Source organism: Callionymus lyra, chromosome 2, assembly GCF_982586985.1.
Source record: "Callionymus lyra chromosome 2, fCalLyr1.hap1.1, whole genome shotgun sequence".
In the NCBI taxonomy this organism is placed as follows: domain Eukaryota; kingdom Metazoa; phylum Chordata; class Actinopteri; order Syngnathiformes; family Callionymidae; genus Callionymus; species Callionymus lyra.
The window spans coordinates 14,359,202-14,564,079 of NC_141819.1; the positions used below are offsets into that span (position 1 = coordinate 14,359,202).

The following is a 204,878-nucleotide window of genomic DNA, read 5'->3' on the forward strand; positions in this document are numbered from 1 at the left end:
AAATGGTTAGAGATTGTATCGATCAAATAAATGCAAGACAATATCAGGGGCTTGACGGAGATCTTCAATCTCTAAGGTTTTGTTGTTTAAGCGCTTTGTGACCCTGGTCTGTGAAAATCGCTTTACAAATAAAACTTACTTACTTACTTACTTCTAGGTCTAATATATATATATATATATTTTTTTTTTAAATAATATCTGGCATGTTTGCAGACTGCAGTTTAAAAAGGTTTTAATAAATCATTAACTTTCATTTCTTCTTCTCTTGGACAGAGAACGTTCTATATTTCAACTTCCTCTCCTGCCTAATCATGTGATCAAAATGGCTTCACTTCCTGTTTCCCTGGTGGGTAAATAAACTTTCACATATAAGTCAGATTGATCTTTAGGAGTCAGACGTTCACAATGTTTGTTCAAATCGTTCTGTGGTTATGGTTTCTTTTTCTGCGTAGCTGCGGCTCCAAGATCTCCTGCAGGAATGAAGCCGGCGAGCCTGTGGATTGGTGAGTTGAGAACGAGGGTTTTCAAGAGAATGTTTAGACTAATAGTTCTTAACTCGTCACAAGGTTCATCGTCTACAAGCTTCCCAAGTACATGATCGGCGAGGTTAGCAGTGGCGTGGACTACATGTTTCTGGACTCCTCTGTTGGACGGTGGACTAGGAGTCGGTTCATGGTCAACATGAGTGAGGGGGCGCTGGCCAACACACTGAACCAGCTGTACCAGATGGGAGCGTACAAGGTGAGAGAATTATGGGAATGATGAGGTGTGTTTAAAACTGTAACAAGTCAAAGGCAGTTCAATGTATTTCATGAGGAACTGACTAATGAACCTACACAGAGGAACCTAAACCAATATTGGTGACTGAAACTGAAACAGTCTAAACCTCTGCCAAGGGTCTCAATTAGCATTTTTTAATAAATAAAACATATACAGTTGTCCATAATGTGTCTATCTATCTATCTATCTATCTATCTATCTATCTATCTATCTATCTATCTATCTATCTATCTATCTATCTATCTATCTATCTATCTATCTATCTATCCATCTATCCATCTATCATCTATCCATCTATCCATCTATCCATCTATCCATCCATCTATCCATCTATCCATCTATCTATCCATCTATCCATCCATCCATCCATCCATCCATCCATCCATCCATCCATCTATCCATCATCCATCCATCCATCCATCCATCCATCCATCCATCCATCCATCCATCCATCCATCCATCCATCCATCCATCCATCCATCCATCCATCCATCCATCCATCCATCCATCCATCCATCCATCCATCCATCCATCCATCCATCTATCTATCCATCTATCTATCTATCTATCTATCTATCTATCTATCTATCTATCTATCTATCTATCTATCTATCTATCTATCTATCTATCTATCTATCTATCTATCTATCTATCTATCTATCTATCTATCTATCTATCTATCTATCTATCTATCTATCTATCTATCCATCTGTCGGTCTATATATCTATCTATCTATCCATCCGTCCATCCGTCCGTCCGTCCGTCTGTCGGTCTATATATCTATCTATTCATCTACAATATTGTATTGACATTCTTTGTTTGTTATTTCCAAGGGGTCGACATCTTCGATTGATTAGCTGGGCGGCAAAGCATTACAGTAGCTAATCAGGTCAACATTGTTTAGGGGGATGGCACCTCATATGCAATGTTTTTTTGAAGACAACAAATGTTGTTAATGTATACCTTGTCCGTTTAAATTGTAATTATTTATTATTAAATGTTAGTTAAAATGTTGTTAGGTTTAGAGAGTGTGTGTGTATTTCTTTAGTGCCGGAGGGTTTTATAACGTGTCCCCCCCAATAAACAAGGGACCACTGGACACACAGATACTACTGCTTATCCACAGTTGGGTTGTGGGGGCAGCAGCCACAGCAAAGAGACCCAGACTTTGCTCTCCCGAGAAACTTATTTTAACTCTTCTGGGAGAACTCAAAAGCAGGCAGTAAACATTGGCTCTCTAATATGTCATGAGTTTTCCCACGAATGAGAGTCCAGACGTTCATGTGGTGAAAACTTATTTTGGCCATTTGTCTCTTTGATGTTTTTTTTTATTGTATTATTGTGGAAAATAATTTACAAATATGTTTCATCCAATATGTCAGTCCAACAGCTCAGTCTATGCGCTCTACAACGATGCACCACCTGACACGATATACATCAAAGGATACGGACACACTAAAGGTAACGCATTTTTTTTCCGTTTAGTTTTTGTATTGTTTACTATGGGATTGCTTGACAATCCAACATGTCCTCCGTCCCGCATCTTTGTCCGGCTTTCCTGAGTTTGTCCCAAACTCCTGTCTTTTGTCAAAGGTCCCAATAAAAACGTCCTCAACTGACTCTTTTTGTCAGAACTACTGTCTCTGAATTGTAGGATACAACGGGTTCCTTTTCTATCACAGATCTCAAACTCTGCACCTCCTTTTATTTTCTCTAGATGTTTAATCCTAAATACTAGACCCGTTTTACAATTCTGTCTCGGTTCTACTGACCCTCGTCCCTGTTCTCCATCACAGACCTCTCCTGCTCTTCTCTAAAGTCACTATAAGTCATCTGCACACATTATGGCTAAAGCACTTTTTGTTTGTCTCCACATACTTGTCGAACCAATAAGCAAATTCTCCATTCTCTTAAACGGTTCCAACCTTTAAATCTCTGTCAACTTTTTCTGGTTATTTCCACCATCACCTTCTCTTCATTCAGCTCTCGTTTTCATACCATTAGTTGTCCTTCTTATCCTCTTCAAAGTGTCTCTAAAAAGTAGCAAAACATTCCACATGAAAGACTTTTGTAAAGTTATGTAATGTGTATGTGTGAGGAAACGTTCAAAGAGCACGCCGGTTGACCCTCGACGACCTGACCCGACAAACATTTGTGCTTTTTTTGTTCTCCCCCTTTCAGGGGTTCTCTTCTTCGACCGCTCCCAGGGTTTCTGGATGTCGCACAGTATCCCCCACTTCTCCTCGGCTCCCGAGAAGGGCTACGTTTACCCGCCGAGTGGAATGTTCTACGGCCAGACGGCGCTGTGCGTGACGTACCTCTTCGAGCAGTTTCTCAACATCGGTGAGGTCGCGGAGAGCGTAGCGTCTCCCTCCGAATTCTGTTGGTCAACGCTATCAGTGCTGCCAGAGTCAACATCGCTGACATACTGTTAACCCTGACCTCGACATAATGTGTCGAAACTCTTGTCTCTCGAAATGTGCAAAGATGAGGACGTGACAGAATGAAATTAAGACAATCTAGAAAAAAGACAAAAGAAATGGGTTGTTGGAAAAAAATTAGAGGGATGGATGGATGGATGGATGGATGAATGGATGGATAGATAGAATGGCAGATTGATGGATGGATGGATGGATGGATGGATGGATGGATGGATGGATGGATGGATGGATGGATGGATGGATGGATGGATGGATGGATGGATGGATGGATGGATGGATGGATGGATGGATGGATGGATGGATGGATGGATGGATGGATGGATGGATGGATGGATGGATGGATGGATGGATGGATGGATGGATGGATGGATGGATAGATAGATAGATAGATAGATAGATAGATAGATAGATAGATAGATAGATAGATAGATAGATAGATAGATAGATAGATAGATAGATAGATAGATAGATAGATAGATAGATAGATAGATAGATAGATAGATAGATAGATAGATAGATAGATAGATAGATAGATAGATAGATAGATAGATAGATAGATAGATAGATAGATAGATAGATAGATAGATAGATAGATAGATAGATAGATAGATAGATAGATAGATAGATAGATAGATAGATAGATAGATAGATAGATAGATAGATAGATAGAAATGCAGATTGATGGGTGGATGGATAGAGAGAAGGACAAATGGATGGATGGACAGAAGGACGGATGGACGAGTGGATGAATTGATGGATGCATGGATGGGTATTGTATAGGTTTTATCTGCCTGTAGAATGCAACATTTGTACGAAACAAAAGTTTAAAAAATTGAATAATAAAAAAAAATTTTAAGTATCTAAGGGCAGGGGGAGGGGTCTAACATTAGTGTAATGTCAAAATGGGAGAATCAGACAGGTAGAATCATCTGCTTTCAGCGCATAAAGCTAGCAAGAAAAAAAATGGATGGATAGATTGATGGAATTATTTAAGTTAAAAGATGTGACAAATGCGGGGAAAAAAAGAAAGACCGCCATTTAGTGGACTCTGAAAATAATGACACTGCTTCATGAAGCTTCATCAGACCATCACTACTGTTTATCTCTGTCTGTTCCTCTACAGAACAACAGATGGTGTTTCTCCGGCCTCACTTCTACAACTGCTCGGTGCCGCCGTCCTTCTCCAGCACCTTCCCAGACCTGGTCCAGCTGTGCGGCGGCAGAAGTCCTCCGAGGCCTGGAGTCAAGAGAGAGACGGCGCTGGTCTCTGCCGAGGGAGAGAAGTTCACCAGTTTTGTCAAGTCTGATAAATTTGTGGACGGTACGATACTTTGTGTCCAAATGTTTATTTAAATTCTGTAAATATAGATTCATTTGCATCCTATTAATGGATCCATCACATCCTCACAGACATATACGTTGGGTGGGTGGCTCAGGTCCTTAAGTCCGACCTTCTGGTCCAGTCCTGGCAGAGAGAAGCTAAAGACCTGCCCTCCAACTGCTCGCTGCCCAAACACGCCATGAACATCAATCGTATCAAGATGCCTGGTCGGGTCCTGTTCAAGTCCCTCGAAGACCACTCCAAGTGGTGCGTGTCCATGACCCACGGAGACCAGGTGACCTGCCTCGGGGATCTCAACCGACAGAATACGCAATTGTGGCGCGCCGGAGGTTTGCTGTGCACCAACAACCCGGTCATCTACCACGCCTTCAGGCCGATGGTGGACCAGTACATCCACTGCACGACTTGATAGTGTTTGAATCGATGGACATATCTGGACAAGTCTGGTTGACATGTTTCAGAATCAGAACATGTTTATTCCCAGTGTTTGCGTGGTGATGACAGTACTGAGAAGAATGAAATAAATGTAAATTAAATGTGATTAATAAAATACTATGAAATAAAATGAATCAAATTAAAGTGGCATCTACCATTAAATAAGCAATTAATAAATCATTAAGAAATATAATAATCATCATCCCGTGTGTTGTCTCTGGGTCAAGGTGAACGACCTCCACCACTGCATTTGTATTTATGGAAGCCAGGGAGGTCCTTGACCCAGAGACAAAAACATGGTTAAATCATGTTTTTGTCAGTGAATCATCAACAGGTGAAACTTTTTTTTAGCTCGATGTTCTGGAATCATCTCAGTCTTGCCTGGGTAAGACTGGTTTAAACAGAACCAATAGAACCTTTAAAATGTACTTTAAAAATAAAAATATAGTGGGATTTCTCACTAATAGTCTTATTAAACATAATCGAATTTTAAAATCATTGTTAAATTCACGTTTATATACTGTATATATAACTGTCTTTTTTGATTAATTGTTTTAAAAAAAACTAAAATAATCCCTATAGAGTTCAAGAAACGAATGTAACAGGTCAAAAATACTTCCAGCACAAAGCATGTTTTTTATATTAAAAATCATGACCAAAACTCTCGTTTGTATCGGTTTATTTCTACTGAACAAACAAAGAATAATTATATATATAACTTCTTTCGTTCGTAAAAAAATATATATATACAGTATATATATATATATATATATATTTATATATATATATATATATATATATATATATTTATAATGTAGAACTTTAAGGTAAGGTAGAACTTTATTGGTTATTTTTTCCAATAGCCACAGTATTATAATAATAATAATATAATAATAATAGCCAATACTTTATATATATACTTTTTACGAACCGCGGTTTTCTTTTTAGAAAAAATCATAAATATAATCTTGTCACAATTTATGTCGTAAAAAGCATTATCATTCCACGCCGCTAGGTGTCGCACAACTTTGTGGTTGTTGTTGTTTTTTAACGTTCACTTCCCCCGGATGTGACCTCACTCCTGGACGAAACACACGTGAAAGCTTGTCAATACAGAACCACGACTTCAAAATGGATTTTACTGAAGTAGCGGTGACTTGCGACGACACCGAGGAGGTGGAGGTGAAGACGAAGAAGAAGAAGGAAAAGAAAGAAAAGAAAGGCAAGATGAAGAGCGCTAAGAAAGAAGAGGTGGAGGTGGTGGAGGTGAAGCAGGAGGTGAAGCAGGAGGAGACGCTCTTCCCGCCAGCCTTCAACATGTCTGAGATCAAGAACAAGCAGAGACGACACGCCATGTTCATGAAGTTCAAGCTGGAGAAACGGAAAGTGAGTCTGACTCTCAAAGAAGCGCATTTTCAAAACTGTGCCGTCGGTATCCAGACGGTGGCGCTGTCTTGTTAAAAAAAATGATAATGTTTCATTAATTCATCTCGTATGGATTAACTGTCCTAACTTTTCATAACAAATACGTTTCTCGATCAATAATATTGATGGGTGATGATTGTTTTCTAGGAAAAGCTGCAGATGAGGAAGAAGAAGAAAAAAGAAAGGAAGGCTTTAGGAGACAAGGTAAGTGTTTTGTTGAATTCAGATAAAAAAACATGTTTTATGTAACTTTCTAACTGGTGATTCTAGGCTCCGCCGAAAGAAGTTCCAAAGACCATAGAGAACCAGAGAGTCTACGACGAGACCATGGTGGACCCAGAAGACGAGGAGGTGATGATGGATCTGCTCGTGTGTCGTGGAACGATCCATCTGACGACCTTCTCCTCTTCTTCTTCTTCTTCTTCAGGTGGCTTTTGATGAGGCGACCGACGAGTTCTCGGCATACTTCAATGGAATAATAAACCCCAAAGTTCTCATCACCACCTCAGACAGACCCAAAGGGGTGAGGAGACTTTATTTTTACTCTTACGACAAAATATAAACACTATGTATGTACAAAGTTAAGAGTGACAAAAATGATGACGAGAAGTTCTCTCTCATATTCACACTTTTGTGTTGGATACAAGTAATTGAGACAAACACCCAGAGAAGAAAATACTTAAACACAATTAACATTTGTACTTAAAAATAATATTGTAAAAAGCACACTTTAATAAAATAGTAATCAAATCAAGAAGCCCTCAAGCAAAAATAATACTTTTTCTCTTCTTTTCTTTTTTTGGTACATTTTTCAATAGAATTTAATAATTAAAAATTCCAACAAAAAAAGTAAAACAGTTCCAAGGTATTTGTTAATTACCTTTTAATTGACTCTTGTATCTCTAATATTTTTTCTGTAATTGGTTACACTTTTACTCCATAACTATTATTTATTTTTATTTTACTTTTTTCCAATTTAATATGCAAGTAAATATTTTTTTGTAATAACTTACACTATTACTCCATAATTATTATATATATTTTTTTACTTTTTTCAAATTTAATAAGTAAGTTAAAACTGCAATTGAATAGAAGTATTTTAGTAAATGAAAGTCGTCAAATACTTGACACAAATGCAATTAAAAAAAAATTAAATGACTTGAAACTAGTGCTGGATATTGATGGAAGATTTTTAATATTTATTTAATCAGGTTAATGCTGACAAAAAGAAAGTTACATTACCATAGAATAAATATTTAATTGTTTAGCAAATTGTCAGTACATTTGCAATCCAAGCTTACAGGGGAAAATAAGTTGCTAGTACAAAAAAAACATGAAAACAAGTGACAAAATAGACACAAGTAAACATTACGTAAATCTATCCTATCGCCAACATCACTTTCAAGTAAAACTGCAATTAAGTATTTTGGTAACTTGTTAATTGGTGAATACTTGATGATACAAAGTACTTGAGTAATCAAGTAAAATGAGTACAAGTATTTGATTAATATTATTGGATAGATAGATGGATGTAAGGTCCATAATACTTCTAAGAATTCTTTAGTGAAAATATATGAAACATTATAAAAATACGTTGTTAAGGTGGTTTATGTGTGTAAGTGATGTTTGTTGTTCCTGCAGAGAACCGTCAAGCTCTGCCAGCAGATGGCCACCGTCATCCCCAACGCATACGTGTACTACAGACGAGGTCTGGCTCTGAAGAAGGTCGTCCCACAGTGCGTCTCCCGGGACTTCACGTACCTCATAGTCGTGAACGAGGACCGGCGACACCCCAGTATCCTTCAAAACAACTTCCAGGAAATCAAGAACATTTTTTTGCGTTTTAATCTTCACGCCGTGTTGGAGAATGTTCACAACTTTATTCATCTAGATTCCTTCACCGTGTCTAAGACGGTATGGTCGTGTGTCATCTTCCTAACGGACCGACCGCTCACTTCAAACTCAGCAGCGTTCGATTACGCAAAGAGATGAAGGTTTGTTTTCTTTTTTTCACCGCTTCATCCTTCAAAGTTGTCGAGAGTCGTCTTCATTAAACCCCCCCGTCCCTCCGCAGAGACGAGGCAAAGAGCCGACCCCGCACTACCCCGAGGTCATCCTCAACCACTTCAGCACGCGTCTGGGTCACAACATCGGGCGACTGCTCGCCGCCCTCTTCCCGCAGGACCCTCAGTTCGTGGGTCGACAGGTCGCGACCTTCCACAACCAGAGAGACTTCATCTTCTTCAGGTTCCACAGGTACAAGTTACACTCATGCTATTCCCTCATCGTCGTCTTATGACTACATTTCAAAACTTTTCTTTCTATTCCAAAGGTATATTTTTAAGAACGAGAAGAAGGTTGGAATCCAGGAGCTCGGCCCTCGCTTCACGATGAAGCTGCGTTCGCTGCAGAAAGGAACGTTTGACTCCAAGTACGGAGAGTACGAGTGGGTGTTGAAGGTGAGTCGACCAACGCATCTCAGTAGTGATGCTCTTATGAAGCTTCATGAAACAGTGTCATTATTTTCAGAGTCCACTAGATGGCGGTCTCTGCACTATTTTCCTATGTTTTGAACAACTGTTCTAATGAAATATCATTTTAAAACTGATGGCGCCACCTACTGACCTCTAAACAACATGACACTGTTCCATGAAGCTTCATCAGACATCACTACTTCTCGTGTCCCTCGATCGTCTACTGGCTAAATTAAACTCCATTTTGTGTCTCACTCTCAGCGCCACGAGATGGACGCCTGCAGACGCAAGTTCCAGCTGTGATCGTGGATCTTCTCAACAGTGTGTGGATGTTTTTTTTTTAGAAAATGAACTCTTTATTCTTGTTCTTTTGAACGAACCGTCACTGAAGACAACTCTTGGTGTCACTTATTAAACATCAAAGTATGTGACCAGTCTCTGTCGCCTCCGGTTTGTGTCGCAGATCATTTGTACAAGAGACAAAAGTTAATTTTTATTATAAAAAAACAAACAAACGTTTCAAAAAGGCATTGGTGTGTTAGAAGTCAGCTAAGAATTGTTAATTTGTTTCTTTTCTTTTGCATAACTTGAAATGGTGGGGGGGGTTCATGACTCCGTCGTGAGGCGTTCAGGTCCATGTCTGTCGTTATTCTTGGGTCCACGTGAAACATCTGTGAAGAGATTCATGACTTAAAGCGACTCAAAGGAACCTTCAGTTATTATTGCAATAACTATTATATCCAAAAGATGGCGCCAAAGCTCGCCTTTAAAATCGACGTTTTAATTTCAGAAACAAACTTTTATTGTCGGTGATGTAAACAGATCATGACACAAAATAAGAAAAAGAAAATCAGAACCAATGTGGTGCTTATTTAGGTTAGGAATTACCATTTTCTTACCAATAAACAACTTCATTGTTTTACTACAGTTTGGACTAAGTATTATGAAATACTATTATTTTTATGTACTGTTTTAATGCAAAAACATGAATATACAATTTCATTGTTTTACTACAGTTTTGTCAAAGTAAGTTAAGGTAAATCAACTGATTAGTTTTAAACATTACTACGAAATACTATTTTTTCTGTATTGTTTTAATGCAAAAAAAAAAAAGAATACCAAACGCTCAAAAGGTATCCATTTACAATCTGTAACTAAATGCAAAAATAGTCTGTGATCGTGTCAGTTGTAAGAAAAATAAACTTAAAAAAACATTTTTTCGTTTGTAAATACATGCCAAAATGTAGTTCCATACACTCAGTGTCTTTTTTTGTTATTTTAACAAACATCTACTTGATCTTTCGAGTCTAAAATAATAGATAAAAATCGATTTTGTGGAAAGACTACAGAGTCTAAGAGATACATATGTTTTAGTCGCATGTTATTTTAGCTGTTTACCCATTAAAAATGATCATTTAAAAATGTTTCAGACCAGAAAACACACACAAACAGCAACAATTAAAGTGTTTGTTTGCTTGTAAACATGTGTCAATCATTAATAGATCAGTGTAAAATGATACTAAGACTCCAGACTCACCAGCTATAGGAAGGAACAGACCTTCTGGGGTCTGAACGGGTTGTTGCTGGAAGACATCCCGGTCAGAAGAGGGTCGTGTTGGGCGTTTTGAAGGCAGAACTGCTGCAGGTCCGCGGCGGCTTGAGACACCTGGAGGGACACCAGGAGGGACACCAGGATCCAGATCAACACCAGGATCCACTTCAACACCCGGTGACACAGAAACGCCCCAAGAAAAAATGAAGTTATTTCTGTACCTTCACTCTGTTGATTCCCGCCTCGAGTCGCAGTTGTTTGACGGCCTTTTTCATCGCGATGATGTTCGACGATCCAGACATTTTTATGTTTTTTTTTTCTGTTGCTTTAATGTCAACTTTTGAACTTTCGGCGGATACTTGTTGATGTAGCGAGGAGGCTAACGGCTACTAACTACTTCCGCCGCCGCTTCCGGTTTACGAGGCGCGTCTCCTGGATTTCTTTTGGAAAATAATAAAATGTCATCGAATTTTTTTTTTTTAGTTTGGGTGATGTTTTCTGGATAATAGCAAAGAAAAACCCCCAGTATTCGATCATTTTTAATTGTTTTTAAATTTTAACATCCGGGGTTTACGACTGTTCTCTACAACTATGAGTCGTTATCAATAATTAAGTTTTTTTTTAACAGATTTTTATTTATGACCTCTTTATGTCGTTAAACTCAGATTTCAGTTTTTAGCTTGTATCGATTTGTTAAAAAGACAAATGTATCCATATAATAAAAACTCAACCTGAGTGAAATATTAATAACAAAAAAAGGAATCAATTAAAAAAAATGTATTTTATTACCTTTGACCTTCAGGTACATTCATCTACTCACACCTAGAAACTTCATTCAACTTTAAAAACACTTGTGTCTACTGCTTCTACTACTTCTACTAATTCTTCAACTACTTCTACTTCTACTACTTTACTACTAATTCAACTACTTCTTCTACTCCCACTACTACTTCTACTTTACTAATACTTCTATTATTATTGTTTTTGTTGTTGTTGTTTTTACTTTTTTTCGAATTAAATAGTAAGGTAAAACCCGAAATTAAATGGAAATACTTTAGTAAATTAAAGTCGTCGCTTATTTTACATGCAAAAAAAAATGACTTTCACTTCGATACCTCTCTTGAAAGATATTTTTCTAAACTAATTCTATCAAATCAATCTATCAATACTAACAAAAAGTACATGACGTTGCTCATAGTAAGTAAGTTAGTAATTTATTTATATTTATAGGGCGTTTTTCCAGACCAGGGTCACAAAGCCTTTAAACAATCAAAACAATACCCAATAAAATATATACTTTAAAAGATTAGGACACATAAGACAAACACACTTTACATTTCAGTACACATTTTTTTTAAAAGGGTGGCTAAAAGACATCCCGGTCCGATCATGCAACAACAAGCCAACTCAATAGTTTCTGTGTCAGTGAGTCTCTTGTTGCTCAATGGTCTTGGTCCCCACCAGAGCAACCGAGCTGGCACCCTCATAAAAGCCAGCCTTCTCTGTCCGTCTGTGGTTACACGGCAGGCAAACAAAAAGAGGGATCGTTGTAAAAGTGTAAAACTTACTGGAATCCCGCTCGTCCTCCCCCTCAGTGTCTCTGCACCGGTGCTATGGAACTGTCCTGCGAGTCCCTGAGCTTCCCCGAGGAGAGGAGACCAAACAGCTGTAAGGTATGTAACTAGATTTTACATTTTAAAATCACATTTTTCCCTTTGAATTTGTCGATCAGTTCGTAGAGCTGCACGTGCTGTACGTGCCGGAGGATCAGTGGAACATGAAGCTGAATAAAGTTCCATCCGAAGCCATAGACAGCTTCGTATCAACCGGGTTCATCAGGTGACGCATGTTTTCTAAGGCCTGTCGTTTCAAATCAACTCTTCTTCAAAATGATCTTCTGTCGTTGCTAGAGTTCATCCCGACGTCACCCTGAAGTCCCTGAGGAGCGATCTGGCTCTTCTTCTCGGAGCCGAGAGGAACATCGACAAGTTCTCCTTCTTGAAGTGTTTGGGCCGCAGTTTGGCTCTGGTAAGAGGAAGGTGTCTCCGCCTCAGGGGTCACCGGGGATCTGGACGGATCAAAACTAGGTGTTGTGTTGCAGGTGAAGACCAGCCAAGAGCGGGACCTGAAAGTCAAAACCTTCGCTCCTCCATATGTACGTTAAACATCTCATTTTGACATTTCTAAGTAGGTATGGGACACATTTACTAGTGATGGTCCGGTGAAGCTTCATGAAACAGTGTCATTATTTTCAGAGTCCACTAGATGGCGGTCTCTGCACTATTTTGCTTTGTTTTGAACAACTGTTCTAATGAAACATCATTTTTAAACTGGTGGCGCCACCTACTGACCTCTAAACAACATGTCACTGTTTCATGAAGCTTCATCAGACCATCACTAGGTATCATGATACAGTGGATTTTAAAGACCACTAGATGGCACACTACTATAATCTTTGGCTCTGATCTACTAGTTCAATGAAACCTGGCATCATTTTAAACGTGTACATACATTTGTATGTTAGTGATGGTCTGATGACGCTTCATGAAACCGTGCCATGTTGTTTAGAGGTCAGTAGGTGGCGCCATTTGTTTAAAAAAAATGTTTCATGGGAACAGTTGTTAAAAACAAAGGAAAATAGTGCAGAGACCGCCATCTAGTGGACTCTGAAAATAATGACACTGCTTTATGAAGCTTCATCAGACCATCACTACTATATTTACTAAGAGATAATTTAACAGTTAAATAAAATTACATTTCTGGTCATATTTGACTTTTCAATACTTTTCATCAAAGTATGAATTATTGGAATTTTAAGTGTATATCAACCACACAGCAAATTTAGTATCAATAAACAGTTTGGGACGGAATGATTTAGAGTTAAATGTTCCTCACGTTCAATGCAAATTTTAGTATATTTTATGATTTCTTATATACAGGGATTATGTTTAATCTTAAACAAAGAAATAATTGCAAAGAAAAGATTTTTCATTTTGTAAAATTTGTCATCAAATAAAACAAACAAAAATCTTTCATGTAACAATTTTAAAAGATGAATGTCACATGAAAGAATTGAAAGCCTTTAAAAAAAGAGAAAATATAAATACAAATGATCTTAATTGATACATTTCCATTTTTATATATGTTATATAAACTAAATTTTTATCATAAACATATTATGTATCTTTATTATATTAGTTCAATTTTTTATATTTTCAGTATAGTTTCAGTATATCCTAATGAAATAATAATAAACATAAATATTAATGCTTAAATCTAAATGATTCCACATGCACTTCCTTTTACAAACCATAATAGTGGTGATGTTCTGATGAAGCTTCATGAAACAGTGTCATTATTTTCCACTAGTGTGGCGGTCTCTGCACAATTTTCTGTTTTCTTGAACAACTGTTCTAATGAAACATCACATCATTTTTAAACCGATGGCGCCACCTACTGACCTCTAAACAACATGACACTGTTTCATGAAGCTTCAGACCATCAGTCCATAATGGTGACACTTGACGATGTTCTTTGTAATACTATAGTAATAATAATAAGTTATTTCTATTAAAGAGATGAATGTTTTTAATATTGTTTGTTTTTATTTTATCAAAGTGTTTGATCTAATCTATAATAACTGGATCTCCGGCCTGCAGGCTCCACAGCCAGAGCTGTACTTGCTGCCAAAGTTGGAGAACGAAAGCAGTTTTTGCTCCGAGTCTCTCAGCCCGGAGACCAGCAGCAGCTCTCCGGACCACCACTACTACCCACCCAAACCCTGGAACCTTCCAGCGGAACCTAAAGAGCGTCTGAAATTTCCCCGTTTACCTCAGTATTCCCAACACGCTGCTGCTTCTCCGAGCCTCGGAGAGGAGGAGGAGGAGGAGGAGGAGGGCGGTCAGAACTTCAGCTCCTCCGATTCGGATGATGGACACCAAGCCTCGGACAAGAAGGAGACTTGCTGCAGACGTCCACAGCAACACAACGCAGGTACAAACGTTCCACCACATCGGGTAGTGATGCTCTGATGAAGCTTCACGAAACAGTGTCATGTTGTCAAGAGGTCAGTAGGTGGCGCCATCAGTTTTAAAAATGATGTTTCATTAGAACAGTTGTTCAAAACAAAGGAAAATAGTGCAGAGACCGCCATCTAGTGGACTCTTAAATAATGACACTGCTTCATGAAGCTTCACCAGATCATCACTAGAATGATTTTGTTTTCAGCTCAGACCAAGATGTCCCTGGAGGAGGAAGGATGGAGCAGGAAGGAGACTCAACACCAGACGCGAGAGGAGAGAGGATCAGACGGCGAAGACAGGTACTGACCCAGATCCACGCCAAAACGTGTCTCCTGGACCTCTGACAGACTCTCCACACAGGCTGATGAAACCCCCAGAAGCATCGGGGTCCACCACCCGCGGCAAAGACACGAGAGCGGTAAAGTGTCTCGGAAGTTCTTTTCAGACCGTGGTCTATAAACTCCTCATTGTTTCTCCTCAAAGACCCAAAGTCCTGCTGTGTTGTCTCAGCCCGTCCTCTGCACATCTCCCGGGACCACGTCCCACGATCATAAACCCGGACCCCCCGTCTTCTTCAGCAGCAGTGAGTGATTGGATGGACGGGAACAGTGGGCGAGTAGTACAAGTGTGTTGTGCGACTTCGCAGGAGAGGAGCTGCTGGAGGAGGTGAGGCTGGTGAGGGAGGAGAGGAAGAAGCTGGAGTGGAAGAGGCAGGAGCTGCTGAGGAAGGGGAAGGACCTGCTGGCCCAGAACAGACACCGACGGAACCAAGGTGGGCCCCATGTTGTTCAGGGGGTTTGATCTTCGGCCTTGAGTAGGTTTAACTCGTGTTGTGTTATCCCTGGGTCAAGATGACCCAAAAAGACCTCAATACAGACAAGATAACACAAGGGATAAACAATTACATTTGTTTTCGGGCATGTCGGGTCACCTTGACCCATAGATAAAACAAGAAACCAGAAACACATTCCTTTTACCAACAGAAGTGCAGAAGTTAGCATTGATATCCAAGAAACATTTCTTCAATTCATGGATTATAAAAAGAAATAAAAAGTGTAAGTGTAGAATAAGTATTGGAAGTAGTAGAATTTGTAGAAGAAGTAGTAGTAGTAGTGGGATTAGAAGAAGTAGTAGTAGCAGAAGTACAAGTAGTAGTACAAGAAGTAGAATTAGTATCAGAAGTATCAGAAGTAGTAGAAGTAGAATACGTAGTAGAAGTAGAATAAGTAGTAGTTGTGGTAGTAGAAGAAGTAGTAGAATAATAAGTAGTAGAAGAAGAAGAATTAGTAGTAGATGTAGTAGTGGGGTCAGAATAAGTAGTAGAAGTAGAATATGTAGTAGTGGGAGTAGAAGGAGTAGAGGAAGTAGAAGTAGAAGTAGAAGTAGTAGTGGGAGTAGAAGAAGTAGTAGAATTAGTAGTAAAGTAGTATACTTAGTAGTAGATGTAGAAGTAGAAGTATAACAAGTAGTAGAATTAGTAGTAGAAGAATGAGTAGTAGACAGTGTTTTTAAAGTTAAATGAAGTTTCTAGGTGTGAGTAGATGAATGTACCTGAAGGTCAAAGGTAAAGTGAATGGGGTGAAAAAAGGGTATAAAAAGAGGAATAGAAGAAAGAGTTGAAGAGATAAAAAAAAAAAAAGCTAGAATATAGCCTGCATTTCAGGAACGAGCCTAATTGATAAAAATTTGGATGAATAAAATTGGATAAATTTTTTAGAAGGAAACGAGAAAGTTCAGGTCAGAAGAATTAAAATAAAAACATGTAAAGAGAAAAGCAGGATCTCAATGGTGTGAATACAATGACAAGAAAAGTTATCATTTGGTAGGAGTAAAATTTATTATGATTTTTTTTTTTTAAATGAACTGTATATATATTTTTACTATTATGTATATTTTATTTTTGTTATGGTTGTGTTTTCTTATTATTATTATAGTCCAAACATGATGCAGGTTTTCCTGATCTTTAAGTGAATCAATTTGTTCTTCACGTAATAATAATAGAGGTCGACGGTTAATAACAAAAAGTTTTAAATAACGTTTCCTTCCTCTTGTGAAAACACCTGCAGCGCGCGACAGCTGGAAGAAGAAGTATTTCGAAACTAAAAAAGCCACAGCACCTCTGGAGGAGACGCTGAGGAATCTCCGGCAAGAGTTGGAAACTTTCTACAACCAACTGCTGCACCAGCTGCAGGCCAGAGACCACAGGAGCAAACCCAGGAAGAGCCGCTCGTCTGACAAGGTCTGAAGCCTCAGTGTCTGTCATAGTGTGAAGACTATCTTTACTTCTTCTCACCTAAACTTTGTGCCGCGTCTCCTCCTACAAATTTTGTCAAATTTGAACCAAACGTTTATCAATTAAACTCGTTCCCGAAATGTTGGCTATATTCTAGCTTTCTTTTATCTCTTCTACTCTTTCTTCTATTCCTCTTTTTCTTCCCTTTTTTTCCCCATTCACTTGAATGAGAAACGTCTTCAACTCATGTTTCAACTTTGACCTTCAGGTACATTAATCTACTCACACCTAGAAACTTTATTCTACTTTAAAATCACTTGTGGCTACTGCTACTACTTCTAATACTTCTGCTAATTATACTTCTAATCATACTTGTACTTTTACTACTAATCCTACAACTGATTTTACTAATTGTACTTCTATTACTACGTATACTACTACTTCTACTACTTATTGTACTTATACTACTAATTCCGCTTCTTTTTCTACTCCCACTACTAATACTTATACTGCTGCATCTGCTATTTCTACTACTTATTGTACTTCTACTACTACTTCTACTACTAATTCTGCTACTTTTTCTACTCCCGCTACTACTACTTATTCTACTACTAATTCTACTTCTACTCCTTCTACTAATTCTACATCTACTACACATTTTACGACTACTTCCACTACTACTACTCATTTTTCTTCTCCCACTACTTCTACTTATACTACTAATTCATATACTAATTATTTTATTTCTACTACTTCTACCACTACTTCTTCCATTTTTTTTCTCCCACTAGTTCTACTTTTACTACTAATTCATATACTACTTATTCTACCTCTGCTACCTCTACTACTACTGCTACTTCTACTCATTTTTATACTCCCACTACAACTACTAATTCTACTACTTCTACCTCAACTACAAATACTATTATTTTCTTTGCCTTCCTTTCCTTCTTTTCTCTTCGTCTCAACCTTTTTCACTTCATTTCAATGTTTTCCCGTCAGTCTTTCTTCTGTTTCCACACATTTTTACTTTGAATACTAATAAAATACTTTCAAGTATTTCAGTTTAAAGATTCAGCAGAAACAGCGTTATCGCTGCATTTTCTTCTGCAAATCTTCTCGTCCAAACATGGCGTTCGTTTCAGAACGAGCTCATCATCCAGATCCTGACGGAGAGCCACGAGATCGACGAGCTGAAGAGGAAGGTGGAGGACGGCAAGATGAAGCTGGTGACGGAGATGAAGGTATTTGAGCGACGCCGACACCTCCAGACGATCAATACTCACCCGTGGGTTTTTTTCTGTGGCAGCTGAGGAAGCAGGCGGCCACAGAGCTGAGGGCGCTGAAGGCCGAGCTGGCCCAGAAGAAGAGTCAGTCTTCTCATCCGGGAAACACCTCAACGGTCCAAAGCAGCTCCGGCCAAAAGAAACATCAGATGAACAGTTAAGAAAAGATGAAACTAGAGAAATAGTAGATTTTTTTATTCATGTAAAATAAGCTCAGTGCATGACAGAAGGAGAAACATCTCAGTCCACCAGTGGAATGTCAACAAAGAGGTTTTGCGTGTCGACCGACAAAACAACTTGTGGAGGGAAGTCTAGCATCCCAGGAGAGCCTTCCACATCATGGCCGTCTGTTGCCTGGCGACCGGGTCGTCGCTGTAGTCCAGGATGTTCCCGTTCCACATGCCGATGCCTCTCAGACCTCTGGATTTCACCAGGTCCGCCTTCAGACAAAGACTCTCCGGGTCGTCGTACCAAACCTGGTGGATTTGTCCTTTTAAATCCTGAGATGAAATGGTGTCAATTGAAATAAATTCATGGTGTGAATTCAAAGCCAGTGTGTGTTGCTGCTCACTTTGTAATTGAAGTAGGGCGCCTTCTGGGTGTCATCCCACAGTCGGCCAGAGAGGGAGCTGTTGACCTGCTGCATGATCCAGCTGTAGGCTTTCTGCTTCCCCGCCGCGTCACTGCAGGAGGCGCCACGGAACGGGACTTTGGGAATAGTGCAGACCCCCTCCTGAGAGAGACGATCATCATGTTGTGCCACAAAAAAAAATTGGAATACGTCTCCTGACAGATCAATAAAGTTCTACCTAACCTAACCTAAAATAAAGGATTTCGGGAAAGAATAAAATAATAAAATGAATGCAAAACTATAATCAATGAGATTGTGTACAAATTGTTGACAGTATTTTCACAGAACAACCTTCAGAAATAAACAGTAAAGTGACCAAAATAAACTATTTAAACTTGTGAAAAACACATCTCACCAAAAACACTGCGGGAGTCCTGAACTGATTCCATACCGAGTTTGTGTTTGACTTATTTATTGTATTATTCTGGAATTCCTGTTGTGTTATCAGTTTTATCTTGCCCTTTAAAGTATATACTTTATTGAGTATTGTTTTGATTGTTTAAGCGCTTTGTGACCCTGGTCTGGAAAAGCGCTATACAAATTAAAATTACTTACTTACTTACTTATTTCTGCTGGTTTATTTATTGGGATTTTGAGAAAACCTTAAGAGTCTCGAGTCACATCCTAATGCTAATTAGATTTTTATTTAAAAAAAACAAACATTAACATTAAAGTAAGAGTTCACCCACAACCTTGGAAAAATATAAGAAAGTATATATTTTATTAATACAAATAAGTTCAACTAATGTGTTGATTTAAGTGTGTCTTAAATAGATGTTGGACTCTATTGTATCATCAGTGTCTGTTTGTACAAAACTCTCATTTCATTGAAATATTGACATTAAGAAACTATCTTAAGCCCCGCCCACTGAAAACACTTTGTTTTTCTGGAGATTAAATCTTGTTCACCATAACCACGGCCACTCTGCTGTGATTGGTCAACTATAAAGTTTTGTCATCAATCTCAGGAGTCTCCAACCTCCAAGGGACTTGTTGTATATACAAAGCGGGGGGTGTGATTACAGCTGGCTGGAGGAGGAGCGAAGCCATTATTACGTCGTAATGGACTCTCGTAACCTCTCGTTCGCCGAAATTTCAGACAAACTTTCTTAAGTAATAAGTTGAAAACATGGTCAGTTGAGAGACTTACTGCATCTTGGAGAAAAAAGACTTCAACATTTGCAACATGAGAGTCAGGAGTTGACCTTTAAGCTAAAGACGCTACTGAGATCTCACCTGTGAGAAGTTGATACAGGGGTAATCATAGCCGTACCAGGGAACACCCACCAGCAGCTTCTTGGGATCGATGCTCAGGTTCAAATACAGGTCGTAAGCTTTAAAGAGAATAAAAAAAAACATATCATCCGAGTCAACGACAATGAGCCGATCACACGACTGGACCACAAACCTTCAGTCGTTTGAGCTATCGGTGCGTTTGCCTTCGCGATACAGTCGCCGGCGATCTGGCTCTGCTCGTCGTAGGACATGACGAACAGCAGATCACACGACCGTGCAATAGACACGTAGTCGTAGCAGCGCTTGTCTATGCATTCGGGCGACCAGGCTACGTCGAACGACACCTAGTGAAGAGCAACGGGTCAATGTTTTTTCTTCTCTGAAGACGTGTTCTCAAAGATGAACCTGTGAGCCTGGGATCTCTCTGTGGAACATCTCCGTGGTCTCCTTCACCAGGCTGGTTAAAGCGAAATACTCAGGCGAGTTCAAATCCACCGCCTGCTCGATATCGATGTTGATACCGTCCATGAACTGAGTCTTGGCCAAGCGGACCTTCTCGGTGATCCAGGCGGTTCTGTCGCTTCGGTCAACGATGAGTGGCAGGTGAACGTCACCTTTAGGAAAGAGACGGAGATGTAGTAACACAACACTAGAAACCAACCACAGAAAACAAAATCTCTTTTATCAAACTTGTTATATTCTATTACACTTTTACACATCATTGTTCATTATAATAAAGCTGTTATAAAGTTTGATATAAATCAAAATGTGAATCAAGATTCTTACCTTTCAGGACGACTCGCGCGCCTTTGGAATGCGCGTGACACATGAGTTCTGCGTCATATTTCCCGAACATGGCCACCGTGGTCACCAGGTCCCAGTTGTACGACTTCCATGTCTTTTTTCCGACGTCGAACACAAACACCTGAACGCAGCACACATTCACATGTCAGTCAAATTGAATTGTTAATGTCTTTAGAAAAAAGTAACAAAAAAAAGTAAGCAATTTTTTATTTGTATAGCGCTTTTCCAGACCAGGGTCACAAAGCGCTTAAACAATCAAAACAATATTCAATAAAGTATATACTTTTAAGGGTGAACTCAAAATAATGATTCTAAATTTATTAAAATATTTTAATGCCTATTGAATCAAAAGTGGCTTGAAAAAAAAAAAAGTCAAGAGACATTGAGGAAGTTGACTTGAAAAAACAGAACAAAGCAATAACGAAAAAAACAGACACACATACCACAGTTCAGTCAAACTTACTGAACTAAGGTACGCACTTTCGAATGTATAAATGTTTTACTTTTATTTTAAAATAAATCGAAAATCAAAGCAAAACCCACTTGCTTTTTGCATATTAAAAGTTATTCAAACCACTGTCTTCTTGTATCAATGTATCCTTAATTAAAGTGTTTTTTAATAGACGATCATGTGAGAATAAAGTGAGAATAAAGTGAGAAACAAAAACAAACGCTGACGTCATTACCTCGAAGTCTCGCTCCTCTCGAATCTGTTCGCACATTTGTGTGGTTTCACAAGGACAGTCCGACGCCACAACGACTACTATCCACGACAAAATCACAAGAAACGGTGACATTTTTAGCCAAAAACTTTGTCTTATTCTTGCGGTGAATAATCTGCGCAGACGTTCCATGTACTCGAGTTTAAGACGGTGTCCTCCGAGGGTCAAACATAATCGAAACAAACATGAAAACGTTATAATATGCGTTTGACAATTATTTTCTCTTTTTTTTATTTTTATTATCAAATCGATGTTTTATTTTACTAACTTTATTTCGATTATTGATTAATAATACATCTAATTATTCACAAATAAACGATATCCACTAAAGGATTTGTTTAAACACACACAGGTTTTTCTCTTTTAACTTTGTTTCACTCCTGTACACATTAAGACAACGAACAAAAACATTTTGTATATTGTAAAAAATATTCAGTAAATATAGTTGATAGTATACTTACTTTTTACGATGAACTAGTTTTAATTATTCTTATTATTCTTATTATGATCCGAATTATTTTGTAGTATATGTAGTAAAAGGACTTTAAAAACCCTCAAAAAAATCATAAAACAATCCAAATCTCAAAGAACACTAGTTGGGTTGTTGTTGTTTAAATTGAATTATTAAAGTAAAGATCATCAGAATGCAACATTGAAGTAATTAATTGAAAATCAAGGTATTCAACAGTATTTTTTCTACAAAGTCTATAGTACACAAAAGCACTACCGAATTTCCCCTCGCGGGACAAATAAGGGATTCTAAAAAATAAAATAAAAAACCCCAAAAAAACAAACGAATGTAGCTAAATATATTGTATTTTATTATATATCATAAAGGGGTAAAAGAGGGTTGATGTATAACAGGAATTCAAAATTAAAAGTTACTCACTGTAACGGTTTAGATTTAAAAATAATTTCTAAATATAATATAATTGAGTTACTAGATTAAATTCCTATTAACCCTTATAAGGAGAAATGAAGGGCAACGGGAGGGTTTATATTATTTTATAAACTTCAATTAAATTCTATGACATGACTTTCTTTCTGATAAATAATAAATCTAATTATTAACAAAACTGTATCCACTAATCCATTTTATAAAACACGCCAAACAAAAAGATTTTGGTTTTTATACAGATATTCAGTAAATATTGATGATAAGGGATTTACTTTAATTGCCAAACTAATCTCTGAACAGGTTATCAGTATCCAACTGTAAACACATTGTGCAATGTCCTAGAAAGAAAAAAGTTTGGGGCAGAGCAAAGTGACATAGTAATTCAAACAGTGGAACTTGTTTGTGGATTTCCTCAAGGCTGTTGAAGTGAACCACAATCACAGTTTGACTGAACAGGTGCCAAACCTGACACTCCACCAGCACAATTGGTACAATATTTAATTCACACATTTAAACGTATTTTGTGTCTTTATTTAAAATATTGGTTATTAATAACAAAGAAATACGGATAGTTGCATAAAAATTAAAGTAAACATTGAGCTTACCGTTGTTGAGCCACGGTTGGAAAACCGTATCAAACCTATCTTTCTGTGAAGGTTCTCAGTTAAATCAGATGTTTTTAGTTGTTTTTTTGTATCATATCCTTGAGACCACACTTATCAAACTCATTGTTCGCGGGCCAAATCAATAATTTTATGTGGCCAAGCAGATGGTTTGCCCAAAATCAAAGTAGATTAATGTTCATGTTAATATAGTTTCCTACTATATAAATATTCCATTTGAGTTTGACACAAGAGACGGGGATACAGACAGAATCAATCAGGTTCTCATATGTAAATATGCATTTTGTTTAGTCCACAGCTTGGACTTGTTTAGGATTTTGGCCCCTTGTACGAATAAGTTTGACACCCAATGTTTCAACAGAATGACACGTGACAATGCATCTAAAATCTAAAGCCATCTTGGCATCTTATTTGATTTCTCACTTTAACTTCTGTAAATAAATATATATAAAAAATATATACAATATATACCAAAAATAATACAATTGATTATAAATTGTATCAATTAATTTCACAATATTTGTTTATAACTAAGAAAGAAATAGAAGCCATTTGTATTCCCTTTTTTTTTCTTTTCCACAGCGGTCAGTAAAATCAATAATTGTGAGGAGATTTTGTTAATCATTCTCAAAGTTGAACAGATCCACCTTTATAAGGACTCTTGACAGCGACGGTGGACGATCACAGCGGCCAGCCATGAGACTGTTTGTCCTTGCTCTCCTTGTGGCCCTAGTGGGTGAGTGGAAATAAAATGATTCAATTTGAGACTTTGTTTCAAAAACTCATTTTCATTTCGTTTTGACTTTTCAGCTGGGTACCAGGTCCATTTTGGTGAGTGTCAATCGTGAACGTGAAGGGTGATTTTTTTGTTTGGCTTGATTAACACCAGACTGTGCGTTTGCAGCGCCGGAGTTTGCTCCTGGGGACACTTACATCTACAAGTATGAGGCGCTACTGATGGGTGGCCTGCCGGAGGAGGGTCTTGCCAGGGCTGGGGTGAAAATCAAGAGCAAAGTCTTCATCATGGCTGAGTCTCCTGAGGTCTTCATCCTGCGGGTAATGAGAAAATACATTATATTCATAAGTTACCTGCTAAAAATACCAAGTATAAAAAACAAGGGTGAAAACCAAGTAACCCAAAACACTAAGAGAGATGGGAAGTAAAAAAAAAAGAGCACAGGCAGAATCCAAGTAGTAGAGTTCTGCAATAATTGTCCTGTTAGGCAGGCCTTACATTTATCCAAAAAGGACTGAAATTGTGGAAATCATACTTATTTAATATGAATTCAATATATGTATTAATTTCATTGAAATTGCACCAAACCAAATTTCCCAAATGTTCCTTACTTTTTCCATTGACCTGATCTAGTTCAGTCAGTAGGTCAGTACTAGGTCTATATGTCATTTATTAGGCTAGTTTGTCAAGCAGTTTAGTAGTCTTTAATCCATTAAGAGCAGCTCGAAACACACAGTTAGACAGACGCCACATAACGTAAACAGATCCTAGATAAATACACAAGGTTTTCATGATTTTGTTTTTGTAGATTACGGAGCCTGAGATCTTTGAGTACAGTGGTATCTGGCCCAAAGATTCCTTCACCCCCGCCACCAAACTCACCACGGCCCTGGCTGCTCAGCTCTCGACACCGATCAAGTTCGAGTACGCCAACGGTGTCGTCGGAAAGGTCTTCGCACCCACCAGCGTCACCGCCACCGCCCTCAACATCTACAGGGGAATCCTCAACATCCTGCAGTTGAACATCAAGAAGACCCAGAACATCTACGAACTTCAGGAGGTACCGTGAACTCATTTTTACACCGGATAGACCTCAGAAATAATCCATTTTGATCTCAGCCTGGAGCACAGGGAGTGTGTAAGACACAGTACACAATCCACGAGGATGTCAAAGAAGAGCGCATCTTTTTGACCAAAACCAAGGACTTGAACGAGTGTCAGGAGAGGATCGTGAAAGACATCGGCCTGGCCTACATGCACAAATGCGTCGAGTGCGAGGGTGTAAGTTGTTTGTCGCAGAGTCTGTTAAGCCATAATAATGATAAAATAAAATGCTCTTCCTGCAGAAAGAGCAGGCTATGAAGGGAACTGCTGCCTACAACTACGTCATGAAGCCCAAAGAAACAGGATCTCTGATCTTGGAAGCAACTGCCACTGAACTCATCCAGTTCTCTCCTTTCAACATCATGAACGGTGCTGCTCAAATGGAGGCCAAGTATGTGGTTTAAACCGATCTTCTCAGAAGTATATTGCATGGGAAGAAAACAATGTCATGCCAATGATCTTCTGCAGGCAGGTCTTGAAATTCATTGAGATTGCAAAGACTCCATTGGAGCCATTGAAAGCCGACTATTTCCCACGTGGATCCCTGCAGTACGAGTTTGCCACTGAACTCTTCCAGACCCCGATCCAGCTTCTTAAAATTACCAATGTGGAAGCTCAGGTGTGTAGTTTGACACTCAATCGCGCACAATACCTGACTGACACTTTCTAACAATGGCCTTTTGTATTTGGCAGATTACTGAGGTTCTCAACCACCTGGTGACCTTTAATGCAGCTAAGGTCCACGAAGACGCACCTCTGAAGTTCATCGAACTGGTCCAGCTACTGCGCGTTTCAAGATTTGAGACCATCGAGGCCCTCTGGAGTCAATACAAAACTCAACTTAACTTCAGGTCCATAAGCGATTTTTAACAACTTCTAAATTCACACTCACATCCGATCTCACCTGCAGGCACTGGATTCTCAGCGCCATCCCGGCTATTGGTACCCATGAGGCGCTGAGGTTCGTCAAAGAGAAGTTCCTGGCGGGTGATTTGTCTCTGGCTGAAACCGCTCAGGCTATGATCGCGTGTGTTCACACTGTGACCGCTGACCTGGAGGCCATCAAGCTTGTTGAGGTGAGAAGAATAAAAACGCAATGAAATGTAAAACAAAACAATTTATTGATCTCACTTTGCAACAGGGTTTGGCCATGAGCCATAGAGTTAAAGAAAACCCAATCCTGTTAGAAGTTGCTATGCTGGGCTACGGAACTCTTGTCTCCAAGTACTGCGTCGCACACCCAGAGTGTCCTGCCGACCTTGTGAAGGTATGTGTTGAATGCACTTTCTGTCTTTTGCTAAGAGAAGAGTGAAGATAGAAGTTAACCGTTTTCTTTGCAGCCTGTTCACGATATTGTTGCTGAAGCTGTTGGCCATGGCCATTTCGAAGAGCTCGTTCTAGCTCTTAAAGTCTTGGGTAATGCAGGACATCCTGCAAGTATTAAGCCAATTATGAAGCTCCTGCCCGGTTTTGGAAGCGCAGCAGCTTCTCTCCCACTGAGAGTTCAGGTTGATGCAGTTCTTGCCTTGAGGAACATCGCAAAGAAAGAGCCAAATATGGTAACAATCTTTAACACTGAGCATTACCTGTATTACTGACACACAACGACTACTTTTCTTTTTAATGCCCTAGGTCCAGGAATTGGCTGTTCAGCTCTTCATGGAAAAGTCTTTGGAGCCTGAGCTTCGTATAGTTTCAGCTTTGGTGTTGTTTGAGACCAAACTCCCAATGGGACTGGTGACCACTCTTGCCAACATGCTTTTGAAGGAAACCAACCTTCAAGTTGCAAGCTTTGTCTACTCTTACATGAAGGCCATGACCAGAAACACTGCACCTGACTACGAATCTGTGTAAGGACCAATTTTCTTCGTAGGGAAGAGTTTGAGAATATTTTATCCAGACATTTATTATGACCCATGGGGGGAGAAAATCATGCACATATTCTATGTATACTCTCCATGATATCCATTTTACTTTAAATGACTGAATGGAAAAACTTTGAGTACCGAGGGAGAAAAAAGGGAAAAATTGTTTAGAACATTAGTATTGTACTCCAGGGATAATGCAAGCACTATGCTATGAAACATACCTAAAACAAACATAGTAATAGCCTTGGCAATAAAAACATCGGTGTTTACACTGCAGCGTATATAAATATATATTTCTTGAGACGGAAAATCTGGAACAAAGATAAAGTAAAAAAACAAGCAAGATAAACGGGTTTTTTTACTTGGGCTTCTGCCTTAACAATCATTCATTTTATACATTATTTATCTTATAAAATCATGACTCGTATGATCTTATAAGATAAATATTTCATCATACCCATGAAAATTTGATGAATATGTAATATGTATTTTACCACCTTGTTTCTTCTCAGTGCCACTGCCTGCAACGTAGCCGTGAGGATCCTTAGCCCCAAGTTTGATAGACTGAGCTACCGCTTCAGTAGAGCACTTTACCTTGATGCCTACCTAAGTAAGAAAGATAAAAAGCTGGTCACAAATGTTTTATTTTGCGGTTAAAATCACCCTTAATTTGTTTTATACTTTCCGCAGATCCCTGGATGGTCGGTGCTGCCGCCAGTGCCTTCTATGTGAATGATGCTGCTACTGTGATGCCAAAAGCCGTCATTGCCAAAGCACGCACTTACCTGGCAGGAGCATATGCTGATGTTCTGGAGGTTTGATACATTCAATATTTGACAAAGTAGAACAGGTGATGGATGAAAACATATTTTGATATGTTCTTCTCTCAGCTCGGAGTCAGAACTGAGGGAGTGCAGGAGGCGTTGATGAAGATCAACGAAGCTCCTGAAAGTACCGAAAGGATTGCTAAAATGAAACGAGTCTTGAAGGCTGTAAGTTTTTCAAGATGTAAACAACAAATTATGTCATTCATACAAATCGCTTTTGTTTATTCCAGCTGTCCGAATGGCGTTCTTCTCCAACAAGGCTTCCACTGGCCTCATTTTATGTCAAGTTCTTTGGACAAGAAATTGCATTTGCCAACATTGACAAGGCTATTGTCGATCAGGTTATTGAGGTATGATGTGGAATTTTGAGGATAACAGTGTTTACTGTAGTGATGTGGTTGACATGTGTACAGTTGGCCACTGGACCAGCCATCCACACCTATGGAAGGAAGGCTTTGGACGCTCTGATTGCTGGCGTTAACACGCATTACGTGATGCCAATGCTTGTGGCTGAGGTTCGTCGTATTCTACCCACTTCGGTTGGTCTGCCCATGGAGCTCAGTTTCTACACCGCTGCTGTGGCATCTGCATCCATGGAACGTACGATGACTATTACCAGCAACAGATTAAATCTATGTCCGTATGTTTGTTTACATACACTTTTATTGTTATCTTACAGTGCACGCTGATGTTACACCACGTCTAGAAGAGAACTTCCAGTTGTCTCAGCTCCTTAAGTCTGACATTAGCCTTAAGGCTGCAGTTGCTCCAAGGTAAACGAATGGACCACGAGATAAGTCTGTGTTGAACAGATTTCAAGTGAATGCTTTATGTTTCTTTAGTGTTTCCATGCACACCTATGCAGTTATGGGGATCAACACCGCTTGGATCCAGGCTTCTCTGATGTCAAGAGCCAGAGTTTACTCAACCATTCCTGCAAAGTTCGAAGCTAAACTCGACATGATTAATGGCAACTTTAAGATGGATTTACTGCCCATTAAGGACATTGATAAGGTTGCAGGTGCACTGTAAGTATTTGATATTTCACCTCCTAATGACCAAGTTATATTCCTACATCTTTATTTTTTAAAACAGGGTGGAGACGTTTGCTATTGCAAGAAATGTTGAAGATCTTACCAATGCTAAAATAACACCAATGATCCCAAGTGAAGTAGCAAAACAGTTGTCTTCCAAAATCTCTAAAATGGCATCTCGTCTATCCAGTGGCATGGTGGGTTGTTTTTCTGTCAAAAAAATGATGTCTCATGCTGAAAACACTGACCATATGATGGGTTTATTCAGACATCCTCATCAGAAATGATCTCAGATGAAGTGCTGATTGAAGCTGCGGAAAACCAGAGACAACACAGGGCCATTGAAAAAAAGATGTGTTGGGCATTAGAAACTTTTGGATTAACAGCGTGTGCAGAGATTGAATCTCACAATGCTGCCTACATCAGAGACAGCCCACTTTATGACATTATTGGGAAACATAGTATTCTTTTTGAAGTTAAACCAGGCAAGTACATTCGATCAGGTAAAGGTAAAGTACAACATAATAAATGAACTGATTTGTATTTCAGCTGCAGGACCAGTCATTGAGAAGATTGAGATTGAACTGCAGTTTGGAGATAAAGCAGCAGAAAAGCTAATCAAAGTCATTAATATTAGCAAAGAGGAAGAGGTTGTTGAGGATAAGAAAGTTTTGAAGAAACTAAAGAAAATCCTGGCACCTGGTTTGAAGAACGTCACTTCCTCCAGTTCCAGTTCTAGCAGCTCGAGAGTCTCATCTTCCTCAAGCTCTTCCGCTCAACTGAAGAACAGAACCGTTGACGGTGTAGCAAGTAGCAGTAACTCTAGTGTAGGCTCCAAATCCTCAAGCAGTCGCTCCTCTCTCAAGTCCAGCAGCAGCTCCTCTAGCAAGTCAAGCAGTAGCTCCTCTAGCAAGTCCAGCAGCAGCAGCAGGTCCTCCCTCAAGTCCAGCAGCAGCTCATCTAGCAAGTCCAGCAGCAGCTCCTCCAGCAAGTCCAGCAGCAGCAGCAGGTCCTCCCTCAAGTCGAGCAGCCGCTCTTCCAGCAGCAGATCTTCCCGTTCCAGCTCTCTATCAAAGGTGAGGAAAAGCAGTAACCAAGAACTACTCATCCACCCATCAAGATAACTGCAACTAGGTCCAAACAAAGAGCCTACTGGGGGTACACCTTCATCAGTTTCTCTGCAGACCAAAATCCACCCTACTACAGAATCGAATAGTATTAACTCTTATGAGCAGATGATCATTTTTTGGATGTTGTTTTTTTTAACCTCATTTCTTACTAACAACTATAATTCTTTATCTTGCAGCAAGAGAAATTTGACATGGCATTCACCAAGAAGCACGTTCACAAGGTATTTATTGCTATGCCAAATAGAGTCCAGTTGAAATGAGACTAACATGTTTTTTTTATGTTGCACTTAGCATGCACGAATCACCAGCAAAAGCAGTGCCCAGAGCTTTGAAGAGCTTTACAAGACGGTGAGTTTTAAGATATTTAAGTTGTCTGACAAAGACCTCCTCCAGTAATCATGTTATGATTGATGCGTTCAGGCCAAGTATCTTTCATCTGCTGTGACTCCCGTCATGACCCTTGTCGTCCGTGCCATAAGGGCTGACCAGAAGGAACAAGGATACCAGGTCGCTGCTTACTTTGATAGAAAGACATCCAGAGTGCAGCTCGTGTTTGCCAATCTGGCAGCAGATGACCACTGGAGAATGTGTGCTGATGGTGCACTGCTGAGCCACCACAAGATGATGGTAAAATAGAAGCTAAATGTGTGATGATGGAATTCATGAATGTGGCGTTCCACACCGTCTTTCAGGCAAGACTTGCCTGGGGTCTTGAGTGCAAGCAGTATGAGGCAGAGCTGATGGCTGAAACCGGCCTTGTCGGAGAAGAGCCCGCACTTCGTATTAAGCTGGCATGGGAAAAACTCCCAGAGGCCTTGAAACGCTACGTTGAAAGGTATAGTTTCAACAGATTTAAGACATGAAAAGCGCAAAAACTGTAAAGTAAAATTGATGTTGGGCTTTGGATTTAACGATCTTTAAGTAAAGTGGAATATGTTTGAAAATACACTGCTCAGAATTCCATTTTCCACATTTCTGCCAGATATTCTGCATACCTTTCCGACATTGTCCTGAGAACTGGAGTCGTCTCCTCAAAGGCCAAGAACGTCCGTAAAGAAATCAAACTGACTGTAGCGGTTGTGTCCGAGAATAAACTGAACATTGTAATGAAGACACCAAAGGTAATGGCTTGTACATTTTGGATTTACCAAAAAAACTGTGAGTATAAAAAATATAATTGTCAAAACAGAGGACGATCTACAAACGCCATGTGGCTATCCCGATTTCTCTGCCTTTTGGAGAGACCGCTGCCGAGGTGGAACCGTTTCAGAACAGCTGGGTTGACAAGATCTCATACTTGGTTAGCAAGGCACATGCAGGTGAGATGGAGCGTCTTTGGGGTATCATTTGGATTTATCTCTCATTGCCCAATAAACCATTCATTATTCCACAGCCAAGTGCAGCCTGACCAAGGACACTCTGAGCACATTCAACAACAGGAAGTACAAGAACGAGATGCCCTACTCTTGCTACCAGGTTTTGGCACAGGATTGCACAAGGGAGATGAAGTTCCTTGTTCTCCTGAAGAGAGACCACAGACAAGAACACAACCGACTCGAAGTCAAGATTGCAGACATGTAAGACAGTTTATCAGTATGCAGGACGACCAAGACTTTCTGTCGTGACTCATGACCTTTGTGGCTCCACAGTGACGTTGAACTGTATTCTAAGAAGGGGGTAGCCAGTGTGAAGGTCAACGGAATGGAAATCCCTGTCAGCAACCTGCCCTACCAGCATTCTACAGGTCTGATTCCGTTTCCCTTTTGTTTAACAAATTACTTATTTTTAAATTATACTTTTAGACAAAATCCAGATCAGACATAGCGGTGATGGCATCTCCCTTCACGCTCCCACCCATGGCGTTCAGGAGGTCTATTTCGATTTGAATGAACAGAAGGTAGTAAGGAGGATAATGATCTTCTCAAAAGTAACGCTAGCTCTGATAACTGCATCTTTCATTTTGTCAACGCTTCAGGTCAAAGTGGTTGACTGGATGAGAGGACAAACGTGTGGACTCTGCGGAAGAGCCGACGGTGAAATCAAACAAGAGTACCGCACACCAAATGAACGCATCACCAAGAACGCAGTGAGCTACGCTCACTCCTGGGTCGTGCCGTCCGAGACCTGCCGAGACTCTTCAGGTAAAGCCACCAATGGTTACCTCATTCCACTACCACGTTTTAGTGACTCTTTTAACCCTTTAACCCTAGAGTGCCTAATGAAGCTTGAGTCAGTGAAGCTGGAGAAGCCGCTGATCCTGCACGGCCAGGAGTCTACCTGCTACTCAGTTGAGCCTGTGATGCGCTGTCTGCCGGGCTGCAGGCCAGTGAGGACCATCCCGGTTACTGTCGGCTACCATTGCGTCCCCTCAGGTGAGTTTCCTTTAAAACGAAAACACACTCGATCAAGTCCAACCTCCTGTGTTTTGTTCCAGACGCTGCTGTGAAACGTCCAGACAGCCTTAGCAGCATTTACGAGAAGAGTGTTGACGTCACCGAGACCACGGACGCTCACCTGGCCTGTCACTGCAATACCCATTGTGCTTAATCACATTAAGAAATGTAACATATTTTTTTGTTTTTTTTCGACCTTCAGAAAATATTGTTCGTTACCAGGTAACGTGCAAGTGCAAATACAAATAAAGATCTGTGAAAAGTGATGTGTGCTCCTTTGATACTTTCCTTGGTATTCATGAAAAATCGTACAATTGTAAATAATAAACACAAAGGAGTTCATCCTATATAGTATTAAAGTACACATTAGGGATTTACTACAGCATAAGCCCTTGTAGACAATTATATTAATATTTAAATAATTATAAATAAATTGTCTTTTCAAGTCATTTGAATTGGTTGTTTTAATGTGTCTCCAACGGGGTTGGATAAGTGCACATGAATGGTTGAAATTCAACTTAATTTAATACTATTTTATGGCACCAGTCCATGGACACATTCTAACCTTCAGTGATATTTGTTTAACCATCATTTTTAGACGGGTCACGATAACTTGACCTAATGTTGGAGGAGACACTTAAATTTTGTTGCTATAATTCCGGCAGTGATTAAATATATTGAGTGTTACCTCTGTGCATTTGTGATTTCCTTTGTTTATACCTACAAAATAAACTCATATGATGAATGTAAAATATATTGAATATCACAAATACACTTTCAGGAAATGTCTTTATAGAAATACATGGGAAAAACCTGCCTAGAAATGATAAGTTAGAAATAGTTTTGTTGCTAAAATATGTTTTTTGACAGTATAATTTTTCATCTACACCCATATGGAGTTAGATTTGTTACTTAATTGTTCAATCGAAAAGATAATAATCAAAATAAAAGTTTTCAATCAAAAAAAGTCTCTTCAGTCAAATAAAATTACTTAAAAAAAGATTTTCAAACGGTTTCTTTGATTGAAGTTGTCTTTTTTTGCAGGGCCAAATTTTGGGTAGGACGTTTGTGTCTTCATTAATCAATCAAAAAATACAGTAAGTTACTAGTAAATGTTTTTTTTGATTGAGGAGAACAAAGTCGAGAGACCACTCGGATCTCAGAAGAGAGAGAGAGAGGTTGAAGTGCCGACTCGAGGGCTAGCTAGTCATTGCTATGTGTGCGCTCATTGATCATGTTTAGTCGCCACAACATCATGTTTTACGACCCAAGATAACGTTTTTTTGGTCTAGCCGTTTGTGTTTCTGCAGCAGGGTTGTGCGCGATCTCAAACTATTTTCCCGGTTGTGACACCATAAAGCACCCGCCTACATATGACACGCGATTAAATGAGTATTTATTTTCATTCATTCTTTCATTACCGCTTTATCCCTTAACGGGGTCACGGGGAGACTGGAGACTATCCCAGTATCATAGGGCGAGAGGCAGGGGACACCCTGGACAGGACACCGACAGTTCGAATTTCAATTGATTGAAGTAACTTATTTTTTGATGGAACAATAAAGAAAGAAATCTAACTCCATACACACACATATATGATTGGCCTCACTGTTGTGAAAAGCATGTATGATCAGTACACAAATTTAAAGTTTTGGGATGTTTTTCGGAAAGACCATAATAAGTGTAATGTCTTTAGCTTCTACAATGGAATGTGATCCATAAGACTTCAGTTAAGAAATGTCAATGTCATCTCACTATAATGAATTTTAAGCCACATTACATAATAGTAATATATTGTATAGTAATTATATCGCGTGTTTTACTGGTGTCCTGAAAAGAGGTAAACCTCCATGGCAAAAGGGTTTTTTCATTTCATCAACAATAAGGAGCTGTTCGCTTGCAGTTACATATACGCAATACAAAACTCTGCAGCGAGAATTCTGACCGGCTCTAGTAGAAGAACTCGCATTTTCCTAAGCCTTAAAACTCGTCACTGGCTGCCAGTTTCTTTCAGGATCAATTTTAAAATTCTGGTTCTTACTTTCAGATCTATTCATGGTCAGGCCTTCCATGAGTGATCTGATCCAGCCTTACACCCCAGCTCGGGATCTGAGGTCTGTGGATCAGAATCTACTGATGGTTCCTGAACACGCTTCTGGACCAGAGGAGAGAAATCCTTCCAGACTGTTGCTCCTAAGCTTTGGAACGATCTTCCTCTCTCTCTGTGTTTGATGATCTACTGACTCCTTCAAGAAACATCTTAAGACACTTTTATTTGTGCAGGTTTTTCCCTGATTTTCTGGGTTTCCTGTGTTTTTCTTATGTGTCTTGGCATATTAAAGTATTATTTTAACCATGTATTGTTTTTGATTGTTAAAGAGCTTTTTGACTCTGGTCTGTAAAGGCGCTTTACAAATAACCTCAACTTACTCCCTTAATATTTGCTCTAAAATGTATATGCTTTCATATTTCATTCTATTTAATCAGTATTTCTCTGACTGATGGTGTATTGTGTGAATTGTTATAGCACCAGAATTGCTTTGCCTCTCTGAATCCTGCTGTGGACCAGTGACCAGTCCAGCATTTACCCAGCCTCTTGCCAAATGTCAGCTTTACCTGGCATAAGGTGACCCTGACTCACACAGGATAATGCAAGTAGCTCATTACAGCACTGTGTTTGAATGACTGCGTCATCTCTGATGATTATTAATGTAAAATTAAACTCTGTTGTAAGATTTCTTTTTTTTTACCTAGTCTTATTTAATGAAGTGAATTCATTATTTCATTGATCAATAAATCCCAAAAATGATTAGATAAAAAATATATATGTATAAAAAGAAAAAATGGAAAGAATATTGCTTGTTCAAGAAAACGTCACCTGCGATGGATGTTTCTCTTTCTTTACGAAATCATTTAATAAAGCCTCAATAAATCGTTCTGAAATGCTCTTTTGAATAGCATCGCTGGTTGTTTTGTATCACATTCTCATAGTATTCATTGTTTTGAACAACAAAAGTTATCATTGAAAACAGGAAAAGACATATAAGCATGTAACTCTTTGGACCCTGTTGTTAATGGAAACCAACCTAGAGATCCTGCCTATGCTGCTCTAATCTAACTTAAAGTAAACTCATTATACATTTTTTACAAATTTCTTAAAATCTCTCTAAACATTTTAACGGTATGTATAACATAATATACAACATGATTCATCTCTCTTTCCTTTCTATTTTCAAAAAGGTTTTAGTTATTGGTCAGAATCAGAATTAGAAACTTTTATCGCCAGTTTAAACACTGGTGTCAGTACAGAAAAAAAGGATGAAATAAGATAACACAAAAAATGGTCATAAACTAAAACAGATACCTGTAAATAAAAGACATTTGTAAGGTAATACTAATCCGAATTTTAAAAGCTAATTTTTATTAAACTCCTGTTGCTTTTTGTTTGTTTTGTGTTTGCTTCCTATGTTTTACATCGTTTCCTTATGTTTTTATGTTTTTACGCTTAATTTTTTTTTAGTCTTTCTACTTAAATTGTTTTTTATTAGTGTTAGTATTTGACAGCACTTCGGTCAGCCTTGGATGTTTTTAAATGTGCGCTATCAAGAATCAAGAGCAACTTTATTCACCAGTACACATACATGGAATGTAAACATACAAGGAATTTTTTGTGGCTCTGCACATTCCGTAAATTTGATTAATAAAATTAGAAAAGGAAATGATATAGATACATATATATGCAGCAAATAAAAAATATAGTAAACACAGTGCAAAAAACGTCAAACAGTCTAAAAAAAAAAAGTCAAATAAATGATATATCTATAAATGATTGTGCTGAAATGATAACCAACCATATGTGAAGCAGATTATAATAAATTATTAACTCAAATTAGTAACAACCATGAGCTGCAGACAGAAAAAATAAAATCTCTTTTTTTAATGGTTGCAACTAAGTACAGTTTTTATTATTATTATTGAGCCGATACCAACTAATCATCAATACTGTCTATATCTAGGATCAATATCATCTTGTATATATCTTCAGTTTATATTTTGAAATGAAACATTATCTAGATTATTTAAAGCTGCAGTTATACAGTATATTTGAGAGAGATTCACCTTTTCAATTCTCCTTGAGTTCTGAGAAGAAAACGCTAAGCCTTATACTAAAGATACAGTCGTTGGGTTCTGGTTCTGGTCGTATGCATGACAAAGTATTCAGAAAAAAAAAAAGTAAATGGAGATTATTTCAGCAATAACCAGCGCAAACACTATCAGGAACGAATGTGTTAGACTGCCATGGTCATCTCGACCACGACAAATAAAAAGAGCAAACATGTCCTCCTGTGTGAACTTTGAGTCTGATAATAATAATAGAAGTATTAAGCTGTTTTTTTTATCCTAAAGGGAAACACATCTGAAAGATTAACTTTAAAAAAATAAATAAAAATAAAATAGAGCTCTTTATTAAAACAGTTCATTTTAGAGACTCATTTAACAAAAGGTTGGCTATTGTCTCAGGTTGAACCAAAAACCTCTTATATGTGTGTATTAACTACTTAATAACTTTTAAATTATAATAAAGACTTAAAAAAACATGTTAATCAAGACATGAACTATGACTTTGCATGGCTGTCAATGTTAAGGTCAGGAGAACTTGACTTTCCATTCAATGACATGAGACCCGATTCCAACTGAAAACGTCTGATTTCTTATCAAACTGATCAACTGTCCGCCCATCATTTCACTATAAAAGCCGAGGTGTGCCCACAGAGAGTCACAACCATCCCAGCCATGAGAGCGGTTGTGCTTGCCCTGACACTGGCCCTAGTGGGTGAGTACGACGATATTCATCTGGACTTTTTCTTTCAAAACGCTCTTTTATTTCTGTTACGAATTTATGTTCATAGAGCTCATATGAATGTAGATAGTGGTAGAGAATTGTTTGAGTTTACATTACAGCAACTTTATTGGTGGCAAACCAAGTTTTAAAAAATACCAGGAAAGAAGTTGAAAACTAAATCTCAATTTTATTTATTTTTATTTCGCCCACAAAGTGGTTTAAACATTGGTCTAGATCTAACAGATACAAATAATTGCACAAATATTATAATGACAATTATAATTTTTAATTCTCTGTTTGTTTTTTATTTCAGCTGTGCATGCTGAAAACTTTGGTAAGTATCATTCAGAAGTCATTTTGATTTAAGAAAGGCAAATGTAGCTGAAATGTCACGTGTCTGAACTGGTCCAACAGCTACAGAGTTTTCTGCTGGAAGGACATATGTCTACAAGTATGAGGCTCTACTCCTCAGTGGGCTGCCAGAGGAGAGTTCGGCAAAAGCCGGCCTGAAAGTCAGCAGCAAAGTCCACATCAGTGCCACATCGGAGAACCTGATTCTGATGAAGGTAAAAATCTAATTTCTAATGTAATCTCTTTCTTTAAAAAGGGTGAACTTTAATGAGTATTTCTTCATGATGTAGCTGGTGGAGCCTGAGATCCTTGAGTACAGCGGTGTCTGGCCCAAGGATCCCCTGACTAAGGCTACAAAACTGACTGCCGCGATAGCATCTCAGCTAATGATACCCATTAAGTTTGAGTATGCCAACGGTGTGGTCGGAAAGATGTACGCCCCAGAGGGAGTCTCCGTCATGGTGATGAACATCTACAGAGGCATCCTGAACGTCCTTCAGCTGAACATCAAGAAGACCCAGAATGTCTACGAACTGCAGGAGGTTTGTCAAAAAAACTTTCCTGAAATCATTCAGGTAAATCTTTTATCATTCAAATCAGATAATACTTTCTTTTCTTCATTAGGCCGGAGCTCAGGGTGTTTGCAAGACCCTCTATGCCATCACTGAGGACGAAAAGGCTGAGCGCATCCTTCTGACAAAGACCAGGGACCTGGACCATTGTCAGGAGAGGATCATGAAGGACATCGGGTTGGCATACACTCAGACATGTACCAAGTGCCAGCAGGTAAAATTAATTGGTCTCCATCACTTACAATCCTTCAAACACAGCATCATTTGTAACATATTCTTCACTTCTATGGGGACAGGTTTCCAAATCCCTGAGAGGAGCAACCGCATACAACTACATCTTGAAAGAGGTCGCCAGTGGAATCATGGTCCTTGAGGCAACTGTCAATGAGCTGATTCAGTTCACCCCCTTCACAGAGGCCAATGGTGTTGCACAGATGGAGACCAAGTAAGTACATTAAAACACATTCTATATGAATATAAATATGTTGATTCACCAATATCTTTTCTTATTATTTTCTAGACAATCGTTGGTGTTCCTCGAGATTCAGAGAGTCCCCATTGCTCCCATCAATGCAGCTTACGTTCACCGTGGATCTCTGACGTACGAGTTCTCCACTGAGCTCCTGCAAGCACCCATTCAGCTCGTGAAGGTCAAGAACATCCAGTCCCAGGTAATTAAACATCTCTTCATAAAATATAGGGATCAAGATAAACTAAACCTGTTCAACTAAACTTTCTTGTTGTAGATTTTGGAGCTTCTGAATCACCTGATAACTCACAACAAGGATAGAATCCATGAGGATGCTCCTATGAAATACCTGGAACTTGTACAGCTCCTGCGCGTTGCCCATTACGAAGACCTGGAGATGATCTGGAACCAGTTCAAACACAAGCCTGAGTACAGGTGAGTCCATGTCTATTGATTGTATTATGTATTATGAACAACATTTATAAACAACCTAACCTCAAATTTTAGACAGTGGATTCTGGATGCTGTTCCTTCCATTGGAAACGAACTTGCCCTTAAATTCATTAAGGAAAAGATCTTGGCCAATGAACTTACCGTTGCTGAAACAGCTCAAGCCCTGATCGCATCAATTCACTTGGTGACCGCCAACACCAAGGCCATCAAAGAGATTGAGGTAAGTGCTCTCAAAGCAAGTTAAATAACTAACACATGAAAAAACACTTCTTATTCTTGCACCGTAAAGTCCCTGCTGGTCAACAACAAAATCGTCGAGAACCCAATTCTCCGTGAGATTGCCTACCTTGGCTATGGTACCATGATTTCCAAGCACTGCGCCGAGAAGGTTGTCTGTCCCTCGGAATTGATCAAGGTAGAAGTCTCTATCATTATCTTTGGTAGGCAAGTCTTGAATTTTCCATTAAATGTACTTCCGATCCTGCAGCCCATCCAGGAACTCCTCACTGAGGCTGTTGCCAAGGAGGAGACCAAGGACATCATTATGTACTTGAAGGTTTTGGGAAATGCTGGTCTTCCAACAAGCATTAAGCCAATCACGAAGATTCTGCCCATTCACGGTACTGCCGCTACAACTCTCCCCGTTAGAGTTCACTCTGATGCCATCATGGCTCTGAGGAACATTGCCAAGAGGGAACCCAGAATGGTAAACTCCTAAATGATACAATAATAGAATAAGAAGTCATTATTCATCACATGTTTCTCTGCTACACCAGATCCAGGACTTGTCTCTTCAACTGTATATGGACAAGGCTCTCCACCCTGAGCTCCGTATGCTTGCTTGCATTGTGCTCTTTGAGACAAGGCCTCCAATGGGCTTAGTGACAACTCTTGCCAATATTGTGAAGAATGAGGAGAATCTGCAAGTGGCGAGCTTCACCTACTCTCACATGAAGTCCCTGACCAGGAGCACCGCTGTTCCACATGCATCAGTGTAGGAATTTCTCCCACCTTCATTGGCAGTAAATTAATAACAATAACCTTTGACAGCTGACTAGTTTTTCTTTCTTCACAGTGCTGCTGCTTGCAGTGTTGCCATCAAGATCCTGAGTCCCAAGCTGGATAGACTGAGCATGCGTTTCAGCAAAGCCTTGCACATGGACATCTACAGCAGTAAGAAAACGAGATGTTTAAATGTCACTATAGCATTAATAACTTATAACTATCACAGCTAACTACATGGTTGGAGCTGCTGCAAATGTTTACTACATCAATGACGCTGCCACCATCATGCCAAGATCTATCGTTGCTAAGACTTCTGCCTACATTGCTGGAGCTGCTGCTGATGTCATTGAGGTTAGTTACAAATGACATTATTTGCCAATGACGTTATAGCTAAAATGTGTTATTATTACTAGATTGGAGTGAGAACCGAAGGAATCCAGGAAGCTCTCCTGAAGAACGCTCCAATCACTGAAAATATGGACAGGATCACTAAGATGAAGCGTGTCATTAAGGCTGTAAGAAACCAGAGAGGATGAAGATAAAACTAACCTTGCTATTCTATTCTGAATTTGGTTGTATTTTTCCCATTTTCACAGATCTCTGAGTGGAGGTCTCTTCCCGTCAGCCAGGCTTTGGGTTCAGTCTACATCAAGTTATTCGGACAGGAAATTGCTTTCGCTAACGTCGACAAATCCTGGATTGAACAGGCAATTGCTGTATGTTTAGTAACTCATTCCAGCTTCATCATCCTTAACTTCACTCTAAAGTAAAAGCAATTATTCATTGACAGATGGCCACTGGACCTTCTGTGGAGAATCTTGGATTGGATGTTGTGAAGAGCCTACTGTCTGGTGTTTCCTACAACTTCATCAAACCAGTGCTCGCCACTGAAATGAGACGTATTTTGCCAACTGCTGCCGGTCTGCCAATGGAGATGAGTCTCTACACTGCTGCCGTCACTGGTGCCAGAATGCAAAGTAAGTGTTTAAATATTGCGGTATGAAAGTGGGAATTTATGTTACAACTTCTTGGTAGCAAATCATTAAACATGTATTTATTGATCTACTTGTTTTTAGTCAAGGCCAAAACTACACCAGCTCTTCCAGAGAAATTCAACATCGCCCACCTTCTGAAGAGCAACATTGAGCTGGAGACAGAGATTAGACCAAGGTACGCACCTCCTTGTCCATGTAGATGTGCTACGCAAGAAAATATATTGACTTTTGATCTTCCTTCAGCATTGCCATGAACTCATTTGCTGTGATGGGAGTCAACACCGAGATCATTCAGGCTGTCGTACTTTCAAGAGCTAGTATCAACTCCATCGTACCCGCAAAGATTGCAGCAAGAATGGACATCACTGAGGGTCACTTTAAGATTGAGGCTCTGCCTGTGGAGAGACCTGAACACCTTGCATCTGCAAGGTAAGACAATATAGCCACTGCTGACAGAGATCCTTCCTTAGAAGTTTACATTTTCTGGAAATAATCGTCTCTCTGTCTGGTTCCAGCATTGAGACCAACGCTATTGTAAGGAATATTGAGGAGCCATTAGCTGAGAAAATCACTCCCATTATGCCAGTCAAAGATATGAAGGCCCCAATGAGGTCATCCAAGATGGTTTCTGCTGAAGCAAGTGTGGTCAGTGAACTTCTCTACTATAATTCTGATAAATATTGTTTTTAACCCTCGTTCATATTTTTACAGTCCCAATCCAATGAGATCTGGGAGCCAGAAACTAAGTCAAAGTCCGAGCCCATCATTAAGAAGCACGAGAAGAAGTACTGCAAAAAAATGGTCAGCATTGGCATGAAGACCTGTCTCTGCGTTGAGACAGAAAAGGTTTCCTCCATCAGAGACATTCTTCTTAACAGGTTGACTGGAAAGCATTCCATTGCTTGGTCTGTGATTCCAAGTAGGTGATGAGAAAATATTTAACATTGGCAAATATTTAATGGCACATTTGATCCTTAGTTGAAGGCAAGTCCATTGAACGACTGGAGATGGAGATCCAAGTGGGACCAAAAGCAGCGGAGAAACTCATCAAGAGGATCAACCTGAGCGAGGAGGAAATGACCAAGATCACACCAGTGTTGGCCAAGCTCAAGAAAATCCTGTATCCCGGTTCCAAGAACAGCACCGTGTCGTCCTCATCATCAAGCTCAAGCAAATCTAGTTCAAGCCTCGGATCAAAGTCCTCTTCTTCTAGCTCCTCTTCTCAACTTAAGAGCAAGGCAGTACATCCAACCAGTAAGAAGAGCAGTGTGAGCAGCAAGAGCAGCAGTAGCAGCAAGAGCAGCAGCAGCAGCAGCAGCAGCAGCAAGAGCAGCAGTAGCAGCAGCAGCAGAGTCAGTAGCAAGAGCAGCAGCAGCAGCAGCAGAGTCAGTAGCAAGAGCAGCAGCAGCAGCAGCAGCAGATCCTCCGCCTTGAAGAGCAAGTCTCTCAAATCCAGCTCAGAGTCCAGTCTGGAATCTCTTTTCACCTCCAGCTCCAGCTCCAGCTCATCCAGCTCTAGTGCCCCCATCTCCAAGGTGACAATTGAAAAAGTTTTGGCTGAAGGTTATGTTTGATGCTTCAACACTTCTTTCGTGTCGTTCAAACAGCGCGTGATGGAACGTCAGGCGTTCAAGAAGCACCACAAGAAACAGGTGCTACAGCGTTTCTTAAAATAACCATATTTTTTAAACAGCCTTAATTAATTTGTATATTTATTATTTTGTTTTAGATCACCCGCCCCAGAGCTACCTCAGCAGAACTCTCCAAGAGCAGAAGCAGTGCATCTAGCTTTGAAGCCATTTACTCACAGGTAACATTGTTGCTTTTTTTTACTGAATGACCTCCTTGCACTGGTTGCATGTTACGTGGTACTCATTTGGACTGTTTGAATAGAAAAAGTTCCTCGGCAAAGAGGTCGAACCTTCTCTGGCCATCATCTTCCGTGCCGTGAGAGCCGACCAGAAGGTCGAGGGATTCGAACTGTCTGCTTACCTTGACGAGCCCAGCGCCAGACTTCAAATCATCCTGGCTGCTCTGGCTGAAGAGAACAACTGGAAGTTCTGCGCCGACGGCATCGTTCTCAGCAAGCACAAAGTCACCGTAGGAAAAAACGCCAAGAAAGCCGATTTTTTTAAAGGTAGCTGGAGCTAAATAACTTCAACCCTACAGGCCAAGTTTGCGTGGGGAGCCGAGTGCAAGGAATACGACACGATGATCACCGCTGAGACTGGTCTCCTCGGACCAAACCCAGCTGCTCGCTTGAGGCTGGCCTGGAATGAGATTCCTTCTTTCGTGAGACGCTACGCTGACATGTAAGAAAAGTCGACACAAATCGGTACTTTTCAAACATAGTCATTTATATCAATATATTTGCTTCACAGGATGACCAAATACATTCCTGAAAATATGTGGGCTGACTGGATTCATGCTAAGGAACTGAACAGCGCAAAGCAGGTGTCCCTCACTCTGGTGGCCACATCTGACAAATCTCTTGAGCTGATCAGCAAAACACCAAAGGTATGTGAATGATTATTTCTCAAATATTGAAACATTGAACTATACTTTAAATGATCACTTCTGCAGCAAACCCTCTACAAGCTCAATCTGCACCTTCCTATTGCTCTGCCACTCGACGACCTCACTGGACTGACCCCCCTTGAGGACCTCAGTGAAAAGGTCCACAGCATCTTGTCCAAAGCTGGAGCAGGTAAAAAAGCCACTTGTTTATTGGTTTCTGTCTATTAGGAAAACAAACTTGATTTCTTCTTTCGTTCAGCTGAGTGCCGTTACGAGGGAGAGACTCTGACCACGTTCAACAGGAGACAATACAAGAACGAGATGCCACTCTCTTGCTACCAAGTTGTGGCCCAGGACTGCACCGAGGAGCTGAAGTTCATGGTCTTGTTGAAGAAAGATCAAATTGAACAGCATCACCTCAACGTCAAAGTTGCTGACATGTGAGTATAAATGATGGGGGGAAGAAGTGCAGAATTTTACCCAGAATACCGTTGACGAGAAACCTCTCTGATGCCCTTCAGTGATATCGACCTGTATCCCAAGAATGCTGAAGTGATCGTCAAGGTCAACGGAATGGAAATCCCCATGACCAACCTGCCATATCAGCATCCTACAGGTGTCATTGAACTTCATGATGAAAATCAGTACCCTATGGTTGTGAATACAAATAACATTTTGTGTTTCTTTTAAGCTAAAATCCAAATCAGACCGAGCGGTGAGGGCGTTGCTGTCATTGCCCCCAGCCTGGGACTCAATGAGGTCTTCTTCGCAAGAAACTCATGGAATGTAAGTCATTCTTCTTACCCAGTGCTATTTATTGAAAGTTCAACTAATGTGTTGATTTAAGTGAGTCTTGAATAGATGTTGGACTCTATTGTATCTATCAAACTCTCTTTTAGTTGAAATATTTACACTAGAAAATGATCTTAAGCCCCGCACACTGAAACCACTTCTGGAAATGAAATCTTGTTTACCATAACCACACCCAACCTGCTCTCCAGCTTCAAGGGACTCGTTGACACCACATAGTTGCCCTTTAAAGAGCTATTTTATGTGGATCAGTAAGGATTACAATGTTTAAATCCTGTATTATTTTTAACAACGTAGGTTAAGGTTGCTGACTGGATGAAGGGAAAAATGTGTGGTCTTTGCGGAAAAGCCGATGGTGAAATTAGACAGGAGTTCCGCACACCCAGTGGACGCATGACCAAGAACGCCATCAGCTACGCTCACTCTTGGGTTCTGCCTGCCGAGAGCTGCCGGGACACTTCTGGTAAGCAACCGGTCAAGCGGGTCAAATTAGAAACATTCTCACGCGTTTTCTTTTTTTATAGAGTGCCGTATGAAGCTTGAATCTGTGAAGCTGGAGAAGCAGATCGTTCACCTTGGCCAAGAGTCTAAGTGTTTCTCTGTGGAGCCGGTCCTGCGCTGTCTGCCTGGATGCTTCGCTGTGAAGACCATCCCGGTCACAGTTGGCTTCCACTGCCAGCCAACAGGTAGGTCTCCTGGTAATTCAAATGAAGAACGATCCCATCTCACTCGCTCTACTTCTCGCTCCTCCTCAGCAACACCTATTCCCACGGAGAGCCGCATGCTGGAGTCCAGCGTGGATCTGAGGGAGACCGCAGAAGCCCACCTGGCCTGCAGCTGCACCGCTCAGTGTGCTTAACAACCTTGTCTACATCCACCAACATTGTCTATGTTTTGATAGTATCTTTGAATAAACTGTAACTCAAAGTACAATTCTTCTGTCAGTTCATTTGTTTCAAATGTACCAAATGTCATCTTGTGTTACAAAATACAGAATTGGGCTACACTAGAGGGAAAACAAATATGGCTAGTTAAGATTTTAAAATAAAAAACTTAAAAGCCTAATTTATTAATTTTTTAAGCCTATTTCCTTAATGAGTTCACTGCTGCTTAGTGCTTAATAATTGACTTTATGGTAAATATAGCAAAGTCATCTTTGCAAAAAAGAAAAATGTTTCAAGATCAATACTGGTTAATCTATTGTCTTGAATTCATGTTGCAGAAGTTACTAAGATAGGCAAATTTAAAAGTGATTGAAACACGTGTCAAACCTACCTTTTGTTAGTCACAACTTATCTTCGGTGTGTCAAGATTAGCTTCTTTATTAAGTTCGCTACTTCCGTTGTACACAAAATCCTGTCACGAGGCTAGGGGCCCCCTACTGGCTGATTCACTGGTCATCATAAATCCTCCCAACTCTCTACAAATAATAATAATAATAATAATACAATCCCAGCATTCAAGTAAATTACATATGAAAGCATTTAATGTTTTCCAGTTGTGAAATAAGAATCAATTAAATGTTTTAGAAATGACAGGTTTGTACTTGGACAAATGAAATTGACATACATTTAAGGTTAACATGATGGTGAAATCCACCTCAGAATGACTTCAGCTACCACAGTTATTGACAAGCTAAGCTGTAAAGTATAGCATTCAGTTAAAATTGTCTGTTACTTCACATTTATGAGAGAAAATAATTTCTATGTCTTACTACCAAAAATAAAAGAAGACAATATAATTAATAATTTATTATTCACCATCTTGCTGTCACGTCCTCCTTCCAGGGATGTTTACTTTGTATAAGTGTTTCTGGCCCCTGCCCTTCTCCCTCTCTCTCTTGACAGTGCCCTGTGCTGCGCTCCGCGAGATCCACAGCTGCTGACAATCAGGCAATGGACCACCAGTGATAAAGCCCAGACACACAAGACAGTCAGTGTCAACAGGTTGCTTCTGATATCCCGGTAAATCTTGCTCCTGCCCGACCTTCTGGATACCAATGCTGTGTCTCAAATCGCATACTACTGTTAGTATACTAGAAGTTAGTATGCATCAGTTTAGTGTACGTACTAACTAGTACGCAAATTCTCCACAGATAGTATGTCACTAATCAAACTCTGCTGCTACACACTAACCGGAAATCACATGACAGCTTCTTCTTCTACTTCTATTTAGATGTTTCAACCAGCTGTTGGAACGCTATCGACACCTGCTGGCTGCACGTTTTGCAACTTTGGAAAAAGAAACAAAGAAAAAATATGAGAATTGCCGTATGAACACCTGTAAGTATATGAATATATATGCATTTATAAATGACGTAACTTCCGTTTACTAAGATGGCGGCCGTTTAGGGTGGTTAGTGTCCATCGAACCATACTCAGTTTTGTGGGCGTTTTGAGACACAGCACAACTCTGTCCTCGTTCCTCGATTGTTGTCCTGACTGCCTTTTGAGTCAGTGTTTTTTTTTTGTGTTCTCCTTCGGTGAGTTGGACTTCACAGACCTTTGTTTATGAACTGAGAAAACGGACTCTTGAGCACTATTTTTATCTTGTAAGTAAGTAAGTAAGTAATATTTATTTATATGGCGCTTTTCCAGACCTGTGGACTTTTGTTGTTTGTACATTGTGATTAAACTGTGTACTCTTCTTTCGCACTTGGGTTCTTTGTTTCATAAATCATAACACTTGCACGTATTGGAAGACACATTCAAAAAAAATATATATACTACTTGTTGTGATTGTTTCCCATCTTTTTTATTATAGCAACTGAATTTTCCGTCTTGTTATTTTCATAAATCCACAAAGGATTCGTCTTGATAAAGATTATTTCATTAAAACAGTTTTGTAATTATCAATACTTAGCAACGTGACTTGATTCATTACATGAGAAACTACATATTTTCTTCTAAAATAGCATCTTGCTAACATATCACAACGACCATCATAGAAGCTTGTCGATAAGTAGTACATGATCAATCTGATAATAAATACCTGTACAAAAAAAAAAGTTCCTCTCTTGACAGCAGCAGGACAAAAACTATTTGGCAGTTTCTATGTCAATCACATGTTTGATTCACAGTATCAGTGTGATTTAGAACAATATGAATGTTGTGTCTGTGTCGCAACAATTGTCTTCGCTGTTACTCCATTGTTCTCTCACTTCACCGAAATCCTCTGATTCTTCAAGACGTTTTCTATGGTTGTGTGGAGCTGCAGGAGGAGGACGTTGGTAAGTAAGTGACAAAGTTATATATTGATGTACTTCACAGAGAAGTTGTACCTGACGTCGGTGAAGCTTGCACGATGAAGGTCCGACAGAGACGAGGATTTGAGGACTTGACGATTTGATGTGAGGAGTTCACTCAAAGAGAAGACGGTACTCAAATCTGTTTGAGCTGAAAACAAACATTTTTTCCATTAAATATGGTCAACAACAAATCCTCCCTGAGCAAGTAACTACATTTATTCATTAAGAGTTCACTGACGACCTCTAGTGGACAATAAAATACATAGCAGAAACTCCTCCGCTCAGAATTAAGAATTAACCCTGAATTAGTCAAGTTACAATATCAGATGTTTTTAAAGGAATATAAAGATTAAACAGTCACTGAGGATATTTTATAATATCATCTTAATTAGAAGTTTGCTTAGTATTGTTGTAAATCATTTGATCAATTATTTATTACTATTTAATATCATTATCTTGAAACAAATGACTTAAGTGGTATGAAACCGTTGTTCATTTTAGACCAAATAACATTGTAATTATTTGTTTTTGTTAAACACCGTTATGTCCGAAGAACTTTTGTTCAAAGGTTCATGTCAATAAAGCCTTTTATTGCTACAATTAAATACAGTTTTTAAATTGGTACCATTAAATACAATCTGTGTGGCTTTATTTGGATTGTATTTGACTGCAGAACATATGTTATAATTAAATGCCTTTTTTCTCTTTTCAAGCATGTTTTTAACATTCAAGAGAAGTAAGAGAAGTGTGCAAATTTAAGTGATTGTAGACGGTATAATACATTTATTTTCTTTAATATTCTTCTCTTGTCATAATTAACTTTGAATAAATTACATTTGAAGTTCCCGTCAGTGGTATTGTAAATAAAAGGTTAATTTGTATACATTTTCAAGTACAAATAGCATAAGGGTTTGATATATTGTGGACCATCGTACTCACATAACTGTAAGTCACTGTTTGAGTTCGACATCTGCGGATCTCCTGCTTCCCCAAAAGGAGTTAAGTTGAGGAACTGGTGTTTGAGCCACAGAGCGCGGTCTTCTTCAAACGATTTCCTCTGAGAAAAAAAAAAAGAAACGTTGAGTCAAATCAGAACCTGATTTTAAAAAAAAAAGAAAAAGAGATTAGACTCACCTCGTGACTCAATCTGATGGCTGCTTCAGTCAGTCTCTTCCTCTCCATCTCAAAACTCTTCCTCTGCTCCACGAGACTCCTCCACTCGTCCCTCAGGTGTTCCTTCTCCTTGTTCATGTGGCTGTCGCCGGCCTGGCACGACGACTCCTCCTCGCATGGAGAACGAAGCTGCTGCTACGCAAATGCATGGACGTGATGAGCGAGGAACCCATTATGAGAAATGCCCCGAAATGACCGTTAACTTCACCAAATCATAAGAAATTATAATGTATGTTTGTCACCTGTAAAAGCTTTTGCTGAGCTTCAATCAAGTCTTTGCACTGCTGCACCTCCAGGTTCAGTTGACCCATATCTTGGTTGGGTTCTCGAGTGTCGGGCTCAGAAGGTTTTGACTCTTCCTCGTGGACTAAAGAAAAATACATGTTGCTGTATTAGTCATAGAAGTGGTTGCATTATGGTATAAAAGTACACATAATACAAGTGAACATATGATTTGATTTTGCCTAATAATTCTTTCTATAAAGTATGTTAATAAATAAGGACCATTTTAGAACATATATTCCCTGTACATACATATACATACTATTATAGGTGATTGAAGATGGACTTTAATCCGCAGTAAATACCAAAAAAATAAATAATAATTGTTCACCTTGACTGTCCAGTCTCTCGACATGACTCTTCAATCTCCTCCACTGGAGTCGAATACTGTTGGTCAGCCTCTCTCGACTACAAAGCAGCTCCATGTTTTCTTTATTGGAATCAACGTTGTCTTCCTCCTCAATCCCACCCTTGACAGAAGATCATCCTTCAATTCCAGACCAACATACTAGAGTTGAAGCTTTTTCAACCATTTGAAATGAGTGGCACCTGCTTGACGCCGTCATCGGACGCGTCTTCCTTCGGCGTCGCCTTCTTCGAGTTCATAAGTACCACCATGTCTTTCTTCATCTGCTGCAACACTTGTCTTAACTCTGCATTTTCTTTCATCACCTCCCGCTGTCGGTGGTCGTAGTCAGTGAGCAGAGTTTTGTACATCTCCTCCTCGTGCCTTCGGGACGACAGTGAATCTGTTAAAGCTCTATCCATATCAATATATTTATCAAAAATACATTTCTGGCTCCCCCCAGTGTCACAACAGTGTAACTATGAAGTTAAAACTGGTGCTTTAGTCCCACAAACTAGTAACATGAGATGTGTACTCGTACTATTAACTTGCATTGACGTAACTACATATTCATACTCGTAATCCAGAAAGTACGGATGCGTAATTAAAGACTTGTAGTCGTAAAAAAAAAACATTGACTATATTTTCTTAGTGTACGAGTACAAGTTACTAAACACGACCTCTTGAATCTACAGGTCTACAGTCACAGATAAGTTTAGCACCTCAATTACTGCTAAAATAGGTGAATATATTGCACACGCTTGTAGCATGAGATCAGTACCGTACTTAAAAATGGGAATACATATTTGTACCCATAATACACCAGGCACACATGTGAATTGAAGACTTGTAGTCGTGAAATAATTTAAAAAAAGAATTACGACTATATTTTTTTTACGTTTTCAATGCATGAAACTGCTGTTCTCAGTCACACCTTCTGGATTACCGAATATATTGGAGTATGAATATGTCAATGCAAGTTAATAGTACGAGTTCAGATCTCATGTTACGATATGTGGGACTAATGCACCAGTTTTAACTTCATATGTAACTGCAACTACCAGTGGTGTGAGAGAATACCATTACACTTAAATATTCGGACTGGTTCTATTCCATGATACTGTATCGATATTCAATAGCACTGTAACTGACTGACTGAGGACGAGAGGATACAGTTTGGTCCAGCAGCCTAAAAAGCTGATGTTTGGTTTCAAAACAAATGAAAGCAGTTACAACTTTGTCAATATTCATGTGGTCTGTAAATGATGTTCCACCAGTGAATACTCTGTGAATACTACAAATATATCCGTGTTCCTACAGTAGCACAATATATCGTATCGTTTTTTTTCTGTATCGTCATACTAATCGCAGCGCTAGATTCTTTCCAATACAATAGCTCTAATAACAATTATTACAGAAAGTTTTCATGTAATGCATGGAGTTGCTTCCAAAAATCAACGAGTCGATCTGGTAAAAATCGATTCAAACTTCATAAATAAGTACTTGTTGACTTCATGACACACATTTTCAAGAAGACTGCTTACTTGGCTTCAGTCTTTTCAGTCTTCCACAGGCCTCTCTTCCCGCTGACTCGACCGAGGCTGTGAGATATCTCCATGACTATTGGTTAAAATCAGCAGAAGTGAGATCAAGACAAGGTTAAGGTAAGGTAAGGTAAGGTAAGGTAAAGGTTACGACCAGCATCAGTTAAAAAATATCCAAACTTACATTGTTTCTTTTCTCGTTTATCAGCCAGAAGTTGATTCAGTCGTTCCCTCAGTTTGTTACCCTCGTGTTCTTTTCTCTTCATCTCGTGGTTGTACTGGACGGCCCGGCTGGATATTATGTTCTGAAGCCTGTGGACCTGCCGGTTTAATAATACAATTATTTTAATAATATTAATAATTAATGAGAGGTTTGCTTCAGTTTTTTTTTTTAAAACTACACACCTCTTCCTTCTCATTCTTTAAGCTGTTCAGCAGACTCTTGACTTTCGCCTGAAGTCGTCTCTCTCGCTCCAGAAGTCCATTGTTTTCTCTTTTGCAAACTTCAATCTGCTCCTGGTGAGGGTGCAAAAATCAGTTGTTTTTATTTCAAAAGAAAACTAGAAAAGCACTGACAAGGGGCTTATTTCACATGGAAAAAAACAACAAGAAAAATAAGTGATTTTAGTCACTGCATTTGGGTGAGTTTTGACAAGAATCACATAATAAGATAGTTTCACAATATTGTAATAAATTGTAAGTCAAAACGATTTTATTCAAACATGGAAGAAAAAAATAACCTTTTAATCAAAATATATTTTAAATACTTGGAGTCAAAGTTACAATACAAAGGAGTCAGTGTTGCATTTATATATACAGTATATATATATGGTTTTATCTGGACGCAGAAAAAATTCTCCTTATATTGAGCAAGTGATATTTTTGACGGCCCAAATTCTCATGTTCTCTCTGACTGCGGTGACACCGGTGTAGCTCATTAGCGCCATCTACTGTAGGCCAGTTGCGGAACTTAACGTCCAACTAGGCTAAAATGTGATTTTCTACTTTAACAAAAAGACAATCGATGTTTAGAGATGAAGTATAGATATTATTGTGGGGGTCAAAGAGGTATTGCTGTATCCATCATTTTTTCACATCTACACTGAAATCCCCAAAAGTTTTGTTTTTTTTGTGATTCTAATGTATGTCGTCTTTTTAAATGAATGTATGTTTTCTTTCTTTTCTTTCTGCATGTTCTGAACAGAGCTGTTCAAGGGAGCAGCCAGGGTTACAAACAATTAATGAAACCTTCAAAATCTTCCTTAATCCAGATGGAACTATAGAACAGAGTAAAATAAACGTACAGTAAGTAAGTAATAGTTATTTTTAAAGCGCCTTTCTATACCAGGGTCACACAGTGCTTGAACAATCAAAAGCTTTGAATAGCTCTAAAAGTAAGAACCAGAATTTTAAAGTTGATCCTGAAAGAAACTGGCAGCCAGTAAAGAGTTTTCAGGATCAGGGAAATGTGAGTTCTTCTACTAGAGCAGGTCAGAATTCTCACTGCAGAGTTTTGTATTAATTGCAGGCGAGACAGATCCTTCTTGTTTAGACACCAAAATAAACTGTTACAATAGTATAAACGAAAAGACACAAACGCATGGATTATAAACTGCAGATCATGTGATGTTTAGAGTTTTTCCTCAGTTGAAGGAAACAGTCAGTTTCCTTGCCGTGTTGTACTACAGATAACATTGCACGTGAAAAAGACAATATCATGATTGTAAAAGTTAGTAAGGTAATCATTAAACATGTCAAGCAGAAGGCAAGAAAAGCTACCTTGAGGCGGGTGGTTGTGTGCTGCAGAAACTCCACGTTGCTGCTGGTCTTCAAATGCTCCACTTCCCTGCTTTCCAGCGTCTGCAGGCTCCTGCGGTTCAGCTGAATCAGGTCATACATGGTGTTCAATACAGCCACGACGTTGAGACCCGAGCCGCTGGACTCCTTCCACGCCGAGTCAAGACCGAGCGATGACATCTCCTGAAGGAAGGCAGAAATCCTTCAATCGCCTGAATCAAAAACACTCCTGTCTTCACCGACACTGACCTGGCTGATGTGGGACAGACATTCTTGCACGTTTTGCTCCGTGCAGAAGCTTCCGAGGCGGCAGTTGGCGTGCAGTGACAGTGAAGATTGGCTCAGCGGCCTCGTGGGAAATGATCTATATTCATCGGGGCTGCAGGAGATGTCCTTGAAGTCTAAATGAAATGTGCAGAGGCCTTTAAAAAAATGAACTGATCATTGTTTAAACACAGATGTATGTCATCGGTACTTGCATCCAAACAACATAAGACAGTAAAATATTACTTTAAATGTTATATTATATTCAACTGATTTATTTTACTTTACTCTATGTTATTTTACTTTTTTTTATTTATTAATTTATTTCAATAATAATATATGCAACTATAATTTTATTTATTATTTTATTTCATTTATTTTTAATTAATTATTTTATTCTATACAGTCGTCATCACAAGACATTCCTGTGTTGTGATGACAATAAACAGTGGCAATAGACATGTTATGATTGTGATATGGATTACGTCTCCTATTCGGTGATGTCATGTGACCTCATTCTTTTGGAATGTAGCTTTTTGAACTGCTTTATCTAGAAATGCAAGGTCTTTATTATCTCCTTAAATGCATTTCTTTCATTTCAGTATTTATTGAAAGTGACAAAGAATTGAATGACTTCTTGTTCTGTCTACAAAAAAATATATATTTTGTTATTTTAATTGCTTTCTTTGTAAACAGAAAACTGGGTTAATCTTAATTTCTAATAATTGTTTTAATTGCATGTGTGTTACAACATATTTACTACTGTAGAGCTGACATGTCTATATGACATGTCAACCTTTGTCTGACTTGTAAAGTTTTGTACAATAAATAAAAAATGAAGTGAAATTAAAAGTGAGACGATCCTCTATTATCTTGATGTTTATTTAACCTTTTTAAAATATTTTTTGTTATCATCTCTGCCACAAGAATAACAATTCCAGACTCATCCTACCTGGCGGAAGCTCCGGCATGGCGGCGACTGTGCCTACAGTATATGTCTGTGGAGAAGAATCCAAACGTTCCATACACATGAATGTTTGTACACGATTCACCTGCGCAGTCTGCTCCTGAAATAGAAGGTTTGGATTAGTCGCTACGATTCTACACAGCCTGGATTAGTGTCAGAGATTGAAGAGGGCGGGTGGGGGGGGCAGGAAGCTGCCAGAATAAAAGACTTAATAACTTAATCTGTTGTAAACACGGACACCAGCAGACACACAACCCGAGTGTGGTTCTGCTGACATCATTTTGGTAAACATTTATTTTTATGATCTATTCTGCATGATCATCTTATCTCACTGCTCTTATCAGCTGTTCAGACTGATCCTGGACCAGGAGCACCATTACACCTTTGCTAAACAATGTCAAACACATTTATATGACTTGGTTTATAGAAGTTTTAATGACTAATTCAGGAGCAGAAGTTGTACTTGGATGAAAAGAAAAACATGGTCAGAACTGGATCAACATTTTTGTTTAGGTTGTGACTTTTTAGCTTGAAAAGGCTTTTCAGTGTCAGTGACACTTAATCTGTCTGGTCACACAGATGGCAGCCACGGCGTAAAACCTGTTTGTTCGGTCTCCTCAACAATGCAGGACAGAACACCAGCGAAACTTCAAAGTAAGCAAAAGTTAAAAAAAAGAAAGAAATATTATAATCCACACTTACGTTTTTTCAATTTAAACAATGCAAATGAATAAATGAATAATTAAATATGGCTTATTTAAAGGCACCTTACCTTCATTTAAAGTTATTCTAAGGACAAATTGTAAAGTTTGAAATAGGCTTTCATAAGAATACTCATCACCGTTTGTTTCATGTATATAAATATATGTTTTAATTTGAACCATGAAATCGTACACATATTGACAAATCGTTTCTTTATCTCTATTTTTCTGAGGGTTACTTCCTGCAGGTAGGTTTATTAAACACCCAAAATATTTACTTATAATTTAAGCATTATTAGTATTTAGTAAACGACAGATTTACACCGATTCTAACACCAAAAAATCTTTCAGAGATTCTAAATATAATAATAATAATAATTACAATAATAATACATTTTAATTTAAGTCATTCCTGATTTAATTAGTTTTTTCAGATAAATTAAACGTACCTAAACCTTAACGACGACCAGCGTTTAATACAAGTTATATTTCTCAAATAGTAACATTAAATAACGAGTTTGATTTTAAATAAAAAACATCTAAACCAGGAGGTGAGGACCGTGTAGCGTCGGAACATCCGGGACATTATCCTACATCAGCACGTTTATCGTGACATTCATCTAAATATATAGTCACACTGATAAAGATAAAGGTTTTGTTTGAATACTCACAAAAAAAATGTCAACAATCTCCTTTCAAACGTTTACTCCTCTCGACGGTGCTGGTCGTCGCCATGTCAGTGTGTGTGTGTGTGTGTGTGTGGGTGCGATGCAAACGCAAACCGGTCGCTGATTGGCCGACACGTTGCCCCGACAACGACGATTTCCTTTTATGATTGGTTGCGGCAGACTTAAAAGGAAGATGGTTTATTTTAATAACAACAATAATAATATTTCAAAAATGCATTTTAAGTTAAAGAAAATATGAAGACTTTACAGATAAAATAATATTAGCAATGTGTCCATTTATTTTATTTTCGTAATTTCACATAAAAACGCATTTTAGGAATGTACATTATTTATGTTAAATAACCAATTTCCAATTACAAAATACATTTTTCGAATAAATTTACAGCATATCTATGTTCAATTTACAGTATATTTATGTATTATATATAGAACTGTTTTCAAACAAGATTTGTAATATACTTAAAAGTAAAATGTGATACATTCCAATACAAAACAATAAATTAAATACTAAAAAGTAAATCAAATTATAAAACTAACCTTTATTTAAGTGTATTCAACAAAGATATTACATCCTTCTTTATACAAAAATACATTTCAGATTGACATGGCCTGGACCAGAACCGCACATGGACAACACAACAGACCTTTACAAAGATTTTGAATTAATTTGAATATATACAGAACATGTTTTATCACAATTACAAAACGAAAAATCGTTTAAAAATAACAATAATAATAATACAACAATAATAATAAAAACTAAAAATAATTCTCCAGTACAAACATTGCATTTGTTCGTTTAAACTACACACTTGTTTCCTTCTTCTAGTTCTGACATTTCCTGGATTTCCATTTTTTTGGACTTTCAGTCGCTGACAGGAACTGGGAATCCTCCGGACTCGGACGGTCTCAGCAGTGGGTCGTAGTCTTCGCCCCTCTTTGCCTCGAGCCACCATGTCGTCATTTCCCCCTTTCCCTGTCGGGGTCGGAACGAAGCATTCGACTCAAATTACAAAGCATTTGTCACTTTGTATTTAAAATAAAGCCATTAGTGTTTGACGGGTGGCAAAGATCAGCAGCTGAGGGGCGACACACAACAAGGTAACCCCCCCCCCCAGCCATGAACGAAAAGATATGCTCCAAACACAGGAGTTAGATTTCAGTGACACCAGATACTAAAACCAATAGAAATGAGGCTGACACATGTAAGACGGATGTTTGTGATTTGTTTTTTTAATGTTAAAAAGTTAAACTAATAAAAGATAAAATAAGATGAGTGTCACCTTCACGTTGTGTGTTCCTCTGCAGGTCAGTTGATAACCCTTCAACATGTGCAGCAGGTCAGCTGTGGCTCCACTCACTTGAATCTTCAAAGCTAGAGAGAAACACTTGTGACTTTTACAATCCTTGGATTTGTGTTACTGTGAGAGTCGTTACAGGTCAACCATCATGACGTAATAAAGGGCTGTAATCACGCCCGCTTGGTTTATACAACGAGTCACTTGGAGGTGGAGACTTTCAGGATTAATGATGTGAAGTGACAAACCTCTGTGTTTGACTAATTGCAGCAGAGTGGGTGTGGTTATGGTGAACAAGGTTTTATCTCCAATAAAAAAAAGTGTTTTCAGTGGGCGGGGCTTAAGATCATTTTTGATAGTGATAGTTTTGATAGTTGAGATCTCAGGAGCATCTTTACCTTAAAGGTCAACTCATGTGAAAACCCAACTCTCCTGACTCGTGTTTCAAATGTTGAAGTCTTCCTCTCCAAGATGCAGTAAGTCCCTCATCATGACCATGTTTTCAACTTATTACTTCGTCTGAAATCCGGGCGAACAAGAGGTTACGAGAGTCCATTATGATGTAATAATGGCTTCACTCCTCCTCCAGCCAGCTGTAATCACACCCCGCTTTGTTTATACAACGAGTCCCTTGGAGGTTGGAGACTCCCGGGGGTTGATGACAAACCTTGATAGTTGACCAATCACAGCAGAGTGGGTGTGCTTATGGTAAACACGATTTTATCCCCATTAAAAATAGTTTTTTCAGTGGGCGGGGCTTAAAGTCATTTTCGTACGTAAACGTAAATATTTCAATGAAAAGAGAGTTTTTGTACAAACAGACACTGATGATACAATAGAGTCCAACATCTATTTAAGACACACTTAAATCTACACATTAGTCGAACTTTAATATTCAAACAAGTAGAAATGCATAGAAAATAAAGAACCGCAATAAGTGGTGACACTTTGCCAGCTTCTGCTACACATCCATCTTTCCCTGAAAAAAAATGGTAATTTTGTCCATCTTTACCTTCACTTGTTGATTCCATGCGTGACGCCGTGTTGACCGTGTCTCCAAAAAGACAATACCGTGGCATTTTAGTGCCGACTACACCTGCTACGACAGGTCCTGGCAAAAAAAAAAAATGTAAACCTTTATTATCGTGAAAACAGAACAAAAACATTATTTAAAAAACATTCAAAAGGATTTGCATTGTAACAGATGGTCTTAAAGAAGACTGTAGTACCGGAGTGAATGCCAGCTCGGATCTTCAGCTGAGTGGTCGGCTTGTGTGGAATCTTAAAGGCGTGACAAACGCTGACCAGGTCCAGAGCCATGCTGGCGATCTCCCCGGCATGATTGATGCCGTTTTCGTTGGGCACCCCCGAAACCACCATGTCTGCGAGCAACGATGTATTAAAAAGTATTGTTTCGCACCTCGCTCGCTGATTCACACTCACAGGCGTCTCCGATCGTCTCCACCTTGTAGACGTCGTAGTTGTCGATGATGTCGTCGAAGGTGGTGTAGAGCTGGTTGAGGAAGTTCACCACCTGGTACGGCGTGCTGGCGCCGGACAGTTGGGTGAAGCCCACGATGTCGCTGTCGTTTGGGTTGACGGGAACATGTCAGCTTGGATTTGCCCGAAGAGACGTTGAGGTGACGAAAAACGCACCTGAAGTAGACGGTGGCGTTGGTGAAGCTCTGAGCCTCCGTCGTCCGGCCTTGGCGAAGGTCGTCGGCCACTGGCTTTGGTAACATACCTGGACGAAACGAACGATTTGTTTTTATAATTTGATAGTTGTTGACGTACTTAAGGCGCGGGAGGCTTTATCTGGTTCATTCACTGAGGCCAGTAAAAACACATTTTAATAATAATTAAAAGGGCACATCATGCCAAAATTGTGGTTGTCAAAAGTCACAGTTTTCAATTGTTACCCATTCATTCTAAAGGAAGAGATTTTTTATTTGTGATGTGTTGATGAGGCCTCATGAAACAACATCATTATTGTTATCATGAAGTGTCAACAATGAATGTAGATACTTAAAGAAAAAGGTCAATGCATATGGAAGAGAACCTTCAAAAAGTTGATATGTATTTAAAAACAAATAAAACCAGTGTGTTTCGTGTCTAAACAAGGAGCTGTTACGCCTAAAGTTACTACAAAATTCTGACCTGCTCTAGTAGAAGAACTCACATTTCCCCGATAGTTAAAAATCTTTACTGGCTGCCAGTTTTTTTCAGGATCAATTTCAAAATTCTGGTTCTTACTTTCAGATCTATTCATGGTCAGACTCCTCCTTACATCATTGATCTGATCCAGACATACACCCCAGCTCGGGCTCTGAGGTCTGTGGATCAGAATCTACTGATGGTTCCTGAACACGCTTCAGGACCAGAGGAGAGAAATCCTTCCAGACTGTTGATCCTAAGCTTTGGAACGATCTTCCTCTGTGTTTGATGATCTACTGACTCCTTCAAGAAACATCTGAAGACATTTTTATTTATAGGTAAATAGGTATAGGTTTATAGGTATACATTTATGGAAAATGTAGTCTCTAAAAATTGGAAAATGAAACTGATGAATCTCGCCTTCTGTTTTGACTCCTCCAACCTTGTTATTCAGGAATTGAGACCCGCAGTGCTACTGTTACTGTAAACTAGCAATGTTCTGATGAAGCTTCATGAAACAGTGTCATGGTGTTCAGAGGTCAGTAGGTGGCGCCATCTGTTTAAAAATGATGTTTCATTACTGAACAGTTGTTCAAAACAAAAGAAAATACTGCAGAGACCGCCATCTAGTGGACTCTGAAAAAATTGACACTGCTTCAAGCTTCATCAGAACATCACTACTGTAAACGTTTACCTTTTTATCTGGCAAAGCCTTTTTTGTCAGTAGAAGAAAATGACCTGGTAGGGATTTACCACTAGATGGCTGTAAAAACAAGCCTGACAACATTCAACTAATTTGGGCCCAAAAAAAAGGAAGTGTAAAACAAATGTGATTTAAAACTTAAACTTAAGCTTAAACTGTTGCAGTGAGGATGGGACATGTACTCCATGTTAGTGGGGGGACAACAGACCTTTAATCATAAAAGTTGATCAATCATTGACTTACTATATAACAATCGATCTGTCTTTTGTTTCTCCTGAAGCAGGTCTTGAGTTCTCTCTGCCACGATGGCCTCCAGGTGTTTGCTGTACTTCTCCATCTGGGAGGAGAAAAAAAAGTTATTTGATCTTCTGATTGATGTGTTTTTTTGTTTTTGTTTTTAAAGATCTCACCAGGTTCATCATCATGTCCACAGGACTGACTTTGTGTGGGTTCATCTTGTCCAGCATCTTCTTCACATGGTCAAAGGTGGGCCTCATGGTGGCGTTGTGGGACCAACACTTCCTGATCAGCTGTGTGTGTGACGTCACGGAAAAGTGTTGATTCGACATGTGGGAAATGTTTGAACTCGCTCATGCTTTCACACCTCGCAGTAGTCCTCCTGGTTTGGACAGTCGGTGTCTGCCTTCCCTGGCTTCAGTTCGGGCAGCAGGGGGCGCCACATGATCTCCATCCGCACGCCCTCGGCCTGGTCCTGTCAGAGAAGATCCCCTGGTCCAAGATGATCCAAGAAAAACTGAGGCTTGTAATCTTGGTGTTACTCACCGACACGAGGTCAGAGCGGGTCGCGATCTCAACCAGAATCATGGAATAGCTAAAAAAAAAAAGAGAGCCAAGGACTGAGATGACGACATTATTGGAGGACATTTTTCATGCCAGATGTTCACGTGGAGGCTTCTTGTTAAATGTGTGGGATTTGAAAATGAATCTATCCCATTAGGAGCATGTGATTCAAATAAAATAAAAATAAAAACTGACATACTTTTGAACAAAGCTTCAGGAAGCTTCATCAGGATAGAGCAGACCTGGGCCCTATTTATGTGGCCCTCGTAATGTCAAAGTATGATCATGTATAAAAGGTAGTAAAAGAAATGTTTTGAAAACAACTCATATATACAAGAATAAAATTGCATCTTATTTATCTTAATAAATGTCACGGCCTAATAACGAATGTCCTTTTTTTTTAAGGGATTTTCTCGTCTTTCTTTTTGCTTGACGGCCCCTAACAACATTCACAGAATTTAATGTGGCCCCTTGAAGTGAATTTTAATTGCCCACCCCTGGGATAGAGAAAGCTGGTCAACCCTGAGCCCACCTATAGACGTCGACAGCCGGAGTCATATTCAAGATGCTCCCCAGCAGGACCTCCGGGGCGCAGTAGATCCGGTTCACTTCCCCGCAATTAAAACCGTTAGTGATGACCTCGAAGTCCTCCTTTCTGTAGGCGGTGAGGCTGAAATCTGCAACCAAACACAGTCATCCATGAAGTTGTTTTTCAGCTCTCCTGAACTCTCCTGTCGCCTTAAGTGGTGCTACACGTAAATAACTCCCTCATGTTGTTGTTGTTTAATCCGATGACTCAACGTTTAAACTACTAAGAAGTTCATCCACCTGATATTTTGCAAACCCAGCGATCGTCAACCACACAGTTCCTGGTGTGAAGTCTCCCGTGGAAGATCCTGTGCTGGTGGAGGTAGGCCATCCCACGGGCGATGTCGGTGGCGAAAGAGAGCCTGAGTGGGGGGGGGCAAGAGGAGTTGAAATAAAAAAAACAATAGATACAAATCAAGTGCAGGAATTCAAAAACCTGAAACCCCAGTTGATGGGAATGTCGTCGTTGAGAAGTACGTCCGACAAGCTTCCCTTCGGACAATGTTCGGTGATGATGCAGACGTAAGGAACCTCGATGCAGCCGCCGATGAACTTGCAAAGGTTGGGATGATCCAGTTGCCTTATGGGGAGGAAACACACGGTCACTATCTCCATTACCATAATGCACTGCAACAGTAGATGTATTTTAACTGAGGTTGATTGTGTGGCAGGATTAATCCTTATTAGTTCTGTCAAGAGATGAATTCATTATGATGTGTAAACTAATATATACTACATTTTACTTCAGTTTTATTCTTGTAATTTGTTTTCTACAGATAATATATTTGATAAAATCAGATTCTTTTTTTATTGACAGAGTTGATCAGATGCAAATAATTTACTGTTGCCGGTCTTTGAGACATTTTTTGCCACAAAGGAAAATAAAACTTCAAATATTTTTTTCTATTGATTAATGCTGCCTATAATATGTTTTATTTTGAAAAAAAACACAGGACTTTTTTTTTGAATAACATTAGGATGTGACTATTGAATAGTGAAAATTCACACATTGGCACAAAGTCTCTTAAAGCTATGAGACACACATGTACAGAACACCATCATCTGCATACAATAAAATATACATAAATGCAAATACACAAACATCTTGTTGTAACCAGTCCAGAGCTCTTGCTGATTCAGCATTATATTCACGTCGGTCCGTCAATAAAACATTTAACCGGTCCGTGGAACAAAACAAAAACTTCTTGCAAAGAGAAATTAAAGAGATAGATATGGAAAATATATTTATATGCTTTAGACAATAGAGCACATTGTGTTCTATAGGTTACACTTTTAATCTTTGAGAAAATTAAATACTAATAAGTTTGCCTTTTAGTTTGAAAAACACAATAATATGATTTAAAAAAAAGTTTTAATTACAAATGTAATTGAATCATCATATTATTGACCCAACTAGTTAAAATCTCTGTAATCCTGAATTTTGAAAGAAAAACACCTGTTGTGTGACCTAAAAAAAGAATGTGGTCCTATTTTATTTGTATTAAGCAGCTGATCTTCAAGGATTAATCATAACTATTGTCCAGACTATTAGCTAAAAAGGTCATTCCTCGTCATTCCACATTTTGTTCAAGACATTTACACAATTTACTAATAATAACAACCTTTTTGTTCAATACTTTTTGGACACTCAAGGTCACCATGAAGACACATTTAAAACACGGTAAAACATCTTTAAAACACATCGAAACATAAGAAATAGCGGCAAAGAAAAGTGAATTAAATTAGATTAGGTGCAAAAGGCAGTTTTATAACATATATTAACAAAAAGTTTCTATTTTCGCCTTTTTTTCAGAGAGCAGATTAATTAATCGAATCTTGTCAATTTGAGAGATAATGTAATGCTTGTTTTGACTGTTGTCAATCAGATAAGTTAGCATAAGTATAGCAATACAACTTTTCACTATACATTAAAGCTGAGTCGGAAAACTCCAACAATCAGGATTTAAGCAGGAGATGCCTCACCTGACTTCCTTCACCTCCCTTCTGATGGTTTTAGTCAGAGTGAAGTGTTTCTTAGTGATGTGCTTGACCGCTACTACTCTCCCGTCACTGACAGAGAGAAGGAACAAATGAACAAATCTTAAAACATTACACTCAAAATATAATTTGGCAAAAACTCAAGAGTTTCTTACTAAATGCCAGGCTGGATAAATCCATGCTGGAAAGAAGTTTTTATTTCCGTGCATAAGGTCACGTCAGTGCTTCGGCTGATGGTCGACACACTCTTAGGGCGGTGAGGGCTGGTCAAACTCCCGAACTCAGTGCAGCACATTTTCCCTGCAAAAAAAGTAAAGTGAAGGGTTGCTGGTGCCACTCATATCAGGCTAACAGGGTGATTGACACCATGAACAGATTGCCTAAAATATATATGGAGCGTGTAAAAAAAGGACCAGTGATGGCTCAACATTAGAATTTAGGAAAGGGGAAAAAATACATGATGACAATAGAAAAAATCACTTAATTAATCAACTTCTCTCAAATTGTCATTTACCAAATACAATGTTCTTGTAGTTGATGATCCAACTCTCGTCCCAAAACATCTTCTGTTTCTGGTACTGCAGCCACTGCCAGAAAGAAATGAAAGATAGTTTTCAAACACAAACTTGTGTTTGCATTAAACAACCAGAAGTTGAAGCAGCATTACAAATGAGTTCTAGACATTCTAGACCTGAATTTGACAATGAAGGATTATTATCAATTTGGTTTCTCTCAGTACTTACTTATCAAAGTTGCAGCGAAATAAGAAGTAATATTAAATGACTAACTATTGAGTTTCACAACCATCGGAAAATAATGAATTGCAGCAGTTAAAAGCCATACAAGTCAATGACAAATCTGCAAAACCTTCCTAGATCCAGACAGTAATCTGGACGACCACCAATCCTCAATCCCTTCTAAACTAGCCCATAGTTTACAACCATGAAAATAATAGATACATTAAAAACAAATTCACCATTTTTTTCATGTGTGCTTGCAGATGTTTGTAAGTAAGTAAATGTTATTTGTACCAATAAACCATCGTAGCTGAGAACAAAACCTCGGCAGGTGTGATACGAGCGTGAGATCAACTCACCACCATGGTGAAGATGAACGCGCTGCTAAAGAGAGCAACAGGGAGACCGATGGCGAATTTGATGCCGATGGACATGGGGCAGATGCCGCAGTCAGCGGGGCAGGTCAGACACGTCTCCTCCAGCTCACAGACGTCGTCCCCACACACTGAAGACATCGACATTCATCTTTAGAGACGTTTAGAGAACCTTTAGTCGACATGAAAGTGGATAGAAAATGATTGAAATTGGAGTTTCTTCAAGATTCCTTTCTCAAGGTTCCTCTCTAAGATGCAGTAAGCCTTCATCATGACCATCTTTTGGTCACTGGTCCTATTTTTAAAGTTCTCCCCCGTCTGGGCGAACGAGAAGTTACGAGAGCGGAGTCCATTATGACGTAATAATGGCTTCACTCCTTCTCCAGCCATGCCCTGCTTTGTTTATACAATGAGTCCCTTGGAGGTGGAGACTTTCAGTTTATAGTTTATTTTTTTAAAGGACAAAAGAGATTTAATCTCCAGAAAAGCAAAGTGTTTTCAGTGGGCAAGGTTCAAAATCATTTTCTAATGTAAATATTTGACTTATCCTTGACATAAATCTTTGAATCTTGACGAAAGATAGTGAAAAATAGTGGGACTGACCTTGGGCACTGACCACAAGCACCTTGGACTCCAGCGCCGCGTGCATCTGTCCAATCTTGATGTGAGCGATCACTGAAGTGACTCCCACGTGGATCAGAACCACCTTGAGGACATGAAATTTGCGTCACCGATTCACATCGTTCCACACACGTCTACAGAATTACTTCAACGTCAAATACAAAACTATTTTCCTAGTGTGCTTTCAGCAGGATCACCTTTGAGGTCCAATACTTTTGGGACATCTTTCCCGCTTTGGAAACGGTGTGCGTGACTATTTTACCGTCATCGGGAATCCACGGGCCACAAATACCACCTTGTTTCTGGGACAGGAAAAAAAAGAAGTCAGGGAGCAAAACCAATTTAAACATTTTTAAATGTGATATACCTCCCACATACTGTAGAGTTCATCGATGCAAAAAACATTACATGGTGTTCCTCATAGTTCTTTATTAGGTCCTTTGTTCTTTATATATGATGTCTTTTTTCTCTTATGCTTGGTATGAGCAAAATACAGCACTGTATTCATAAACTCAGTCATTGTAAAAAAAAAAAAAGTAAGAAACTTTATCATACTGAGCAAACTGCTTATTCATTCTTCCTACTGTCCTACTTCCTTCTCTTTTTTTTGTTCCGCTGCTGCGTGAAACCAGACGGATCATCTTGATGTGTGGTTTAAGAAGGTTTGTCAGCATGCAGCTCAACATGTCCTTGATAAACTTTAGATTTTCTGTTCACTTGTAGACTAATTCTTGCTCTTTTATTTTGGTTTGCTCTTGTTATTCTCATTGGACCTCGTTTCTAGTTTGGACTGTGTTGTTTATTGTACATATTTCGTAAAAATCAACTTTTACTAAAAAAGAAAAATTCTCAAGATGGAATCAAATAAAAGGTTATGAATCTAACTTAAGGCTGTGAACTGGAAGTGACATCGGCTTTGATTTAAAATCAAAACAATTTTACTTGAGGTGAGTGTAATACAGAATCTTCTCATAGAATGTCCAATTTAACTCTGAAGTAAGAGCAGTTTTGGTTGCATCTTTATATTCTCGTCCCAAAACATATTTTGTTTCTGGTACTGCAGCCACTGCCAGAAAGAAATGAAAGACCACTAATCCTCAATCACTTCTTATCTAGCCCATAGTTTACAACCCTGAAAATAATAGATACATTAAAAACAAATTAACAATCTTTTTCATTTGTGCTTGCAAATGCAAATAAGTAAGTAAATGTAAAAAGAAGTCAGGGAGCAAAACCAATTTAAACATTTTTAAATTTGATATACCTCCCACATACTGTACAGTTCATCGATGCAAAAAACATTACATGGTGTTCCTCATAGTTCTTTATTAGGTCCTTTTTTATTTATATATGATATCATTTTTCTCTTATGCTTGTTATGAGCAAGATACAGCAGTCATTGTAAAAAAAAACTTAAAAAAAACTTTATCATGCTGAGAAAACTGCTTATTAATTCTTCCTACTGTCCTACTTGCTTCTGTTTTTTTTGTTCCGCTGCTGCGTGAAACCAGACGGATCATCTTGATGTGTGGTTTAAGAAGGTTTGTCAGCATGCAGCTCAACATGTCCGTCATAAACTTTAGATTTTCTGTGCACTTGTAGACTAATTCTTGCTCTTTTATTTTGGTTTGCTCTTGTTATTCTCATTGGACCTCGTTTCTAGTTTGGACTGTGTTGTTTATTGTACATATTTTGTGGAAATCAACTTTTGCTAAAAAAGAAAAATTCTCAAGATGTAAATAAAAGGTTATGAATCTAACTTAAGGCTGTGAACTGGAAGTGGACATCGGCTTTAGTTCAAAATCTATACAATTTTACCCGAGGAGAGTGTAATACAGAATCTTCTCGTAGAATGTCCGATTTAACTCTGAAGTAAGTGCAGTTTCGGTTGCATCTTTAAACTCCATCGTAAGCAACTGATTATCCGAGAGACAAGAACAAAGTAAAAACACAAACTAGAACGAAGTACAGATGGTCCTAAACAAAACAATCCTAAGTAAGTGTTCTTCCTGTTGGATTAACTGTGTACTTTTGGGACCTGTGGGTGAGCAAATTCGATAACACCCGACAAATCATCTCCACAATTTCAATTTCAATTTCAATTTGTGTCTTAAAACACATACTGTAACTCAGGAAAAAGGGGTGATAAGGCATCCATTCTACATCTCTTCAGAGCCAAGAGGTATAATATAATGTTCGACCAATCATATGATGCTCAATGGAAAAACATTGTTAAACCATCCAAATCCAGTATGGTTTAGCAGATAACAACCTAAACTTTAAGCCTGTTTTTCTTTTTTTTCTTTTAGTTTTGTTTAGTTATTTTGTTATTTTGTAAATATGTTTACACATTTATGTGGGTTTGAAAATGTCTGTTTTAGGTAAAAAAATAAAAGAAGTAAAAAGCAGCTCAAGATGCCAGTTGGTAAGGGTGACTCTTTTTGGACAATAAAGTAACTCTGAGAAGGAAAAAAAAGGTTCTTTGTCGCCGGCAGTTGTGAATTGGACTCACCATGTGGCCCAGAGGACACGAGTGGATGTTGGCGTGATACACACAACAGTTCATCTCATTGGCGTTGTTCCAGTTGGCCGGACACTCGTGCTCGTCACAGAACCGCTTCGCATCGGCAGGGTCACTGCGAGCAGAAGCCAGTTATCGTACATAAAAATGAGTGGGTGTGTGTTCAGAGACACGGCGGTGCAGCATCCCGCGCACCTGAACTGGAAAATCCTGTTCCTGACAGCGTAGTCGTAGAAGGAATCCGAAGCCGTGACCGTGTAGGAGACGTTGAACTCCTCCCCGTTGCTGACTTTCTCCGGAGGACGCTGCACCCACGCCATCTCCAGACCTGTGACGGCAAACACGCACAGGATCAAAGGTAAAGTTCTGAGACAAAGACACTGGTTAAGAAAAAAAACATACCACCGCAGTTGATCATGTTGAAGTCATGAGGGTTGTTGAGCGGCCAACAGTCGTACTCTGTGTTGTCTAAATCGTGCCAGCCGTTGACACCCTGGTAGAGAGTAAAGCCATTGATGGAAGTAAGTAAGTAAGTAACAGTTATTTGTAAAGTGCCTTTCTAGACCAGAGTCACAAAGCGCAAAAACAATACACAGTTAAAATATATACTTTAAAAGATCAAGACAATATAGAGACAAACACAGGAGTCCCAGAAGACCAAAGAAAAGGTTGCACAAATAAAAATGTCTTAAGATGTTTCTTGAAGGAGTCAGTAGATCATCAAACACAGAGGAAGATCGTTCCAAAGCTTAGGAGCAACAATTCAATTCAATTCAATTCAATTTTATTTAAAGTGTCTTATCATAACAAAGTTATCTCAAGACACTATACAGTTGAAATAAGACTACAGTTGATTAAGGAAAAATAGATCCCACAGCCTGAAAGGATTTCTCTCCTCTGGTCCGGAACCGTGTTCAGGAACCATTAGTAGATTCTGATCCACAGACCTCAGAGCCCGAGCTGGGGTGTAAGGCTGGATCAGATCACTGATGTAAGGAGGAGTCTGACCATGAATAGATTTGAAAGTAAGAATTTAAAAAATTATCCTGAAAGAAACTGGCAGCCAAGGCAGATTTTTAGAATCTGGGAAATGTGAGTTCTTCTACTAGAGCAGCTCCGAATTCTCGCTGCAGAGTTCTGTATTAACTGCAGGCGAGACAGATCCTTCTTGTTTAGACACGAAAATAAACTGTTACAATAGTCCAAACGAAAAGATACAGACGCGTGGATTAAAAGCTCATGTCGTTCAATCTGAACATATTAACTCACATGTCAATGTTTTACTCACCAGCGTGAGACACAGAAAGAGGGGTGCTGCTGTCCAGAGAGCCATGGTGAGGTCTGCTGCCGGACCTGGACCTGCTATGGTTTAAGACATCAGACCATTACGTTGTGAGTCACCAACTAATCTCCTCTCCTGGAGTGTTCGCCTCTCTCTGTAATTGTCCAATCAGCAGAAGAGACTCTTCAATCACAGGGGTCACCTTCATGGACCCAGAATTCAGTCTGGGACAATAACAATCGACCTCTAGAAGAGAAGCAATTCATGTTTTGTCTTGACCAAATTAGTCTTCGTTCAAGTGTTCATGTCTCTCTGCAGCGCAATAACAACGCATCTGTATTTTATTTTCTTCACTAACCTTTACTGCAGATTTTAAATCAAAATAAAACAAGCATTAATTGTTTATTTGAATTAATTTAGTTATTGTTATTTCAATGTTTAATGATACAGAAATTAACTTGTCTTTATATAGCCATACTTTGAAGTTTATTTTTCTTGCTAGCTTTATGCACTGAAAGCAGATGATTCTCTCTGATTCTCCCATTTTGACACACCACTAATGTTAGACCCCTCCCCCTAACATGTACCTTAGATGCTTGAAGTTTTTTATTATTATTCCATTTTTAAAACTTTTGTTTTGTACAAATGTTGCAATTTAAAAGCAGATAAAACCTATACAATACTCATCCATGCATCCATCAATACGTCCATCCATCCATCTATCCATTCGTCCTTCTATCTATCCATCTATCTATCTATCTATCTATCTATCTATCTATCTATCTATCTATCTGTCTGTCTGTCTGTCTGTCTGTCTGTCTGTCTGTCTGTCTGTCTGTCTGTCTGTCTCTGTCTGTCTGTCTGTCTGTCTGTCTGTCTGTCTGTCTGTCTGTCTGTCTGTCTGTCTGTCTGTCTGTCTGTCTGTCTGTCTGTCTGTCTGTCTGTCTGTCTATATATCTATCTATCTATCTATCTATCTATCTATCTATCTATCTATCTATCTATCTATCTATCTATCTATCTATCTATCTATCTATCTATCTATCTATCTATCTATCTGTCTGTCTGTCTGTCTGTCTGTCTGTCTTTCTGTCTGTCTGTCTGTCTATCTATCCATCTATAATAACAATATATATTGTATCCCTCATCAATCATGAGTATATGATATATACTCATATATATCATATAATATATATATGAATATAGGAGTGGTGTGAAAGTATCTTGAAATTCTGTTCTATGTTAAACTTTGTATCCTTTGTCTTTGTTATTTGTCTTTAGACTTAGATTGTGTCATCTTGTTCTATCTCTTTATTTCTCTTTGTTCTTGTTCTTATTTTTATTTTTATTTTTATGAATTATTGCTGTATTGCTGTGTCCAATTGGAAAAAAAAACTATTACTATCAATAAAGTTCTACCTACCTACCTATTAGGAATGATGTCAAGAAAAATACTTGAAGATTCTTCATAGGTTCCCAAACAAACCCTCTTAGTCTTAACCCATCCATCAGCTTTTAAAACCAAAGTAAATGTCTTCAAGTATTTCAAGTGTGTTAAATTGCTTTCAAGGATGCAATTACTTCACAGTAGCAGTACAAACTGTCTGCACCGCTCTGTGTTTCGGGGTAAATGCAGGAGTCAACATGGCTCCAAACAACTGCATGGACTTTGAGTCACCTGCAACCCAAGCTTTTTACAACACTCCTCTCAAAAGCTTTTGTTTTTCAGCCCGGTTTAAGAGATTAAATCTTGAGTGCAGTGTATCAAATTTTACTGAGGGTGCAGGTTTTAGTGCAGGGTTTCATTGAAGAAGGTCATCAGGAGGAGAGAGACGTAAATCAAGTTCAAAAAGAGTCCAACTTGTATCAGGTAGATGGAGGGTATAAAACCAGGTCTCTCCAGGACAGAAAAAACTGACCAAAAAAAAAGCCAGAAAACCCCTCAGAGGCGCCACCTACTGATCCAACATAGACCCAAACCATCTGAACACATTTCTCTTTTTATATTTATTTATTTGAACCCCTTTTGCATATACATCTTATTCCCTACATACAGTTTTTCACTCATGTTTTACCTCCACTCAAGTGAATTCAACAGTCTTTGCTGGAAAACATGTCATTAGAGCGTCAAAGAAAGGTCAGGTCACAGGTCAAAAGGGTCAACAGTACCATGTAGGATGTTCACCTGTAGGGAGAAGATGGGAGCCGGGGTCAGAGGTCAATGGATGACAAATGCAAACATGAAGGAAAATGACCTCCTGCATCTTGCCCTTTGTAGCTGGGATCTTGATCATTAAGAGCTTTTTGAAGTAACAAGTGTAAAATAATGACTGAATTAGTTTGAACAACACACTGGGACAGAACCATTAAACCCCCCAAAAACCACCTGTCAAACAGCCACTGATGATAAAGATCTCAAGTACTGGGACACTTGTCTTTAAATGCTGTCCAACCTGTCGCTTAACATGAAAATAGTATTAGTTAGATTTAGTTAGTATTTGTTCAATTTAGTTTTTTACTTTTTCTGCTTACATGTTTTAATCTTTTAATCAACTTTGATCTTGTTTTTTTTTATGATTTCCCATTATTGTCATTCAGATTTAGTTTAAATTACTATACATACTTTAGTAGTATTTGAAATAAATGATGTTACCCTCATGAGTCAGAGACAGAAATGTAATTATTGTCATAATAAATCACTTCAAAAACTACCATTTGGCTAAAGGCACCAGAGGTTACAATTAGTTATAGGAATTTTGTGTAAGAAGAAAACTCCATGATTGCGTTTTCAATGTTGTTGTTTTAAAAAAAGAACAGAAAATATGAGTCATTTTCAGATTAATTTACTGAGGAATCCCGTGTGAAATAACCAGAACGGGAAGTGGGAGCACTTGTGTTTGTGTTTTTTTTTTTCAGTTCCTTGTGAATGACAAACCACCGTCTGGAATCCACTTAGTTGCAACATCCCTTTTACAACCTTCGGTCGCAGGTGAACAGCTGTTTCGTCAGAACAGCTTCAGTGTTCAGAAATGCTACAGAACAAACACAGTCAGCGTCTGTGGGCAGAGGGAGGACACGCTTGCTCTCTAAAAAGATATGATGAAGGGAGAACAAGACACTCTCATGTGTATTTTGTTAAAAAGGCCTTCAGCTCTTTTAGGATGTTTTGAGGTTTCACACAGATTTTATTATTATTTATCATTATTTAATACATTTAAGCACTTTATCAGGAGGTGTTTGAACAAAAGAACATTTATTTGCAGGTGACGAAGTCAACGTATTTTGGGAAAACAAATGTGATGAATGATGAGCAAGTTTGGCCCCAAGGCAACAATTGTTTTTACAAGCCAACTGATATTATTATTGGATGTCATATCCAGAAAATACTGCAGTCAAGTCAGGCCAGGAAAGCTACGACTGTAACCATGCAGTCGGTTTAAAACTTGGTCTTTACGTTCATTATTTATTACTGGTTCTTAGTTTACGCATTTCTTTTTACTGGTTTTATTTATTTATTTGTTTTATCTTTTTACATCCTCCATATTTACAGTACAACCTTAACGTTTGGACACACCCTTTAATTCAATACAAATTTAACGTTTTGTTTCCATTAATGTCATAGGCATAATGAAAGCTTGTTGATATAGATATTTTTGAAAGTCTTACAAACATTGAGCTTGTTCTATTGATCTTTTTTTGCATTTTTATTTGCTATTTTGTCTATACCATAATAAGCCTGTTGGGACATGGTTGGCTTGTTGAGATGAATTTCTGATTTTAAAACATGTAACTCAATTCACGTTTTTTCTGTAATCAAACAGCTTCATCATGATACGTGTGCTCTCTGCACAGTATGTAAAATGTCAAGTGAAAAGAAGCTTCAAAGGGGATTTACTTGGCAGTGCAACTTAACTACCAACTAAACAGGAAGCCGCTTTATTCACAGGCTCTCGGAGCCATCAACGCCCATACATGCCTCGATAAACACTGACCCTGAGCAGCTGGACGAGGGCGGCAACGTTTGTGCACGAAGACTATAAATATTTGTATAGATTTTTATTATATATAAATTTGTTGAAGTTAATGAAACATCCACGCCAGCGAGAATTAAGATGAACGTCTTGTCCTTATTTGGAGCTGTTGCTTCTCTGTGCATTTGTTTCAAACTAAATATATAATAATTGGATTTCTATTACAATCATTTCTGAGCATTTTTTTAAAAAAGAAACTCATGTAAAACTCCAACTCTCCTGACTCACTCCCATGTTTCAAATGTTGAAGTCTTGCTCTCCAAGATGCAGTAAGTCTCTCATCATGATCATGTTTTGAACTAATTACTTTATAAAGTTCTCCGCCGTCTGAAATCTGGGCGAACGAGAGGTTATGAGAGCGGAGTGCATTATGACGTAATAATGGCTTCACTCCTCCTCCAGCCAGCTGTGATCCCGCTCTGCTTTGTTTATACAACAAGTCCCTTGGAGACTTCCAGGATTGATGACGTGCAGTGACAAATTTCAAAGTTTGACCAATCAGAGCAAAGGGGGTGTGGTTATGGTAAATCTTGTTGTCAGTGGGCGGGGCTTAAGATCATTTTCTAATGTAAATATTTCAATAAAGTTTGTATAATTGTATATAATATAATAAATTTGTACAAACAGACACTGATGATACAATAGAGACCAACATCTATTTAAGAGACACTTAAATCAACACATTAGTTGAACTTTAAGCAGATATATTAACAATTATGTCAGTGAGCAGTGTTGGAAGTGAAAGACATTTAATGGGTTCTTGAGAACCTGAAACATGGATACATGCATGTTAAAACAGTACCAGAATAATGACAGTATTGTTCCTGTAGTAGACGGCAACTATCTGTACTTTTGAAGGGGATTCACCCTTGTTGAACTCCTTCAACTATAACACAATGATGAGGAGCTTCATGACATAAATAAGTATATTTACATTTGGAGAAGATTCTTGTCGAATCCCAAAGTCTTTGTCGTGTCACTGCCACGACTCTGGAGGAGGCCAAGCCTGTTCAAGTCATCTCCTCTCAGAACGAGCCAGAAGTTGAATATAAAAATCCTTCTTCTCAAGACTTCAGTATATCCTCGTCCTCGTTCTTCGTCTCCTCCGAGGGAGGCTGACTGGTGCCGGTGTCCTGGGCCGAGCTCAGCGGCCTGGCGTTGGCCTTCGTCGAGCGCTGCCGCCGAGTGCCATTCCCGATGCAGCGCAAAAGGTTCTTGAAAGTGGCCCACATCTCCTCGTCCTTGTAGGAGTAAATGCAAGGGTTCATGACGGAGTTCAGCACCGCCAGGAGGAGCAGCCAGCGCTTTAACTTGATGACTTGACACTTGTTGCAGAGGCCGTCCAGCAGGAGAACCACCAGGCCTGGTGTCCAGCAGAAAACAAACGCCCCTGGAGGGGAAAGAGACGAGCGTTACTATTATTCAACTCAAAGATTCATCCATCGCCAAGTAAGACATTTAGTTATTTTATTTTTATTTTATTTTCCCTGGTCAGATTTTGGTGTGGTACCAATAAATGGACGGCACAAGGACTTGTTGATGGTCTGGGCGGAACCTTAATAGTTTCACCTGCATATTGGAAAAAAAGTTCAACAAGTATCTCTAAAATTAAACCAGTGCTAAATCATTTATTTCTCTACAACTCACTCACACACAAAAGTTGACCTCTTGAATTTCAAAGGCTCTCCTTCTCAAGTGTAATGTGTTGTTAAATAGGTGTACTTTTATTTTGCCCAAAGGTTCTTGATCTTCCTTTTCTCGAAACGACAAAATGAAATCAAGTTTAAAAAATGTTTCTGGAATCTTTGCCTGTCGCACAATCTCTGCTGCCTCATTGCCAAATACAGCATGAACGTTTTATTTACAAGATGAAGATTCTTGTTTTATCTTCCAGTTGAAAAAGCCTCTAAAACTTTAACCCGGTATTGTAAAGGGTTGTTTAGATACACTAACATAGTGAAGAACATCATTGAAATAATAGGTAGAGTTCTCCTCTTGGACATGACTTTTCAAAATAAAACCAATTGTTACAAATACAGTTATGTATTCTTGTTTTAAACAACTTTATGCTTAAGATTTTAAAAATAGAATTCAGTGACCTTCACTGGTTATTAGTCTGGTCCATTGTTTTCTCACTACATGTGTCTTTCAGTGAATAATGGTCATAGTTTTTTTTTGGCTTGTGTATAGTCACTCATCTCAACTTCCCACATACAACAATGAGAAGTTGACCCCCCCTTGAAAATGTACTGTACTTCCTTCGCCGCTGAAGCCCAGAGACCGTGAACACACAATAAGAACTGGAACTTCCGGTAGCTAAGGAGTGTCTCACACAACGTAAGGGTGAAGGTCAAGATATGATGGCTGGACAAACATGCCTTGATGCTGCTTGTTTAGAGGTACTTTCGATAGGGTCAAGGAAACCTCAAATGGTTTTATAAGACATGTTTATAAACTCACAGCACGTGTTGATCACCGTGTATCTGAGTTTTATCTCAGCGTCAGCAAGACGGTTCATGTTGAAGGTCGACAAAACCCTTATTGTGTTCAACACTGGTGTGTTTTTGGCAAGTGATGCAGTCATAAAAGCAACCAATTTGCTGACTATCGCAAACATGTTTGGGCACAATTCAGAGTCCCTGCAAAAGGCTTTCTGAGCCACAGCCACAAGCAGCAACTTGCCCGCACTATAAGCATCTCGTCCGCCCCGACACAAAACAAGTGACACGAAAACATCTGGTCGATGCGTTGTCCTCGGCGGCCAATCAAAAAAAAGGAGCTTCTTTTGAAAGAAAACATCGATCTCCTTGAAGTGCCGCTCACTAATGTTTAGATAGTATTGATCTAAAATCTTGCTACTTATTAAACCACAGGTGACTTTGTGAGATGTTGCTTTACTGAGTAAACAAGTCCTTAACTACGGCCGGACAAGTATCATTTAAATGTAATCAAGTGCGTGTTATTTATACATTCTGTGCTTCAGGATACATACTATTGTTTGTTGTGTACGCTGAGCCCCTCTCGGTGCCGGTTTCTACAGCTCTGAACTGGTTGGACTAGTTTCTCTCGCTTCTGCGCACACGGAGCTAACAGATGATAACTGAATCTTTACCAAATTGACTCTTCAGATTTCAGAAAAGATCCTTGATGCTAGATTGTTTCGTAAAAGAAAATAAAAATAAAATGCTAGGTTTACATCAATGATGGTGAGTATTTTTTCGTAAATTATTCTGGTTTCACACCAGCGATCGCCAATGACAATAACAGCTTATATACCTCAGCGGAAATGATCAAAAGGATGACTGACAGGTTTCAGAAGTTTGCAAAAACCACAGTGTTTTCTGACACAGGAAGGCTGAAAAAACTAAGTAAATCACTTAATAAAAGACAAATAATAGGAATAAAAAAAACTGTTATTATAATGAAAACTATAATGATCCTAAATATAAATTTTAAAACAAAGGCAATACATTTCGTCACTCAAAAGTTTTAGACTTTAATGCTGAACTGAGCAAAAGCTTTTTGAAGCCATTAAAGAGAGTATCGCTTTCTTCAAACCCACAAAAAACCTTAACTCAACGTATGTTGTCTTTACTAAAAGCCGGACGCACAGATAACCACAGACACAAACAATCAACTCTAAAAGTTATAGTTCACTTGATGGAGTCTAGTGACTCCTTCAAGAAACATCTTAAGACATTTTTATTCGTGCAGGCTTTTCCCTGATTTTCTGAGACTCTTCTCAGTGTTATCTTGACCTTTTAAAGTATTTTATTGAATATTGTTTTGATTGTTTAAGCGCTTTGTGACCCTGGTCTGGAAAAGCGCTATAAAGAAAAATATAAATGACTTACTTACTTACTTACCAATTCAATTTCACCAAGTTTGTACTCGTATGTGGTCTAATGTCAGAATTATTTCCAGAGTAATTTGTCTCTTTTCGGAGTTATAGGTAAATATTTATGTCCATATGATGTTCGTCACCATTGCAAAAAGTAGACGCTAGAAGTGTTTCATGTCTGTCTAGCATGTTACAAACAAGCTTAAAATAAAGACTTGTTTCATTTTTTTCCCAAAAGAAATCTCTCGTCGAGGCTTCAGTACAAGATGGACGTTACAGACGAGCAGTATGGAGTTATTTGGATGTTTTTAAGGGTCTTTTTGGATGAATACGAGGAAAAAAACTGTTTGCAATCATCACATTGACATACATTTCAGCCTCTAACTCCAAAAAGAGGCTGCTTACTCTTTAAAGCTTTTGAGCTAAGCTTTCACATTTTTATGGTTGAGTGTGTTTATGCTTCAGTCGAGTGAGTTTCAGGTAAATTATCTGTTAGCTTTTCAGCGCAGGATTAACTGTTGCACAACCATGTGCTGTCAAAAGGATGCAGGGAAAAAAGGAGTTTCTCTTACGAAACCGGAGGGTAGTTGATGAGTCACGAACACTATGTTGTGACTTGTTTGATTAAAATGCAATGTTAATTAAAAGCCGCTGGTCTCAAGTAGAAATAATGAGATTAGTTTGAGTATCAAACTTTGGTTCTTTTGAAGCACCGACCGAAAAAAATGCTTCGTCTTCCAGGTGTGATCAAAACTTGGTAATGTGTGAATGTTTGAAAGGAAAATTGATAAATGACAAAGGCTGTCAGCGTCTGATGAATTTGTCACTTGTTAGCTAGTGTTCTTTTGCACAGGAAATTAATTACTTTTTTAATTTGCCAAAGCTTAAAAATTAAATTAAAGGTTTTGTACTATATATATAATAACATTTACTTTTTCATATTATAGATAGAATATGTATCAAGGAAAGTATCGTTCAAGAACTGGAATGGATTTTTGATCGATACTCAGCCCTTAATAATGTATATTTTCACATTCAATATGAAAAAAAACTTCCAAATATCTCAGACCAAGAATGCGTTGCCAATCTCTACATTTAGTTTTGAAGTAGATGATTTTTTAAATGTAGGTTATTTTGTAGTTATTTATTGTATTATTATTTATTATTTATTGTATTATTATTTATTATTTATTATTTATTATTTATTATTTATTATTTATTATTTATTATTTATTATTTATTATTTATTATTTATTATTTTAGTAAAAATGTATTATTTATTATAGTTATTTGTAGATATTTTGTAATTAATGTAGGTAAATGTTTTTTTAAACCTCCAAAACATACTGTTGATGCCAATAAAGTGTTATAGATACCATTTTTAGAAGCAATTTTTTCTCTAATGATGATGACATTCTTAAGTAGCCAAATGTTCCACGGAACACTTACCCAGCACCACCATGACCGTCTTGATCAGCTTTATGGGAGTTCTTTTGCGGTTGATGGAGCCGCTGGTGTGCGACATGAGCATGTTGGTCTTCCTCTTCACGTACAAGTAGATCCTCAGGTAGATGACCACCATCACCAGGAACACCACCAGGTTGGACACGGACCAGAACACCAAGTAGCTCCTGCTGAAAATGGGCGCCAACTCCGAGCAGTCGCTGAGGTTGCAGATACAGTTCCAGCCCAGGCTGGGCACGGCGCCCAGGAAGATGGAGACGGCCCACACCAGCACGATCAGCATAGTCACCCTCCTCTTGGTCAGGTTGCTGTGGACCTTCCAGTTCATGACGGAGATGTATCGCTCCAGGGCGATCACCAGCAGGTTGGCCAGCGACGCCGACAGGCTGACGTCGAGGAGACCCTGGCGGATGAAGTACCCCTTGACCGTCAGCGTCCGGGACACCTCGCCCGTGTTGAACATGAGGTACACGTACGCGATCCCGGCCAGGAAGTCCGAGGCGGCCAGGTTGGCCAGCAGGTAGTAGAAGGGGTAGTGGAACCTCTTGTTGGTGATGACGGCGGCGACCACCATCACGTTGGAGACCAGGATGAAACAGCAGAAGATGGAGCCGACCACCTGGACCGCGATGAGTTGGGTCAAGTTCCAGTTGTCATTGGCGTTGATGTTGCGGTAGAAGAAGCCCATGGACTCGTTGTAGTGGCAACTCTGGTTGGGAAGAGCCATTTTGTTTGGGTTTCTACGAAGAGATGATATCGTGTGAGAGAAATATCAGAACATTCATAATCCTGAAAAAGATCTGAAAGAAAAAACAAGTAAAAGTTGATCAAAATTAATCTATTAAATCAACATTTATTCATGTTGCTGGATTAGATTCAACACTGCAGGGTTGCGATCATAAATCCACTGAATGAAAACGTCAAACGATGATAGCGGAGCCTCAGCGTTGAAGTCAGACTAAATATTGTGGGTGAAATTCTTTCTTTGACCACTTTAAAAAAAAAAAAGCCATGTTTTTTTTTTGCTTACCAAGAGTTTTGACCAAAGCTGTAATTTATGTTGTATACGTTCTGCCTCCATCTGACTGACACACATGTAATCCCCGACACTTTATCTTCTCCACTCTCTATTTAAGGCTTGTTTTATTATTATCATTTACACGTGTGTTTGTGTACATGACCATATGGCGTACTTTACTTTTAGAGGGTTATCAAAAAATATTTTTGAAAAAAAAGCATAATTCCTATTTTCCCAATTTTTAACATATTTATATATACTTTATGGTACATTTTTTAAACAAAATATTATATTATATAGTTATGACTACTAATTTTATTAAGAAAGTCAACTTAATATACATCATTACTTGCAGAAAGCTATGATTTCAAATTCTGTATTTTACATTTTTATATTTTCTAAAGATATTTTATGTTTTTGTTTGAATATATTTTGTTCAAGCCATGTTTTTTCGAATGCTCCTGCGTCTTTCTAACCAACTGTTTGACAAAGACATTTATTCATCCTATACTTTCTTAATTTAAAGACAGGTCTATTGGTAAACGTGAATACAAAAATGCAATAAATCAGGTTGTTTGTTTTTTTTTAATTTACCAAACATTCTTTTAACTTGAGATTTGTTTCCCTCATTTTAATATGTATGATGTATTATTATTATTATTATTTTACTCCGTGAATTAAGTTAACGTGTTGTAACCATAATATTAGAAAGGGTTCCAAAATACCTATTTAAAATACTTAAAAAGAAAAGGTTTTGAATATAAATGAGAATTAAACCTCAATCTTTTTTTTGTCTCAATTGTTTACATGACTTGAACCACTTATGGGAGGCGAATAATTTTTCCTTTAATTTGTAGTTTGTTTTGTTTTTTGTTCTTTAAGAAACAAACAAAAAAATCGTTATTAATAAAAAACTATAAAACTAGTAAATTGGCAAATTAATGTTTTTCTTATTTGAATTAATAATAACATGTTTTAACACTAATATTTAGGATAAAAAAAAAATAATAATAATAATTCTTGTTTGTAGTAATAATGTCTAAAGAGAGTTCAATTTTATTCGCACCCTTTGTTACTGAACAACATTTTTGATCGACAGGTAACGCACCCGGATGAGCGGATTCACTCACCTGAAGACCGCGGCGGTGGGGCGGGTAACTTCCACGGAGGCTCCTCCGCATCGAAGCCCTCCAGGATTCTGTCTCTGCTGGGAAGGATCTGACGGACTGTGACCGGGAGAACTGGTGAAGTGCTGAAGAGGAATCTCGAGTCTCCGGAGTTCTTTCGAGGGCGTGGATCATCCCGCCTACTTTCGAATTCCTCCAGTCGCCATAGCAACAGTCGCCGGCGTCGCTCACGGTCGCTACCTCGGCCGCCATTTTGATTATCATCAAACGCTTGGTAGCATAGGTTTGCTAACTTAGTTTTTGTAATTGTCTATAAATAATGATACAAAATATCCAAAAATAAGTCAGGATCTTAAACATATTTATGCTTAATACATTATTTAAAAGTTTAAATCAGATTAAAAGGAAACAAACGTCAAAAGTAGTACGAGCAACTTGGGTATTCAACATACGGACAGAACAGTATTTATTTATGTATTATTTGAAAACAAGTTTACTTTTTATTAGCAGGTGCTTTTGTTCTCTCTATAGGGTGCAAAAATACAACAACAAAAAGGAATAGGAGAGAAAATATAACAAATAAAGCATCTGGAATTTTATTTTGGGTTTTTTTCTTGTCCAATTGTTTACATGACTTCAACATTTATAGTAAACAATTTATTATCCTCATATATATACATTTTTACTTCATAACAGACCTGATTTCAAATATACACTGTACCGATGTAAAGAAAACAAGTTTTTTTTAAGGGAAAAAAACCCCACTATTTTATTAGGGTTGTTGTCCTTTATTTTGCATATAATATATACATATAATGTCAACAACAATATGAACAGTGTGTGATGATTTCATCAGATTTTTTTTGATTTTTTTAAATTGAGATGTTTTTTCTTCCCGTGTTTTGCATCTGAACGCAACAGTGAACAAAATAATGATCCCTTGATATACTATTATTTCATCGGTCAAAGGTTTACGATTAGTCGCACCAGAAGGATTCACCAGAGTCGAGTGAATCACATTTTTTGGGAGATAAATTTGGTCAATTATAAAAAAATAAATAAACTCGTAAACATTTTCGTAAACACTCTAAACACAGTACAAAAATATTAATCCAAACTCAAACACCCAGCAGGGTAAACACAACCTTCTTACATAATGTTGGCCGTCATTTTATTTGCTAATCTAGGTTGAAAAACACACCGACAGCAACATTATGATTCAATATTTGATTTGATTTACATTTAAATTGTTTAATAATGCAGTAGTGCCGACAAAGGTTTTTTTTTATTTACACTATTGACTGTAAAATGATCTTTAATCGAATCTATAATCCTGGCCGCTAGGGTTTCTGATGTACAAAGTACTGTAGTTATTTAAAAAAAAATAATTTAAAACTATGAAAATGACCTCAGGAGCGACAGTATAATGTATAATGTTGTCGTCGTTTTCTTCTGCAGCTCCAGGGTGTAAGACTGTTAACTTTGGTGCAAAACAAATCATGTGTCTTTGATCATAATGTTAAATCCCTCTATTTGCCTTCCATCATGCTGGAGCTTGTTCAAACAGGTCCAGAAGCAGTGCAGTGACTCAGTCTAGTTCCTGGTCGTCAGACAGGAACTCAACAGGTAATCAAGTACCTGTGTCACATATCAAATATAAGCTTAAGAAAAAAAACAAAAACATTGGCAGAACTATACAAAGATGTACTTTAATTTAGACAGGTCAACACATCAAAAGAACATTAAACACACACACACACGCGTAGAGAAGGAAAAATATTGTGCACGTCCAAACGGGACTCGTAAACTTCACAACAATCAACTTGGTTTCAAGTCACATGACTGACGCCACCTTCCCATTGTCATTTTGACAAACTTTTGAAAACCTTTTTCGGACAAACGTCGCCCCCTGCGTCATTCAAATCATCGTTCTTTCGGTCGTCGTACCGTCTCAACTTATGAGTGTGACGTCATCGCTCTCAGGAACTCTGCAACGACAGTAACATGTAAAATGATCAAAACAAAAAAATGTTAGTAAGTTGTGAAGGAGGTTTTAAATGTCTAAATTGTTCGTTTTGATTCTAATCGAAAGATTAATAGAACAAATATTTATTTAAAAGTCATAGAAATAAATATGTCAAAAAACAAGCCGTTGCATTTTTGGAAAGTGGATATTTGTTTGTTTATGGTAAACAACAACATTTCCCTGGTAAAGGATTTAAAAACAACATTTATTTTTTTTAAATATTGTACTTAGCAGCAAATACCAAAGACCAAATCAGCATATATTGCAATATTTCTCAATTGTACATAAATACATTATAATAAGCCGTAAGGATTATTTAATTATTTTGAAACACAAAAGAGAAACGGTGTTCTCTCTTTCTCTAGAAAACATTTTACCTCCAGTTTCACCTTCTCAAAATAGTCATCCACCTGTTTTTCTGTCTGCTATCGGTTGTCTGGAACGTTTTTAAAAAAAAAAGCCGGTTTCATCGAAACAAGATGAACAACACAGTTATTATTCGTCAGTTTGATCACTTCATACGGATAGAAATCATAGAGACGTTTGAACAAGACGGACAAGAATCCACTAAGTACCAGTTAACGAGTGAATTTGCTGCAGTAATCGTGTCAAAAATGTAAACTGACGATTCTGACTCATCTAAGGACCATCACGGTGGATTCTTTGAGGATGAAATTTCATCCTAAATCCCCATTAAGGGCAGATGCTTAGGAGACTGATCTATATAGTGCTCAGGATGATGCCTTCATTTACCAGCAGTGCCTTCAATTACGGGATCTGAGAGGCCCTTAATGAAGCAGAGCTAACGATGAAAACAAGTCTTTGTAAATAACAAGTGACAAGTTCACGTTCAACTCCAGAGAGGAACCTACTGGCGCCTGTAGATGATCCCAGTCTGGAGGAGCATCTGCTTCCTAAAACACTCAGCTAATGAGTACGTGGTCGCTAATGGAGTTAAGACGAGGAGGAGACAAAGTGAAACATCTTCCAGATCCACAGAAGGAGAGCAGGAGATTCGATCAGGGGGGGAAAAAAAGAATGGAAACGATACTACAGACGTTGATAGATCTCACAGCCTCTTTGAACACGTGGAAGACACGGCGGAAGTAGAAGTTAGTGGGCATCCATGGGTTATACATAAGAGTCAGTTCATAATCAACCATATGAATATGATTTTGGTTCCCAATATTAGATGTTTGCCAAGTGTTAGCACTTTAAGTTTGTTGTAAAAGGAAGAATACCTCGGCCAGATGTATGCGAAACGATATATCAATTGAAATTATTTTTTATGTGTGCAAAAAGTAAACTAAAGCTTATTAAACTGTGCTGCGTTTACACAGTTAATACCTGAGCTAGTTTCGACCCGGAGGACATTTGAATCATTCCGATATGTTAATATACAAGATGTTTAGCATCTTTTTGAAACTTTCAACAACCGCTCAACTGGTCCAGTTCCAAGGTGTCATCATTACTATGTGCGATGAAGTAATACTTTGACAAAAACACTCAAAACTAAATGTCAACAATGACCTGGAGTTTGTAAAAAATAAAATAAAATGTTCAATATTGAAAGACATCTTTGTCGTTTTAAAGGTCTAGAGGAAATGATACTGTTGGTGGTTTTCCTGGCATTTAAAATAAAGTGGGTCAAAGCTACGGACTATCTTCTAAAACTTCAAAAGCAAGTCTATGACCTTCTTATCTGTGAGCGAGGTCAACGCTAATCTCAGACACACTGAAGAATTTCAGGAAAGACCTTTGGTTTACTAACCAGAGAACTCAGAATAACTGAGCTCTACTACACGATGGACCAAACCGGGCCAACAAAATCACTTTGAAGATGAATAATAGTTGATACTAAGTAGTATTTGGTCTGTAATTGAGTTCCCCGTTACCTGCAGGAAACACCAGACCACAGAACGATCATCTCAACATCATAAATAGATGCAAAACATAAAACAAAAGACCATCTTGAATGTCTGTGAAGGCACATTTCACAAGTGGAATGTGAGAAACCGTCGCCTGTTGTGGTTCTTTGGGTTCAGACACCATCATTGAAAACAGTTACGCAGGATGCAAATAACCGAGCGCAGTAAACAGATGCAAAGTTTTTTTTTTCTTGCATCAAAACACACACAAGCTGCAGAGAGTCGTCGAGTTATACTGCGCGACCGCAAACGCCGACCACCGCGTCTAATCTTACGACCAACGGAGAGGAAGCCAAACTGACTGCTTTTGCTTCACGGCTCGGGATCCACCGACTGAGAGCATTTGCTCACGGGCCTGTTTTTATTCTGGAGTCACTTCAGCGATGCTCGCCTGCAGGGTGGAGGGGAGCGACAACCTCAGCCTCTCTGTAATCAGCCATCACTGGGTGTGTCCGCCGAGCTGCCACCACTAATTTCATCGGCGACTGACCGCTGCGTGGCCAGAGCCAAACCACAGCGTGGAGGGAACTCCGAGGTATCGTGGAGCCGGTTGATGACAGAGATTCGATCGTAGGAAGCAAACGGGGGAAATAGGTAGATCATCAAGAGTATAATGTCTCAATGAAAATGTGTTTTTGTTGACGTGTCTTTAACCGTTTTCATGACCGGAGACGGAATATTGGGACTAAATCAGGGTTAAAATGACAATAGATCGCTTTCTTGTAACAGGGAGTCTCACAGAAAACCTATATTTATTTAAAGAAGCTTACCATAAGCAGGTTATCTAAGGAGGGCCTGGTCCGCCCCGTGGCCTCCTCCTTCTACAACATGTCGCAATGATTACCCAGGATGCCGCTCTGGAGAGGGCTGGGCAATATGGGACGGAAATGCTTTGACAATACATTTTTAATATCCGTCAATATAATATGTACAATTTATGGAATGAAATAAACAACATTTATATCTCCCAAAGATGTAAATTTAAATGTATTTCCTGGTAAATTTTTTTTAAGGATGACCGTACAGGCTAATCGAAGATAAACCCAAATTTAAATCCTGAATCGGATAAAGTTTTCCACTTCAAGAGATAAAAAAAAAAGATTTTAAGATGTGTTGGTCAATTCCAAATAATAATAAAAAATAAAAATCGTATTTACAATACGCATCAATATTTGATGTTATTTTACCATTAACTTGTTAAATAAAGCAGTAGCACAAGTTAGTATAAAAAATAATTTGTTAAACTTTCAAGTCCTTTCAAAAGAACCTTAGATATTTCAGGATATGGCTAAGAAATGTAAAGTCACCAGCTTTCTTCTTCTTCGTTGCCAGTTATCCATGATATCTAGGCACATTCTCCAAATCCTCACTCACTAAAGAGGCAGCAAACAGGCATGTTTGCACCATCAACCCTTTGGTTTCAGTCAGGGGGGCGGGGTCTCACATCAAGAGACACACAGGTCCATGTCAAGGCACTGTTTTGATGCAAGTCTCTAGATTAAGTCACAAGAAGAATTTCACTCTCAATTTTCCTCACTTTTGAACAAAATACTCTTTTACTTTGGAGCAGTAACAAATTCACAATCTTAGTTTGGCACCATTTTAAGAACCACACAGTTACAGGTGAGTCTGGCTAACAAATGGTGTCATTAGTTTACCTTTGACAGCAGGTGAAAACTGAGTATTTGGTCCTGAGACTCCCCAAGCTGATCCCCTCCAATTCCGAGCTGTCTTTCTGCTCTTTGAGGAACTTTTGTAGATCCGTTTGAGGAAAGCCATTCTTTTGGTAATTCTGTTGGTTTAAAAACAGAAAAAAAAAATATTAGCACGTATGAGAGTTCATCATGTCAAATGTTTCAAGATTAAAAAAAAAAACTACATTCATGCATGAAACCACATGCACTGACTTGCATAGCAAATGTCAGGAAACAGCAAAGGAAGAAGAGAAACAATGGAAGTATCACAAGTGCAGAGGCAGACCAGCAACACAAGACCAACAACAAGACGAACAAGCATATCAACATCACCAGCAGCAGAAAAACAGGAAATCGTGTCACTGCATCAAAGGAACTGCTCCAAGTTTGCGGAATAAAGACAGTTTCTTAGATTAGACAAATACTTTCATATAAAAAAATTAAAATGCATACAATCCTTAAGAAGGAAATCAAACTCTGTACTAAAAATACTAATTCCTGTGGAAAAAAACCCAAAAGATACTGCATTTAATCTGAATAAAGAATAATTTATTGGCTTTGGAGTCTGATCATCCTGGATACTTGTTTGGATGTTGTTGCTCCTCTGACTTTTACTGCGTTTCCAGCTTACTAAAAATAAGCCTCGCAGCATTTTGTCTCGTGATGTGTGATGTTTTTAAGTCATTAACAGACGCACTTGATTTCAAACACGGTTCCAACACAAGTGCAGACTAGACAGGATGCCTAGTGTGACCCCAAGCATCTCACTGGCCCAGGCTTCCTTCCTCCACCTCTCCTGGCTTCTGTTCTATTGTTTGGTTGAGTTATTAACTGCTGCTGCTAATATCTGTCTCCAGACTGAGGCGAGTTTATATGTTAGATACATGCTCTGAAAAATGAAAACTCTGGGGAATGAAGAAGGAACTTTGTGATGAAGGAGTTGACACTTAAATGAAGATCAGAATACGTATCCCTCCTGCTATTGTTTATGCTTCTATTGTTCCATTTCCTGTTGCTACCATTTTGCGGGCTTATTCTCACCACTTGTCTCCGGTGCTTCTCCAATCTTTTTTTTTTTTTTTTTAAGTCTAGCAGGAAGCAGGCCATAAGGACGTTACAGAATTAGTACGACATAAATGTATAGCTTCCCTTTTAGGATAAACGCACCTCGTTGAATTTAGTTTTATTGTCATCCAGCCGACCAAACTGCTGAGCACATGATCTAGGACCCAACCAGGAAAACTGGTCTTGTCAGGATGTTGTTATGGATTTATTATACCATCTGGCCTGAATTATTGTATATATATATTTTTTTTTTTTTTTTGATCGTATAAGAGGGAAACAAATGTGAAAAAAATGTTTGTTGTTTTATAATTTCATCAATATAAAATACATTGGCAATAGAAATATTATATACAAGTTATTTTTTTAACTTTTAACAAATGTCTTGCCACATCATGTTGTTGTCATTTTAATGATATCAAAAAATATAAAGGTAAATAAAACAGCTTTTAAGCTTTTGTTCTTAATATATATATATATATATATACATTTATATTTAAAATATAATAATAATTATCTGATTTGTAATTGTTATATTTCGAAAATTACCAAGAGTTTACCCTATTTAAGTGAATTAAATTCCTAATGATCCTATAGATTAGATTTCCTTTATTATTTACACAAGGGGCAATTTGAGAACAATATATAAAACAATAAGTTAGGCTTTTTATCTTTTTTTTTTATTTAACATGTAAAACTACAATATCAAGTTGGGTCTTTTGGGAAAATTGATTGCCTTTTATTTATCTTATACCTGTATTGTTATATGATCCTTAAAACCGTCTCCGAATGCAAACTTTTTTTTTTTTTCCCCCACACATGGATCTTTTGAATTATGAGTAGTTATTGTCTGATGAAGCTTCATGAAACAATGTCATGTTGTTTAGAGGTCAGTAGGTGGCGCCAGCCGTTTTAAAATGATGTGAAGTTTCATTATAACAGTTGTTCAAAACAAAAGGAAAATAGTGAAGAGACCGCCATCTAGTGGACTCTGAAAATAATGACACCGCTTCATGAAGCTTCATCAAACCATCAGTAGTATTTAGTTCTCATCACCCACCTTGATGGTCTCATAGGAGTCAGTGATGAGGGCGATGAAGAGCGACAGCACCATGTAGATGAAGAGCGAGATGAAGGAGTAGAGATAAGCTCGACTGAACAGCCAGACCAGAATGTTCTTGTCCTTCAGCTGAGCGAAGGTGGTGAACATGTCGTCGCCGTTCAGGAGCGAAAACAGACACTCGGCCACACGACTCAGACCCTCGAACTGGAGAGAGAAACAAAAGTTGTCATCAGTAGGAGACGTCGTTTGTGTGGTTCTACTCGTGTTTAGTTCTACGGTGTGTTCAGTTGTGGTGCACAGAACATGGTTGCACTCGGGGAGATGCAACATTGAGGACGTGAGGGATGGCAAGCGCAGCGACATCCTCTGTTTACTCCTTCGGTAAATACAGAATCCAGTGAAAATACTCCAACAGACATGTGTATATCTCGACAACATCTCAGTTGTGTACAGCATTACGACTCTAGGGAAATAAAACTTGTTTGGATCTCATCTCCAGGCACTTCCACCGCCATTAAACCGCATCTGTTAACAATAATTGTTTTATACTTCTGTTCAAATTTCTTTTGAAAAATCGGTCGCGGTGGTTTAACCATGAACACATTAGTGGACTCAAGCTTGGAAATTCGTGTCAGTAATAAAATCTTCTCTGGAGTTCATGAGCAGCATATCTCAGTCTCACATCTGTTTCTGTGAACTTGTTTTGACGCCTCCTGTGTGTAGGACTTGTCTAAATAATTTACATCTAGAGGTCGAGGATAACCAAACACGCTTGTCAAAGTCTCTGGTAGTTTCGATCTGTACAGTGGCATCTCCAGATGTTGCAAATTTAATTCTATGATTATTTTTTTTGTAAATTATTTTGGCAACCAACTGACTGAAAATGCACCATTATTTAAAGTTATAATCACCTACACACAGTTGACACAGTCTTACGTATTCTATTCTATTCCATAGCCAGTAGTAAACTGTTATAAAAGAAGAAAACATATTTCCATATTTCTAGTGACTTAGGGGTGAATAGGATCAGACTATTCATGGTGGCCATCCAGTTCTAGTTTAACTCCGAACAAGACCACCTATAATACTTTTCACTGTTTTAATATAAAGACAAAATAAGATTGTTGTTTTTTTTTCAAGTCTAAAATTAGCCATTGTTACAATAGAGTCGGACTGCCTGTGAATAAGAGTAATCTTAAAACTTTTTACTTTTCGATAAAGCCAATAGTTAGGACTGACTTGGGCTCTGAACCAACCCTTTTTGTTTTTTCATAGCTGCTATAGTCTTAGATTGTTGGGGGAGTTTAAGACACTGAGCTCTCTCTGTATATCCTTCTCTTTTTGCATTCATCACCTGTGCCCATCCACCCTCCCAGCAGGTCGCAGCAGGAGGCCGTCAAGTCTGGTTTTACTCAAGGTTTCTGCCTTCTAAAAGGAAGTTTTTCCTCGCCACGCTGTGATTCATTCATTGTTAAGTTGCTGAGATCCGTTTTACTTTTCTCCCCTATAGTCTTGCTTAAACTGCAAAGTTTCTTGAGATAACTTTATGATAAGACACTTTAAATAAAATTAAATAACATTGAATTGAGTTGTCTTGGCCACTGCCTTGTTACGAGTTAAAGAAGTCTGGTCCTTTGCCTGGTGGAGTTTGACAACCCTGTTCTATTAGGACCTGTCACTCAGTAGTCATCATCAGAAGCGTTTAAGAAACCAGGAGTCATCACAACTCATCTTTAGCATCGATGATAGGTCTAAGCTAACCATTATAATTCATTGCATTTTGTCTGGAACATTTTTTTTTTCAAACATAACAAAGGTCCAGAAAGAAACCACAGAGAATGAATATCCTTAAGTTAAATAAAAGATGTACATTGCACACACGTTTAAATAAAATACACCAGGCCATCATCAACATTTTTGCCTAATAAAAAGGTATAAACTCAAACATTGAGGTGCATTGTTTAGTCTATTGAAATCTGTTTATCCTGTTCTTACTAAATACATTATTTTCCAATTTGAAGCAGGCTAGTAGTTGTTTATGATAATTTGGGCTACGTTGTATATTGTTATTCTATATGACGTCGAAGTCGCGCAAAATGTTTCGCCGGGTAGACAAATACTGACATCTAGCGGAGGTTATCGAAGTTACACTTTGGTGATTCAAAGAGAAAATGATTGTTTAGTTTAAGATGATCTGGTGAAGAGATTCCTTACCTTCTCATGGTAGGGTCCCAGTACAATCCAGCCACAGAAGGTGTACCCGAGGTAGATCATGCCGGCACAGCAGCAGAAGCGCAGCACTTTAGGAAAAGCTGCTTTCATGGTTAAAATCAACACCTGGAAAGAAACATTCAATGCATTTATTTCATTAGAAACTACATGCGTTTCTTTTTGCAATGGCACATGAGGTATATTTCCATCCTTGTGTCAAGTTTTGACATGTTTTATAATCATCAGCTCAGATTTTTGACACTGCAGTGAAAGTATAATGAAACAAATATTGTCTACAACGTCATTCAAAGGCAGTTTATCAATGCAAGTCATCAGAAATGGCTGAGTTACCTTCCAAAGATCTCATGTTATAGAAAAGTGTCATTGCACCTAAATCCTACGTTGCCTGAACTTTGATGGACAATACTTGCATATTTCCATTATCTTAATCTCACAAACTTCTCACATCATCTCTGACCTACAGCACATCTCGTGGTTTTGCTGTACAAAACCACGAGTCAACTGTCAAATATGCTCAAAAGATCTTCTCAGATGAGACAAACCATGGACCATGACATACAACTAAATGAATCCTGACATTATAGTGCCATCTAGTGGCCTTTCAAAATGAAGACACTGTAACGTGATTCTTCTCTACACACCCGTTTTATGGGGGCTCATCAACCCATCACCACTTGTTTGATTGACATCCATCAGGCTGACTTTGACTTGCTTTTCTTAATGTGCTGCAACAGTGAACATGGTTACTCACGTTGTATTTCTGGAAGTAGCCCAGATACCTGATGACTTCCACCCACACCAGTAACGTGGCTGTTCCCAGGAAGATGCTGCACACGTCGTAACTGGTGAGACTCTGGGACAAGAAGACAAATTCTAATTATTACAGTGTCCAATTTTAAAGTTTAAAGCAGAATTTCGAGACATTTAAAAAATATTAAATAATGGTAAAAAAAAATTAAAAAAAGACCCAATATGAGCTTTTTTTTTCTTGTAAACAACTGAACCTTTTAAAAATAAACTTAACTAAACTATACTGACAGTTGCAGTACTGAAGTTTAATGGAATTGCAATAACACTCTTCTAACACTGGGGGGAGCCAGAAACAAATGGGTTTACTGTGATCTAATCCAGTGGTTCCCCCACCTCTGGTCTAGGAACTGTAACCGGTCCACGAGGTATTTGTTACAGAAAAATAGAAACTTCTTTTGATTATTACTGTCCGAGTCTGACTCACGTCTACAAAAAATAAACCCGTCTACTGGTGTAAATGAGTGAAACCCAAACTCTACCTGATTTATTTTTTACAGTTTTGATCTAAAGGTCGTTCAGTCAATATAATGCCGTCAATAAACCGCTCTGCCGTGCAAAGAAGGTTGTAATCCAAAGTTGACTAAAAGTCTGTAAGAACATTAAGTGGCTGTAAAACTACAAATAAATGTACCTTTGATTGAATCTCCATCTTGAGAATGGATCCAATGATGGCCAAGACGTCGCTGACGATGACCAGAATGTACCAGCCGTTGAAGAACTCGCCGCGGTCCGTCTCGCACACTTCGCTGCTGTAACTCTCGTGTAGGAACCAGGAGAATCTCTACAAACAACATCCATACAAATAGTAATGTTTAATGAATGGCAATTATACTTGGTTACAAGTTGGTTTAAAGAAGTTTAATGACAACCCCTGGTGGCAAGTTGTGGTAATGACGCTGTTAAATACAATTATAAAATGTGGTTTGAATGACGCAGGGAATAATACCGTTGCCTCATTCGAGTATAACCCTATGAAGATTGTATCATGAAAATGTCATAACATTTTAAATAACTTCAGTGGAGATGACATTGAAAACATTCAAATGAAGGCGCGACACTGACCCGCAGCAGCCTGACAGCCAGGATGATGGAGCGAGTGCACAGCACGGCCGACGTGAGGCAGATCAGGATGACGAAGGCGTCAAACACCAGCAGGTAGTGGGTATTTTTCTGGGCTGCGGAGATAAAAGTGTGTGTCGGATAAAGATAGAAGTGGTTCACGGCAGTCGTTGACCAACTTTTCTCTGATAAGGTCAAAACTGAAAACGCCTTTGTACGTTTTAATGAATCCTGCTGTGCTCGTAGTACAAGTACAAGTTCAAGTACAGTTGAAAAACTATCTCAAATATTTTCAGTAAACCATCAATACGACAGGTGTGGTAAACCTTGCCACTGATGATTTAGTTAATGTTTTTTTTGCTCACAATGTCAATAAAGCAATTTTAAACATGTGTTTAAGTCAATATAAATGTGTCTAAATCACTCTGTCCCTGAAGAGCCAAAAACAAACTGGTTTAAAAAAATGTTTTAATTATGCATCTTGTAACAACTTAATAAGAATGAAATATACTTTTTATAAATAAAAATAAATAGACTTATTTGATGCTTGTATTGGGAAATGTTCAGAAGTAGATTCAACTTTATTTATTGATACTACAGTCGATTTATTACAAGGTGATAAAAGAGTGCATTTTCTAACTTGTATTTATTGATATAACCTTTTTAAAATGTTTAATTATAACAGGTTTAACTATTATTTTAAGCAAATTTACTTGAGCAGACCATCTTGTAGGTTGACAACCAGAACAAAAAAACAAACTAAAGCAGACTTACTTTTTTATACTTCTTCTCCCTTTATTAATTAATTTTTTAATTATTTAATTACACACATTTTAAGGGAGCTCAATATTAAACAGTTCTTACCGCTGCCAGATATCTTCCAGTCTCGACAGGCGCTGCTCTCAGAATCTATATCCAGGGTTATTTTCACTTTCCCGCTGTGACACTTGTTGTCAAACGTAATCTGGAGTTTAAAAAAAACAACTTAAATACAGAGTTTATAAAACAAGAAGTTTTGATTGAATGATTAAAATAATTAGAACATGTTCTTATACAAGGCAATTGTTTAATGGTAGGGTGTGAACGGATGTCAAATTAAAGTCGTTACATCCACTTGAATCCATCAACAATCAAGCGTACCGTGACAAAGAAGGTGTAGCAGTCCGGCAACTCCCTCGTCCGAACCGTCTGCAGGTTGATGCCCTTCAACTGAAACGACAGCTCCATGTCCACCAACCTGGAATAAAAATTAAAAAAAGTATGTCAGTGTTAAGTTGTAAAGTATTTTCTGGAATGTTTTACCTGTAGAAATCCAGTTCAAAAAAGGAAGCATTGGTACTTTTCCAGCTGCTTACTGTTTTTGGATCATGGGTCACACAAACTGAAATAAAAATAAAAATGTTTTACATAATTATATCACATGTTTTAAACACCTACTGTATCTTCTTGTTGCCAAAGTATTTATTTGAATCACATTCAAACTATTCGCAAGATTCTTTCTTCAAATCCAGTTTTCTTTAAGTAGTTAAAAATGTAATTGGATGCGACACGGAGAAAGAAATGGGACAAAATGTTTACGCCAAACAATCTTGTTTTAAAGAAATGTTTATGAAAATCTGGTCATCGATAAAAAACATTATCACAGAAAACGCTAAACAGTTTTACTAGAAATACCCAACATAAGAAGATAAAAAATTTTAATGATGGGAATCATTCACATTAAATTGGAATAAATAAATGTATTAAATAATAACAATGACACACAACATATCAAACAACCTTTGAGCTGTATCCAATATAAAAGACTTGCCGGTAATAAAGACACATCACACTCTTAAAGAAAGACTATCACTGTATATTAGGTAAATTAGGTAAATGTAGATTAATTAAAAAGTAACCTATTGTTTCATTATTTTATCATGTAATGCCACCAAAGATAATTCCTATGTTGCGTTTACAACACTGTCAATAAAAGTCTCTAATAAGGGATTTCAATCACACCAACAACTCAGCAGGAATCTCAAGAGAATCAATATAATTTGCGTTCACATTAGCAAATTTATATCATGCCAGGAACTACAATTTATAACATATTAACAATATATTGGTCAAATGTTTCTCCTAAATGTCAACATTTTAGTAAAATTATTAACATAAAAATGGCTGAATACATGTCTACCGCTCTGAATTTGCTTCTTGAGAGATAATTGGTTCTTAAGATACTCAACCCTTGTGTCATCTGCGGGTCAAGGTGACCCAAAGGCCAGAAAACAAACGTTTTTGTGGTATCCCTTGTGTTCCCGTTTTGTTTAAGGTGAACAACCTCCACCGCTGCATATTTATTTATAGAAACCAGGGAGGTCGCTCACCTTGACCCAGAGACAACACAAGGTATACCACAACCACATTTGTTCTCGGGCCTCCGGGTCGCTTTGACCCAGAGACAACACAAGGTATACTACAACCACATTTGTTCTCGGGCCTCCGGGTCACTTTGACCCAGAGACTACACAATGGATACCACAAACACATTGGTTATCATTTGTTGTTGTTAAAAATTCAATGTCAATATTTTGTCTAATTATTAACATAAAATGACTCAATAAAATGAGGTTCTTAAGATACGTAAGGGAGTTTCAGGGCTGATTTGTAGATGAGCAATAGTTTTATTTAGAATTTTATTATGAATAAAACATTTGAAAAACAATACAGTAAAGTTCATATTAGATCAGTGTCGACGATTTCTGCAAGTGTCATCAAACAATACTTATACCAAAGACTCTCTTAAAGCCAAAAGAAGATGTTATTGACACTTACAAGCCGAGGATCCCAAAATAAAACCTTGACGGAAATTTTGACGAGAGTTTATGCTGAAAGTGTTTGTCCTTAATTACCCACAAAAAGAAGGTTCATCAAGTGCATCAAACGGATGCTTCGGGTCTATTTGAAGAGGATAACCGGTTTGTTCGCCGTCATCGCACACGTTCGTGGCAGAAGAAGACTTTATTTACCCGTTTCCAACTGAGCGTCGATGTCGTAAGCTTCATCCGACGGCGCCAGAGTTCCCTTCCTGTACTGCTCCTTACAGATGCGCAGAGGTAGCAGGCGGCCATCCTCGTCTTCGGCGTAACTGATGGGCGCGACGGAGAGTTGACCCAGCTGGCAGTACTGTAGGCGTTCAGTCCGGTAACGTGTTAATAATAGTTGACAACAGATTCAAATGATCTTCATCTTCATGTTTAGAATGTGATACTGAGCCGGCAGCAGGACTCGCCTGATCCAGGGCGTAGAACAGACTGTCGTAGACGTCTTGTTGGGTGTAGACGGCGATGCAGTAGTCGTCCTCGTCCACGCCGCTGTATCCCTTTAAGAAGAGGTTTTTGAGCGTCATGGTGTTCTCCTCTTTGTACGACACCACCAGCTGGTTGTTGAGTCCAAACAGGACCAGCTACGGAGGAAAGACTCGGTTTAGTTTTCTCACAGGTATTACATGAGACAGTAGGTTCATCGTGAAACACTTGACGGTGAACATCGATCCTTCTTTGTCCTTTCTTTCATTTCATTTTGTAATCGTGTTTTAATGTCCTACAAAACAAGGAAGGTAAGTAAGTAAGTAATATTTATTTGTAAAGCGTCTTTCTAGACCAGGGTCACACAGCGCTTGAACAAATCAAAAGCAATACACAGTTTAAAATACCTATAAATAAAAAACTCTAAAAGGTCAAGTCAACATAGAGATAAACACAGGAGTCCCAGAAAATCAGGGAAAAGCTGGCAAAAATAAGTATTTCTTAAGATGTTTCTTGAAGGAGTTAGTAGATCATCAAACACAGAGGAAGAGGGAGATCGTTCCAAAGCTTAGGAGCAACAGTCTGGAAGGATTTCTCTCCTCTGGTCCAGAAGCGTGTTCAGGAACCATCAGTAGATTCTGATCCACAGACTTCAGAGCCCGAGCTGGGGTGTAAGGCTGGATCAGATCACTGATGTAAGGAGGAGTCTGACCATGAATAGATCTGGATCACAATTTTTAAATTGATCCTGAAAGAAACTGGCTGCCAGTAAAGCGTTTAAAGGATCGGAGAAATGGGAGTTCTTCTACGAGAGCGGGTCAGAATTCTCGCTGCAGTTTTTGGTATGAACTGCAGTCGAGAAGGTAGTAGATTATGACTAAACACATGACATTTTGAAATTAAATCTAGAAGGTAATATGCTTCGGCCAAGCAGAACTTGCTGCTCCTGAACTGTACTAAAGTAACACTTTTGTTTAGTCTTGTTCAAGGTCCTGTCGAACTGATATGGCTTCACTTTGGCAGGTATCAGCGCCAAAGCAGTGACTCTCATGTTCTGGAGACACAATAAAACTCTAAAGATACTTCTTGCTCTTGACCTTCAGTTTCAACTATATAACTATATAGTCTCTCTTTGTTTCTCCAGAATTGCTGCCTGGTCCCTGTGGTGCTGCTGAGGTGAAAACTCTTCCGCTTGTTCAGGGTCGGGTCGCGGGGGCAGCAGACTTCCCTCTAGCTTCACCATCCTGCTCTACACAGGATGATGGTTCGGGACCTCTCTTGACAGAAGGTGGTATCCCAGAATGCCTTGTGCTTTAGGACTGAAATCAATGGCAATGGAAATATGGCGATACGAAACGTATCACAATAAAGGGGCAAAGACACAAATGTATGGCGAAATATTGTGATACTGTAGAAACTATATATTTGTAGTATTGTCGAGTACTTGACTTGCATAATTTACAGACAACATGACTTTTGACGAAGTTGTAACTGCTTTCATTTGTTTTAAAAAATATATATATATATTTCCAAATAATAGCTTTAAAAGCTGCTGGAGCTGACTGTATCCTCTCGTCCTCAGTTATCCCTAGTATTTTATGGCTACTTTAGCTGCTGAGTAATGCGATAACTTCTTAATATAGAGGAAACAAAAAGGGTAAAAATAAAGATTTTTATAAAAAAAACGTATGTACAGGACAGAAATTCTAGAGTTTTTGTGATGTTTGTAGGATTTATTTTATATAGATATATATACACTACTTGAGTAATAAAATTCAACCAAATACCGTCTTCAAAATTTAAACAAAACATGCGTTTAATGATAAATAAGTAACAGTTTGGCATGTTTATTTAGACAGTTTGAAAGTAATCCAAAAGTTAAACGTTTTTCCTTTTCTTACCACTTAAGCACATCTTAAACAAGGAAAAACAAACACACAACGACGAGAGTAAATACCCTAAAAGTCTTCAAACACTAGTTTCTCAGAAGTATGGTGAACTAACCAAACAAACCACTGGAGGAAGAGAAAAGAAAACGAACTGTACTTCAACAGGAAATACAAACAGAAAATCTACATAAGTCAATTCTAAATGACTTTTTTTTCCAACTGCATGAATGATTAAGCGCGACAAAAAAAAAAGGCGAAAGCACATGATCGGTTGGTTGAATCAAAGAGTCGAGCTCATGATTTTGGCATCAAAGTTCAGAAGTTGTATCTACAGTTGTATTTTCACCTGCAGTCTTTTATTGGTCTATTAAATACTCTCTTAGTCTCTCTAGTTTGAAGAGTGATGGGACCTGTTTATGTGAAATAAAAAGACACATTTGAACATTTTAAGTCTACCTTAATGTTACAGCATCATAACACTGGGAAATATATATCAATAAAACGTTCTTTTTTTTTCTGCTTATCCTAGGTTGGGTCAAGGAGGCAGCAGATGGACTAAAGAGACCCAAACTCACTTTGTCTGAGCTTTTACATTATTTCGATATAATCATAATGCTCAATAAAGAGACTTTCAGAGGGTTCGTCGAGGCATAATTAAATAAATTCACAATGTATAGCACAGAAAAGGAAGATAATCCACCTCCAACTGTGGGTTGCAAATCATATACTTTCAGTTGGTGTGTGAGGGGCCACTTGTCTTAGATGTTTAGTGATTTAAAGCCTGAAGAAAGTTGTACCAGAAACATTAATTCACCAGATAGAATTCTGACCCGCTCTACTAGGAGAACTCACATTTCCCCGAACCTTAAAACTCTTCACTGGCTTCCAGTTTCTTTCCGGATCAACTTTAAAATTCTGGTTCTTACTTTCAGATCTATTCATGGTCACACTCCTCCTTACATCACTGATCTGATCCAGCCTTACACCCCAGCTCGGGCTCTGAGGTCTGTGGATCAGAATCTACTGATGGTTCCTGAACACGCTTCAGGACCAGAGGAGAGAAATCCTTCCAGGCTGTTGCTCCTAAGCTTTGGAACCATCTTCTTCTCTCTTTGCGCTTGATGGAGTCTACTGACTCCTTTAAGAAAAATCTTAAGATGTTTTTATTTGTTCAGGCTTTTCCTTGATTTTCTGGAACTCCTGTTGTGTTATCAGTTTTATCTTGCCCTTTAAAGTATATACTTTATTGACTATAGTTTTGATTGTTTAAGCGCTTTGTGACCCTGGTCTGGAAAAGCGCTGTACAAATAAAAACTTACTTACTTACAAACAAACGTTCATCTGCCGACAATAATCGCAGACAAACATGTCAACAAACAGCCTTTTGAAGCGTAGCAGCTTTGATAAACTTTTGTGTCGTCCATACTTGTGTGGTGATCATGATGATTTTCAGGATCTGCACCACCAGCTTCCAGGGAAAGTGCCTCCTGGCTCGGTACTTCTCACACGGGCTCATGAAGTAGAACCTCAGGTCGTCCCTGAGCCTCTCCTCCATGATCACATCTTGAGAAGATGTCGAGCTGTAACAATAACAAAGATAAATAAATGAAAAAAAAGGGAGGAGTGGGGGATTTCCTCATGAAAAACAGCTGCTTCTACATAATTTAGGAGACATTTGGGAGGAGAAAACACAGAAGTGAAAGTGTCAAAAAGGCAATTTCTTCATTATATTGTATGAAGCAATAGTTGTGATTTGCAAAACAGGAAGAGGTTTAGGTAAAGATCTTCATTCCTGCTGCTAGTTTTCATGTAAAGTTAGACCGTTTTCTTCACAAATGCAAAGACGTTCCCTAAAGTCAACAGTTGTTTTCTTCTTCTATATATTATATAAACTAAATTAAGACTAAATTACTTCATAATAACCTGTATTAAATCCAGGGTAAATGTTTGACTCATATGGATAAACACGGTTATATACAATGTTTACACAAAAACTAAGCGACACTGGGGAGTTCAAAGTTCATACATTTAGTCACAACCCTCGCGGGAACTAAGACACACTTTATTCAATGAATGTTTCTTACCTTTCTGAATGACTTCTGTCCAGATATCGCACCAGTAATTCCATGTTGATAAGAACACGTGGAGAGACGTGTTGACAGGACCTGAAGATCCACCAGCTGATTCTGACTAGAGGACCCACGCGCGCCTCCGCAGACCAATCAGGAAGTGGCAGCGAACCTTCCACTCCCTGGCCACTAGGAGTCGCTGTTGTTGTTCCCTGTTTATTCTTGACAAAAATCGACTAAATGCTCGAATTAAATAAATAAAAAACGAATAAAATAATCCAAATCATTATTTTGTATATAAATGTTTTAGATGAAGAAGTAAAAAACAATAATTTCACTTATTTATTTTGCTGGACCCACGCTTTATTTTTCTAGCAGATACATACAGAATATAAAGTAAGTAAGTAAGTAAGTCATTTGTATTATATAGCCCTTTTTTTTAGACCAGTGTCACAAAGTGCTTAAACAATCAAAACAATACTTAATAAAGTACATACTTTAAAGGTCAAGATGATACTGAGAATTAACAGAGTAGTTCCAGAAAGTCAAGGAAAGGCCTGCACAAATAAAAGTGTCTTAAGATGTTTCTTGAAGGAGTCAGTAGATCATCAAACACAGAGGAAGATCGTTCCAAAGCTTAGGAGCAACAGCCTGGAAGGATTTCTCTCCTCTAGTCCGGAAGCGTGTTCAGGGACCATCAGTAGATTCTGATCCACAGACCTCAGAGCCCGAGCTGGGGTGTAAGGCTGGATCAGATGTAAAGAGCACCATAAAACATGTATAAACTGTATATATTTCAATAAAAAGGGTTTAGATTTATATTTCCGTTCTGGAGAAAAGCACCTGTTTTTGAAAGCATCCAGAGTTGATCCTGAATTGAAGACTGAGCAGATCCAGATATTTCTCTTCAGGTTCTAGTAGAAGAACTCACATTTCTCCGATCCTTAAAACTCTTCACTGGCTTACAGTTTCTTTCAGGATCCATTTTAAAATTCTGGTTCTTACTTTCAGATCTATTCATGGTCAGACTCCTCCTTACATCAGTGATCTGATCCAGACTTACAGCTGGGCTCTGAGGTCTGTGGATCAGGATGTACTGATGGTTCCTGAACACGGTTCAGGACCAGAGGAGAGAAATCCTTCCAGACTGTTGCTCCTAAGCTTTGGAACGATCTTCCTCTGTGTTTGATGATCTACTGACTCCTTCAAGAAACATCTTAAGGCATTTTTATTTGTGCAGGTTTTTTACTGATTTTCTGGGACTCCTATGTTTGTCTTATGTGTCTTGGCCTTCTATAGTATATGTTTTAACTGTGTATTGTTTTTCGATTGTTAAAGCACTTTGTGACCCTGGTCTCTTACTTACTTACCTTCATGTGTGAAGAAGAAATGTGTATCGTTCAGTCAGCTACCTCCCTACTTCATATCCTTTAATTCCTATTTGAAAATAATTGTTATTTGTTTTTTGGTTGCTTTTATCTGCAACACCTTTAACATTTATTCATAATGCATTTTACTTTTTCTTCCAGAAAATCCTAGTTAATATTTGAAAAATGTTGATCTCATTGACATTTGCTTTTTTACCTTTCTGTTATCGTTTATTATAAAATCTTAATGGAACTGACTATACAGAAATAAATTATAGTCTGAGAAAATAAGATTCATAATAAGTTTTTTTTTACACATAGAAACCTTTAAACACATGAGCAGAACCAGCATCTTAAACTATAAATATGGAATAAATGTTATTACTGCAATGCTTTCTTCAACTGTGATATGTGTCGTTTGGTTTGAAGAAATAAAAGTGGATGAATGAGAGACAATACTCTAGAATGAGCTGGGGAAAGGGGTTTTGGGGGGGTTGTACGTAGGATTTATGTACTTAATGTTAAAAGAAAGTTTTTCTGCATTAGGACATTGAGAGATATTGGTTAATCTGCAAGAAAGTAAGTAAAGTAAGTAAAGCTGGGGTGTAAGGCTGGATCAGATCAGTGATGTAAGGAGGAGTCTGACCATGAATAGATCTGAAAGTAAGAACCAGAATTTCAAAGTTGATCCTGAAAAAAACTGGCAGCCAGTGAAGAGTTTTAAGGATCGGGGAAATGTGAGTTCTTCTACTGGAGCGAGTCAGAATTCTCGCTGCAGCGTTTTGTATTAACTGCAGAAAAACAGAAAAACAAAACGAAAAAGGTATAGCATGCAAGAAAACAGTATTTGTAAGGTGTCAACACTAGGATGCAAACCTGGATTCCTAGATCATTACCTGAACTAGCACTTTCTGTCCTTCACTAATAAAGGTTTTTAGTATCTGAAGAACATCATTCGTCCCCTTCAGATGTACAAATCTATGAGAACCACACATGAGTATAATCATTTTGCATTTATTAGTAAAATAAACTCTCATAAAAAAAATGACACGTTCGTTCCCACACGACTGAAGACGTCTACTGCCTGGTATCAGCTGCTCCAAGCCTTTCAACTTTTGTCTGTGCTGGAGTTGAAGTTGTTTCTTCATCTTTAACCTGCAATGAAAGAGCCACGTCGCAAGTTCAGCACTTTAAAATTGTACTTAACATATTGATGAAGCTTCACGAAACAGTGTCATGTTGTTAAGGTTTAGAGCTCCATCAGTTTAAAAATGACGATGTTTTGTTAGAACAGTTGTTCAAAACAAAGTTGTTCAAAACAAAAGGAAGAGACCGCCATCTAGTGGACTCTGAAAATAATAACACTGTTTCATGAAGCTTCATCAGACCATCACTACTTAACATGCTGCTCTTTTCTTGTCATTTCCAATCAGGGAATAAGAACAGAAAGATAACGGGATAAGAAACTAGAAAGAATGAGACTATTTGATTAGTAAAAACAATCAGGTTAGCTATAACACACAATCACAGGCAGTTGTCACTAAAACGTTTAACTACGACTTCAAATCTAGACTCACATCTGGCCTCAAGAGATAGTTTATACAACATTCATCATCATACATGTACCGACAGGGAACTGAGGCAGGAAAAACAAGGAGAAATTAAAATTCTGGTTAGGAATAGGCCATAATCAGAATCTTGATTGTACTAAATAAAATACTCAAAATATACGCATTAGTTAATATAGATATTATTGTTAAATATTAAAACCAAATATTAACTTCTTAGTTACCTAAACTTTTTCAATAGGATTCATATGTTGTAAGTGAAGAAATAAGTGGATTTTCTTTTAAACTAAGTACCTCTCTTAAAGGAACAATATGTTAGATCTTGACATGCTTTTAAAATCATATTTTCTGTAATGAGCAGTTAATTTTTAAAGGCCAGAACTTAGCAAACAGAGAAGCAGATGGAAAACGAACAGATGCAACACTAGACTCAGGGACTCATTAATTCCTCGTGATATTAGACTGTATAATTTGGAGTTTGGGGGCAGGAGTGGAGCAAAAGTATGATGTTATTCTATGTTAATCTTTGTATCCTTTTAGATTCCCAAAGGAGATCTCCAGAGGGATTAATAAAGTCAATCAATCCGTTTTAAGCTGTAGAGCTCTCATGCAAATGTTTTAACGCTTCAATGTCGCATCTGAGATCTAGAGGCGTTCTTCTTCTCTCCCTTCAGGGGTCACCACAGCGAATCAACGTCCTCCATCTAACCCTGTTCTCTGTATCCCCCTCTCTCACACCAACCAACTTCATGTCCTCTTTCACTACATCTATAAACCTTCTCTTTGGTCTTCCTCTAGACCTCCTGCCTGACTATACCAACCCCAGCATCCTTCTACCAATATACATCGCTATTCCTCCTCAGTACATGACCAAACCATCTCATTCTGGCCTCTCTCACCTTCTCTCCGAAAACATCTAACATGTTCTGTTGCTCTGACACATTCCTGATCCTAAACCGGATCTTAAAGCAACAATATGTAACATTTTGACATGCTTTTGAAATCATAGTTTCTGTAATGATTGGTTTCATTTTCAAAAGTCTTTCGCAGTAGAGTTGTCTTGCAAGTATTTTAACACTTTAATGGCGCATCTGAGATCTAAACACATTTTAAAACCTATTGTCGCTTTAAAAACGCCTTCTGATTCAATCTTTTATATCCTGGTTGGATCATTACACAGGCAGAGATGTGACCGAGCGCTAGTGAATTCAACAACTTATTAAGGTGGTAATAAAGTTTATCCATCAATCTAACTCACCTTTACGTCATCTTTCGATTTTGTTGGTGCTTCTCGTACTCTGATCGCAGCCGATCGAGACAGACCTCTGGTTTTATCTTTCGGCTTTGACTCCTGAGATTCTGGTTCTTTTTGGGGTATGAAGGTTTCAGCGCAGTCGCCGTACGCTCCTCTTAGCTCTTCAGGCTCATCGGGCAGCTTTTCGAAATCTGAATCATTGTCAGAAAGATCCTCCTCTTGACTCGATGTCTTCCTTTTACCATCCATCTTGTGTTCCGTGTCCGATGAACTGGCCATGTGTAGATTCTCCACGACGACTCTGGCCGGTCGCGCTGTTTCTCTGGGCTTCACTAGACGCCTTTGACGAACCTTCTGCGGTCGACGATCATCGTCCACGAGCCTCGACGCGTCACCCGCATTGATGTGATGTCCGTTGTCGATCATCTGGGGGCGCTCCTGAGGCTCCTCGAGTTCTGGAGGGGGTCGGTGTTTTCGGCCGAGGCGCAGTGGAGCAGTTAAGCCGTATTTGAAAGCCGAAGTCACGAATATATACAAGAAAAACTGTGGAAAAGGACAAATACAAGTTAGATGTGTCGTATTTGAATGTGGAAGAACAGTTTCAGCAATTAGTAGATCCAACCCCTATTCTTCAGACTCTCCCCTTAGGCCACGCCTCCTGAGCTTTTCCAACTTTTTTAAGGGCTCATTCAAATACACCAGAAAACATAGTGAGCTTTAACAATGAAAATGATTTACATTTTCAGTTATATTAATGGTATAGTATAGTAAATCTAAATTATCACCATCTTTTTTAGAGCAAGTTGAAAACATCAGCATTCAATTGAATATATAGAATGAAATCGAGCTTTAAAAAAAGGATTGTTGCCATTTTTTGAGGACAGAAGTGGAAGAATCACAGGTGTGGAAGTGTTTTATTACACTTATACACATAAAGAATACCACATGATATTTACCAAAAAGCTGAGCAGCATGGCAAAGAAACCCGGTATCTGCATTGTCACCGGCAGATCTTTTAGAAGCGCTCGTAGAAAGTCACTAAAGCCCTGTCCAAGGAGCTTCAGTGGTTCTGTGAAGCAGCTGGTGATGGTGAAGGAAATTGCCTGGGAAGGAAAAAAAGCACAAGATTCCACATTGATTTTTACTGAATGAAGAATTAAAACAAACATTCAACACATCATAACTCAACTTGTAGTGTTGAAAAAGCAGTAAATTCCAGGAACATTAGAAGTTATTTGGCTGCACATCAGGTCAGTCTGACTGGTGAAGTAAAACATAAGCAGAAAAAGGGAAGAGCTGGTATTTGAGGTTTAAATGACATTCTAGTAACGTGCTTCAATTTCACCACCTAGTCTGCAGCACATGTTTATAGAAATAGTAGTTGAAAATAAGCTTAATTTATCAGACACACAGTATAGATGAGTACACACATATTTGATCACCTACCTTGAATGGAGGAACAAGCAAAACTGGATTGACCATAAGAACCTCATAGTATCTTTTACACGGGTCATCCTGGAAGGTCCATGTGGTCCTGAACCACTCTGTGGGTCAGAGCAAAAGAGTATCGCCGTATTAAAAAATTAATCATTCCACGATATTAAAGGAGTAAATGGCCTCAAAGCACAGTAGGTGAAGCTCTCCGTCTAAAACAAATGTGAGGCTTTCTTTAAAAAGGTTTGGGAAGAATCAAAGAGGCGCTCACTTAATCAAAACACTGGAGGTGAAAATAAAATACCTTTCAGACTGTCACTCCAGGTAATTTTCTTTACACCCGTGCATTTCTCATATTCATGAGACATCTGTGCCATACTCTTCTGGTGGTCCGCGAAAGCAATCTGGTGGAAACAAACACTTCAATCTTCAACTCTAATTTTTTGTATTTTGTTTTAAATGACTCACCATGTACAGATAAAGCCAGTTCCAAGCAATGCTGACCAGGAAGGACATAACAATAAAGCTTCTCATTGACCACGGCGTTATGTGGACCAGAGCCATCACGACCAGCATGAGTAAGGCCATCTGAAGATTGAGAAGAAACCATTAGAAACAGTATTTGTGCTGCTCTTTGAAGACATTTCTAATAGTCTTCTAAAAGCAGTAACAATATCTTGGCTAATAACTAAACAGGCTTACTTTTAAGACGGTGTCGAGCTCAACACTAAACGTATCCTCAAATCGCCACTTCCAGGCCTCCTGGTCATGAGGTCGAAGGTCAACCAGAATCTGGCTCAGTACGTTGTCCAGAGCTCCAGTCCTCCTGTTCTCTTTATCATCCAAAATAGTCTGCAACTCGTTCAGGGATTGTTTGGACAGACTTATTGCAGCGTCATAGAAAACCTCAGTGGAGTCAGAAGGCTTGAAGAGACGACAAAATAATTCTGGTTACAACATTTAGTTTCCTTTATGTGACACAGATCGCATGGATCATTTAAGCCAGTGACAATGCGGAGCATTACTTCAGCAAAATGGTGAGCAATTATTACTACTTCTGTTTATAAAGACAATGATTTCTACACTTACTTACTACACTTTCTCTTTATCGAACCGCTCTCAACGAGGACTTACCTCTCCCACTTTCTTTATTTCCCTTAGAAGTCTGCTCAGGAACCTCAAGAAGACCGGACTAGACGAGGCCTGCTGTGAAATTGTTGTCATTTTCATCTTTAAATCCTCCATCTGAAGCATAAACAATACAAATATTTGGTTGTCGGCACTAGCATCATATATAGTTTAAACAAGGCATTTAAGATTCAGGTCATGGAACATAATACAACGATTTGAATGTGTCATAGAAAAATGGACGTCTAGTTTACTTTTGGTTGATTTTAATGACTTTATTTAAAGGACGTTTTTAAAAGTGGCATCTCTGGTAGACATGGTACCATGTATTATAGCAGAACATTTCCAAAAGCATTTCATGGAAGAAGCAAGTAAGTAAGTAAGTCATTTTTATTTGTAAAGCGCTTTTCTAGACCAGGGTCACAAAGCGCTTTAACAATCAAAACAATATTCAATAAAGTATATACTTTAAAGATCAAGATAAAACTGATAACACAACCGGAGTTCCAGAAAATCAAGGAAAAGCCTGAACAAATAAAAACGTCTTAAGATGTTTCTTAGTGTTGCTGATGCTGACCTGCTCTCAATAAGACACTAGTACCGTACGAAGGACTCACTTGTCTCCTGAGCTCAGCTGTATAGTATTTACAAGACGTCAAGTCTTCCTGACACGAGTCCTGGACCTCACGTCTCTTGGTGGGAACGTTTGGATAGTTGACCTGCTGTTGACAGATACTGGTTACAGCTGTTTCATTGCGGGCAAATAATAATAATAAATAAACATTTTAATACATAAAGACGTTGAAAACGAACCTCTTCGGTTTTCCTCATCGTCTTTGTAGAGGGGTCATAGTTCAACATATCGTAAGGGTCCACCCACGTATCATCCGCACGCTGACAGTTAGCTATTAAGAACGAGAAGCACAGAGACAAGACGAACATTTTGGAGAAAGCTAGCGACATATTTAAAGTCATAAATCCGCTGTTTCGGACTAGAACACGAGTCAATTTGAACGCCATCCGTGTTGTTGTTTTCGTTCGCAATGCATCATGGTAAGTCGCACCCTTTGAGTGACGTCGTTGATGACGCTACCACACGGCAGCGTTTTTTTTTATTGCAAATTATATTATTATACTATTTGATTTTCTTTTATCATGCTGCTTATTCCAACCCTTGTGACGTCATCGATGACGCTACCATTGACATAAATACATGCCGCATCGACTGTAGACGGATGTGTATAAAGCGCCGCCATCTTGGTACAGTGTCATCAGAGGCAGCTTTGCATTAACAACTACAGGGACGGAGGTACTACTCAATCTTAAAATACAATTATTAGATGAATTCTGGACCAATGTTCAAACGGTTTGGTCCGTATTTGTTTCATCTATCAAATTCATCATATTTAAAATATTTTTTTTTAATATTAATATAAATATATATAATAATTTCTATCTATCTGGTCTGAGGTTTGAAAGACAAACCGCGTGAAAAAAGCTTGACAAATAAGAGATATATGATCTCTTTTATAGTGTAAACACGTCATTCCTCTATAGACGTAATGCACTGTAGGAGCGAGTGGCACTGTACCAAGATGGCCGCCCTGTATACACAATATTATGTATACATAATAATCTTTTTGCCAAAATTATCATCATCATCAGGCCAAAACTAATCTGTTGTAGTTTAATGAAGTCTAGTAAGAGAACTGTTGCCAAAAATTACTCTTTAGCATTTCCTATCTTAATACCAGTCAGCTGGCTTTTACTGCCAACATGATCTAAGATGCGTCATCAAGATAATACAACAGCAATCTGTATTTCTGAATGGGATTGATATTTTATTATGAATTTATGTACAAACATACAGTGAAGTAATTACATAAGTAATTATTATTTGCACACAAGTACAAACTCAGGTTCACCGTGAGCACTCACATCATTTTACAATCCATTCTAACAAGTTGTTCTTCAACAGATCAGCGAACAGCTCAAGAGAAGTCGGACAAAGAAAATAAGAAAGAAAAAATACATGATTTTACTAAATCTGTATTGCAGAGACATTTCATAATGCGTGTACACAAAATCAGAAAGTTATTTTCCTTTACGGCCTTTGCCGACCTTCCCTCCTCTGCCTCCCTTCGCTCCCCCTTTCCCACCACGTCCCTTTCCTTTGGCACGTTGTTCTTTACGCTTTTCTCCACGCATGTCCTTCTTCATGCGACCGTCCACCACCTTGAAGATCCCCTTGACCCCGGCAGGCCGTCTCACTTTTTTGCCGGCTCCCTTCTTGGACACCACGTACGTGATTTCTCTCTTCTCCTTTCCGATGCCTGCTTTTTTGTAGATGCTGCAACAGAGGAAGTGGTTAGAAAAACATTCCTTGAATGGACAACGATGTTTAAAAAAATAACTTTTGGTCGTACTTATTAAGCTGAGACATCTTTTCCTTTTCTGAGATGTCCACCGTGTTCACGACCGCCTCCGCCTTCTTCTTTGCCGACTCCATCTTTTTCAGCATCTGATTTTGAAATAATTAAAAGCAATTACTCAGCATGTGTCTTTGGACACACAGTTAAACCACTTCTTACCCTCTTCTTCTTCCTGGCTTTGGCTTCTGCGACTCTCTTGATGGGCCGGGCGTCGATCTCCCTCCACTTCTGTTTGTACTCTTCCACCATCTCTCGAGTCACTGGCACTGGTTTCTTACGATGTTTCTGCTCATCGTTCAGGAACCATTCTGGAACCTCCCACTGCTGCTCGGATGAAGCATACCTGCAAAAACAAACGGATGATCAGCAGTGAAAGTATGAACGATCCTAAACTTTGGAAACTAATGTCTGCTGAGCTGAACACACTCAAGGGGAGGTAAGACAGTCGAAGATAAGTCCCTCAGGTCTACAGAAAAATGCCAAACTCCTGTTTGCTCAACCGTCTACCGAAGCAATCAGTTATAAATACTTTTTAAAAGCACTCATACAATCACTACTTTAGTCAACATTCTAAGGTAAGGTAAAACTTTATTGTTAAATTGTTTAATTCTCAACTTTTCTCAAGTCACATTTTAAAGGGCACCTAATGTGCCGATTTAAGTGTCTCTTAAACTGTTCTAGGACCTCTATTATACTCATCAGTTTTTTTCTTTTTGCACAAAACTCTCCTTCAATAAAGATATTTACATTTAGAAAATACGCTTAAGGCCCGCCCACTTAAAATGGGTTGTTTTGGCTGGTGAAGAAATCTCATCCAGGCAACCACGCCCACTCTGCTCTGATTAGTCACAAAAACACTAGTTGCATTCAAGGACTCATGTATATTTCAAACTCACCCCTAAAACTCCCATTTTGTACATTAAAAAAGATTTGCTGCTTAATGTACACATTACAAAAACAACTAATGGCAGAAGTAACTCTCACCATGTTTACATAAATATTTATTTTGTTTTACGATTAACATGCAGGTACTGAACTAATTTAGGGCTTCTAGGGGAGGACACCTGCACCAGTGTGACGTCAGAATGTTTAATTTAAACCGTAATCTCATTTGGCGAGATTTAAGACGGGAGAGAACTTTATTAAGTAATCACTTCAAAATTATTAATGATCTACTGCATTTTGAAGAGGACAACTTCAACATTTAGAACATGTGAAGAAGTCAGGATAGTTGGGTTTTCACATTAGGCGCCCTTTAATATTAAACTAGATTGACTTTATTATTTTCTGATCTAAATGGATGATTCGAGTAAGATATTGTTTTTGGACAACATGGGAGAATAAAAAAAAAGAAGCTACTAATGTTTATAAACACATGTTTACACTCACCTGTGGAAGGACTCATCTATCAGGTCTCTGGTCCTCTTCTTAGATGTGGCGATAAGGGTTCCCAGGGCGAGACCTTCAGCATTCAACACCCTGGACTTCTTACCTGCAGACAAACGAACATGCAGAGAGTTTAGATATGTTCCTAATATGCAGAATAAAAAGATGATCGAAGTGATAAAAAAAAAAAAAAAACCTACTAGTGCTCTCAATCGGAACGACTTGGAAGTCGTCATCGTCTGCTCCTCCTTTTCCTCCTGCTCCTCCTTTGGTCTTCTTCATCTTCGTTATCTCTCTGATAAGTGACAGGAAACATTCATCGTTAAAAACTGAACTTTTGGTCACAATAACTTGAAAGTCTTCACACTCACCCTTCATCGTCACTGCTGTCGTCTGTATCGCTGTCGCTTTCCTTTTCAACCGCTTTACTGGGTTGAGCCTCGACTTTCTGCACTGGTTCTTGTACAGGTACTGGTACCGGTACTGGTTTTGTTACCGCTGTGACTTCACTGGCCTCCTCGTCTGCCTTCCGCTTCCGACCTTAACCAAGAAAAAAATTGACCAATTATTTTGCAGTTAAGAAAAAATGTTTAGAGACAAATTAATACGTTTTTGAATAACTCCAGTGAAAACAAGTTTTATATCAAATTATAAATTATTTTACACATTCAACCAGTTAAAGTGTAAAAATGTGCATCACTTCCATAATAGCAAAATTATATATTCTCTCACATACAATATTGCAATGACACTATCCAACACTGGAGGCAAATATGTTTAATCTGAGGTGGTGTTGCTTTAAGATCACTTTTTTTCAGATGTTTAAAACCACACATTAGTGTTAAAACATATTTTAAATGCACTCAGGAGTCATTTATAAATGGTCATCAAAGAGGAGAAGATGAAGACTTGTGTTAATGCCATGTGAGAATAAATGTAAAGACAACATTTCAATGCCAACTTTATGAACTCACCCTTCGGTTTACTTTGGAGCCACTCTGTCTGCTTGAGCTCAGTGTCAGCATCTCCTTCTAGGTCGATTTCAGAGAAGATGTCCTGCAGGACGAAACATCAAAAGGTCATAATCAAGTCCAACAAGTAACGGTTTAGAAGCTCCATGATGATTAAACATCTGTGTAGCGCAGTCACTGTAATCCTCATGTTGCATGTAAATTATGCATTATATTTCTAAATTCTGATATTTACTGATGCATTCATTATTGATTTCAAGTAAAAAAAACGTGTGTTCAGTGAAGGCATCTACAAACCTTGCTGAACCACAGATTGGTCTGTTTCTGCATTCTCTGATCCTTTCCTTCTAGATGTACAATTAACCCAGTGTCGTCCTCTGGCTCTTCTTTTTCAAACGCCACCCTGAAAGAGACGAAACAACGTTGATAAAAATGTGATATAAGATCAGAGTTACAAAAAGTTCATGTCGGGTTTTGGAAAGTGTTGAACTTTGCTCAAATGTGTTGAATAAATCTCAGTTAAGCAGACAAAAATATAAAAAAACTTGTTTAAACATTGTAATCACCATTGATGATAAACCTAGATTCATAATAAGTTTGACATATTAAGGGGAAAACATTGAATCAAAGAAATGTATTTTGACAGATATATTTTTTAATTCTTTGACTATTAGAAGTGTGTTCAATGTCCTTACTTCTTTGGTTTCTTCTCCTTCTTCGTCATCTCTTTCTGTTTCTGCTCCACATGTTCGAGCTCATCGTCGTCTAAATCAGAAGCCAGGGACATTTTGTCCTCATTATCTTCATCACTAGAAATGTGGACGTCGTCGTTGTCGGAGTCAAACAGGTTTTCTGCCAGCTGCATGTCGCCCTTGGAAATATCCGCTAGCACCTGAACGTAATAAACACAGTCAATTTATTTTAAATATGGGGTCAAAAGTAGACCTGGACACCTGACCAACAAGTTGGATGAAAACAAACAAAGTGAGTTTAGTGACTTCACCTTCTTCTTTTTGATGGAGATGAGGGAGAACATTGACGTGTCTTCGCTATCAGCAATGGAGACGCCTGGCAGGTCCATCTTCATCTCCACTCTCTCCCTTTGCTTCCTCCGCTCCTTCAACAGTTTTCTCTTTTTCCTGCAGGCAGTTTTTCAGAAGTAGTAAGCAGAAATACTGACTGGAAATAAATGAAACTTTTTATGAGACTTTTAAAAATTAAATGATTTGCCCAAAATTGTTATTTCCGCAAAGATTCAAACTGGAATTTTGGGGGCTTCTAAAAAAGCATGTCCTCCTTTTTCTTTGTACCGTTTCAAATCTGCAAACTCTTCAGCTTTCAGCTCTGCCAGTTTCTTTTCCATCTCTGCCTCGTCCTCCGCATCCTCCGCATCCTGGTCGTTCTCCTCTTCATCGTCTTTCTCCTCTCCTTGGGTCTTCTTCTTGTCGGTCTCTTCCTCTGAAGCTCCTTCCTCATCCGAGCTCAAGCTGAACATCAGTGAGAAAGACACTCAATCAACTCTTCATCCAAAAGATTTCGTAAGCAAATGATTCGCAGGATTGTTTAAAGACCTGATGCCCTGGTCCACCCGTCTGGCATCCTTCAGTCTTTTGGCTATGAATCTTCTTAACTTTGAACGCCAGCTCAAAAGTGACCTAAGTAAAAAAAAAAAAAGCAATCTTTAGTCACTACACAATCTTTTAATTTCGTAAATTTGGAAATGTCTCTGCATTGGGCTTACCGGAGCTCCTTACGACCCAAAACCTTGATATCACGACAACACTCCTTGATCTCTTTGGTTGTGCTCCTGTGAGACTCCAAGTCAGGATTGTCGAAGGTGATCTGAACATAACAGAGAAAGCAAAAGAAAAGCGTGAGGTTCCATCAATACAAAAAAACATCCTTTTTTTTTATTTTGATATTTCATTCATACTTACTGCACTGGCTTTTCCGAGAAAGTCCACTGGGTTGTCGGCTCTCAGAAAGGTTGTGACATTGAAGCTGTGGTAGAGGGTCAGATCGCCATCGGCATATCCCTCTGCCTGCAAGAGAAACAATCGTCTCAGATGAATTAGTAGACATTTTAACAGTCACAACATGAATTAAAACAATTTTAAACTTGTCTTCTAGGAAATTGTGAATCATATTAAAAAACAAAAACCACAGCATACCTTTGGTTTCTTGTCTGGAATAAGGTCCTTCACCGTTTTGGCTTGCACCTCCACTTCTTTGAACGCGTGTTTCGGGTCAAAGAATTTAGCATCTACTTTATCAGGGGCAAGATAACCTGGTGAAGTAAAGGAGAAGGTCATTGGTTTAAGGCCCATTTGCAGGTTTGGCAATAAATAAAATGATCATGAAGATCAGTTTTACCCTGACAGACGACAAATATCTCAGCAGATTCATTCCTGGAAGCCTGAGGCTTTGTAGCCTGAACCTTCTTAAAGAACTGCTGAAAGATCCACATGAGTGGCTGGTAGTCTTTGGAGCGGAAGACCTTGGTGACAAATGTTCCACCTTTGTTTAGGAATTCGCAGGCCAACTTTAAGGCCATAAGAGTGAGGTGAGCTGTAGGGGGAAAAAAGGGTCAAAATTGGAGATAAACGACAATAATAAAAATGTAACTTGTGACACCCACCTTGTGTAAAAGCATCATGCTGCCAGTTTGCTCCCACATTTGGCGCACCATCATTCAACACGACATCAACCTTCCATGTCTGCAACTCCTTTTTAATAGCCTAGAGAAAACAATGTGATCTATTAGCATTAACGCAGGGTGATAAAACATGACTATAACTATTCAAACATTACACTACATTTCTATCTCTTATGATAATATGAGGGAATTTGGATTTACCTGTTTACACTTATCTGACGTGATGTCCTCCTGCAATGTCACCACGTTAGGAATCGGCTTAATGGGCACCAGATCAACACCTGCCAAAAGAATATGCATTTTACACAGAGCAAAATCTGTTTGAGCTCGGATCACCTATAGTTAGTAAATTAACCAATTTACACATTGAATAGAAAATGTACTATATTATAATACCTTATTTTTTAAGGAAAACATCAACTATCAAGTAACAGGGTGAATACATTTTGAATTATTACTACAATTTATTTTTTCCCTTTTTGCCCCTAAACAAAGTTGTTTTCTTACATTTTCTGTCCTTATTGGTAACTTAAATAGATAACAATGACATTCTGCTCCTGTAGGTTTAGACTTACCGATGATCAGACTGGAAATTGGCATGAATTTGGACGCCACTTGCAACCTTTAAGATACAATCACATGGTCAGCACTTTGGAAATACATTTAATTGTGAACCACACATTCTCATATTCTGTATCACACCAATCAAATTAACTGTTCGATATATTCATGTAATGTATTCATGTAATGTAAAGAGACGATTCTTTATTACGTAATGAATTATCCTTGTGTATTTGCCGTTTCCTGGATATTGTCAGTGGTCAATCAGCACGTTTCAAGTTTAATCGGTCTTTCTGAATAGCGGTTTAACTGCGTTTGCATCGTTTTCAGGATCAATCAATACTGATGACGTACAAAACATGTACTAGTTCACCAGGAAAACCGAATTTGACATGGGTCAAAAATCTCTGACAACATGTTGAGACAAAACCCCCTCACAAGACATCTGAGGCAAGTCAAATATTCAGTCGAATCTCTATAATAATATGCGTTATACATTTTTCTGCCAAATATCTTTTAAGTTGATCGATTTGCATGTCTTTTTTTTCCTGACCTGCCGATTGCCTGGTCCATTGTAGACCGACTAACAAGTCCTGTTACTCTCCTTAATGTTTTTCTATTACTGTATATTTAAACAACTTATGGTGCGTTTGTCCAATCTGGGTTCTTGGTTTAATTTAATGTGAATTCATTGATTATTAACATCATTATAACATCATTAAACTTCTTTCGTTTAGCCAGCTTTCCAGTGATACCAATCTTCTTTTAAATGGGTTGACATATTAAGTAAGTTATGACATTTAGAAGGTGGGATTTAACAAAAGGGTCACACATTAAATATTGAACGCTATTGACTTAATGTAAAGAAGGTTGACGAGAAATGAGTGCATTTTTCTGCTTTTAATAATCCATAACTTTCTTAATATTTATCAAAGGAAAATTATACTTTACATGTCTGATAGTACTTGTTCCATATAAATAAATAAATCTTTTACACTCATTTTATGTCCCAAGAGTGTCATTGAACTCACCATCCTCCCGGGGCAGCACACAGATCCACTAGCGCTCTCGCTTTCTGTAAGAACTGGAATTTACGATTAAGCTGGATCAACTTGAAGGACGAACGAGACCGATAACCTGAGAAGAAAACAAAAAAATAAATAAGTTACAAATCTGATGGACAGCTTAAGAAATGTCACCTGGTGCTTTAAGCTAACCAGCCTGAAGCTAAACTACACATAACTCGGCTCTGTTGACATCATTTACCTGTTTCTTTGGCTAAATGGTAAAATTTATCCTTCCTCGTCTTTCCAACTTTGAGTTTCTTCCCCATTTTTCAGCCTTAGTGTAACAATAGTTTAGTTTAAACTCGAGTCCAACACTGAGGACGTCAGTGTTGGAAAACAAACACGTGTGGGACTCGTTGCTTCTTCTTCGGTTCGCACATTCATTCGTATGATTACTGCCCCCTGCCGGACCCTGAGTGTAACTGCATGCAGTTCTGGTGACGTTATACTGTATCCCGGATGTTTTCTATACTTTTTTAATTTATTATTTACCATATTTAGATACGCGTTTATGGAATAATTTTCTATAATACTAGTTATTAATTACAGGTTTTAAAAACGGCATATTGATTTAATATCATAAAGTAAGTACGTAAGTAAGTAAGTATTTTTTATTTATATAGCTCTTTTCCAGACCAGGGTCACAAAGCGCTTAAACAATCAAAACAATACTCAATAAAGTATGTACTTCAAAGGGCAAGATACAACTAATAACACAACAGGAGTTCCAGAAAATCAAGGAAAAGCCTGAACAAATAAAAACGTCTTAAGATGTTTCTTAAAGGAGTCAGTAGACTCCATCAAGGGCAAAGAGAGAGGAAGATCGTTCCAAAGCTTAGGAGCAACAGTCTGAAAAGATTTCTCTCCTCTGGTCCTGAGCCGTGTGTGTGGAACCATAAGTAGATTCTGATCCACAGACCTCAGAGCCCAAGTTGGGGTGTAAGGCTGGATCAGATCAGTGATGTAAGAAGGAGCCTGACCATGATTAGATCTGAAAGTAAGAACCACAATTTTAAAGTTGATCCTGAAAGAAACTGGAAGCCAGTGAAGAGTTTTAAGGATCGGAGAAATGTGAGTTCTTCTACTTAAGTAAGTAATTTATATTTATAGAGCTCTTTTCCAGACCAGGGTCACAAAGCATTTAAACAATCAAAACAATACTCAATAAAATATGTACTTAAAAGGTCAAGATAACTCCGAGAACAACACAGGAGTTCCAGAAAATCAAGGAAAAGCCTGAACAAATAAAAGTGTCTTAAGATAAAGCTTTTGTAAATTGTGTGATTTATTTCTTCTAATAACAAAAAAAGAGTAAATGCATTCAAATGTGCTCACAGAGGGATCTTTATTTATGTTTTCCATTGTTAAAATGAGTGCTCATGGCAGTGAATGTTTTGTCAAATGAACATCTGTGAGGCATTTTCGAGAGAAACCCCGCAGCAACAGATCATGTCTTTCAGAAAGGCCTGTTTCTGGATCGAGTGTTGATCAGTCCGAGGACGGAGAAGGCACTCGCTGCAGCTGTTACCAAACTAATGGCCCCAATAGCCCGTGTAGCCTGAGGAGGACAGACAGAGACAAATTAATATAGATAAAATATGGGTCTAGGATCAACAAAGATCAAACAAATCTATAAATCAATCAACTTTTGCTCCTTGAACAAATAGATCCTTATTGAATGAATGGACTTCTTCAAACATTTTTTCAACTGAAGAAGGAGAACCAAATGACAGACCTGCTCCGACACTCCCTCTCCATATCTCAGGAGTGTGACGAAGTGTTCGCAGTTACTTCCCAGCAGGTCGTACGACACCTCCTGGCCGATCAGGACTTGAGCTCGCTGGATGATCTCGCAGACCGGCAGAGGCGTGTGGTTGTGGTCGTACTTGTTGTTGACACGGTAGGTGTCACTGCCCACCACCTCCTTCAGCAGCTGCATGCGCACAAGGGCCTTGCGGCTGAAGACGGACTTCACGCTGGACATGGCCGCAGCCTGAGTCTCGTCTAGAAATCAACAGGAAAGGAACATTGAAAATGCCATCTTCGTTTTGTTGTTTACCAGATAAAATCTGACTGTATTCATGTGGCCCTTTCTACGTCAGAGTTTTATTATAGAACTGTTAATTTAGAAATGTCTTGAAGATACTTTATTGACACTTTTACGTTCAAAATATGAATATAATTTACTTTAATTCATTTTATTTAATTCATTTTGTTCCTTTTGTGATTTCCTTCTTTTAATTATTAGAATAAGCAAATAAAGTGATTCAGGACCAGAGGAGAGAAATCCTTCCAGGCTGTTGCTCCTAAGCTTTGGAACGATCTTCTTCTATCTTTGCGCTTGATGGATCTACTGACTCCTTTAAGAAACATCTTAAGACATTTTTATTTGTTCAGGCTTTTCCTTGATTTTCTAGAACTCCTGTTGTGTTCTCAGTTTTATCTTGACCTTTAAATATATACTTTATTGAATATTGTTTTGATTGTTTAAGCGCTTTGTGACCCTGGTCTGGAAAAGCGCTATATAAATAAAAATTACTTACTTACTTACTTATATACTTTTAACATGTCCATAGTTCTTATAATGTATATTTAGTAACATTTACACATAACACGAGTTACATTTTAGCTTTTTTTTTCACATTTCATGGCCTAACTACACTTTGTACATTTTTGTTTGTTGTTACATAAATGTTTTCAGTACAAATTATTAACCATCATATGAAGGTTCCTTAAAAAAAAAAACGTTTTAGTTTGATGGCTATAATGGCACAATATATAATTTGGGTCTTAGGAAATGTAATTCCCAAAACATGGAACTTCTGATACAACTAACCATGTTTTGCACATAGAACATCGTTTAACGCAATAAAACTAGTATTGAAAATAAACAGACGTGTCAATAAACTACAATCCAGAATTCACAAAATATCAAGGATTACACCTGGTTATGAATATGACTTGGGATTTTAACTCAAGAGGCTGTTTTCATTCATTATTTTTCACTCATTAACTTGAAAATACAGAACTAAGTAAGACTAGAAATGATTAATTTTCAAAGCTTCCTGTGAGTCCAAGTCATGAACCTAAAGCGACAGCAAAAGTCCTTAGAGTAACAACAAATTTGCAGCATAATTATTCATGTTATCGTGAGTTTGACACTGGAATCTTTGTTGGGATGAAATACTGACCTACAGGAGTCAGGTTGATGATGTAACCGTCACCTAAATAGAGCGCCCAGTGCTGATAGGCCGGTCGGAAGATCTCAATGAGGTCACCTGGCTGCGGGTCGCCAGAAGTGTCGAGAAGGTCGGGGTCATTCGTGGCCATCTGTGCGAGAGACGAGAGAGTTTAGTCAGTATTTATGTGTGATTTCATGCCAAGCCATGTAAAAATGTTTTAAAATAAGAGTTAACATTAAATTAGTTTATGCTCAGTTAAATAATAATTTAAGTTGACAAAATCAAAATAGAAGACGTCAGAAACTCACACTAGAACTTTGTTGTTGTTTATCCATCCCACATCATGATTCCACAAATTCTGAAATAAAAAAAAACACCACTTTACAAAGAATAAAAACTTCTATGTGATAGATGTCATTGTGGGATCTTGAAGTAAGCTGGCTAGTTGCATTATGGGAAATGCAAAGGTCACTCATTCACAAAGGCACATACAATACACACGGCAGCTCCTGTGTCACCTTTGCTGTCACAATAGTGCAAAAAACAATGAGGAAGCAGAGAGAAACAAAAAGATAGCGTTCATGTTATTTGACATGGAAAACAAATACAGCAACGTTTTTTAAACAGATTCTTAACGGTATGAAATGTATCTCTCCCCCCGCTGAGCAAACCTACGTTATTATTAATGTACGAGGCCGTGAGTGAAAACACCACCTGTCACTCACCTGATGATTCAAAACCGTTTCAGTATAAAAGCTCTTCCTCTCATAACAATCACATCGGTGTGTCAGAAACATACTTACACAGGTACAGGCAACTTTTTCTTCCTCACCATTTTATCCCTCCATCATATATATATCCAACCAGAACTACAGAAGATACAGCAAGAAAAGAAAAAGATGATCCCAAAAAATTGATTTGATAAAGTAGAAGCTTTCGATCTTGAAAAAGATAGAGTGAGAAGCAGGAGCTCCAGCAAGTTCAACGTTTGCTGCTCAGAATGATCACAGTGCGGTGGACGCACACACACACCGACGGAGCATCTCCTCTGTGGCTATTGTCTCCACACAATACTCTTACTCCCCCTTTATCTGTTCACTTCACCCAGAAATATGATATGGATCCTCTTTAGATGTAAGTTAAATAAGATCTCCCTTGTGAATTAAACGTTATAGCAATTAAGGCTATAAAATAAACAGGCTTGAAGAATGAGGATTAAGGTGATTAATGTTTAAAAAAGGGTGAATTTAATTAAACATTTCAAATGTTTATGTTTTTTGTTATTACATTTGTAATTTTTTGAGCATTGCATTTCTTTTATTTAATATATATAATTGAACTAAATAATTAATATATAACAAGTTTAAAACTAAATATTTGATAAGTTTAATATTCAAATTCCACTAACATAAAATATTTTTTTCAAGTTTAATTTTGTTTTAAATTCGTAGCCTTTTAACGCTGGAGCGTGTGCTTACGCCATCGTCACGTGATCGTCTGCGCGACGCATGATAGGCTGAAATCTCGAAGTAGCTATATTGGTATTTTTTTTAGTGAACTATTAATCCAACATTTTTATATTATATTTAAAAGACTGCGAATTAAAAAAACAACAACTAAAAACATATTCAATATATATTATATTAAATTATATTAAAAAAAAAATCACCCATTTAATGTATACATTTTTGATTACAATTATTAAATAAATAAAAAAATGCTTTAAAATCATTTCAATAAGCGATGATAGTGACACCAACAAGCGTCCACCTACCGGAAGTTGACTTTTATGTATAAAATGATATAACGCGTCGGGCCTTTACTTTGGTGATGCACCCATTAGTTTCCGGTGCGTGACCTAGCGGCACCACTCGATGAGTAGAAGGTTAGCAAGAAGACAGTGACAGTGACAGCACGAACTATTCCACCTCCAAGATGGACATTTGCTAACTCGACGCAGGGAATCTCATCGTTAATGTTTGGACGAGAGGCTTTTCTTCGTCAGAGTTTCGTGGTAAGGAATTCTTTGCTATGCTAATGCTAGCTTGCTGCGTTTGCTTGAGGTGTTTGCTAACCAGCAGCACAACAACATGCGCCCGCGCGTTATCCCAATTGTTTTACTTTAATCGATCAATATTAGTTAAATATTAATGCAACAGTTACATGTAGGAATACATTACTTTGTTTTCTGTTGCATTTCAGCTAAAGTAGTTCGAGTAGATTTATATAATCATTGTATTTGTGACCAAAGAAAGAGTTGGATAATCTTTTAAATGTCAATGATTCCTGACGTTATATGTTTAAACAAAATGAAGTTATTGATCGTTCAAATATGAACATGTTTACAGCCCATCAGTCTGGTTATACATTGAACTGTATGTTGTTGTTTGCCCTCCAGTGACCTGTCAGTCTCGAACCATGGCTTCAGCTCCTCCACTCAGACGGATCGACTCTTCTTTGGGAGACTTCTCTCCTCTCAAACATTTTGTTGTGGCCAAGAAGAAGATCAGTGATGTGTTTGAACAGCTGCTCAACTATGTCGAGGAAACTTCAGAGTTTGTCGAAGGTGAGCTGGTTTGGACTGCGTGTTAGTTCAACAGGTTCCCCCCTTGTGTGTTTTTGAAACGTGTATTTAGTCACTTAAAGTGATGTCAATGTATTGTAGTTTTACTTTTCATGTGTAATAATAAGGGCTGTGTATTGGCAATGGAGGCAATGACATGATAAATTGCAATACTATAGGAATAAGGATTTATTTGTAGTATTGTAAGTAATTGTTATTTGTAAAGCGCCTTTCTCAGACCAGGGTCAAAAATTCAATTAAATTCAATATATATTTTGATCTCCATGGAAAAAATCTCGCAAAGAAATTCCACTTTTGTGTTTGTTTTGAAACGAAAATATGTCCAAAAAAAATCAGCTTTAAGAACTGCTGGAGTATCCTCTCGTCCTCAGTCATCGCCGAGATATCACATGAGTTTGTTTAATTCAATTCAATTTTAAAAGTGTCTTACCATAACAAAGTTATCTCAAGACACTTTAAAGTTGAAGTAAGACTATAGTGGAGAAAGGATAAACGGATCCCAACAATTCAACTTTTAGCTGCGGAGGACATGATGACTGCTGCTGACTAGCGGATGGAAGTTTAATTGCAACAGAAAATGTAACAAACGGTGTAAATATTTGCATGTTTATTGTAAAAAATAGAATTATTTTATTTTACTCACACATTATTGAACAACTATAGAAAAATGGTAACAAATAAAATATGATTAGCAAGCCAAAATTGAAAAAATAAAATAGTTTTATAAGATGGATAATTGTAATAATCAATACAGTATCGTGGAAAAGAATATCCCGATATATGGCCATATCAATATTTTCTTAAACCCTTAGAAGGAAAGTGATTAATCCAAAGTGTTCTATTGTACTTAAGCTCTGTGATTTAAATAAATGCATGTAAATGTGTCTTAAAATATTAAGAATAATACACAAAATTAATCTCTTATAAGGCTCCAATACTCGTATTTGACTTTGATTATATAATTGTTCTTTCATTATTCTGTTTCTGTACAGAAACGTGTGACAATAAAGCTGTTGAGAAAATCGCAAGCCAAGACCAGAAGCTGGAGATTCAGGCATATGCTGATAAACTGAGCATCATAAAAGAGGTGCTGGCACGACGGCACATGAAGGTGGCGTTTTTTGGCAGGTATTTATCACATGTGTACTTGGGACTGAATAATACTTGTCATGCATTATTTTATAATATATAAATTACAATTATACTGTTATTTCAATGTAACAATGTGGAGATGATATATTTTAACCAGAATTATTTTTTGCTGAGTGTTTCTTTTTTTTAAAACTTTTTCCAAGGACAAGTAATGGTAAAAGCACAGTTATTAATGCCATGTTGAGGGACCGGGTACTGCCCAGTGGAATCGGGCACACCACCAACTGCTTCCTGAGTGTTGAGGGCACGGATGATGACAAGGCGTACCTTATGACCGAGGGCTCTGAGGAGGAGAAAAGCATAAAGGTAGGTTTTATTAGTGTAGGTAGTGTTTGGTGATGATTACTGCATGATATTCTGTTATCCAAACTCTTGATGTTCTTTTTGATCCACTTTCAAGTGTATATTTTCTTGAGCAATGTTCATAAATTTGCCTTTGTTAGTGTTTCCCTTGTGTTTGTTAAGCTTCATGTTTTATTTTGAATGTTGGGCAGACTGTAAACCAGCTCGCTCATGCGCTCCACATGGATGAAAGTTTGGATGCCGGCTGTCTCGTGCGAGTCTTTTGGCCAAAGACCAAGTGCGCTCTTCTTCGAGACGACCTGGTGCTTGTTGACAGGTACAATATTGATTTTCATATATATATATATATATACGTATACCATCCTATGGTCTGAGCATTTGTATCGGTGACTGTAAACTGATGTGTATCAATCCGCCCGCAGTCCTGGAACAGACGTCACATCGGAGTTGGACAGCTGGATTGACAAGTTCTGCCTGGACGCTGATGTTTTTGTGCTGGTGGCGAATTCAGAATCAACACTAATGAACACGGTAAGATCTCCACACACGCACACACTAAAAACTAGGGATAGACCGATTATCGGCACCAACAAATGCCATATCGGCATCAGCCTTTTTGATAATCCGACGGCCGATAAGAGATAAATTTAAAACTGGGTTATCTCTGACTCAAGTCACTACTCGGTCTCCAACTTTACCCCATGCCTCTATGATGTTTAATAAAAGGGCTGCACGATCAATCGTAAAAGAATCACGATCTTGTTTCCAAGTGACGACAATTATTAATAAAATAAATTAATAAGTTGTACCACATTTTTGATTGGTCACCTGCATAAAAACAAGCGCTCCCTTTCCTCCCTCAACAAGTGATAGCGGCACAGATAACGAGAGCAGTTGAGAGTGTGAAGAGAAGGGAAGGAGAAAAGTTGTGTAACACGTTTACATCCTTAAATAGGTTCATAAATAGAATTGAGGCGCAACATGTGCGTGCTTGTGTGTGTGTGTGTGTGTGTGTGTGTGCGCACTGCTGGCATGTTTGTGTGTGTGTTATGTCATAGTTTCAAAATCACATACTTCTTATAGTATAAATGAAAATGTATTGATGTGTATGACAGAGGATGTACTTATATATGACAGAGTAACAAGATCAACTGTGCAAACATGTAAGTAATTTATATTTGTAGAGCATGTGTAGTAAAAGACAGAATGAGTGACCAGTGTTGTACTTTTCTTTGCCGTTTGTATTACTAAAAAAAAATTGATGCCAATATATTTACTTTTACTGCAAATGAATATGGGCTCCAAATATCGGTTACCGGCCTCCTTGACTGCTAATAATCTGTATCGGCCCTGAAAAAACCATATCAGTCTATCTCTAGTAAAAACCAAAGTACTGGTGATTACTGAAGAGCAGACTGTGTTGCACGTGTTCATGTGTAGCAGGACACAGTCCTCCTCCTGTCCTCATCTGCTCAGGCATGCGTGCAATGTAAAGCATGTTGTTAGCATTCACGAGGCTAAAGCAAATGCCAGGAGATTTTTCAAAGTGAAAACACCCTCTCAGTATTGAATAATACCATTCTGTTTGCATAGTTATGAAACAGGGTTTGGTAACACCGGCTGGTACTGGAGACTGTCATAACAGCTAGTAAGTCAAGTTAACCCTTAAATAACAACAAGAAAACCTGTTGTTTTTTTTAGGAAAAACACTTTTTCCATAAAGTGAATGAACGATTGTCAAAGCCAAACATCTTTATCCTCAACAACCGCTGGGACGCCTCCGCGAATGAGCCCGAGTACATGGAAGAAGTGAGTTTGAAGTCTTGATATCTTAGTATTGTGGACATAAATGCAGATATTAAGAGCTTTTATAGCTGAAACGCTGGATAAAAACTTGATAAAACATCGACCTATAGGTGAGGAAGCAGCACACGGATCGCTGCGTGAACTTCTTGGTGGAGGAGCTGAAGGTCGTGGACCGCGAGCAGGCGCCCCACCGTATCTTCTTCATCTCTGCCAAGGAAGTGCTCAACTCGCGTATGCAGCGCGCCCAGGGAATGCCTGAAACAGGTGAACTTTGGTTTCATAGCATGAGAAGATGATCCAAGTAAATATTGTTTCATAAACCTCTTGATTTTTTTTGACAAAACGATGGCAATAGTTTTATCGTTTATAATCAATATATGTATTCAGGACATGTACACGTTGTACTATTACCTCTTCAAATGAGGTTAGTGAGAGTTGTTACTCCATTTTGTTTATATAGTTCATGATAATATTCCTCCATTTTTGGACAATGTAATGGAAATCCTTGAAAGGTCTTGAATTTAGATGAAATGTCTTAATATACCATGCAAATCTGCTGATAAAAACATGAGATATAAAACGATCATGTGGTCGTTATCAACAAGTTATTTAGTTAATGTGTCTCTGAAGTAAACTTTGAACATGATCAACAGGTTGGAGCAGCAGATATGTGCATAAAAGCTTTTCCTTTTAAAACGTGTGCTTGAACCAGTACATGAGGCTCCATACGTTTGTTTAATTCTTTTCTCAACGTGTGTGCAGTCGGTCAATAACTCATGGAATCTACGGTCCTTTCGTGTTCTGTACTGGGAACTTAAATCCCTACAATGTCACTCATGTATTTTAACAAGTAATTTAACTAATTAAAAGAGCTATTTATCTACACGTTATTTCATGCTCTCCATTTTGTCCAACAGGTGGCGCTGAAGGCTTCCAGGACAGACTGAGGGAGTTCCAGAGTTTTGAGCGGAGATTTGAGGTGGGATTGTTTGTCGTATTCCTGCCCTGTAGTCAATGATTCCATCACTGCAACTAAACTTCCTGATGGGAAAAATAACAACTTCCTGCTGGAGTGTTGCTATTCAAGGATCCGTCTAAAAGCGATGGATTGATGAGGCCTCATGAAACCGCTGTGTGGCCACTAGATGGAGCTCCAGTGCTGTGTCTCAAACCGCATACTTCTCTTAGTGCACTGGCGGTTAGTATGCATCAGATAGTGTACGTACTAACTAGTACGCGAATTCTCGACGGATAGTACTGTATGTCTCAAATCAAACACTGCTGCTACGAACTAACCGGAAATGACGCGACAGTTTCTTCTTCTACTTCTATTTAACGATGATTTAAACCAGCTGTAGGAACTCTATCAGCGCCACCTGCTGGCAGCACGTTTTGCAAGTTTGGATCAAGAAATATGAGAAACGAAAAATATGACATGAAAAACTTACATTGGTATAAATACAAAATATTAACTGAGGGGGTGTCGCTCTCAACTTTTTCTCTTGCCGCCTCCATACTCAGTTTTTTTGGTGTTTTAGTACGCAAAGTAAGTGTGCATGGCGCACCACGTTTCGCATACTAAAAATACTAAATTTAAGTACGCAAGTATGAGATTTGAGACGTGGCTCAAGTTTGAAAACGATGCCTGGTTCCATTTTATTAGTGGATCAGAGCCAGAGATTACAATGCAGTATCATTCAGTGTATTCTCACTTCACGAGGCCTCGTCAAACCATCGCTAGTAACTCAATGTTTTCTAACAATGCATTTGCTCTACAACATAGTGAGAACCTGCAAGGAAACTAAAAACATTCTCCCAGTCGACCTCGCAATCCAATTAGTTTCTGCCACCTTGGCTTCACTCGTAGGATCCTTTTTTAAGATCGAACCTTGTGCCCTTTTCAGCGATCTGAGTCTTCATTGCTGAAGTCTAGATTCACTAAAGCGAGACCATCATTTTTAATTTTTTTTCAACCACCCCCCCTTTGTTTTTTAACTTTTTATCACTAGATTATGTTTCTTCTTTTTTCATTTTAATATAAAGAAAAATGTGTTTCTATACTTGGTGTTGTCTCTCATCGTGTTCATGTATGTGTTTCTTCTATATTGTTTCAATGAATCAACATACAACCTGATTCATTTGCAGTATACAATCTTTCAGCCTTATACTTAACAGACACACTGAGAATTGGTAAACAATCAAAACTATTGTCTGATTTTAACGTTTAAATGCACTACACTTCCTCAAGTGGGCGCCACTGACCATTTTGCGAAGCACTGGTCTAGAAGCTCCTTCAACTTCAACTGAATAATGACTTTATAATTGAAGTTTAACATAATATCAACCACTCAAAGATTATAAAGTTAAATAACTGATATCCTAAAACTGATCATTCACATCACACTTGTATTTTAAAGGTTTTATTTCATTATTTCCCTTCATTTCTTGATTTCATTTGTCTTTGTTCTCCCTGTGATTTTTGTCTTGTTTAACAATTGACTGTGACCCAGATAACCCTGGGCAGCTGGACACAAGATAAACACGACGCTACTCGTCTTTAAAACCTCAGTTCCATTTGTTTTCCTCTTGGCTTCAGTTCTGGGTAGCGGGCGTCTATCTTGTGCGTCTTTTGTGCGTCCAGCGTCACAGTGACTTGTGTTGTGGCCTCGCAGGAGTGTATCTCGCAGTCAGCAGTGAAAACAAAGTTTGAGCAGCACACTATCAGGGCAAAGCTGATCACAGAGAAAGTCAAGGACATCATGGACGCCATCAACATTGAGGCGGCAGAGAAGAGGTAGGTGTTTGTTTATTCAAGCCCATGATTTCTGAGGCTGTGGACGCCATGAGATGTTTTAAAACTTTAACGACAATGACTAATATTCTGCAGCATCCAACCCCCTTTTTTTCTTTTTTTTTAAATTATTTTTTAGGCTTCAAAATCTGATTGTTACGTTTTGACTTTTGTAGGTTCTTCACTTGATTTCCGTTATTTTCCTTTTATTTGTGACATGATTTGCTATTTGGTGGGGGGTGGGATTCAGAGTGGCGGCGCTGGAGGACAGAGAATATCAAATAGACAGACTGGACTTTGTGAAGAATCAGCTCAACCTGCTGATCGACGACATCAAGAAGAAGATCAAGGCCATCAGTGAAGACGTGGAGTCCAAGGTGAAGACTTTTGTATTTGTATTGTATTATATAAGAAAAGTATTGTAAGAAGTTTATTGATCTAGGTGTCCAGTGCAATGGGAGAAGAAATCTGTCGTCTTCATGTCATTGTTGATGAGTTTCACACGGACTTTCATCCGGCACCTCAAGTCCTCAAAGTCTACAAGTCGGTGAGTAGAAGAGAATCTGGTGATATTATGCGTATCATGATACCAGAGGCAACAATACGATATATTGTGATACTGTAGTAACAAGGATATATTTGTAGTATTGTCGAGTACTTGACTCTGTGACTCTGAATTTACAGACCACATGACTCTTGACGCAGTCGTTACTGATTTCATTTGTTTTGAAACCAAAATATGTGTAAACATCAGCTTTGGAGTTCGATTGTATCCTCTCGTCCTCAGTTATCCCTGGGATTCCACGGGATTTCACTATTCCTTTTTGCACTAAGGGGCGTAATGTTTGCTGCCATCTGGCGGTCAGAAGTTTAATTGCAGCACAAAAATTAACAAATGCGGTTAATATTTAACATTCATTTTAAATTAAAAAAATGTATTTTATTTTACACACACTTTATTTAAATATAAACCATAAAAATGACTTTTGATTTGAAAGGCAAATAAAATATAATAGAAAGGTTTGAGAATCAAATCGATGCAGTGCTGTTGACATAAAAAGATAAATCAGTGGATCAATATTTTCTCGTACCCCTAGTAAGATGTAGATGAAAAGTGTTTGGTTTGCATCAGTTTAAAACTTAAAATGTTTTTCATCAAACATGCTGTTGCTTCACTTAAGTTATCGTAACATCTTCCTGGATGTTGTTCCTCACCAGGAGCTGCTGGCACATGTGGAGGAAGGCATGGGGAAGAACCTGGCTTTCCGCTGCTCTGACGCCATCAATGTTTCTGTCCAGTCCACGCAGAAGTTCATGATTGGTACTTGCTACTCACAGGGTTGAAGGTCAGACCGTCATCGTCCATACTTGACTGATTCTGTCTCAACTCTATCAGAGAGCATGGTCCCTCTGCTGCCCTCTAGCGTCAAGAGTCAAGTCCACATGCTGATGCCGTGCAGGAAGTTCGACCTGAGCTACGACCTCAAATGCGCCACGCTCTGCAGCGACTTCCAGGAGAACATCGAGTTCCAGTTCTCGCTGGGTTGGTCGGCTCTCGTCCATCGTTTCCTCGGCCCGGGCAACGCGGAGAGAGCCTTGAAAATGCTGGACAACCGGCTGCAGGCAGGAACCATTCAACGTGGCTCGTCTCTGAGTGACGCTAACTTTTCTCTGGTCCTTCCTCCAGACTTGTCGACCCGCACTCCCCCAGGCTAGTACTCCCTCCTCGGGTCCTCCGTCACTCATCGCCCCGCCTCCCAACCAGGAGACCGCCCTCATGACCCAGGAGGACCTGGTGGTCGCCATGGCAACAAATTTGGCGTCGCTTTCATCCCGAGCATCCATGAGCATGATCATCGTCGGCGGAGTGGTGCGTACGACACAGAACCACAACTCGATGTATAATGTCAGGAATTGGCAAATGTTGTGTGTATTGGTAATGTACGATATATTTTAATACTGTAGGATTTATATGTAGTATTGTCAGAGTACTTGCAGAATTTACAGACCACAAGTCGTAACTACTTTATTTGTTTTAAAACAAAAAATATGTCCAAATATCTGTTTAAAAGCTGCTGGATGTGACTGTATCCTCTCGTCCTCAGTCATCGCCGGACTTCACAGGATTTCATTGTTCCTTAAACAGCGGAGGATGTAATGAAAGCCATCTAGTGGCCACAAGTTTAATTACAAAACAAAAATGAATAGAAATGGTGAATATTTGAAAGTTAAATTGTAAATATATATATATATATATATATATATATATATATATATTTTAATACTGTAGGATTTATATGTAGTATCATCCGAGTACTTGCAGAATTTACAGACCACAAGTCGTAACTACTTTATTTGTTTTAAAACAAAAAATATGTCCAAATATCTGTTTAAAAGCTGCTGGATGTGACTGTATCCTCTCGTCCTCAGTCATCGCCGGACTTCACAGGATTTCATTGTTCCTTAAACAGCGGAGGATGTAATGAAAGCCATCTAGTGGCCACAAGTTTAATTACAAAACAAAAATGAATAGAAATGGTGAATATTTGAAAGTTAAATTGTAAATATATATATATATATATATATATTTTAATACTGTAGGATTTATATGTAGTATCATCCGAGTACTTGCAGAATTTACAGACCACAAGTCCTAACTGCTTTCATTTGTTTTAAAACAAAAATATGTTCAAATATCGGCTATAAAAGCTAAAGCCGACCGTATCCTCTCGTCCTTAGTCATTGCCCGGATCGCGCTGGATTTCATTGTTCCTTGAGCTCCAGAGGACGTTATGACTTCTACCCTAGTGGGGAGAGGTTTAATTGCAACACAAAAGTTTTAAATTATTTTATTTTATGCACACTTTACTAAAGTGTAAAAATCAAAATCTGATTAAAATGGAAATTATTTGCTATAAAACACATTTAAAAAAAGGTAATGCTATCATGCAAAAATAGATATATACATTATATATAAGCGATACATCGTTGCGTAGATATTTCCTCACACGTCCAACCAGGAGTGAATCCTTCTTGACCCTCGTGTGCAGGTTTACCGAACGGTGGGCTGGCGACTCATCGCTCTGTCGGCGTCTCTGTACGGCCTGCTGTATCTCTACGAGAGGCTGACCTGGACCACCAGGGCGAAGGAGCGCACGCTCAAGCGCCAGTTCGTGGACTACGCCACGGACAAGCTGCAGCTCATCGTCAGCTTCACCAGCGCCAACTGCAGCCACCAGGTCCAACAGTGAGTTGATCCAACGTGAGATCGGTTCTTTCGAAAACGTTAAGAGCTGAGAGAGAGCTTCGTCCCCCGTGTCACCAGGGAGATGGCGGCGACCTTCGCCCGCCTCTGTCACGAGGTGGACGAGACCAAGAAGGAGCTGGAGGCAGAAGTCCGGCGTCTGACGGCTCAGATAGACCAGCTGGAGCTCGTCCAGAACCGCTCCAAGAGCTTACGGTCAGAGCAGACTCCAGTATTTCTGTCTCAACCTACGAGTCTGACTCAATGTTCCTCTTGTTTCCTGCAGACACAAAGCCACAGACCTGGAGAGACAACTGGAGATGTTCTCACAAGAGTACCTGTGGCCTCAGCAGTAGACCTCTTCTTCTTCTTCTTCTTCAGTGTGGTTCACGTTGAGCCAGAGGTTCCTCCAACAGACGCCGCCTCGCTCTGGCGGGCGTCGCTTTACAAGCCTTCTTTTGAGATGGAAAAAAAAAAAAAAAACGGTTTCGGGGCACAGACTTCTCTGACCTGATGATTTATCAACTGACCTCCAGGCGATCCGGTGCTACTTTGGGACACTTGAAGAAAACTGAACATGCCTTTTTTTTTTTCCCCCTTCCCCACTTTTTCCCTCTGCTGGACATGAAGTGAAGTTCTGGCCCCCGGACGCCTGAACCGATCAACGTATTTACCAATGATTTGTTCCTGAACACGCATGTTGTTGGGTCAAGGGTCAGTTTTTGTATCCAATCTGTGTAGATAGAGATTTGGAATGATCTATATTTTAATATCTATTATTTATAGTCTATCTGTTGATTCATATGATTTATGGAATCTGCACTAACGGTCTTTTCCTTTAGAGTTTGTCTGTGTCGGTCGACTCGAGTTCATTAAATGAATGATGCTGCAAAAGATGTTGTTCAGTGTCTCGTGAATACAATCGAAGGTCACGTGTTGTGATTATTAAGAACATGGTGTTATTTTAATAAAATGTTTCATTTATTTGATGAGCGCTTCTGATTGGTCAGATGTGCACGTGTTAAATTGTTCATTTGTTCACAAAATATTACAAACTATTGTGAGTTTAATACTCATGACTTAAAGGTAAACTAATGTGAAACTCCAGCTCTCTTGACTCACTCTCATGGTTCAAATGTTGAAGTCTTCCTCTCCAAGATGCAGTAAGTCTCTCATCATGACCATGTTTTGAACTTATTACTTTATAAAGTTCTCCCCCCCCGTCTGAAATCTGGGCGAACGAGAGGTTACAAGAGCAGAGTCCACTATGATGTAATAATGGCTTCACTCCTCCAGCCAGCTGTAATCACCTCCTGCTTTTTTTTATACAAGTACCTTTGAAGTGGAGACTATGCTTAAGATATGTTCATTTGGATGCTTTGTGACCGAGGTCTAGAAAGGCGCTTTTACAGATAATTCATTTTTTCAATAGCTTCCAGATATTGGGATGAAATCACTCAAAACCAGTCTGAGATCATAGAACTAAATCAGATTTGTAATTGTTTTTACTATGCACCTCTCAAAATACTTTTATATGTACATAGTGTTTTTGTCAAACTAAACTGCTTTCAAAGAACTCAACATTTATTTATGACACGATCATCTATCGTCGATGACCTTTTTTCTCATCCTCCTTATATATTAAGCAATTTGTATTCCTTTATAATTGCACCTGTCCTTGTTTCATTCAATGAGTTTGTTTTAATATTAATCGGATAATAACAATACATTACAACTCAAAATTACTTAATTATTTTTTTTATCATTAGTGAAGTTGCTGAAATTGTAACGATCAACACTATTCTCCTAATAACCATTAATTTATGAAGTATTTTTTTAACCCCCTATTTCAGACGCTTCAACCATTTAAACGCCATTTTTATTAATCGACTATCAGCTGCTCATCATCCCGGAACTGAGGATGTAGACGGGGAAACTGCTAAGCTTTACCTAAAGAAAAAAATAAATAAATCACAAACTTTTGTCCAAAAACTTTTATTTTTTTTGCAGGTTTTTTTTTTTGCAAAATAAAAACGGTATTTCAAATTCTTTTTGACAAAGCACAATTCGTTTCTGTCCGTGTTACGTTTTATCAGAACTATTTGGGGCCTAAATTGTGTGATCAGGTGCAGAGTGAGAGAGAGAGAGAAAGAGTGAGAGAGTAAGAGAGAAAGGTGCTGAGAATCAACCAGGAGTGTCAACAAATGCATCTTTGCTCTGGAGATTTTTAATGAAAAACAATCCAGACAGTCATCAGATCCATCAGCCCGGTGTGTCGTGATATCAAAACTGACGACGTCTTCTCACACACACAGGGTTTTCTAAGCACATTTTCACAAGGGAAACACCAAAAAAAAGGAAAAAAAAAGTTTTTTTTTGGTTGGTGAAGCCATGTTTACTCCAGAGTGAGTGAGTTTACTCCCCGCCCTCTCCTCAGCAACACTGGCACACATGAGACGAGTGAGATGCCCGACGGGAGACTTGGTAAAATAGTGATCAACAAGAGTTCTAAAAAAAAACAAAACCCTTCACTTAACAACATCAACTGAGTATCAACTACCAACTGATCCAGTTCATCAACTTAGGATTTTTTATTCATTTTATTTTTTTGGGGGGGTGGGGGGGGGGTTGAAGGGTCAACGACAGCTACTTTAAGAGGTCATGTGACAAAATGGAGACAAGACTATCAGCCATTCTTCCCACCCCAAACAAAAACAAAACAATCTCCTCGAGGGGACTTTTTCCTCTGCGTGACTAGAAAGTTTCAAGCATCGAAAGAAACCCCTGCAGGCTTGTTGAGAAAGTGCAGTTTGGAAAAAGCAGAAAAAAGTCCAGACAGTTGGCACCGGTGAAGACAATCGTCGGATTGTGGCGTCTCAAGGACGTGAAGGTGGGAGTGAAGCACTTGAGGAGTGAGCCAACGTGTGTGTGTGTGTGTGTGTGTGTGTGTGCATGTGTACATGTGTGTACATGTGTGTACATGTGTGTACATGTGTGTACATGTGTGTGTGTGTGTGTGTGTCACAGCTCTGGGTCCGTGGAGAGAACATTGGCACAGATGAAGTTTACATTAAAAGATCCACAGATACAGTCAAATCACACACCCCCCCCCCCCCCGCACTCGCGTATCTACACATCGAAACGATAGTCGAGAACTTAAAAAAAACAAAAAAAAACGTAGAAGCAGCTCAAACACAAGAGGATCAGCAGAAGTGCTCGTTCTGCCAGCATGCCTTTGTAGTGTTGAGAGACCATGTGCTTTACTGGAGAAAAAAAAAAAGGAAAATTCCCCCGAAAGATCCCACGTTTTTAACGTAGTTTTCCGCCTACAAATGAAGGGAACACTTGAACTTCTAGCATAAGGCAGAATGGGGTGGTCTCTCAGGTGGGGTGGGAGGGGGGGGGGTGCAGGATTAGGTCCAAGTCACTCACGCAAAAGGGTTCACATTTATATATTCTCAAAATACTTCATAAGAACCTAAAAATTGTTTCAAAATGATAATAACCAGGGATGACCCCCTCCCCCCTCCCCCCCGGGGGTCAACAAGTCACATGTGCTCGAAACTACAGTTGGTGAGTGCACTCGTCTACAATCGTTCACTAGTTTGTTTTTTTGTTTGTTTTCTTTTTTTGGTGAAGAGGAGAAAAAGAATGAGCAAAAAAAAAAAGGAAAGATTTAAGAAACTTTTTTCCCCCCCATTTTTTTTTTTTTTTACAGGCTTGTGGTGGCACTGGTGTGACATGTAGTGGCACAAGGTTCTCAGTTCATGCCGGAGAAAAGGAATTGTGCATCCATCGTTTTTTTTGTTGTTGTTGTTGTTGGAAAAACAAACAAAAAAGTGAGATCAGGGGACGTCGCTCTGCTCTCGGTAGAGTCTCTGAAGGTTTTTCATCTCTTCTTTAAATGGTCCCCGTGGACGTCCCTCCGTCTTTTACAGCTCGAGTCATGCCTGTCGCATCAAAATGGTCGTTTTTTTTTTTTTTAAATATTCACAATTGGGGCGTCAAGAGTTCAGGGGTCCTCGTGTGGGCTGCACGAGCTCAGATGAAAAGTGACAATTTAAGACAAAAAAGGAAAAAGAAAAATAGTTTTTTTTCCTCATCAGTGAATCCTGGAGGTGACTTGTGTGCAGCAGGCACTGGATGTTAAAAACCAACCTCAGAATGGCTAAAAATCATGCATTTGAACAAAAGAAAAATGTACAAAAAGAACACGTTTAAGAATTGAACTTTTAGAAGTTTTATCTGCGTCCAAGATGTAAACGTTGTATTAGAGTCATTAAGAGAGAAGCATCAACTAGTGATGGTTTCATGAAGCTTCATGGAACAGTGTCATTATCTTCCACTAGATGGCGGTCTCTGCACTATTTTCCTTTGTGTTCCTAAACTGTTCTAATGAAACATCCCATCATCTTTAAACTGATGGCGCCACCTACTGACCTTTAAACAACATGACACTGTTTCATGAAGCTTCATCAGACCATCACCTGCATTAACGATGTAAACTGGTGAATTGTCGAAAATCATCCCAAAAAAAATAATATAAATACTGTAATCGTGTGACAACTTATTTTTGCTGCTAAACTTTTGTTGCTCCCATATTTAAGGTATTACGGTACAGTGCATACAAGGATTTCAGACAAATAAAATAAAAAGAAAATAAATATTTCTATAAAGCTGATTGTCCAGTTCAAAATGTAGACAAATTAAATTAAGGGTAAAATCCAAGGTTTTTTCGGGCAAATACAATATTAAAAAATCCTTAATTTTCATTTTAAAATTCATGAGAAAAAAATATATATATTTTTAAAAGGATAAATAATTAACAATTTGAGGAAAATGTGCTGAAAATACTAATTTTACTTTAAACAAAAACTACTTTTGAGCGTCTGAATCTTCAGGTATTTTTGGTAAATTAAATTAATCTGTACCGTAACGTCTCGAATATACAGAACATTAAAAATCAGTTTTCTAAAAAAACATTAAAATAAACGTATTGTTGTTTATCTTGTAAAATAAACTGATGTTTAAAACAGTAAAATAAACGGAACGTATGGTTGTTTATCTTGTAAAACTGATGTTCGCACCTTCAAAATAAAAGTCGTCCCTCGACCTCCGTCAATGGCTCTAATACCTCGTCCTCACATCACGCGTGTGGACGCGAGTCATACGTGACACATGTATGACCAGAGAGTTGATGGACAGTTTGGTTTTCATTGGCGTGAAAAGGAAACTTGTTAAGATCTTTCCTCACAGGTGAGCAGCAGACGCGGGCGTACTTGGGGGGTGAGTATGGTGATGTGTGGGGGGGAGACAGACACAGTGTTCAGCCCCGTAGATCCAGCCCAGCACAGATGATATGATGGGTGAAGGTTCAGGGGAGTCGGGGGGGAAGGGGGGGGGTCTCGGGGCAGGCAGTGATTGAGAACAGGAAGGAAGTTTGTTTTTAGTTCCAGATCCGGAGAAAACTGTCCCAGGAGCCGGTGGCCACGGCCATGCCGTCGTCCGTCACCCCTAAGCAGCTCACCCTGTTGTCGTGGCCGGCCAGGACCCCTGGGGCGGCACAAGTGACAATGTACGTCGTTAATCACGTGAAATACATCTTTAACAATAAAGTTACGCAATTGTAAAAAAAAAAAATGTACCCCAAATTATTGGAATAAAATATAACATTTGAAAAAATTAAATAAATAATAATAAATAATATTATAAATAATAAGAAATTAGAAGAAACAAAAACAGTTAACAATTAAACCTTTATCCTAACTGTGTAAGTTAAGTGCAAATGAATAACTAATATACTATACTATACTACTATACTAAAATACATACTAATATTTAAGTTATGGCAATAGATTTCAAAGCAATAATACAACCATTATCCCTTGGGTCAAAGTGACCCATAGGCTCGAAAACAAATGTGTTTGTGGCATCCCTTATGTTGTCTCTGGGTCAAGGTGATCCGAAAGTTCGAAAACTAATGTGTTTGTGGTATCTTTTGTGTCGTCTATGGTTCAAGGTGACCCGAAATCTGGAAAACAAATGTGTTTGTGGTATCCCTTGTTTTTTCTCTGGGACAAGGTGACCCGAAAGCTCGAAAACAAATGTGTTTGTGGTATCCCTTGTGTCGTCTCTGTGACCCATAGGCTCGAAAACAAATGCGTTTGTGGTATCACTTGGGTTGTCTCTGGGTCAAGGTGACCCGAAAGTTCGAAAACAAATGTGTTTGTGGTATCACTTGGGTTGTCTCTGGGTCAAGGTGACCCGAAAGTTCGAAAACAAATGTGTTTGTGGTATCACTTGGGTTGTCTCTGGGTCAAGGTGACCCGAAAGCTCAAAAACAAATGTGTTTGTGGTATCCCCTGTGTCGTTTCTGGGTCAAGGTGAACAACCTCTACCAATGCCTATGCATTTATTTATTATATTTATGGGAGCCATGGAGGTCGTTCACCTTTATCCAGAGACAATATACAAGGGATACCACAAACACATCTGTTTTCAGGCCTTCGGGTCACCTTGACAATGAGATAACACGAGGGTTAATGGAACATGAAAATCCCTAATGAAGAAACTAATATAAAAGGTACATCGATCAACAGGAAAGCATATGAATTAATTTCATTAAGAGAAGTTTTGAAGTGAAATGATAGTAAACGCTGGTGAAGCCTCTCACCTGCTCGCTCTCCCTTCAGCGTGTCCCACACGTTGCAGTTGAAGTCGTCGTATCCGGCCAGCAGCAGACGTCCGCTCTTGGAGAAGGAGACGGACGTGATGCCGCAGATGATGTTGTCGTGGCTGTACATCATCAGCTCCTGGTCTGCGCGCAGGTCGAACAGCCTGCAGGTGGCGTCGTCAGAGCCGGTGCCGAAGGCGTTTCCATTGGGGAAAAACTGGGGAGGAAGAAGATGAACTTCAGGTCAGGTGTTGCCAGATTCTTTACCAGCAAATACAGTAGTAACTAGCATTAAACAGTTATAGCAGAAGATATATTGGCGTTCATTATACGAAATTTAAATAGCACAACAACAAAAAAAGAAATCCCAAAACACTTAATGAGTAAAAGGGGCAAAAACATTTATTTAGTATTTTAATATTATAAGTATTTACTCCTGTATGTGTGTTGTATGTGTGCTACCAGACATTTTTGTTTTTATCATTCCATTTAAGTAAAAAAAATGTACCTTTAAATTAACTAAATATTAAACAAAACATATTTTTGTAGATGACATTGCTAAATTTACTTCAAATTTACAAGTTTCCCTAAATAAATGACTTATTTGTTGTCCTTGTCAACAATAATATGCTCATAATTTAAAAACATTCTTGTGTTGTTGGTCACTTTAACACAAGATTCTGATGCGTTTACTGGTTTAAAAAAACCCACTTATTCCTATAGTCCTATACACTATAGTCTTTTAACTCAGCATGAGATTCTGTAACTGTTTTTAGTATCTTTAACTCATTTTTTGTTTGTTTTTAACCGTTTTAATTTTGTTCAACATTTTATGTTCTTGTTAAGGACTTGCTGTTTTTTTTCTTAGAGCTCTATAAATAAAGTTGAGTTGAGTTGTGTTGAGTGTTTAAGCCTCTGGTTCACATGAAAAGTGTTTTTTTAAATCATGAAAAAAAAGACTCAATACTCTGGTAAATGTAAACAAAAATAAAATAATCCGAAACATGTCGTTGAGCAGCAGAGTTAACAATGACGTTAAAAAGCCACATCCATTTCTCCAGTACTCACGCTGACGGCGTTGATGTCCGACACGTGTCCGGTGAACGACTGCCGGCACATGCCGTCACGGATGTCCCACAGCTTGGAGGTGGCGTCGCAGGCCCCGGACACGAACGTCTTGTAGTCCGGACTCAGGGACAGACTCATCACGTCACCGGTGTGGCCGGAGAAGGAGGTGGCCTGCTGGCCGGTCTCGATGTCCCACAATGCACTGCACAGCAGCAAGGAAAAGCACAAGCGGTAAAAAAAAAAAAAAAATCAGTATCGTCGTTGGAGCAGCGTTTGCATCAAAAGTTTCTGTTGTTCATGAATCGTGGCGCCTCACCAAGTCGTGTCCCCAGAGCTGGTTAGTATCTGGTTGTCGTCCAAGAAGCGGCAGCAGGACAAATAACCTGCAGGAACAAAGCAAAGTATCAACATCAGAGCTTTACTCTGCGTCATCAGCTGCCACAACATCTTCTTCGGCCAAATCGAGTACAAAACAATATATTAGAATCCAAGAGAATCACCATTGAAGTCAGGTTCACTCAAACACTAAAAACTCATTCATATAATAATAACTAGAAAATGTGCATTTGCAGAAGAAAATGCAGCGTTGACGCTGTATCTGCTGAATCTATAAACTGAAATACTTGAAGGTATTTTATAGTATTCAAAGTAAAAATGTATGGAAACAGAAGAAAGACTGATATATTGAAAAAGGTTGAGAAGAAGAAAATAAGAAGAAACGTAAGAAGAAGGAAAAAGTAGAATTAGTAGTAGAAGTAGAAAAAGTAGTATTAGTTATTAGAAGAAGAATAAGTAGAAGAAGTAGAGGCAGTAGAAGAAGTAGTAAAGGTAGAATAAGTAGTAGAAGTAATCGTAGAAGTAGAGGGAGAAGAAGAAGTAGGAGTAGAAGAAGTAGGAGTGGGAGCAGATGTAGAATCAGTAGTAGTAGTAGTAGAATAAGTGGAAGTAGTAGAAGTAGTTGAAGTTGTAATGGGAGTAGTGGAAGTAGAATAAGTAGTAGAAGTAATAGTATTAGTGTAATTAGTAAAATCAGTAGTAGCATTAGTAGTAAAAGTATAAATAGTAGTAGAATTAGTAGTAAAAGTAGAAGAAGTAGTACAAGTAGTAGTAAGTAGAAAAAAAGTGTTTATAAAGTAGAATGAAGTTTCTAGGTGTGAGTAGATGAATGTACCTGAAGGTCAAAGTGGAAGGAGTTGAAACATGAGTTGAAGATGTTTCTCATTCAAGTGAATGGGGAAAAAAGGGTAGAAAAAGAGAAATGGAAGAACGAGTTAAAGAGATAAAAGAAAGCCAAAACATTTCGAGAACAAACGTTTGAATGGTTCAAATCGTATAAAATTTGTAGGAGGAGACGCGATACAAAGTTTAGATCAGAAGAAGTAAAAGTGGATCTCAATAGAGTGAATTCGGTCATGTATTGAAAACCACAATAAAGTATCTTAATAAAGCCTGAACTTGTGGTTCCTAGATGACGAGGAATGACAAAAGAAAGTACGACTCGTGGTTCAGAGCTTTAGAGTCTACAGTGACAAAAACCCCAAAAACACACCTGTATGTCCAGGAAGCTCCCGAGTGACTCGCACGTTGCCCTCTCGTGTCTTTAGACTGTATATGGAGCAGATGTTGTCCAAACCTCCGCAGGCCACATAGTTACCGGACGGGGCATACGCACACGTCATCACCCAGGAGGAGCGCAGCGGAATGGCATGCATCTGAGAGAACACAAAATAAAACGTGACTCGTCGTCCAAGTGAATAACTTCTTTTTTCCCCGGTATTTATTCTCAATGTTCAAACTCCATCACATGTCATTTCCTGTTGCATTTTAAAAATCAAAAAGTAATAACATTTGCTGCACATGTGTCTCAGTTGTCTGAGGAGTTTCTGTGGAGAATGTAGCGTTCATCCTGACCTTGTTTGTGGTGTAGCTGTCCCAGATGATGAGCTTCCCATCCTGAGAGGCACTGACAAGTAGCCTGCAAACAAACAGTCGCACAACACACACATGAGTCGCCTTCGCTTCGCAGTCGACGGCTTCTTTTGACGCGGATTCTTAACAAGCGCAGCACGACGGGAAAATAACCTAAATTTGTCTTTTTAAAATTTTAACAGGAACTCCACGTTTTTAATTTCAACAAAAGCGAAAGACGGTGCTGCACTGGTTAACAACCCTCTTTGTAGTCACTCATTTTTTTTTCTCTAAAGCTTGATGAGCAGCCATTCTGCAGTTTCTAAAGTGATAAAACATATAGAACAAATATTTTCAGGTGCATTACCAACAGAAGAAAGTGTCCCATTTATCGAGCATTCAAACCATAACTTAAAACTGTGCATTGAAATTTGATAACAGGGTCAACAACCTCAATGACACGTGCCTTAACCGTCTTAATATCTGTATATTTGTATTAAAAACATCCAAATAATCGTTATTTAAACTAAGAGGAAAAAGGTGCAGATCATGCAGTCGGATCAGTCAATTCTATCTTGACTCTTAAAAGTACAGTGTGTACGATCGACCCAACATGTCAATGAAAACACTGCATTTGTAAGAGGAGGGGTTCGGAGGCAGCTGCTGGGGTCTCGTGTGAGGGGGTGGGCGGGCGGGGGGGTGTTTTAGTGGCGGGAGTGGCAGCAGTGAGTCTCATGATGGTGGGTTTTTAGTCAAGATTAGTAGCAGTGGTGGTAGTAGTTGTGGTTTGTAGCACAAGCGTAGCAGTAAAGTCCCACACCTGGGACTGCCGTCGCTGCACCAGTGCAACGCATTAGGAAACAGATTGATAGAGGGAGGGAGGGAGGGGGGGAGAAAGAAGGTGAAGACAGGTTTATGTGAGACACGTTAATGAACTCGCTTACAACCTTCATTAAACATTAGTAGAAGCTCAACGTATCAAAGTGGTTCAACTGATGGACTTCTTTTTGTGTGACCACGCCCCCTTTGTCGCCATTCGTCAAAGGCTTGAGCGCATTTAGTAATTATTCTACACAACTGCCCAGGGAGGCAGCTGACGCTAACAGCTATTGTTCAACAAATGCGTTTGTTGTATCCCTTGTGTCATCTCTGGGGTCAAGATCAACGACCTCCTCCCCTGCATATGTATTCATGGAAGCCAGGGAGGTCGTTCACCTCGCAGGTAAAATTAAATGAGAGTTTATTAAAGTTCAGCCATAACTTTCAGAATTAAAGTGCGGCCCATGACAGGAAAAACCTGAACCACTGACAGCTTTGCCAGCAGAAGGATGTTGTTGTTCCGTTACGATGACTCGACCTCGCGCTATTGTCTCTTTGCGAGTAGTGACGCTGTTATGACAGACAGACCCGCCATGTTGCTTCTGATTGGTTGATATCGTGTGCTGCCTTTCCACGATTGGCTAGATTTATGCAAAAAGAACCAACATTTATTATCATTAAAAACATTAATAGTGTTAAATTGGTAAAGTGTGTGTGTGGCTTCAAGTGTGAGAAAGGCTCACAAACCAACATTTTTTAAGTTTTATACGAAAATTATAATAAAAGTAACACGGTTTTCACTTGAAAAATAGCGAAATTCCGCTGAATCTGGGATCCCTGACCTTGACCCGGAGGCAACACAAGGGATACCACAAACACATTTTGTTTTCCGGGCCACCTTGACCCTGAGATAACACAAGGGATAACTCCCAACCATTATTTTAATACATTTGTTTCAACATTAACAGAATTTAACTCAAATATATACATGGTTGCTTTTGCTTCACAAGACTCCTGTGTCCTCATGTTGGCTTAGTAAAAAAAAAAAAAAAAACAGGTCATCGTTGTCATCTTTCCATTGGAAGTTAAACCATTAAAGATTTATAATAGAATAAATAAATCATCCCGAACGTACCTGGAGTCACTGCCCCAGTGCATTGCATAGATTTTGGCCAGGTGGCCCCTGAGAGTGCGACGTGTTCGCATCTGTATCCTGCCAACAGAGTCCAGACCAGCTGTGATCTGCCAAAAAAACAGGAAGGGGAGAGGGAGGGGACAGGAAATGATCTAAATTTTTATAACCGAACCAAAACATTGTTCATCTTCCAACAAACAAAAAAAAAACAGATTTTTTTCCCGGAGCTACACATACAGCATCTCTTAGCATTTTAATGACCAACTTCTTCTCCAGGGACTTTCTTACAACTGCAGCTCAGGATCATACAAACATGTTTATATTAGCACCATTTTACACACCAAATTATACTTATTTATTCTGATCATTACTGCATGAAGTGACTCCAACGTAAACATCCGTTTTCTGCTTTAAATAGAAAAGTGTTTTATTCATTCACAAGGAAGCAAAATCTCTGAAGTTTAACCTACATTGTTAGATCCTTATAGGGACAAATTAAGTGGCAACTTTGCAAAGAAAAGTGGCTGAAAAATTTCAAAAGTAATTGTCTTCTTACTTATACAAGAAAAAAAAAAATCCAAGGATAAACCTTAATTAACAACATTGAATAAATATGACTAGAGTAGAATCTTCTTTTAGTAAGTAAGTAGTTTGTATTTATAAAGCGCTTTCTCAGACCAGGGTCACAAAGCGCTTAAACAATCAATCAAATATATACTTTAAAGGTCAAGATAACACTGAGAACAACACAGGAGTTCCAGAAAAATCAAGGAAAAGCCTGAACATATAAAAACGATGAGATGTTTCTTGAAAGAAAATTTTAGTGAAAATGTTGTGGATAATGTGCAAAAATGTTCTTCACTCTGATAATGTCTTTGTTAAATACCATACAATTATGTTCTTGGTGTATAAAGTAGTGATGTGCTGATGAAGCTTCATGAAACAGTGTCATGTTGTTAAGAGGTCAGTAGGTGGCGCCATCAGTTTAAAAATGATGTTTCAATAGAACAGTTCAAAACAGAGGAAAATGGTGCAGAGACCGCCATCTAGTGGACTCTTGAAATAATGACTTCATGACCGTCACGAGTATAAAGTAGTCTTACCTGTGACAAAGTGGAATCACTGCAGGCTTTCCTGGCATCCTGCATCAGAACATAAAGTATAAAGCGTTTATAAAAGTGAACAGACAAGAGTTCATCAGAGTCTTCAGGTGAGCACTGAGTTCAAGAATCAAGTCAGATTTACGAGTCAAACAAATATCGCCGTACCCTAATCTGATTGCGTAGTTGATCGGCTTCCTGCCGCAACTGTTCCAGCTCACTCATGGTTGCTCAGATTTGTTCAGACGACGCTGTCTGCCAAATGCCGACTGGACTCAGAAAACGCACGTTGTGGCACAATCGCGCCCACACATACGCACAAACACGCCTTTCACCAGCTGACACCTGCGGAAAGACAGACATTTTTTTTTTAAATGACACACAAATAGGGAGAGAGAAAAAAAAAAAAGGAAATTGAGGACACATCCATTAAACAAACATGGGTATCCTGTTTGGGATCCGACTGGAGGGAAGGGTGCTTCATAGGGGCGGGCCATGGGGAGACGCAGAGGGTGGCCCCGGCTCTTCAAACACCCCCGATCTAGTTCAAAAGGCCATCTGAGCCCGGCTGTGACCTTTCCAGACTCAATCAGCCTTTGTGTCACAGCATTGTGTTAAAACCCTAAGAGGTTTGTGTTGTATAACTGTGGCAAAGCAAATTCCAACATTTGGAAAATATTGGAACAAATAACGTCAACACTGCCTTGAAAAAAACTTATTTTTCTCAGGATTTTTCAGAATCTTTTACACCGTCAGTAAACGCCAAATACGGTTAAGGTTATTTTTTGTCAAAGCATAAGAAGCAAACTGTATTCAGAGGTGATGTTCATCCTTAAGACGGGTGAGTTACCACTATCTTTACCTTGGGGAGACCGAATGTGGGTCACAGGGCACTTAAGACACTCCTCAGAAATGTTTAGACTGCACCCCCCATCACTTTCCCCGGCTGTTTTACGGTCTGCCGTCGTGAAGTCCAACCCTGGGAGATTAAATTTTCAGTTCCATTTTCTATAATTCAACAATTAGAGCGAGTCCAGACCTTCATCTCACCAGGAAATCATGCTAATGTTCAGCCTGTAGTTTTATCTAGAACGACAGTGATTCAGCATCTATATCGTAAGAGATTCAAGTCAAGCTAAACATCCTAAACCCCCCTTTCCCTTAACTTTTTGTCTTTGATAGCTTTGAACTACTCTGTGTAAACCATCATTTTAGCAGATTAACATTAAAGGAAATAAAGCTTTAAAGAGTGATATCACTTGAAGAGGCTGACATCACTAAGGAAAGACTTGTTGTGTCATTTCATGATGATTGACTCAATAAATAGATATGCAAAGTGGAAGGATGTTATGTAATGTTGTAAAATATTAAAGCCAGAAACCCCTTTAGTCGTTAATTAACACAACATGGGATTTTTTTTGTTATGTCAGTACAGAATAAAATAAATAAGAGATAAGATAACACAGAAAATAAGCAATAGAAAAACAGAATCAATCGGAATTCGCTTTTGAAATGTTTTCACTTCGACTGGAGTAGATTTACAATATAAACTTTACGTTTCAAATCAAACATTTGTTTACTAAAGGTTCTGAGACTTGTTTTTGTAAACCGAAGGATTGTCAATTTGGGTTTTCGTACACGACTTAAAGTAGATTACTTGTTACTTATTTTACAAAACAGATTGAGTCTAAAAATGTATCAGAACATTCAGATACTTCGCCAAAAACGAAAGTAAAAAACAGACTTTATTTAACTTGTTGAATTTGTTTGCAGAAGAAGAAGAAGGATCAATTTCCAATTATCCATCATTGTTTTTGTTCATTTGCTAAACACCCGTATCACACGAGTCCAGAGCATAGAATATCTTGTATCTTCTTTTTATCAGTGACACAAATACATGGACGTCTATTGTTACCGAGTTATGCGAGGAGTTGGCAATCGAAAAAAAATGTGTTCTCGGTAATGCCAGCGATCCAAAGGAATGAGTGACGCAGGATTTGGATAACAAGAGTGGATCTGTACGTTTGACTGACCCATTGTTTCAAAGCATCTATAGTTCAGCGTTGCTTGGCACTTTTGTCCCATCGTGGTCAAGCAGCGTCAGTGTATGCAGAGATGAACCAACGAGACTAAAGCAAATAGAAAATCAAATCTTAATATGTGTGCATATACACATCAAAAGACCCCAAAACTAATATAGATGGATAGAGGGATCAATAAAGTTTATCTATCCATCTATATTAGTAATCGGGGTCTTTTGATGTGGTGACACGAACCCCTTTTTAGGTCATGTTTGAATAGGCTAAGGGTTTGGGTTCGTGACCTCGTCTCCAGCCTTTGATTTGACTCATAAAGTAAACTTTTAAGTGTCATGGGGACGCAAACTCATCAGTTAAACTCGGTCACATTATCCTCTTAAAATGTTTTTTTCCTGGGTTAAACCTTAAATTAAGCATTTTCTACAGTTAATACAAGTCATTTTATACTTTATTGACACAACACAGCCCTAGACGGGTGTGCCCAGGTCCAGTTTTGTGTAAAACAGCCACTAAACTAGTGAAAATTAACCATAAACCATCTTTTTTTGAGAAGGAGTGAAAAGCCATTATATAGACCAACCAGCTGTTTAAACATAAACTGTATAAACTTCTGCTACTTTGTCATCTCAGGACAGCTAGAGTAAAGGAATTCATTGGGTTGCTTGCTTGAGAAGAGACGGCCATGGTAGGGCAAAAATACTAAATGTATAGACCTGTGCTGTGTCTCAAATCAAATACTTGCGTACTCAAAGTTAGTATTTTTAGTGCGTCTCAAGTAAATAGTAGTAGAAGAAGAAGCTGCCGCGTCATTTCCGGTTAGTGTGTAGCAGCAGTGTTTGATTTGAGACATACTATCTGTTGAGAATTTGTGTACTAGTTAGTATGTACACTATCCTGATGCATACTAACTTCTAGTACACTAAGAGAAGTATGCGATTTGAGACACAGCACTGGACTGCAGCCCCTCTTCATCCCTGGTTGAACCCAGACTCCCTTAGGAAGGACGGGTTGGTGCCCACGCGTCGTCTATGGAATATAGTTTTGGAGTTAAATGTGAAATACTTGTGAAAATCGGATGGCAAAAAGACACAAGACCCGGTTTTTGGTGCGAAAAACTGTTGAAATAAAGCAGATTTTTACAGTTTTATCCAAGATTGTTGGACCCCCAGAGTGCCACCCTTACATGATTTCATAATCTTGCTAAAAGTCAGGTAAAGAAAAAAAAACACTATAAGGAACACCCAACTTCCTGAACACGTGTAACAAAAGTGAAAGCACACACACACACATGCTTGATAACGTCCCCACTCAATTATGACAGCTACGCTGCTGGTAAACGTTCTTGTTCCCGCTTGTATAAACAATTCCTGTAAAACAGGGTCAGTTTATGAGCAGCGCGATTTGTCGTGCAGGCAATTACTTTCTTTTTCAAACAGTCCCAAGTATGATCCTATCCATATTCTCCTGAAGGTACACAAGCCCCGATGTCCTTTTTAGTGTTTGCAAAAGGAAATGTGTAAGAAATGTATTAAAAATTAGGAGGAAAAATACTCTAATCACACCTGTGAGGGTCAACTCATGACACCTGTAAACATTTATGTTCACACCGTTGTAGACGTCATGGTTGAGTGAACTGGAGCGAATATATCGGAGCGAATGGAAACTGGGGTGACTAGTAGACTCAAACTTTGAGGTGATACAGCAGCTATGAAACGCCCCAACTTAAAAAAAAAAAACACGTTCATATCCTAAACTTGCAGTAAGAACTTCTGCTCTAAATCCAGATTCGGACTAAAAACATCCTCAGATAACAAGAACCATGTACTAAGAATCTTCCCTTTCTTTCTGGGGGGAATTCCGAATGGGTTTGTCCAAACAGGAGGGGATATTAATATAGTCCACTCCGGCTCGGGCTTCGGTCAAAGTTGGCAAACATTGTAAATTAATTTCAACTGTGAGCAAAAGCAGCACTTTGACTCATGTAAATCCACATAAACAGCCCCTGATTTGAATCATTTTAGTCATACGTCTCAGTTTAGACTAAAAGGTCGCTGACTTTTATGTGCAGTGGATTCATTGAATAATTGATCAATAAATATTTTCTGCTTATAACTTAAATCCAATTTGTATTTTATTTAAAATCATGCTTCATTAAAATGTCAAGTTTTATAGAAAGGAAGTTTTGAAAGCAAAAAAACGGATCACAAAAAACTAGTATAATATACTTGTTACGATTGATAATTCTTGTTAAGCAAACTATTCTTTATACTCGTTATTTTATGTAGTACTTTGTTTAAATGTAACTTGTTGGGCCTCTTTCGCACCATTTAAACATTACATGTGTTGGTAATAAATACACAAGTACCGGGTGTTGTCCAGGGATTTTAACAAAAGAGTGAAACATATTTTTAAATAAAAAGTCCTTTTTCAGCTGAAACTCAACTCAAATTAACACGCAAACTGCTAAGGGTTTGACAACGGCCAAAGACGTTATACCTGCGACTTTTAAAAGGCTGTTACTTTCTTAATGATGGAGCTACAGAGCTCTTAGTTTAAAACCATCGTTGGATTGAGACGAAAATAATGAGTCTATTCGCTCTGTAGCACCTGTGAGAGGGTAACCAAACTGACTCAGGTACACTATATAGATACAAATGGAGATTAATTAAAATAGGTGGAATTTGCTTTCATTAGGATCATTTTATATTAATGGCTTCATAATTTCACATTGTAGTATGAATTATTATTTATGATTATAATCTTTGGCAAACAGTTCTGTGCCTAAATACAAAAATATAAAGCAAAAGCAATAGACGTCAGAGACGGGCAAGAAATTGCTGTCATGACCTGAAGAAAATCAGTCAAATGTAACTAGACTTGCATCCAGACTCTCTCCCATGTTTTAAATGTTGAAGTCTTCCTCTCCAAGATGCAGTAAGTCTCTCATCATGACCATGTTTTCAACTTATTACTTTATAAAGTTCTCCCCCGTCTGAAATCTGGGCGAACGAGAGGTTACGAGAGCGGAGTCCATCATGACGTAATAATAGCTTCACTCCTCCTCCAGCCAGCTGTATCCACACCCCGCTTTGTTTATACAACAAGTCCCTTAGAGGCGGAGCCTTCCGGGATGACGACGCAACGTGACAAACATTGATACTTGAGCCATCAGAAAAGAGAGGGGTGTGGTTATGGTAAACAAGTTTTCATCTCCAAAAAAAAAATATTTAAAATCAGTGGGCGGGGCTTAAATTCATTTTCTAAATATTGAGTTTCAAAGTCGTTTTTACAAACGGACACAAACTGATGACACAATAGAGTCTCTTAAGACACACTTAAATTAACACATCAGTTGTCTTGGTCATCATGTTAATCTTTGGTATACCCTAGTGTTTGGAATACATGTGTTTGATCAGATAAAAAATGGTTTATATAGTGATCAATTATTAAGCAGAATATATTATTTTTACAGTAACATTTACATCAGAATAACTCAACTAACACTCACTAAAAAAAAACACATCCCCTGAAAGTTCGATGACCCAAACCCAGAGCCCCTCCACCCCCCATTAACTTTGACAGCCACTGACCACTGCAGACTGGGATCACTGCACAAGTCTGTCGGTTGGAGAATTGAATGAGAGAAATAATAGTAGGTGCTGCAGATGTGGAATTATTATATAGTAATGAATATAAAAAAAAGGCCTGAATGCTCGCGCACACGCACACACCTCCTGAGACATTTGACAGTCCGTCAAAAAGGCCGCGTTCAGACACGAGTGGATTTTCAGCCCATGAGCGACAATATACGAGTGAGACCGAACGATGGAGACAGTCGTGTCAGTGACTGGAGTCTCCATTGTTCGTGTCCATCTAACGTTTAAAATAAAACGAACACAAGATGATTCTCAAGCAGGAAATTACTGCGCGTTTCTTTACCTGAAGCTCCTTCTCTCACTCGACTCCCACGGGCTGAGGATCACAGCACGAGCATGTCTCCGGCCGGAGGAGGAATCATGGATACATCCGAGTGGATCTTAACGCGGAATAATGTGGTTTTATTTTCAGAGGCTCTGCTGGAGCGGACGCGACATTGGTTGGATTTGACTAAAAATTTTCTCCAAGACGGCTAATCACCACACCCATGAAAGTGGGAACATGGCAACAACCTACGCCGAGGGGTGACGCATCACGACTATGAAAACTATCTAACGCTTCACTTTAACAGTCGAGCTATAAGCAAGCTTTACTATGAATTATTTTGTTTATGTTTACGAATTACATTTCGTCGTCGGGTGGTAGTTTAACGAATGCTTTTAAACAAAGCGCTTTCCACTTCCTCACCCCCCCCATCTCCTCCTGCCGATTCACAAATGGTACGGTCTTGCAGCCCCCTTAAAAAGAGAGCCGAATGAGATTCAGGAAACAAATATTGAACATTTAAAGATTTGAAGAGTCGTGATTTGTACACGTCAGCTCAGGTTCAACAAAAAGTCTGCAAATACAATCTGTGGTCTTTTCAATCCACTCCAAATGATCCAAACAAAACAGCAGCTGCAGGAACGATTTCATTTCATGAATCACATTTGTTAACTTAGTAGCATCATTATTTTATTATTATTATTTAGAGTTTTTATCTTCTCCCTTTACTTGCATAAATTTCCTCTGTTGAGAGAAGATTGAGTGTATTTGACTATGTGTCACGATGGGTTCATGAGGCCTCATAAAACTGTGTCTTCTTTCTTTTAGACCCAAATAACTGGGATCAGAAGCACCTTGAGCTTTAATAGGAGTATAAGGTAGTAAAACAATGAATGAATCAAATAAACCAAATGTTACATGCTCAGGTAAGCTATGTATACTCATTGGTTTAAATCATGTCTGTAAAGGTACATAAATACAGATTAACCTGCATTGAATAAAGTATAAATACATACATATGACGTGTCATTTTGGCCTCATTTATTTGTATAGTTTTCTTTCTTTTATTTATTGCTTCATTTTCATTACATCAATTTTATTGAGCAACACAGTAGCATAAAAACATTTTAGTTTAGGTTAGGTAGAACTTTATTGATCCCTCAGGAGGTCTCCTTCGGGAATTTTTTTTCTTCCAAATTATCCACAGCAAATACAGCAATTTTTCATAAAAAATAATTAATAATATAATAATAAAATAAGAACAAAGAACAAAGAGAAATAAAGAGAAAGAACAAGATGATTTTATTCATTTCTAAAGTCCTGAGGACCAGTAACAGTTTTTACTGTGTCTGTTGTGCAAAAGAACTGCTGTGTTAACACATGATAGTATTAGTGTGTGTACTATCCCACGGGTGATCTCACGCCAATCTAGAAAGGAACATCCAATTCACACTTACAAAAGCCATTTGAGACTTAAATAAACCGTATTCTCTGCAGTGGCGCCAGGATTTTTCACACCGGTGCCATTTGTTAAAGGGCTCCTAAAAAAAAAAGAAAAAAAAAAGGGGGGGACTCTCTGTAAGAAGATGTTGCATTTTTAATGTGGACAATAAAAGAGAGCAGTGGGATAGGCTTTGCTGCGTCTCTGCAAGAGTCATAATCAATCGAGGGGAAGATGAAAGTTGCCAATCTCCTGCCGTCCTCTCCGAGCAGCGTAGGATCCCATTTTAGTTTAATTGAGTTCAGGCCCAGCAGTAGTTTAGGTGTGTCACAAGCAATTTCCACTCCAAACACATTTTAGAGTTGAGAGTATCTCGGAGGAGGTACAGTTGCCGGCTGATATTTTATATCAGAATAGTCTTAAGTGAAAGGAAACATTTGACCTATATTTTCTGGTTTAACCATTTTCGTGATTCCACGAAAATCGGGACCATGTCATACCTATAACTACTGATGTAGTATTATTAATTTCTCTCATAAAAACAATTACATTGGTTTTCAAGCCTTCGGGTCGCTTTGACCCTGATACAACACAAGGGATAAAAACAATTACATTGGTTTTTAAACCTTCGGGTCGCTTTGACCCTGATACAACACAAGGGATAAAAACAATTACATTGGTTTTTAAACCTTCGGGTCGCTTTGACCCTGATACAACACAAGGGATAGCATATTTGAAAACAAAACACATTTGACTTAACCTTTTAACCCAATTAATCTGAACTCAAATCTTGAAACTAAAATAGTATATAATTTGCGCTTTTGCTTGATTCATGCATTCTTGTCAAAAAGCCAATGCAATGTTTGAAATAAAAAAGAAAAGTATAATCGCTAATTTTGACAACTGGACTTTGGATTTTCTCCTTTTATAGAAGTTAATGCGAGGAACCTTCTTATAATGTTCATCAACAAGTCTATCTTACAATCAAGTTACACTCGGTTTAACTTCTAAAGCGCTGTATAAATACAAATTACTTACTTACTTAATAAAAAGGCAGTGAGGTTGTTTTTTTTCCTCTAGTTCTGCTTCCTTACCTTAAATATTACGAGATGAATCAAAATATTTAATCTTAATAAAGAGTAAAAACCCTCATGTAATGATGAACTAACCGAGATGAGAGCCAGAGTTCAGTCCACAAGCGCTTCTTGACCAATCAGGACCTCCGGTCTATTGCCTGGCAACTAAAAAAAAAGGGAGGGAGGAAGCAAATTGATACTACAGAAATAGCACATGGGTAGCCTAGAGTCTGAAAAAAAAAAGAGAGATACAAATGTTGGCGAGGTTATAAATAGCTTAATTCAGCCTTGAATGGGTTCAGCTCAATGTAAGCCCACGTAGAGGACATGTTTGCATCAATGCAAATCTGGTTAAGCAGCAGCGCAACGGTACATTTATCCAAATGAGCGACACCACCTGGTCGTGCATGTGATGTATTTGTACATCTAAGATCATTTCTTATCAAAAACCACTTTCTTAGGACGAAAGAAAAGGGATTAATGGGGGCGTCAATCTGTGACGAAACCTCTCAATGTCTATTTTTAAAACCACATGGTCCCATTTTAGGGCCCCGTGTGACGACGGTCCCCCGATGATCTCCATCTAATACATCCACTCTATCAAAGGCAATTAAAAGGTGTTGCGAAGAGTCGAGCCTTAAAAGGCTCTATCGAGGACATCTTATCCAGCAGACATCTCCCAGGGAGGCTGGCCGTTGCCACGGTAACGCTCACAAATGGCAACTGACGTCAAGAAGGTAGGAGAAATACCAGGGAGAGCCGGAGCTGCTATGCATAATGGATTATTGAAAAAAAAAAAAGAAAAAAAAAAAGAGAGCCCTCTTGAAGAGTGTGAAGTGACTTAAAATGTGTGTCTCTCCAGGCTCAGCAGCGTTTCCTCTCCACACACGAAAATAGAGACATCCAGGATATGACACGCTGACTGGCACACTTTGAATCCACTATTTTAAAGACAATTGAAGAAGATATATTGATAAATGAACGTGTACGTCTTGTATTTTCATAGTTCACGAGGATTTCTCAAATCAAAGGATGACGTTATGACCTGTCGTTCGCCATGTCATTTTATAAAATGTACTTAACAGCAAATATGTGAGACGCTTTCTGGTAGTGATGGGCTGATGAAGCAGTGTCATTATTTAAGAGTCCACTAGATGGCGGTCTCTGCCCTATTTACTACTGTAGCACTTTTTGAAGCCTCTACTGTAAAAAAAAAACATCCCCAAAAGATTTCTTCTCTAGTTTAGTAAACAAAAGAACATGCGGTATTTGGCACAGGACTGGAGACACTTCAGTTTTCACGACAATGAAAATTAGCGATGGTCTGATGAAGCTTCATGAAGCAGTGTCATTATTCTCAGAGTCCACTAGATGGCGGTCTCTGCACTATTTTCTACTGTAGCACTTTTTGAAGCCTCTAGTATAAAACAAAAAACATCCCCAAAAGATTCCCTCTCTAGTTTAGTAAACAAATACCCATGCGGTATTTGGCAGGACTGGAGACACTTCAGTTTTCACAACAATGAAAATTAGCGATGGTCTGATGAAGCTTCATGAAGCAGTGTCATTATTATCAGAGTCCACTAGAGGGCAGTCTCTGCCCTATTTTCTACTGTAGCACTTTTTGAAGCCTCTAGTGTAAAAAAAAAAACATCCCCAAAAGATTCCTTCTCTAGTTTAGTAAACAAATAAACATGCGGTATTTGGCAGGACTGGAGACACTTCAGTTTTCACGACAATGAAAATTAGCGATGGTCTAATGAAACTTTAATGAAGTAGTGTTATTATTCTCAGAGTCCACTAGATGGAGGTATCTGCCCTATTTTCTACTGTAGCACTTTTTGAAGCCTCTAGTGTTAAATAAAACATCCCCAAAAGATTCCTTCTCTAGTTTAGTAAACAAATGAACATGCGGTATTTGGCACAGGACTGGAGACGCTTCAGTTTTCACGACAATGAAAATGAGTGATGGTCTGATGAAGCTTCATGAAGCAGTGTCATTATTCTCATAGTCCACTAGATGGCGGTCTCTGCACTATTTTCCTCTGTTTTCAACAACTGTTCTCATGAAACATCACATCATTTTTAAACTGATGGCGCCACCTACTGACCTCTAAACAACATGTAAAAAAACATCCCCAAAAGAGTCCTTCTCTAGTTTAGTAAACAAATAAACATACTGTATTTGGCAGGACTGGAGACACTTCAGTTTTCACGACAATGAATATTTTTCTGATGGTCTGATGAAGCTTTAATGAAGCAGAGTCATTATTCTCAGAGTCCACTAGATGGCGGTCTCTGCACTATTTTCATCTGTTTTCAACAAATGTTCCAATGAAACATCACATCATTTTTACACTGATGGCGCCACCTACTGACCTCTAAACAACATGACACAGCTTCATGAAGCTTCATCAGACCATCACTACTTTTTGGTATAAAAGAAAAACATATTTAATGCTTATTAATGATGGATCAAGACAGTGACTTTTAGCTGTAAAAGGTGATGGTTATGTATAAAAAGGAAAATAGAAAAGTTAAATAAAAGGTCCTTTACTAGTCAGGATGAAAGGTTAACCAGCTTCTGTTGTTAAACGCTCAATAATCTATGTAAGGGGCGTATACATCTGAAAGCTTTTGGATTCTTAATCATCAAGAAGTTTTATCTCTGCATGTTTTTAAGCAGCGATCAATCCAGGTTGTTGTCCAGTGTTGTCGTTCTGTCACCATGTTGGGATCCTTTCATATCTCTGTTCTATTGTTGGCTCCTGAGATTGTCACAGGGCGGCAGAGTGCTGAAGTGTCGCCGCCATCTCGCTAACAAGACCTCTCATGATGTGTTGGATCTTTATATCAACAACCAGGACTCTCGATCGTAGAGTCACGTCCGACACGACACGGAAACACGTCACAGACACGCGTGTTCAGGCCGATTGAGCACTTAAGTTTGTGTAATGATGAGCCAACACAGCGTTCCTGAGCAGAGTTGCTCATCGTTCCGGTGAACAGGAGACGCCGATGAGTGTCAAGTGCTGACCAGGAAAGTTATTAAAGAAACGGTTTGAAAATCAAATCCTGATTCCACATTTTAAAAAGTTCATTTCAGACTCTTCACTTTGCCTGAGAACACCTAATGGAATGGAATGACTCATGTTTGGGATTGTAATGTGCAGAAACTTGTTCTGCATTTCTCAATGACAGAAAAACATTTTTATATTATGGATTAAAAAAAGGATGAAATGTTGATTTTAATTACATTTACTTTCTTTTGTTTTTTACATATTTGCTCTTATCTTTTCAGTGACACTTTGAGACTTTTTTTTTTCATACAAATGTTCACAAACTTATAAAACTTTCTTTTTAATTATAGATACATGTCCCATATCCTTGAGACACCTTTACGTAAACACCAAAGAAGAAATTAAAGCACATTTTAAAATGTCATTCAAACACTTTACTGCACCAGCTACAAACTTCACTCAGATATACGCGTTAATGCGTCACATGAAGCTTCCCTACCTTCAGACTTTTAGCCAGTTGTCCGTTGGGAGAATTTCACTTTACGTCCAAAACACAGATGTTCGCTGGTTCCAGGTATTTCAGATGCGAGATGCTGCTGCCGAGTGGAGTTAGTTGAGAGTAAAGCTGGAGTTTGATCACTGCCGAGTGGGCGGAGACTTTATCAGGAATCATGGGAGGATGGGAAAGTGAGTAGTGTGTATAAACGGGAAGGCTTTTTTATTTTTAGTAATCATTATTTTGTGATTATATTGGGAGTTTTTGGACAATCAAATACTCTTTGTTACATTTTATTGTTTAACTTTTAACACATCAAGGCCACATTTCCAGCAATTAAATAATTAAAGATCTTCTTTACTCAATCAACAACATGTATGTACAAAAACTAGAATTTATTTTCCAGGTTTCACTCCATCTCCCAATTATAAATTAAGAAATCTATTAAAGTAAAGCTCAGCTAACACGGCCATCATCCTGCCTGTTCCCCTTTTTCCAGGAAGACCGAGCTCATGACCTTCTAGATAAATGGATGTGTCTGGGGAATTAAATTGACCTCATAACATTTTAAATGACAGAATAGAAAACCCAATTGTGTTCCGTCCAAGAAAAATATTTATTTTTTCGTGACAGTATAAAGAAATCATACAGTATAGAATTTTCTCCAATTTTTTTAAGTGCTTGTTGAAAGTGCACAGCAAACACTGAAATCCATGTCTAAGAATTTTAAATCATACTAGTGTTAGTTTTTTTCTTCCATTAAACTAATGTTAGATCTAGGAGGATTCGTCATGTTGCACAAATTGACCTTTCTGATGCCTTCGTCCCCGGGTGTCACTAGAAAAACATTTACTGGGAAGCGAATGTCTCGGTAATGTCACTCAAACTTGATTCCCTGAGCCAGAGGCAGCTCTTTGCTGTAGTTGATGGTGCAGGTGGATCGTCGCATGTACTGCTTCCAGGAATCGCTGCCGGACTCTCGTCCACCTCCCGTGTGTTTCTCGCCCCCGAAGGCGCCGCCGATCTCCGCTCCGCTCGTGGGAATGTTGACGTTGACGATGCCGCAGTCGGAGCCCTTGGGTCCCAGCCAGCGGAAGACGCGTCCCATATCTTTGGTGAAGATGCTGCTGGACAGGCCCTGCTGGACCTCGTTGTTCCAGGCGAACGCCTCCTCCTCGGTCTTGAACTTGAGGACGTACAGGATGGGGACGAAGGTCTCCGTGTGGACGATGGGAGCGTCGTGAGCCAGCCCCGTGATGATGGTCGGCTCCACGTAGTTCCCGGGTCGATCCATCACTTTCCCGCCGCACACCACGGTGCCGCCCTGCTGCTTGGCTTGTTCCACCGCCGCCAGATACTGCTCCACGCCCTGCTTGGTGTGCAGGGGCCCGTACATGGTGCTGGGATCCCAGGGGTCGCCGATGCGCACTTGTTTGTAGGCCTTGGTGATCCTCTCCACCACCGCGTCGTGAACGCTCTCGTGCAGCATCAGCCTCCTGGTGGTGGTGCAGCGTTGGCCCGCCGTCCCCACGGCGGCGAAGACGGCCGACGGGACCACCAGGTTCAAGTCGGCGTCCTCGAACACGATGATGGCGTTGTTTCCTCCCAGCTCCAGGAGCTTGCGACCGAACCGTTCCTGCACCATCATGGCCACCATCTTGCCCACATTGGTGCTGCCCGTGAAGGACAGCAGGTCCACCCGCTCGTCTTTCGCCATCGCCGTGCCGATGTCGGCGCCCCCGCAGGTCATGGCGCAGATGGCGCCGGGGAGATTGTTCTGCTCCAGCACCTCTGCGACGATCCTGGTGACGGCGACACTGGTGAGGGGTGTCGTCGGGGCACCTTTCCAGAGGCAGACGTTCCCGCAGGTCAGGGCGAGGGCGTTGTTCCAGCCGTAGACCGCCACGGGGAAGTTGAACGCCGTGATGACGCCGACAAGACCGACTGGGTTCCACTGTTCGATCAGGGCGTGGCCCGGTCTTTCAGAAGGCAGGACGGGCCCGCCGATCATCCTGGACAAACCGACCGCGTAGTCGCAGACGTCCACGTACTCTTGCACTTCTCCCACTCCTTCGACGTAGATCTTGCCCATTTCTAGGGAGACCAGGCTTCCCAGAACTTTGATCTTCTTCCTGAGGGCGTCGCCGATTTGCCTGACAATCTCCCCTCTCTTAGGAGCTGGGATATCAGCCCACATTTTCCAGGCCTCCCGGGTCTTCTGAACCGTTTCCTCATATTCCGCCAACGTAGCTTGAGTCACTCTTGCGATGGGCTCGTTGTTCGCTGGGCAGTAGGAGGTCACGACCTCACCGCTGCCTCCCCAGCTGCCGTTATAGACACCGGGGTTGTCCTCGGACAGGCCGAGCTCCTTCAGCCAGGCATATTTGGGCTGGTTGATGAGGAGACCTGACATCGCCGCCGACTGTTGACGATAAACTGATGCAAAGTTGTTTCTCAGGAGAAGCTTACTGTGCCGGGCAACGGTCAGAGTCAGGCAGCGCTGCATGAGTACTGTAGGGAAACGGTTAAAAATTAGTTTTTTTTAAGATGAGTCAATAATCGGCGCGTGTTTGTACAGTGTAGAATGATGAAATAACTGACTATCTTACTGGAACCAACAGAGCAAAAGTACAATGATATTTGATGTAAAGCAAATAGTAGCCTTTTCCTTCTTTAAAACTATTTATCTTTATAAATTATAAGTAAGTATTGACATAAATGGAATTCATACACGGGGTTGAACCATTTTTTGATCATGTCATTATGAATGAATCCTTATTTTATCAGAAACGTCAAGCAAATTGACAGGCATGCATTTGATAAAGTACATTTACATACATTAAACAAAGGAAGGCAGGGATTTGTCGTACATTTACATTTTTGTTTGCTATAGTTTAAATTCTTTCTTACGAACATTACCTACTGTAAAAGTAAGTAATGTAATGTTGTCAAGTGTCTCTGAGTGTCCCATAAAGGGCTATATAATTATGATGTTTATTATTATTATAACAATAGTAATGCGTTATCTTTAAGCTGTCAGTTAACACACTTTTAAGAGGACTTTTTAGATGATTTTTAAAACTTTAATTTGAATTTTGCAAAATTTCATAACATAACTGAACTTAAAATATAGAAGTGCAATTGTGAATTGAGTGAAGATTGATGTAGGCTACTGGAGGCCCTAGCAAGACAATTTTAGATAAATAAATACAATATACAATAATAAATATAATAATCTGGCTAGCATTTCTGTAATTGCTCATTAATATTTGTAGTAAAAGTGGTGAATTAGGCAAAAAAATAATGCAACCCCAGGAAAGGTCTGTTGTGTCACCTTCTTATGTAACAAATATTCTCAGCCAGTTTAGAACGGAAATCATTGCCTAGATTAACCTAGAAATCACGCTAATGATCAACTGTTTTTTAACAACTTAAGGCTAGAAAATGGTATTTGTAAAGGAATCCTTTGAAGCACAGGTGCACTTGTCACGTGTGTTGACCACGCCATAAATAGCATCGAGGAAAACTGCATTTTTGTTTTGCAACACTTGAAAGATTCTCATTTTAAATCAAGACAATCACGACTAAAGCTCTTTGAGAGATTTCTAATGACATGTGCCAATGTTAAGCCAAAACAAAGATAGAGCCTCATGAGTACATATTTGCAAACTTTGAAGATAATACGATCAGAGTATTAATATTAGAATTTATTCAATAGAAATACGTTTTAAGTTGTAATTGTGTCTGGGTAACTCAATTGTGGATCCAGTCTTTAAACACGCTTTATAGTTGTGTGATTAAGTGAGATTTGCAGATCTTTATTTATTTGTATAACTTTTATTTCTCTAAAGGTAAATCGGTGAGTGTCGTAAAGACGTGTAAACAGGTTTTTTATGTTGCCTTCAACAAGTGTCATGGTCGCTCAGATGACAGTCACGGTGTGTTGTGTCTGCTCGACCTGACTCAAGGTCCTTCAGCAGTTATGCCACCACACACCAGCTCCAACATAGCAGTAAAGCTAACGTTTAATTCATTTACAGGTGGTTAATTTTAATGTGTATACCAACTATATCGGGACTATACTTACTTTTCTAGACAGGTCCTCGCTGACCAGGATAAGCCACGTCCTGTTCAAGAGCGCGTGAGAACTGAGAACTCTTCTTCTTCTTCTCTCCAGTCGGTGGCGATTCACTTTGGCAACTTTGGCATGCAGACTGCCCCCTAGCGTATAATAGATAGATAGATAAATAGATAGAACTTTATTGAGCCCTCAGGAGGTCTCCTTCGGGAAATTGTTTACCATTTAGAACACAGCAATACAGACGATAATTCATTAATAAAACAATAAAAAAAGAACAGAGCATTAAAAACATTATAAACCTTCAGGTAAAACTATAGTTGATATACTTTTTCCATGTTCATTGACAAACAAATAGTTTGATAAGGCTGGGACAGACAAAATATTTATTCATTTATATTAATGTAGAATATAGATAGAAGAGATAAAGTGATTTTATATTGACAGGTTACCATACACATTAGTAAGTAAGTAAGTAATTTATATTTATAGAGCGCTTTTCTAGACCAGGGTCACAAAGCGATAAAAAAAAAAAAAACAATACTCAAAAATATATATATACTAAAAATATCATGATAACAACGAGAAAAACACAGGTGTCCAAGAAAATCAGGGAAAAGCCTGCACGAATAAGTAAGTCTTCAGATGTCTCTTGAAGGAGTCAGTAGATCCATCAAAGAGAGAGGAAGATCATTCCCAAGCTCCTAACATTATCACACTGTTGCATATCTAGTTATTATCTAATATTTGTATTAGTCATTTTTTGTCATATATTTTATTAAGATGTATATAAAAGTAAATATTACATTAATGTATTGCACTATGAAATAACTGTTTTTTTTTTTATGTTTACATTTTTATTTATTTATTTATTTTTAATGTTGCACAATTGTACCCAAGAAAGTTCGTAATTGGTTGAACCCTTCACTGATGAATAATAATAAAAAAAATAAAATAGGATTTTAAGGCATGATAACACTTTTTTCTCACATTTTGTTTTACATTTTAAAATAGTTCAAATATGCAACGCTACTTCAGTCTTTTTTCTTTTATTAAATGAATAAATATGTATACCATCATATTTAGGCTAAAGAAGCCTATTTTAGAATTTCCTTTTAGTTTATTAATTTTATTTTTTTCATTTTGGGTTGACGGCCACACATGAAAGTTACAGTATACATTTTGTCTTCTGAGGAAATTTAATTGCCACATTTTTCTAATTTCCTCATGTACGATTTGTCCTGTAGTTCCCTTCATGTAACTTATTATTTTCACATAGAATAATGAATGATTTTTTTTTTTTACGTAGCAACGTCGCCTAAAACCTACGTCATCACGTCCGACAGCGTCGCGGGTTGTGCTTGTCGTTGATTGGTCAGTGTCTCTGCTGCGGTGTGGCGCCTGCTTTGTTGGCTCCGTTCATGCTAAGTTTGTCTTTGTTGTGACTTACCGTTAAGCGGTTCGCTGAATTAAATCCACTTTCGGGAAAAGTCGCTGCTTTGGTCTCGTAAAGGATGAGTGGCGGCGTGTATGGAGGCGGTAAGTAGCTTCCTAATGTGGGGCAGAGACGCTGAAGCCCACGTTGTTTCCTTCAATAGCGGCTAATAGCTTGTAGCGCTAGCTTCGACAAATGTTTAGCTAAATCGAGTTTGTTTCATCCTACGATTGTCTAAGAGTTTAAAAAAAGAAAAAATTCAGATCGTCGATTTGAGCCAAATAACTATTTTAATAAGTCGTCCTGATTTATAAAAAATATAATAATTCGACTCGATGTATTAGCAAAGGTTGGTAAAATGGTAAATTAATGAATGAAAATAAGCATGCTATTTAATGTTTTGTTATGCATGTTTCTTGTGGATCGTTACCACCCCTAAATCAGATGTATTACTCTTAACAGGGTCTTTGTTATTGTTATTAACATACAGTCTGTAGAGTATTAGTTTATTAAATATGACAGTCTAGTTCCACATACTTGAAAAGTCTATTGCAGTAATTCAAACTACTATACTCACATTTATCTTGCTTTAAGTAAACAATAACATAGATGGGGGAGATAAGGTGCTTCTAAAATATGTGTTCAAATCGTGGTTTATTGTGCCAATTTGAATCAATTGTCTCGTATCAAGCTGCACTTTTTTATTTGAGGATTAAAATGGTAAACAATTATTCTAGTCTGACGCTAAATTCCAGTCGGTTAAATATCGGCTTGTAAATGCAAATCGTTATTAAATGTATTAAACCATGTCAACAGTGGATTATCAAAGTATGGTGATGTTTATTTCAAACTTATTTATGTATTTTTTAACTACTTTTTTGCAGATGAGGTGGGGGCTCTGGTGTTTGACATCGGCTCATATTCTGTGAGAGCTGGCTACGCAGGAGAAGACTGTCCAAAAGTAAGTGGAACACAGATACGACCCAATTAATCCTCCATTTTCTCAGTGTAACTTCATCATCCCCTCTGGAGAGACTAGTGACAAAGAAATTAGGTCTGTCACTATGTAGAAAATTGCATTTAAAAGAGCTTTAGTAATTTTTGATTGATTCAATTTTTTGATAAAGAAATTGGAACTTATGTGATATTTACATTTGATTTTCTCCTCAACATCACATTTCCTCTTTTCATATAATGCCTTATTGTTGTTAATGTTATGATAATGGAATGTGATGATTCCTACTGTTGGATTTATTGACCTCATCAAAGGCGGCGTTAAATATTGGTCACCATGTTGACTGTTGATAGTGCCGTGGTTTCCTGGAGAGAAATGTAATGTGTGGGTGATGTAATAATTTTCTCATGTTTAATGTCACGTGTAATGCTCCTTTCAGGCAGACTTCCCGACAGTGATCGGTGTGACTATTGACCGTGAAGATGGCAGCACACCAATGGAGACAGACGGGGAAAAAACCAAGCAGAGTGGCACCACCTACTACATTGATACCAACCAACTTCGAGTACCAAGAGAGAGCATGGAGGTTATGTCGCCGCTGAAAAATGGCATGAGTGAGTCATTTTTTTATCCAGAGACATCTCTAGATCCGCAATACATTTGTTAACTGAGTTCTCATTTATAATGGCAATGTATAGGGTTTAAATTATGTTATTAATATTTTATATTTGTTAATTTCAATGACATGGCCTAGACACCAATATGATATGCTATGGTTGTGTTTTTCCATACTTTTAAATAGTTTATAGGGCTATTAATCATGCCTTTACTATAATATCATCTGTGTGCGATTTAATTTTATTTTTAACTAGGGATGCACAACAAACTTTAAAGGAAAATAAACGGAATATTTTTATTAAAAAAAACTTGAAAAGTTAATCGTTCATAGAGTTCAAAATAAAATAAATAAACCAGTAATTTAAACTTCAAATGTCACTTGCACAACGGAATGATATTCCTCACAAACAGTAGCATAAGTGAAGTAAAGCCAAGCATGCCAAGCTTGTGTGACTGGTTCAGATAATTTTTGCCAACGAAAGTGTGCGTATGACGAGGAAGATAATTGCCACTGTGAGAAAGTAGTCTACCTTCAGGGACTGACCTAGAACTTTTGTGCCTGCTGCTCAAATTGTTCTCTAAAAACGTACACCATTGCTCTATTTCTTCTCTCCCATCTGACCTTATAATTAGGTACTTGGTGTGTTTTTTTTTCATGATGTGGTTTTTCACTTATCCTCTGGGAGGAATGAGCAGGGACTTAATGTATTCACTGTTATATTTCATTGTCGGATATGTCTATGTGACGTATTAAACAAGGTTATTTTTCCCTCTTTTTCAAAGTTGACGACTGGGACAGTTTCCAGGCCATTTTGGATCACACCTACAAGATGCATTTCAAGTCTGAACCCAGTATGCATCCTGTTCTCATGTCTGAAGCATCGGTGAGTAAAGATTAAAAAAGATTTTGTAGTTTGTAGTCCTCAAGACTATCATCACTACTTTGCAATAGTAAGGTTTAATGTGGGTCAGGTGTTCAATGATCTGCCAATTCCTCATTTATTTGACTATTTATTAGTAACGGTTGTATCTTTTATCAACCACACGTGTATTTTTACAATCAAAAGAGCTGAAAACAAGTCACTGTTTTCATATGAAAAAGGTTACCCTTCAATAAATATTTAATGTTATCTTGGCACATACAGAGTTTCTTCCACATACACAAAAGTGCCACAGTACAAAATTCTGTTACAATTACAACTATTGCAAGAAGCAAAAATCATGCAAAGTTAAAATTTAATTTAGTTGTGTTTCTTTTGTATTTCTCATGTTGAAAACTTGAATATTCTTATTGTTTTGTCTTTCACAGTGGAACACGCGGGCGAAACGTGAAAAGCTAACAGAGTTGATGTTCGAGCATTACAACATTCCTGCCTTCTTCCTGTGTAAATCGGCGGTTCTCTCTGCGTATCCTTGTCGACCTATATACAATTAAAATGTAAAATTTTTCTAATGTTATGAACCCAAAACCAAACATTTCCTTGACCTTTGATACAAGCTTTGCCAATGGGAGATCCACAGGATTGGTTCTTGACAGTGGAGCCACACACACTACAGCAATTCCAGTTCATGATGGCTATGTCTTGCAGCAAGGTAAATTAAAGTTATTTCATTATTGGAGCAGAATCTGTCTGTTTCATCGCCTGTGTGATAGTGTGGGCTTCACGGTGCCACCTGCTGTTCAGATTGTGAATCAGTTAAAGTGATTCACTAATTCTACTCACCCTCATGTTGACTAAGGGTTAGTATTATTTTCAGAGTAATCTGTTCTTTTTCTTTTTTAGAGTTTTAGACAAATATATTTGTTCATTTTAATGTAGTGACTGGAACTCCGTTGTCTTCATCAAAAAAACAACACTACAAATGCCTTGTATTGAAGTCCGATGACGGAGGAAGACAACCGAGCTCCAGTCGCTACATTAAAATGAACATACATTTACAGAATAAATAATCCCAACCCTTAGTCGACATGAGGGTGAGTTGAAATCGTGTGAATGTTTTGTGAAAGATCACTTAAAATGAAGAAGAATATTTTCAATACTGTGAATGTTTGTTACAACACTATTTTCTTCTTGAACAGGAATAGTAAAATCCCCGCTAGCTGGAGACTTCATGAGCATGCAGTGCAGAGAGCTCTTCCAGGAGCTGAGTGTAGAAATCATCCCTCCATACATGATTGCGTCAAAGGTAATGTCTGTCTTTTATCGTCTAAAAAGAGCAGATTAGGCTCAGTTTTCTACATGTATTTTTTCCAAAGGATCCAGTGAGGGAGGGGTCGGCAGCTAACTGGAAGAAAAAAGAAAAGCTGCCTCAAGTTACTCGTTCATGGCACAACTACATGTGCAATGTAAGTGTTGGTCACTGATTCTTGTCGACATCACACAACCTTTTTGTGCTGCGTCAACCCATTTATTTTTATTTCTTTTTACAGTGTGTAATCCAGGACTTCCAGGCTTCAGTACTGCAGGTCTCTGACTCTCCATATGACGAACAGTAAGAGTCCCAGTCTTGGCGCCTGCTATAATCCTGTCGTTCGATTTTATAAAAACCAACACATTTTTTGTTCAGGGTTGCTGCTCAGATGCCCACTGTGCACTACGAGCTGCCCAATGGCTACAACTGTGATTTTGGTGCCGAGAGACTGAAGATCCCAGAAGGGCTGTTTGACCCCTCCAATGCAAAGGTATTTGTTTGCATAGATTTCAATCAAAAGTTAGTGAAAAGCGTGGTGTTCATGATGGTTCTAATCCCAGGGTCTGTCTGGAAACACCATGTTGGGAGTTGGTCATGTGGTGACGACCAGCGTGGGGATGTGTGACATCGACATCCGACCGGTAACTATGAAAAACATTTTTTTACCTAATGATCAAAAATAAATAATGCAAGAATTAAATACTTTTTTGTACCCTAGTAACTACCATAGGATGTTAATGTGGTTTACACAATGTTAATTGTGCATGTTTTTTTTTCCCCAAGTTTATTTATTATTACATTCTTTATGATTGTGCTTTAACCAGTAATATTTACTACCACAGAGTTTGTACGGCAGCGTGGTGGTGAGTGGAGGCAACACACTCATCCAGGGCTTCACCGACCGACTGAACAGAGAGCTCTCCCAGAAAACTCCACCAGTGAGTTCTGCTTCTTCGTGACGGCGACCTAGATATTGTGATCCTTTTTGTGGAAAAAAAACTGGTTTAAAAATCCTCACCTGACTTCTATTTAACCTCCCAGAGCATGAGGCTGAAGCTGATTGCCAACAACACAACAGTAGAGCGACGATTCAGTGCTTGGATAGGAGGTTCCATCCTGGCATCACTGGTAAGGAACCGTCTGCATTATTGTTTTCTTTTAATTCCCGGGTTAAATATGGCTTTTCCTATTGGTGAATGTATTACTTTGGCACAGCATTATGGGATAAAGGGCTACTGATGAGGCGGGGGCGGGGAAGCTAAAGAATTTGAGTAAAGTATTAAATAAAACAACTGACACAGTGTAATCACTCAAATAAATCCCATTTTTGATAATTACTTCTTCTGTTTTACAGGGAACCTTCCAGCAGATGTGGATCTCAAAGCAGGAGTATGAGGAGGGAGGAAAGCAATGTGTTGACAGAAAGTGTCCTTGAATTGAAGGCGAAGTTCGACTCAGTTCAGTTACGACACCATTATCACTCGATTCTGATGATGGACTCAGGATTTCCTACTGAATCACTCTTGTTTTCTAGTATTTTTTTTAAGTAAGCTCCAGGATTTGTACAGTAGAGGTCCGACATACCCATGTTATTACGTTACTTCTGCCTTTTTCCATTCAGTCCAATGTCTCTCTTGCAGATTTGAGGGAAAACTTGGAATTAAAAGATTGTTATGAGAAGGTGCCACTTTGATCATTGGGTTTCACGTAGGAGGTCTGATATCTGCCACAAAAATCCATTTACGCCCCGTGTTATAGTGTGATGTCATATCTGTATTTAATTTTAACTGTCATGATGTATGGTCTTTTAAAAAAAATAAACAACTTTTGTTATACAGTTTTTCAATACAATCTCTCTGATGAATTACGCAGCTACTCTCGGTCTTTAAATCAATTCAGAAGTGTTTAAATATTTAACTCGAGTCATAAATGCTTGTCCTGGTTGAAATATGCTTCATTTTGCCAAAAGCAACTTTATATTCAAGTCTTATTTCCTGAGGAAAAGCTCTACACCTGGAATAGGGGAACGCCGTGCAAGTTGTTGTGGAGTTAATCTCAGAACTTTATACATAAGGGTTTGCCGTTTAAAGTATTGTGAACAATGTGAAGTAAATTAGTAGTTTTCGCCAAAGAAAACAAGAAACTCAAACATTTGTTTTATATATGTATAAACAAGCAATTTGTGTTACATGTATTGAGTTCCCAGACGATACGTTTCTGCTTCACAACAAATGCATTTTCATTCTGTTCCTACAAATTCCTGGTATTTGAAAAGACTTTGTAAAGGAACCATTAACAGCAGAGACATTTAAATGTTGCTCTATTCATGATGAAGGAACCTTCATATGAGGAAACTTCTCCTTGAGTTTGGCCAGATTTTCTTTCTCCCTTCTCACTCTCCTGATTCTGGCTCTGATGTTTTTCTCCATCCGCAACCTAAAGGGAAAAGGTTCATTAATACAAACCACTTAAGTGAAAGCCTTTATTAAAAGAAACGATATCTTACCTCATGTATGGTTCAACAAACTTGGGCGTGAAGAACCGCTTGAGTTTGTATCTTGTGTTCAGGTGCCAAGGAATCGCATGCTCTCTGAATCTGTACCTGCAGGTGAGGAAAACAAAAGTTAAAGACAACTGCGAAATTGGCAATCTCAGCATATTTCACTTTAAATCGTTGGCATTTTGGTAAATCCAGTGCTGTGTCTCAAATCGCATACTTCTCTTAGTGTACTAGAAGTTAGTATGCATCAGGATAGTGTACATACTAACTAGTACGCAAATTCTCAACAGATAGTATGTCTCAAATCAAACTCTGCTGCTACACACTAACCGGAAATGACTTGACAGCTTCTTCTTCTACTTCTATTTAACGATGGTTTCAACCAGCTGTTTGAACGCTATCGTCGCCACCTGCTGGCAGCAGGTTTTGCAAGTTTGGAAAAAGAAAAAGAAAAAATATGAGAATCGAAATATTCGCGAGATATTTCAGCTGGTATCAGCACCGAAGACGTGTCATCCTTCTACTGCTGCTGAAAATGCACATGTAAGTATATACATATATATGCATATATATACGTAACTTCCGTCATTAAGATGGCGGCCGTTTTGGTTGGTTAGTTTCCATCGAACCACTCAGTTTTGTGGGCGATTTAGTACGGCAATTTAGTGTGCATTGCGCACTAAATTTCGCATACTAAGAATTGAGACGCACTTACGCACTAAAAATACTAACTTTGAGTACGCTAGTATGCGATTTGAGACAGCACAGATTTCTACGGTCATGTTGTACTGCAGGACAAGTGAGAAATCAATCAACTAAAAGCAAGACATGACACAATACCCTACACTCACCAGTAGGTGTATCCAAAAATGGAGTTCCTCATCGCTCCTGGCCGTCCGCCTTCCTGTCCAGTTTGAAGTAGCCTCAGTGCCGTCTCCCTCTCCAGCACCACCGTGTCCAGCCTTTTCATGGACATTTCCACCTACAAAAATGGATGCATCACAATCAACTAACAGCCATTAACAAACATGTCTACCATCAGATATCTACGCCCACCTTCTTCAATCTGTCTGGACTCGGCATTTGAACTCCATTCCTTTTCGCGTCTTGTTCCAACGTGAGCAACATGTTTTTTTCTTTGAGCAGCACATACCTGGAAATAACAAGCGACATCATGGCACAACCGTGTCGACGTGCCCGTTGATTCTAAACGCTCATCTTATCGTTCCACCCACCAGAGTTTGTGTAAATCTTCATTACTCTTTACTCTGAGCTGCGTGGCTTTCCAGGAGTCGCCTAGAACATTAGGATGATTTATCATTTACAAGTGCATTTGTTAAATCATTATCCTTACTCGGGACTTATAAAAAAATGCTGTATGCTCACCAGATTTAACGTCTTCACCCCAGTTTTCTGGAGCGTCAAAGAACTCATCCAGTCCTCTTCGACTGATGGACGTGAACAAGCTGCGACACTGAGCCAGACTGTAGGTGGCGCTGCATGTCGAACCCACCGCTATCTTATTCCTGAACACGTAAAGCACATTTTCAAAACAAATAATCGACACATACATGTATTAAAAACGCATATTTATCCCTTTAAAACACGATCAAATTCGTGATGAATTAAACCCTGAAAGTCATATTAACTGATGTTCTGACATTAAGCAGCATGGATGCATGTTCTGGTGTCAAAACTGTTCTCAAAAAATATTGACTTACACGTTCATTTGCGGCTGAAAGGCGGAGAAATTACAAATAGATTTCCGAGAGTTTATAGACGTTGAAATCTTGCAAGCGTTTTGAAAATACTTGCAAAGAGTCAAAGCTCGCCCTCCTGACGTGAGGGACGCCATCTTTACTCTCAAGTCGTCCTTCCCACATTACCCATCATGCATTTTTACATGTTATTTTTTTCTTAAATATATTTTAATAACGTATGGTATTATGAACATATACATATACCTAAACGTATCTATAAATGCCATTTACGTTTAAAAAAAATATATATAATCGTAAACTTAAACGACGTTTTAATATTTTATTTCCTATTTTTCTGCGATAACACAATAATACACTCACCAATGTATGTTGGAATACATATATAACGATTGTATTAACAAACTAACCATCATTTAATTTATTTTTGTTTGTTTTAAAGTTTGCCCACACTAAATATGTCGGCGTCTGCGTCACCACGTTAACAGCGAATGACAGTAGCGTCACTGGCCGGCCAGTGCCCACAGTAGCGATGGTGGGCATGAGCGTTCTCAGGTCTGCTGCTGCCTTTGCAGCCAGACTGAGTCCTCTGAAATCTGGGAATAAGGCCGTGAACATCCTCACCAGGACGATCCCCCAGTCGAGCAAAGGTATGCGTCTCTCTTGATGCATCGAGTTTACGGTCTGTGACACCATGTACTCCGAGCTCTCTTGTGACCTTGTGGCTAGTGTGTTAGCATGCTAACTTGCTAATGCTATTCGAATGATCTCGCCTGTCAGGTTGTAAACAACGATTCAATGCCACTAAGTTACACACGAATAATCGATTCGTGCTCTTGATTTATCCTTGACAATTATATTTTCAATGGTATGTGCGGAAGCTAATAACCCTCTCGGTGATATGAAACGAACTAGTTAACTTTTAGTTAATTCGTTATACTGTGTTTTCTCTCCCCAGTGACTGTTCGTCTGAGCCATGGAAAAAAGTTTTTTGTCGTCACACCCACTGAGTTCTATGACAAAAGATTTCTGAATTTATTGGTAAGAAAACGTATTGTTTGTATACACACAATAGGCCGCTCATTTTAGTTAGTACACGTTTAATATATTTTACTGTCAAATAATTAGTATATTTGTGTTTTTACGAATTTAATACCATTATTGTGAATGTAAACAAACATTGCTAGAGATGAGCACAGTATATTTTCTAGTTGGTTTTGTAGTTTTACTGGCATATTTAAAGCTATTTTTTTCATACATCTACATATATAATGCATATGGAACTTAACTTTTTTTTCTTTTTCTTTCAGAAATATTACATTTTTTTGGCTGCTATACCTATGGCAGTCCTCGTCACTGGTGTGAATGTCTTCATCGGTAGGTGATTTTATTCATTGCATTTGAAACCTTTTAAAGATGGCACTGAATAAAATGTATGTTTAATGTATTTTTTGTTAATTTAAGGTGGGGCAGAGCTGGTCGAAACTCCAGAAGGTTATGAACCTGATCATTGGGAATACTACAAGGTACGTGCCAGTCTAACTTACCTTGTCCCAAAATTATGGTCAAGCTTAAGTAAGCAGCCCTTGCACAAAAAAAAGTATCCTTGATGGAATATTAGTTTGATTTAATTGTATTGGTTTTATTTCTACTTTACTTTTGTCCACTTGCTGATATTAGAACTCTTTTTACAATCTTTCTAATCTATCAATCTTCTACAAGTGAGAAAAATAAAGTATAATTTTTCGCACTTGGCTTGTGTGTACCGATATCGTTTAAGAGAACATTTTTTCTATCCAACAGCACCCCATCACGAGGTGGATCGCAAGATACGTGTACGACAATCCTGCAAAGAACTATGAAAAAGCTATGGCAGTAATCAAAATGGAGCAAGAAAAAACTGAAATGCGGTGAGTAGACAACAACTTGAATCATTTCTTGTGTTAGTTGAAAAAAAAAAATCAAATTTTTATCCTCATTTTCCACAGAATGGCTACCCAAGGGGTGCGTCGCCATATGATGGAGAGGGGAGACGGTCCGTGGTACTATTATCCAGTCGGGGACAAGTCTCTTATCGACAACAGCCACAAGACATCACCCGACAGTTAAACTGCTACTCGACAACTCATGCTGTCCTTTCAATGTACATTTATTTCCCTTACATGAATAAACTTTGTCAAAGTTTTTCTGTCTTCTTTAGGTTAAATCTGGCACATAACAGAAGATGATCATCACATTATATAAAAAACCTCTTTGAAGAAAAAGAAGATTTTTCAACACTTGAGTTTTTTGGCATAAAAAGTATGGATCAACTTAAACAGTTCAGTAAATGCGTACAAATATTATTTTTAAACAACCTTGAACCATAATACATGACTACATAAGGGAAGACATGTCTTCAATAAGCTCTATATTTTTCTAAATTTGGAACATGAAAGTGCACAGAATCTTATATTTATTTTGAACTTATGTGTAGCTTACTTGATTTATTTAGACCTTAGTAAATTATATTTAGTTACTTTAATTCAAAGTCAAAGAGCTATAACTATTAAATATTTGTACTGTATTATTAATATATAAAGTGACATCTGAAAATGAATATAGCAGGTGCCTCTCATTGGTGGTGTATAATATTATTACTAATCTATCTTATCTTCTCTGTGAGAACAGAATCTTGGCTATTTCTAATTCTTGTGTTTGTAGCTCTTTAAAAAAGAAAAATCACATGTATTATATTTCAGCAATAAAGCGCAAAATCCTAAACTGGAAGGTAAAATAATGTTTGTAGCATAATGAATGACGAAAGAATTGAAATTCAAATCGACCACTTTATCTTGCCTTTACCAGACAATTGATATCTTAAATATAATTATTTCAATATTTACAATAGCATCTATATCTCTTTTTGTATTTGTGTTTTTCCGACACACTTTTAATCTTCTGTAGAAGATACTTTACGATTAAAAATTAACACAATTCTTTTCTTGAAAACCACCGTTAGGTGGCAGTGTTGCTAAATAGTCTTGGGACAAAAGGGACGTCAATTCCTCCAATAATTCCGCCACATTAAAAAAAATAAATATATAATAATAAGAGAAATTAAACAGTTGGCTGTATTCCTATTTGATGGTTGTGTATCTTCAATTTAGCTTGAACACAACCGTTGTTAATAGAAATGAACTGGGGCGTATTTTCCCCTGGATTATTTCTCAAAAATATAACATTATTCTAAAAAAAAACCACCGAGTCCAGCTGATATTTACAACATGTTATTTTTTTTGCTCGCACAGGTTTGATAGTAAAAATAGTGACGTTTGTGAATCGTCCTCGGGGGTGGGCGTGGCCCGCTGACGTCATCACAACAAAAGCCTGTCATTTCTACGCAGGTTTTTTTTGTTGTTGTTTTTTTTCCCCCAACATAGAAGACGTGAAAAAGAACAACCACCATTTGCGTGTCGAGCTCAGCCACCAGAACCTCCAACCCGGCTGTTGTTTTATTTTTATGGTTTTTTTTCCAGCGTCACATCCTCTCGGACGCAGGAATGTAGAGACGCTTTTAAAAATAGCATCCTCTCCTCTGACAGCACTGTCGGTGCGAGAAGCAGGAAGATGGCTACAGACCTGGGAGAGCTGCTGGTCCCCTACATGCCCACGATCAGGGTCCCCAAAACAGGCGACAGGGTCTACAAGAGCGAATGTGCCTTTTCCTTCGACTCCCCCGTAAGTGTCTCCCTTCAGGAGCGTGTGTGTGTGTGTGTGTGTGTGTGTGTGTGTGTGTCAGGGCTGGTGAACAACACATGTGAAGGCGTGTGTGTGTGTGTGTGAGGAAAACAGACATCTCAATGGTTATAATCCTGCCTGGAACGATGGAAGGAAATCATTTATTATTTATTTTATATTTTGTTTTCATCAAGAGAGTCTAACATGAAATGATCCAGTTACTAGCTTAGCCATGTCAACTAAGTGTTGCTAAAATCACCTGTTTCTGTTTGAAATTCGTTAAAATACAATAACCTACATCCTAGTTAACTGTTTATTTATACGTGTTTAAGTATTTTAGTAGTATTGGTGCTTAATATATACCAACATAAATGATTATAAGAGAATATTTTTGGCTTAAGTTCTTCTTCTGCTAGAAAAAAATAGATTCTTTCAATAATTTCCCTTCAAAATTTCTTACCCTATTCAAAATATAAAGTTGTAGCTCAGCTCCAAGTGTCTGATGGATGACTGTGCTGTTTTCAGTGGATTTTTTGTCACTCTTTGTTTCTGAATACTGCTGAAAGAATTTCTCATCTTGTCGCTGGCTCATACAGAAATGTGAGGTAATCCTGTGAGTGATCTTGTCTTTAGACATAATCATTATAGTAAAGTAAAAACAACATTTTGAGTTATTTGTCACCTTGAATAACCATTTGTTATCGGGGTTAATGTTTCTGGCAGGTTTCTTTGAGCTTCATCAAGAAACAAAACCAGGTGAACCAAGTATTACTTCATCCGGACCTACAAACTTCCATTATACATTGATCATATTATCATCATTTTATTGATAATATTCTATTCATATATCAAATAATAACCTGCGGCTGTAGCTAAAGTGGGCATCATAAAATAATTGTCATTTATATGAGTTTCATATTGACACATTTTCACATGGTTGAGAGCAAAACAAAGTAACTCAACTCAAGATTTAAAAAGTAATACAATCTTCTATACTCTACAATAGACATTACAAAACACCAATCAATACTATATAATCATAGTCATTCATTTAGTTTTTAATTGAAGAACAAATGATGTTTAATATCTGAAATATGGTAAAGATGTGTAATTTCCTCAGTCAGTACAAAACATATGGTCACTTACTTACCTACATTATCTGTAATCTAATATCTAACTGATATTTTATACATTAAGTCTTTCCAAAAAAACTTTTTTTTCTTGAAATTTGTATATTTATTGAGGATGGAAACTACAGTCATGCTGTGAATAGTACGACTTACAATACATTTATTAACTTTCCATTTAATATTTTTCACGAAAACATTTTTATTTGTTGCCATCATTCAGTGAAACAACTTTTTTTTTTGGCTGAAACTGTTTAAAAAGGTGACTCAGCTGTCTGGAGTTCATCATGTTGCTCCAAGCACGGGTGTATTTTTACCCTCGCACTGTGGAAGCTCAGATGTCACTCTGGGCCACTTTAAGGTTTATCACAGCTGTCTGTGAGGCCTGCGACCGATTGTAGATTCGGGTCAGCTCCATGGGGCCAAATGGAACAACTCAAGTGTAGGAAGGAAGTTTGTGTCTCATGAATACTGGATGTGTTAACTGTAGTTGTGATTTCAACGAAAACAAAGTTGCTCCGATGCTTTGATAGAAGTTCAAATGAGCCGTTTATTCAATCATGAGCCCATTGAAATGCTTCAATTGGTTTTAAAGAGGAGTTTTGAAATGTCCTAAGAACATCTAGTATTATGGTTCCTGTCCAAAATGATTGTTGCGGTCGTGATTCACATCAACAATAGGTTCAGCAGAACACTTGGGGAGAAGTTTGTAGATGATGTTGAGATCAATATTAGAATTGCAACACTGTTTTTAAATGTCTTTCTTTGGTGAGTGACCTCAAGATCCTACTGTGTTTGTTTAGTCAGGGAAGGACTGACCACAGTAAATATTCCAGACTTCATAACTTAAACTTACATTAGTTAAAGACACGGACAATATACTGTGTCTGCCTACATTCATCACAGACTCAAACTAGATCCAGTGCTGTGAAGAAATAAACATTTTATGTGGTTATAGCAACATACAGATGTACGTTCATTCAGAGTGAAGTTGAGAATCAAAATCACAGGCCAAGTTTTTCCTGGAAAGCAAAAATAAATGATGCATTATTTCATTTCCTTTTCCTTCTCCTTCCCCTCTCTTTAGACAAATATATACATATAATAAATCCTTATGGAAACGTGACAAACAAATCTAAAATAAATTTAGTATAATTCAGTTACAATAACACAAATTATATAAAGATTAGGTTTCATTGAGAACTTGTCGAGATATGTGCAATTTTTAGACTGTCTGTATACTCATGACAACTTTGTGTGTGTGCAGGAGTCAGAGGGAGGTCTGTATGTGTGCATGAACACATTCCTGGGATTTGGACGAGAACACGTGGAAAGACATTACAGAAAGACTGGACAAAGTGTTTACATGCATCTCAAACGACACGTCAAGGAAGTAAGTTGTATCTTTATTGCTTCTAAATCCTGGTAAATATTACAGAACATGTGCAGCGACAGATGGACTGATATTTCTTAACGATAATTAAAATGAAACAATATTAGGAAGTTAATAGTACAACTAATAATTACTTTAGTTTGTGGGCGACTTTCATGGCCTTTGAGGAAACATGTTGGTTCCCATGCTATACAGACCAACATCCTGAATAAAACCTAAATAAGACTTAAATCACAATGATACAACTTGCATAAACCACACAGACTATATGTGTGATTTTAATAAAGCAAATGAAAACACTGATGTAAGCTTACAGTAAACTAAAAACAAAAAGTTTCAAGTATTTAGTATCTATTTAAGTAAGTAAGTATGTTAGGTAAGGTAAGGTAAGGTAAAACTTTATTGATCCCTCAGGAGGTCTCATTTGGGAAATTGTTTTAATAGTAAGTAAGTAATTATCTGACCTAAAGCACGTAAACAATCAAAACGATACACAGTTAAAATACATACTTTGAAAAGGTACAAAGCATCATAGTGACAAACACTGCAGCCCAAATAAAATCTGAATGCTTTGATCAAGATTGTTGGGCAAAATAAAACATGCTAATGGCAAAGCTGCAATTCTAAATCAAGTGTAATGATTATTTAGTTCTTAAGTACATTTTCTTCTGAACAATGTGCTGCTTTTGATTCATAAACAACGTATTGTAATGTGACACAAGCCTCTCACCTGGATATACTATGCACCTTTGAATATATCAGTTCCTATGTTGGCATTTTTTACACGTTTTCTTTTCAACTTTACCTAAGATATGATGTAAAAGAAATTCAAAAAATGAAATAAAAGTTCAGTCCCTAGTTTACAAGTACATCAAAATCAGAAACTTTTACTGACAGTGTTGTATATTTGTGGTTGACACTAAATAATGAGAAAATGTAAATTAATTTCAGTATATAAAATAAGGAAATAAACAGAGCAGGGAGACCAACTACATGAAATAAAAATTCATAATAACTATTTATTGACACACCAATATTATAAAAAAGACGAAGTGGTATTGTTGTGTTTGAACTGTAATCGTGTCGTTCACTTACTCAATTACTACGAGGAATGTTTATCTCATTCTTGATTTAATATGTATCCACAATGTTTTGTTTTAATAATCTTTTGAAATGCTTGCACAGTTTACTAGGATGTTTGGACTTTACATGTTCACAGTTATATCCAATACTCTGCTTTAAAAAAAAGTATTATGTTTGCATTTCAAAGACACTTCCCGTTTGTCTTGTAAACAATCACGTTTTGACCTAAAAGCTCCCACTTCTCCAGTTCATGGTAAACAACAAAAGCTCCTCATCTTTTCTAATTGCTCCCAGACAAGCTCTGCTTTGAGGAGACCTGCTATTTCCATGCTCAGATCACAGCTGCTCGCACACTGCAGACCACCACGTCTCCGGTTTTCTCCAGGTTTCTAGTGTGTCAGAACCCTCGATCAGTCTGTTGGTCACGTGACCCTGACTGGACTGGAAGAAGACCAGCTCAAGTGTGCATCTACGCATGCATTTGCAGCCACAAATTAAGCGTATTAATAATATTTCAAAGTTTACGAATAAGCTCGAAGTACCGGACCCGTATGAGCAGTCGGCCTCGGGCTCTAGAAAAATTGTGGACTCATCAAGAGGCTTTTTTGATGTCGAGCAGACGAGGTCGGGGTTTTCCATGTATGTACCCTGTAACCTAACCTCCATGTTGCTTCTTCTAAGCATCTATTTGTGACCCAGTGAAGACCGTCTGCCTGAACCTAGACGTGGCATCGGACGATTGTGTTGAGAAATAACCAGACGGTCACAAGGTTTTTCATTTGTCTCACGATTCTTCACTTTCCTCCACAGAAAGCCACCGGAGCTGCAGGAGGAGCTATTCCTAGACGGAGAAATGGAAAAGTATTCCTAGGTAACCTTTGTGCTATAAATATTATTCATTTACTCACCAATAATATTTTATTTCCATCTACTCATGAGTTTAAACTGAGTGCTATGATGAAAAATATGGCCTTTAAACCAGTAAATGAATCATAAATAATAAACATTTACATCATTTATACATTACAGTGTATGATATGATACAAATGATTAATAACAAATTAGTTTAACTTTAACTGTCCGTATTTGTATGAAAATAAAAGCCCATTATCCACCAATTTTAATTTATATTGTGCAAGGGGTCAAGTGAAATGAAAAATGAAAAAATGAAATGTCATGAAGGGCCATCAAACCAAAAGAATGAAAATAAGGAACAAAAATAAATACATTTTTTATGATTAATTACACTTGCACAATTTTTCTTTTCATCATGTTGGCTTCTTTTTATTTGTTTATTTTATCATATATGTATTAACTTTATATTTCTTTTGAGATACATTAAAGCTCACAACAAATATAAAGAATGTCCGGAAATACAATTGAAATTGATATTCAAAAGTAAATAAAAATGCAAATACAGTACAAATCATATCGAAAGCTACAGAAATACTTCTTTACCAGTTAAAAAGTTTGATCTTATGAGGGCCACACGTAGAACCCAGACAGCTGTTTGGCCAGTAATATGATAATAAATAAGATAAAAGTAAAAAATAACTAAAAAGAAAAAGTAGTCTAAAAAAAAGAAAATCCCGGTTTATTTAAGCGTAGTTTCAAAACACAGTTTTTAATACTGTGCTGGCATTAGTAATGTATAAATAAATGGAGTCCCTGATCATTTAAAATGGCTAAAAAACAAAAACAAAAAATAAAAACCATGAATGTTTGTATGATACACACATGACCAACACAGATCTTGGATCTTTCATCTTCTGATGAAACTAAAGGCAGATCAAGGCCCATCAAATGATTAGAAACAATGGAAGAATCTTCCTCTCTCCACTGCTCCAGTGAGTTTGTTGTGGTCATGGAGGTGGAAGCTGTTTGTCAATCTCCTATGAGCGTGTAGGGATGAAATGGGCTTTTGTGTTTTGATTTGTGTGATCACCTGTGGTCACTGAAGGGCACCGGCTTCTGTTATTGTTTGTTCCACTGTGTGCCCCCCCCCTTGTCGCCCCACTTCTGTCCCCATGGCCTGAGATATTTCCCATGATGAGACTTGTGCCCCTCTGTGTTCTAAATATAGCGCGTTTATTTGTATGTGTGGTTGGTAACTGCTCTAAATCAAAGCGACCCATTCTGCCCCCCACCGCCCCTCCCTCCCGGGGGTGGGGGGTCACTGGTGTGTCTACAGTGCCACCCCTTCCTTCAGCTGCCACCACCTGTCGGCCCTCCGTCACCAGGTTTTACACGGCGGTGACGCTGTTCGTCGTGGAGTGTGTGTTTGGTTCCTTCCACATACACTCAGCATGGCTCATGTTGACTCCATGTATCGTCATCTCTGTATACAATCCCTGAGCTAATGGAAGAACAAGTTGTTACCCAAACCAACGCCAAAGATGAACCACTCGTGAGTCATCGGACCAGCCCAGGCACATTCACTTCACTTATCACTGCTCACGTCTTAAGATGTTAAAGGCTTTTACATCGACTGTCTTTGATTCGGAACACGAAACGTTGTCAAGCCAAGGTCGAGATTGAATAGATCTTAGACCTCTATTGTTTTACCATAACCACGCCCACTCTGCTGCGATTGGTCAAACAACGGAAGTCTCCACTTCCGAGGAACTCGTTGTATAAACAAAGCGGGGCGTGATTGCATCTGGCTGGAGAAGCAGTGAAGCCATTATTACGACATAATGGACTGCGCTCTCGTAACCTCTCGTTCGCCCAGATTTCAACCAGAGCTTAATAAAGTAATAAGTTGAAAACATGGTCATGATGAGAGACTCACTTCATCGTGGAGAGGAAGACTTCAACAGTTGAAACATGGGAGTCAGGAGAGTTTTCTTGTTAGTTGACCTTTAAAGCAGGTAAGCACAAGTCCCATAATGCACTGCAACAGTTGAGTCTCCTTTTGAACCTACAAAATATAAAATATATACAGTATGAATAATTGTTGAAATCAATAATTTCAGTAACTTATCTTATCCTAAACACTGACATCTTTATAGATCACCTTATCAATAATAATGTACTTTGTTATGATCAAATCATCCGGTGGGCCATTCATTCTAAATTATCTGCTATCAAGGTATGAAGGGATTCAAAGCAATATAGAAAAATATGTTTTTTAGAGCGAAAACTAGTCTGTAATTTGTTGCAGTAGATGAAGGAAAGTTAATGATCACTTGTGAGGAGTGTTTGAATAACTAAAGTATTTGTTTCACTCTTAATATAAATTCTGTGAATTTGGACTGTTTTCTGGGGCAGCGACATGATTTCAAGACTATAAATGTTAACCCTCGTGTTATCTCAGGGTCGAGGTTACCCACTGGACTGAAAAGAAATATGTTTGTGGTTCACCTTGACTCGGACACAACACAAGGGATACCACAAACACAATTGTAATAGGCCTCCGGATCACCTTGACGCTAAGATAACACAAGGGATACTACAAACACATTTGTTTTCAGGCCTTTGGATCACATTGACACTGAGATAACACAAGGGATACCACAAACACATTTGTTTTTGGGCCTCTGGGTCACCTTGACCCTGAAATAACACAAGGGATACCACATCACTTGTTTTCAGGCTTTCGGGTCATCTTGACCCTGAGATAACACTAAGGATAGCACAAAAACATTTGATTTTGGGCCTCCGGGTCACCTTGACCCTGAAATAACACAAGGGATACCACAAACGCATTCGTTTTCAGGCCTCCAGGTCACATTGACCCTGAGAAATCACAAAGGATACCACAAACACATTTGTTTTTGGGCCTACAGGTCATCTTGACCCTGAGATAACACAAAGGATAGCACAAAAACATTTGATTTTGGGCCTCCGGGTCACCTTGACCCTGAGATAACACAAGGGATACGACAAACGCATTAGTTTTTAGGTCTTTGGATCACCTTGACCCTGAGATAACACAAGGGATACCACAAACGCATTCGTTTTTAGGTCTTTGGATCACCTTGACCCTGAGATAACACAAGGGAAACCACAAATGCATTTGTTTTCAGGCCTCCGGGTCACCTTGACCCTGAAATAAAACAAGGGATACCAAAAACGCATTTGTTTTCAGGCTTTCGGGTCAGCTTGACCCTGATATAACACAACGGATACCACAAACGCATTAGTTTTCAGACCCCCGGGTCACCTTGACCCTGAGATAACACAAGCGTTAACCTCTACTCTCCTCATGACACTGACGTTATTCCGCCTCTCTTGAAGACTTGGAGCTAAACCGTGACTTTAACGGCGAGGACTATGAATACGAGGACGAGGCCAAGCTCGTCATTTTCCCAGATCACTACGAGATTCCTTTACCAAATATCGAGGAGCTTCCCGCTCTGGTCAGTGAGTCGGTGTCGTGAGCATGCAGTGTGCTTTGGTGAACTTCTCTATAATTTTTTTTAAATGTATAATCTGGAATGATGACGTCACTTTTTTTTTTTGCGTGTTGACGATGTTGCTTCTTGTGGCATGGCTTTAAGGATTCATGTGGATATGAAAACAAATGCATGTTTAAAGTGTTATTTTAGCTCATTTTTTAAAAGTGATTTGCATGCTTTTACTTGTGTATCGTCTCCTCGATGCTTCAGATGCTAGTTGCTCGTACTTTCATCTTTTTCTTCTTCACGATTTTTCTTTAACTCCGCCCATTTATTTGGGCAAACCTCAGGTGACCATCGCCTGCGACGCGGTTCTGAACGCGCCCTCGGCTTACAAGAAGCAGGAGCTGGAGTCCTGGGAGGAGGAGATCCAGGTGTCCAGGCACGCCAGGAGTCTTCGACAGCTGGACAACGGAGTCAGGATCCCACCCAGGTAGGACCCGAGGCCTCGGTCACACTGGTTTGATTCTCATCGCCCCCCATGATGTGTTAAATATTGATGCTTAGGATAACTGTTTGTACCGTATATCTTTGTGCAACTTCAGTAAACATTGGATTTTCTTCTTCAAAAAGTCATTTTAAATTAACATTTAAGGTAAGGTAAGGTAAGGTAAAACTGTATTGATCCCTCAGGAAAGCTTGAAGAATCAAATGGACAAATATAATTGTACATTTTAGATGATTTTTTCATTGTTAGTCCCAAGTTTCTGTCATCTTTTTTTCAAAATATGGACTCAAACACAGAACTTTGTGTGTCTTCCTGGTGCAGCGGCTGGAAGTGTCAGAAGTGCGAGATGAGGGAGAACCTGTGGATGAACCTGACGGACGGATCCGTCTTCTGCGGGAAGTGGTTCTTCGACGGCAGCGGAGGGAACGGCCACGCTCTGGATCACTACAAGGCCACCAACCATCCTCTTGCCGTTAAACTGGACACCATCACCCCGGATGGCGCAGGTATCACATCCCGTCTTTAAGGAGCAGGAAAAACCCTTTTGTCTACAGACATGATGCTAGCACTGTTATGGATGGAGTAGAATGGAAATTATCAAATGAAATACTTAAAACAGTATAGATTTGTCTTGAGAATTAATCGTTGTGCTTGGTGTCATTTATGTGCAATTACATATAACAATTTTTAATTATATGAAGATAAATTACGAAATACATACATAAACATATAAAGTAAACATCAAATAATCTCGCTGAACATAAGCCGTTAAAGAAATGATGAATTCAAAGTGTGATGAACTTTAGATGACATGTATCAGCGCCATCAGAACATTGTTTATGATTTAAAATATTGAAAGGCTGAATTTGTTTTATTATCAATTATTCAATATTGTTGAAGTCATAGCATTTTAAATGTAATTTAAAAAATGTTGAAGCCTTTTAAATAGTAGACGTTGACACGTCGACACTTTGTCATGAAAATGCCTAAACTGACGCGGCAGTGCTTTGATGTCGTCACCTGATCATTTACGCTTGATGGGCAGAAAGTATGATTCAGTAGCTCAGTAGGTGTGGTCTGGTGGCATTGTTATGTTGAATATGAAAGGCTTCGATCCTTTTTTAATTACATTTAAAGGGCTTCAAATTTTTTTTATATTGAATTTGAAAGGCTAAGATTATTTTTATATTGAATTTAGAAGGCTTCACATTTTTTATATTAAATTTAGAAGGCTTCACATTTTTTATATAAAATTTAGAAGGCTTAAAATTTTTTATATACAATTTAGAAGGCTTCAAATTTTTTATATACAATTTAGAAGGCTACAATTGTTTTATATTGAATTAAAAGGCTACAATTGTTTTATATTGAATTAAAAGGCTACAATTTTTTATATTGGATTTATAAGGCTACACATCTTTTAATATTGAATATAAAAGGCTATAATTTTTTTTATATTTAAATTAAAAGGCTACTTATTTTTTAATATTGAATTTAAAAGGCTAAACATATTTTTATATTGAATTTAAAAGGTTACAAATGTTTTATATTGAATTTAAAAGGCAACACATTTTTTAATATTGAATTTAAAAGGCTACGAATTTTTAAGTATTGAATTTAAAAGGCTTTGATTATTTTTTTATATGGAATATAAATGGCTACAAATTAAAAAATATTGAATAATCGAAATTAAAATGTAAAAAATTCATCCCATTCAATATTTGAAATGTTAAATTCAACCAGTCAATATCCTGATGGCACTGAGATGAAGGAGAACCTGTGGATGTCTATGGATAAACTTCCATAGACATCTTCATAAAGTGACTTTTATCATCATTAACAAACATTGTTTCCACATTCAATTAGACAACATTAAACCGGCTCTTGTGTTTGTCAATGTTGTGTTTCAGACGTCTACTCGTTTGAGGAGGAAGAAGCCGTACTGGACCCGCAAATATCCGAACACTTGTCACACTTTGGCATCGACATGCTCCAGATGCAAAAAAGAGTAAATCTTCTTTTTACTTCACAAAGCTCTGAGCCTGTTTTCAATCCCTTTATCTTCTCCTACCTTTCTTCTCCAGACAGAGAACGGCCACCACACAGAGAATAATGCACGACCGCGGGTCAGCGAGTGGGAGGTCATCCAAGAGTCGGGCATGAAGCTGAAGGCCGTTTTCGGTTCTGGTTACACCGGCATCAAGAACCTGGGGAACAGTTGCTACATCAGCACAGTGATGCAGGTTCTGTTCAGCATCCCAGACTTCCAGAGGATGTGAGTACAGTTGATGGAGGGAGCACTTTTTAAATTTGACCTATTGATGCTTGGCTTTAAAGTGTACTATGGGAGAAAATACATTATCAAAAAATACAAAAATGTACTTTCTGATAAAGCTTCATGAAACAGTGTCAATATTTCCACTAGATGGCGGTCTCTGCACTATTTTCCGTTGTTTTGAACAACTGTTATAATGAAACATCATTTTTAAACTGATGGCGCCACCTACTGACCTCTAAACAATATGACACTGTTTCATGAAGCTTCATCAAACCATCACTAGTGTTTACTAATTATGTGTTATTTAGAGCAGGAAGATGGATTTTCAAGACGTATAGAAAATAATAAGCAGTTTTAAATGAAAGCTTAGACAAAAAATGGAGGGAAAATGATGTCAAATGGCCAACATTTTCATTAAAAAATAATAAATAATTTCATGGATTATTTTATTTGATACAAATGATTATTTAAAATTAATTAATTGACCAGATAATGTGTCGACGATGAAAGAATGAAGAAGTTTGACGACAGCAGAATAGTTTTCATGTGATCAGTTTCTTAGACTCTCTGCAAGTTGTGATGTTTTCTTAATGGAGTTTAAACTTCAATTAATCTTGTGCATGAAAAGTTCCTAAATCAGAAAGTGTAGTTTCAATATGTAAGAAAACACATTTGAATTGTTGTTAATCACTAGTTCCAGAATCCAATGACGACTGCCATTGGAGTGAAAGTGTGTGTCTGTCCATGTGCTCTTCAGGTATGTTGGAAACCTTCAGAAGATATACGACTACTCACCTCTTGACCCAACCCAGGACTTCGCGACACAAATGTAAGAGACCCTCGAGTTGCATAAGCACTGACATCAGCAAGAATATTCGAAATGAAGTAATCTTAAATAATACCTAAATCATTATGTATAAAATGATCCTATACAATATAAATATAAAGATTAATTTTGTGTGTTTAGATTTTTTTTTTATAATTGACCAAATAATAGATTTGTTTACATCTAAAATCTATTTCATAAAACATTTGACTTAATAATAGAAAAAAATGTTACATCAAGTGTAAATCCATATACAAATGTCTATAGTTTAATATAATCTAATATTTTTTGTTATTTTTCCCTTTATGAAGTGTTTAATGATAAATCTAAAGTAAGTAAGTAAGTAAGTAAATAAAGGTTATTTCTAAAGCACCTTTCTACACCAGGGTCACAAAGCACTTTAACAATCAAAAACAATACACAGTTAAAATATATACTTTAAAAGATCAAGACACATAAGAAAAACACAGGAGTCCCAGAAATTCAGGGAAAATAAGAATGTATTTTTATAATATGGAAAGAAAAGATGAACTGAAACAAAAAATAATTTTATATGTAGGTAGAACCGTTTTTATTTACGTCATTAGAAAAGCACATGTGAGCCCGAAATCGTTCAGAATAAAACATGTATTTTAAGTTCAACCTTGATTTATTAGCACAAGCCCACAAAGCAAATAAACAGTTAGAAAAATCAGTTTGAATCAACCAGTTTGAATCTCACCGGATCAGCGTAGTCTGATCATAAACTAACGAATGCTTCAAATGAACAAGTGATTCACGTAAACGCCTCAATCATTGGTTCTCATGAAACCGTTTCTAATGCTTTTGTCGACTGCTGTCATTCCAGGGCTAAGCTGGGACACGGGCTTCTCTCAGGCCAGTACTCCAAACCCCCCATGAAATCTGAGCTCATTGAACAGGTGATGAAAGAAGAACACAAGGTGTTAAACTGGGTATGTCCAGCTCTGGAAACCACCTCCAAACCAGACGTATATGTTTTCCTACATCTGCAGTTTTTGTTCCTTTAAGCCTCATTCATTTAAAAACCTTGAAACTGCACATTTGCTGCAGATTTTCCTGCCATGTCTCCCTGTAGTGGCTTATTTTCAACTGAAACACAAGACTATTAAATACAGTAGAAAAACTGTAATACACGTCTCTGACCACTGGTCCATCATGAGTCTGATACTTCATTGTTTTCTTTCCAGCACCAGCAGAAAGGAATCTCCCCCAGAATGTTCAAGGGCCTGGTGAGCCGAGGAATCCCGGAGTTTTCCTCAAACAGACAGCAAGACGCGCACGAGCTGTTCCTGCTCATAACAAACCTGGTGGAGGTGAGAACGACGTGTTACGACCTCAATTATGACAACACGAGTGTCACTGACTGAGAGACCAGGGCTGGGATCTAGAGAGAAGCTGGCGATACACGGGGGGCAACGATACGATATGTCGCAATACCGCGGGAACAAGGATATATTTGTAGTATTGTCGAGTAATGATGGTCTGATGAAGCTTCATGAAACAGTGTCATGTTGTTTAGAGGTCAGTAGGTGGCGCCATCAGTTTAAAAATGATGTTTCATTACAACAGTTGTTCAAAACAAAGGAAAATAGTGCAGAGACCGCCATCTAGTGGAAAATAATGACACAATTTCATTAAGCTTCATCAAACTATCACTAGTGTCTCTAGAGATAAAAACAGTATTTTACGATCATGTATTTTCCCAAAAGTACACTTTCAAGTCAAGCATCAATAGGTCAAATTTAAAAGTGCTCCCTGCGCCATCTAGTGGACTCTGAAAATAATGACACTGCTTCATGAAGCTTCATCAGAGCATCACTGTTGTCAAGTACTTGACTCTGACTTAAGTTGTAAGTTAATTTGTTTTGAAACTAAAACACGTCCAAACATCAGCTTCAAAAGCTGCCGGGGTCCACTGTATCCTCTCGTCCTCAGTCATCGCCAGTGTTACATTTGCTGCGTAGGACATAATGACTATTGGCATCTAGAGGAAAAAAATTGAGCGGGAACACAACAATTAACAAACACTGAGAAAAATATCAATATAGATGATTTTATTCATTTATTTCATACAAATGTTATTGAAATATAAATAATAACTTTGATAAAATGTTTTTGACAAAATCGATACAAGGCTAATAAATATTGATACCATGTCGTCGTGTATCGGTATTTCCTATCCCTAAGAATAAAGTCATGAGGTATTTTAGTGGTTTATTTACACGTTATTTTTTTTTAATTTTGCAGAGAAACAGTGCTGGCTCTGAAAATCCAAGCGACGCCTTCCGCTTCCTGGTGGAGGAGCGTGTTCAGTGCTGCCAGACGCGGCGGGTTCGATACTCTCAGCGGGTGGACTACTGCATCCAGCTGCCGGCCCCCATCGAGGCGGCCACCAACAGAGGTGCCCCGATCGATACTGGATTCCTTCTCCATCGGCACGGATCTAATTTTTGGCTGCTTTATTATCTCCCAGAGGAAATCCTGGCGTTCGAAACCAAGCGTAGAGAAGCCGAGGAGAACCAGAGAGCGCCGCCAGAGCCGGTCCGGGCACGGATCCCCTTCACGGCGTGTCTGCAGGCCTTCACAGAGCCGGAGAACGTTCCCAACTTCTGGAGCTCGGCGCTGCAGGCCAAGTCTGCAGGAGTCAAGTCAGTCCAAGAGACAAATGACATGCTTTCTGTGTGTGTGTGTGTGTGTGTGTGTGTGTGTGTGTGTGTGTGTGTGTGGGTTGAATGGCTCTCTAACGTTCTCACTTTTGTTTGCAGGACATCTCGTTTTTCTTCATTCCCAGAGTATCTCGTCATCCAAATCAAGAAATTCACATTCGGAGTGGACTGGGTGCCGAAAAAACTAGGTACGTATCCAAACATTTGTGGAGCCAAATTCTCCACACACAAAATAAATAAATAAAAGGATTACATGTATGTTATAATGGCCAAAATAATGGATATATATGTATATACAGTATATTAATATAATACATCAAAAGGAAATGTTAAAATAAAAGGAAATATACATAAATATACATACATATATATAAGTAAGTAAGTAAGTCTTTCAGGTTTAATTCTTGTCTCAATATCTCAAAATTAAGTAAGTAAGTAAGTAATTTTTATTTGTACAGCGCTTTTCCAGACCAGGGTCACAAAGCGCTTAAACAATCAAAACAATATTCAATAAAGTATATACTTTAAAGGGCAAGATAAAACTAATAACACAACAGGAGTTCCAGAAATATATATAAATATATATGTTTATTTTTCTATATGGACACTGTATAAACTTTATTTCTTTGAAAATGTATATATATATTTATGACTTCCCGTATAGTGTAATCTCTATATTTGTCCACTCGCGGGTTTACTTAAATCATTAGTCAGTTCTGAAAACCTTCACTAGGTGGCACTGTTTGACCTTGGTAGCATGACGACTACATCGATCCAACAGCCTCGGAAAATAAATAAAATGATTATCTTTTTTTTTTTTTAGGTAAAACGTAAGACTATTACAAAAGTAATTACAGTGAGCGAATATTTATTACACTACACAAACTAAAAGAAAACACCTGACTGAGATATTTTAGTCTGAATAAGATTGTGTTATTAAAAGAATATATCTGTTTAGATCTGGCCATAGATGTTCCAGACTTCCTGGATCTGAGCCGACTTCGAGCCACCGGGCTGCAGGCCGGGGAAGAGGAGCTTCCTGATCTCATGCCGCCCATCGTGCTCGCTGAAGACACCAGAGGTACATTCTCACTTTTAATCCTCATTATTATTATTTAATAAGTAAGTAAGTAAGTAATTTTTATTTGTATAGCGCTTTTCCAGACCAGGGTCACAAAGCGCTTAAACAATCAAAACAATATTCAATAAAATATATACTTTAAAGATCAAGATAAAACTGATAACACAACAGGAGTTCCAGAAAATCAAGGAAAAGCCTGAACAAATAGAAACGTCTTAAGATGTTTCTTAAAGGAGTCAGTAGACTCCATCAAGCGCAAAGAGAGAGGAAGATCGTTCCAAAGCTTAGGAGCAACAGCCTGGAAGGATTTCTCTCCTCTGGTCCAGAGCCGTGTTCAGGAACCATCAGTAGATTCTGATCCACAGACCTCAGAGCCCGAGCTGGGGTGTAAGGCTGGATCAGATCAGTGATGTAAGGAGGAGTCTGACCATGAATAGATCTGAAAGTAAGAACCAGAATTTTAAAGTTATAAAATAATATAATAGTATATTTTTGAACTGTAATCTATTTTTATTCAACATTTTCAATACATCCGTTTTACTCTTTCATCTCCTGATCCCTTATTAATAGGAAATAGAGTTGAATTCTTAGTGATATTTGGACACTAATTATTGTTTTAAATAACGGTCCCCACACATGTGATCAAATTACTCCTTTCAGAAGAACAAACGCATGTATTTGAGAGATCGCAGCCATTATAAAGTCCAACCAGCAATTTCCGAACATGCTTCCCAGCAGGTAAAGTAGGCGTCTTTGTGCCTGAATCAAATGATCCATGAAATTACCTCCATACTGATATTCGACTAAAATACCCCGGTTTCCTCCCAGGGTCATTCTAAGAATAAATCCACAATCAATTACAACCAAGTAGCCTTTTGTACATTTAAGACACATTTTCACCGGTGACTTCGGAATGTGTCATAAGTGTAATAACCAGAATTCAGTGTCTGTGTTTAATGTTCTGGTTTGAAACACATCCACACACCAATTCCCAATCCATTTAAAAAAAAAAAAAAAGTCTCTCTTTCTTGCTCTGGGACGTCATTTTTTGTGTCTTTTTCTGCCTACAAAGTTCTGCTGCATCAAGTTTTCAGTGTCCTCCTTAATATTTGACAAGGCATGAAATGTTCCGTACCATCTCACACTCCAAACACAATCACACACACACACACAAAAAAAAAAAATGGGCTCAGTGAGCAACACAAAGACGAAAAAGCCTTTTCACATGTTCACACGCCCGGGAGGTTATTTGCTGAACAAAATCGGCTTCTTCTTCAAACCCGGAGACTCCGTGGACGGAGCAGATGTTTTTCGAAGATGTTTGTCTTGAGTGTTCTTCCATATTTGAAACGGTGTCGGCTCTTTCTGCAATCTATGACCTACATAAGAGGTTCTGAAAGGAAAACTTTGTGTTTTGATTTTAAACTTATAGGCAAGAGTGTGTAGAATATATGTTACAGTGTCTTTAAAAGTAGATTTGTGTGGCTCTGACATCTTATTCAAGTCTCGTTTCAAGTGAAAAACAGTCTGATTAAACTAAATTTGAGTCACTTTCTTTTGACACGTCAACAAAAATATCTTGTTTTAAGATATTGGAAGAGAGAAATGAGACCTAAACTGCTTGTAAAGAGTAAAAAACTGCATTAGAATAAATATTTGAATACGTATTTCAGGTTTAATTCTTGTCTCAATATCTCAAAATTAAGTAAGTAAGTAAGTAAGTCATTTTTATTTATATAGCGCTTTTCCAGACCAGGGTCACAAAGCGCTTAAACAATCAAAACAATATTCAATAAAGTACATACTTTAAAGATCAAGATAATACTGAGAACAACACAGGAGTTCCAGAAATTCAAGGAAAAGCCTGAACAAATAGAAACGTCTTAAGATGTTTCTTAAAGGAGTCAGTAGACTCCATCAAATTAAGTATATCTAGCTCATCATTAAGTCAATTAGTACTTAAAATAAGACATTAACACTTGCTTAGATTTGAGTTTTTGCAGAGAATAGCAATTAATTCATCATTATCCAAACAACAAAACCAGTTTTCTTCTGAAAATCCAGATGAAAAAACTGCTCAACTTTCTGTCGTCAACCCTCTCAAAAGTCTTTTAATACAGATTTAATGTTGACGTGTTTGTTTGCGATAATAGACGACGTCTTGTTTCCTGCCCTTTCTATTCAATTGCCAATACCACGTGAAGTCGTTCTTCAGCGTTATTACAAGAAAATGTTTCGGCGCTTTGTAAGATTTAAAAACGTCGCCCCTTCTCTTCCCGCCCGCCGTCACACAAAAGCAATTCGAAACACGAGTGTAAATTGTGCTCCCTCAGCCGTGAAATGAAAATAAGTCGGAAACAAATAACAAGATGCTCTCAATAGATTTGCTGATTTGTTTATTCCGCAGTTAAGTGATGAGTTGTGTTGCTTAAGAAGCTGTTGGCCAGATCGCCTCACTCTGAGATGATGAATCACTTCTGACAACGCGACGCTCATCACTGATTAGAGAACAACGCTCACACGTTTGCTGAATTTTCATTTTCAGCTGTATATGTTGACGCAATATTTCACGATTTAATCTTCAGCAAGTACAGGACTATAACTCTGATGTAGTTCGTGTGATGATGAATGATTTAAAAAGTCTTAAATCACAACACATTAAATAAGAAAAGCCCTCAAAAGACCCAATACCATTGCCTTACGATTGTTGGAACAATAATACCTTTTTTAGCATTTGAACTATCATTGGTTGCATTGAGATGAAAAGGGCAGCGGTACAACACATTGGGGTCGTTTTTTCTAACAGAAAATTGGGCTTGATCAATGCAATTGCCCCTGGCCCTCTTTCATCTAGAGCAGGGGTCTTGAACTCAACTTGCCAGGGGCCCCACAACAGGTCAAATCTTGTGGCTCTGGGGTTTTTCAGCAGTTTTATTAGAAATGCTTTGATTTTTTATTTTATTTATTTGAATGTTTGATTTCTGCTGAGTTTCACTGTGAATTTGGGCGTTTGGTTCCTAATTGTAATCTTATTTTATTTGAGAAATGTTCCATCTTAACTTTCATAATCAAAGCTTTATAATTGATAATATTTGATGTGATTATATTTCTTATATTTAATCCTTCATCATTTGAACAAAAAGTCCCTTGTTCTTCTATCACACCTTAAACTTAGACAGATTTTCACAATGGTTCAGGAACTTTACATGTACGTTTAAAATTGCTGCTACTCCTTACCATGTAATTGGATTTAAAGAAGGAAAACACTATTTATTACTAACAATTAAATGAATATGCATCAGGATTTACTCAAAATAAAATAAAAAACCCATTGAAGTCTGGCATGTGAATGCATGATGGTTGTAACAAAATAAGTTCAGTACACGCAGCTGCTGCAATGAGTTCAAGGAGAGGGAGTGAGACCAATGCTGTGTCTCAAATCGCATACTTCTCTTAGTATGCTAGAAGTTAGTATGCATCAGTTTAGTGTACGTACTAACTAGTACGCAAATTCTCCACAGATAGTATGTCACTAATCAAACTCTGCTGCTACACACTAACCAGAGATCACATGACAGCTTCTTCTTCTACTTCTATTTAACGATGTTGCAACCAGCTGTTTGAACGCTATCGACACCTGCTGGCAGCACGTTTTGCAACTTTGGAAAAAGAAATAAAGAAAAAATATGAGAATCTAAATAATCGCGAGATATTTAAGCTGGTATCAACAGCGAAGACGTGTTTATACTTCTACTGCTGCTGAAAATACACCTGTAAGTATATGCATATCTATATATGCATTTATATATGAATATATATGCATTTATATATGAATATATATGCATTTATATATGACGTAACTTCCGTTTAAAACGTCACTAAGATGGCGGACGTTTAGTGTGTTTAGTGTCCATCGAACCATGCTCAGTTTTGTGGGCGTGTTAGTACTCCAATTTAGTGTGCATGGCGCACTAAATTTCGCATTCTAAGAATTGAGACGCACTAACGCACTAAAAATACTAACTTTTAGTACGCTAGTATGCGATTTGAGACACAGCACAAGAAAGAGTGATGTTGGTTTCAAGAATAGTTATTAGTTAGAGTTAGAAAATAAGTAAGAAAGAGAATTTGTTTCGGTTAGAAGACAAACAGTGTTTAAAATTTAAAAAAAAGTTTAAATTCAGTTATTTAGGAGTTAAATGTCATGTACCTGCGTCTTGCACTGCTGAATTAAATTCTTTATATAATGTATAATATTCTTACCTACTCAAGGATGTCTTAACTATCTACAATATTTTGCTAGTGCTGATTCTAAACTTTCCATTCTGCTGCGTCATCTCTTTCTCTCCTCCTCTTTTTTTTTTCTCCTCTAGACAACTCCATGAGCTCCATAGATTGTGAGTATCTCATTTGTTCTTGTATATTTATACGTAGCAGGTTTGTTTAAAATAAACAGTCGTGACAAATGTATTTCCGTCCCGGGGCAGCGGTGATAAATGCTGCGGAGCCCAACAACTGATCACGTTCACTGGAGCAGGTGCTTGCGACGCTCCCTCGGCTCGACCAACTAACTTTTTCCGTGTGGCTCTTGCTTGTTTAAAAGTCGCTTCCTTGATGAATAATCTGTGAATGAAGAAGAAGCTCTCCCCGGGGCTGGTTCTCTTCTGGTCTCTTTGTTTAATGAGGCCCAAAGAGAACAACCACAGCAGCTCTTTTTCACTCTAAAGAGGGAACCGGCAGTGTCGAATCAGCACTCGCTTGTTTTTAAGTTATTGATGCTACTTATTCGCAGCTCCGGAAATAGACGAGGCGGCGGTAATGCAGCTGGCGGAGATGGGCTTCCCGGTGGAGGCCTGCAGGAAGGCCGTCTACTACACGGGCAACATGGGTCCCGAGATGGCCTTCAACTGGATCATAGCTCACATGGAGGAGCCCGGTGAGACGTGGTCGTGCATGCATGGATGCGCTGATGCGATGAACCGTCTAATGGTTCCTTAATCGATGACGGCGGACGCTGGAGCATTTATAATTCTGGGGATTTGGTGGAAGGTGCTGTGATAGTAGGAGGAGGTTTCAACAAAAAGATATATTATTCATTCTTCTGCCTTTAAGACTCAGAAAAACACTTATTAGATCAAGAACTGTTAGAATGATTCTTGAGACCTATGTAACTCTTTGAATTCTCTCTGGATCGAGTTAAGACTGAGGATGTTCAAAAGCATTTAATAATGTGTAAATATGGTTTTCCAGTTGGAATATGTCCATCCACCCATTCTATCGCTTATCCAGGGGGGACACCTTGGACAGGACGCCTGTACATCACAGGACGCACAAATACACACAACCATTCACACACACACTCATACCAACAGACAGTTTCCCTAAGTTCTGAATCAATATCTGTATGTTTTTGGACTGTGGGAGGAAACCGGAGTGCCCGGAGTAAACCCTTTAGAATAAAACGCTGGATAGTGTCTAAAACTATGTTACTGGTAGTTTTACTAGTGTATATTTCCACAACACAACTTCTATTGGCATTTGAAACTTTTTTTCATTTAATGTTTTCAGTCGAGAAAAACGTTTTTTTGCAAATACATTTTTCAAATATGGAGTTATTTCATCTAACAGGATGGTTGTTTGATTGTTTGGCTTTTGACCGTCTTTTACCAAAAACACTTGACAAAGTTCTAGACGTACTTAGATCATATATATTCATGAAATATTCACTGCGGTTCAAGGAACAGACAAAAGTAAAAACAAGTGCCTCTTGCCTCTAATCTGAGTAAACTCGAAAACATCATTTCCAAGATGGTTGAGACCACAGATTGGCTTTAATAAAATCATCTTACAATGAAATCACAGGAATAAAAAAAACAATTATGTGATACTAGTGTAAAGATGCTGTTGCTCTTTTGATACTGTTTTAGGGTTGATAAATAATACTTCTAGCTAAAATAGGCTAAGCTAAGCTAGGCTAAGCTAGCTAGATGCTTTCAGCTGTGTCCATGGTTTTCTTCTTTGTAACGGTTACCTTTCTCTTGGTAAATTATACTTATTCATTTTTTTCTTCTTCTTTTTAATAACTTTTTTTTTCAATAACAATTTGGCAGGGGAATGTGGTCACTCAGCACTTTTCTAGTTAGATCTATATTTGCTTCTTGGCTTTGTAATTGTAATTAAGATTTAAACTTACTTTGACAAGTTTCATTACGCTTGAAAGTTTTAAGAACTATCTTTCAAATTAAGATTATGAGTTAATGACCCTACCAATGGGTACGTGTTGGATATGGTGGGACCAAAAATACTGGCGACAAATACTTACAGCAGCTGAAGCCAGAGAGCTCACATTAGTCCATCAGCAATTCTGGGGAAGTTTCATTTAGATCTGAACTCTGAACTCTGGTTCACCCCCCCAGTCCAAAACATACAGTAGTTAATTGATGACCCACCGCTTACCCTAAGTAGCTGGGATTAGAGATAGGTATCGTTTTGATGCAGGATCTTAACCAGTACTTTGAGCAACACTTGTATATTGGAATATTTGATCTTAAAAACTACTTATCTACTAATTCAAAGTTAGTAGGTAGGTAGGTAGGTAGAACTTGATTGATTGAAATTGTTTTTTTCCTAATTATCCACAGCAAATACAGCAATTTTTCATAAAAAAAATTAATTAAAAAGTCTAGTGGCTTTCAAAATTAAGTCGTTGTATCACGATACAGTGTCTTTACTTCACAGCTGTTTCACGAAACCTCATCGACTCCCTTTAACATGCAAAAACAGACATCTGACCAAGTAGTTTTGTGTTCACACAGTTAAATATAGACAACTATAGTAAACTAGGAGGTGACCAGATACATTAGGTTAGGTTAGGTTAGGTAGAACTATATTGATTTTTTCCAAATATCCACAGCAAATACAGCAATTTTTCATAAAAAAATTATCAAAATAAAATAAGAACAAGAACAAAGAGAAATAAAGAGAAACAACAAGATGATACAATCTAAGATTAAAGATAAAGATAAAGAACATAGAACAAAAGACAAAGGATACAAAGATTAACATAGAAATTATAGCCACACAAACATCATTATTTTAATTTTTTTTCCCATTTCATAAATGTGTTAATGTTATATAAATGTTCACTTGTTTCATAGCTAACAAAAAGTATGACCTAGAAAATGTTACAGGGAAAAAGAAAATCACAGAAAATAAAACATTAGCAGAGATGAGTAACGACAGTTCAAATCATATTTAATGGGATTTAAATCGCGCAGCAACCAAGTGAGCCTATTTCCTTTAATTATTTTGACTGAGAAATGTTGTGCAACAGAGGGAAATCAAGAAGCCTTCAAGCTTGTTAGTTCTTAAATTGTCCTAGAGCGTCTGCAGAATGAGCTGCAATCCTGCTGAGTCATGTTCTGAAATGTGTTTTCTTCCGCTCTCCCTCGTAAAAGGTTAGTCACCTCCAAATGGGTTTTTTCTGGATCATAACTATTAGATTAGCATTTTTTCCTGTCGCCGACTGGCTTCGACTGGTGTCTAATTATTCTCCTTGTGCTTCTTCTTCAGACTTTGCAGAACCTCTGATGCTGCCCTCCATGATAGATCCTGGTCCCTCCACCAGCGACGCCCCCATGGCTACAGCAACCCTGGACAATACCCCCCCGGAGGAGAGCATCTCCATCCTCATCTCGATGGGCTTCCCTCGCACGCACAGCATCCAAGCCCTCAGAGCCACGGTGAGTCATGGTTGTTATAATGTTCTTCTCACGACTTTAATGATTTTATTACAATGTAATTAGTGGCTTTAGCGATCGATGACTTAAAGGGCAACTAATGTGCTGATTTAAGTGTCTCTTAAACTGTTCTAGGACCTCTATTATACTCAGCAGTATCTTTCTTTTTGCACAAAACTCTCCTTTAATAATGATATTTACATTAGAAAAAACGCTTAAGCCCCGCCCACTTAAATGCGCTGTTTTGGCTGAGAAGAAGTCTCTCCCAAGCAACCACGCCCACTCTGCTCTGATTGGTCACAAAAACACAAGTTGCATTCAAGGACTCAAGTTAATTTCAAACTCACCCTTAAAACTCCCGTTTTGTACTTTAAAATCGAATAATAAAAATAATGTTTGCTGCTTAATGTACACATTACAAAAACACGTAAAGGCAGAAGTAACTCTCACCATGTTTAGATAAATATTTATTTAGTTTCTTGATTAACTTGTAGGTTCTTAACTGATTTAGGGCTTCTAGGGGAGGACACCTGCACCAGAGTGATGTCAGAATGTTTAATTTAAACCGTGATCTCGTTTGGCGAGATTTCGGACGGGATAGAACTTTATTAAGTAAAAACTTCAAAACGGAGCAACGTCATGATGAATGAACTACTGCATTTTGAAGAGGACGACTTCAACAATTACATGTGAATAAGTCAGGAGAGTTGGGTTTTCACATTAGGTGCCCTTTAAGCAAACAGGAGCTGAAGCTAAACATGTGATTGTGGTATTAAACATGAGTTACTGACCCACTTCATGGCTGTGAATAGTAGACTGGATTCAGGGTTTCGCACCAAAGGTTTTGTTCTCGGCCACAAAGTTCTTCCCAACACCTTGTTTGCGTTGTTCCGAACATGTGCTCGTCATCTGAACTGCAACTCTGCAAAGTTCTCTCCTTTTTTTTCAAGCTCTTCTGTTACACCGTTTGCAACATCAGCAAAAACATAAAAAGCTGCAGAAACTGAGAAGAAGCTTCCTTGTTTACAGTCTCCTGTGACCCTCGCGTCCTTCGAGCGGCTGCGCTGAGACGTGTTTCTCACGGGCGGGGACGGTCACACGGCCCGGTTATTATTAGCTCGAATTTAGCTGCCATATTTTTCACCTCAATGACCCAAGTCGAGCGACGGAGTTGTACGTTTTAACTGAAACCTGCTGTTCGTCACAGTCATTCTCCAGGAATCACACTTCTATTTTTATCCTTGAGAAGGTCCAGATGGGTTCCTGCCAAATGGGCGAGTCGTACCCGTGTGTCCCTGGATTACGGCAGGAATATTAAAACATTTAACGTCTTATAAATCAGTTATATTCCTCTGAATACAAACACTTAGCTTTGCCTCTACTGTAGTGAACTCTAATGTTTTCTGCTTCTTGTGAAATGTAGGGAAATAAAGAAGTAAATTCACTGAAATAAGAAAAAAACTGGCGTCTCATCATCGATCCAGATGTATCTTCCTGGCTAGTAACGTAATTTCAATGTCTTTGGCTGATCACTCCTTAGTTACACCTTTTAAAACCACAAGTATACTTGAAACAGGTCAAATTATTTTGATTGTCAAAAAGAATATTTTCCAATTAACATCTGTTTATATGTATTTATTCTAGTTTCCTTTGACACCAATATTTAATTGCGATAATGAATTGGAACTTTGAAACATTTGATGTATTTTCAATAATACATTTCCACTTCTGAACATTCATTATATCGTTTTTCTGCCAAAGTGTAATTATTTTTAGCTGGTGTTAGGACTGAGCAGCCGTCATGGTGGTCGTCTTAGTCTCATGTTAAGAAAAGGTGAAACAAAAGCTCATAGTTACAATTTTCACCAGAATAAATTTTTTGTTTGTCCAACTCCAACGACACTCTTTGTCTCACTCCCTCTCAAGCCAGTTTTTTTTCTTCGATTATCTTTGTGGATTTGCAGATTTTCGCCAGTAATCACACATCAAAGTTATCCCATAATGCACTTCAACAGTGAAAGAAAATTCTCTGTATTTTAGACACAGCTTTTTGTCAAAATAAGTTTGGAAATGTGTTTTTTTTAAAAATAATATTTTAACCCTGGTGTTATATCAGGGTCAAGGTGACCCGAAGGCCTGAAAAAAAAACGTATTAAAGGCAACATAAGCGATACCACAAAAACATTTGTTTTCAGACCTCCAGGTCACCTTGACCCTGAAACAACACCAAGGATAATAATGTGTTTTCTTCTGTAATAAATCCTAAATATATTATAACATATTCTCATCATCTCACAGAACAACAACCTCGAAAGAGCCCTGGACTGGATCTTCACACACCCGGAGCAGGAGGACTCGGACCCGCTGTCAGACATGGCCGACACGGAGCCTAACGACAACGCCTTCTCGAACGCACACAACTCACACAGCGACTCGACACTGTCACCGGACAGGGAGGCGACAGGACCTCGGGTCAAAGACGGACCTGGACGTGAGTGAATCATTTCTATTGGAAATAGCTTCACGCTATTTTCTGATGTATCGCTAACTCTGAATCTGAATTATGGACTTGGACTCCGGGTTATATTTTTAGAAATCACTGTGGACTAAAACAGAATCAGATCAGAGTCTAAAACTGGGCTGCTGACATTTTCACCTCCTAAATTGTGTCACATGGTGGTTTAAACTATCTGGGGGTCGAGTTACTGACCTGGTGGTTAATTAGAATTACTTATTCATTAACAATAATGATAAGAAGTGATGGTTATTCGAGAATTTGTCAAGGATCTCCTCTTAAACTCGAGAAACATTGACTCCAGAAATACATTTACGATCTTCTGAACGCGTCTGTTTTCTTCAGGTTATGAACTATTTGCCTTCATCAGCCACATGGGAGCATCCACCATGTCTGGACACTACATCTGTCATATCAAGAAGGAGGGAAGGTGAGTCGTGTTCTATCCATCCATCCGTCTTCTACTGCTTATGGTCTACCAAGGTATTCCCAGACCAAGAAAGAGACTACGTAGTCTCTCCAGGGTGTCCTTGTCAGATGTAGTTATGAGGCTTCATGAAACAGTATCATGATACACTGTCTTCATTTTAAAAGACCACTAGATGGCACATTTTTAAGGTTGTCTAAGCTAGCTCAACTGGCTTATCTGTATGTAGAGGCCCAGCTGTTCTATTCCAAGTCTCTCCCATATGACTAAGTTCTAAGCAGGCCTGAGAACAAATGTGTTTGTGGTATCCCTTGTGTCGTCTCTGGGTCAAGGTGAACGACCTCCCTCCATAAATACATATGCAGTGGTGGAGATGGGATAGATTTAATATAAATTAAGTCTAATATTTGCAGCCAACAAAACTCAAACTATGCCTATCAATGTCAGAAGATTTATTGGTTGAACATTTGAAAATGTAGAAACATTTTTTGGAAATTAAGAATTTTATTATAAATAAATAATTTAATTATGTAACTTCCATATAGATATTGTCACAATGGTCGGCTTAAAGTTTGATCAAGTAGTATTTGTTGGTATTGTCTGGTGGCACTATTATATCAACCTTTTCGTATTGGAATTTAATTAATTATATCCAAATATTGAATTTGGTAAACATATTTTTAAATTTTTGGGATTAGAATGTCAAACTCTATTTGTGTAACAATTTAATTTTGAAGATATTTTGATGTTAAATTAAATTATTAAAAAAACACAATTTCATACTTTCAATATATAAATAGTTGAGTTAAGTTAGTCCTAAAATAAAAACTGATATACTTCCATATTAAAGTGAGCAAGTAAGTAAGTGATAGTTATTTGTAAAGCGTCTTTCTAGACCAGGGTCACAAAGCGCTTGAACAATCAAAAACACCAATCATCAAACACAGAGAGAGAGGAAGATCGTTCCAAAGCTTAGGATTAACAGCCTGGAAGGATTTCTCTCCTCTGGTCCTGAAGCGTGTTCAGGAACCATCAGTAGATTCTGATCCACAGACCTCAGAGCCCGAGCTGGGGTGTAAGTCTGGATCAGATCATTAATGTAAGGAGGAGTCTGACCATGAATAGATCTGAAAGTAAGAACCAGAATTTTAAAATTGATCCTGAAAGAAACTGTCAGCCAGTGAAGAGTTTTAAGAATCTGGGAAATGTGAGTTCTTCTACTAGAGCGGCGAGAAAACACTACATTGCCACTGTTTTAAAAAAAAAACCTTCCCCCCCAAAAAACCCCAACTATGGACACTCTCATCTGCATCTGCTTACATTTGAACAAGTATGTGGTTGACATAGTGGCGCCTGTGCAACTGTGACATCATCAGTGTGAGCCTGGCCTCGGTCCAGAGCGGCTCACCCGTGAGTCTGTTCACCTCTTCTAACGCTGCTCTCCTCCGAAGGTGGGTGATCTACAACGACCACAAAGTGTGTTTATCGGAAAGACCTCCTAAAGACTTGGGCTACATCTACTTCTACCATCGACTGTCGAGTAGCTAAAGTCGCCCCTCAGCCCCGCCCTCTTTCTCCCCCCCCCCCACCCCCGAATCTGCAACCTTTCAACAACCTCCGTCTTCCACCTGGGGGGACGACCACAGCAGGGGGTGATGGAAACCAACCTCCGAGACCGAGCGCCGGCCTGGTGACGACACCGTCGTGGAGCAAACTCTTGGCAGAGAGGGAGAGCGACGCGCCGCTTGTGCTTCTGTGTTTCGCCTGAATGTAACATTTCAACTGTGTTTTTTTTGTAAGACTGTCTCTACCGTGTTAGCGAGGAGGGCCGTGTGCAATGTTTTGAGGGCGCCGTGTCCACAAAGACGTGATATGATTGTTCTCTGCCTTCGGTTACTGTGCCAGTCGTCACAAAAAGTGGTGCATTTTCATAAAAATGTAAATTAAAATATCACTGAAGTCCCGCCAGTATTCCACTGCCAGCGCCTGAACCCAGAGTCTCGCAGGAGGCTTTGAATTTCACTTTGAAACAACAACAAAAAAAAGCTTTTTTTTCCCCCTTTTTTACAATTCATATGTGAGTAATTGAAAAGCATAGACTGAATTAAAAGTCTTATTGTGACTTCCAGGGCTGAAAGCAACCCAGACAGACTATATAAACAGATGGAGAAAAGCAGGTTAAAACAAAGGTGAAATTTATTTGAATATTGAAAAAAAACAACCTTCTATTGCCTGTTTAAAAAAACAGTTTTGCAAACTTGCCGTATATATACAGATACAAGCATCAATCCAGATAAATGTTTAAAATCACCATCTGCTCAGCAAGAGTGGTGATGATGTTATCTCTCCAAAAAGAATTGCAACTCGCAGCTGCTCTGGTTTTAGCTCTTTTATCAACTTTGACAGATTGAGATTATGAGCCAACGCCGAGAGTCAAATACAACACATGCGGTTTGAACAGGTTTAGCAAAAACAAAACGTTACGTTCCCTAGAAGTCGACATCTTCGAATTTCTCTTCTGTTCATAGACTTACGAAGAAACAGCTGAAAATGAGCTGAGCCAAAAGGCAACTCTTACCTGTTCTCATTACCTGTTCATTTAATTCAAAAATAACAATTTGAGCCAAATTTTGATCCCAAAAGAGAGCAGGATCTGACATCCAGGAGAGACTCGGACTGAAACCGGTTTTAAAACTAGTGTGGAAGTACCGTGCCGAGGTGGGTGGAGGCCCTGGGTCACACCTGCCGGAGAGCTTTTCTTACAATATTTTTTAGGGAAAGTCTGGGCCAGTAAAACGACTTCTCAACTTCGACTTGAACTGGAAAAACCTCTTTCTCCCGACATGTCAGCGAGGTCACGACTAGAACATGCGAGGTGTAACGTCACGCTGGGTTCTGAGCGCAACAGGGGAGATATCGGGTCGATCCGCGTCCGTACTCACACGAGCTAACAGCAGGTTAGCAACGAGATTCTTCACTGTAACCGTAAAGTAACTGTTCCAACTTTTTTTCAATTCACTCACGTCTGATCCATCGAGTTTGTGATTCTCAGCGATGAAAACATATCAAACGAAGGTGCTGTTTTCCTTCATCTACTCCTCAGTTCTCTCTAAAGCAGAGCCATAAACGTAAAAATGTTCATTTCGGAAACTTTCTTTATTCATATTTTCAAGCAATATGCAAGACGACAAAAACCTCCGTCAGAACCTGCTGCATTTCCGGGATGAATTGTTAAATAAATGCCTTGCTCGTCTACATATCTAACGTGCGGATGAATGTATCTCACAGGCTCATCTCATTCTCCAGACGTTTGAACCTGGTTTTTCATTTCAACAGTCGTTATTTTGCACAACGATGTTAAGCAAACTTTATGATTGTGACATTCAGTGGAGCTAATAAAAGCAAACGTTGGACTCAAATACGTCATTTTCTGTTGATTTATTAGTAAATGAAATTGGAAGTTAAAGTAAGGTCGCGGGCAGTGAATTAAAAACTCTTTTACTTATGAAGAAATTAGGTAAAAAAGTTATCGGTCTTGCCTTAGAAACCTGATAGAACTGGAAGTAGTTTCAACATTTTAAAAAGAGAGTTTCTCACGGTGCACTAACTTGAAACTTCTCAATGGCTGTGTCTCAAATCGCACAATCTAAGTGCACTTGTTTACAGTACACGTTAAGACTCGACAGCTTCTTCTTCTACTACTTATTAACACTGATTGCAACCCGCCGTTGGAACACTATCGTCGACACTTGACAGCACTTTTCGCCAATCGAAACAAGTTATTAAGTTGTGTTTCATTGTGTTATTAATGTTGTTTTGTGGTATTTCGGTGTTTTCTTGAGACATTTACGCCGGCGTCTGTCCAAAAGACGCCGTCAGTGACGTAGCTTCAATTTAGCGTCATCTACGTCACTAAGATGGCGGCCATTAAAGGTGGAAAGTGTTCATCGATCCACACTCAGTTTTCTCGCCAATTGAGTGCTCATTGCGCACTACATTTTCTCACACTTCTTATTGGGAAGCACTTATATTAAGTGAAAGTGCAGAAGTGCGCGATTTGGGACACAGCCAATGATGTTTTGAATTGAAAGAATACAAGAAAAAGACGTTTACATTTTCTATAGTTAGGCTTAAAGGCGGAGACGTCATGTGGAATAGTTTGCCCTGTTTCATTTCAATTAAAAACTAGGGAATTTCAAGGGTCTTCTCCCACAACGAAAGCGTCTCTGCGAAGATTGGGTAAAGAAGTACAGCAAATTCAGAGTGGAGCATTTGCTTCTCGACAGAAAGCTTGAATAAAATTTCATGTGCACACAATTATCATGTGCATCTTTCTCTGTGTATTTTCAAGCCTTTCAATGGCGTCTAACATCAGCAAACACCAACTACCTTTCTCCAAATTCTGTCGGTAAACTGCAGCCGTCCAACTCTTGAAAAAGGTTTCTATGCAACCTTCCTCGTCTGCTCCGGAATGTTTCTGACCCAATGAAGTCATAGTGAAGTCTTTGTGATGAATGTATTTTTAAATATTCAGTACAGTTTTAACTCAGCACCTGATATGTTTTATTTGCACTGGCTCATCAATAAAGCTTAACGTCACATTTTTGGAGTTTTGCTGATGCGGTAAATGTTTTTACGACTGACTTTTACTTTGAAAGTGAGTTTACTGGTCTAGTTTCCCAGAGGGAGTCGACATTTGTTAATCCAAACATAGCTTTGTAGAATGTAGATGGCGCTGTTTACTTACGTTCTTTGGATAATTTAATAAAATGGTTCATTCAGAGGTTCTTTCGTATGCGTGACTCATTGATTAAAAAAAAGAAAAGAGAAGACACAGAACGTGTGAAACAAGTTTTATTTGAAAAGTTTTACTTTCATATTGTACGTTTTTTAAAGGTGCTAATGCTTTCGTTGTGGTTATACAGGGAGAGTAATATGAGTAGTAGGTGCTTTCGGAAAGCAAGTGCCGTATAGAAAGAGCATTTCTACGTTCTATCGTCAAAATATCTCCAAATTTAATGAATAAATAAACTTTGTACATGATCAGATAACAAGTGAGGGAAATAAATGATGACATCACAAACCCCAACCAACAAAGCAACTGAGCTGTAAACACACTTAAAACAATCTGAACCATCTTTGCAACTTCAACAGCCCGGAATTTTTAGAATAGCATGAAGACCTCAACAAGTTCTTACATAAAAAATCAAGTTATTAGAAATGTGGAGCTTTGGTTCGACTTTTCATTTCGTCATGGGCAGCTAACATGCTAATGTGGCTAACAGCGTGAACGACCCATAATGCTTTTTTATTTTTGTCATGATATGTTTTTGCGTTTAAAACGACAAAGAAAACCATCAAGACGTCTATATTTTAATCACTGTTTATGAAAAATAAAGTTTTAAAAATTGTGGTGTAACGTCTCTCAACGCAAAAAACCAAAGTAACGTTTGATTTAAACTCTGTGTGTTTAAATGGTTCAGGTCGGCTTTCTTGGTTGGGATTATTGTAACTACAACAGGTAATCTGGATAATCTCTGACATCATTTGTTAGCTTGTGGCATTTAAAAAACTATCTTTAAAAAGCTGCCTCCACACTTTTCACCTTCATCAACGTAAAAACATGAACAATTGTAAAAGTATAATGTGAGAATAACAGCGTGATTCTCTAATATCTTTACACTCTTATGACAACTAAATTGTGCTTTGAGAAACGGCAGTAAACGTAAAAGTATTCCAGATTAACATTAAGAGCATCCCAAGAGGCCATTGAAGCACTTTATTTGTGTTGGATTTTAATCTCCTAATCTTAACCCTACTAAAATGACCACAATATTTGCTCATTAAAAATGCTCATGCCTAGGGATGGTTACTGTTCTGACCTTATTAACCTAAACTAAAAGCAATATAGATTCCGGTGCTTTGTTTAAGAGACATTTATCCTTGTGATAATCTTTTTCTAAAATCTGGAAAAATAGACTTTAAACATGCATTTTAAAATAATATTTGAAACCCTCTTGAATGGCTTCAGTTTATCAACAAAATAAAAGCTTTTAAATTTTCATCCTGCACTGCAACGGTCAAAGTTCTGAAGACAGTTCAAGAAAAGATTTGAATCCGATTTGTATTCATGATTAGATACAGTTGTTGCAAATCTTGGACATTTTTGGGGCTGATTTACTAAAACATTTGCTAAAGATTTATATTAAAGTCCGAAGTGACCGAAGGATACGAAGATGGCAAAAATTACAAATTTAAAATGAGGAAAAAACAAACAAACAAACAAATTAAGAAGTAAAGTCATAAATCCTTCTCTGGGCAGTAAACACACCATGTCTGCACAAATATATTTATATATATATATATATTCTATATAAAATATATTTAACTAGCTAAATAAATGGACGACCTCCAAATGCTTTGGTAATTCACATAACGTATTTATTAGTGATGAGCTGATGAAGCTTCATAAAACAGTGACATGTGGTTTAGAGGTCAGTAGGTGGCGCCATCACTTTAAAAATGATGTGATTTTTCATCAGAACAGTTGTTTGAAACAAAGAAAAATAGTGCAGAGACCGCCATCTAGTGGACTCTGAACATAATAGCACTGCTTCATGAAGCTTCACCAGACCTTCACTAGTAAATCAGCCCCTAAAATTGCATTTTATTTTACTTTTTTGATGCGAGTATCATTAGCCAAGTCAACCTCACTGGAACGTCTCTCATGTTAATATTTTAAAACACACAGTATTGAGGATCTCATGGACATGTTGAGTTCTTGTTTGTCTCTGTCGTAATTGAAATAAGAAAAGGGTAATAGTGTGGAGGCTTCTCCTTTGACATACAGTATTTATACGTGAGAAACATGTGGTAATTACATGTACATGAGATTTCCTCGGTAGATCAGTGCATCGTTGAAATATTGCTGGGAAACATCATGGGAATATACTCTTCTTCGGAGATGAAAGCGAGTTCCATGCGTACGTACAAAAGCAGTATTCTAAATCAACAGATGATCATGCGATCCACCCTCCTGCGGACGACCTTCAGGAGCATGCTTTACTTTTGGCGGGTCACCTGAGCAGGTCCCAGATAAAACTATTACAGTTGTACACAACTTGTCTATAGAAAAATAACTCGTTTTGTTAGTACCTTTTTTTTAAAAGGATTATTCCCGAAGCAAAAGCTTGTAAGAAAAGTGACTTCTCAGAGGTTTTCAAGAGCAGCTCCGGTCATTTACCAAACAGTAAAGATGATTTTGGAATCACAGAACCCGATGAGTAATTTGCTCAGGGTGGCCAAGTTCGCCCCCTAGCGGTTGAGGAGTCCTAAGGTAGTTTTTCCACGTCCTTACTTTTCGATCAGGTTC

The 204,878-nt window shown here is 38.4% G+C and overlaps 21 protein-coding genes across 32 annotated transcripts; 9 read left to right on the forward strand and 12 right to left on the reverse strand.

Moving 5' to 3' along the window:
- Positions 1 to 373: 373 nt before the first annotated feature.
- dnase2b (deoxyribonuclease II beta) lies at positions 374 to 5,143 on the forward strand. Its single transcript, XM_087783595.1, has 6 exons — positions 374 to 503; positions 567 to 741; positions 2,164 to 2,242; positions 2,963 to 3,124; positions 4,346 to 4,543; positions 4,633 to 5,143. The coding sequence occupies exons 1-6, from the start codon at positions 406 to 408 to the stop codon at positions 4,971 to 4,973; spliced, it is 1,053 nt and encodes a 350-aa protein (XP_087639721.1). The 5' UTR covers positions 374 to 405; the 3' UTR covers positions 4,974 to 5,143.
- Positions 5,144 to 6,078: 935 nt separating this feature from the next.
- rpf1 (ribosome production factor 1 homolog) lies at positions 6,079 to 9,329 on the forward strand. Its single transcript, XM_087782535.1, has 9 exons — positions 6,079 to 6,385; positions 6,572 to 6,628; positions 6,695 to 6,775; positions 6,852 to 6,947; positions 8,066 to 8,219; positions 8,336 to 8,418; positions 8,499 to 8,680; positions 8,757 to 8,883; positions 9,160 to 9,329. The coding sequence occupies exons 1-9, from the start codon at positions 6,131 to 6,133 to the stop codon at positions 9,199 to 9,201; spliced, it is 1,077 nt and encodes a 358-aa protein (XP_087638661.1). The 5' UTR covers positions 6,079 to 6,130; the 3' UTR covers positions 9,202 to 9,329.
- Positions 9,330 to 9,378: 49 nt separating this feature from the next.
- Positions 9,379 to 10,857, reverse strand: LOC148085395 (guanine nucleotide-binding protein G(I)/G(S)/G(O) subunit gamma-5). Its single transcript, XM_087783600.1, has 3 exons — positions 10,672 to 10,857; positions 10,436 to 10,564; positions 9,379 to 9,569 (listed from the first exon to the last, which is right to left on the reverse strand). The coding sequence occupies exons 1-2, from the start codon at positions 10,750 to 10,752 to the stop codon at positions 10,439 to 10,441; spliced, it is 207 nt and encodes a 68-aa protein (XP_087639726.1). The 5' UTR covers positions 10,753 to 10,857; the 3' UTR covers positions 9,379 to 9,569; positions 10,436 to 10,438.
- A 1,206-nt stretch (positions 10,858 to 12,063) lies between these two features.
- On the forward strand, positions 12,064 to 18,159 carry spata1 (spermatogenesis associated 1). The gene is made up of 12 exons (XM_087785546.1): positions 12,064 to 12,123; positions 12,183 to 12,289; positions 12,361 to 12,478; positions 12,552 to 12,605; positions 14,110 to 14,443; positions 14,678 to 14,771; positions 14,833 to 14,890; positions 14,956 to 15,055; positions 15,119 to 15,244; positions 16,539 to 16,711; positions 17,851 to 17,949; positions 18,015 to 18,159. The coding sequence occupies exons 1-12, from the start codon at positions 12,064 to 12,066 to the stop codon at positions 18,150 to 18,152; spliced, it is 1,461 nt and encodes a 486-aa protein (XP_087641672.1). The 3' UTR covers positions 18,153 to 18,159.
- A 12-nt stretch (positions 18,160 to 18,171) lies between these two features.
- On the reverse strand, positions 18,172 to 21,532 carry ctbs (chitobiase, di-N-acetyl-). The gene is made up of 7 exons (XM_087783604.1): positions 21,349 to 21,532; positions 20,645 to 20,783; positions 20,264 to 20,472; positions 20,031 to 20,202; positions 19,859 to 19,956; positions 18,563 to 18,724; positions 18,172 to 18,491 (listed from the first exon to the last, which is right to left on the reverse strand). Exons 1-7 carry the CDS (start codon positions 21,514 to 21,516, stop codon positions 18,303 to 18,305), a joined length of 1,137 nt encoding a protein of 378 aa, XP_087639730.1. The 5' UTR covers positions 21,517 to 21,532; the 3' UTR covers positions 18,172 to 18,302.
- A 2,069-nt stretch (positions 21,533 to 23,601) lies between these two features.
- Positions 23,602 to 32,201, forward strand: LOC148085398 (vitellogenin-2-like). 3 transcript variants are annotated; one of them, XM_087783607.1, is made up of 35 exons: positions 23,602 to 23,641; positions 23,716 to 23,736; positions 23,810 to 23,961; positions 24,450 to 24,701; positions 24,761 to 24,922; positions 24,988 to 25,136; positions 25,214 to 25,364; positions 25,439 to 25,596; positions 25,656 to 25,821; positions 25,887 to 26,012; positions 26,086 to 26,304; positions 26,378 to 26,595; positions 27,126 to 27,223; positions 27,304 to 27,428; positions 27,504 to 27,605; positions 27,671 to 27,790; positions 27,854 to 28,040; positions 28,120 to 28,213; positions 28,283 to 28,468; positions 28,536 to 28,671; positions 28,743 to 28,959; positions 29,024 to 29,247; positions 29,365 to 29,550; positions 29,781 to 29,825; positions 29,896 to 29,952; positions 30,025 to 30,231; positions 30,297 to 30,439; positions 30,587 to 30,725; positions 30,794 to 30,923; positions 30,998 to 31,181; positions 31,254 to 31,348; positions 31,407 to 31,501; positions 31,580 to 31,745; positions 31,815 to 31,976; positions 32,039 to 32,201. In XM_087783607.1, the coding sequence occupies exons 1-35, from the start codon at positions 23,602 to 23,604 to the stop codon at positions 32,149 to 32,151; spliced, it is 5,025 nt and encodes a 1,674-aa protein (XP_087639733.1). In that variant the 3' UTR covers positions 32,152 to 32,201. The 3 variants fall into 3 exon arrangements, with proteins under 3 accessions (XP_087639733.1, XP_087639731.1, XP_087639732.1); XM_087783605.1 differs by having other exon boundaries at positions 28,743 to 28,977; positions 29,024 to 29,550; XM_087783606.1 differs by having other exon boundaries at positions 29,024 to 29,550.
- A 4,590-nt stretch (positions 32,202 to 36,791) lies between these two features.
- LOC148085399 (vitellogenin-like) lies at positions 36,792 to 44,922 on the forward strand. Of its 2 annotated transcripts, XM_087783609.1 has the most exons (36): positions 36,792 to 36,831; positions 37,154 to 37,174; positions 37,255 to 37,406; positions 37,482 to 37,733; positions 37,816 to 37,977; positions 38,060 to 38,208; positions 38,284 to 38,434; positions 38,510 to 38,667; positions 38,740 to 38,905; positions 38,975 to 39,100; positions 39,173 to 39,391; positions 39,462 to 39,679; positions 39,761 to 39,858; positions 39,917 to 40,041; positions 40,104 to 40,205; positions 40,287 to 40,406; positions 40,481 to 40,667; positions 40,767 to 40,860; positions 40,929 to 41,114; positions 41,201 to 41,330; positions 41,397 to 41,604; positions 41,664 to 41,832; positions 41,992 to 42,037; positions 42,128 to 42,220; positions 42,293 to 42,337; positions 42,415 to 42,495; positions 42,579 to 42,785; positions 42,855 to 42,997; positions 43,067 to 43,202; positions 43,269 to 43,392; positions 43,462 to 43,642; positions 43,724 to 43,818; positions 43,894 to 43,988; positions 44,310 to 44,475; positions 44,537 to 44,698; positions 44,768 to 44,922. In XM_087783609.1, the coding sequence occupies exons 1-36, from the start codon at positions 36,792 to 36,794 to the stop codon at positions 44,869 to 44,871; spliced, it is 4,911 nt and encodes a 1,636-aa protein (XP_087639735.1). In that variant the 3' UTR covers positions 44,872 to 44,922. The 2 variants fall into 2 exon arrangements, with proteins under 2 accessions (XP_087639735.1, XP_087639734.1); XM_087783608.1 differs by lacking the exon at positions 41,992 to 42,037 and having other exon boundaries at positions 41,664 to 41,883; positions 42,142 to 42,220.
- A 1,845-nt stretch (positions 44,923 to 46,767) lies between these two features.
- LOC148085400 (afadin- and alpha-actinin-binding protein-like) lies at positions 46,768 to 55,087 on the reverse strand. Of its 4 annotated transcripts, none has more exons than XM_087782538.1 (14): positions 55,005 to 55,087; positions 53,618 to 53,732; positions 52,651 to 52,802; positions 52,384 to 52,584; positions 51,010 to 51,120; positions 50,789 to 50,924; positions 50,605 to 50,680; positions 49,264 to 49,444; positions 49,046 to 49,184; positions 48,675 to 48,799; positions 48,394 to 48,564; positions 48,199 to 48,316; positions 47,293 to 47,407; positions 46,768 to 47,222 (listed from the first exon to the last, which is right to left on the reverse strand). In XM_087782538.1, exons 2-14 carry the CDS (start codon positions 53,694 to 53,696, stop codon positions 47,207 to 47,209), a joined length of 1,620 nt encoding a protein of 539 aa, XP_087638664.1. In that variant the 5' UTR covers positions 53,697 to 53,732; positions 55,005 to 55,087; the 3' UTR covers positions 46,768 to 47,206. The 4 variants fall into 4 exon arrangements, with proteins under 4 accessions (XP_087638664.1, XP_087638662.1, XP_087638663.1 ...); XM_087782536.1 differs by having other exon boundaries at positions 48,394 to 48,567; XM_087782537.1 differs by having other exon boundaries at positions 48,394 to 48,567; positions 53,618 to 53,726; positions 55,005 to 55,048.
- A 461-nt stretch (positions 55,088 to 55,548) lies between these two features.
- Positions 55,549 to 68,156, reverse strand: LOC148085401 (atrial natriuretic peptide receptor 2-like). Its single transcript, XM_087783610.1, has 23 exons — positions 68,106 to 68,156; positions 67,220 to 67,310; positions 67,013 to 67,145; positions 66,809 to 66,932; positions 64,494 to 64,598; positions 64,279 to 64,381; positions 63,661 to 63,806; positions 63,079 to 63,151; positions 62,720 to 62,864; positions 62,550 to 62,636; positions 61,003 to 61,146; positions 60,807 to 60,928; positions 60,511 to 60,655; positions 59,961 to 60,009; positions 59,782 to 59,889; positions 59,588 to 59,707; positions 59,421 to 59,514; positions 57,977 to 58,064; positions 57,764 to 57,903; positions 57,550 to 57,702; positions 57,333 to 57,431; positions 56,306 to 56,397; positions 55,549 to 55,998 (listed from the first exon to the last, which is right to left on the reverse strand). The coding sequence occupies exons 1-23, from the start codon at positions 68,148 to 68,150 to the stop codon at positions 55,888 to 55,890; spliced, it is 2,517 nt and encodes an 838-aa protein (XP_087639736.1). The 5' UTR covers positions 68,151 to 68,156; the 3' UTR covers positions 55,549 to 55,887.
- Positions 68,157 to 72,862: 4,706 nt separating this feature from the next.
- On the reverse strand, positions 72,863 to 79,693 carry lpar3 (lysophosphatidic acid receptor 3). Its single transcript, XM_087783611.1, has 3 exons — positions 79,584 to 79,693; positions 77,421 to 78,175; positions 72,863 to 73,520 (listed from the first exon to the last, which is right to left on the reverse strand). Exons 2-3 carry the CDS (start codon positions 78,160 to 78,162, stop codon positions 73,195 to 73,197), a joined length of 1,068 nt encoding a protein of 355 aa, XP_087639737.1. The 5' UTR covers positions 78,163 to 78,175; positions 79,584 to 79,693; the 3' UTR covers positions 72,863 to 73,194.
- A 1,580-nt stretch (positions 79,694 to 81,273) lies between these two features.
- Positions 81,274 to 98,841, reverse strand: mcoln2 (mucolipin TRP cation channel 2). Its single transcript, XM_087783612.1, has 14 exons — positions 98,718 to 98,841; positions 98,060 to 98,213; positions 94,729 to 94,902; positions 94,466 to 94,622; positions 92,757 to 92,835; positions 92,595 to 92,691; positions 92,319 to 92,418; positions 91,458 to 91,570; positions 91,027 to 91,176; positions 90,337 to 90,438; positions 89,568 to 89,690; positions 87,351 to 87,557; positions 85,193 to 85,326; positions 81,274 to 81,568 (listed from the first exon to the last, which is right to left on the reverse strand). The coding sequence occupies exons 1-14, from the start codon at positions 98,759 to 98,761 to the stop codon at positions 81,532 to 81,534; spliced, it is 1,671 nt and encodes a 556-aa protein (XP_087639738.1). The 5' UTR covers positions 98,762 to 98,841; the 3' UTR covers positions 81,274 to 81,531.
- Positions 98,842 to 101,067: 2,226 nt separating this feature from the next.
- clcc1 (chloride channel CLIC-like 1) lies at positions 101,068 to 106,499 on the reverse strand. Of its 2 annotated transcripts, none has more exons than XM_087783615.1 (10): positions 106,268 to 106,499; positions 106,072 to 106,173; positions 105,461 to 105,571; positions 105,029 to 105,250; positions 104,795 to 104,914; positions 104,631 to 104,730; positions 104,339 to 104,436; positions 103,849 to 103,995; positions 102,896 to 103,435; positions 101,068 to 101,224 (listed from the first exon to the last, which is right to left on the reverse strand). In XM_087783615.1, the coding sequence occupies exons 1-10, from the start codon at positions 106,472 to 106,474 to the stop codon at positions 101,147 to 101,149; spliced, it is 1,725 nt and encodes a 574-aa protein (XP_087639741.1). In that variant the 5' UTR covers positions 106,475 to 106,499; the 3' UTR covers positions 101,068 to 101,146. The 2 variants fall into 2 exon arrangements, with proteins under 2 accessions (XP_087639741.1, XP_087639739.1); XM_087783613.1 differs by having other exon boundaries at positions 106,072 to 106,176.
- Positions 106,500 to 107,274: 775 nt separating this feature from the next.
- Positions 107,275 to 114,884, reverse strand: ftsj3 (FtsJ RNA 2'-O-methyltransferase 3). Its single transcript, XM_087783616.1, has 21 exons — positions 114,727 to 114,884; positions 114,492 to 114,597; positions 113,475 to 113,521; positions 113,101 to 113,180; positions 112,882 to 112,981; positions 112,617 to 112,811; positions 112,415 to 112,530; positions 112,181 to 112,285; positions 111,985 to 112,085; positions 111,815 to 111,898; positions 111,554 to 111,730; positions 111,247 to 111,382; positions 110,939 to 111,135; positions 110,541 to 110,646; positions 110,247 to 110,328; positions 109,644 to 109,812; positions 109,473 to 109,567; positions 109,276 to 109,378; positions 108,046 to 108,229; positions 107,881 to 107,975; positions 107,275 to 107,804 (listed from the first exon to the last, which is right to left on the reverse strand). Exons 1-21 carry the CDS (start codon positions 114,791 to 114,793, stop codon positions 107,549 to 107,551), a joined length of 2,601 nt encoding a protein of 866 aa, XP_087639742.1. The 5' UTR covers positions 114,794 to 114,884; the 3' UTR covers positions 107,275 to 107,548.
- A 1,099-nt stretch (positions 114,885 to 115,983) lies between these two features.
- plaat1 (phospholipase A and acyltransferase 1) lies at positions 115,984 to 118,589 on the reverse strand. The gene is made up of 5 exons (XM_087781841.1): positions 118,513 to 118,589; positions 118,018 to 118,067; positions 117,719 to 117,857; positions 116,263 to 116,531; positions 115,984 to 116,085 (listed from the first exon to the last, which is right to left on the reverse strand). Exons 2-5 carry the CDS (start codon positions 118,042 to 118,044, stop codon positions 115,984 to 115,986), a joined length of 537 nt encoding a protein of 178 aa, XP_087637967.1. The 5' UTR covers positions 118,045 to 118,067; positions 118,513 to 118,589.
- Positions 118,590 to 119,556: 967 nt separating this feature from the next.
- On the forward strand, positions 119,557 to 130,581 carry mfn1b (mitofusin 1b). Its single transcript, XM_087783617.1, has 18 exons — positions 119,557 to 119,723; positions 120,108 to 120,275; positions 121,286 to 121,421; positions 121,589 to 121,751; positions 121,940 to 122,064; positions 122,171 to 122,279; positions 123,450 to 123,557; positions 123,665 to 123,818; positions 124,472 to 124,533; positions 126,227 to 126,348; positions 126,596 to 126,722; positions 126,788 to 126,892; positions 127,564 to 127,666; positions 127,742 to 127,968; positions 128,033 to 128,215; positions 129,396 to 129,592; positions 129,671 to 129,805; positions 129,876 to 130,581. Exons 2-18 carry the CDS (start codon positions 120,128 to 120,130, stop codon positions 129,943 to 129,945), a joined length of 2,274 nt encoding a protein of 757 aa, XP_087639743.1. The 5' UTR covers positions 119,557 to 119,723; positions 120,108 to 120,127; the 3' UTR covers positions 129,946 to 130,581.
- Positions 130,582 to 131,568: 987 nt separating this feature from the next.
- On the reverse strand, positions 131,569 to 154,308 carry LOC148085408 (guanine nucleotide-binding protein subunit beta-4). Of its 4 annotated transcripts, none has more exons than XM_087783620.1 (11): positions 154,289 to 154,308; positions 142,461 to 142,637; positions 142,296 to 142,334; positions 141,193 to 141,299; positions 140,059 to 140,073; positions 139,242 to 139,305; positions 138,880 to 139,042; positions 137,647 to 137,713; positions 137,331 to 137,532; positions 136,263 to 136,479; positions 131,569 to 135,142 (listed from the first exon to the last, which is right to left on the reverse strand). In XM_087783620.1, exons 2-11 carry the CDS (start codon positions 142,515 to 142,517, stop codon positions 135,036 to 135,038), a joined length of 1,038 nt encoding a protein of 345 aa, XP_087639746.1. In that variant the 5' UTR covers positions 142,518 to 142,637; positions 154,289 to 154,308; the 3' UTR covers positions 131,569 to 135,035. The 4 variants fall into 4 exon arrangements, with proteins under 4 accessions (XP_087639746.1, XP_087639745.1, XP_087639744.1 ...); XM_087783619.1 differs by lacking the exon at positions 154,289 to 154,308 and adding an exon at positions 148,271 to 148,433; XM_087783618.1 differs by lacking the exon at positions 154,289 to 154,308 and adding an exon at positions 143,155 to 143,277.
- Positions 154,309 to 154,877: 569 nt separating this feature from the next.
- Positions 154,878 to 158,492, reverse strand: aldh7a1 (aldehyde dehydrogenase 7 family, member A1). The gene is made up of 2 exons (XM_087783622.1): positions 158,373 to 158,492; positions 154,878 to 156,796 (listed from the first exon to the last, which is right to left on the reverse strand). Exon 2 carries the CDS (start codon positions 156,789 to 156,791, stop codon positions 155,163 to 155,165), a length of 1,629 nt encoding a protein of 542 aa, XP_087639748.1. The 5' UTR covers positions 156,792 to 156,796; positions 158,373 to 158,492; the 3' UTR covers positions 154,878 to 155,162.
- A 1,257-nt stretch (positions 158,493 to 159,749) lies between these two features.
- Positions 159,750 to 165,401, forward strand: actl6a (actin like 6A). The gene is made up of 14 exons (XM_087783623.1): positions 159,750 to 159,902; positions 160,683 to 160,759; positions 161,193 to 161,367; positions 162,155 to 162,255; positions 162,681 to 162,778; positions 162,870 to 162,964; positions 163,452 to 163,558; positions 163,629 to 163,718; positions 163,803 to 163,864; positions 163,940 to 164,054; positions 164,125 to 164,205; positions 164,407 to 164,502; positions 164,606 to 164,692; positions 164,919 to 165,401. The coding sequence occupies exons 1-14, from the start codon at positions 159,878 to 159,880 to the stop codon at positions 164,997 to 164,999; spliced, it is 1,290 nt and encodes a 429-aa protein (XP_087639749.1). The 5' UTR covers positions 159,750 to 159,877; the 3' UTR covers positions 165,000 to 165,401.
- A 307-nt stretch (positions 165,402 to 165,708) lies between these two features.
- On the reverse strand, positions 165,709 to 167,919 carry mrpl47 (mitochondrial ribosomal protein L47). Its single transcript, XM_087783624.1, has 7 exons — positions 167,786 to 167,919; positions 167,451 to 167,590; positions 167,300 to 167,360; positions 167,121 to 167,217; positions 166,916 to 167,046; positions 166,071 to 166,166; positions 165,709 to 166,000 (listed from the first exon to the last, which is right to left on the reverse strand). The coding sequence occupies exons 1-7, from the start codon at positions 167,917 to 167,919 to the stop codon at positions 165,889 to 165,891; spliced, it is 771 nt and encodes a 256-aa protein (XP_087639750.1). The 3' UTR covers positions 165,709 to 165,888.
- A 382-nt stretch (positions 167,920 to 168,301) lies between these two features.
- ndufb5 (NADH:ubiquinone oxidoreductase subunit B5) lies at positions 168,302 to 169,967 on the forward strand. Its single transcript, XM_087782540.1, has 6 exons — positions 168,302 to 168,432; positions 168,741 to 168,823; positions 169,093 to 169,159; positions 169,247 to 169,308; positions 169,586 to 169,692; positions 169,771 to 169,967. The coding sequence occupies exons 1-6, from the start codon at positions 168,315 to 168,317 to the stop codon at positions 169,889 to 169,891; spliced, it is 558 nt and encodes a 185-aa protein (XP_087638666.1). The 5' UTR covers positions 168,302 to 168,314; the 3' UTR covers positions 169,892 to 169,967.
- Positions 169,968 to 171,264: 1,297 nt separating this feature from the next.
- On the forward strand, positions 171,265 to 200,898 carry usp13 (ubiquitin specific peptidase 13). 2 transcript variants are annotated; one of them, XM_087783625.1, is made up of 21 exons: positions 171,265 to 171,502; positions 173,897 to 174,022; positions 175,916 to 175,976; positions 179,345 to 179,466; positions 179,796 to 179,938; positions 180,275 to 180,459; positions 181,864 to 181,961; positions 182,038 to 182,228; positions 182,989 to 183,060; positions 183,905 to 184,010; positions 184,266 to 184,391; positions 185,326 to 185,479; positions 185,552 to 185,726; positions 185,844 to 185,932; positions 186,703 to 186,825; positions 191,199 to 191,222; positions 191,618 to 191,761; positions 194,398 to 194,567; positions 196,863 to 197,055; positions 197,425 to 197,509; positions 198,958 to 200,898. In XM_087783625.1, the coding sequence occupies exons 1-21, from the start codon at positions 171,392 to 171,394 to the stop codon at positions 199,052 to 199,054; spliced, it is 2,595 nt and encodes an 864-aa protein (XP_087639751.1). In that variant the 5' UTR covers positions 171,265 to 171,391; the 3' UTR covers positions 199,055 to 200,898. The 2 variants fall into 2 exon arrangements, with proteins under 2 accessions (XP_087639751.1, XP_087639752.1); XM_087783626.1 differs by having other exon boundaries at positions 183,905 to 183,977.
- The last annotated feature ends 3,980 nt before the right edge of the window (positions 200,899 to 204,878 follow it).

What these genes read in the sequence shown, in the direction of transcription:
- LOC148085400 (XM_087782536.1), bottom strand. Translation starts at nt 53,696, where the DNA reads ATGTGTATGGAACGTTTGGATTCTTCTCCACAGACATATACTGTAGGC. An exon ending in TAAAGAATGAGAAGGAAGAG is followed by an intron (nt 50,925 to 51,009) that starts GTGTGTAGTTTT and finishes TTAAACCGGCAG; the next exon opens with GTCCACAGGCTTCAGAACAT. An exon ending in CCGATGACGGCGTCAAGCAG is followed by an intron (nt 49,185 to 49,263) that starts GTGCCACTCATT and finishes TCTTCTGTCAAG; the next exon opens with GGTGGGATTGAGGAGGAAGA.
- LOC148085401 (XM_087783610.1), bottom strand. Translation starts at nt 68,150, where the DNA reads ATGGCTCTCTGGACAGCAGCACCCCTCTTTCTGTGTCTCACGCTG. An exon ending in AAAAGTATTGGACCTCAAAG is followed by an intron (nt 64,382 to 64,493) that starts GTGATCCTGCTG and finishes CATGTCCTCAAG; the next exon opens with GTGGTTCTGATCCACGTGGG. An exon ending in ACCAGGAGGACTACTGCGAG is followed by an intron (nt 59,708 to 59,781) that starts GTGTGAAAGCAT and finishes TCACACACACAG; the next exon opens with CTGATCAGGAAGTGTTGGTC.
- LOC148085395 (XM_087783600.1), bottom strand. Translation starts at nt 10,752, where the DNA reads ATGTCTGGATCGTCGAACATCATCGCGATGAAAAAGGCCGTCAAACAA. An exon ending in CGGGAATCAACAGAGTGAAG is followed by an intron (nt 10,565 to 10,671) that starts GTACAGAAATAA and finishes GTGTCCCTCCAG; the next exon opens with GTGTCTCAAGCCGCCGCGGA.
- LOC148085398 (XM_087783605.1), top strand. Translation starts at nt 23,602, where the DNA reads ATGAGACTGTTTGTCCTTGCTCTCCTTGTGGCCCTAGTGG. An exon ending in GCACCTGACTACGAATCTGT is followed by an intron (nt 26,596 to 27,125) that starts GTAAGGACCAAT and finishes GTTTCTTCTCAG; the next exon opens with TGCCACTGCCTGCAACGTAG. An exon ending in CTCGTCTATCCAGTGGCATG is followed by an intron (nt 28,672 to 28,742) that starts GTGGGTTGTTTT and finishes GGGTTTATTCAG; the next exon opens with ACATCCTCATCAGAAATGAT.
- dnase2b (XM_087783595.1), top strand. Translation starts at nt 406, where the DNA reads ATGTTTGTTCAAATCGTTCTGTGGTTATGGTTTCTTTTTCTGCGTAGC. An exon ending in GCCGGCGAGCCTGTGGATTG is followed by an intron (nt 504 to 566) that starts GTGAGTTGAGAA and finishes ACTCGTCACAAG; the next exon opens with GTTCATCGTCTACAAGCTTC. An exon ending in ACCAGATGGGAGCGTACAAG is followed by an intron (nt 742 to 2,163) that starts GTGAGAGAATTA and finishes CCAATATGTCAG; the next exon opens with TCCAACAGCTCAGTCTATGC.
- lpar3 (XM_087783611.1), bottom strand. Translation starts at nt 78,162, where the DNA reads ATGGCTCTTCCCAACCAGAGTTGCCACTACAACGAGTCCATGGGCTTC. An exon ending in GACGGTCATGGTGGTGCTGG is followed by an intron (nt 73,521 to 77,420) that starts GTAAGTGTTCCG and finishes TTTCCCCTCCAG; the next exon opens with GGGCGTTTGTTTTCTGCTGG.
- ctbs (XM_087783604.1), bottom strand. Translation starts at nt 21,516, where the DNA reads ATGGAACGTCTGCGCAGATTATTCACCGCAAGAATAAGACAAAGTTTT. An exon ending in GAGAGGAGCGAGACTTCGAG is followed by an intron (nt 20,784 to 21,348) that starts GTAATGACGTCA and finishes TGCTGCGTTCAG; the next exon opens with GTGTTTGTGTTCGACGTCGG. An exon ending in CGCCCTACTTCAATTACAAA is followed by an intron (nt 18,492 to 18,562) that starts GTGAGCAGCAAC and finishes ATTTCATCTCAG; the next exon opens with GATTTAAAAGGACAAATCCA.
- spata1 (XM_087785546.1), top strand. Translation starts at nt 12,064, where the DNA reads ATGGAACTGTCCTGCGAGTCCCTGAGCTTCCCCGAGGAGAGGAGACCA. An exon ending in GGAGACCAAACAGCTGTAAG is followed by an intron (nt 12,124 to 12,182) that starts GTATGTAACTAG and finishes TTTGTCGATCAG; the next exon opens with TTCGTAGAGCTGCACGTGCT. An exon ending in CAGACACCGACGGAACCAAG is followed by an intron (nt 15,245 to 16,538) that starts GTGGGCCCCATG and finishes AAACACCTGCAG; the next exon opens with CGCGCGACAGCTGGAAGAAG.
- LOC148085399 (XM_087783609.1), top strand. Translation starts at nt 36,792, where the DNA reads ATGAGAGCGGTTGTGCTTGCCCTGACACTGGCCCTAGTGG. An exon ending in GGATTGAACAGGCAATTGCT is followed by an intron (nt 40,407 to 40,480) that starts GTATGTTTAGTA and finishes ATTCATTGACAG; the next exon opens with ATGGCCACTGGACCTTCTGT. An exon ending in TTGAAGCCATTTACTCACAG is followed by an intron (nt 42,496 to 42,578) that starts GTAACATTGTTG and finishes CTGTTTGAATAG; the next exon opens with AAAAAGTTCCTCGGCAAAGA.
- ndufb5 (XM_087782540.1), top strand. Translation starts at nt 168,315, where the DNA reads ATGGTGGGCATGAGCGTTCTCAGGTCTGCTGCTGCCTTTGCAGCCAGA. An exon ending in GATCCCCCAGTCGAGCAAAG is followed by an intron (nt 168,433 to 168,740) that starts GTATGCGTCTCT and finishes TTCTCTCCCCAG; the next exon opens with TGACTGTTCGTCTGAGCCAT. An exon ending in AAAGATTTCTGAATTTATTG is followed by an intron (nt 168,824 to 169,092) that starts GTAAGAAAACGT and finishes TTTTTCTTTCAG; the next exon opens with AAATATTACATTTTTTTGGC.
- rpf1 (XM_087782535.1), top strand. Translation starts at nt 6,131, where the DNA reads ATGGATTTTACTGAAGTAGCGGTGACTTGCGACGACACCGAGGAGGTG. An exon ending in TGGACCCAGAAGACGAGGAG is followed by an intron (nt 6,776 to 6,851) that starts GTGATGATGGAT and finishes CTTCTTCTTCAG; the next exon opens with GTGGCTTTTGATGAGGCGAC. An exon ending in GATTACGCAAAGAGATGAAG is followed by an intron (nt 8,419 to 8,498) that starts GTTTGTTTTCTT and finishes GTCCCTCCGCAG; the next exon opens with AGACGAGGCAAAGAGCCGAC.
- ftsj3 (XM_087783616.1), bottom strand. Translation starts at nt 114,793, where the DNA reads ATGGGGAAGAAACTCAAAGTTGGAAAGACGAGGAAGGATAAATTTTAC. An exon ending in GATATTTGTCGTCTGTCAGG is followed by an intron (nt 112,531 to 112,616) that starts GTAAAACTGATC and finishes TTACTTCACCAG; the next exon opens with GTTATCTTGCCCCTGATAAA. An exon ending in CCAATCTGTGGTTCAGCAAG is followed by an intron (nt 110,329 to 110,540) that starts GTTTGTAGATGC and finishes TTCGTCCTGCAG; the next exon opens with GACATCTTCTCTGAAATCGA.
- mcoln2 (XM_087783612.1), bottom strand. Translation starts at nt 98,761, where the DNA reads ATGGAATTACTGGTGCGATATCTGGACAGAAGTCATTCAGAAAG. An exon ending in TGTTCTACGCCCTGGATCAG is followed by an intron (nt 94,623 to 94,728) that starts GCGAGTCCTGCT and finishes GAACGCCTACAG; the next exon opens with TACTGCCAGCTGGGTCAACT. An exon ending in GCTACACCTTCTTTGTCACG is followed by an intron (nt 92,419 to 92,594) that starts GTACGCTTGATT and finishes TTTAAACTCCAG; the next exon opens with ATTACGTTTGACAACAAGTG.
- actl6a (XM_087783623.1), top strand. Translation starts at nt 159,878, where the DNA reads ATGAGTGGCGGCGTGTATGGAGGCG. An exon ending in CATACATGATTGCGTCAAAG is followed by an intron (nt 163,559 to 163,628) that starts GTAATGTCTGTC and finishes TTTTTTCCAAAG; the next exon opens with GATCCAGTGAGGGAGGGGTC. An exon ending in GTTCCATCCTGGCATCACTG is followed by an intron (nt 164,693 to 164,918) that starts GTAAGGAACCGT and finishes TCTGTTTTACAG; the next exon opens with GGAACCTTCCAGCAGATGTG.
- plaat1 (XM_087781841.1), bottom strand. Translation starts at nt 118,044, where the DNA reads ATGGATAAACAACAACAAAGTTCTAGT. An exon ending in CATCAACCTGACTCCTGTAG is followed by an intron (nt 116,532 to 117,718) that starts GTCAGTATTTCA and finishes GTTGATTTCTAG; the next exon opens with ACGAGACTCAGGCTGCGGCC. An exon ending in GAGAGGGAGTGTCGGAGCAG is followed by an intron (nt 116,086 to 116,262) that starts GTCTGTCATTTG and finishes TGTCCTCCTCAG; the next exon opens with GCTACACGGGCTATTGGGGC.
- LOC148085408 (XM_087783620.1), bottom strand. Translation starts at nt 142,517, where the DNA reads ATGAGTGAGCTGGAACAGTTGCGGCAGGAAGCCGATCAACTACGCAAT. An exon ending in ACAGCTACACCACAAACAAG is followed by an intron (nt 139,043 to 139,241) that starts GTCAGGATGAAC and finishes GTGTTCTCTCAG; the next exon opens with ATGCATGCCATTCCGCTGCG. An exon ending in GCTGAAGGGAGAGCGAGCAG is followed by an intron (nt 135,143 to 136,262) that starts GTGAGAGGCTTC and finishes GTGCCGCCCCAG; the next exon opens with GGGTCCTGGCCGGCCACGAC.
- clcc1 (XM_087783613.1), bottom strand. Translation starts at nt 106,474, where the DNA reads ATGGCGTTCAAATTGACTCGTGTTCTAGTCCGAAACAGCGGATTTATG. An exon ending in CAGCTGAGCTCAGGAGACAA is followed by an intron (nt 105,572 to 106,071) that starts GTGAGTCCTTCG and finishes TTTATGCTTCAG; the next exon opens with ATGGAGGATTTAAAGATGAA. An exon ending in CCATGCTGCTCAGCTTTTTG is followed by an intron (nt 103,436 to 103,848) that starts GTAAATATCATG and finishes CCTTTTCCACAG; the next exon opens with TTTTTCTTGTATATATTCGT.
- mrpl47 (XM_087783624.1), bottom strand. Translation starts at nt 167,919, where the DNA reads ATGGCGTCCCTCACGTCAGGAGGGCGAGCTTTGACTCTTTGCAAGTAT. An exon ending in GGGTGAAGACGTTAAATCTG is followed by an intron (nt 167,361 to 167,450) that starts GTGAGCATACAG and finishes CTAATGTTCTAG; the next exon opens with GCGACTCCTGGAAAGCCACG. An exon ending in GAAGATTTACACAAACTCTG is followed by an intron (nt 167,218 to 167,299) that starts GTGGGTGGAACG and finishes TGTTATTTCCAG; the next exon opens with GTATGTGCTGCTCAAAGAAA.
- aldh7a1 (XM_087783622.1), bottom strand. Translation starts at nt 156,791, where the DNA reads ATGCAGCGCTGCCTGACTCTGACCGTTGCCCGGCACAGTAAGCTTCTC.
- mfn1b (XM_087783617.1), top strand. Translation starts at nt 120,128, where the DNA reads ATGGCTTCAGCTCCTCCACTCAGACGGATCGACTCTTCTTTGGGAGAC. An exon ending in AGGAGGAGAAAAGCATAAAG is followed by an intron (nt 121,752 to 121,939) that starts GTAGGTTTTATT and finishes AATGTTGGGCAG; the next exon opens with ACTGTAAACCAGCTCGCTCA. An exon ending in GACCTGGTGCTTGTTGACAG is followed by an intron (nt 122,065 to 122,170) that starts GTACAATATTGA and finishes ATCCGCCCGCAG; the next exon opens with TCCTGGAACAGACGTCACAT.
- usp13 (XM_087783625.1), top strand. Translation starts at nt 171,392, where the DNA reads ATGGCTACAGACCTGGGAGAGCTGCTGGTCCCCTACATGCCCACGATC. An exon ending in CATCACCCCGGATGGCGCAG is followed by an intron (nt 180,460 to 181,863) that starts GTATCACATCCC and finishes GTTGTGTTTCAG; the next exon opens with ACGTCTACTCGTTTGAGGAG. An exon ending in GGTCAAAGACGGACCTGGAC is followed by an intron (nt 197,056 to 197,424) that starts GTGAGTGAATCA and finishes TGTTTTCTTCAG; the next exon opens with GTTATGAACTATTTGCCTTC.